Below are 288358 nucleotides of genomic sequence, written 5' to 3'. Positions count from 1 at the left end.
AAATAAACCAGAAGAGGCACCCTGGGAAAAGACCCACTCCAGAGACACAAGTCATTATAGACGGTAACCTTTGATGTCCTTGGACCTTAGTTCTTCCACGTGAAAAAAGAAGTTTTTTAAAGGCATTTTGATCTCAGAGAAGAAAATCTGCAAACTAAATAGAAATCCCAGACCCAATTCTTCCCCTGCAATATCAAAAGAGGTCAGCCCCTGAGCAGAGAGCAGAGGTCAGAGGACCCAACGCCCTAAGGCCCCTTTCTGGGCTCTAAACCCCAGCCCCAAGGAAACAACTGAGCAGGGATTTCAGAAATTTGTAGCACCAGATTCACAGCACCTGCAATGATTTCTGAGAAGTTTTTCTGTCCTCCAGAATACACGATTTACAGTTTTGAGTGCTAATTTTTTTAAATCACACTGAAGGCTGCAAGAAGAAGAAATTAAAGGGGGTACTTATAAAAGCAGTTCAACTAATTTATAGAAAAGAAAAAGACATCAACAGTGAATTTGTCACCATAAAGGAGCCCTAAACAAAGGCTCTAGTGTTCTAATCATTCTCCTAGGAATAATAGGCCTTCTTCCGCCTAGGCCCCTTCCTCCAAATAAAGGCACGTGCAAACAGGGTTTAAAAAGATATTTTTAACAAAAGAGAAGTAATCAGGAGTCATGCCGCAACACCAATCAGGGAAATCAGTAAGGTGTTAAGGCTGCTCTCTGACAGCTATTTCTTTCTCAGATTTTGAACCCTACCTGGGGTTCCAAACTATTTTAAAAGCATCTATCTCATTTAGGACACTAGTAGACATTTAGAGACTTTCGTGTCAGTACCAGTATCCGTTGGCTCTGCTATAATCTCATTAGGTTTCACCTGTGTCTTCATACAAAATGGAGAACAAAAGTATTATTCATGGGTCAGCTGCCCATGAGAATGCCTATAGTGTGCATTGTGCCTTTTTTAAAAAAGGATTTCAGAGATATCAGGGCAAAGCATCTTCATCTAATCTAGTTTATATGGGTGCTTATAAGAAACTAAAGAAATAGCATAATACCACCTCCAGCCCCTGATCTGAGAATCTGGAATTAAAGACTTCTAGTCAGAGTTGCTACATTTTTCACAAGGTACTGCACCAGTTTATCCTTGCCCCTTTTATTCAACAAGCATTTTTGGAGCCCCTTCTCTGTGCAGGAATGAAAGGATGACTAGAACTTTGTCCCTATGCCCCGGAGGGCAACCAGACTAGAGAGATGAATAGCCTTGTAGAGAGATTGCCACAGGGAGGCAGGGAGGTTATCAATGTGATGTGCATGAAGATCTCCTGGAGTCAAGAGAAGAAAATTCCTATTTATCTAAAAAGGAACAAAACCCAGAGCAGAATCTAAATGTTAAAAACAAAAAGCCTGGGTCACAGACACAGCTCCAGGGGCCGAGTTTATGCTTTGCAAAGGTTTGCGGTGGATCCCTGGCACTATGTGGCCCCAGAAACAGAGCCAGGAATAGCTCCTGGGTGGTGTCAGGAATGGCTCCTCAGAAAACAAAAATAAGTCTGAAACTGAAAGACCTTAGTTTTCGTCTCATCAGCAGTGCCTGAGGCCCAATTTCCAAGTACCAGTGCCTGGATATTCCAGATTCTCTCCTATGTGAGGACCTGTTATGGGCAAAATCTGTGTGTCCCCTAAAATTCAAATGTTAACATCATAAGCTTCAATGTGACAGCATGATGAGGTGGGGCTTCGGGAACCCTGTCATCTGAATATACAAAAAGATGAAGGAATGAAAAATGATAGTTATCTGCAAACGAGAAAATCACCTCCATATTTATACTATAGCAGCCTAAACTGATGAAAATACCAAACGTTTTTGAAATCTCTCAGGTAAAAGCTATGGTGCAATATCAGTGGTAAGCTTCTGCCAAAGAGAAAATATAATAGGAATGACACTTGTCTTACACGTAGTTGACCCAAGTTAGATCCCTGGCACCACAATGATGTACTGAGCAGAGAGCCAGGAGAAAGCTCCAGGCACTGCTAGTGTGGCTCAGTCCCCTCCCTACCCCAAATTGCCATATTACTCTAAGTCAAAACCATCTCTACTAAAGTCCTTAGCCTTTTTTAAACTGCAGTATTATTTATCTTGTTGTGTGCATTTCCCATATTCCCATCAAGCTTATTTGCCTTTATAGTATAGGAACCAGAACTTATAAGTCTTCCATATACCTATTCAACCCACAAGGTAGAAGCATAGCCTCATTACTTAATAAATGCTCATTGAACACATCCACTTGACTGAAGAAGGTAACACAATGATGCTACATTCCTAGCTCAAAGACTGAGTGAGTGCCAATAAAATAATGAAGGAAAACAGGTAGTTTTCATTCAACTGGATCCGAAAGATGTGTATGATTAAATCCAAAGACAATGATTGACTTGATGACCAGCCATCATCTGCTAATGAGTTTTTCCCTGGAAAAGGAGAAAACAAAAAATGTTGCCCAACGTGGCACGCTGCCATTTCTCAGAGGGCAATGGACCTCAATTCCAGTGAAATGGAATTTTTTGGGGGGGAAAAAATGCTCTCAGCTGGCAATCAATAGATCTAGAAGGAAATGAATTCAGGCTTTTGTTGGATTAACTGCTGGCCTTGTAAAACGGAAGTCACTGGGAAGCTGGGCTAAGTCTAGGTCCACTAAATCACTCAGAAGTGTCCACTCCAAAAGTCTCCCTGACAATGGTTGTCTGGGATAGCAGAACAAATTGAGGGTGGCTGGCTGAAGCCTATCTGATGAGATGCTATTTAGTCAGGTGTCCACACCAGCTCACTTCTCCTTTGCCCAAGACAGAGTGGAACTTTCCTGACCGAACTAAATCCTCCAAGGCTCATTAAATCACACTTTAGTACCACATTGTTCGGCCATCGCTGCTCCCAGTGTTGTATGTCAAACCTGTCCCCTCACCGTCTCGGATAATAAAATGTTTTATGGTTTTGCTGGATGATTGCTCTGAGTCCCTTTTATTTTCAAAATGGCACATAATAAATACCCTCGCAGAGGAAAGACTGATTTGATGGAAAACACTGCAATGGATAGAGCCAAAAGCAATCAGGCTCACCCAGCAAAGACAGCCCAGCTGGTGGGGGTTCTGCAGCCATGTCATTTGCAAATGTTTCCTGATCCATTCATGAAAAGCCTAACTAGCAGGAAGTGGCTCCATGCCCCCAAATAAGTGGCCTGAAACAAACTCCAGGGGCAGTGGCCTTCCGGCTGGCCAGTCTCAACAAGGCTGCAAAGGCCAACCCATATGCAAGACACCTTGTGGAAAGATCCAAGGAACACATATGCGTCACACAATAGGAGAGGTGACAGCTCATGGTCACCTCAGGAGGGTCACAGAGCACCTTATCAGTCTCAGAACATGTGTCCCTTGCCTCTGAAAGCTATTCCTGTGAGTTCTACTATGGTGTTTTCTTTATAACAGTGAAAAGGTTTGATTTAAATTATAAACCAGGAACTTATTATCTACAATCAAGAACCTATGGAAGAAAGAATAAGTCTGGTAGTGCTTACCATGTCATCACTTCTCATTTGGCATTAGGGTTTTTAAAAAAATGAGAACTTGCTTTTCATTTCAGCACTTTACTTTTATTTCCTGTAGCTTGCCAGTTTCTTCGAGACGGATGGAGGAATCGAATCCTGGACGGCCTCAAGCAAGGCAAACACCCTACCCACCTAGCAAGCTACTAGTGGTGTATTTGACATGCCAAAAACAGTAACAACAAGTCTCACAATGGAGACCTTGCTGGTGCCTGCTCAAGCAAATCAATGAACAAGAGGACAACAGTGCTACTTTTATTTTTAGTAAAACTCTTGGAGATATTATGGGGGATAGGAGGGGACAAAAAACCTTGAACATTTTATTTGACTCATGCCATGTTATCATCATGTACCTTTTTTTTTTGGTTTTTGGGTCATACCCGGCGATGCACAAGGGTTACTCCTTGCTGTGCACTCAGGAATTACCCCTGGCAGTGCTCAGGGGACCATATGGGATGCTGGGAATAGAACCCGGGTCGGCCGCATGCAAGGCAAACGCCCTCCCCATTGTGCTATCGCTCCAGTCCCCTCATGTACCTTTTAAAGAGGAAAATGTATCTTTAAAGTTAATGACTAGCCAAGAGTTAACGAAGAATTAAAGTGTACTGTTGATGACTGCTTAGTGCAACAATTTGTTAACATTTGTGTTGAAGAAGCCTGAAGGTAGACAGTCCCTTCTGGGACAGTTATTCTGTACTTAGTGTTAGTATCCTCATTGCTTGGTCTCTGAAGATTCTCTTTTTGCTTTGTAACAACTAAAATGTATGTGAGAAAAATGGGTGGATTTTCAAATAAAATGCAGGTTCCACCAAAATGCATGGAGTTCTGGGGTCAGAGAGATAGTACAGAAGGTAAGGAGTTAGCCTTGCACATGTCTGGCCTGGGTTTGAGCCCCATTAACCCACATGGTCTCTAGAGCCCTGCTAGGAATGATTTCTGAGTGCAGAGCCAGGAGGAAGTCCTGAGTATCACCAGTTATGACCCCAGACTAACAAACAAAAAAGAGAATGGACTTCAATTCGAGTTCATATAGTAGTGGCAGGTATTGAACAAAAGGACTCACACATGCACTGTCACTCTCACGATGAGCAACACTGTCCGTTGCTCGATTTGTTCGAGCGGGCACCAGTAATGTCTCTCATTGTGAGACTTATTGTTACTGTTTTTGGCATATCGAATACGCCACGTGTAGCTTGCCAGGCTCTGCCGTGCGGGTGTGATACTCTCAGTAGCTTGCCGGGTTCTCCGAGAGGGACAGAACAATCGAACACAGGTCGGCTGCATGAAAGGCAAACGCCCTACCGCATGTGTCTTGCATGTGTGTATCGCTCCAGCCCCACACATGCAAGACAAAGGAAATTTCACTAAGTTACACCCCAGCCCCCTCAATCTGATATTTTGATATCTCAAGTCAATTATTTAATAATACATAGACTTAGTTTCGAACCAACCTATTCAATCAATATTTGACTGTTGTTTTGAATATGAAACTGTGATGCCTTTTTGTAAAAATTAGCATTTTACTTTGGTATTTAGCTCTGAATTCAGTGTGATATGTTACATTTTGCTTTTGAAGTTTCTGCTAAGTACTTGGCTTTAGTCACTATTTGGGCTCTCACTTGACTAGAGAATTACATCATCTATAACATGAACAATGACAGTAGATTCTACCCACAGCTTGGCCAAAAGTTAAGCACTGTTGCCAATGTTAATGGATATCTCATGATATGTTTATTAAAACTCCATGCCACTGAATGTTTTCTTTTTGATTATTATGATTTACAATCTCACTTCCTGTGTGATTAAAGACATATGGCTTGCACAAATAGCTGTCTGTTCTGCTTCCTAGCATAAAATGCAAACATCAAATACCTTTGAGGACTGAACAAAGACATTTATTTGTGGTCACTAATGGCTATCTTTAATCAATGACACTGTCTTTCTAAGGAAACAAATGAATTGAGTTTGTCTTGGAAATAGAAGATAATTCATTAATGGGGTTTTTGTTCTTCCCGTCCAGGACACAAGCTGGTAAAACTATCAAACAAAAGCATTTCTGTGTCACAAGTCTGTCTCCAATAGGAAAGCTTCTTCAGAGTGGAAGACATTGGTCTCAAGTTAAACCAGCTGAGGCAGCACCATGGGAGACATGGGGATGCCTGAGCTACTGGCTTTGTCTACAGGAGCCCAGAGGTAGTAGCCAGCTCAACTGAAGTCAGTCACAAACCCGGTGCACTACTCAGGCAGAAGACTGTTAAATAGTCATCACTTCAAAGAAGGGATAAAATACATCCCAGGAAGGGCTGGAGCCATAGCACAGTGGGTAGGGCACTTGCCTTGCATGCAGCCAACCCAAGTTCAATTCCCAGCATCCCACATGGTCCCCTGAGCACCGCCGGGAGTAATTACTGAGTGCAAAGCCAGGAGTAACCCCTGTGCACCACCGGGTGTGACCCAAAAAGAAAAAAAATACCTCCTAGGAAGGTTTCAATACTCTTCCATAAAATTAAAAATTACCAGTACACATAAACATCTTTTTCCTAGATTATAGGTTACTCCTTTGCCTTCCTAGGATGGAACAACTTTTTGCCCTGTTACAGGAAGGCAAGAAAAAACTCTGTATATTATCAAGACATTAGAAGCCTTGCAAGACTCACTTTTTCTGGAATCACCTCCGCAATATTGAGAGGGAGAGAAGATGGTCCAAGTTGTGATTCTAAGATGGCGTCCCCAAACTCTTTTATTGCACACCCAAGTTATAGACATTTCTGGAAAGCCTCTCCTGACAAATATTTTTATCAATTTATTCATTAAAATTACTCAAATGTTCATACAACCATAGTTTTATAGCATGTTAATTTTAAGCTTACATACAAAATAGACATTTTACAAGAATGAGATAAAAGAGCCCTTTCACAAAGATGGCACAAAAACAAAGAAGGAAGCCCTGGCCCACCCAAAGCTGAAGCCAACACAAAAGTTCTGAAGGCCAAAAATGCAGGAATGAAAGTATCCACAGCTACAAAAAGATGATCCATGCTTCATGCATCTTCTGAGGGTCCAAGACACTGAATTGAGAAAGGGACCCCAAATATCCTCAGCAGAGCACCCCCTGGAAAAACAAGCTTGATCATCATGCCATTGTCAAATTCCCTCAGGGGTTAGCCATAAAGAAGGTAGAATATGACACAATTGTTGTTCATTGTGGATGTCAAGGCCAAAAAATACCAGATTAAGCCGGTCTGTAGGGAAACTCTATAATTATAATGTGACAAAGGTCAGCTCACTGATCAGACCTAATAAAAGAATGCATATGTTCACTGGCTCCTGACTAGGAGGTCTTGCATGATGCCAATCAAATTGGGATTAGCTCAACTGAGATTAGCTGATTACTTCTAAATACACTAGTTTTCTGGGTTTGGTTTTGTTTTTTAACCATTAAAAAACAATGACATGGGGCTGGAGCAATAGCACAGCGGGTAGGGCGTTTGCCTTGCACGCGGCCAACCGGAGTTCGATTCCCAGCATCCCATATGGTCCCCTGAGCACCACCAGGGGTAATTACTGAGTGTAGAGCCAGGAGTGACCCCTGTGCATCACCAGGTGTGACCCAAAAAACAAAAACAAAAACAGTGACATAACAAAAAAAATACAGGTCTCTTCTTCCTGATGATATAACGATCCTTTCTAGTGAAAACAACTAAAGTTGGCAGGTCCATGCTTCCACAAAGCTATGTAGATGTGACGGTGGACTGAAACGAAAATTCAGTAAATTTTCAGAGGTCAAAAAGCAACTGGTTGACTGGTTAAAGAAACTTTGGTATATCTACACAATGGAATACTATGCTGCTGTTAGAAAAGATGAAGTCATGGAATTTGCATATAAGTGGATCAACATGGGAAGTATCATGCTAAGTGAAATGAGTCAGAAAGAGAGAGACATACATAGAAAGATTGCACTTATCTGTGGAATATAAAATAACAGAATAGGAGACTAACACCCAAGAATAGTAGAGATAAGTACCAGGAGGTTGGCTCCAAGGCTTGGAAGCTAGTCCCACATGCTGAAGGAAGGGGCAACTCGCATAGAGAAGGGAACACCAGGTAAAGTGTGGTTTGAGGACCCGCATGGGATGGGAGATGCACGCTGAAAACAGAATATAGACCAAACACAATGGCGACATAGTGCCTCTGTTGCAAACCACAACACCCAAAAGGAGAGAGAGAACAAAAAGGAATGCCCTGCCACAGAGGTGGGATGGGGTGGGAGGGTGGGAGGGATACTGGGAACATTGGTAGAGGGGACTGGGCACTGGTGGAGGGATATAAATAAAATGCAAACATGAAAGTTCATAAGTTTGTAACTGTAACTCATGGTGATTCACTAATAAAAAAATTTTTTAAATTTAAAATAAAAAGGTATCAAGTTAAAAAAAAATAAAGCAACTGGAAGATGAAGGTGAGGAAAGTAAGCAGAGGGAGGAGGTAGCTTTTACCTTAGGGCATTTGTTTAATCTGGGAAATTGAAGCTCCATATTTCACAGCCCTTGTCAACTGAAGGGCAGAAGAGATAAGGACTTCAGTCTCTCCTCGAGTGGAGTGTATCAGCTGCAGATACAGCTGGTGCCCAAGGGCTATCCTCTCTTCTCCATGTCCAGATAAACTAGGTGTAAGCTCACGCCTCCATTTCCGAGCTAGCAAAAGAATTTGTATGTTTTGGGGTTTTTTTTTGGTTTTATTAATTTTTTATTAGTGAATCACTGTGAGGTACAATTACAGACTTACAAACTTTCATGCTTGCATTTCAGTCATACAGTGGTACCCATCCCTCCACCAGTGCCCATTTTCCACCACCAATGGTCCCAGCATCCCTCCCACCACCCCCACCCTGTCCCCTCCACCTCACCCCATCTCTGAGGCAGGGCATTCCCATTTGCTCTCTCTCTCCTTTTGGGTGCTGTGGTTTGCAGTAGAGGTATTAAGTGGCCGTCATGTTTGCTTTATAGTCTATAATCTACTTTCAGCCCACATCTCCCATCCTGACCTGGGTAAAAAGTAGAGAATATAGTCCCTTCCTTCAGAAATGGTAGCCAGGGGCTGGAGCTATAGCGTAGCAGGTAGGGCGTTTGCCTTGTAAGTGGCCCACCCAGGTTCAATTCCCAGCATCCCATATGGTCCCCTGAGCACCGCCAGGAGTAATTCCTGAGTGCAGAGCCAGGAGTAAGCCCTGGGCGTTGCCAGATGTTACCCCCCCCCAAAAAAAAAGCAAAAAAAAAAAAGAAATGGTAGCCAGCAGCTAACCCTCACACAGCTATTTTAAGTTCACAGTACCAGACGCCACGCTTTAATATCGCCCCTTAGTAGGTCAGTAGCATCAAAGTGCCTGGTTAAAAACAAAAAAGATGGGGAGACTGGCATGCTAGTACAGCAGGTAGGGTGCCTGCCTTGCATGCACCCTACATAGATTTGATCCCTTGCATCCCAGATCATCCCCTGAGCACTTCCAGGAGGAATCCCTGAGCACAGAGCCAAGGGTCACCCCTGAGCACCTCTGGATGTGCCCGCCCCTGCAAAAAATGAAAAGAACAGGACTCTCAGAAAGACTCACTCTCAGCTATGGCTAAAAAGAACTTCATGTAAGTCGCTGGAGCAATAATAGAGGGGTTAAAGCCCGTGACCTGCATGCAGCCATCCAGGTTTGATCCTAGCACTGCATGTATTCTCCCAAGTATGCCAGGACTGATCCCTGAGCACAGAGCCAGGAGTAAGCACTAAACACTACTGGGTGTGGCCCTCCCCAAAAAACGAATCCCAACTGATAAAATTCTAAGAAATAGTTATCTAATGGTAAAAGAAAAAGAATTAAAAATCACAAAACGCTGGATGAAGTGAGAAAGAGTCTACAGAAACAATTATGGACAGAGTGAGTCTTTAAACATAAAATACTAAAAAATAAGCAGCAACAAAATAGAATCAAACACAGTCAAAAATATATAATATGCTTTTAAAAATAGGAGAACTGATCACTTTGGACAAGAACTGAGTGCTTAGAGTAAGTAAAGTGACAAACATGATAAGCTTTCTGTGTCTGTTTTGCAAACCATGATACCCAAGATGAGAGAGAGAGAGAGAGAAAGAGAGAGAAGTGCCTGCATAGAGGTAGGCTGTGTGGAGGGGAGGCTTGGGAGGGAAACTGGGGACATTGGTGGTGGGAAACGTACACTCATTAAGACTTGTGATGGAGCATTGTATGACTGAAACCCAATTATGAATAGCTTTGTGACTGTGTATCTCATGGTGATTCAATTTTTAAAAATCTTAAAAAATAAACTAAAAGGGGCCGGAGCGATAGCACAGCGGGTAGGGCGTTTGCCTTGCATGCGGCCGACCCGGGTTCGATCCCCGGCATCCCATATGGTCCCCCAAGCACCGCCAGGAGTAATTCCTGAGTGCAGAGCCAGGAGTAACCCCTGAGCATCGCTGGGTGTGACCCAAAAAGCAAAAAAAAATAATAATAAAATAAAAAAAATAAAATAAACTAAAAAATAGAACTGAAGTTATGTGTAATGAACAAGAAACTAAACATTTTCAGGGAAAATACTTATAGATCTTTTTGAAATAAAATTCATCATCATCATCATCATTATCATCCCATTGATTGTCGAATTTCTCGAGTGGTCTCAGTAATGTCTCCATTCATCCTAGCCCTGAAATTTTAGAAGCTTCTCTTTACTCGTCCTTCCCAATGATGCCACATTGGAGGCTCTTTCAGGGTCCGGGGAATAAGACCCAGCATTGTTACTAGTTTTGGCATATGAATACACCATGGGGAGTTTGTGAGGCTCTCCTATGTGGGCAGGAAACTCTCAGTAGCTTGCCAGGTTCTCCCAGAGGGAGAACTAGGCTATAAGAGGTCGAGCGAGCTTCTGGGAGCTTGGTTTTAAGTCTCTGGATATTGGGATTACACAGCGCCAGGGGGCAGTCCCTGGGTGTGACCGCCTAGCTACTGGAAAATGGGAATCTGGGCGGAAGAGGCCCAGTTCCTATCCAAGCAGCCTTGGAGGTCTCAGCCCCAGATCCCACACATCTGGGTTCCTCTGCCGGTTCCTTCATGCGTAAGGCTCATCCAGACGTGTGAAGAGAGGCCTTGAGCATGGTTGTGGCTAGGCTCCAGAGGTCTTGGGACATGGGAGCTCTGCTCGGGGTGGGGAGGGAAGCTGAAGCCCACCCCCTCCAAGGGGCCCCGGGGAAGATAGCCAGGCATGAGGGCAAGAGACACTCTGCCAAATAAAAATCATAGAGGCAAGAAAGTATACTGACATTAAGTCACTTTCCTTGTATGCAATCATCCTAATTTAATTTCCATCAGATAGAAAGGGAGGGAGGGAAGGAGAGAGGAAGGAAGGAAGGAAGGAAGGAAGGAAGGAAGGAAGGAAGGAAGGAAGGAAGGAAGGAAGGAAGGAAGGAAGGAAGGAAGGAAGGAAGGAAGGAAGGAAGGAAGGAAGGAAGGAAGGGAGGAAGAGAGGAAGGAAGGAAGGAAGGAAGGAAGGAAGGAAGGAAGGAAGGAAGGAAGGAAGGAAGGAAGGAAGGAAGGAAGGAAGGAAATATCTAAAATCTTTAAATAAATAAATCTAAGAGCAGATTAGATACAGCTAGTAAGAAAATAATAAAAATATCTTTAAAATCATCTGAAGTATATGAAAAGTTAGAAAATGTAGCATTGTAGCACTGTCTTCCCATTGCTCATCAATTTGCTCGAGTGGGCAACAGTAACGTCTCCATTGTGAGACTTGTTACTGTTTTTGGCATATTGAATACACCGCAAGTAGCTTGCCAGGCTCTGCCGTGTGGGCGGGATACTCTCGGTAGCTTGCCAGGCTCTCCGAGAGGGACAAAGGAATTGAACCCGGGTCAGCTGTGTGCGAGGCAAATACCCTACCGGCTGTGCTATCGCTCCAGTCCTTAGAAAAATGTATGAAAATGTATGAAACATTAAAAAATCCCAAATTCAGACAAAAATTTTGGTGTGGTATGTGTGTGTGTTTTTAAACAATCAGTGTTATTTAAAAAAAAAAAAAACAGTGAACCAGAGGGAAAAAAATAGCTAAGAGTTTTCCAAAATTGATCTGGAGGAATAATATAGCAGGTAGAGTGCTTGTCTTGCATGAGGCTAACCCAGGTTCAATCCCTGGCACCACATATGCTCCTACTAGGAGTGATCTCTGGATTCAGAACAAGGAATAAGTCCTAAGCACCTCTAGATGTGATCCAAAATCCAAAAAGAAAAGAAATAAGAAAGGAGAACCTTTCGAAATTGATGAAAATCTACGGTTTTCGAAATGAAAGGAATCCTAAACAGTAAGATAAACTATAATAAGTAAATAAAATGCAGGGACCCAGGAGATAGTTCAAGTGGTAAGAGCATATGCCTACTCTGAGTTCAATCCCCAGTACCATATCGCCTCTGAGTACTGCTAACTATAGCGCTGGGGGTCCCGGAGCACCGCTATGATGTCTCTAGTGGCTCCCAAGTATTGTCAGTCCAAATTCCACACACATGGCATAGCACTGGGCCATTTACTACTGGGCTCTATTCAAATTCACTGATTTTTCTGTACATTCATATACCCACACAATACTTTGGGGAATGGGGGAAGTGAGCCACATAGATGATCTCACCTTGGTCAGGAGATACAAGGCAAAAGTCTTAACTGCTATATTATCGTGCTGATCTGCATAAGACTTTCTTGACATTAATACTAAGCAATTTTTATTATAATAATAATAGTAAGCTATTAGAATTATGCTAAGATATAAGATAATACTGAGCTATCTAGTTTTATAACTTGTCTTGAAACCATGTGTGTAAATCTTCCAACTCTGTTTTTCTTTTCAAAATCACTTTGATCCTTATAAATTTTTTGCACTTGTATTAAAAATATACATTCATCTGGGCAATTTCTTCATCAACCTCTGCTGGGACTTAGATAGAGGCTTCATTAAATCAATAGTTAATTTAGGGCAAACAATACATCTTAACATTATTTAGTCAAAGTCCATGCTAATATTGTACTTGTACTTTGTATAAGCCATTCTATTCATTTAATTTTTATCCTCTCAGTTTAAACTAACTAACTGCTACATCAATAAAAAGAATATAGGTAGAAGCACATAATTTCCAGATTATAGGGGAGAGATTTAAAAAATATATTTAAACTATTCAAAGACAGAGGAGAGAAGAGAAGTAAACAGAGAGGAGGGAGGAAGAAAGGAAGGAAGGAAGGAAGGAAGGAAGGAAGGAAGGAAGGAAGGAAGGAAGGAAGGAAGGAAGGAAGGAAGGAAGGAAGGAAGGAAGGAAGGAGGGAGGGAAGGAGGGAAGGAGGGAAGGAAGGAAGGAAGGAAGGAAGGAAGGAAGGAAGGAAGGAAGGAAGGAAGGAAGGAAGGAAGGAAGGAAGGAAGGAAGGAAGGAGGGAGGGAAGGAGGGAAGGAGGGAAGGAAGGAAGGAAGGAAGGAAGGAAGGAAGGAAGGAAGGAAGGAAGGAAGGAAGGAAGGAAGGAAGGAAGGAAGGAAGGAAAGAGGGAAAGAGGGAGGGACAAGGAAAAACAACCACTTAAGTATAAAAGAGGTGGTGGAAATAAATCCAAATAATAGCCATTATAATAAATATGAATGGAAAACCAAGACAGCTATCTAGAAGATAATGCTTTTGGTTCTCAATATCAAAAACAATCACAAAGAAATTATAGAAGGGTAAGTGGATTTCAGAAATTAACTGAAAATCAAGGGGAAAAAATTATCAGGGAAAATGGAAGTATAATTTGAATCATGCCAGAGAATAAATGGGAAGGTTAAGTGATGATAGCCTGAAACTAGGAGCAGACAGCTAGAGCTCTAAAGCATAGATTGGAGTCAAGATCTTAAAGTTTTCTTGCTGTACTGTTCATTATACTGTAGTATTTGACTCTACAATAGAAATCAGTAAAGATGGTCCATCGCAAAGAGCCTATTGTGCAGGAGGTAAAGTTAAGGAGTGCATATGCCCTACTGGGTGAGCTGTGGAGGAAAGCAAGGGTGAACTGCTCATCCACCTTCATGCTTTAACACCTCCACCATTAGCCTTGCCTATCCCCAAGTCCCAAAGCAAAGAGATAACAACTGGTGAGGGGCTGCCATTTCCAGTGAGGATCTTCCCAATGTGCAAAGCAGCAAATCACAGGATCATCAGTGCCCTGCAGAGCTTGGACACATGTCACAGGCTGGCTCCCTCTTCTCTCCCTAATTTTAAAAGAATTGGCACAATTAAGTTCAACATTCAGCTCTTTCCAACATGGACTCCTGAACCCTGGAATAACACAACTATTTCAAAAGAAATTCAATATCTTAGTCTACAGATATATATATCAAAGCAGAATTATTAGGTATAATTTGAAAGATGATCAATGAGTACATCAAGGGGATACAAGATATTCACCTCTTGAAACAAGAATAAGACTATTTTTAAAAGAGAAACTATTATGCATTAAAATTCAAAAACTGAAATGGGGAATAAGATAATGCAATAAAATTGAATTGATCCAACTGAAGAAAGAATTGTGAACACGTGAATGGGAAATTCATATTGAGGTGCTGAAGAGAAGTCAAGATATAGATAGAAGAACATATGAAAGGAAAGGGGATATGGAGTATAGAAATAGAGGTCCCCTTGGGGCCGGAGCGATAGCACAGCGGGTAGGGCGTTTGCCTTGCATGCGGCCGACCCGGGTTCAATCCCCGGCATCCCATATGGTCCCCCAAGCACCGCCAGGAGTAATTCCTGAGTGCAGAGCCAGGAGTAACCCCTGAGCATCGCTGGGTGTGACCCAAAAAGCAAAAAAAAAAAAAAAGAAATAGAGGTCCCCATAAAAAATACATTAGGAAATAAAGAATGAAGAACCTGGGCCATGGAAAGGCTCATGTGTGAGGCCTGAGTCTGATCCCCATATTCTATGCCCCCACCTCAGCATCTCTGAGTGGTTTTATGCAGAGATGCTGTTTTATGCAGCATCTCTGCATAAAACAGTTCTTTTTAAGAAAAAAAATGTAGGCTTCCATTCAGTCTTACATGGAATATGAAACACTAAAGCAAACAAACTAGCAAAAATGTACAAAGTTTGGGGCTGGAGCAATAGCACAGTGGGTAGGGCGTTTGCCGTTCACATGGCGGCCAACCTGGGTTTGATTCCCAGCATCCCATACAGTCCCCCGAGCATCACCAGGAGTAATTCCGGAGTACATGAGCCAGGAGTAACTCCTGTGCATTGCTGGGTGTGACCCAAAAAGCCAAAAAAAAATTTAAAAAAAAACCAAAAACCTACAAAACTAACTTTTATACTCATAGGGAAAAAATACATGGAAATTACCAGAAATAAAGGAAAGGGGGTGGAGGAATTTCATTCGTTTTGGTTTGGGGACCACATCCCACTGTGCTCTGGACTTACTTACTCCTGGTGGTACTCAGGAGAACACATGTGGTGCTGGGATCAAGCAGAGTTACCTATGAACAGGACACGCACTTTAGCTGCTGCCCTCTCTGGACCGTGGAAGAGATCTTTTTGTTGGTGGGATGGCACTTGAACTTTGGGGGTGGGCATGGTAAGAAACTACACACATGCAAAAGTATAAAGCTAAATAGCCCCGACATTTCATAATACCATATGATGTATGGTCTCACTGGTCTGTGGAATCAAAAACCGTTGTAGTCCGAGCCAGATAATACAGTGAGTAAAGTACTTGTCTTGCGCAGAGCCGACCCAGTTGGATCCCTGGTATCCCATATTGGTTCCCCAAGCCCACCGGGAGGGAACTCTGAGTGCTGAGCCAGGAGTACGCCTTGAGGACATGTGGGTGTGCCCCTTCCCCAAAAAAGTCGAACTTACATAAACAGAGGACAACTGTAGTTACCAGAGAAATGAGTGAGGGAAGTGAGGAAATTTTGTAAATGCATTGCACAAACTTGTAATTTTAAAAGAATAAGTTCCGGAGATCAATGTGTAGAATGATGATTATAGTTAATAATACTGTTTTATATGGGTAAAAATTACTAAGACTGTCTTAACTGCTTTCAACACAAGACAAAGAAAAGTCGGTCTAGTGACATGGTGGAGCTGTCAACACCCCAATGATAATTGTTTTGCAATATGTAGTGCAGCAAATCAACAACATGCACCGTAAGTGGACACAATACATATGCCAATCATATATCAATAAAGCTGGAATAAAAAAAGAGGAAACAAGAAACGGATTGGCACCAGATATTTCCAGTCATTAAAAAATGATACAATAAAAGTTTACTAATATAAATAGCAAAATAATTTTGAAGCTATAATTTAAACTATATAACCAAGACATTTAATTATTGAGAGGTAATAATATTTTCTTGTATATCTAATCTTGGATGCTATGTTATGCAAAAATCCATATATGAGGAAGAAAACACATGAACTGCTGAGGAAAAGATTCAAGGATATGTGATAACCTCAATATAAAAACTAAGAATTTAAATATTTTGGGTGAAATACAAACATTTTTATCTTTAAAAAAAAGAGGAAAGGACTGTGATCAGAATTTTTTTAAAAAAAAATGGAATATGTATACATCATGTCAACTAAAATTCTAGAAAGCCCAAGATGGAATGGAGAGGTTTGACAGGAAGGAGATAAGAAAGCATGCTAAGTAGTTGAAACATAAAGGAGAAGTTAAAAACATTGATGAACTTAGGAGAGCAAGGTAGGGACCATAGAGAGAGTACAGTGGATAAGGACATTGTCTAGCACATAGCTGACCCGGGTTTGATCCCCAACAAACCATCTGTTTCCTGGAGCCTGCCAGGAATGATCCCTGAGCACAGATTTGGAGCACCAATGGCTCTAGGAAGGAAGGAAGGAAGGAAGGAAGGAAGGAAGGAAGGAAGGAAGGAAGGAAGGAAGGAAGGAAGGAAGGAAGGAAGGAAGGAAGGAAGGAAGGAAGGAAGGAAGGAAGGAAGGAAGAGAAAAGGAGGGAGGAAAAGAGAAAGAAAGGGAGGGAGGAAGAGTGAGAGAGGGAGGGAGAAACAAAGAAAGGAAAGAAGAGGGAGGAAGGGAAAGGAGGGAGAGAAAAGAAAAGAAAGCATGGTAAATTAACATATTTTAAATTTTAAAAAGCTACTACATGGAAAAATAGAATACTTCACTAAGAAAAAAGACACAAACTATAACAGAAAAGTGGAAAAAAGCATAGAGATAGTAGGTGCTATAGACAATTACTAGGTAGAAATTGTGATATGATAATTAAAATAAATATTAATATATTGTCAACACTTTGGAAATAGACCAATATATTTGGTTTCAAACCAGTATATTTGGGGGGCTGGAGTGATAGCACAGCGGGTAGGGCGTTTGCCTTGCATGCAGCCGACCCGGGTTCGAATCCCAGCATCCCATATGGTCCCCTGAGCACCGTCGGGAGTAATTCTTGAGTGTGGAGCCAGGAGTAACCCCTGTGCATCGCCGGGTGTGACCCAAAAAGCCAAAAAAAAAAAAACCAATATATATGGTCTCAAAACAGAATAAAACAACATTAAAAGAAACAAAAGGTCAAAATGTTCGAAACTAACACCTAAAAAAAACTCAGAGAAAATATAAATGAGACACAAACTAAAATGAAGTTGAGCAGTAATCATAATATCTAAGAATAAATATTGTAAGGTAGTATTATCAAACAGAAAAATATAGTAAAATAAAAATAGAACAAAAATACAATAATCATAAAAATATCTGCAGTTAATAATACTGTCTCAAATTACCTTAGGCATCAAACGATAGAACTGTAAACAGAAGTAAGCAAATGAACAATTGTTGAGATTTAACTTACCTTTGTTGAAACCAATTAACTTAAGCAGTTAAGACATAAAGTAAAACAATAATAAGTTTGATCTCAGAAAATGTGAGTTGTTAGAAGTATTCATGGAAGAGTTACCAAAAATAGTCTGTGAATTAGTTTATGAAAAAAACTCAAAACCTTCAATATCAAGATATTAAACTGAGCAAAGTAATAAAATTAGAAAGTAATAACAAGATCTTGCCACAACCAGCAGAGAAGCGGCCAGGCATTTTGGTGAGCAACGCGGCCGGAAAATGCTCCGGACCCGAATTGGGGCCAACAACACCGGGGAGCCGGAAGGTGGAGGTGCAGCCTGCACACCTTCTCCAGATGGAGCCCTGGCAACACTGAGCAGCAACTAACAGGGCTCCGGGATTTGGGACTGGGACACATCCGAGCTGCGCGGCTGCTAACGCAGCCACGCGACCTTTTCTAAAACCTGAAAACATACGATCTTTTAATGGAAAACTAATTATCAAATGCTTCCTTAGTAGGGTTATCTTGTTTGGGGGTATAACTCCCACAACAATAGTGAGTTTTGTGTTGAAGTATGCAACGTAATCAAGGTGAAGAGAAAATGAAGTGAAATTCATCAGTTATACAGTTGGGGTGGGGGGCGGGGGGTATACTGGGGATTTTGGTGGTGGAATATGGGCACTCGTAAAGGGATGGTGTTTGAATACGGTATAACTGAGACATAAACCTGAGAAATTTGTAACTTTCCACATGGTGATTAAAAAAAAAAATTCCCTCAAAAAAAAAAAAAAGAAAGTAATTACAAAAGGCATCTTTCAAAAACAAAACATGGGTTTCAAACTAAATAACATTGCTAGCAAATATTCCTTGAGTTAAATTTAAAAAGCAAGGGCTGGAGCGATAGCACAGCGAGTAGGGCCTTTGCCTTGCATGCGGCAGACCCGGGTTCCATGTTCCATTCGCAGTATCACATATGGTCCCCCGAGCAGCGCCAGGAGTAATTCCTGAGTACATGAGCCAGGGGTAACTCCTGAGCATCGCCAGCGTGACCAAAAAAAGAAGAAAAAAAGCACAAAGAAATTTTAAAATGATGGGGGGAGGGGGGCGGGGAGTGGGCAGGGAATAGCTCCGGGCTTAGCAGCACTATCTTGGAGACATAAGACCACAAATTTGATCCCTGCTACCTGTGACATGGGCTAAACATGATCCAGACAACTCTGCTGTCTGTCCCCCAGTGCTGCAGTTCCCCACCCGACCACAACCGACCCCTGCAGCACTACAACAGAGTGAGAGAGAGCATCCGCATTGAAGGCAGCTAACTCCACCACTAGCCCCGCCCCCAGCAGGAGCAGCGCGTGCCCTATGAGCACCAAAACCAAAAGGCTTGATGAGTGTAACATCGGTGATTGCAGTGATGGTGAAGGGAAAGGAAGAGGAAGTGAAAGAGAGTCACAACACTGTTTTAAAACGATATTACATGTCCAACTGTGGACAGATGACGTATTTTTTTAAATACAGCTTTAAAAATGCATAGCATGATGGAGATGCTAGCTAATGCTGTGGTGATCATCTTCTTGGAATATATAGGTGTATCAATAGGTTGTATGCTTAAAATTTTCAATTATATCTCAAGCATATCTTAGTAAAGTAAGGCAAAGAAAAATTTAAAAAATTGAAAGTAAAGATTCAAGGGCATGAGTGATGGTACAGCGGATAGAGCATTTGCCTTGCATGTGGCTGACCTGGATTTGATCCCAAGAGTAATCCCTGATTACAAAGGGAGTAACCTCTGAGCACTGTTTGTGTGACCCGAGAAAACAAAAACCAAACAAATTAAATAAATAAATAAATAACATCTGGAGCCTAGACACAGCTCAATGGCAAAAGTTCCTGCCTTGCAAGTCTGAGTCTGGTAAGGTCAAGAGTTCAGACCCATGCTTAGTACCTATATTCAAACCATAACACCCAAAAGGAGAGAGAGAGTACAAGGGAATGTGCCTGCCACAGAGTCAGGGGGTGGGTAGGGGTGGGGGTGGTGGGAGGGATACTGGGAACATTGGTGGTGGAGAATGGGCACAGCTGGGGGGATGGGTACTCGATCATTGTATGACTGAAACATAATCAGGAGAGTTTGTAAGTCTGTATCTCATGGTAATTCATTAGATAAATAAATAAATAAATAAATAAATAAATAAATAAATAAATAAATAGAGTTCAGGCCCAGAGCCAGAGAGAATCAGCCCGTAGGACATATGCCTTGCATGCAGCAGACTTAGGTTTGATTCCTGGCGCCCTGTATAGACCCCAAGCACACCAGATTGATCCCTGAGCACTGGTTGGGTATGGTCTGAATGTAAAATAAAGAAAAATTCATTCCCCAGAACTTATAGGCCTGAGTGTGATCCCAGGAGCACCTTTGTTTGGAACTCCCAGTGCCACAACCAAGTGTCACGTCACAACGAAGAATGTGAGCCCCACAATTAGGTGTGTAACCCTGGGTGAGCCCTGCAACCAATGGACACAAGCACTACCACGAAGGATGGCAACCCCTACCTCACCACAACCAAGTGAGCAAGCACCCCACTAAATCCGCTCTCCCAACAGTCATCCCAGCAACAAAAGGAAGGGGGGAAAAATCTTAGAAATCCTACAAGACAACAACAACAACAATAATAAACAGTAATTCACTGCGGGGGGTGGGGGGAGCGGGGAGAGAAAGTAACCTAACAGTAGCCAGAGAGAGATTGTACAGGGTTAAGGCACATGACTTGCAAGCAGCTGGTACCCAGAATTGCTCTGGTTGCCTGAGTGATCCCTGGCTCCTCAGGGCCCAAAAAGCACCACACCATCAGGCCCTCCCAAAGAACTCCCAGCACAGCTGTTAGCCACGAATTTCAGGACGGATCCCCGGGCCTTCCGAGCATTGTGTGGGAAATCCATAACAACAACAACAAAGCAACATCTTAGAAGACTTTAATATCTGGAAAGGACTACTCTAGATAAGCATGAGGGAAATATTCAAAGAAAAAGATACAATGAGGAATGGAAAACTGATTAGAGATATTTTAAAAATAATGAACAGCAAATATATATATATATTTGCTATATATATACAGCAATTTGATGGAGTGGATTTGACAATTTGATGGAACTGATAAATGCTTAAAGAATATGAGCTACAGGGTTTGCCTTACATCCTGCATACACCTGACTAGGTTCAATCTTCAGCACTTGGATGGTCCCCGAATCCAAGCCAAGAGTGATCCCTGAGCACAGAACCAGGAGTAAGCCCTGAGCACCTCAGGATATGGCCCAAACCTCCCCACACCCTACAAAAAGAACATGAACAAAAGTACATGGTAAAAGAGAAAATAGGTCATTTGAATGGACAGTAAGTATTTGATATATTGAAATGTTCAAAGATCAAATATTTTTTTCAAGACGAAAGTGATTTTATAAGTGACTTTTATTAAATTGTCAAAGAACCAGTCGCTCAAAAGAATAGAAAAAGAACAAAAGTTACCACCTCATTTTAGGCAACTATTGAAATCTTGGTCCTCAGAGCAAATGAAAAGAGCAGAAGAGAAAAAAATCATATAGCATTTCATTCATGTACTTATTTCACTAAATGCAAAAAAAATTAAGTGAGTCCAGCCCTACATTGTGTTAAAAATAATAACATCACTTTCAAGTAAGATTTATCCCAGGAATGCAAGACTGGTTCAAGATAGTAAAAAAATTAATCTGTCAATGTAATTCAACATATTAATGAATATTAATTCAATATAACAAATCCTTTGATAACATACAACATATATTTATAATTTTTTAAAGTAGACTAGAAATAAAGAAACTTGCTCTACTAAATAAAGTTTATAGACCAAAGCTTATAGTTATTATATCTAATAAACTTTAGATGTATTCTTTTAAGGTAAAAATATAAGAATTCCCAGAATTTCCAATCTTAGAACACAAGTAGAATTTTTTCTGTAAGAAAAAAAATAAGGTATGGTTAATAATCAAATGTATCACTGTATCACTGTCATCCCATTGTTCATTGATTTACTCGAGCAGGAGCCAGTAACGTCTCCATTCGTCCAGCCCTGAGATTTTAGCAGCCTCTCCTTACTCCTCTTTCCCAATGATTGGAAGCTCTTTTCAGGGTCAGAGGAATGAGACTGTTATTGTTACTGTATTTGGCATATCGAATATGCCACAGGGAGCTTGCCAGGCTCTTCCCCACAGGCAGAACACTCTCGGTAGCTTGCCAGGCTCTCCGAGAGGCATATATATACATGTGTATATGTATATATATATGTATATATATATATATACTTCCCTTTATGATAATGTGTCCAGGAATATGTTCACTCATGCGTGAGGCTCGGCCTGAGCATGTGAAAAGAAGCCTGGAGCATGATGGTGGTTGGCATTTGGGTAGTGGAGGTCAGCTGCCGGGGCTGGGTCCTTTGGGGCAGGGAGGGGTCTCACCCATTGCCCTCTGGGGTACCCCTGGTGCAGTGTCCGGTGGCATGGTTATGGGGGCCTCATTTTATGTTCCCTTCCAGGAGAAGCAGCCGTGAGTTCTAGAGGGTAGCCGATGAAGAAATTATCTGGCACCAGCTGGAGGTGGCTTATGGGTGTGACCCCAGGGTCACCAGAGGTTGGGGAAGGCAGGCAGAGGATCTCTGCTGCCAGGTCCCATTGAGCCCAGAGTCCAAGATCACAAAGCTCTGCATTACCTGGTTTCTGTGGGACTTTGCTCATGCATGAATCTCAGCCCAAGCATGTGGAAAGCAGCCTGGAGCATGGCGGCAGTTGGGTAGTGGAGTCAGCTGCCGGGGCTGGGTCCCTTGGAGCGGGGAGAGTTCTCACCCACCCCCCCCTGGGGCATCCCTGGCAAGGAGTCTGGTAGCGTGGTTATGGGCACCAGATAATCTCCTCATCTGCCACCTTCCAGAATTCACAGCTGCTTCTCCCAGAAGGGAGCATAAAATGAGGCCCCCATAATAATCAAATGTAAAAAGATAAACGCTTGGTGAGATAAAAGGACTGGAGCAATAGCACAGCAGGTAAGGCATTTGGCTTGCATGCAGCCGACCCAGGTTCGATTCTTTCATCCCTCTCATTGAGCCCAGCAAGCTACTGAGAGTATCCCGCCTACACGGTAGAACCTGGCAAGCTACCTGTGGCTTATTCAATATACCAAATACAGTAACAACAAGTCTCACAATGGAGACATTACTGGTGCTCACTTGAGCAAATCAATGAACAATGGGATGACAGTGCTACAGTGCTAAAAAGATAAAATCTATGTTATTTATAGACAATATTGTCATCAATCTAGAAAGCCTAACAGAATCAATAAATAAACTAAGCTGTGCATTCATTGGGGGAGGTAAGGTACTAATTAAAAAATTGTAGTTAGGTTGCAAGATGCAAATTGAATCATTGAAAAGCAAAAGCCAAAAAGTACACTTACATACACATATTATGAGACCCCCCTGAATTTAGTAAAGTAAATAAAGAAGAGGCCAGGATGATAGCACATAGATCAGGGATGTGTGTTTGGTCTGTGTGGTACCCAAGTTTTGTTTGCAGCATCGGGCTAGGGTGTTCCTTGAAGAGTACCAAGCAGTATGTCCAGCCTAGTTGGGCTGGTATCATTGGGACTGCCTCTAGGGCATCGCCTCTTCAAAGCAACCAAACAAAATAAAGACAAACAAAAGCTATGTGGTAAAATACTTAGAGTCATCATAAAAGAAATAGATTACCTGAATACATGTAAATCTGTTCTGTTTTCTGAATAAGAAACTATAATAAATATACCAACTTCACTTTGAATTCATCTATACATTTAATGCAATCTCAAATCTATTTGGATTTTCTGACACAACAAAATCTAACACCTGTATGAAGAAATAAATATTTGTGTATGGTAAAGTTGACTTTGAAGATCAGGTGAAGCTTTAGCTAATTGCTTTAAAATGCTATTTTTAAGAGCAGTTTTAGATTCACAGCAAAATGAAAGGGAAGAGAAAATTTCCCATATATCCCATAACCCAGCACATACATTGGCTGTTCCCTGCTCCGTCCCCCCATACACAGAATGCCCTTCCATCTGGTACATTCACTACAACTGGTAGACCTACATTAAAAGATCATAATAATCCAAAATACAGAGTTTACATAAAGGTCCACTTTTGGTATTCTGTGACTTTGGATAAGCATATAATGCAAATTATCTGTAATGTTATCACATGAGTACATATTATATTTCACTGCTATATAAATCTTCTGTGTTACTCTCTTTACTTTCTGCTTCTCATTTTGCCAGAAAACTGCTGATTTTTCACTTTGTTTCCAGAATGAAATTATACCATATACAATCCTTTATAAATGACTTATTTCACTCAGTAATATATATTTGCATGTTTGTTTCTTCCACCTAGTCTCATAAATTGATGAGACATTCTTTTCTATATTGAATACTGTTTCATTCTCCAGATGTATCACAGTTGCTTATGTACTCACCTACTAAATGATGCCTTGGTTATCTTCAAGTTTTGATCATTTCTAATAAACTTACCACAAACATATGTGTATGTATTGTATAGATAAATGTTTTGAGTAAATAATGAGCATTATGACTGTTGGATTACATGTTAGTGTATATTTAGTTTTATAAAGTAGGATGAAGTTAGCTTCCTAAGTCAGTTTTCCACTTTCGTGCCAACATTTGTTGCTGTCAGAGTCCTGGATTTGGGCAATTCTAATAGGTCGTAGCAGTATTTCATTGAGGTGTCTCATTCACAGAGCTCTTAGTTTCATTTTTGTTTGCTTTTTTAATTGGATCCCCCAAGTGGTTCTGGAGAGGATGAGGTGGGGTTGGGGCAGAGACCTTTCCCAGCAATTTTTCACCAACTGGGTCACAATTCAATGCTAGAGCCTAAGGACTCAGTCCCTGTGGTGGTAAAAATGATCTGGGCCACCCTAATGGTGCTCCCAGGCCTCCAGGGCTATATCCAGGGATGCTCAATGGAATCTGAGGTGTAGGGGACAGGCACTTATAAGTGTCCAAACCCTGTACTATCTTCTCAGCCCCCCAATTAATTTTTATAACACTATATTTTTTTGCAAATATTTTTTAAAGCTGTGTTTATTTTTTCATTCTTTTAGCATCAGATTTTGTAGAGCTTGTTTCTAATTATAATGAAGTCTAGCTTTACAATTATTTCTTTCACGTATCATTCCTTTGGTGTTTTGCATAACAATCATAATCAGATCCAGGTTCATCTAGGTTTTTTCATACATTATCTTTTAGAACTTTCACAGCTCAACATTGCACATTAGATCTATAGCCCATTTTGACTTTTTTTTAAAGGTATAGGATTTAAGTCTACATTTTTTTTTGGTATATGGCTAGTCAGCTATTCAAGTGTCATTTATTGAAAAGACTATCTGTACTCCTCTGATTTGCCTTTATTCTTTCTCTCAAAAATCAGTTGAATATATTTATGTGGATGTATTTTCTGGGCCCTCCATTCTGTTCCATTGTTCAGTCTTCTCTTTCACTAATACAGCACTGTCTTGATTACTACAGCTCTAGGGTAAGTCTTAACTCAGATGGTATCACTCCTCTGATCTTATTATTCTTCAGTAAGTGTTGGCTCCTCTGAGTCTTTTGCATTGGACCATTTTTAAAGCCAGAGCAGTGGGAGAAAGAAAAAGAAATGGCAGAAGGTAAAAAGGAAAAGGAACAAAAGACGAAATAATAAAAGAAAAAGACCTATTACAGCCTATGTTTGAAACTTGACAAGCCAATTCTAAATTGCATACAGAAAATAAAAGTACTGAGAATATGGAAGACATTCCAAAAGAACCGAATAGAAGGAACTTGGTGTACCTTATCTCCAGAAATATTATAAAACCATGTTTTTCCAAAACTCAAATCATTTTATTTAGGAAAAATGTTAAAATGAAAAGTGCATTCATGTAAAGATCCACATTCTCATTTCTGAATACAGGCATGATAACGATCTATGAGATTTGGAGGATTATTCTCAGTTTTTTCCAGGGGGGAAAGCATGAACTCCTATAAAGATTCATGGCGCATTGGATCCTGTTCTTTGCTGATTTAGACATGGAGAATCATACTTTATGTAATAATATCTGCATCTGTATTATCTACATAATTCAAAAAAGTTATACTTTATCTTGTACAAGATAAGAGTCTCTTGCCCACACGCCTGGTTGTGTTCCCCAAGGCCCCTTGGAGGGGATGGTATCCAGCTTCCCTCCCTGCCCCGAGCGAAGCACCCAGCGGCCGAAGACCACCGGAACCTAGCTACAGCCATGCTCAAGGCCCCTCTCCACACGTTCGGACAGGTCTCACGCATGAAGGTACCTGCAGAGGAACCCAGGTGTGTGTAATCCCATCAATGGCCAACATCAGAGACTTAAAAGCAAGCTCCCAGAGCGGTATCTTATAACCTACTTGTCCTGGGAGAAACTAGCAAGCTACTGAGAGTTTCCTGCCCACATGGGACAGCCTAGCAAGCTTCCCATGGTGTATTCATATGCGAAAGCCAGTAACAAGCTGGATGCCATTCCCCTGACCCTGAAAGAGCCTCCAATGCAGCATCGTTGGGAAGGCCAAGTGGAAAGAGGCTTCTAAAATCTCAGGGATAGGACAAATGGAGAGGTTACTGAGCCCGCTCAAGAAATCGACGATCAACGAGATTTGATTCATGATCATGTACAAATATATATGAGCCATATTCCTGTAGCATGTAAATTATATCTATATTTACAATTGAATCATAGGTATATATTTATCAAAGATAATAGATCATAGTAGATTATTCGCATTATAAAGTCAAGGTAGCTTTATATCTTTGTCTACTTTACAAAAAGATCCTCTCAGAAAATTTCCTGGATATTCATATGTCTCTTACTATTTCCAATACCCTTTGTTGTTTGTTTCAGGAAAACCCACTACATTATATGAGATAGTGAGGAAAATTGAAATCTGCCTCATTAGAACCTAATGGGATTTTCAATTTCCTCACCTTCTATTAGCAAAGTTTGACTTTGTTGAAGGATTGCACTATAAAACTTCCAAATCTCTCCCTAAGGTGAACCTGTTTGTTCTATTTTATATATTTTAAGTGTATTAGCCAGTAATTTAGTTAAAGGGAAGATTGTACTTGAAAAGCATGAATGTGTGCCCCATCATAATTTGCAACCAAAACCAAAGTTTATTTGCTGTCACTTCAATATTTAAAAAGACTCTTCAGGGCCAATTCAATGAATAGGGTGGTTTCCTTGCATGAGACCCACCAGACTTCGACATCTGGCACCCCATATGGATCCCCTAAACACCACCAGGAGTTACCCCTGAGCACAGAGAATAAGCCCTGAACACAATGCCAGTGTGGCTCCCTGGCACCCCCCAAAAAAGTCCTCTTAATTTAAGAGCCTAGTACTTGACATCAACTATTACCACCATTAATACAAGGTTTTTTTGCCATGTTCCAATTCAATAGCAAATCTCACTAGCAATGCCTTACATAACATGGTTCTGAACATTACAAATGAAGACAAAAGGAAGACACAGGGTAAAGTGAATTGCATATGCAGTATGATTTTAAACTCTGTTTATATATTAACGTTCAATACTTTCTCTGTGCCTTAAAACTTCCCATACTATAACATTGGTAAGAAAATATCTTGGTTACCTTAGAGGATAATAGGAAAACATGCATTGTGATGAAAAGCAAAATTTAATGTTGCCTACAATAACACTATATTTTGAAGATGCAATTAAAAAACATGCATCCATTAAAAAATCCTTTTATAATAATATAAAGCTATTTTAATTAAGATTGCTGGGCCTAGATCTTTAGTACAGGGGATAAACCATTTGCTTTGCATGTGGCTGACCTGAGTTTGAGCCTTGGCACTCATATTGTCGTCAGAGCTGCCAGAAGAGATCCCTAAATGTAAAGCCAGGGGAGAGCCCTGAGCACCTTCAGGAAAATGGAGTAGGCCCCAAATATGACAAAGCAAAAATTCAGACTATGCCATCTATAGTTTATATAACTTGAGTACCCTTCTAAAGAAAATAATATAAAACTATAAATACTAAATCAGGGTTGCATATAATGAGGAGCATAGAAATTAGGATGTACTAAAGCTCCCATTTGTTAGCATCTTGGTGGATCTATGTCCAACCATCGTAAGGCCACTGGAAAAATCAAATATACCAATGGAATAGACTGATCACTCTTATATGTGGACATCTGACTTCAGATTGAGATAAACTTGGTGATAAGTGGATAAAAGATGGACTTTTTAAATCTTAGAACCACAATGAGTATTGTTTTAGGGCCTCCTTTTCTCTGCTCTAAAATCAATTCCAGGTAAATTAAAAACTGAAATGTGGGAGGAAAATCCATAAAATGTATAGAGAAAAATATTGAACTATATCTTTATGATAGCAGAATGAATAAGATTTCTTAGAATAAAATGCACAAACCATAGAGAAAAGGGGTTTTAACACACCCTCAATTTAAAATACAAAGTCCTAGTGTGTATCAAGAGAGTAAAAGGAAGATAAAAATCCATAATATCAACTGGAAAATAATCTCCAAGTGTACTTAATAGGCAAAGGATAAATATTCCAAATATATAATATTTCATCATTTTCAATGTATATTTCTCTTATAATTTAGCATTCTTTGAGTCAGTGGAACCTCATCATGAATAATGCGTCACTGTTAAATCAGTGATTTTCCCTTAATTGTAAACAAACGCCTATTATAAGCACTAATCTTTTAGATTTGATAAAATATATTCTAAAGATCTAGAAATCGTGAGACCAGAGAAATAGTACAGAGGTGAAAGCACTTACCTTGCAGACTGCCAACACAGGTTTAATCCCCAGCACCCACTATAAGCTCTGCCAGGAGTGATCTCTGAACACAGAGCCAGGAGTAAGCCTTGAGCACAGCCAGGTTTCACCCTAAAACAAAACAAAACAACAAAAAAAGCAAGCCCTTCAGATCAACACACAATAAAAAGACGGACAAAACTTAATTTAAAATGGTCGAAATATGGGGCCAGAGAGAGTGCAGCCGGTAGGGCATTTGCCTTGCACAGGGCCACAGGGACTTCATCCCTGGCACACAAATAGTCTCCCAAGCACCACCTGATTTCTGAGTGCAGAGCTAGGAGTAACCCCTGAGTACTGCCGGGTGTGGCCCCAAAAAAGAACAAAACAAATGGGCAGAAGATTTGAACAGTCACTTAACAGAAAAAAGTATTGAACAGCCTACATATATTTCCAGGGGAGGCAGGGGAACATTCAACTTCATTAGGGCCAAGGCAGATGCAAATTAAAATATGCAAATATCATTTCACACATAACAGTAGGGCAAAAATGAAAGGTTTGACGGTATCAATTGCTAGAGAGGATGTAAAACAACTAAAACTCAAACTTTGCCTCCAGGACTGTAAATGTGTAAATTACTTTGGGAACATTTTGGCATCTAGTTTGAGATGCACATAACCTAAGACTCCGCAGTCCCAACCCTAGATTCATACTCAAGAACGACTATGGCATTTGTTCCTGGGGGATTTGTGCAAAGCATGTTCAAAAAGTAATGCTTGAATAGGGAAATCTAGAAACAACCCATAGAATGGATAAATAAATGGGGTATAGTCTCACATGAGATATTATGCATTAGTGAAAATGAAAAAACTACAACTATTCTCAGTAACAAGGAATGATCTTGTGACCTGCATACTGAGCACAAAAGAGCTGTAGTATAAAATTCATATATATTGATTCCATTTATAAACAAAAATATGCGAAACAAATAATACATTATTCAAAATGTAAATCCATTTTGAAGTCATAAGAAAGCAAGATAATAATGAACACAAAATTTAGAATGGTGATTGCATCCAATGGTAGAGGGAGGGGATCAGGAAGCCAGCCCTCCAAATTTTAGAAGAAATTAAAATATTCTATTTTTAAAGCAGGGCTCTGTGTAAACCTGTTTTTTCATTGTTATTCTCTTTACCCTACACATATTCTCAAATGTTTTCTTAGCATTTGCTCAATATTTGATTTCTTACATTAAAAAAAGGTTTTTATATCTAACCAGTATTTTTACAAGCACATTATATAACCCTGTGAAAATCAATCACAAGTACATTTTACTCTCCAATTTTTTTGACAATTCCTGAATCGCCGGGAAAAGACTTAAAGCTAGTGAAACCTTTCGAGCAAGGTAGACATGTCTGTGTATATATTGCCAATGTTTTGCTAAAAATAGTACCTGTAGACACACTGTTTGTACATTAAATGGGATAAGCATTAGTTATCCAGAATACTCACAATGACAAATAATTGCAATGTCACACAATATTTTAGTTCTCATATTTTCTTCTTATACCCACTGGAAAGTAATTATACTTCAGAGAACACTCCCACCTCCAAACTTGGAATGAGATTCCTAACTTTCTTGATAATTTACTAATCTAGCTTTCTTAATTCTATCCTTCCTTTACAGTCATCCTTTATCCTGTTCAAAGAAATCAGTATTTGACTTTTTTTTTGGGGGGGGCCGAACATGTTCCACACCTGGTAGTGTTTATTCCTGGCTCTGTGCTCAGGTATCATACCTGTATTGGGGTACTATATGCAAGCTGGGGATGGAACCAGATGCAAGTCACTCAAAGCAAGCACCTTAACTCTTATATGATCCCTCTAATCCTTGGCCACTATTTTTGGAAAGAAATGTACAAAAATTCAAAGCCAGGGGCTGGAGCAATAGCACAGCAGGTAGGCGTTTGCCTTACACGTGGCCAACCCGGGTTCGATTCCCAGCATCCCATATGGTCCCCTGAGCACCGCCAAGAGTAATTCCTGAGTGCAGAGCCAGAAGTAACCCTTGTGCAATACCGGGCGTGACCCAAAAAAAGAACAAAAAATTCAAAGCCAAATTTATCAAAGAAAATTAAATCATGGAAGCATTATTTAATGAGGACCTCCTATTAGCTAGACTCCACTGCATTTCTAGATTACCATCTCAGATTTACTTAGGGATGAAATAGAGGGCAAAACAGGGTCCACAGTCAGCAGTTTACAGATGGGGTTAGGAAGGATGGGGAAGAGAGTGATTTCCTAAAGATTCATTCAGATCCACGTTTAATTACAATAGAAGGAAACATTGCAGGGTTGAACTGATAGCACAGCGGGTAGGATGTTTGCCTTACACGCGACCGACCCGGATTCAATTCCCAGCATCCCATATAGTCCCCCGAGCACTGCCAGGAGTAATTCCTGAGTGCATGAGCCAGGAGTAGTCCCTGTGCAATGCAGGGTGTGATCCAAAACACAAATTTTTTAAAAAAGGCACATATGCTGCATGAGCCCATGTGCTACTTGTGCCCACGTGGCCGAGCATATGCGGTGCCTAAGCACATGTGTCACCCGCATCTCCCCTCTTGAGATGTATACTTTCATGCTTTCATGTCCAGTGCTAGGATGTGTCTAGAGCTCTCTCCACCCTTGGAGAAGCCCACATTCTCTCTTGAATGCGTTATTCTTACTCTTCTCTCTCCCACTCACCCCTTCCTCCTTCCCTCAGAAACCTCTAAATAAAATCTATTTACTTAAAAAAAAAAAAAAAAACAGGGCTGGAGAGATAGCACAGCGGGTAGGGCGTTTGCCTTGCAAGCGGCAGACCCGGGATCAAATCCCAGCATCCCATATGGTCCCCTGAGCACGGCCAGGGGTAATTCCTGAGTGCATGAGCCAGGAGTAACCCCTGTGCATCGCCAGGTGTGACCCAAAAAAAGCAAAAAATTAAAAAAATTAAAAATAAAAAAAAACCTTGCATGATGTTATTTATCTAGGTAAAACAGAAAGGATCGAGTCAGCAGCGCCTGAGAAAAATTATCAAGGAAAAGTGGGTAAAATTCAGGATTGTATGTGAAGAAATGACAGCAAAGGAAAATCTATGAACTTACAGTGCAAGGGCACAGTATGAGAAATTTCATGCCATTTATAGTTAACAATGAAACCAAGAAAAGAAATAAGATAACAATAATAAGTAAATAAACTAGTTAATAATAATAAGCAAACAATAGTTTAGTTGGTGAGTGGACAGTACATTCAATAATGGATAAATAGCAGTTGTTTCTTCTCTAGACTTTAGTCATCTTGCTAATTTTATGTCCTTAATTCTTAAGAATAGTTGTGTTATCCACAGTCTGAACTTAACTCAGATTATGCCTGGAAACACATAAATACTTACAAAGTGAACTCAAGAGTGAAGTGTAAAGAGAATGAAAACAGAAATGAGTTGGGTTTTTTAAAAAAAGGTATGATCCCACTTAACATTCAAAAGTAATTTCCTCAAGAACTTAAAGTCTAAATTCATCTGTTCATATTCCCTGAAAATAGTCAATCACTCTTCCATTAAATATTTAAGAAATTCCCAGTATATGCCAGACAAAGTAATAGGGACAAGACATACACACATGAAAAGATGGCGCTCCCACTCAAGGAATTTGGAAGGCAACTATGCTCACCACTATACCACCAGCGCCGCTGACTCAAGGAAGTTAGAGCTTCATGATTAATCAGTCACGTAAAGAAGAATTGTGTGGAAAATTGAGAGGAAGAAGTACCTATGGCCTTACTAGGGTTTGTCATAATCATAATCTTAAAGATTATAAAGAGTATAAAGAGAATATAAGAGTAAATAACATACCTTCCTCCTCCTCCAAAAAAAAAAAAAGCCAATTGGAATAAAAGTAAAACCAGCAATTGCTAAATAAGGAAAATGTAATTGTGCTACTCAACTTGACCCTGAAGAGGGCAATATTCAAATACTTCCTGATAATGTGAGCATTGATGTAACTTAAAAATAACTGAAGAAAGGAGGGAAGAAAAATGAGTAGAGCATGAAAGTAAAATGATCATAGAAGAAAGATAATAATGTCTAAAGCTGATAATAATAAGAATTATATTGGGGCCAGAGAGGTAGTACAGATAGACTGTGTGCCTTGCATATAGCCAACCCAGCTTCAATTCATGGCATCCCATTTGGTTCCCTGAGCCTAAACATGAGTGATCCCTGAGCACAGAGCCAGAAGTAAGCCCTGAGCACTGCCAGGTACTGCCCCCCAAAGAAAAAATTATGCAGAAAGAGCTAAAAGTATTCACTGTAGCCTGCCTCAATAATATGGGGCTGAGACATGGTTGCAATAGCATTTGTGACCCCCACTATCCTTTTGCAGTCTGTTCTTTTCCAACATGCCTATGTGTAATTTAATCATACGAAATGAATGCTATTTTTTCGAACATATAACTCATTTATTGAGACATGATGCAAATAAAATCTTACAGGTACACAAAGACAAGACATAATTCAGTTAAAAACAAGGACAATCTAACTAGAAAGCTTTAATGTCAACTAAAGCTTGAGCTGAGGTTTTAAGGAAGACATACTGCTGTACTGAAAGTAATTAGTATTCCTCCCCTTCTTCCTCCCTCTCTCCCTCAATGGAATCCACACCAACTTTCTCATAATCCTTCTCCAAGGCAGCCATGTCCTCACGGGCCTCAGAGAACTCTCCCTCCTCCATGCCCTCACCCACGTACCAGTGAACAAAGGCACACTTGGCATACATCAGATCAAACTTGTGGTCCAGGCGGGCCCAGGCCTCAGCAATGGCTGTGGTGTTGCTCAGCATGTACACAGCCGGCTAGACTTTGCCCAGGTCCCCACCAGGAACCACAGTGGGAAGCTGGTAATTAATACCAACTTTGAAGCCAGTGGACACCAATCCACAAACTGGATGCTGCGCTTGGTCTTGATGGTGGCAATTGCAGCATTGACATCTTTGGGAACCATGTCACCATGGTACAACAGGCAGCAAGCCATGTATTTACCATGGCAAGGGTTGCACTTCACCATGTGGTTGGCTGGCTCAAAACATGCACTGGTGATCTCTGCAACAGAAAACTGTTCATGGTAGGCTGAGATGACAAGGGTGTATGTGGACAGAGGGAAGTGATTCAGGGTTAGGGCACAAGGTTGGTCTGGAATTCAGTCAGATTGACATTCAGGGCCCCATCAAACTTCAAACCGAAGGAAAGCAGTCATGGAGGGCACAATCTGGCTAATAAGGCAGTTCAGGTTTAGTATAGTCTGGGTGCTCAATATCAAGGTTTCTACAACAAATGTCATAGATGGCCTCATTGTCCACCATGAAGGCACAATCAGAGTGCTCTAGGGTGGTGTGGGTGGTGAGGATGAAGTTATAGGGCTCCACCATAGCGGTGGGCACCTGGGGGTCTGGGTAAATAGAGAATTCCAGCTTGGACTTCTTGCCATAGTCGACAGAGAGTCATTCCATCAGCAGGGAGGTGAACCCAGAACCAGTTCCCCCACCAAAACTGTGGAACACCAAGAATCCCTAAAGCCCAATGCACTGGTCAGCCAGTTTCCGAATTCGGTCCAAGACAAGGTCAATGATATCCTTGACAATGGTGTAGTGACCACGGGCTAAGTTATTGGCAGCATCTTCCTTGCTTGTGATGAGCTGCTCAGGGTGAAGAGCTGGCAGTAGGTGCCCCTGCGAACCTCATCAATGACTGTGGGCTCCAAGTCTACAAACACTGCCTTGGGCAGATGCTTGCCAGCACCTGTTTCACTGAAGAAGGTGTTGAAAAAGTTGTCTCCTCCCCCAGTGGTCTTGTCACTGGACATCTGGCCAGAGGGCTGGATGCTGTGTTCCAGACAGTAGAGCTCCCAGCAGGCATTGCCAATCTGGACACCAGCCTGGCCAATGTGGATGTAGGGAAATGCACTCACGCATGGTGGGTAGGTCTGTGAGCAGATGCGAGAACTGCAGCACACAAGCAAGTTACCGTCCTCAACAAGCTAAAGGTCCAGGTAAGTAATGCGATGAGCATGAATGCTATTTTTTTTAATAAAACTTACAAATCAAGGTCTATACATAGAAAACATATGACATATAAAGCAATAAACAGCAAAATGTGATCCTTCCTTTATGAGGTAGATACAATGGGGACCACAAGTAAGGAAAAAGGGTCCAAAAATGCTGCTGCAGATTCTCTTCTAGGGCCCAATCCAAGTGGCTCCCTAACTAGAGAAACACGAGCCGTCTTTTTATTTCTGCTGAAAGCAATCTTATCCCATCCTCCAGTTTCTTTCCAGCCTGGTGGAACTTGTACATGCCCAAGGATCTTGGCATGGCCACTCTGCTGCATTGCCATAGTTCTGTGCCCATTCTGCACATTTTCTAAACTCTAAAGGACATCTCCCAAATGTGAAATACACGAGCAGACTTGGCGGAGCAGCTAGCCTATGCAATTTACATAATTTTGTTGTCCCTCTTCTCATGAGAAGAAAGCTTTGTGTATTCCAGATGTGCCACCCATGTTTTGCATATGATAAGGCCACCATAAAAAAGGAAGATATTTTTTAGTCAAAGCCATCTACTACAAGCCTACCGCAAGCATCATCCTCAATGGGGAAAAACTAAGAGCCTTCGCTCTAAGATCAGGGACGAGACAAGGATGCCCACTCTCTCCACTTCTGTTCAATATAGTACTGGAAGTACTTGCAAAAGCAGTTAGGCAAGAAAAAGATACTAAAGGCATTCAGGTAGGAAAGGAAGAAATCAAGCTTTCACTATTTGCAGATGATATGATACTATACTTAGAGAACCCTAAAACCTCTACCAAGAAACTCCTAGAAACAATAGACTTGTATAGTAAAGTTGCAGGCTATAAAACCAATACCCAAAACTCCATGACTTTCCTATATGCAAATAAGGAGAGAGAAGAAAGTGACATGAAAAAAGCAATCCCATTCACAGTCGTGCCTTAGAAAATCAAGTACCTCGGAATCAGCTAACTAAGGAGGAAAAGGACTTGTACAAAGAAAACTACAAAACGCTAGTTCAAGAAATAATAGAGGACATGAGGAAATGGAAAGATATCCCCTGCTCATGGATTGGGAGAAATAACATCATCAAAACGGCAATACTCCCCAAAGCACTGTACAAATTCAATGTGATCCCTATAAGGATGCCCATGACATTCTTCAAAGAAATGGAGCAAACACTTCTGAAATTCATATGGAACAATAAGCTCCCACGAATATCTAAAGCAACTCTTGGGAAAAAGAATATGGAAGGAATCACCCTCCCCAATCTCAATCTCTACTACAAAGTGGTAATAATTAAAACAGCATGGTACTGGAACAAAGGCAGAGCCACAAACCACTGGAACAGGGTTGAATATCCTGACACACACCCTCACATATGTGATCATCAAATCCTTGATAAGGGAGCAAGAAATGTGAATTGGAGCAAGGAAAGCCTTTTTAACAAATGGTGTTGCAAAACTGGACAGCTACATGCAAAAAAATGGGCACAGATATCTACCTAACACCATGTACAAAAGTCAGGTCAAAGTGGATTAAAGATCTCGACATCAGACCAGAATCCATAAGGTACATGGAAGACAAGGTTGGCAAAACCCTCCACGACATTGAAGGTAAAGGTATTTTTCAAAGATGACATGCCACTGACCAAGCAAGTGAAGACAGAAATAAACAAATGGGCCTATCTTAAACTAAGAATCTTCTGCACCTCAAAAGAAACAGTGACCAAAATACAAAGACAGTCTACAGAATGAGAAAGGATATTCACCCCATACACATCTGATAAGGGGTTGATATCAAGGATATATAAGACACTGGTCAAACTTTACAAGAAGAAAATATCCAGCCCCATCAGAAAATGGGGGGGATGGAAATGAACAGGAATTTTCTCAAAGAATAAATCCAAATGGCTAAAAGACACATGAGAAAATGCTCTACGCTCTACATCACTAATCATCAGGGAGATGCAGATTAAAACAACAATGAGATTTCATCTTAGACCACAGGGACTGGCCCACATCCAAAAGAACAAAAGCAATCAGTGTTGGCGCGGATTGGGGAGAAAGAGACTCTCCTTCACTGCTGGTTGGAATGCTGACTGGTTCAGCCCTTTTGGAAAACAATATGGACGATTCTCACAAAATTAGAAATTGAGCTCCCATTTGACCCAGCAATGACCCACTCCTGGGAATATATCACAGAGAGGCAAAAAGGTGTAGTAGAAATGACATCTGCATTTGTATGTTCATTGCAGCACTGTTTACAATAGCCAAAATCTGGAAAAAAATGGGAGTGCTCAAAAACAGATGACTGGTTAAAGAAACTTTGGTACATCTACACAATAGAATACTATGCAGCTGTTAGAAAAGATGAAGTCATGAAATTTGCATACAAGTGGATCAACATGGAAAGTATCATGTTAAGTGAAATGAGTCAGAAAGAGAGAGACATAGAAAGATCGCACTCATCTTGGAATATAAAGTAACAGAGTGGGAGACTAACACTCAAGAATAGTAGAAATAAGTACCAGAAGGCTGACTCCATGGCTTGGAGGCTGGCCTCACATTCTGAGGAGAGGGCAACTCAGAGAAGAGATCACCAAGTATAATGCTGTCGGAGGCCATGCAGGGGAAGGGTGATGCGGGCTGAATATGGGCTAGAGACTGAACACAGTGGCCTCTCAACACCTTTATTGCGAACCACAACACCTAATTAGAGAGAGAGAACAAAAGGGAATACCCTGCCACAGTGGCGGGGCGGGGTGTGGGGAGATGGGATTGGGGAGGGTAGGAGGGATTCTAGGTTTACTGGTGGTGGAGAATGGGCACTGGTGAAGGGATGGGTTCTCGAACTTTGTATGAGGGAAACAAGAGCACAAAGATGAGCAAATCTGTAACTGTACCCTCACGGTGATTCACTAATTAAAAATAAATAAAAGAAAAAAAAACAACCATGAGATATCACCTCACACCACAGAGACTGGCACACATCCAAAAGAACAAAAGCAACTGCTGTTGGAGAGGATGTGGGGAGAAAGGGACCCTTTTACACTGCTGGTGGGAATGCGGACTGTTTCAGCCCTTTTGGAAAACAATATGGACGATTGTCAAAAAATTAGAAATTGAGCTCCCATTTGACCCAGAAATACCACTGCTGGGAATATATCCCAGAGAAGCAAAAAAGTATAGTTGAAATGACATCTGCACTTATATGTTCATTGCAGCACTATTTACAATAAACAGAATCTGGAAAAAACCCGAGTGCCCTAGAACAGATGACTGGTTGAAGAAACTTTGGTACATCTATACAATGGAATACTATGCAGCTGTTAGAAAAAAGTGAAGTCATGGAATTTGCATATAAGTGGATCAACATGGAAAGTATCATGCTAAGTAAAATGAGTCAGAAAGAGAGAGACAAACATAGAAAGATTGCACTCATCTGTGGAATATAAAACAACAGAGTAGGAGACTAACTCCCAAGAATAGTAGAAATAAGTAACAGGAGGTTGACTCCATGGCTTGGAAGCTGGCCTCACATTCTGGAGAAAAGGTAGCTCAGATAGAGAAGGGAACACCAAGTAAAATGTGGTTGGAGGCCATGCGGGGGAAGGGTGATGCATGCTAAAAGTAGACTAGAGACTGAACACAATGGCCACTCAACACCCCTATTGCAAACCACAATACCCAATTGGAGAGAGAGAACAAAAGGGAATACCCTGCCACAGAGGCAGGATGGAGTGGTTGGAGATGGGATTGGGGGGTGGGAGGGATGCTGGGTTTATTGGTGGTGGAGAATGGGCACTGGTGAAGGGATGGATTCTCGAACATTGTATGAGGGAAACATGAGCACAAAAATGTATAAATCTGTAACTGTACCCTCACGGTGATTCACTAATTAAAAAATTAATAAATTTAAAAAAAAAGAAAGAGAGACATAGAAAAATTGCACTCATCTGTGGAATATAAAGTAACAGAGTGGGAGACTAACACTCAAGAGTAGCAGAGATAAGGACCAGGAGGTCTGCCCCACAGCTTGGAAACTGGCCTCACATGCTGGGGGAAGAGGCAGCTGAGCTAAAGAAGGGAACACCAAGTAGAGGATGTTGGGAGGACCCATTTGGGTTGAAAGATGCGAACTGAAAGTAGACTATAGACCGAACTTGAAAGCCACTCAATACCTCTATTGCTAACTGCAACACCCAAAAGGAGAGAGAACAAAAGGGAATGCCCTGCCGCAGAGGTTGGGTGGGGTAGTGGGGGATGGGATGGGGATGGTGAGAGGGATACTGGGATCATTGGTGGAGGAGTATAGGCACCGGTGGAGGGATGGGTAAAGAATCACTGTATGAGTGAAATGCAAACACGAAAGTTCTTAAGTTTGTAACTACCTCACAGTGATTCACTAATAAAAAAAAGTTTTTTTTAAAGCAAGATTTTGGGGGAGGAAGGGAAGTCATTGTACATGTCCAGTTGTTGTAGAAAGTTTACTTGGGAGAGATTTTTTTTCCTAAGGATATTTTCTTCTCCATATAAAAGAAGGCATTAAATTGGCTAATTCTCAAAATGCTAAAGGCCATTGCTGTCTCCTCCAGAGAGCTATGCAGTCCCTCCCTTGCCTTGGGGAAATGCATACATTTGGATTGAATCTCTCTCCTGGTTATATATGTGAAATAATCATTTACCTCTGGGTGATTCTGAGTCCCTGTCACCCAACTCGCCTTCCCTCATCTGTTCTGTTTCCTGCAGGCCCAGGGGCATTTATGAAAAGCTATTGATCATATTGAGTGAAATGCTGAAAAGATTACTAAGAGTCAAGGGAACTTTACTATGGAGGGACAAGAAAGCCAGCTACACTTTCAAATCAAGGATTTATCTTCAGGGAAAGGCGCTGGATCCTAACCAGGGCCATCTCACTGTGTCTTAGGAAAGGAAAGCAATAACTTGCTCACTTCTAACCAAACAACTCCATGAGAGGCCTAGCAACTTTGAAAGCATTGTACCTCTTGCTCACTGTTAAAGGTTGAGCCAATTCCTTTTTAAGTTTAACCCTGCCCGACCTATTGTCCAAATGACCTTTAACTCCTGCAGTAAGGAAGAGAGAAAGTGTAAGGATTCGGGACTCTGGGAATAGAGTAGAGGTGGTCAGTCAATCCACATGGAACAAAACTTTCTTTAAAGATGGTGGACTGTTGGGCTGGAGCAATAGTACAGCAGGGAGGGTGTTTGTTTTGCATGTAGCCGACCTAGGTTCAATCCTTGGAATCCTATATGGTACCCAGAGCAATGCCAGGAATAATTCCTGGGTGCAGAGCCAAGAGTAAGCCCTGAGCATCACTTGGTGTGACACAAAAAGCCAAAAAAAAAAAGAAAGAAAAAGAAAAGAAAGATGGCGGACCATTTTGGGCAACACAAGAGAAGCAGCTTGACCTCTGATTTTCTTACAATGGATTGTTTGTATCTGAAGAGAGCTACCACCCATATAAAGTTGCTGAAAATATTGCAAGCTTCACAGGGAAGAGATTTAAAATCTGTACACAAAAGGAAGAGAGGCAACAAGAGGGTTCCATTAGGCTTCCATCCAAACCACTGCCTTTGCCTTGAACTGGTAAGCGTTGCAGAGCCTTTTGGCCATTCTCAGGAAGGCCTTACAGTGTTTACACTTACTCAAGGAGTTAAAACATAGCCATCAGGAGTTCCTGGACATTCCTGTCTCCACCAAAACTATGCTTCAGCTGATATTAAGGATGTGTAGGGGATCCTCACCTTCCCCACAGCTCACCAAAATGAAGTATCTTTTCATTCTATGGTTATTCAAGGAACACTCCTGCCCAGGGCTTCCCTCCCTTTACCCAGAGCACTGTCTACTCTCCTCCCTGAGAGTCCTGCACACTCGACCAGGGCCATGCTCCTTCCAGCGACTCTGGCCAGCTGCCCACACGCCAGAGAAAATCACCTTGGATTTGCTCCAGAGCATCCCGAATGTCCACACAAGTGCTGTATCACTTGCCCATCTCTCCTGAAAGCCCACACTTTCCAGAAGGGCAGTAATCACACCTCTCAGTCAGGGCCTGGCCCTTCGTCACACATAATAAATATCAGTGGAAATGAATTCATGTGTTCTTAATGCAACTACTCTGCTTGGGACTATAAAAATATGCATATCTCCCTCTCCCTCTTCTTCCTCTTCTTCTCTATCTTCTTGGTCTTCTCCCCTTCCCCTCCCTCTCCCTTTCCCTCTCTCTCTTCCTCTCTCTTTCAGTCTCCCTTAGTTCAGGGCCAAGCAGTTGAGATGAGCCTAAGCTTCTACATCCAAGAACTATGTAAAGTATACAATGTGTATATATTTACTTCATTCTCATTCTGAACTAACAGGTTCATATGACTGCTGGCTGCATTTCTCAAAGGAGAAAAAGAGAGAGAGAGAGAGAGAGAGAGAGAGAGAGAGAGAGAGCACTTCGCCTAAGCTACTCTAGCTAGTAGGTGACAAAGACAAGAGAAAAATCCAGGCAGCTGATACCTAAGTTCAAGTCCAACCAAATCCGTGCTGCTGCTCCAATCAATCCCTGGTTGAAAACCATGCAGAGAGATCTCCACTCTGAGTCCAAAAAGGAGTCAAGAGGGAGCAAACTGTCCCAGCTAAGGGATATCAGACCTTAGCAGCACCCTTCCTCCTCAACCCCCAGAGATTTTGCTTGCAACCAATTTTGGAGCCAAGTTCAAAGTTTCAGAACCAACGGAAACAAACTTAATGTCCACATTTAAATGGGTAGCTGATGCTCTAACTCTAACATAGTTCAGCGTTTGGCTATAAATTGCTTTGTGATTGAAGCTGGTAAAAATCTTTACCTCCTGGATGAGAGAAAATAAGCCTGCTGAATATTATATATGACACAGCCTGACATAAAATATTTTTTTAAAGAAAGGTCTCTTTTCCTGACCCCTATATTTATGGCCTTAAAAATTGAAAAGGCTTAAGATGAAGGGTTATTTTTTTAGTGTTTGGCTTTTCTTGTCTTTCAATGCTTTGAAAATAAAGAGGCAATTCATGGCCATAATGGGTAATTCCATACTGTGCCTGCTAGGAAATAAGGAAGAAGGAGCCCTTCAAAGTTGGTGTTCATCACTTCCTGTGGGGCCAGAGCCCGGGACCTGTGACCTGTAACAACTAATGGGAAATGCCAAACCTTTCTTGTACTCATTCAGCAGACTTGCCCAATATTTGAAAAAGACAATGAAAACATTCCTGGCATCTGGTCTCCTTAACCCCATCCTTATAGTTCATTCTGTTTTTGAAGAGGTCAGGATGTGTTTTTATAACAAATATCATTTTCATACTTCTTAGGAGAAGGAAAAACCAAGGAAACTGAAGGAATGAGTTTCTATAACATGGACATTTGTAGCTGCTGAATTCCGTTCTGTACAGTCACTGTATTGGAGATGCACAAAAGGGGTCTCTGGAAACAGTCACCTTTAAATATTTTTATAAAATATAAATAATATAATTTCTATTTTAAGATTAGTTCGAGGGGCTGGAGCAATAGAAAAGCAGGTAGGGGGTTTGCCTTGCATGTGGCCGACCTGGGTTCGATTCCCAGCATCCCATATGGTCCCCTGAGCACCGCTAGGAGTAATTCCTGAGTGCAAAGTCAGAAGTAATCACTGTGCATCCCCAGGTGTGACCCAAAAAGCAAATATATATATATATATATATATATATATATTAGTTTTAATGTCAGCTTATTTTGGGAGGACATGGAATATACCCAGTAATTCTTGGGGGTTGCTGCTAGCTCAGTACTCAGAGGCAAGTCAATTCTTAGAGTGCTCAGGGAATCGTGCAGTGATAGGGATTGAAGCTGGGGCTTCTACATGTAAAGCATGTGCTCTAGCCTGTTGAATCACCTCCCCAGCTCCAACACCAACTTTTCCTTCCTTGTTAATTTAAACTTCAGAAAGGACAACAAGGCAATAGGGGTACTCCAGTGCCCCTCCAAAGAGAAGGGTGGTCTAAGGACAGTAGAGATAAGGGCCAGGAGGGTCATGCCATGGTTTTGAAGTCGACCCCATGTGCTGGGGGGAAGGCAGTTGGGATGGAGAAGGACCCACTAAGTAAATGATGGTTGGAGGTGTCGCCCAGGATGGGGATGTGTGCTGAAAATAGGCCAAGGACCAAACATGATGGCCTCTTAGTATTTGTATTGCAAACCCCCAATGCCCAAAATTAGAGAGGAAGTAAGAAAAACTGTACCTGCCACAGAGGCAGGGAGTGGGGTGGGGTGGGGTGACGGGTGAGACACTGGGAACAATGGTGGTGGAAAATGTGCACTGGTGGAGGGATGGGTGCTCGAGCATTTGTGTAACTGAAATGTAATTATTCAAGTTTATAACTGTATCTCCTGGAGATCCGATAAAACTTCTTTTTAAAAAAATTCCGGACTCCCTTTTGGCGCGGCTGCTGCTCGAGCATGATAGAAGAGCCCAAAAGAGCGCCCTTGGACTCCAGCAGCCCACTGAAATACTTCCAGAATGTGAACTGAGACCTTACGCTGGGCTTTGACAGTGGGAGCCAGGTATTCCTCTATTTTTTTAACCTCTCTCTCTCAACCCCTTCCTCCTGAGCACAGCACAGCTTCCACTGCTTTTTGAGCACAAAATGGAGACGCCGAGCCAGCTCTCTCTAGGTTTTTCCATCTTATGAGCACCATAAAAGGGTAAAAGTTCGCAGTGATGTAATTTCTGGCTGTACTTTCCCTGGACTTTATACAGAAACCCAAAACCGACCCAATGTCATCTAATCATCAGCAATATGAAATGGTTCCTTTTTAACAGGTCGGACTTTGGGGGGAAATCCTAACAAGAATAGTAAGTCTTTTGTTAAAATATTGAAGGCAATCAAAGTGGTAGCCATCTCTCTAGACTGAACTAAGCTATATCCCCACGCAGGCTGAGGAGAAGAAATATCCTTCTTTCTCGGGAAGAAACGCTGCATGGCATTAACCATAGTATGATGTCCATTAAGCAGAACGGACCAGGTGGCGTGGAAATGGGATATAAGGGAAAGATTTATTATGTACATGGAACAGCGGGACACTGGTGGAATCTCGAGCTGGGGCCGATAGCAGCGCACTACTTTTGGTTCCAGAAACTGCTTGCAGACATTCTACTAGACTATCAACTAAGCCATAGCCCCACGCCGGCTGATGATGGGAAATAACCATCTTTTTCGGTTTTTTTCCCTTTGTCAGGCAGCGTGATGATTACTAAACAGGCATGAACTCGGTGGCATGAGACGAGGGGGGGGAAAAAAAGAAAAGTTAGGTAACAAACAGCGGGACTTAATATCTCTACATTCTCAGCAATGGAGAACTATCAAATGCTTCCTTGGCAGTAGGACTGTCTTTTTCTTTTTGGGGGGAAACCCCAGCAACAATAGTGAGTTATGTGTTGAAACATGGAATGTAATCAAGATAAAGCATAAAGGAAGTGAAACTTATCACTTACAAGGGCGGGGACGGGGGGGGGGAGTGGGCAGGAGGTATACTGGGGGGGTTGGTGATGGAATATGAGCACTGGTGAAGGGAAGGATATTTGAGTATTGTATAACTGACATAATCCTGAGAACTATGTAACCTCCCACATGGTGATTCAATAATAAAAAAAAAATATTCCGGACTTTCAGGAGTGACATCTCAAACTCTACAACACTGATAAACCAGGAGTGTCACATCAGATTGGACAAGATGTGATGTAGAAGGCAACCAATCTCAATTAACAAAATATAAACGCAGAAGGCTTAACCCGTAACAACATTTTAATAATCTCTTATGCAAGGGTTTAATGGCTCCATGGTGAGATAAAACAATCTTCATTAACTTTCTTCTAAGGAAACATTTTTGATTATTCCTTTAGCAAATTATTTATAACAAGCAATATGAAATAAATTATTGAGGACCTGCTATGGGAGCAAGCTTAAGGGGTGGTTGGAAGAATTTGAAATAATGGTTATTGGAAGGTGCAATGGTCATGGAATTGGTATTGGAATATTGAATTCTGTAAGAAATCATCATGAACAACTTTATAAAGCACATGTTTAAATATGTGGAAATTTTGGGGCTGGAGCAATAGCACAGCGGGTAGGGCGTTTGCCTTGCATGCGGCCGACCCGGGTTCGAATCCCAGCATCCCATATGGTCCCCCGAGCACTGCCAGGAGTAACTCCTGAGTGCATGAGCCAGGAGTGACCCCTGTGCATCGCCGGGTGTGACGGGTGTGACCCAAAAACCAAAAAAATGTGGAAATTAAAAAATAATAATAACTGCACTGTAGCACTGTTGTCCCATTGTTCATCGATTTGCTCAAGCGGGCACCAGTAATGTCTCCATTGTGAGACTTGTTACTGTTTTTGGCATATCGAATATGCCACAGGTAGCTTGCCAGGCTCTGCCATGTGGGCGGGATACTCTCGGCAGCTTGCCAAGATTTCTGAGAGGGACAGAGGAATTGAACCTGGGTCAGCCACATGCAAGGCAAATGCCTACCCGTTCCAGTCCATAAATAACTGAAAAAGAAAAAAAAAGAGAAAGGTAAGGTGGTATTCTTGCACAACATTTACTTGGTAGAATGACAATCATGTTTTCACATGGAGAAAGTCAGGATGTAAAGAGATCCAGACACATGGAGACTATCATGCTAAGTGAAATGAGTCAGAAAGAGAGGTACCAACATAGAAAGACTACACTCATTTGTGTAATATAAATAACATAATAAGAGACTAACACCAAAGGACAATAGAGACAAGGGCTAGGAGGATCACTCTAAAGTTTGGAAGCCTGCCTCATGTGCTGGAGAGAAGGTTGTTGTGATGGAGAAGGGACCATTAAGTCAATGATGGTTAGAGGTATTGCTCGGGATGGGAGATGTGTACTGAAAGTAGACTAAGGACCAAACATGATGACCTTTCAGTATCTCTATTGCAAACCATTATGCCCAAAAGGAGAGAGAGAGCAAGAATGAAAGTGCCTGCCACAGAGGCAGAGGGTAGAATGGAGTGGGGGTGGCGGGAAGGATACTGGGGACATTGGCGGTGGAAAATGTGGTGGAGGGATGGGTATTTGATCATTGTAAGACTGAAATGCAATCATGAAAGCTTTTTAAATGTATTTCATGGTGATTCCATTTAGAAAGAAAAAAAGAGATCCAGACAGAGAGAATACTGGGATCTCCATCCAAACCTTCTCCTCTCTTTTTTCAGGAAAAGTTTCTGGATTTCTACAACTACTGTTCCTGTTCTCCCAAAATCCTTGTCAAGAAAATCTCTGCTGTTTTAAATCCTTTTAAACAGTCATACAAAGACAATCAGAAGGCATGATTATTTTTAAAGGATCTTCTATTTGGGGTTGGAGTGATAGTACATCAAGTAGGGCATTTGCCTTGCAATGCAGCAGACTGCAGTTCTATCCTCAGCATCCCAAATGGTCCCCCAAGCACTGGGGGATTCCTGAGAGCAGAGCAGGGAGCAACCCCCAAACACTGACAGGTGTAGACCAAAAAAAACAAAACAACAACAATAAACACAGACACAAAAACACTCACAAGCACAAAAGAAACTGCTAAGCATCTTTTCATTGCCCACTGAGCTAACCCCCTCTTTCCTGGCCACCAATATTTTTCCCTAAAAGTTACTCTCCCCTTAGTACCATGACAATCATCACTTATCATGAGAAGCATTTGCAGAGTGCTGTGCTAGAGGGCATGATTTTTCTGAATATACTGCTTCATCCACTTATCAATGCCTGGACTCTGTTATCTCTGTTGAAGCTGAACCTCCAAAGAGTTAGGAATTTGCTTAAGATCATAAAACGTGGCCAGAAAGATAGTACAGGGATGTAAGCCAGTGGTCTTGCACTCAGCAACCCTAGTTTGATTACAGACACCACCAGGATCATGAACCAATCTCGAGCACTGTTCAAGTGCCCCAAGAAACTAAGAAAAAGAGACCATACACTTTACAAAGAGGGGGGTCAGGACTAAAACCTTGGACCACAGCCTTTGGCATCCTGAAAAAAAATTCCCAGGGCCTCAGTGGTAACCAAGTCTGAGTCTGAGGGGGATAGAAGGACAAGGAGGTTGCCCCTTCAGAATATGGAGAGGGGCAAAATAGAATCTCTCTCTTCTTCATCATGGAAGACAAGGAAACTGAAGAAACACAAATTTTTCAAGCTGCAAAGTTCCTTATCAGTACGACATTGTACAAAAGAACCATCTGAAGATTATCTTGTTAAAATGCTCATTATGATTCAGAGAGTGGGGGGGGGTACCCAGACCATGTATTTCACCAGTGCCTGGGTGATACAGATGTGTCTGACCCACAGACCATATATAGAAAGACCATGAGGCATCATCCCACCCTTCTTGCCAATGGATGATTCCTCTGCACTGTCCCCAAAGAGTAAAGAAACTTTGTAGGTCAGAGGAAGATGACCCATAAATTCTTAGATATTGATGTTGGATCTATGCTTCTGAAACTGAATATATCCCCATACCAGTTGCAGTTTAGCAAGTTCAAAATTCTCTACGATGAGTTTTCTGTGAATGAGAGGTACCTATCTGCATCCCAGTTTATATTCAGGCAGAATCAAAACAGGACTAGAAATAGCCCCCAAAATGCATTTGGTAATGGAAAAACACACTGATCCTTAACTTGTGTTGTGACACATGAAGCTTTAATTATTTACCAGTTCTTAATGCCTGATTCATAATTAATACGAGAATGCACTTCTCTCCCGAGCTGCTCTTTGATTGCTGCCATGGTTGCAGATTAGCATATCAAGATCAGATTCATCTTTTCTTAGGAAACCCATGAATATGTATCCAGCTCGTTGAAGGAGAAGTTTAGAATGCAATTTGCCAAAGCATTAAGGAACTAATAGGAAAGGAAATTGATAATGGTCACCTTCTTAATTTGAATTAATTTCATTAAATTTAAATTAAAAATTAATATAGCCAGAAAGTTTAAATGGGTCTTTCCCACATAGACAAAAGAGCAAAATTGTCTGCGCGCTTTAAAATGTCCCTTGTGAAATGATTAGAAGTAATTCCAGCTTTGTCCATAATAGCATAATTTGTTAAAAAACATACAGACTGGCCCTTAAGTGTTACCCTGCGGAAATTGAGAGCAGTGAGGGAGTGCTCCTGAGAACTCCTCCTCCCTGGGTGGGAACTGGTGGTCTTGGTGACCCAGACAATCCAAATACTGCCCTTGTCCCTGAATCCTGGCCTCCAGGCAAAATGCTTTCATCAGCAGAATAAACTGAAGAGTGAAGCAGATATCTTATAGCATCTCTGCAGCATTCTTACTCCAAACACCTCGCCTGAAAATTGTGGAGTCTTTTCTATACAACCAGCAGAGTCTTCAGGAAAAAAAAAAAGTTAATTGAAGTTTCCCATCTATTGTATGAAGGATAATATGCACCCTGAAGGTTTAGATGCCAGGCCTGGGATGGCAGGAGCCTTGAGTTGAGCCTTCTGTCCTGGCTGCGTTTACAAGTTGGGTTCCATCCTAAGAACACAGTCTCTCTTCCTCTCCATCAGGAAGTGCTGGGCGGCTCACAGTGTTACCAGCATCACCATGGCCACTGTGCCACAGCCACCCTGCAGCTCGCAGGCTCTTTTCCAGATCTTGGGAAGGAGACGGCATAATGCAGACACTCAACCATCCCCGCCCGAGCTGCTGGTCCTTGGACAGCCCAGTCAGAGCATTGCACTGGGTCAAGGAATGTCAACCTGGGTGTCATGTATGAGCCGTCATCCAATACACCATACACCATGGCATATATTGGGTGCAGCTCTATGGCCCTTCTCTACTTATATAGGGGCCAAAGTTCATGATTTAAATCTAAATTTGGTATTCAATCAATGCAAAGGGTTTCTTTCATGAACAGTTCACTATCATCTACCCAATGATTATTTCCCATTTTATGGGCTGGAGCGATAGCACAGTGGTTGGGTTTTCGCCTTTCATGCAGTTGACCCATGTTCAATTCCTCCGCCCCTCTTGGAGAGCCCGGCAAGCTACCGAGAGTATGTAACCCGCACGGCAGAGCCTGGCAAGCTACCTGTGCATTTTGGATATGCCAACAACAGTAACAATAAGTCTCTCAATGAGAGACGTTACTGGTGCCCGCTCGAACAAATCGATGAGCAATGGGATGACAGTGACAGTCACAGATATTCAGTTCAGGTTCTCATCTATTTGTTTAGGTGTCTCTGAGGGATGTGAAGACTAACTTCCGGAAAGCCTCCTCCTCAGAAACATTCACATACTTCCCAGTTCCACCCAACAGATAGGGTCATTTGCTGGGCAAAGCTCTACCTCGGATGACCTCACCCTGCCTCAGATTCTGTCCTTCCCACTTGACAGTCCTATGTCTGTACTGAATCTCTGAATCTCTCTGGAAGTCACCATGTACAGACGCAAGGAGGTGTAGGGGCAAGGGCTAATGCTTTTGTACTAGGATTACCCTGTAGAAGAGTCCAGACCCAGAAATTTATTGGGATCTTCACAGTTTAGACACATACAAAGACTTCCCCTGTACCTGTTTTCTATATCAGAGGGAAAAGGGGGTTGGCTCATTTCCTTAATGTGTCAAAAATGAAAAGAAATCCTTCTCATGGCTTATCACAGCCCAGCACTGTACAGAACGCAAGAGTTTGTTTGTTTTGGGGGGTGCAGAGCAGGTAACAGGAAAAAAAACCAAGGCATGGTCTATATTCGCATGTAATTCTGGGACAGATTGTAGGTACAGTAGGAGACCAGGGGAGGGAGAGAATGCATCAGTAGAAAAATCTTCATGAAGCAGATGGCATTTAATGAGTCTTGAAGCAAAAGCAAAATTGAGGTAAGTGGGTGCTGATGGGAGAGGGAAGGGTGTTCCAAGTGAGATGAACAGCATGCAGAGGTGGAAATGTGTCCAATGAGGATAAAGAACTATTTTGATTTTAGTCTTTTTTTTCTCCCAATTTCAATTTTTCTATAGTCTGGTGGTTGGAGGGGGTCATGGGGAGTTTCTTCTACTTCCTTAAATTCCAAATAAAAATAGTCAAAGCAGGCACTGCAGAAAACCAGAGAGTCACGATGGCGGGCACAGTAGAAAAAGAGAAAAAAAAATTCCCCAGAGGCAGCTTTGGCTGGTCATGCCTGGCCCACAGCAGCAGCTGGCACTCCTGGGGGGAAGCGTCTGGGTTCTGCTGTGGACACAGGCAAGGAACAGCCACTGGTGTGCAAAGAGTCTCAGCTGCTCCATACTTCGTATTTCGGAGTCCAACACAGCAGGTGGCAAAGTGCCAGAACATCTGCTGCCGGGCCAGGAGGAAACTGATGGGCAGGAATTTTTATTTTCTTCCCCGGTAGGAGATGAATGCTGGCTCGAGTTGACGCCAGAGCCTCCGTCTTACTGGGGGTCTTGCATTTACACTAATAGAGCAGGGGTCATCCAAGCCGCTAAGGATTCTGAGCCTCTGGCTGCGCATTGGAGAAGAATTTTTAAAAAAATAAGCAAGACTCTTCCCTCCAGTAAAAATGAGCACCCCAAAACACATTCTCTCTCACACAAACCATTTCTCCTGGTGGAACATTATCAGCCTTTGGACCTTGGCTGAAACGGAGTAGTTCACTGTCAATTCGCAAAATACAATTATCCGCTGTCTGGTTTTCTGATAGCAATTCTTTTTGTAGGTGAAAAATGCAACCATTGAGTCCACTACTGAGAAAACCTTGACACCAGAAAACAGAGGAGCCAGCGGCCGACAGCTCCATCAGACTCCAGCCCGATTCTCCCAGCACATGTGGAATGAGTTAAGGAATTTGCACTTTGGGATGAACACTGCAGATTAAACACTTAAATAATCATCATTGCCAGTGCTGAAAAGAAGTGGATGTCCTGTCTCTAGCTTTTAGGCATGATTTTCTAAAACATTTTCAAGTTGCACCCAAGAATAGTAGAAATAAGTACCAGGAGGTTGTCACCATGGCTTGGAGGCTGTTCTCTCATCCTGGGCAACTCAGAGAAGGGAACAGCAAGTAAAATGTGGTTGTTGGTCATATGGGGGAAAGATGATGCGGGCCAAATATAGACTAGAGACTGAACGCAATGGCCACTCAACACCTTTATTGCAAACCACAACACCTAATCAGAGAGAGAGAACAAAAGGGAATACCCTGCCATAGTGGCAGTGTGGGGTGGGGGGAGACGGGACTGGGAAGGGGGGGTGGGATGTTGGGTTTACTGGTGGTGGAGAATGGGCACTGGTGAAGGGATGGGTTATCAAACTTTGTAAGGGAGAAACATGAGCACAAAAATGTATAAATCTGTAACTGTACCCTCACGTTGACTCACTAATTAAAAATAAACTATAAAAAAAAAATAAATAAAAATTGTTATTATAAAAAAAAAAAAAAAAAAAAAAAAAAAAAAAAAAAAAACATTTTCAAGTTGCCAGGCGGAGGCAAGCAAGGAAGCCGGAGGCTGGAATCCTGTAACGATTTGCTGCCCTTTTCTCATCCAAATAATAGCGGAATCTATTCATTTTCTCGGCTTCCTTAGTTTATGGGTATGTAATTCCCACCAACAAGGCTGGGAATATTGGACCCCATTCTGTTGTGAGCAGAATGAAAGAAATACTCTCCCCAGGAGCCAAGTGCTCACTTGTGTGAAGTAAATTACCTCTTCTGCAGTGCACATGGTTGGGATCCTACCATTTGGGCCCTAGAAAACACCCCCCTGAGAGCAATCTGCTCAACCACATGTGATAAATTCCATCTATTTTTACACTCTCCTCTCTGGCGTGTCTGGGTGTGAGCCCAGGTGAAAAGAACTAGCCAAAGCTAGTCGATCAAGTTAGCATTTCCTTCTGTTCCATCAACTTTTTTCTTTTTTTGAGGGGGTGATGGTTTAGGTTTGGGTGTCACAACCAGAGATGTTGGGGATGGGATATGAGAAACTCTTCACTGGGAAGCAAACTAGGCTGGCCAAATGCAAGACAAAGGTCTTACCCCCTGCACTCTCTGTCCAGCTCAGCTTGACTTTTCAAGGAATTTCCTTTCCTGACGCTCACATACACATATCGCCTTGCTCCCCAGAGTCTACTCCTTTCTCTCCCAGCCTCCTCTCACAGTCTTGCTCCCACTGCTTCCTGAAGCCCCTTTGCTCTCCTTTCTCACTCCTCCTCCACCAATCTCCCTCTTTCCTCCCATTTGCCTGAAAATGAATCAGGATAAACAGAGAGTCCTGGGCTAAACTGGTGGTTTTTTGTTTGGTTGGTTGGTTGATTGGTTTTTTATTTCTTTTTGGGTCACACCTGGCGAAGCACAGGGGTTACTCCTGGCTTTGCACTCAGGAATTACTCCTGGCAGTGCTCAGGGGACCATATGAGATGCTGGGAAACAAACCTGGGTTGGCTGAGTGCAAGGCCCTACCCACTGTGCTACCGCTCCAGCCCCTGTTTATTGTTGGGTTTTTTGTTTGTTTGTTTGTTTGTTTGTTTTTTGGTAGTTGTTGTTGGGGCTTTTTTTCTTCAGTACAAATACAGAAAGAAAAACTCATCAGGAAGAGAAATAGGATCTCTCCTGAATGCCAGGTTCAACAGTCCCAAAGAATTCATGAAATCTTGGCATACATATGGCGTGTAATGAGCGCATCTCTGCATTATCAATCTGACATCAACTCCCAGATCTAATGATTTTGGCTCTTTGCCTTTCTCAAAGGAGACAGAATGTTTGCTGTCATTATTGGCTTTACTGTCTAACAGGAGAAAGGAAGGCTCTAATTATGACTAGACAAATCATAAGCAGAGCTCATTTCATTGCAGTCCTGAGAAAGCAATGCTTTGGCGTGAACTAATGGGGTAAGGGGGGAAGAAAAGAAAAATGACTTCCATTTGCTAAGTGTCCTCAGCTGCTCATCCAGTCCAGTCACCCTGAGTTATAGGTTTCCTGGCTGCATTTTATCTCAAACTTACCATGTCCACTCTCCCTTTGGGTTACTTTAAGGACGTTCTTATTCCATAGAAAGGGCCACATCTAACATTGCAGGCTAATGGAGAAATCTGCAAATACTCTAAGAAAAGTTTATAGCTTAGAAAAATCAGAAAAATATTATAGTTGTTAAGATAGGCCAAGCCCATATTTCTTGGCTTCATCAATTTTATTTTTCATGTATCAGATTAGTTCAAATGTGTCTTGTATTAGTCACCACATGGACAAGTCAGCTGCCTTTCCAAAGCGTGAGGAGCCCATGGTTCAAGATTCAGGTTGGGCAAAAGAAACAGGGGGTCAGGTGAGGCTGTAACCCAGAGAACTTGCCATGAAATGGCCTTGACAAGTCACTGAAAAAGTTCCTTTCAGAGAAGAGATGCCTCACATTCAAAAGAACAAAAGCAACCAGTGCTGGTGTGGAAGTGGGGAAAAAGGGACACTCCTTCACTGTGGGTGGGAATGCTGACTGGTCCAGCCTTTCTGGAAAACAATATGGACAGTCCTTCAAAAACTAGAAATTGAGCTCCCATATGACCCCACAATACCACTTCTGGAAATATATCCCGAGGATGCAAAAAAGCACAGTAGAAATAACATCTGTACCTATATATTCATTGCAGCACTGTTCAAAATAGCCAAAATCTGGAAACAACCTGAGTGCCCTACTAAAACAGATGACTGGTAAAAGAAACTTTGGCACATCTACACAATGGAATACTATGCAGCTGTTAGGAGAGATGAAGTCATGAAATTTACTTATAAATGGATAAACATGCTAAGTGAAATGAGTCATTAAGAGTGGGACAGACATAGAGGGACTGCACTCATTTGTGGAGTATAAAGTAACATCGCATGAGGCTGACACCCAAGGACAGTAGATATAAGGGCCAGAGGGATTGCCCCATAGCTGGAGGACTGCTTCATGAGGGGAGGGGAGAAGGCAGATGGATTAGAGAAGGGATCACCAAGAAAGTGATGGTTGGAGGAACCAGTTGGGATGGGAGATGTGTGCCGAAAGTAGATAATGGTCCAAACATGATGACCTCTCAGTGTCTGTGTTGCAAGCTATAATGCCCAAAAGTAGAGAGAGAGTATAGGGAATATTGTCTGCCATAGAGGCAGGGGGAGGGTGGGAAAGGGGGGGTATACCTGGGATATAGGTGGTGGGGAATGTGCACTGGTGGAGGGATGGGTGTTTGATCATTGTGAGATTGTAACCCAAATATGAAAGCTTGTAACTATCTCACGGTGATTCAACAAAATTTTAAAAATTTAAAAAAACAAAAAACAAAAAGAGATGCCTGTTCCCACCTCTTAGTTTCCATGATATCAGACCTGTGCTTGAGATAAGAGGAATTTGAGGATGCAACTCTCTTACCTGGACAGTCATTCTCCTTTGTTTAACGTGCTGACTGGTGGCAAGGGGCCCCATGCCAGGACCTCAAAGCAGCCAGAAGTCCACTTCCCAGTATCCCCTAACTTCAAATGTAAGAATGACCACTCAGAGGATCCACTTAACACCACCTGAATCTGTTTACCTCCTCTGCAGTGGAGACCTAGAAACCTGGAGTGACTGGAGGAAAGAGATACAGTAAAGAAAACGAGCATACAGGAAGGAAGGAAGGAAGGAAGGAAGGAAGGAAGGAAGGAAGGAAGGAAGGAAGGAAGGAAGGAAGGAAGGAAGGAAGGAAGGAAGGAAGGAAGGAAGGAAGGAAGGAAGGAAGGAAGGAAGGAAGGAAGGAAGGAAGGAAGGAAGGAAGGAAGGAAGGAAGGAAGGAAGGAAGGAAGGAAGGAAGGAAGGAAGGAAGGAAGGAAGGAAGGAAGGAAGGAAGGAAGGAAGGAAGGAAGAAGGACTAAAGTAGACATTCAGTCAACCTCATTTGAGTCCTAAAGATTCTTTATTCAATACATGCAAAAATGCAAATACATGAGTCTCTGAAGGTCTAAGAGTGCCTAGTACTCTGGTGATCTGCACCTATAATAATAAAAATCTGGAGCTAGGGTCCAGTACTTGACTTGGTTCTACCCCCTTCATGGACACATATAGTCCCCCGAGCCCGAGCCATAAGTGATTCCTAAACACAAAGCCAAGGGTAAGCCCTGAGCACTGTCAGGTGTGACCCAATCTGCTCCTCCAAATCTGAATCACGCCTGCGTATTCTCTTCAGAGGCACTTTGATATCCTTTATTAAAAATCTAAATGACCAGTGTTGATCTGTACTGCCACTGGTTTGAATTGGTGGGGAGAAGAAGGAAAAGAAAATTGCCCAAGATCCCTGGTGATCTCCCACCCGCTCCCAGTTCCTTTAGCCTGGCCCCAGTCCAGCTAAAAAAAGCCTCTGCACTAACAATGGAATTCATCCATCTGTACTCTCGTTGCCTGCTGCCATGGATCATTAGCCAGGACTGTTTATTTACATAACTTCTATTTTCCTAGGGACCCATACGCTTAGTTATTCCAAGAAGCAGACACTGTAAACCCCTGTGTAAATGTAAACAGAAAATGCATGCCTCTTTTATGTAATGAAGCAGACAGGAATTTTTTTAATAAACTTTCAGGTGACTAGAGTCAATTATAATCAATGTTGGACTTGGTGCTTTAAAACTATCTCTATGAAAAATAAGAAAACCTGATTCATCTGAAACTCCAAGGACCAAAAAACTTCACCAGCTTAACCCACTTTAGTGTAGCTAATATTTTTGCTCCAGGAACAGTGGGGCATCAGCCGGCTGAGGGAAAGCAGTTGCTTCCAATCAAGCATGATTTTGAATAACCAATATTGATTTAATGAGGTTTTACTCTATATCAGCATTTCAGCCAGCACTATTATAGCCGCACAACCTCCCAAGGTCAAGACCAGAGGTTTACCCCTTACCTGAGGTGGAAAAATAATGAAATCCATTTTCCCCTGGGGAAAAAAATACCTATAAATCACATTTTCCACACCTCACGTGGCTGCCTTAAATGGCCCCACTATACAACATGTCTGTCACTCTTTCAGCTGCCTCAAGGAGACTCCAACGGGCTCTGGGGAGAGAGGCAGCAGGAGGAAAATGACAACTTGGGCATCAGACTGACAGTTTTTGTATGAGCTGCGCTGCGGTGAGGCTGGGAGTTGGGGAAAAGATTCTTTCAATATCTCAGGATTGCTTCCCCCTCTCTCCTGCCCAAGTAATACGAGCACGAACTATGGGAATCCATCAACCTAAAAATGGGAGTGGCCCTACAATACCAAAGTTATTGACTAGATGACATCTCCACACTGTTCTTTATTTTCATAAATCAGAACTGTCGGCTGCAACCCCACACGGTGAATCTGTGTTGCCCTTTATTGCAATTAATGCAAGTATATAACATCATAAGATCAATTGGTGGCCTTACCACATCAAGTATAAATCTCCAGTAGATCTCGAAGTGACTCTATTAGAGTCAATTTCCCACATTTGCCTTTATGGAACTATGAGACAAGTAAGGGGCTCTGTACATGAGTGTGTCCTAAAACAAGAGGAGGAGATTTGAGATTGTTGCCAAGTGCTCTCCATAATGAATTCAGAAGCTGCCTTGATAACAAAGGAAATAGAAACCTTGGACCCGTGGAAGAGTAGATGGAATGGTCAATGCTTTGTGGCACTGTAGGCTGGCCCCAGCTTGTTGATCTAACGCAATTTTGGAAAGCTTGTTTCTTGACAATTGTGCAACATACTAATGGCCACGAGAGGGAGCTGCAGGGACGATATGGGAGCTGCCCTCTATTGGTGGTGCTGAGATGGGAAGGGAGCTGTCCAGGCACCAGGACAAAGAGCAACAAGTCTGAAAAGACCCAACTCACAAAGGCTAGACAGAGTTGTGATATCTGCACATCATCTTGGGTGACGGTAGAGGAAAATCGGTAACCTCCTATCAGGGAACAACTTGGATTTACAGCCCAGAAAGTAGGGGTTGTCAGCCTCAACACCTGCCCTAAGATCATCAAAGAAGAGATCTCTCCGGGCTGGAGCAATAGCACAGCAGGTAGGGCATTTGCCTTGCACACGGCCAACCCCGGTTTGATTCCCAGCATCCCATATGGTCCCCTGAGCACCGCCAGGGGTAATTCCTGAGTTCAGAGCCAGGAGTGAGCCCTGTGCATTGCCAGGTGTGACCCAAAGAGCAAAAAAAAAAAAAAAAGAAGAAGAAGAAGAAGAAGAAGAGATCTCTCTACTCTGGTCTCAAGAAAATTATTTCTAGGCTGGCTCAGCAGTAGAGCACTTGTTTTGCATGTGTGAGGACCCAGGTTCATTTAATTTCTGGAACTAAAAGAAAAGAAAAGGAAGGAAAATAAGAAAAGAAAAGTAAAGATATAATGTATTTATTTGTCTAGGTAGACTGATGCAGATATTATCAACACGTATAACTGTGTATGCACTTTCACAAATTCTTCTACATTATCTCCTTCTATACCATGGCCTTTATAAATGGGTATAATTACAGAGGATAGACATCAGGGGCACATAAATCCTAAAATATCACCAAGTAGTTTCTGTGCCATGACCCCAATGTTTTCTTGTTCTTCTTTTTACCAAAAAAAATCTCCGTTCCCATTCATCCTACCCCTATCTGTCACCCTTGTATTAATTAAGCACCTACTATGTGTACATAGTACAGCTTAGCTTCTTAAACTATAAGTTGTGACCCAGAGACCAGGTAACTGAATATAGGGGTGCACACTAAAAAATGCAACAGTAAAACATTTTAGATGCACGGTGACCAAAAATCAAACCAAAATCAAACATGTAATGTGTTTCTGACAGCATTTTCCATGTTGCATTTCTCAAGGAAAAAGGGATCAGAATGGAAAATTTTAAGCTGCCTTGTGCTATAAAGTTAGGGTCACAATTGTGAGAGAATCAAGCCACCATTCCTGATCTTCAGAAAGTTGCCATATTGCTAATCTTCATTTTGTACTTTTTTATACTCTATGGAGGGAAGGGAAGAGATGAGAAATATAATCTGGAAAATTATCTAGGGGTCACATAGTGAAAATCATTCAGTCCCATGTCAATGATCAGAGTTCATGTGATTGGCAATGAAAAGCAACAAAGGATTTTAAGCAGGAGAATTAGAATCCTCTTTGAATTTTCAAAAGACATGGAGACGCAAAAAATATTTAAATTTTTAGTAATGCAAATAAAATACTCTACTGTATTTGAATCTCTTACACTGCCAATTCTATTTTTAAGACAATAATTCTGGCAAGGATTCTTTAAAATAAAGAATATCATCCTTGCTCTCATTCACTGTTAATGGGAATGTCAACTGATTCTGCCTCTACAGAAAACAGTATGGAGAGCTCTCAAAAATATAAAAATAGAACTCTCCTATAACCCATTGCTCCACTTCTTGGTATCAATTCCAACAATCAAAAAACATTTGTTTGATGGGGCTGGAGCGATAGCACAGCGGGTAGGGCATTTGCCTTGCACTCGGCCAACCTGGGTTTGATTCCCAGCGTCCCATATGATCACCTGAGCACCGCCAGGAGTTAATTCCTGAGTGCAAAGCCAGGAGTAACCCCTGTGCATTGCCGGGTGTGACCCAAAAAGAAAAAAAAATGTGCACACCTATGTTCACTGTAGAAGTATTTACCATAGCCAAGATCTGTAAACAATTCAATATCCAGTGACAAATCAGTAGGAAAATAAAACATTGTGCTATAAGAAAAGATGAAATCTTACTGTTTGCTACAGCTTGGATGGAGCTAGAGGGTATCATGTTAAGTGAAAAAAAAAGTCAGAGGGAAAAGAAAAAATATCAGATGATCTCACTCAAATGCAATACAGGAGAAATAAAATAGAGGAATGGACAGTATCCAATGAAGACAAATCCTTAGATTTGGGGGCCCAAAGTGATAGCTCGAGGGGTTCAGTACATGCTCTGCATGCAGAAGGCCTTGGTGTGATTCCTGACACAATATGACCCCTTGCCTGGGTGACCACTGAGTACTGATTCAGTGAATAGCCTCAGCACCCAGATGTGCCTACCCCACCCCCCAGAAAAACTAATCCAAGAAGAAAGGGGAGAATGAAGTAATGAACTAGAAGTGACATAAAGACCATTTATGGAGGAACTTTGGCACTTGATGGTGGTGGAGGTACAGTAACTTGGTACCTCAAAAACAAGCACTAACACTATTGTGACCATGTTCCATCAAGAACCCTAAAAATGTTACCAAAGGAAAAGAAAAAGAATGCAATCTTTATTGACAGGGGTCAATAAACTTGATTTTCCTTTGGAATTTATCAAATGCACTATGCATCCTTTTTGACCCCAAAATGCTACTGATTTCAGTTAGAAATGAAAGAAGCCTAATATGAGAAAGAGATATCTTCTCTATCTAGAGAGAGAAGAAAGTAGTGAGGTAAACAGAAGAAAACCGAGAAGGGGCTATTCCATAGACAGAAGCCATAAAATCTGATAACCAATTATATTGGGGAAGATAAGTGAGGGGAAATGTGACTCCCTGGGTTCCAGCAAGGAAACTAGATGTATGTAGATGCTTTTAAATTACAACAATTAGAACTGAAAGAGGATAAATTACAAGAGAGCAATTAAAAGTTAACTGTTGAACATTTGGGAGCACAGAGTGTGCAGGGGGAAATATCTGCGGGACACCCAGATGAAAAGCCTAATTGGATATGAAGATTGTTGGAAAGGGAATTTAGAAAGCATCTGTGATATTTAAGAAGAGTATTGAATAGCAAAACTGAAGATCAGGCTGCAAAGGCATGAACAACAGAAGGTAACTTCCTCTTAACAAGAAGTTGCAATAGAGTTGGGGTACTCAGTTAAGAAAATAGAATCAAATGAATAATTTATACATGCCCAAAAGTTGTTCAGTGAAACCAGCTTAGGAAGGAAGAAAGTTAAGTGAGAGCACCAAGTAGAAGGGGAATGAAAGAAATAGAAACTGTTTTAAAGATAGATGGGTAGGGTTGCAAGATGAACAAATAAACCTATAGGATACTCAGTTGAATCTGAATTTTAGATACGGTGGATACGGTGAACAAACTTTAGATTTAAGTCTGTCCTATGCAGCATTTGGCACATACTTGTTGTTTTTTTAATTTATTTATTTTTTATTGAGTCAGGAGCAATAGCACAGCGGTTGGGCTTTCGCCTTTCACGCGGCCGACCTGAGTTCGATTCCTCCGCCCCTCTCGGAGAGCCCAGCAAGCTACTGAGAGTATCGTGCCCGCGCAGCAGAGCCTGGCACGCTACCCGTGCGTATTGGATATTCCAGAAACAGTAACAAAAAGTCTCTCAATGAGGGACATTACTGGTGCCTGCTTGAACAAATCGATGAGCAACGGGATAACAGTAATACGATGTGAAAAGTTACAACGCTTTCAGGCTTAAGTCTCAGTCCTACAATGATCAAACACCCATCCCTTCACTAGTGCACATGTTCCACCAGCAAGAACCCCAGTATACCTCCCATCCCACCCCCACTCCTGCCTGTGTGGCTGATGATTTTCACTTTACTCACTTTTTACTTTGATTACATTCAATATTTCAACAGAAAACTCACTATTATTATTTGGAATTTTCCCCCAACAATCAGACCTGCCAAAAAGGCATCATTTGATCATTTGTTTTCCATTGCTGAGAATGAAAAGCATATGAGGTCGCGGTTTTGGATTTCTGGTATTTTAGTAATTAAGTCCAGAGAAGTTTCTGCCAGAAGTTGCATCATTGCAAGCTCGTACCTCTGTTTAGTGGGCCTTTTAAGATAGCAGTCATCACGCCACTGGCAAAAGGAAAGGCCACGAGAGAAAAACCTTTCCCCTCCAAGGGCAGCATGGGCCATAGCTTAGTTCACAGTCTAGAGGCATTTCTGCAAGAAGCCGCTGGGTGCCGAAAGTTGTTAGTGGGCCTCCAGGGTCATGGGCACTCAGGAACGGAGGAACCATTCATGTGCCCACATACTTGTTCTTAAAAATATATTGGCTAGTTAGTCTGCTATAACTGGATTTTCTGTATTTTATCAGGCAGTGTTCGAAGGACAAGTTGTCAAGAAAGGACATGAGGAATTTTGTCTGTTTCATTTTTGCTCTCTGCACCCTCTGGTTGCTGTGTGGAGAAAGAATTTATGGGGAGACTAGGATTACAGTTCAGCAACAGAATGAAGAACACAGAGACAGACGTAGAGACAGAGAGAAAGAGAGAGAAGAGAAGGAAGCAGGGAATTGCAGACTGAATAATTAACAATTTAGGGAAGCAGGTAGCAAAAGGGGAGGGGAAGGAGAAACTGGGAAGGAAAAGTAGCGTTCTGAGATAAGGAAAATGAAAGAAGAAACAGGTTTGACAAAAAAAAAAAAAAAGGCGAGTCTGGCTTCCCTCCCCACAGCCTCTGAAGCCTGTAAGTATGGGGGAAAGGAAGGACCATGGGAGCAGTCACCATCAGCCAAGAATCTCAACATGGTGCATTTCCCACTTGCATCTGAACTCTATTACAGTGCTCTAGAGGGAGGATGTCATTATTCCTGTGAAGCAGGATAACATTGAGAATTATTAACTGATTTTCTGTATCTCCTTTGGTAGTTTGCTTTTATTGCCTCTTCACTACTCCCAATTCAAACCTCTAGACTAGTCAATACTCATAGCATTAGGGAGCAGACAATACAGGAGAGAAAGGAAAACGGAAGAAATTTTAGAGGAGTCCATTCTAAACATTCAATCTTCTTACAAGACTAAAAAGACCTCAGGCAGATGGTAAATGTTGGGTGGGAATGAAGTACACAGACAGAGCTTTCCTTGGTGACTAGAGGAGTTCCTCTTTGGTGAAAGAGAGGAAAGACAAGGTGGAATTCACCGGGGCCCAGAGAGAAAGGATTTGTACCTACTGATCAGCAGAGTCACAGGAAGACCTCTGGGGAGAAAGACAGTGGAAGCAAGGCTACCTTAGGAGCAAAAACAGAGATCTCAGGTCTCTGTGCTGCCCGGAAGCAACAAGATTATTGCACGCACGGCATGAAGGCAGGAGAACCACAGATTTTTGCATGCACGATGTAAAGGCAGGAGAACCACATCCTGGGCTGGAGCGATGGCACAGCAGGTAAGGCATTTGCCTTGCATGCGGCCGACCTGGGTTCAATTCCCAGCATCCCATATGGTTCCCTGAGTACCACCAGGAGTAATTCCTGAGTTCAGAGCCAGGAGTAACCTCTGAGCATCGCCAGGGGTGACCCAAAAGCAAAAAAAAAAAAAAAAAAAAAGAACCACAGCCTCGAGAGGGCTACATGGAGACGAGCAAGGGGCACCTCGAGACTGGGTACATCATCCTGGGGTGCGCGGATATCCAAGATGCAGCAGGAGCAAAGGATACTGTTAAGACTTTGGTGGGTTGATGATAACCAGGACAAACAGTCTGTCCGCCAAATCTCTGACACTACAAGAAATAAAGAAAAGCATGGCCGGTGCTTGATTTGACTGTGGGGTGACTTACTGCTATCTCAACAGAATGAGATCCTTAGAAGAAAGTAATCACTGGAAAATTTAGAAAGGTATTTTTTGGTCTGACTGATGGATGAACTGAGATTTCTATTTTAGCACTTCCATATTACATGTGCAAACCCTGGGGCTGGGACATTACTAAGTCTTGCCGGAACAAGAAGATAGGAACAGATTCAAGCCTAAGTCTTTATTTTTCTGGGCCCATTTGCTTGCCGCACCACCATGCTTTATTAAGGGAAAGCAGAGTTCCACCTCAGCCACCACCATGGGGAAGTGAGCAGGGTGCCCAGAATTGACTTCCTCCACAAAGCAAGCGCATGAAAAGGAGGGCGCTGCCCTGGCAAGCCCCAAAGACACACTTGAAGATCCCCAAAAGCTAAGGAGCCCTCCAAATTAGAAACTTTCTTGAAGCAGTCAGTTACTTAGAAGTGGTGGCTGTCAGAATCACTAGACCAAAGAATGCAGTAAAAACAACAATTTGCATTCTTAAAGCCCAAATACCGCCACCGGAGTCAAACTGAGATTTTTATGCTGCCATTAAAGCAAAGTATCAGCAATTCCTCAGGGAAGGGGGAAAGCAAGAGTTCAAAGGACACATTAGCAAGTTTCTCAATTAAATGCCAAGCAGTAATACAACTTTGTTTTAACACCCTCTTACTTAGTCATTTAATTTTTCTTGAAAAAGGAAAAGCAACCCTCAGGGGTGTGGAACCTAACGCCTGTCTAAGCAGACGAAGCTAATGCTTTCTCGGAGAGGCTACTGAGCAATATATCTGATTATGTCTATTTCTGAACAGGAAAATTGATCAATTAAGGGAAAAGGAGGTTTTCAGAGCCAAGCACTGAAAGAAGGGGGGGGGGCAGAAAGCTGCAGGCGAGGCTCCTGCTGGGAGCTAATGAAAGTTCCACATAAGAAGTTAGATTCCAAATTGGAAGCCACGAGAGCCGCGTTCACTTCAGTCAAACCAGAGTGAAAGAACATGTTGGAGAAAGATGGAACGAGGGCAGTTTTTTAAAAAGTAATTTATGGAACTGATGAATGAGCTCCTTGTGAGCCCTGAACTCAGCTGCTCATGCAAAGAAATTCTTTCTAAAAATGTCAGTCCTCAGAGGGCAAGAGATAATGGGTGTTTTATCTGCTCTTTGCGGGGCCCGCAGCAAACAGCATAGACTTAGATGCTTCAAAAGGCATTAGGCCTTGTACACAATAGGTATATGTTATAGAGACTTGCCAACTGGACTACTGTTGAGGAGATAGGGGAAGTCGTACACACTGGCATAGTATATAACACAAGCTTGTACTTTTAATGGTGGTTTGTACTTGAATCAAATCATAAGAACCCAGATTAAAAGACTTGAATATAAAGTCAGAGCTCCTAAGTTCTTTCAATCGCGGCTGTTCATCAGCCCTTATTACATAGCACCCAAGGGTATTTGTGAATGAATGGAATGCTTTTAGACACCTCCATTCCTGAGAGTTGTAACAAACTCTAAAGATCAGTGAACCTAAAACCTTGTTCATAATAAACTGTGGGATGAGGATTGGAGGACACACTGCTTAACAGAAAACAAAGTCGAGAAAAATAATTTAGATGAAAAGTGATAGAGAACCAACTCTATTTTTGCTAGAGGTGTTTGGGAACAAGACAAACTCGGCTCTCTGAGTGGGAGAGTACCCCTCTCTGGCAGGGGCTGAGCAGAGAAGAAGCAGAAAGTGGCCAGTAACTTTGGGGCTGTGTTGGGTGTGTCTTTGGTAGGATAGCCACATGGGCATTAGCCAACTTTGTTCTCCCAGTTGCCCATTTTTCCTTCTAGTAATGAACCAAGAAGATTTGAGAATCATCGAAAACTGCTGCACCCCAGTCTCAAAAGGTCCAACAACACACAATGATCTCTACTTCCTCGTCAGTAGTTTCTACTCATGGGAACACTTAGCTCTCCATGTCTGATTTTGTCCTGTATCAGGAGCAAGAACCCTGAGCTACATGTAGAAAGTTCTCTACCCTCCTCAAAGCATGCAGAGCTGATTCCTACTGTGAAATGGTCCTGGTTTGGCTGGCTGTATTTGTTTGGTCGGTTTTTAAATGACTGACATGCCTTCACATTAGTTTCAAGTGTACAGCATGCTGATTTTACACTGTATATATTGTGGAATGATCAATGCACTAACTTGAGTTAACAGTCATCGCACATACAGTTACAAAATTTTTTATCGTGTGAAACAAGAGCTTTAAAAATTTACTCAGCATCTTTTAGATACACAATCCACTATTAATACAATCACCGTGGACTCCATTACCTCTCCTGAGTTATTCCATAACTAGAAGTTTATTTTGTTGACCTTCAATGCTTATACTTATTATCAAGTAAAGTTAATATATACTAAGCCCCAGCAAGTGAAAAACGTTGTCCAGATCCCCAATTTAGCGGGGGAACTCACACACTAAGGCCTCTGTTCCTACAAAATAGTCAAGATTTAGGCCTTAGAGTGCAGATGTCAATCTGCAGCAAGAGACCCACAAACGCCTTTCACTTCTCCAATGAAAACTTGAAAATTAGCACCCAATCACAACGCGGGACTTAGCCTTTGCAAAGAACACAAGCTCATGCCAAGGCATTTCACCCCTTTATATGAATTTGTGGCAAGAGCACAGTACCCCAGTAACTAAGTTCCATTAGTTTAAGGACTAATTTGAATGAATCAGCCACCCTCAAAGGCCTCCCGCTGACCGCCCTCTTAGGATCACCCCCTCCACCCCACCTCTCTCTCCCACCTACTTCAATCCACAATTTGTGCTACCATATGGCAAAGGCTGGGGTCAGACAGATAAAAAACGTTTCATTACACTGAAGAATGGTTAACAAACACGTGAATGTAAATTCTAACACATTGTAAAACTGTGGCAAAGCAGGCTGAAAAGAGACTTTAGTGATGGCAGGAAATCTGTTTCTCAGCTCCACCCCGGCCCTTCCAGTTCATTACAGGTATTGTGGAGAGAAAATGAGGTTTTGTGTCCTTGCTTGGCAATCTGCACCCCGCTCCTCTGCCAGGTTTCTAATGACTTTTCAATGGTGATTTAAGAGGTCTCATGCCTGCGAGTTGTAAAGGATTTTAGCTCAGCTCTGCTCTCCTCTTGCAGCGTCCTGTCCCTCCCCTGCCCCCAGACATGCACACACAGTCCCCTATCAGCGGGACCCTGTGAGCAACTTTTGTCCCAGCCTCGCTTCATAGCCCACTCTGCATGTCACAAAGCTCTCTGAGGCCACTGGATCAATCCAGCAACATCCTCCCCCCCCCCCCCCAGAGCACCACTGTTTATACTAGTATTGGAGCAATATCAATTTGTAAGCATCGTTGGTGGCATGGCCCACCTCTGTGCCCCAACCTGACCCCCCCACCTAAAATGAAACTCCCCATAGCCCCAGGCAGGAATATGAATTAAAATTCGACATTTTCTTCACAGGTCAGCAGTTCTCTCTCTCTATCTCTCTCTCTCCTTCTCTCTCTCTCTGTCTCTCTCTCTTTCTCTCTCTCTGTCCCTCTCTCTCTCTCTCTCTCTCTCTCTCTCTCTCTCTCTCTCTCTCTCTCTCTCACACACACACACACACACACACACACACACACTGCAGATGTCCCTGTTGAGATGCCTACATGCCTCCGCTCTCTTCTTTTGGGGCTCAAAGTATTAAAGCATATCACTGAGGTAGGCCTGGGAAGATGTAGGCTTGGGCAGCTGGGCTCATGTCTAAAGATTGAGGAGCACCTGATCTGCTCCCTCTGAAGGGCAGAAAACTCTTCACCAACACCTAACATCACCCCACGCTTCTTTATGGGGGAAAGACACGCCTGGTGGTGCTCAGGGCTTACTCATGGCTCTGTGTTCAGGGATCCCTGGTGGGCTCAGGAGACCATATGGGACACCAGGGATCAAACCCAGGTCAGCTCCATGCAAGGCAGGTGCCCTAACCACTGTGCTTTGATCCCATGATCCCACTCTTACCTTCTACCCTTAACCACGGGACCAGGACCATGGCATCTGCAGTTTACATGGGACATCCATGCAAATTAGTTGGGAAGCATCCCTCCTCAAATCCCACCTGGACCACCTCATTCCATTCCTGGTCACAAGCTTGCTGAAGAGCAAAGCTGGTACTGAGCCCCTACTTCTCCCCTTAGTTTGAACCCTTTATTTAATGGCCCACTCTGGGTCTCCATGACCCCACAGGTATCCTAAGCAGCACCTGTCCTGCTTCTCTGCCACTTCAGCTCTTCTCCATACACCTTTTCCTTCATGTCAGACATGTCAGACCAGCCTGGTCCCCACCCCAGTCCAACTGTGACTGAAACGGGCCCAAAATACAAACAGCTAGGAGGTTTACTCCACAGCTTGGAAGCCGGACTCGCATGCTGGGGGGAAAGGCAGCTCAGATAGAGAAGGGACCACCAAGAGTTAGGAGGGTCCGCTCGGGATGAGAGATGTGGGCTGAAAGTAAACTATAGACTGAACATGGTGGCCACTTAATACCTCTACTGCAAACCACAACACCCAAAAGGAGAGAGAGAGAGAGAGAGAGAGAGAGAGAGAGAGAGAGAGAGAGAGAGCAAAAGGGAATGCCCTGCCACAGAGGCGGGATGGGGTGGAGGGAGGACAGGGTCAGGGGGGTGACCATTGGTGGTAGAGAATGGGCACTGGTGGAGGGATGAGCATTTGACCATTGTATGACTGAAATGCAAGCACAAAAGTTTGTAAGTCTGTAACTACCTCACGGTGATTCACTAATAAAAAAATTTAAAAAATAAATACAAACAGCTGCTCCACCATCTGAATATGGGAGGGAGGAGTGGAGACCAAGGTGCTCTGTGACACTTTTCACTCCGTGGGTCCCTCCAGCTCACTTGGACTCACCCAGCTTTAATAGGGCTGCTGAAAAGGAACTCAATTCCAGAAAATGTCTGCAAAGGGGAAGTTGACACTTGGTTTTGCCACTCCCAAACAGGAATGATACATATGACCACTTTCCCCTTTATTCTCTTTCCCTTCTGGAACTGAGACTTTTGTACCTACTATTTTTCCTTCCTGCACACATGTCCTGACACACACCAATGACAGCTCCCCGTGTCCTCAAGACTACACCACCAGAGCTGACATAGTAGAGGACGGTGAGATTATTAGTATTTACAACTTGTCTAATGCTTATAGCAGACTAGTTACTCATCTCTACTTTGGTGAGCTTACCACTAACTCGAGTTAAGATGCTTCTTACCCCAGTTAGCTTCCTCTAACAGAAACCGAAGAGGTGAGCAAGTGATTTTCAAGGTCATATTTTACTCTAAAATCATATTCAATGAACCAGAAGTTCTCTTAATTAGCCTGTGAATAATATACATCCCTGTAAATAGGGTATATGAGAAGGCATATATTTAATATCAGAACTCAACTGGGCACCACCCTTCCACTGGGACTAGAACATACACTAGCTGTGATAAGGAACGGGTTCTGTGGTGTCCAGCTCCAGATTCCTGAGGCCCCGTGCTCTGCTTTCCCTTGCTCAGGAAGCCCTGTCTTCCGGGCAAAGCATGGTTGTTACTAAAATATCATTTGCTTTCTTTTCATTTCCTATAAGCAAAAGAAATGAGTGGAATAATAGAAATTGATTGGGGTTGATTTATTTTGCTGGGAATCTTCAAATTCTCTTATAGGAAAGTTTAAGAAAGTGTGTGGGGGGGGGGGAGGAGGAAGAAGGGGAGGAGGGGAAAGAAGCAAAAAAAAAAAAAAAAACCCTAAGAATGTCTAATCAAAAGCTCCAAGCTGAGTATTCTGTCCTGAAGCCTGTATGATGAGTTCTTTGAAGACTGACATCAGAGATGCACATTTATTTACTGGAGGAGCTGCCAGAGTTCCCAGCAGACCCTGGACCCTCCCACACAATCATCTTTAAAATGGACAAGGAAACAAAATAATACTTCTAGGTGCCTAAAGTTGCCAGTGACAAGATGCACAATTGTAGGGGCCAGAGAGATAGTACAGCTGGAAAGGAGCTTACCCAGCATGCACAAGGTAAGGATCCCATGTTTGATCCCTGGCATCCCAGATGGTCCCCAACCACTAGCAGAAATTACTCCTGAGTGCACAGCCAAGAGAAACTCCTAGCATTGCTGGCTGTGACCCCAAAACAAAACCAAACCAAAACAAAAAACCCACAATTTTAGACCTGTAGGGTAAGAGAGGGGAGTAAGTAAGAAAGCAGAGAACACAGCACCGAAGCTGCACTCAGGGTGTGGATTATATATTAGAAAGCTTATACAATGGCTCTTTCCCATTGCATTAATAATATTTGAATGGGAATGAAAACTTCTCAGTTGTCTGCTAAGCTGCCTGGACCTCCCTGCACCTCCCTGCACCCCTCCTGGCATCTCTAGACCCACCTCCTCACCACCACGGATGATGAATGGTGGAGGAATGGGAACTGTGACAGTCTCTTTCTTTGCTTTCTTAGGCCCTTTTCCTCCTTTATTCCCCACAAGGGAAAAAGAAATAGGATGGGAAGGAGGGACTGTCTTTTCAGCTACAAGCCTCAGAAAGAAAGCTGTCTCCGCAGGGAATGGGCGTCAGTGAAGTGTCAGTCCAGAGCACTTTGGGAATGTTTGCCTGGTCTGGGGGTGGAGCTGGTGGGCCACTGATCCTGCTACTTCATTCCCACCGTGCCTTGGCCAAGTCCCGAGGCCTTACCCACTCTCTTCAGCTATCAACTCCTTCCCGGGTTCCACTCCAATAGTGAAGGAGAAGGAATCAGGGTTGAGGGAGGAAGGGACAAGGGACGTTAGACCCGGTGGTGCGACCTGAGTTCCTATGGGCAGATTCTCGGACAGTCCTGCAGAAGGGCCCAGTTGGCCCATCACTGCTCTTTAAGGAGATGTCATTATTATTGCTACGAGTAATTAAAATACGAGCCAGCTATAAAAAGAACATTTCATTTAAAGTTTTGATAGAGATGCATTAAGGATCCCTATACATGAACGAATTCATAATGGCCAAATGACATATTTATGCCATGTACTTAGTTATGCTTTAGCTAACTCCATGATTCTAATTTATTTGCTGGTAAAACACCTTCCCCGCTGATGTGCTCTGCTGAGTATGCTTCTGTCAAATACCTATTCAATAAACAAACAACAATGTCACATATAAATAAAAAAAAAAAGTCCGTTGTGGTGAATAACAATGGATTCCACCTTCCTGGAGACAAAGCCTGAGCTGCCGCTGTTTGCCCAGCCCAGCTGCTTTGGCAGCTAGAGAACATTCTCCTTTCTCCGCTCCATTCTCTGATGGAACCATAAGTTTGTGTCTCTCAGCATAGCGTCTGTCCTCTCTCCCAGATGCGCCTGCATCCGGGAACACTGCATCCTCAGCAGCCTTCCCCAGGCCCACACGCACTTCCTCTCAGGACCAGGAGCCTGGAGGCAAGCGAGCTTGCGAGGCGAGGCAGTGTTCTAATTTCCTCCCTCAGTTGTTATGATGATATATATTATTATATATCACTGTCACTGTCACTGTCATCCCGTTGCTCATCAATTTGTTCGAGCGGGGTACCAGTAACATCTCTCATTGAGAGGCTTATTGTTACTGTTTTTGGCATATCCAATACACCACAGGTAGCTTGCCAGGCTCTGCCGTGCGGGTGTGATACTCTCGGTAGCTTGCCGGGCGAGAGGGGCAGAGGAATCAAACACGGCTCAGCCATGTGAAAGGCAAACGCCCTACTGCTGTGCTATCGCTCCAGCCCTATTATTATATGTAAAAATTATTATAACTTGATGTATCAGAATGTAATATGTCTTGAGAACATATTTATTCTATGCTTTGAGATCACAATCACAATCACGAAATCCCGTTGATCATTGAATTTCTCGAGCAGTCTCAGTAACCTCTTCATTTGTCCTAGCCCTGAGATTTTAGAAGCCTCTCTCTACTCAGCCTTCCCAACGATGCTGCATTGGAGGCTCTTTCAGGGTCAGGGGAATGAGATCCAGCTTGTTACTGGCTTTGGCATATGGATACACCATGGGAAGCTTGCGAGGCTCTCCCATGTGGGCAGGGAGAGCTTGCTAGTTTCTTCCAGAGGGAGAAGTAGGTTATACGACTGCTTTGTGGCCGAGAGCTTCTGAAAGCTTGCTTTTAAGTCTCTGTATGTTGGCCATTGATGGGATTACACACACCTGGGTTTCTCTGCAGGTACCTTCATGCATGAGGCTTGTCCGAACATGTGGAGAGGGGCCTCCAGCATGGCAGTGGCTAGGTTCCGGTGGTCTTTGGCTGCTGGGAACTCGGCACGGGGCAGGGAGGGAAGCTGGAGCCCATCCCTTCCGAGGGGCCCCAGGGAAGACAGCCACGCATGCAGGCAAGAGACTCTCTGCTTTGAGATAAGGCTGCAAATACCAGTGAGTTCTTTGCATTGCTGAGAAATTGGCCGTTGAGAAGTTAAGCAGCACGCCGAAGCAGAACAACAGCAAAGGCAGGAATTGGTACCCAGGTCTGACTCTTTCCAAACTATGCACTTCCCAATTCATCTTGTATTTTCTAATCCATGGAGCTTAATGGTGAAGCAGCAGCAGCATTTATGAAGGCCTCCCTGCATTTCTCAAAAACCCTGAGTGCTTTGTACAGAATTACTCATGGAGTGAAATTATTATGACCATCCCTTTACCCACCAATCTTACAGATGAGAAATAAGATAAAAGCCTAAAGAATTTTCCTTTCCCAGAGCCACACAGTGTGTTAATGGTGATGCCACAATTTGAAACCATGTACCAGAGTCCATGTGTAGGTCTCTCTGAAGAATTGAAGTCAGTGGGCCCCGGTAGGTAGCCTATGTGAGGCAGAGAGAAGAAAGATGGATACTTTCTCCTGACCCACCTCTGCCACCACAGGACTGGGCAGGGAAGTATAGGACTGATACAGTCTGCAGTGAATCTTTGCACAGCATGGAACTCAAGTCCCGGTGGCTGTCAAGCCTGATGTCCACTTGTCCTTCTCAGCATGGGGTTTAACCCCACCACCCAATGGAGCAATAGCACAGCAGGTAGGGCGTTTGCCTTGCACGCAGCCAACCCGGGTTCAAGAGAACATAGCAAGCTACTGAGAGTATCCTGCCCACACGGCAGAGCCTAGCAAGCTACCCATGGTGTATTCGAGATGCCAAAAACAGTAACAAGTTTCACAATGGAGACGTTACTGGTGCCCACTTGAGCAAATCGATGACAGTGCTACCCGATTTCTCAAGGATCTGGGAACTCAGGCTGAGGGAGGAACTGCTGTCTGCAGGAAAGGAAAGCCAGTCCGAGGCCTCACCCAGGCCTTTCACTCAGAAAAGAATTTCAGGAGAAGACCAGCAGTGACATAGAAACAGTTTTTATCTGGAGGCTTTGAGGAAGGGGGAGGTGGGGGCATGAAAGAGAGTAAAGTTCTCAAGAGAGAACGCAGACTTCTCCAAAGGCAAAGCGAGCCCCAGTACGCACCTCAAGAGGGCAGAGGCGAGTCACACATGTGCGTGGGCACTGAATGTGCTTAGTCACGTGGACACAAGCAGCACATGGGCTCGGGCAGTGTTTGCACACTCTTCCTTTGTTCACGTTGGCTTTCATAGGGTTTTTCCCAAGCTGCCCCCTGTGAGTCTGTGGGTGGTTATCAAGGGGGTAGAGTTGGGATTGGTTGATGGTCTCCTTTGGAATTCCTTCCATTGGCCTTTGGCCTTTGTTCCTGCCCTTTGGAGCAGGGGAGGGATTGGGGGGTGTTGGTACTGGCATCAGGTCAGGGTCTTATCAGGTCTTAGATCCTGTGCTCACAGGTTGGGTCTTGATAGTCTTAGGGCAAGTTGTTTTTATTCCTTCCTAAGGAATTCCATTGCTGTGGGGGCCCTTCCCTGTCTACCTGCCAATATCAGAATCCAGTAAATTCCTCCAAAAACTGAGAACTGGGGCTCAGAAGGGTAGGGAGGGTGCAAAGAAAAGTGCCCACAGATTTGTGGGAAAGTATGTTCTGGAGATGGTAAGGGACTGTTCTTGGAACTCCTTCCACTGAGCAGTCCTCTTCCACACAACCTTGTGTTTCCTAACTTTCATTTTTCCTGCTATCCAGACTTGGAAGTTCAATCACGAAGAGCACAGTTTTCCACAGGACCTCCCTTCCACTAGACACCAGCTGCAAGTTCAGGTGTCTCCCAGAGAATCCTCACTTCTGACCAGCTGACTACAAATCCAGGGCCGCCTACTAGGTCTCAGGTCTCAGCCATTTGCTGAGAAAGACTCACAGACCCCAGAGAGGCATCACGCTTATGATGATATCATTGAGGCAAAAGTTACAGCACAGAACCAAAGGGGCAGAATCCCTGTGAAATCTGTGAAAGGGGCCAGACCTGGAGCTTCCACCATCTTCCAGGATTGTAACTGCCTGGTGCAGACTGGCCATGGTCAAAGGACCATCCAGGGTCCTTTGACCGGGGCAACTGGCTCACATTCAGGATCCAGCGCTTTTCTGAGGGTTTCGTTTCATATACATTGATTAATTGGGTCATTTGCCACATGACTGAGTTCAATCACCAGCCCTGCTGCTCTTTCCAGAGTTGGTGCTGACAGCACTGACTCAATACCTCCCTCCACCTCCTAATCACACAGCTCATTTTTCAACACACTCGGGCCAAAGTCTGAGTCAGTTCATACCCAAAACCATTGTGTATGGTCCAAGGGTCACACCATGAGAAATAAAGACTTTTTTTTTTCACTTTTTGGGTCACATCCAGTGATGCACAAGGGTTACTCCTAGCTCGTGCACTCAGGAATTACTCCTGGCGGTGCTCAGGGGACCATATGGGATGCTGGGAATCGAACCCAGGTCGGCTGTGTGCCAGGCAATGCCCTACCCATTATGCTATCACTCCAGTCCGCAAAGGCATTTCTAATGCTGGAAAAATCCCAGCAGTTTAAAGACCCTCTTTCAGGAAGCTGAGGCTGGCCAAATTCTTTATCACACACCTAGGATGCAGACCGTGAAGCAATAGACACCTCTGTGCAAATCATATGATGGCATGCTGGAAGCAAAGCCAACACAAGAAGCCGGTATTGATTCAGCTTAATGACTCCTAAAGGGTCAATCCAATTTTTTAGGCTACCTTAACTAAATTAGAGGAATGATACAGCAATTCCATCAGTTTTCCAGATATTAGCTCTCAGACAACTGATTCGAAAGGGCTTTGATTAAGTTATTAACAGTGTATACGCCTTTGCCGCGGAACGAGCCCCTGAGAGATTCTCGCTTTTAATCTCTGCCAGCAAAATCTCTCCAACTTCACTGGGGAGGAAATCGGAGAGTGCAGGGGTTGTGAGGAATATGTGAGGTCAAGTAGTCCAACACACACATTTTACAGTCAGGGAAACTGACGACAGACAAATGGCTTCGGGAGGCTGAGAGTGCGTTGCAATGACTCTCCACTGAAGGTCAGCGCCTGAGTTCCTCTGCAGTTCCCATCCCTTACAGAGGTGATATTCCTCAGTGATGAACATATTAAGAAGACACAAGGCATCTGACGCATAGAGCCTTGGCTTCCTCAACTTCAAGGTAAGGGGAAGGAGTCAAGACGCCCAAGCTCAAATATACTTGTGTTAAGGGAGACATTAACACAACTGATTTAAGAGGGCAGCTTTGAAATAACGAGGGTGGTGAGCCTAGGGAAAAACAGAGGGCACCCCCGATTCAAGGGCTTCTTGTTTTACATTTGAGGAAATAAATCAAAATCCTGTGGCATGGGGTTTACCATTGCTGGCGCGCTGGGCTCCTGGCTCTGTATAGCTATGATGCTTTCCTTAGCACACTGGTGTCAGATTGATTTCCCCTACAACAGTTATGCTCCCACAGTCAAGGGAAGGAGATGATTTGCCAAAGGAGTAAGCAGGGAAAGTGTTTGACGGAAGGTTCAATAAACAGCTCTAAGAATCTCGGAGAAGAGCTGAAGACTTGGTCTCTACACTTGACTTTCACCCTGATCATCACTTCAGATCATCCTGAGCTGAAGAGCCAAGTAACTGTCACAAGGAACTTAGCGTTTACCCTGCCAAAGGCAGCAGGGGAACTGTGCAGTGCGCAACCTGTACAGCAGTGCCCAGCAGCCCTTGGGTGGCCCCTGAAAAAAAAAAAAAAGAAAAAAAAGAGGGAGGTTCTGGAGACTTCCAGATCCAGCAGAAATGTTCTGATTTTCTGAGGCCTAATGCAACCATTAGCCCAGTTTCTCTGCTTCCTGAATCTCCAAGTTTTTTTTTTTTCTTTCTGTTTAATCAGTCTGCCCTACAAGCATTTTGACATATGGGCTATTTATCAAGAAAAGACTTTAGAATTCTCTCTCTCCCTCTGTCACTCCCCCGCCTCTCTCTCTCTCTCTCTCTCTCTCTCTCTCTCTCTCTCTCTCTCTCTCTCTCTCTCTCTCTCTCTCTCTCTCTCTCTCCTCAATGAGCTTAGCCTTGACAATAAAACAGTTTGTTCCTCCAGAGAATTTCTCTTGCCTCCTCCAGTGAGGCCTGGTCCCCTCCGTTGTGAATGACAAAGCATACAAGGGCAGGGCCTGCCCCTTCTGGAACCCCCCTCAGGCCTGATCTACATAAGTTCCTGTCTCTCAGCACAGCTTCTGTCCCCTCTCCAAGACCTGCCCGCATCTGGGGGAGCACTGCGTCTCCGGCAGCCTCTCCCGGGCCCACAAGCACTGATCCTTCCTCTCAGGAGCAGGAGCCTGGAGGCGAGCGAGTTTGCGAGGCGCGGCAGTGCTCTACTTTCCTCCCTCAGAGAGGGAGCCGGCCTTCTCCCTCCGCAGCTGCCAGCGTTCCTAATGTTATTGTGCGCAGGAGGCCCCCAAGACAGCTCCAGCAGGAGCGAATTAATAATTGCTGGCAACGGAGCTCAGGCAGCAAGCCGCTCCTCCCCCCCTGGGGGACCGTTTGCCCTTCTTCAGAGAGTCCTCCACAACTGTTTCTGCAAACTTATTTCTGTGTGAACAAAGATTGGAAGTACTGAAGTACTACCTATTGATTTTTAAGTGTCCCTTCATTTCCAGCAATGATCAAGGCTGGGCGTCAGGCCCCCAGCCAACCCTGGTGACTAGAGAAACGAACAGGGGACTTCACCCGGAGCAGAGTGGAGCTCTGCCTTCTTGTTCGTCTGTGCATTCTAGCCCAACAGTCCATGAGCTGTGCCCCTTCCCAGGCCCGGGCCCTGCCACTGTCGGTGGTATCCCCCCATTTTCCTGATCCTGGATCCTTGCAGCAGCCCCCTCACAGACAAGCTGACCTGAGGACCAATGAGCAAAGGGCTCCACCTCAGCCATCTCAGCAGTTCCTCCTCCACTTCCCCTACTCGGGCGCTACCATCCACCTCAGCCCGTTCCTCTGAGCCTCACTCAGGGCTCCTGCCAAATCCTTGCTTCTTCTAGTGCCTTAAGAGAAAAGACGGTGGTAGCCACCCATCAAGACACTCCTAAATAATTCAAAACAAAGTTGCATTTTGGTAAGCAGCCCAAATATATGCTGAAATTCTAACTTCCTTTGGTTTTCTCTCTTTCTTGGCGGGGACGGAGGGAGAGGAACGACACAGGGGATGGGGCAACTGGTGATGCTCAGAGGCTAATCCCCGCTCTCTGCTTGCTCCTGGCACTGTGTGGGGGACCAGGCAGTGCCAGGATCACACTAAGGCTTCCCGTATGCAAAGCATGTAGCCCACTGAACTATCTCTCTGGCCCTCAATTCAACCTTTTCAAAAAGAGTCTCTGCAGGCTGGAAGGGGGCGGGGGGCGGGGGAGTGTAGGAAGGATAGGAGGAATACGGGGGATATTGGTGGTGGGAAATGTACACTGGTGGAGGGATGGGTGCTGGGACATTGTATGACTTTGAAACCTGATCCTGAAAGCTTTGTAACTGTATCTCACAGTGATTCAATAAATAAATAATATATATTTTTTAAATCTCTGGGCAGGGCTGGCATGATAGCACAGTGGGTAGGGCATTTGCCTTGCACGCAGTCGACACGGGTTCAATTCCCAGCATCCCATATGGTCCCCCTGAGCACCTCGAGGAGTAATTCCTGAGAGCAAAGCCAGAAGTAACCCCTGTGCAGTAACAGGTGTAACCCAAAAACCAGCCAAAAAAATCTGTGGGCACATTCCTCATTTTGGGGGTTGCCCACACCTCAACCTGAAATGTGTAAGCCCTTCCTTTTACTTTATGGAATAACTCATCTCAACTCGTTCCCCTCTAGAGAAGCCCATGGTTTTGCTTGAATGCATGTCTCTGTTTTTCACCTCGAATTTTCCTAAATAAAACTATTTTAATTGGGGAGAGAGAGAGAGAAAGAGAGAGAGAGAGTGAGAGAGTTTCTGATCACATGGTCTTGAGGCAGCTCAAGGGGGCTGCACCTCTTTCCATCTCTGAGTCTGCCCACTGGTGCAGCCTGTAATCTCACTGGGAGGGGGGCTGGAGGACCCTGCTTGCTGGCCCTAGCACAGTGACTTGCACCACATATAGATGCTTGACACACTGGTCCATCAGAATCTTGAGAGGAAAATGTCTAAAGATGAAAAATAGATAGCCAGACAGAGTTAGGCGCTGGAGCCAAAAGACTGGGGTCAGAGTTCCTGCAGAGGGGATGACAGCCAAACGTGAACCAGCTGACAGAGGCTCGCAGACGAAGCCAGAGATGCACGGGCAAGAGAGCGTGAAAGCTGGAAGCTGACAGCTTGCAGGTTCCAGAGATTTCAGCCACAGTGCCAGCTATCGAACGCTATGAGATTCCCTAAATGCTGATGATTAATGCCCCTTTCCCTAATCTTGCTTCCCAGTGGGTGGCCTGTGGAACAGCAGCATCAGAAACACCTGGAAGTTTCTAGAAATGTGGAAGCTCTTACCCCCCAGATCTTTCACGTGAGTGCATTTTCAGGAGAGCCCTGATGATTCCTGTGCATATAGGACCGCTTAGTGGGAGTTTCTCTCCCTATTGAGACATGTCATAGGGGGCCTCAGGATGTGGCTCAGCGCTAACGTGCGTGCATACCTTGCCTCCGTGGGACCTGGGTTCCATGGCACCACAAACAACAAGAACAAAACATCCTGCTTGGCACCACCATCCCCTCTAGACCAGGAGTTCCATCCGAATCCCTGCAACCCAACCCCTCTGCTGCCAGCTCTCAGCGCTGGCAACTCCCTGGGCACGCAGCTCATTGCCTGGCCCCTAACACCTGACAAATCCAGCCAGAAGTAAATGAATCACTCGAGCAACAGCACCCAACCAGCTCCTCTCATGGGAAGACCGTGCATCCTTCCTCAAAGAGCCTGCCCCACAGCTGTCTTGCCAGCCTGGCCTCCGCTGCTGCCTGCTCCCAGTGGCCCCCACCTGAGACACACAGAAGAGACATGCCTTTCTCCATGGCCTGCCCTTGCTTGGATGAGCTGCCCTCTGCAACTCCTTGCTGTGGCCAAGTGTTCCTATGAGATGCAAGACAGGAGGCATTAGTAGGCAAAATCTTCAGTGCCTGACTGATACCCAAAAGGTTTGACACTAGTGGTTCTTGGTTTCAACTCCTCTGCCTGCTTAGAAGTTTTGAGATTGAGTGTGTAATGCCCTGAACTGAAATGAAACTCCCCTGACAACAGGCAAGGACAGAGCAACACCATGCCAGAAACTTCTGGACACATAGTTCCTGCAGGCCAAGTTCCCAACATGCTACGGCAGGCCAGCCTGCTTAGCATCTGGGTCTTTCTGCTTTCTCAGTGGGTCAGCAGCCCAAGGAAGGAAGATCCATAGTTTTGATGCTCTGCCTGGTCTATGGATGCGTATACCCAATGTGGGTAGCACTGTCACTGTCATCCGTTGTTCATCAATTTGCTCGAGTGGGCATCAGTAACGTCTCCATTATAAAACTTGTTATTACTGTTTTTGGCATATCAAATATGCCATGGGCAGAATACTCTCGGTAGCTTGCCAGGTTCTCCAAGAGAGATGGAGGAATCTAATCCAGGTTGGCCACGTGCAAAGCAAATGCCCTACACGGGTAGGTGTTATTATCCCTGAAGTCACATCATCATAATCACTTGCATCTCTTATTGCTTTGGAAACCTACCCTTATTTTCCTGTGACTTACCTCCTTGAAGTCTCTAAGTCACTCAGAGATGGTCCATAGGGCACCAACATTCCCCAAATGAGAAACCAGGGTTCAGAGAGGTAAGTGAAGCCAAATGAGCACGTTAGTGAAGGTTTTCTGATGCTGGTCTAATGACTCTAGTGCTCCAGTCACCAAATTTCCAAAAAGAGTTGTCTATTCTTTTTTTTTCAGGGCGCGGGGGTCATACCCAGTGATGCACAGGGGTTATTCCTGGCTTTGCACTCAGGAATTACTCCTGGCAGTCCTCAGGGGACCGTATGAGATGCTGGGAATCAAACCCGGGTTGGCCCCGTGCAAGGTAAACACTCTACCCGCTGTACTATAGTCCAGCCCCGAGAGTTATCTATTCTTGTCCTTGTTCTGAATCCCTGCCTCTACTCTCTTCTTAGTACACACATATCAGCTTTCCTCACCTTGTTGCCAAAAATAATTCTCAAAGTTATCTATGACCTCTGTTGTAAATTGGAGTGTTCTTCCAAAATATTTCCCTAATTCCCAGTACCTGTGAGGGAGACCTAATTTGGAAAAAGGTCTTTATCTGTGCAGTTGTGTTAAGATGAAGCCATATTAAATTAGGCTGGACACTATTTTTTATGACTAATGCCATTCTAAGAAGAGAGATCTTGGGGTTGGAGCAATAGCACAGCAGGTAGGGCGTTTGCCTTGCACGTGGCTGACCTGGGTCCGATCCCCAGCATTCCATGCGGTCCCCCAGCACCACCAGGAGTAATTCCTGAGTGAAGAGCCAGGAGTAATCCCTGAGCAACGCCAGGTGTGACCCAAAAAGCAAAAGATAGAGAGAGAGAAAGAGAAAGAGAGAGAGAGAGAAGGAGAGAGAGAGCACACTCTCAATAAAGGGGATATAAACGTAGACACCATACAGGGAAGAGAGTCATGTTAAGACAGAAACAGATTGGAATAAGGCATTTATAAGCCAAGGAAAACCAAGGCTTACTAGCAGTTACCAAAAACAGTGAAGGAGCCAAGCTTTCAGAGAAAGCATGGACTGCTGATAATGTGAAATAATAAATATCAATTGTGAAACATACCTCATTCATGGTATTCCATCACAGCAGACATAGGTAATGAATACCACTTTCATGTTCCTGAAGCCCAGGGACAATTTCGATTCCTCATATTGCTTGACATCTCAGCTTGTCTTCCTGCTCCTTCCAAATAGATAGATTCTCTCTTGGACACTGCGGTCTCACATTCTCCTGGTTTTCATTCCTGGGTCACTTTTCTCTTATTAATCCACAATCGTTGAATGGAGATCTCCCTTCCTTTATCAGGCCATCAGAGGTTGGAGTGATTAGGACTGGATTGCTCCCATGTCCTCTGTGTTTCTTATTTTCTACTCCCACCCAGCCATCTCAACCAGGTTACCATTCTATTCACCACCTAACAATTCATCACTGACTCTCAGAATCCACTTCAGTCCTCTCCTCTGAGCACTGCAAGTTCATACCCACTTACCTATTTTTAATACCCTGACGAGCTCATTATACATAGTGTGACCAGTGGTGGAATCTATCATTTCCCAAATCCACCTAATATATTTGTCAGACACCCGTGGAGTAATTCTATTTTGTTGGTTTTGTTTGGGGGCCACTAGTAATCCTCACAGGTTATTTCTGGCTCTGCATTCAGGAATCACTCCTGGTGATGCTCAGGGGACCCTATGGAATGCCAGGGATTGAACCTAGGTCAGCCATGTGCAATGAAGTGCCTTACCCCCTATACTATCTCTCCCACTCCTGGGAGTCATTATTGATATCTTCTTATTCACCATGGTCCAATCTCTTAAAGGTCTTGATATTTTTCAAATATTTACACCAATTCCCACTTTCTTTCATTACATGGTCTCCACACAAGTGCCAGCTCTTGACATCTCTCAACTGGATCCTATAACAACAACAAAACACAACCAGAAAAAGCACCTCCTTTTGCTTTACTCCACACCCTTTTGCCACTCACTAGTCATCCTCCACCTGGAAGACAGAGCAACCTCAAAAAGTCTTATCACATCTCTGCCCTGTTTTAAATTCCTAACATTTTCTCCCAGATCTCAAGATAACAAAATCCCAAAGGAGCACTATGACACAGATGAGCACTACTGCTAACCAATTTGCAGAAGTTACTTAATTCTCTGTTTCAATTTTCTCTACTATAAAACAAATTTTACAAAGATATAATGTACACTTCTTTTTTTCTCTTCTTCAACATACACTCTCAAATTTATCAGAAACACTAAATGAATTCAGGCATATTAAGTGTTTAATATAGTGCCTGAAGCATAGTAAACTTCAAGTAAAAATTAATATGCAATCATTGTCCATATTTCTAACCTTTCACTGTCTCCTGGATCTCCACACTCAGTCACATTGGCCTTCTTACCTATCCCTATCCCTGGTTTATATTCATCTGCCACAGGGCCTTAGCACATACTCAGCACAAACCTATCATATCTTCCACTTCTTTGCCAACTTACATACCACTCAACTTATAGTTTTCAGCAGGAGTCACCTCCTTAGAGAATTCTTAAGTGATCTTGCAGGCTAGGATTCAAGACCCCATCACAATATACTTTCTGTGTTGAATTTACTACTATTGCAGTTGTACTTGTATTTGAGTTATTGTTTTACCAATATAAGCTACTTTGCTATGTTCAAGCTCTATAAGTGTATGGCTCATAAATAATTTTCTTGCATTTTTCCCCATGCCCACACAGTGATCCTCATCAACCCTTGAAGAATGTTTGCTGTACCTATAAATGAACACTCAGTGCATCAGCTTTCCCCGGCAAACCTTCCATTCTCTAAGTCTTTCTCAGGTCCATGGTGCTAAATATTGCCACAGGGATGAGCAGAGCGAACCACTCTAGTGGTATCTAGGTGCAGGACCCTGCCCTGTTCCAGGCAACAGGGAATATGTTCTCTATTCTTATCTCCTTTAGACTATGAGTTTATATGAGTTTGGTTTATATGAGAATGGGTACATTCTAGGGGCATTAAACTCATATATCATGACCTTTACCACAATGCATACAGATGCTCCGAGCAATAAAGCCATTCAAAATACAAAGCCATCCCATTCCAGAAATATGCTCCCGGTTGAGGCTTCTCCGGGGATCTTTCAGGACAGGAGAGACACCCATCTGTCTGGAGAGGGGAGAGGGGGTGGCCTGCTGTCTGCAGAGCTCTCTCTTAGCGCATGGCATATGTGGTGGGACTTGCTTTAGGATCCTGCCAGTAGCAGACCTGAAGTGACACCTTATCCAACCAAACTGACAGCAAGCGTCACATTTGTTCAGGCTATCAGAAAATGCAACATCAGGTTGATTTTCAAGGCGTCTCCAGTTCCAAACAAGCAAGGCTGTTTTTCCACACACCCCACTCTGCAGTCAAATAAAATCAAACATTTCACAAAGAGCTTTCTAATAAGAACCAAACCAAGATGAAAAAGGAAAAGAGATTTCCCCCTCCTTGATCAATTAGCCAAGTCTAATGAGTTTAATTTTAATATAAATTAGTTTAAGTTTCTCCTCGTGTCCAGAAAACCAGCTGAAAGTAGCACAGAAGGGGGGAGATGAGCTTTGGCAGCAGCCAGAGTAACAAAAACTTAATGATCTTAGTTTACTCTCAGTAAGAGTCATCAGTCTGATGTGGCTGCAAACGAGGTTTAAATATCATTAATTGAAAGATAGGCCTGAGTAAGACAGATCTAAGATCATAACAAATCTCTGTTATGGCCACCCCACACTGGAATGCTGCTTAGGGTACCAGCACAAAATGTCATTTCACAAAATATTATCAAGCCCAACAGCATCATCAAGTAGACTAAGAGGGAAAGTTTCTAGAAAGATACATGGGCCAGATCACAGACAAAGGGTCAAGGAAACATAGCTACTGACCCAGGAAGCCATTCCTAGCAGGGACAAGCTAACAGTATTATTAGACTTTTGTCCAATGAGGAAAGGATTTGACCCCATATGATTCTCTGAGAAATCAAGGGGAAGCTATAGAGTAAATATAGGCTGAATATGAAGAATGCTAACATTGGTGTTGTTTTATCTGCATTTAAATTTTCATAGTTAATATACATACAAAGTCAATGGGGCTGGAGTGATAGCACAGCAAGTAGGGCATCTGCCTTGCACGCAGCTGACTCAGGTTCGATTCCCAGCATCCCATATGGTCCCCTGCGCACTGCCAGGAGTCATTCCTGAGTGCAGAGCCAGGACTAACCCCTGTGCATTGCCAGGTGTGACCCAAAAAGAAAAATATATATATACATACAAAGTCAAAAAAGTTAAAGAGATAGAAAGGACAGAGAGATAGTATAGTGGGTAGGGCACTTGTCTTGCACATGGCCAACGTAGTTGGATCCTAAGCATCATTTATGGTCTCTTTAGCCCTGCCAGGAGTGATTTCTGAGCACAGAGCCAAAAGTCCTAAGCCACCAAGTATGGGCCAAAAAAAGAAGGAAGGAAGGAAGGAAGGAAGGAAGGAAGGAAGGAAGGAAGGAAGGAAGGAAGGAAGGAAGGAAGGAAGGAAGGAAGGAAGGAAGGAAGGAAGGAAGGAAGGGAGGGAGGGAGGGAGGGAGGGAGGGAAGGAAGAAAGGAACGAACGAAGGGAGGGAGGGACGAAGGAATGAAGGAACGAAGGAAGGAGACTGACTATAAAGATCTCCATATAACTTCCCCACATACCCATAATTTATATTCACTCACATCAGGTACCTCACTTAAGTTTTGTGTATATACTTTTAAACCATTTTGAAATGCATTTTGCATGTGAGCAAGTGCGCGCGCGCACACACACACACACACACACACACACACACACACACACACACACACACACACCAAGGATTACTTTGGGTTTTTTCCTCATCAATGAAAGCAATTGCTCAGTTTCCCATTATGAGAAGCTGACGAAGCATTAGAGCTATCCAGGGAGCCAATGGATCACCTGAACAATGAGACCCATTCCACTAGAGAGGCTCAGAAACCAGGTGATTGCTAATCAGGATTCTTAGGGAACACAAGCGCTGACTGCATCTTTAGTTCTCTCTGATTTGGGCTTGAAGAAGAATCACAGACAATGAAAATTCAAATTTTCATCTCTGAATCCTGAATAAGAAATAGTAGTTCTTGAGGAGCATGAATCTGCATTTTCCACAGCATCCAGATGAAAATGTACCCCTAATATGAAGGGGCAATGGACCACACACTAGAAAACACCGGAAACAATGAGGCCACTTGAACTTAGGACCTTTAAGAAAAGGCTGGATCAAATTGGAAAGACTTTCTCCAAAGCATCCATGTGCAGTTAAGAGAAAATTGCACATTGCCCAGAGCTAACTGGCTAACTATCTTTACTTGTCTTTTTCATTTCCTCAGGTTTTGGCACTATGTCCCTGGCTCATCCTGGACAGCTGGTGGATTCTTCCAGAGGGTGCAATATGGTGTAAACACCTCGCTCAGAAAGCAGAGTACAGACATACCAAATCTCATCTGCAGCCACCCTGTATGCCCATTCTCACAGACATAAGCCAGTTTGCAGATCCCGCCTCTCTCTGCTTCAAGAACAGCAGAGGAGGGGCTGGAGCGACAGCACAGGGGATAGGGCATTTGCCTTGCACTCAACCAACCCAGGTTCAATTCCCAGCATCCCATATGGTCCCAGCATCCCATAGGGTCCCCTGGGCACCGCCAGGAGTGATTCCTGAGTGTGAAGCCAGGAGTAACCCTTGAGCATCACTGGGTGTGACCCAAAAAGCAAAAAAAAAAAATGGGCAGAACATATGGGACCTAGTGGAGTACAAAACCTTCTACAGACCTCCATCCCTTCCTGTCTTTGGGCCCCACAAATTCTAAAAGCAGAGACTTGAAATGCATGGTGGGGGCAGGGGACTAAAACTAAAAATTATTAGGAATAGGAATCTGAGCAATATTCCATATGCCTTGCACATGGCCAACCCAGGTTCAATCTTGGGCACCCTACATGTTCCCCTGAGCCTTGTCAGAAGTGATCTCTAAGAACAGAACCAGAAGCAGTCCCTGAGCACTTCCAGGTGTGACCCAAAACCAAAGAAAAACAATGTACTGGGGATGAATACTGTCATTCAGCAGTCAGGGATTTTAACACCCTATCATTTGAAGCATAGAACCACACACACAAATGTGCCTCCAATATCCAGAGTGCCCGAACCCTACCTCTCCACCCTATGCTCCACCAACTGTGCTTGAGGGGACCCAAACCCTTTGATTTTGTGTCCTAGTGACCATGTAGATGTCTGTTCCAAGTAACCACCCTCCACCCCCACCCCCGGCAAAAAAGACCCACTAGGGGATATTATTTTTTTAAAGGTACATGCACCAGCAGAAATGCAGGCAAAATACATGACCAGCAGCAAGCTTCCAGGCCATCTCTGTGCTAATCCCCAGCTAATCCAGCCCCCCAGAAGTGAGAAATCCCCTCCTGCCTAGACAGCTATTTCCTAGCAGGGTTTCAGCGACTAATGAGGAATTGCCCTCTGAGCGACACAAAGGCTGTTTGTTTCCTGGCTCTCTCTCCAGAGGGCTTCTGCACAAAGAGGCTTTCTCTCACCTCAAGGTGCTCTTGGCTGGTTTGACAAGAGTGCTATGCACAGCAGGACCATGTCCTCAAATGGTCGAGGCCATTTGCTTTGTCAACTGACAAATGTCATTTATCATTTGCGACAGAGATTGGATATTGGGGCCTCTGGCTGGTGAAAGCTGTTGAATATTTTTTTTTCAGGATGGCTTAGCAGAAACTTGGCAAACTGAAATGTTTTCTTGAGCTATGAATTTAAAGGTGCAGTCTTCCTCTACAGAAAAAGATCAGCCTTTACAGGATGACGGAGTCCTAACAGTCAGTTCAAAAACATGTAAGCACTTAACTCAGGTCGGTTTTTGCTTCTACCAGTGTCTTTTTTATCACCTTACTTAGTGCTCTGTAGACTGTAAACTTGTAGGGAATGAAGCTCTCCCTGGCCCTATCCCAGCAAATGACTGGGTGCAGGATTCATTTTACATCTGAACAAATGTGGCCAATAGCTGATTACTGACTGACCATTACCAGACTATCTTAATTGTTTCCTCATCAATCTTACTTCTTCTGTTACCACCATGCAAATTACACTCTCCAACCCTCTTCTTTGAGTTGTTCTAAAGGGCACAGTCTCAGATTTCTCTCAAAATGGCTAATCTCTCACTTGATATTTCCTTGGATTTAAATGCTGAAACAACTTAGAAGGGTGCACAGACAGCACTGTAGCACTGTCGTCCTTTGTTCATCAATTTGCTCAAGTGGGCACCAGTAACGCTTCCATTGTGAGACTTGTTACTGTTTTTGGCATATAGAATATGCCACAGGTAGCCTGCCAGGCTGTGCTGTGCGGGCAGGATACTCTCAGTAGTGTGCCAGGCTCTCCGAGAGGGATGGAGGAATCAAACCCGGGTCGGTGGCGTGCAAGGCAAATGCCCTACATGCTGTGCTATTGCTCCAGCTTAGGATGTCTTTTTAAATGTTGCACAGAATATCTTTTTCAACTCACTTGTATCTGTTTGTTTGCTTCCTTGTTTGGGGTCAATTCCTGGCAATACTCAGGGGCTGCTTCCAAGCACTGCTCTTTTTTTCTTTTTTTAATTGAATCACTCTGAGATACATAGTTGCAAAGCTATTTATGTTTAGGATTCAGTCATACAATGTTCCAACACACATCCCTCCACCAGTGTACATTTTCCACCATAAATGTCCCTAGTTTCCCTCCCACCACCCTAAGCCCTATCCTGTCGCTTTGCCTCCTTGGAGCTCTCCCTCTCATCCTCCCCCTCCCTCACCCCTTCTTCCCACCTCCCTATCTCCCTCCACTTTGGGGCGTTATGGTTTGCAGTACAGGTACAGAGAGGTTATCATATTTGTTCCTTTACCTACTTTCAGTATGCAGTTCATATTCAGAGTTATCATTTCCAACTATTATTGTCACAGTGGTCCCTTCTCTATTCCAACTGCACACTTCCCCAGCCTTTGAGGCAGTTCAGGCAGTGCAGTCTGAGGATCAAACCTAGGTCTACTTCAGGCAAAGGTCCTGCTCATGGAATTCACTTCCTAGTCCTAGTTTACTGGCACTTTGAGTAAAGATCTAATCTGCTGTCACTTAATCCCCAGTTGAAAACTGTACCAGTGGAGGCTTACTGGAGGTGCTCAACAAGGAATGAAAGAACAAAGGGATGAATAAATGAATGCTTTGTTTTTATAAGGGAACTCTTGAATCAAACTGCACTTTGAAGTCTAGTAAGCATTTTGCTCTACTTAAAGTCTTCCCATGTAGATTTTCTATCACCTAAAGCCACAGCCTTGTAAGAGAGCATTTTCTCACTTTAGAGGTGAGGAAATACCCAGGAAGCTGTGTCTTCCCCCAGATCACATGGGTAACAACCAGCAGAGCCAGAACTCACACGCCAGAGTTCCAATTCCAAATGCAATCATCTTGCAAAAACAATCTCAGTGATCCATGTTAATCTTGAAAGAGTCCAATTTTGATGTTTTCTCTCATTATTAAATTCATGAGAGTCAAAAAATAATAAAACTTCAACTGCTTTGCAGATTGTTTCATTATTAATAATGCTCTGAGTGACTCATTTAGAATTTATTATTTTGAAGTCCAAATAACAACTGCATATAATTCATTATTGAGGAGTGAGTTCTGCTCTTGTCTAATTAGTATTTTAAGATTTGTTTACAACTTTTACAGTATCAGATTTTTAATACTGACACTCCCTTGGGGCTTCCTGAGTCTTTGCATGTTATGGTTACTCTACAGTGCCCTTGAGAATTTTTAAGCTCTCTATACTTTTACTGATTTACATAATCTTTTATGTGTTTCTGGGATAGGAACACAGTATAATAAGCCGTAACATTTATTGAGAACCTGTTGTGTGTTGGGCATTTACAGAGCCACTTCACACATACTATCTTAATTTTCACAAAAATGGGTCTGCTTTGAAGAAGAAATCGCCAAGACTCCAAGATGCTAAGCAGCATTTCTCCAAGATGGTAAGCAACAATTCAGCAAGTGCAGAACCCAAACTCAAACCCAGGGCAGGTTGGGACCCAAAGCCCTAATTAGTAGCCACTTTATTGTAATGACTCTAACGGGAAACCGGGGACTTGGATTCCTCATGAGCCTCTGCCATGAACTTCATGACGTTAGAGAGGGCTCACAGAGGGATGGTGTTGGAGCTTGAAGATAAGTAGGCACTCGTAACAGAGGAAAATATTCTACACAGCTCTGGGAGCATCTTCAAAGGCATGGAAAGGCATAAAAGCTCAATGCACTTAGGTTGACAAAACCACCAAGGTTCAACAAAGGTACACTCTTAGATCACAAGAGATCCATGACATTTTTAGGGGACCCTCCTAAAATGATTTGTGTGTGTGTATGTGTGTGTGTGTGTGTGTGTGCGCACGCACACTCGGAAGGCAGGAGGGAGCAAGAATGGCAAGTCCTCAGGAGTAACTAAATGTAACAATGCCCCAGAGTAGTCTAATCACAACAAACTTCAAATGTCCCAGCAATAGAATGTGATTGGTAACTTGAGATCAGAAGATGAGGCTACATCAGAAGATGAGGTCTGAGTTCTTGCCTACTTGTGGTAACACCCTCCTCTACTGGGGTGGGAGGGGGTGTTGAGGGGAGCACTTTCTCTTTCCTGATATATTTCTGTTGAGCTGACAATCACAGAAATTCTTCCCCTATCAGTGTCCAAGTGCTCCAAGGAGACAAGCTACAGCTTCTTTCCAAAAGATCTGAATCTTTAACAAATGTGGGAATTTAAAGACAATATCACCCAACTGCTGAAGTACTCAGAATAACCCTGGTGTTTGCCCTGCTGCTTCAGCTACCGGTCTTAGAAACCCCTCTAAGCCTTTCAGTAAGGCATTATGCCTAAGTGAGTTAAAAATCTGTGGCCTACTTTCAAATAATACTTAGTGAAAGATACTCTACATAGCCATATAAAGATTAAAGGAGTGTAAAAGTCAACAAGATAGATAAAGGTCTACAATACAGCAATCATACCGCTGCAAGGCAGATTGCATAGTCACCATCTTAATCACGGTGAAATGGAGGCAAAGACCATTAACCCATAGAATAGTTTGCACAGCTGGTATTCACCAACGTCCCCTGGGTCCCTTTGGTCCATGCATTAGATAACTCTTTGTACTCCTTGGGCTCTCCTGTCTCCCAGACCTTCGTCTTCTTAGACCTCCTCAACCACTGCTCTAGCCAACCAATTCTTTGAAGCTCGTTTGGTCTCTACCCCAAGCCAATCAGACACACACTGGGCAGAGATCTCCAAGACCACCCCAAATTTGATGATTAGCTTGGGGGAACTCACAGGATGCTGGCAGATAGTTGTACTCATGATTATGATTTAGCACGACAAAAGGACAAACAGTCTAATAAGCAAGGGGAAATGGCACTTGGCAAGTCCCAGGGAGACCAAGCATAAGCTTCCAAGAGTCGCCTTCCAGTATAATACCACAAAACTCACTTACCAGTACTGGGTTGTGATAATACATCTGGCACGTTATCACTGGGGCAGCTCATTAAAGACTCAGTAATGAGGAGTTTTATTGGAGTTTGACCACAATGGTGTCCTCTGCTAGCACATACCAAAACTCAACACTCCTAGAATAGGGAAAACAGGTGTTAAGCATTAACTTCACATGTGCCTTATATATATATATATGTATATGAGCTTAAGGAATGGTGGAAAATGATCTGAGTCTAAGTTCCCAGGAGTTAGCCAAGGGCAATTCTGACAAACATGCCTTTACGAGGACAGCAGCCTCAGGTCCATCATATTCACTCTGTTCTACATCACAACTGGGGAAAAAAATGCATGTCATAAGGTCTGAGTGAATTTCAAGAAGGTCAAATTAAACAATCCATGACTATAAGATAGTATAGTCAAAGATCCTATGGGTCTTTGACGGATGAGAGCATGGATGGGAGGATAAATCCCCTGCCTTTCCTCCTTGCAAGAACTGTTCTGAGTCTGGCTAATTTGTCCAAATATATGCTGCATTATACGAGCTGCACCTACCTAACACCTGCTTATAATATTTTGGCTTCTTGTTCTTGCTATATGTGCACACACACCATAATTAAGAAGGGGCCAGTAGAGTAACACATTACTCTGAGTCAATTCCTACCTTTCCCCACCTCATCTCTTTTCCTTCATTTTCATCTCCCTGGATTCCACTTCCCAAGTAATCATCACTTAAGATTTGTCTCAAGTTCTGATTTTCTGGTAGCTCTGTCTGAGACACTATACTCTGTGAGGAACACCCTGGTATAATGTACCTTTAGTCTCCTCTTACTATGGCGTGAACCACTGAAATAAGAGATAAAGAAAAGATCTGCAAGCTCTCCTTCAGGAAAGGTAAGGTCATTCTCTAAAGAATTAGTCATTCAAATTTACATAACAAATTACCAAACACCAATTCACAATTCTATGCCACTGATCACAGTAGCCTCGGGGAAACAACAGTGAGTCGGACAGATTTGTTCCCTGCCCTTGAAATTTTTGTAGATTTGTGAAAGAGAGAGTTACCTAAAGCATTCCCCCAAATGTGGTAAATGCTCTGAGAAAGGCCAGGGCACTACCAGAGCATGTGCTAGGAAACCTAAAGGGCTCGAGTGATGAATAAGGCTCTTGGAGCCAATGGTGCTTAAATTTGGAGGTGGGAAATGAGTAGGAGTTAGCCAAGAAAGGGGCCGGAGAGTAGGAAAGGCTCATGGGAAATATGTAAGCTGGAGCCAGGAATTTCAGAGTCTTCTCCATATGTAAGTAATGGGAGTCAAGGGAGCGATAGAAAAGGAGCACAGGAAAGTGGATCTGGCACTGATAAGGCACTTAGCCATCTCACCCTCCTCTGAACTCCCAAAGAAATCCCTGGAAACTGTCAGAAAAAACATCTCATGGTCCGTCATATTTATCTGGCACCTCAATTGTAAGTTGCATAGGGCTGTCATCTGTATAGGGCTCAGCCCTGTCACCATGTTGAGGTGACCTTGAGGACAGAAACAGCAAGTGAAGAACTTGTCCAGCCCCAGGAGGAAGGCAAGGTCCCACATTTGATGGCCTAATAGCCTGCTGGTTGGGAAAGGTCCAGCAAGGAATAATGTCATGAGGGTTTATCGTTTTTATTGTGTCTAACAAAAAAAATAATAATGGGAAAGTAGAGAGTTGACGATTTGCCCATATCCTAAAGCTTATCACACTGTATTGTAATTGCCCAGTAAGTGTTCTGTCCTCCCTACTAAATTTTAAAGGCAACATGAAACCAGGGCCTGTGTTTATCTTGTGGACTCTCATATCCCCCCAGGGTTTAGCACAGTGCCTGGTGTAGAGGACAGGATTCACACATGTTTTCCGAATGAAGGAATTAATAAAACGAAGAACACTCTAGTTCCGGCAAGTGAGTTTAAGCTAGGAAGCATGTCTTCAGACACTGCCAGGCGTTCTAACCATCAGCACTCAGGCTCACTTCTCTGCCACGGGCCATCCGCAGGCTGGTAATCCTCTTGCTGGAGCCGGGGTCCTGAGTCTGCCCCTGGCCACCGCTTCGAGTGTCAGAAGAGCGTTGAGAAAGTACTTCGGTTCAAGCATAACATCCAGCTCAGCCCGAAAACTCCGCTAGCACTATTGATTTGTGAGGGGTTTTGAAATGGAATGAGTGGCTGATTTTCTCCAAATGGCACATTTCATTCATGATGCATGATTGTAATCGTGGCAGCCTAAAGCCAGCCGTCTTAGGCTCCGCAAAAAGAAAAAAAAAAAAAAAGGAATGGTGGGGGTGCGAAAAAAGGGGAAGAAAGAAATGGCTATTTTCTGGAGTGAATACACTGAAAGGGCAAGAAATCCATATTCATTTTCTTGCCTCTCGGCTGGACTCTATATATCGCAGGCAGGTGGAACAAAAATCTTTAAATATCATGCTGATCCAGGCAACGCTCGGCAATATTTAAAGAGCTCTGCGCGCCTCCGCAGGCGGGAGCCACGTCACCGGGCTGGACAGCCCCCGAGGCAGCTCAGGAGAGCCCTCCCCGCCCGGGTTCCGGTGAACCGATGCGTGACCTTTACAAACCCCCGTCCTTTAGAGGAATGTTGAATTTTTCAGCAGCTAGAGAGGACTTGAGGGAAGCGTATGGGAAATGACTCTGGGCTATTGAAGCCTCCGAGGGTCAAAATGAACTCGGGAAGGACTTTTAATTATGCCCGCACCCTGTCCTGGGAGGCACAGAAGGAAGACAATGGGTTGATGCCTTTAATAATGATTCTCCTTGCCCTCACTCCCGATAAATTACTTGAAGCTGGTCTTCAGAGTCTCATTCCGGGGGTGCTTCCTCCCCCAACCCCATCTCCTCCGGCACCGACTTCCCCTTTCCTTGGCAGATGGTTGGAAATCTCAGGACTCCCAGTGCCTTGACCTCCTGCAGATGTTGGACTGTGGCTGAAGAGTGACTGAGGCAGGCTGGGACCCGAGAAGAAAAAGCCTTAATGTGGCATATCAGGGCAAACCAGAGGGTGCCCCCCTGACTGCTTTTTTTTTTTGTCTTAATGATTGTCACTGACTGGCTCGGGTTCACCCCCACATAAAGAATGGTGTGGGCAATGGGAGAGGGCCTCAAAGGGAGGCCGATGCAAGGGGAGGCCAAGTCTCATTGGGAGCCAGGTCAAATGGGCGATGAATGGGGCCATTATGGGGAGGGGCAAACTGCCATCGTTAGGGTGCTGTAACGAATGAGACATTGATATATTGTCCTCCCCGAGAGCCTCCGACAGGCCATTATGACTCCCCTAATGAGAATGTCATGCATTGCTCTTTATGTAGCTATTAAGGTCTTGTCTACATCTGCTGAAGTTTCCTGGGGAGGAGTGTGAGGGGACACCCAAAGGGGAGAGAGTCAACATTTCCCCCCTCTCCTGCAATCCTCCAGGACTCACTGGAAAAGGCTCGTGCTCAGGCAAAAGCAGAAACCAAGCCACACAGAGGCTGGAAAGTGGCCTTGGTTTGGAGAGAAGGGGGCAGCAGAAGCCATCGCAAAGGCCACCCTTGGTCAAAGGGCCTGTTGGGAAGGGCTGCTTGTCCCATCACTTCTTTCTCACTCCACTGGGGGAGCAATGTGCTCTGCAATTTGCTGATAATCCCTGGATATGGGGTGCATGGCTGGTAACTCAGCCCACTTCATGCAAGGCTCAACTCAGGCATGGACTCTCCATGTTCTAGTCCAAAGGCTGGAGAAAGAGAAAGTGGAGAGTACCGTCACCTCGATCCACTGCTGTAAGACTGTTGGGACCTTAGGCAGGGGTTGGGTACGTGTCCAAGGAGGAGAGGAAATGACAGCACAGGCATTGGCCGGCCCTGCAGGAAAAGCCTCCTCCCGCCCACTGCACCCTATTTCATGAGATGCCATCACCAAGGGCCCTGCCTGAGATGCTCTCTGTGACAAAGCCATTTGGTGCTGCAGAGTTGAGCCCCGAGAAGTGTGACATTTACAGTCGACTTCCCAGGAACAGATCTCAGTGTTTACCACCGACTCCGCCGGAAAGAAAAAGCACTTGTTCTGATGATTTCTCCCATAACAACTACCACCCCAAACCCACATTTGAATGTACACAGAGTGGATCAGATGGGCACAAAAATGTCTCCAAAGGACGGCTTGCAATGAATAAATATATCAGAGATCTGGAAATAGCTCCAAAAGAGATAGGCGAAGAAAGAGCCCTCTGCTCTAATGAGCCCATCCGCAAAGGGTGAATTCATTCTGATACACAATGCTTCAGTGTCTGGTTTGTTTTAGAAAAACAGGAGTCCCGGTCCCCTTTTTCAGGCCAAATGCAACACAATGGAGCAAAGCCACATGAATCTATTATGTCTTATAGGGCTTTTAGCAGGAGTATGACTGTTTAACCAGGCAGTGACACGAGAAGAATTACTATTAGACACTCCAGCTGAAAGTAGAGATTTTATTGATTCCCCACACTGGCCTGCCTTTTTATCTTTGATTGAGTGGCTTTCATGAATCCAAAAAGGTAACACTCTTGCATTGAAAGCAGCAGCAGGCAGTCCAACCCAGACTGAAACCATCTGTCAGTCTAAAAGAGGGATGGAGGTACTTCCCCAAGTGCCATATATCTGGGTCCTCTCCCCACCGGTTCATCCATCGAGCACAGGCCCCTGGCCCTCCACGGCACAATCCCTCCATGCAGCCCCGTCTTGACAGAGGGTTTACTGACGAGATAAGCAAAATACACCTTCATATAATTAGACACTAATTGCACCCTGAGACAGAGTAATTATGTCCCCTTTTTTAGGAAAGCTGTTAGTTCTGCACATTCCTACTCTCCAGGTTTTTGTGATCATTATTTTTTATTGTTTCTGAGGTCTCATTTGGAAAACGATTGGATTTGTCTCTGTGTTTACTAAATATCAGACATGATGTACAAACATCTTTCAATTAGGTGTTCTTTGAGGAGACTGCTCTCCCCCTCTCAATTTTAAACAGGACTCATTTGCATTCATGGGCAAATTAGAATGCAGAAAAGCGTATAAGCAATGTGCAGGTTTACACTTCAGTGAATATTCATAAAGTGCCGATTCTCCTTGCAACCATTTCCCCACAAATGGCCCTCCCACTATGCACCCTGTGCTTGTCATTCAGGGGCCTTTTCATTTGTTTTAAAGTGCCAGGTTTAGAGACAACACAAATGCATTTGAGCAGGGCCTGTGAATGCCAGAGTTGAGAGGAAATGGCATTTGTGTTTTGTGTCACCGCAGAGCCTACTGGAAGCCTCTGGAATCGAAGGCGCTGCCTCCTGTGAAGGTGCTGGGGAAATAGACCAAATTGACAAAGCAGGCTGAGGCCGAAGAAGAGGCAGGCTCCTGTCTGCCAGCCTCTTGTCAGAGCAGGCCCCTGGATTGGGCTGTAGGGTGCTTGTATCTAGTTTCTCATGTCTTGTCTTCTCTAAGTTTAGGCCTCCATGGGTAGCAGCATCTGGAAAATTTAGACTTTATAAATAAAACCCACTTTGCCTACCCTGCGCTCGGAGAAAATATAAGGTACTATAATCCACCTCAAAATCAAATAAGTCCTTCGGTGAAATGCAAGAAATCAGTCAAAAGGTGAGAATAGGCAAAAGGAAAGAGAGAGGCTTGCTGGGAATCACCTGATCTCCGGGGTGGCCGGATGTCTTCCAGAAGGATCTGTGCTTTCAGTGTTGGGGAGGCATCAGTCAGGCCCCAGAGCATGGCGGCAGGGTTGGCGTATAGGAAGAGGAGAAAGAAAGGAGGGTGCCACGTGCAGAGGAGGGTCTGAAGCCTGGGAGCACTGTACACCAGGCCACTGAGCTGACCCCGCCAGCAGCTTTCTCCCAGGAGGCACTTAGTCCACAAAGCTTCCACAAATATCACCCTGGCTTTGGCGCTTAGAGCTTAGCCCCGTCCAGAAGGAATGAAGAAGCATGAAGGGAGGGGCTGGAGAGGTAGCACAAGTGAAAAGCACATGGGGTTGACACTGATTCAATCCCCAGCACTGCCTATGGGGCCCTGAGCCCTACCAGGAGTGGTCAGGGAGTGCAGAGTCAGGAGTGAGCCCTGAGCACAGCTGGGTACGGACCAGCTCTCCCTCCCTACCCCCACAAAAGAAAATGCATACAGGGGCTTCGAGTGTAGCTCAGTGGTAAGCACTTGAATTGCCTGTGTGAGTGTCTGGGTTCAACCCCCAGCACCCGCTCCTCCACCCCACCCCCACACACACCCGAGAAGGAAAAATTCTAAGGGAAAGATCAGAGTGGGAAGAAGCAGGCACTGGAGAAGAAGAGCAATGGAGTGGTGAGAAATCAGAGAGTGTCTGCCCGCCAAACTCTTGACATTCGTGGCTTCTGGAATGTTAAATGAGCGGACCGTGCACAGCGTTCATGACCTGAAGTCAGTGACCCACTTTCCTCAATGGAAGAAATACAAATTGCTCATTCTCATTCACCTACATTCTCATTCACCTACACTGATCAGTCAGCAGAGCTGCATCTTAGAAACATATGTGGCTCCTCACTGATCACCCCAGAGGCCCCCAAACCAAATTCTCCCAGGGAAAACCACCTGAGCCACTGGCTGTGAGCAGAAGACAAAGGTCATCCTCTCTCTAAAGTGGTGGATCCAAGCATCTTCCATCTCCCCCACCCTCAAATCCACTCCCTGTATCGGACCATAGCCTTCCTTTCCACATAACCAACAGGCCATTCTACTCTCTCCCATTGCAAAAACTCTCCCGCACACCCTTTCTCCATGCCCTCACAGGATGGAAGTGTCCTTTCTTACAAAACCTACCTCTCTTCCCCCTCCTTAAGCCTTTCATGTGCATGTATGTTCGGTTCTTCAATGTCCCCAGCCTATCAGCAACTCGCCCTCAGCTACAATCAAGCTCACCTTGCTCTCTTTCGGGTCCTAGGCTTGGCATCCTTTCCCTTCTCTTCAAGCACAGAGAGACACATCAACATTTTAGGTTTCACCATTCAATCTTCTTTCTTCCTTATAACCTGACTGCCTTCTTCATCTCTCAAGGCTCATAAGTGATCTTCCTAACATCATAGCAAAGACTTTTCCTCACTCTTCCTCCTCCTGAACCCTACACAGAATTTGGTCTCTCAATCACCCTCTTCTTCAAACCTGCATTTGAGCTAAGTCATCTTCCTAGAGTCAAGGCATCTGGCGATCCCTCCTGATTGCTTTTCACTGCTTTCTCTCCTTCACTTCCTAAACTGGAGATCTCCCCCCACCCCCCCACACACACCAAACAGTGATGATGCCCTCCATCACTGTTAATGGCCAGACTGACTCCTTGTTTATCTGTTTTGCAGAAGACAATCTTCTCTGCATCTCTGACCTATAACTAGAGCCCTGGGTCATTATCTTGTTGCTTGCTCCCTTGTGATGTTTAGACAAACATATGGAAAATGATATCCGTGTTTTCTTTCAACACATATGTATGAAGACCAAATGCCAGGCAATGTAATAAACACTGAAAATATAGATTTATCAGATACAGTTCTTTCACTCAGACCTTCATAATCTAGTGGAAGTTACAGACATATAATCATGCCATTGTCAAACAGCATGGAAATGCAGTGATTTAGACATCAGGAAAAGAGAAGTACTTTAGCAGGAAACCCAATCTAGATTGGGCAAAAGCCATGTGTGTGTGTTGGGGGGGGGGGTGTGGAGGTGGGGAGAGACGTCTAGAGTTTGTTTGGAACAAGAGAATGGCTAAGTCAAATACTAAAGAATACAAAGGAGGGGCTGGAGCAATAGCACAGCGGGTAGGGCGTTTGCCTTGCATGCGGCTGACCCAGGTTTGATTGCCAGCATCCCATATGGTCCCCTGAGCACTGCCAGGGGTAATTTCTGAGTGCAGAGCTAGGAGTAACCCCTGTGCATCGCTCAGTGTGACCCCTCAAAAAAGCAAAATATATATATATATATACAGTATATATAAAAAGTATATATATATACTGAAGCAATAGCACAGCAGGTAGAGCATTTGCCTTGCACGCGGCCATCCGGGGTTCAATTCTAATTCTTCCATCCCTCTTGGAGAGCCCAGCAAGCTACCAACAGTATTTCACCTGCATAGTAGAGCCTGGCAAGGTAGCCATGGCGTATTCTACATGCCAAAAACAGTAACAACAAGTCTCACAATGGAGAATTACTGGTGCCCACTTGAGCAAATTGATGGGGAATGGGATGACAGTGATATGTGTGTGTGTGTGGGGGGGAGGCATCATATATTTTAAGTTGGCAGTAACACAAAAACAAATTGTGACACTCAAGACTCTAGCACCACTATTCTCCAAGATAGCTGGTGGTCAAATTTTCCAAGCCACATTGATTTCTTAACCACCACAGTCTAGTCTATACTCCATGTTGATTCCAGTCATCCTTAATTTCTCACTGCCATTTTCTTAGCTCAAACTGCCACCGTGTTCCTACCCATCTTTCACTCCACAGCATCTGAACCCTATTCTGCAGCTTCAGTAGCCTCCCTAAGGAGCTACTCCCAATTCCTCTTCCCCTTTAACTGCTGAACAGAAATCTTTAGTGCATCCTTTCACTCCTTGTCAATCAAGACCCTCTACAATCTGGCCCTAAGCAATCATTTGCGTTTTTCTCTGTCTCTGACATGCACTCTCTCATCAGATTGTATGCTCTATTTGCTCTCTCCAACACATTCTCCACATGCTCCCCTCAGGGGCTCTGCATATCAACCAGCATGCTCAGATTCCCTCTTCTCCCCATAATCAGCCTAAAGTAAGTCTTTCTGCATTGCATCACATTTATACATGTCTTGACATCATGGTAAAACCAAGTCCAGTGTTGACTGGTGATATGACTAAATTCAAGCTTTTATAGAAGAGCACAAGATAGAGAAAGGAGGACAAGAACTGAGGTCAGTGAGTACCGATTCTTCCAGCACGAAGCAACTGAAAACCCCATGAAGTGAGAAAATTCCTCCATTTATTGTTGTTCTTATTTTTTGACTTTTGGGGGGTCACACACAGCAATGCTCAAGAGGTAGTCCTGTCTCTGCACTCAGGAATGACTCCTGGCAGTGTTCAAGAGACTATATGGTATGCCGTGGATAGAACCTAGGTCGGCTGCATGCAAGGCTAACACCCTACCTGCTGTGCTAAAAGCCCCTAATTTACCCATATTAAAGATGAGCAAACCAAAACAAACAAAACTTGACTAACATCGTAGCAGGGACATCATAGAGGCAACATGTGAACCCAGATTGTTAATTCTGTACCACTGTTCCTCTCACCAAGCAGGATTACAGGTAAGGCCTTTTCCATTTTTACTGTTTGCCTTTCTACATTGCTTAAAATTGAAAAAAAAAGAGAGTGTGTATAAAAAAGTGGGAGGGATGAAGAGAGGAATGAAGGGAGGGAGGAAGAAAGGAAGGGAGTAAGGGAGGAAGGAAGGAAGGGAGAAAGGAAGGAGGGAAGGAAAGAAGGAAGAAAGGAAGGAAGGAAGGAAGGAAGGAAGGAAGGAAGGAAGGAAGGAAGGAAGGAAGGAAGGAAGGAAGGAAGGAAGGAAGGAAGGAAGGAAGGAAGGGAGGGAGGGAGGGAGGGAGGGAGGGAGGGAGGATAGAAAAAGCCAGAAGAAGGAAGGGAGAGAAAATGAAAAAGTGACTAAAAGTAGAAGAGAAGGTGAGATAAGAAAATAGGGAAGACAAAACAGAACTGGTGATGAAGGGAGAGAGAATAAAATGAAGGGGGGGAACATATTTATTTCCTACTGCTGCTGTAGCAAATTGATGCAAAACTAGTGGCTTAAACAACATGAGCCCAATTTACAATTCTAGGGATCAAAGTCCAAGAGGGCTGCATTTGTCCTGGTGGCTAAAAGGGGAAAAACCAATTTCCTCGCCTTTTCCAAAGTGTATAAAGGCTGCCTATATTCCTTGGTCTGTGGTGTCATCCTCCATCATCAAAGTCATCAGCAAAGTATCTTCAAAGGTCCATCTAATCCCCCGGCCTGTCACTTGCAGGGACCCTGATGATACATGTACGGTTCACCTGGATAATCCAAGAGCCTCTCTACATCTCAAGACCTTTAACCTAATAACATCTACCAACTCTCTTTTGACACATAAAACAATTTACTCCTAGATTGGCGGAGGGTTGGGGAGGGTGGGGATTAGTTTGTCTAACACAGGGAAAGGAGAATGGTGAGGAGAGAGAAAGAAAGCTCGGGACTCCTCTGCCATGGTGTGTGCCCTGATTTTTCCATTGCGTACTGTCCTGACCATGAGTCCCAGCCAGCCTTTGCTTCGACTCCCTGACTGTTCTCAGAGAAGGTGGCAGCTAAGCTCCTCGAGGCAGGAACTATCCCTTTCTCATCTTGGTTTCATCTGCAGTCTCTCGCCGCACCTCCGCAGAGCCCAGGCTCAGTAATATTTGTGGGTCTGGATTGAATCATTGAAAGCACAGCTTCCCTGCCTGGGCCTGCCCTGTGGCCTCAGCTGACAGCCTTGAGATTAACTGCCTAATGAATAAAGTTGCTGAGCCTGGCCCAGCTGTGCCTTTCAGAGTGTGTTTGGGTTTGCTTTGCCAAGTGCAGATTATTGCCCCTGTCACTCGCTTTTCAAGAACCAGAGCTGCAAAACCGAGGCGGGCAGGACCACCTGATCGGAGTTGCAGCTCCAGAGGCAGCCACTGAGACGCAGCTTCAGCTTACCTACCTTTGAGTGACATGAAACATAATGCTGGCCTCCAAGAGGCCTGAAGTAAAGCTGTCGCCACCCACCTGGAAGGTTCCAGATGGCCTCTCCCATCCACCCCCATTCCCACCATCCCTGCACAGATGAAGCAGCTGGTATTTTCATCAGGTTGTGCTCAGAGGTTGTATGGGGTCATTCTGTCGATGAATCCAGATGAAGTATAATTTCAAAAACATGAGATGAAGTGTGTCCATGAACCCTCAGACACTCAAGCCTCACCCCAGCACAGAGGTCACAGATGTCTGGGTGCAGGTATCCTGGAATCCAACTCATCAGGAGTCCCAGAAAGGCCTCCAAGGCTAGACTCAAGGCAGCCAGCCAATGGGGCTGCCATCTTTGGGTGGGACTACCATGAACGAGAGATACAATGAATGATAAATAAGTAAAAAAGGTAGCACACAAGAGATCAATAGGTGCTGAAGAAAAACAGCAGAGAAGGTGTAAAGGAAGTGAAGCTATGATTTTAGCTGGGTACAATCAGATAAGGTACAAGTATATTAGTCCTAACTTAAGGGGATGCTTTCAGAAACAATGTGAATCAATTCCACTTTCCAATCTCTGAGTCCCACTGCTCCCAAGATTTTGACTTCCTGTCCAGTTCCATACCTGCTCGATTATATTCCTGCTGCCTGGGAGTTTCCTCCTCTAGATTTTACTAACGGAAGACACAGTCTGTCTGTACTATTTGTATATGAATCCTCCCACCTGGTCTGAGGATGATTCTTCACCCAAGAGAAGTCAGGTTACAGCTGGAAGCATCGCCTCTCGCTGCCTTTTCACATCACCCCCTGTAAATCCCAAGCAAAGTGAATCTCAGTGTATGAGATGTCACAATGCTGAAAAGCTGGCAGGCAAACTAATGTCCTGTCAAGGGAGCAGAGTGCTTGAGTAAAGAAGGTACCCATGCAAGAAACTATGGCATCACACTGGAATGGGGTTTCTCAACCTCAGTACTACTGTCAATTTGAATCAGATCATCCCTTGAGGGTAGGGGGCCCCCCTGTATATGTCGGGATGTTTAGCAGAATCCCGATGCCCAATAATACCATTGTCTAGCTATGACCAAAAACATCTCTAGACATAGCCAAATGTCTACTGTGGGGGGGAGGAGAGGGATCACACCCCATAGAGAACTGATACATCATAAATATGCCCGGATGTAGGAAAATAAATCATAATTAGAGCAGTCTCAGAAAATTTTTTCCATGAAGATTCTCTTATTATCTCATAAAGATATGCAACCAAGGGGTAGAGATATAAATATATCTCTAAAGATATACAACAGGGTTTAAGGCACTTGCCTTGTATCAGCTGAGCCGAGTTCAATCCCTGGCACCATTTGGTACCTTGAGCATTGCCAGGAGTGACCTTCCAACTTTATATACTTCTAGGTGTGGCACAACTGGTCCTTCTCCCTCAATAAAAAATTTATACACCCTCAAACTCTATACATTGGGTGTGGCCCAAACGTTTCTTCCTTCCAATAAAAAAAGTTAAACAACTAATTTTTTGCTATGCATTTAAGTATTTGACTAAAAAAGAAAAAAAATCAAGAGTGTTCAAGAAAATCTGGAGTATATTATTCCCATAACTGAAGAAAACAAAGAAAAATATCACACATATAGACAAACACAAAAAAAATCTGTACCTTCCCTATGCTTATTTTGATATAAAAACATTAAAAATATTTAAATAGTTTGATTTATGGGATGGCAGGAATGTGGGTAACTTTTTTGTCTTCAATATTTTGGTGTTATGAAATCATAGAGGAAAGTAATTACATTTTTAAAATTTCTCTCTGCAATATGTCTCCGATGGCAGCAGTGATGGAGAGCTGTGCGCGTGGTGGGCATTGATGGGATTTTGTTCCTGGTGGTAGAATTCTGCGCAGGAACGTCTACTCTTGCAACTCCGGGAACTCTCCTGCCTCCCCAAGGACAACTTGCCGGGCAATGGAGGAGCAGAGCTTCAACCAGAGAACAAAGCCCATGACAGGAATGCCAGAAAGAGAAAATTCCAGGCCTCCTGGTGTGACGCAAAAGGTGACTCTTTTGAAGAGAGCTTATTGGAACATTCCAATTCTATTCAGGAAACTGTACCTTCCCTCTCCAGGCTTTTTCCATCCAAATGTGATGCTTGTTCCCTCTTCATAACAGACCCATGGATTTGCCAGTTACCACTTTTCTTTAGGCAGCATAGCTGACTCTGAAACAGAACAGAATAATCATTAGTAAAAATTGAATTTTTACTAATGATTGAGGGTAGCTTCAAGGAAAAGCACGAAGTCTACTGAAACCCTCCGGCATCTCTCTTCCAAAACACCACAGACCCCTTTTCAGTTAGCAGAGCATTGTGACGTCTGCTTTCTTCCTGACTCTCCCTACCCACAGACCATTTCCACCACCCACCAGATATAATCTGAGACACCTAAGCCACTCTTTAATCAAAGCAACTCTTTAGACACCAGCAACTCTAGACAAAAGAGGTGGGGTGGGGTTTGAGTTCTGTCCATTCTCATGGTCTGGATCCTGAGAATTTCAAATGAATTCCAAAATGAAAATTAGCAGGAATGATCTCACCCTGCAGACAAAAAAAGAAAAAGTTCTTCTCAGAGTGGGACCACCTTAACCTGTAGGCCTCAACAAAGTAGCCACATAATTCAACCTTGGAGTTCAAATACAAGACGTTAACACAGCAATAGAGTGAGGTTGCTGTGCAGCCACCTAGAGAGCAGACTGCATTACTCCTGTGCATATGGCCCATGAATTTCTACCATGCTCACTGGTACCTGGCAGACACTCATAACTCTCATCCAATAGAGCACCTGGCAGAAGTACTTCCTGTGGATTAAAAGACAAGACCAAGCTGGGCAATGCAAGTCAGGAGTTCCATATACCTGTTATTGAATCAGAGGATGAGTTCAATTACCCCATTTCAAGTTATTTTACTCTGGGAAAAAACAATTAACATGTTTTCAGGCCAGTTTCCTGACCTATCAGTTGCTGGCTAGGGTGGTGACGGTAATGAATGTGCTGGTGATGCTAACGGTGGTGACAGAGAGTAGATTGGGTGGTGATGGGAACAGTGGCAATCCAGATGGTAGTAATAATGATAGGATGTCTATGTTGTATATTTTGTAAGAAACAAGTGAAACAAACCACACAATGCCACCCTAGCTTATAGTAAGCACTCATATGCCATGATCATTACACAATCAGTTTCAGAACTGATCCTTACTACTGGCTTTCCACGTGATCTCATTTTCGTCACCAGCCTTCTCAGCTAGCTCCCCAGATAACTAACGTTAAGGAAGTCGAGAGAGAGCGCAGTGTGAGTAGGGCACTTGCCTTGCATGCAGCCAATCAGATTCAATCCTGAGCACCCCAGGAGAAAGCCCTGAGCACTGTTGGGTGTGGCCTCCAAAATACAAACAAATAGACACAAAGAAGTGAAGTTACTATCTTTAGTACTTTGAACAAACTTGAAGAAAATTTTATTGAGATTGTGCTTGGAGTCCTACGATGAGCTCAAAAATTACCCTGCTTAAAGTCACTCAGGAATCCTATAAATCAGTAGTCAGGACTGGCAATTGCTCTGGCGAGACACTCACAGATACACACAGATCTAATTAGATTTCATCCATAGAAATCCATAGAGCCAGAGTGGAGCCTAGGCAGAGAAGAAATAAAGAAAGGAAAACACACAATATGCTGCTTTATGCTCCAGTTGAAAGGAGCCATAGGATACAACCGAGTAAAAACATGCTTCTCAGTACAGGCTCAGTATGTTTCACTGTCACAGTGATCCAGGCTCATGGCCACCCAGAGTGTTCACAACCTCACACCCCACCTATTATCCTGTGACCTGGGGCCCTTTGAGACCTCCTTCTTTCTGAGAGTTACAAGTTCCAGAACAGGCACCAAATCCATGTGATTAGAAAGATGAAAAATCACAATGGAGGGGTCAGGGAAACAGCTCAAAGGGATGAATCTTTTGCCTTGAATATGTAAGTGCACAGATTCAATCCCCAGTACTGTGTGATCCTCCTCAGCCCAATCGCCCCTCGTGTGTCCCTGGTGACCCCCAAGCACCATCAGGCCCGAACACTGAGGCCACCATGCCAGGTCAAGAATCGCCAGGAGTGGCCCCTACTTGCCCCAAGCATCACTAGAGAGGCCCCTAGTTGCCGATGATCACCAGCATTTCTGCCTTAGGTCACTCAAACTCCCAAGCACTGCCAGGTGTTGCCCTAGAGTACTCCAAGCACTGCGCAGGGTGGCTGGGTAACCAGAGCCCCTGCAGCTCACCAAACTCCAACCTTAGCCCTGAACCATGGGCCTGGTAGGTTGAGAATCACTGGTGAGGTTCCTGGGCATTCTGGACACTTCTTGGGAGACCCCCGCCCCCAAATCATAGTCAGGTCTCAGACTCACATTTGAGACTTGTGTTTCCACCTCACAATTGAATGCTCTCTTGGATCTTTCCAAAATTCTTCATTTCAACATCGATAAAAACGGAACATATATAATCTTCCTCCGAGAAAAAAACAACTGCTTTCCTCCAGGTTCTTCGTTTCCAAAAATGCCCCATCACCATTGTTCCCATATCCATCACCAGAAATCAAGAAAACAACCTCTTCCTTACCTCTCCCTCTCAACTGACCTGACTTTCATTTTTCTAAAGTTAGAAAAGAAACCTCAAATGCATCTGATCTTCACTTCCCCACAACCACCAACTTAGCTCATATTTCCCCTGGCCTCTAACCCATCTCTTCTCAACTACTCCAGTTCCTTCCCAATTCCTGATGTGTGGCACACAGTCATACACACAGAAACATACATGTGTGTGCACACCCATATTAATGCAGAAACTCAAATTTTTGGAAATCTTTTGTCATTCCTCCAAGCTGTTAGAAAAAAAAAAACACTAAACATTTACCACAGCTTACAAATTCTTCCTGCTCCTGTTTCTACATACTTATGCAGCTTTCCATCATTTCATTCTCTAACCACTCCCCCACCCCCAGGTCCAGATACATTGGCATCTTCCAGCAGTTCCTTGACAGAAATAAACTGTATATAACCTTCACCCCAGGGTCTTTGCACATGCTGTTTATTCTGTTAGGAACACACTGATTTCACTGTTACCTATGGTGTCTCTATGAGCCCAGCTCAAATTTCTGTTTCCCAGAAAACCCTTCCCTGAACCCTTCCCACTCCTTCCTCTCTCCATCCTTTCATCTAGGTCAAGTCCCTTGCTATATTCTCCCCTAGAACTATATTCTTGGCCCTCAGAGAGTTTGCTCAGTTCGAAATTTGTATTTATTGATGTGATGACCATCTCCCTCTCCAGACTCTAAGTTCCGTGAGATTAAAAAATAAAAAAACTGCCTAGTATTGCATTCCTTGAACTTAATGTTCCTGCCAGAGAAGAGGTAAATAAATACAAGAATGAAAGAGAGGCCGGGAGAAAAATACAGCAATTAGGGCATATGTGCCTGGCATGTTCCCAGCCCAGTTTCTATCTCTGGCACCACATGGCTTTCAGGGCAGATGTAGCTCTGAAGCCCACTAAGCACTGCCAGGGTGACCCCGGGTAATCCCAGACACCACAGGACCCAAGCAGCTCCATAGCCTCAGTCCAACACACTGAACTGCCAGCCCTGTTGGCTGAGTATTGCCAGGAGTGGTCCCAACAGAAATGGATGAATGAAAAAACCCTGAGAAGCAAGTCTAACCACCATCGCCTTAGATATAGAAAGCTCAGGTAAGCGTGAAGAAGCGAGACATCTTGCCAGTTATTACCAGCTAAGAAGCAGCAAAACCAAGACCTGAATCCTGTTCTTCTAATGTCAAATCAAACCAAATATCTCTGTCTCTACATAGGCTATTACTTTTTTCTGAGTGACTAGTGGTGTGTGACTAATCATCTAGAAGTAAAACACTGAAAGATCACTTTTTCTCTGAATAAAACTTCTAGACTTGGACACTGAATTTGTATCCATGCACTCAACATAAAAGAACGTCCTTCTAAGAGGCTACATTAAAGACTCAAAAGGATTCTTTCACTCAACTGTAATGTTTCCTTTCCCGACGTAAAAATAGCATCTCTTCTTGCCTGGTCAAGATCTGTCTCTCTTGGGGCCAGAGTGAGAGTAGAGCAGGTAGGGCATTTGTCTTCCATATGGCTGACCGGAGTTTGATCCCCAGCATTCCGCTTGGTCTCCCATCCAACCCCCAGCACTTCCAGGAATAATACCTGAGCATTGCTGGGTGTGGCCCAAATGAATAAAATGATTTTTTTTAAATGATCTGTTTATCTTAAGTCCCTTGCTTCATTTCCCTCAAAACTTGTTTGAGCAACATTCCTCTATTGACTTTGGTGAGTTTTTATTTTTTGTTTGGGTTTTTTTGGTTTTTTTTTTTTTTTTTTGCTTTTTGCTTTTTGGGTCACACGCCAGTCATACTCAGCGGTGACTCCTGGCTCTGCACTCAGGAATCACTCCTGGTGGTGCTCAGGGGACCATATGGAATGCTGGGAATCGAACCTGGGTTGGTCACGTGCAAGGCAAACGCCCTACCCACCGTGCTGTCACTCCAGCCCCTCCTCTATTGACTTTGAAAAGATCTTTGTGCTTCTATTAGGCACAAGAGGCAGGAATACTATGAGAAATTGGTGTTAGCATAATACATCTAATAAGGGCTAATAGCCAAATATATTGAGAACACAAAACTCATCAACAAAAAGCAAAAAGACAAGCAAAACAAAATAAAAAAAAATAGAGAAGTCCTAAATAGACACTTTTCAAGAAACAATATCTGTGGACCACAGACACATGAAAAAATTCAGAACAGGACAATGCAAATCAAAATCACAATGAGATTGTTGGACACGTATTAGAATTGTCTTCCCTGAGCATCACCAGGAGTAATTTCTGAACTCTAAGTTAGAAGTAACCCTTGAACATTATATGGTGTGACTCCAAAACTGAAAAAACTAAAATAGGGCTAGAGAGATAGTACAGGGGTTAAGGTGCCTTCCTTGTATGTGCATAACCCGAGTTCAATCCCCTGTACCACATATAGTCCCATTAATGGCACCAGGAGTGACCCTGAGCAGAGAGTGAGGAGTTAAGTCCTGAGCACTGCAGGGTATGGTCCCGAAATGTAAGATAAATAAAATGGAAATTCTGTACAATCCTGTCTTAGGTATTTATCCATTGCATATATATATACATATATATATAAACTAATTTTAGGCTATATTTGCACCCCTGCATTCATTACTTACAACAGACCTCAAATGGAATCACAGTACATGTTCATCAGCAGATGACTAGATAAAAAATACTGTGGCATAAATATTCAATGGAATAGTATACTACTCTGCCATTTGAGAAGTTGAAAAATCATTTCTTGAGTTTTCAAGAAGGGGTGTGGATATTGATATGAATCACTGAATTATTAAGAATTTAATTACTTCTATTGCTTCTGGGTGAGTTGGAAACTTTTTAAAACTATCACAGATTAGAGCATTTTATATTAACGGAAAATGAAGAAATTTGAAATTTATACATTTGTCAAATCCCACTTTATTATTTCTCCCACCTTGCTTCCCACTTAAAGAAAGCAGGAGGAGATCTGGAAAACAAGAAGGAACATGATTGTTAACACCCACTCATCTTCCCTCAAGGGCTTAGTCCTTCCAGGAATCTAAGACGAGGCAACAAGCTGTCTATAAAGTAAGTACTCAGGCTTTGGGCTCCATCTGCCCCCATTAAAAGGTGGTGGCAAGGCCAGAGAGATAGTGAGGCAGGTAGGGTGCTTGCCTTGCATGCGGCTGGTCCAGGTTCAATCCCCAGTGCCACCTGTGGTCCCCCAGCCCCATCAGGACAAATTCCTGAGCAGAGAGCCTGGAGTAAGCGCTGATCATAGCCTGGTGTGGCCCCAAAACCAAAAATATGCAGTGATAAGTTTCAAGTTATATGACTTTGGAGGACTATATGGATCCCATCTGGAATCTCTGAAAGAGAACTCCCTCCTTCGTGAAGTCGGGTCTCGCCATCTGCTCACACAGTCACCAAGTTACTCTGAACACAACGCACCCTGGCACTTCCTGATGTAAACTCTGACTAGAAGCCCCACACTCTCAACTGAATTTCACAACAAAGCTCATTCATTTTTCACAATGTTACTTGCAAGGGAAAAAAATTCATTCAAGGAGGAAGGAAGATCAGTTTGTGAAAACTGTTACCAAAAAATGTGCCCCCAAATTGCTAGGTTCTTTACAAGAGAATTTGCAGAGAAAATACATGAATATCTAATGTTTCATTTTTTTTCTTTAATAAATTATCCATTCTTTAGGATGGCCCTATTATTAGTAGTAAAAGCTTAATACTGTTTTCTTAGAAAAAGTGGGTAAAGATGTTTTTTGCATCATGTTTTATTCCCTTTCCCCTCCCATGATAGGATAACATATTTTTTTAAAAATGAATGTATCATAAAATGGAGTCCTATTCAACAACTCAAATGAATGAATTTGATGAACAAAGATAGAGCTCAAAAAAGCAGCAGGGGGGGTAAAAACACAAAAACGAAACACAACAGGACATGCTGTAGTATAACACTTCCATGTGTAAAATGCACTGTAAGTAATCTCAAAGAATAAATTCCAAATGAACCACCTGTGCCCTGAGAAAGGAGTCCAGCAAGAGGTGTTGGCTAGAAGAGCTTTCAATATGCTATTGTGTTTGATTTTTTAAAAAGGATTAAAAATGATATGTGGTAAAATGCTAGCCATTTAGGGTAACAATTATGGTTGGTATGCATATGGTAACTATTATGTTGAATGGTAGCAATAAAGGAGATGGCTATGCCTATAAAATTTTTGTTCTTTATTTATTTGTTTGTTTGTTTACTTTTCTTTTAGGATCACACCTGATGATGCACAGGGGTCACTCCTGGATCTGCACTCAGGAATTACCCCTGGCAGTGCTCAGGAGACCATATGGGATGCTGAGAATCGAACCAGGGTTGGCCACATGCAAGGCAAATGCCCTACCTGCTATACTATTGATCCAGCCCCCCTTTATGTATTTTTAATCATCAAAATTAAAAACAAAGCCTGAGCTCTTTGACCTGGCATAGAAACTCTGATTTGCGTCTTGCCATGAATTCTCTTCAGCCCTTTTCCCATGCACACCAATGCATGCTCTAGTCACACCAGAATGTGCCTTCTTCCCCACAGGGTGGCATGGCCAGCTCCCAGACCTGGCATGTGAGCTTCCCTTGCCTGTCCTTCCCCTTGAGAGGCCTGGATCTGCCAACAATGTTTGTGTTCCTCTTTAAGTGCCCATTTCAACTGCCACCAACCCTACCCAGCATTCCTCATCCTACTCAGAGTAGGCCCTGCCTTTCTTTTTCTTAGCTCATTTTCTTTCTTTAACTTGTTCCTTGTTTTTTGTTTGTTTGTTTATTTCTGTCTTTCTCCTTCCTTCCCCAACTTCATTCTCCTTCCCTTGCCTGTTGTTTCAATAACTGAGGAGGTGGGGAGTGTCACATGAGCTGGGTTGTGGTGCTGTGCTGGCATGCTCAGCTGCAGTGCTCACTGAGCAGGGTTCTGCTCTCCAGGGATGGTGCTTGCACACATACTCAGTGGTGGGTGGCACTAACCAAGGCACTTGCCGGGGCACATTTTTGTTGTGATTCTACCAAAGAACACTGTAATGCTCATACATGTGCTCACTGGGGGCTGTACTCCTAGTCGTGGTGCTTACACACACATGACTGTGCACCAGAGCTTGCATGGCAGAGCCCCAAGATAGCAGAACCCCTAGAAACATGCTTGGCACATGTGGCGGCACTGGGGATTGACCTCGTGGTCCTTGCAAGACAGACACTGTTAGCCACCATGCCACGCTCTAGGTTTCAACATAGAACTGTTCTTTCTATGCCCAGCACCTAGTTCAGCATACAGCACACACCTATTCCCTGTTAAATTATTTGGTGGATGAAGATAGGAAATGACAGTTCACCTGGTTTCCTATAAACAAAACCCATCTGCATAGATGCACATTAGATGCCAATTAAAAGGGGAAAAAAAAACTATTTGTAGGCATAGTTTTCCTGAGCAGCCAAGACCATGCTCAGGGCCACTTTCCACACATTCGGAGGAGCCTCACGCATGGGGGAGCTGTTCCACCCAGATCCCCCATTTTCTAGTAGCTTGGCAGTCACACCCAGAGACTGCCCCCCCCCCCCCGCACTGTGTAATCCCATCAACAGCCAACATCCAGAGACTATAAAACCAAGCTCCGGAAGCGCACAGCCAAGATGTGGCTGCGCAATGTCTAGTAGCCTGGTTCTCTCTTTTGAGGATCCTGACAAGCTACCGAGAGTCTATTGTCCACTCAGGAGAGCCTGGCAAGCTCCCCGTGGAGTATTTATATCCCCAATACAGTAAGATATATAAATACCTCTCGGAGAGCCCAGCAAACTACCGAGAGCATCCTGCCCACACAGCAAAGACTAGCAAGCTACCTGTGGCGTATTCGATATGCCAAAAACAGTAACAGTAGATCTCATTCCCCTGACTGTGAAAGAGCCTCCAATCATTGGGAAAGACGAGTAAGGAGAGGCTGCTAAAATCTCAGGGCTGAACGTAACAGAGATGTTATTGGTGCCCGCTTGAGAAAATCAACAAACAACAGGATGACAGTGATACAGTGATTTGCAGGAAAGAAATTCTCCTCTCCCTTAGCTTTTTTATTTTTCTATTGCTGTTTGGGGGCCATACCCACTGGGTTCAGAGGCTACTCCTGATTGTGCTCAGGAGTCAGTCTTGGCGGTGCTCAAGTAACCAAGAGGCTTGAGGGAGAAAACCCAGGTTCCTTCATATAAAGCATGCATTTAGTCCTGTGAGCTGCCTCTCTGGCCCCTCTTCCTTAGTTTTTCTTGCAGCAGATAAAAACACAAAGAGAAAGTTGACACAGTCATCTTTAAACCTATGAAAGAATTTTCAATAAAAAATTGAGAATAACCGCTTCATTTCTGCCAAGCACTGAGATAATGAGCTTAATTTATAGCTGGAAAGATAGCAATTAAATATTGAAAATAACTTTAATAGAGCAAGATGCAATTGTGGAGGGGGAAAAAAACATAGTTTTGAAGTTAGACAGGAGGTAGATCTGGAAATAGCCTAATTCTTTTGCTCGATGGCTCTAGTCTTTTGACACCAGGCACATGATTTTAACTCTTGGTACCCCAGAGTCTTCATTTGAAATGGACACAGATGGAATGTCTAGCTCTGTGTCACCATGAGCATTGAAAATCTTGATATACACCAACCCTTGGCACATCAGAGCTACTTCCCCTCAATCATCATAGAACTAAAACAGAAAATCTCTTTCTTTGGCAAGTTTCAAGGTTTGATCACACAACACTTCTAGTAGAAGTCTAAGCTTGAAGCAGGAAGATGGATCCCAAGAATTTCTAGGTCCTTCTATCCTTCCTGCTTAGTTCAGCCTCCAAGGGCTACTCAGAAAAAAGGGTCTTAAACTCCCCCTTTCACAGTTAAGCTGCCCAGAATAATGAGGTTACAATCTCAGCCACAAGAATTTTTTTTTTTTTTGGTGGTCAGGTATTTTGCAGTGGTGTTTTTCTTTTATCTCTTTTAAAAGAGATGTCACCCCTCGTCCTGATAACAGCCTAGGCTAAACTGTTTAGCATTTTCATTTTAAAAGGTGATACTTAAATTGTCTTTTTAAACCTTCATTGCAAAAGGTGATAGTTAAACTGTCTTCCGTTAGCCCTAACATCAACACCTTCCCAGCTTCTGCTCTGATAATAGGTTCTGGGATTGTGCTCGAATTGCATTTCTTCTTCTCCTCCTCTCCCAGCTGGGGACAGAAATGAGGACTTGCACAATACTCTTTAAGGCTCGTTTCTGTTGCAATCCGCTCATGCTCAACCCCTGGAAGAAATCCTGACCTGATTCTAGCAGCCTCCATCTGTAACCATTCTCTTTGTTTTCATCTATTCAAACTGTACTACCCAAATTTCATCTACCAAAATTGGACTACATATATAATTCAACTCTAAAATATATATTATATAATAAGTAAATTATTTATATACGTATAATATTATATATATATATATATATATATATTTCTTTGACAACAGGATTAGAGTTCACTCCTAGTTTGAAATACAGATAATCCTGGATCAATCAGTCCTACAGAGCTGGGCTGTATAGTTAAATTAAAAATTCCTCAGTATCACCCACCCACTCGGTTCTATTTGCCTCCTGCCCACTGCTCTTCCCACTCCTCTCTGCTATCACCAGCCCATCTCCAGTGGGAGGACAAAGAATTTTCTTTTCTAGAATCGCAACAATAATGTGTACCATAATTAACGCAGCACACACACACACACACACACACACACACACACCCCACCACCACTGCCCCACCCCCAGAACGTTGCACCGTTTACACTTGGCTTCTCCAGGAGCAGCCACAGAGAAGGTGGTTATTTCCTTCATAGAATGTGACAGGGTTCAATACATAATGAACAAAATGTCATAATAGCTCGATAAAGGCACTTTGTAAAACACATGGAACAAGTAATTAAAAAAAAAAAAAAACCTCTAAATGAAGATTCAATTCCAAAGGGAAGAATGCCTTTGGGTTTTTTGACAAAGCAAAATATTCCAAAATTCAATTGTTTAATAGGGCTTTCCCCGGCAGCACTAGCATATATTAATTCTCATTTCTAGGCAGCATGTTTATTTTAGTTTCAACCTACTTTCAATGGTAGGTAATTAGGGAAACTAAAAGTGCATATCTTATTGCTTAATTTAGAGTCTACCACTGTGTTTCTAGGCCTTTCTTGGGATGTGTTTTAATGATACATAACGATGAAAGACTTTAATTCAACTTTAACTACTTGAGAAAGGCAGTGAATAAGAGTCAGGTTATATATTCTGACGTTTAAAAGAAACTTCGTCCTATTATTTTAAACACCAGCTTTTTCCACATGCAAGTTAAGCTCTTGTAGAATAAACAGTGCTCTCAGCATTCTGGACATCATCTCTCCAGTCATTTCTCTAAAGTCTGGATGCGTATCACATGCTCTCATCATTATCATCAGCAATTGAAACAGTGTTTATGAAGTACCTTTCTAGACAAGGAGGTAGGAATCCATCTCAGGAACAAGGACAACTGTAAGAATCACAGACTCTCAATGGGCTGGAGCAAAAGCAGAGTGGGTAGGGTGTTTGCCTTGTACGTGGCTGACCTGGGTTCTATTCCTTCATCCCGCTCAGAGAGCCCAGCAAGCTACCGAGAGTATCTTGCCCGCACGGTGGAACCTGGCAAGCTACCCATGCCATATTTAATATGCCAAAAACAGTAACAACAAGTCTCACAGTGGAGACGTTACTGGTGCCTGCTCGAGCAAATCGCTGAACAACAGGATGACACTAACAGTGACAGACTCTCAATATTGGCAGAGATCTTAGAATAAGACTATGCAACAGAGACAAAGCAAGTCACACAGAATTTTACACTTCATAGTAGCCCATTTTTAGCCAAACTGTAGCACTGTCATAGCACGATTGTCCCGTTGTTCAGCAAATTGCTCAAGCAGGCACCAGTAATATCTCCATTTTAGCCAAACACAAAATTAATTTTTAAGTGTACACTATCTAACCCAATATTTATAAGATACTATTTGAATATATAGTATCAAATTTTATGAAATATTTAGTATTCTTTTTCTTATTATGTTTTTAAAATCTAAGGAGTATTTCACACTTAAGACAATCTCATTGTCTCTTACTAAACTTTCAATGATTAAGTGAAATGTAACCCTACCAAAACAATGAGATCTATTTAAGAAAAATGTCACATTGCTTCAAATTTTTTAACTTAAAATGTTCCTTCCAGTTTTACTGAGAAATAACTGGAAAATAAGATTCATATATTAAGTGTACATTTATTTGATATTTATTATGAAGTGATTACAACAATCTAGGTGACACATCCATCACAATTACCCTTTTTGTATGTGAAAGACAATCTATTCTCAGCAAATTTTAAGTATACAATATAGTATTACTAACTAACTGCATTTCCATAGTATGTACCAGTGCCTCAGAACTTTCTCATGTTACAACTGAAAATTTTTACCTTTGGATACATCTCCTCATTTTTCCCACCTCCTAGCCCTGAGTAACCACTGTCGACTCAAAATTCAAGTTTAAAAAATAAATTTCAGATGTAACTGATTCTATATAGTATTTGTTTGGCTTATTTCTCTTAGTACAATGCCTTTCAGGTTCTCTTAGATTATTGCAGATTATAGCATTTTCTCTCTCTCTCTAACTCTCTCTCTCCCTCTCTCTCTCTCTCCTCTCTCTCGAGATCTCCCTCCCCCCTCCTCCCTTTGGGGCATTATGGTTTGCAGTACAGATACTGAGGTGGTAGCATATTCGCAGGAATTACTCCTGGTGGTGCTCAGGGGACTGTATGGAATGCCAGGGATTGAACCCTGGCATTAGGGTTCAATATAGGTTCATTATAGGCTGCATACAAGGCAAACAAATGTCCTACCTGCTGTACTATCACTCTAGCCCCTCCTTCTCTCTTGTGATTGAATAATTCACACACATTTATATACGTTTGCTTTAAACATTCACCATTGATAGTTTGTTCCATCACTTGGCTATCCCAATGAAGTGGGAATGCAGTGTAAGGCACTGCAGATGTGAGACATCTCGTCAATACACTGATTCCATTTCCTTCTGATATATACCTTTATTAAAAATTCAGATCCTCACTTGCACTAGCCACATTTCTTGTATTCAAGAGACATAAGTTATATCCCGAGGATGCAAAAAAGCACAGTAGAAATGACATCTGTACCTATATATTCATTGCAGCACTGTTCACAATAGCCAAAATCTGGAAACAACCCGAGTGCCCTAAAACAGATGACTGGTTAAAGAAACTTTGGTACATCTACACAATGGAATACTATGCAGCTGTTAGGAGAGATGAAGTCATGAAATTTGCTTGTAAATGGATGAACATGGAGAGTATCATGCTAAGTGAAATGAGTCAGAAAGAGAGGGACAGACATAGAGAGACTGCACTCATTTGTGGAGTATAAAATAACATCACATGAGGCTGACACCCAAGGACAGTAGATACAAGGGCTAGGGGGATTGCCCCATAGCTGGAAGCCTGCTTCATGAGTGAAGGGGAGAAGGCAGATGGAATAGAGAAGGGAGCACTAAGAAAACGATGGCTGGAGGAACCAGTTGGGATGGGAGATGCATGCTGAAAGTAGATAATGGACCAAGCATAATGACCTCTCAGTGTCTGTGTTTCAAGCTATAATGCCCAAAAGTAGAGAGAGAGTATGGGGAATATTGTCTGCCATAGAGGCAGGGGGAGGGTGGGAAAGGGGGGTATACTGGGGATATTGGTGGTGGGGAATGTGCACTGGTGGAGGGATGGGTGTTTGATCATTGTGAGATTGTAACCCGAATATGAAAGCTTGTAACTATCTCACGGTGATTCAATAAAATTTAAAAAAAAAAGAGTCACAAGGGACTTGGCCACTCTATTAGACCATGAATCCCTAGAGGTTTTAAAAATCTAGAGCCACAAAAGACAGGAATCTTGTCAGAGCATCACCAGGCTCCAGTCAACCAGCAATGAAGCCTTGAAAAGTGACCCAGTCATTTATCAGCTCAGATTCTTACAAATTCCCCTGCACGGTGGCAAACTAATGGCAATTTTCAAATCCTTTCTACAAGCCTATTCCCTTCTTGCAGGGGTTATAAAGAAGCCCAGTAGAAACCTGCTTCTCGCTGTGAGGGTCACCTTAGGTCACCTCTCCAGTCCTCACCAGCCTGGGCAGTGGTGACCATAACCATTTAAGAGGAGTCAGCTTTTTGGAATAACCCTTTCTCACCAGGTTCCCTTGATCAAGACAGAAAAAAGAGAGGACAAAAGGAGCAGTTCATGGCTTTTCCCTAAGACAAAATGGCTCTGCTCTTTCTCCAATCCCACCGGAAAACACAGCTACAAGGCCGAGAGGCTAAATGCTGCAGAAATAGGCAACAACTGGGCCTGTTGGGATCTGATGCGGGGAGACATAGCACTACGCAGAACAGAGTGAAAAAGCTAAACTTTGGTACACATATTAATATTATTTTTTTGCATAAAATGTTGTATAATAAACACTGTATCAAGGGTGCCTGGCTCCCTCAGAATCAGTTTTGTAACCCCCACATGTTCACACCTGCCCCCTATAACTCAACTTTAAAGAACTCGGCCTGTGTCGGAGCTTCTCCTCGGTACTCACACACACAAGCCAGGATAGAGTAGTCCGTGGCATGTAAACTGAGCTATTGACGTGGCCTGTTTCACAAAACTGAGGTCTTCTAAGACACCCTTTCCCGCACCTTGCTTCACTTTCTCGGAAAAGCCAAATGGAAAAGCCAAACCTTTGAACCTCACACGGAGTCTAGGCCTGACTCGGTGAGCCAAGGAAACACCAAAGGCGAGATAGCTGGCAGGCATGCTCCCTACCAAATGTGTACATGCACGCACAGGCAGTCCCACTTTGGTCCCCAGCACTACAAGGAAGCCTGACTACAAGCATGAACCTGGGGGTGAAAACGAGTCGCCCTAGCTGGATCCTCTGTCTTAAAGAGCTTTCTGCAAAGTCTCACTTCCAGAGTGTTGCATGGTGCACATGAGTCCATGAATACATGTATACACACACACACACACACACACACACACACACACACACACACAGGAGCCAACAAGAAGTTGAACTGCAAGCCAATAATTGGAAAGCTGACAGATTTGCAGGTGTGAATGGAGTGCTTTGCACCAGGTGTACCAAGTTGAAAGAAACAATTATGCAGCAGATCCTGGGAGGAGTGCTTATTTATCTTGGAAAGCTTTCAATTGTTACCAGTTGGTTTTTGTGGGTTTTTTTCTCACTTCCCTCTGTCATTCCTGCCCCCAACCCAAGCCTCAAGCTGCAGCAAGGCCCCCTGATGGACCCAGAGCCAGGCCCTTTAGCACCTCTCATCTTCAGGGGAGGAGAGAGGAAGAACTAGGCAACCCAAACCCGTTCCTGGGGCAGCACCGCCCAAAGTCAAGTGTTGCCTTCATCCATTTTTAATTGCTGTAGATTGTAATGACATTCTTTGGAAAATAAATGCTTAACCACTTTCCCCTGGATTTTTCAGGCCCGAGGTGGACGGTGATGTAAAGCTTACAGTTAACAGCTTAGTTTATTCTGCTGTCATTTCTTTTATTTCCTTTCTGCTTGTTATTTATGCTCGAAATTTTTTGCACCCTGGTGCTTGGCCTGCTCTCCTCAGGAGAATAATTAAGAAAAAGAATTTAGATGTTCAGGCATTTTTTTACCATTCGGCTGGAAGCAGTGAAAGTGTTTAGGGGGAGAGAAGGGAATGTAAGAGGAAGGAACAAAAATTACTGCAGTCACCACCCAGACCCCAAAATAAAACCTTCTACTGCTTTAAAGAGCATAAAGGCATGATCCCGGCAAGGAGGGTGCCATGTCCCGCTATTCTAGCTCCCAGTGGATTCTGCTGGGAGGAAAGCTAAATGGCAGGACTCCGGGGTGTGAACCAATTACCACAGAGCTCATCTGCGACCCAACAGTCCTAATTGAAAAGGACATGGGACATGCTCAGGGTTCTCCAGAGCGTATGCACCCTACAGCTGACTCGGCCTTGTTAGGGGCATGTAAAACAAATGGAATCAGAACAGAAGCTAAAGCAAAACAGAATGCTCGTCCCGTCTTTTACATAAAGAAGTTAGTGTTTAATTAGTCAGGGGACATGGATTGCCGCCTTCAAAATAAAATAGAGGGGGGGAAATAATAAACTTTCTCCATGAGTAATTCCTCCTACCCTTGAAGACAAAGATAATGAAACTGACAAAAACACCTTGGAGGCCAGCTTCAAGAACCAAATCAATTTATTTAATAATTTAGGAATCACTTCCAGCCATCTCTCCTATTAGAATCAGAGGGACCACTGTATTCTTTATTTCCTCCGTTCCTTTCCCCTCTCTTAGTTCTGCCTGGCTGACGTTCATAAATAAGTAATGTGGGGCCAAGGAGGGGGAGCCACTAAATGGGATACTTGCCTTTGCCTTCCTGCGCCTTTCTGTAGGATTCTCTTTTCTCCCTGAAAATAGAGTGAAGAATAATCTTTATTCCCTTCGAGGCGGGAGAAGCCATGGTTTGATGCCTAAGTGTGGTCACACCAGCCCTGAGCCCAGAGCTTTGTTCCGGTACAAAGAAGAATCACAAAATAAATAATATATTGCAACCAGCCCAGAGAAGGTGGGGCTCATTCCAGAGACAGAGCAGGGTGCTCCCGGGCGACTTTCCATCTAGTAAGTGGCAGAAAACCGCCGTGACTAGTAGGGGAATTCCGAAGGCATCAAAGTAAACTGTGATCATTTGTAGTTTATTGCTCAAAAGTGAGGGCTGCTGAGTCCAGCTGCAGTTATATTTCCTCGTGATGCTTTGAAGAAAATGGGAAAGAGATTGCTATTATATAGCAGGTCTCAGAAAGCAAACTTGCTGACGGAGCGGGACTGTGACTTCGCTCGGTGATAGCTGAGTGCTCCTCAACTTTGGCCAAGGGTGCCAATCCACCCCTACCCCCCACCCCCAGACACCCACAAATTCACACACTGCCCAGAGCAGCCCTTGCCCTGGAGAGTCACATAGAGATAGCACGGGGATCAAAACAGCCATTTACCTCCCTGGATCCATCGACCCACCAACCTCTCTCAGCCTTCAAGGCAGAACACAAGTCCACTGGCACGACCATCAACCACTCCCCACCTTCTGCCTGAGCCCCTGCTAAGGTGGGCACTCAGGGTCTCCCACTCTGCACTCACCACTTCTGCTACGACATAGGGTCTTCTCCAGTCCTTTGCACCATTACTCACAATTAGAAAACCCTCCCCTGCAGACTTTGGGGTCACACCCAGCTATGCTTAGGATTTAGTCTTGGCTCTGTGTTTAGGAATCACTCCTAGGAGTGTCCAAGGGGACCGGATGAGGTGCCCAGCAGCCAAACTGGATAGGCTACATGTTAAATCAAGCACCTCACCCGCCGTATTCTCACTCCAGCGCCCCCTACAGACTTTCCTGCCCCACTCTCTAGCGAGCCAAGTTCACTTGGGCCCTCTAAGACTTGATTTCCAAACCCCAACAATCAAATTACAACAGGTGCTGGTGAAGGCCATAGTCTGGGCGGGTGGGAGAGAAGGTGGGCATACTGGTGGAGGGAAGCTGACACGGGTGCTGGGATTCATGTTGAAACTCAGTGTGCCTAAAACTCAAGTAAGAATAACTTTGTAAACCACAGTGTCTTCATTTAAAAAAAATTAGTAAAAAATAATTTAAATAGAGAAAAAAAATAAAAGACTTGGTTTAGGCATGAACCACCACCCCTCACTCCACTCCCTCCCAGGAATGGGCCACTCTGCCAGCCTCCAGCATACTCAAAGAACAGGAATTGCGAGTAGCATTTCTTTCTCTTTTATTTATTTAGTTATTTATTTGGTTGCCTTGCACGCGGCCCACCCAGGTTCAATTCTTCCATCCCTCTTGGAGAGCCCAGCAAGCTACCATGAGTATATTGCCCGCATGGCAGTGCCTGGCAAGCTACCCATGGTGTATTCGATATGCCAAAGACAGTAACAACAAGTCTCACAATGGAGACATTACTGGTGCCCACTAGAGCAAATCGGTGAACAACAGGATGACAGTGACAGTGCTTTATTTGGTTTTGGGCCATACCTAGTGATGCTTAGGAATCACTCCTGTCTGTGCTCAGGAGACCATATAGGATGCTGGGGATAGAACCTGGGTCAGTCACCTGCAAGGCAAACACCCTCCCTGCTGTATTATCGCCCCAGCCTCTAGACCAGAATTTCTGCCCCGCATCACCCATGAATATAATTGGCAGCATGCTTTGTTTCCCATATCTAGCACATGCCCTCGCAAGGTGCTTAACAAAAGTGTATTATAGACACATGGGAGAAGCTGACCTGGTGCAGTGTCAAAAGATCCAGGTCTCCCCTAGTCTGAGAAATCCTGTGCATGTCCTGAGGCTTCAGCCAGAGAATGGGAAGGGAAGAGTACTCTGGAATGCTCGGTCTCCCCTGGTAACCAGCATCCCTCTCTCCAGCCAATAGTCACCGGGAAGGTAATTTATCCCTGCCAGGAAAAACTTGGGCACCAAGCCACATAGCAACTTCTCCTCTTCTACAAATTAATGATGATTCCGGTGTTAATTCCATAAATAATTTATGGAGTCAAATATAAGGTATCCAGGCTCACCACCACCCCCAGCCTTACCATGCAGCTTTACTCACGGGAGCGATTTCAACACAAACCTGGAAGCTTCTTCGGCTGCAGGAAGTTCTGATGTGGCCAAAGGCATGTTAAATTTAGCCAAGTGCCCTTTATGACATAAATATTCATTGAGCATCCTGTCTGTGCTAGGTGCGGTGCTGGGAAAAACTGAATCAAGGGCACCGTCTCTCCCCTCTAACGGCAAAGAGGAGAGCAAGACAGGAAGCAGCACAGACCAAGAAGCACTAAACAGGCAGCAACATGTAGAGGCAGTGTGGACTCTTGTGCTCAAGTCTGTGTTCTAGAGGCAGGCAGACCTGCAGCCAAAGCCCAGATTTTATCCGTGTTACCTGGAGCCAGCTGATCTCTCTCTAAGTGTTATCATCCGTTAAGTGGATGCCTCCCAGTTTCCAGAGGAAGAATCAATCAATGATTGGGAGTAACATGATAATACTATGATCTGTAACATCCTCCAAAGAGTCAGAAAGGATCTTTTTACAAAAAAAAAAAAACCGAGTTTCAAAGAATACATAGGGAAGAGGGTTGATGTCATAGTGCAGTAGAGAGGGCTCTCACCTTGCACACGGTTGACATGGGTCTGATTTCAGCACCCGGCTGCTTCCCTGAGCCCCACCAGGAGTGACCCCTGAGTGCAGAGTCAGAAGTAAGCTCTGAACACTGCCGAGTGTGGCCCAAAAGAACAAAAACACACTGGAGGAAGGGGCAGTCAGATAAAGAAGGGAACAACAGATAAAGTGTGGTTCGAGGACCAGCTGGGGATGGGAGATGCACGCTGAAAGTAGACTATAGATCAAACACCATGATCACTCAGTGCCTCTATTGCAAACCACAGCACCCAAAAGGAGAGAGAGAGAGAGAGAGAGAGAGAGAGAGAGAGAGAGAGCAAAAAGGAATTCCCTGCCACAGAGGTGGGGTGGAGTGGAGGGGTATGGGGTGGGGGGGTGGGAGAGATACTGGGATCATCAATGGTGGAGAATGGGCACTGGTGGAGGGATGGGTACTCGAGCATTGTATGACTGAAACACAAGCACGAAAAGTTGTAAGTCTGTAAAATAAATTGAAAAAAGAAAAAAAGAAAAACATACTGTAGAGGAAGAGATAAATGATGTAGAGAAAGCCCAGCTAGATAAATTGTTGGGCCCATTTTGACATGAAAAGGCAGGTCCTTTCTCTAAAACAACATTAAGACTATCAAATGGTGACAAAGCGGAGACAAGAGTGCGTGGACACAGGGAGGCTGAGAGTGACACTGCATCAGCTGCAGGCAGGGACTGGAAGAAGGCCTGTGCTTACACCCATTCTCGGGGCTGACACTTGGACTGTAGGATAGAGGCTTGAGCTCCCAGAGTCAGAGCTCCAAACCTCAATGCCAACAGCAGATCCCTCAAAGGAAGTCACAGCCTCAGAAGCAGCCTTGCCTGTGGGCAGATGCTCTGATCGCATCAGGTTATTCGTACAAGTGGAAATGGCGTCACTCACCCCTGCTCCTCAGACGCCATCCACATCCAAAAGCCACCTCCTCGGACCCTTTCTCCGACTTGAGATTCCTAGAGGAAATCAGGGGAGATTCCAGAGTCGGAGATGTCCGGGGGTGTCCAGGGTGTCAGCAGCCTGGGCTCTCACTCATAACCCTTCACCTTACATCTCCAGACAACTGCTCCTCTGCTGAGAATCTCTAGGCACAGACTCACTAGGTTCCAGGGCCCCTTCTGGATAGCAGAGTCTGTGTTTCTGTACAATCACAGCAGGAGGAAGAAAATAAAAGTCTGTAGAGCCAAAGTAAAGTAATACTAATTTTAAAACAAGCTATATACCTGCTGACTTTTTAATATACCATTTCTGGTCTGGAAAAAAAACTGTATTATGCAAAGTAAAATGCTCTTGCAAACTCCCAACACGTCCCCGTGTGCATTTCATTTAGCAGGTGTGGTGTATTTCATGCCATTAAGGTTCGCTGTAATAGGGGCTCTGAAGCCCAATCCTGATAACGTTCTATTTAGACCACTCTGCATGGAAGCACATATTTCCTGTACATCACTGGCTGGTTTTATTGCTTAGAACATTTGCATAAAGTCAAACAATTATCCCCAGGGGGCAGATCATTTGCTCCTGCTTGTCCTCACGGGAAGTTGCCATCATTCAAACCCCCTACTTAGATTTATCTCCCTGACTCACAACATGTCATAACGCACTGAACAAGAAGCTTCAGGAGCTTGGACAACACCCCACTCCACCCTACCCCAAGACCACCAGGACCATGAACCTCCTCTTTTGGAAGCTCATCCGGGACATGTGGCATAGAGAACATCAGTTCTCAAACTGAAAAGACCCAGATCCCTTGTTTGGCAGGATGGGTGGGCCCAAGACTCCCAGTTTCTGAGTTGGTAGGTTCATGGTAAGGCCCGAGAGTTCCCGACCTGACCTGAAGGCACTTGCAGAACCCCTCGATGAAGAGCAAACAGGAGCTGCTCCAAGTTTACTGAGAAGTGGAAGGATTTCTAAATCTGAGCAAGGGAAAGCAGAAATCCACCTTTCTATCAAGAATGAAGCACAAGGCAGTAAGACAGGCTCTGCGGTTGGCCTTCCAGGAAGAGGAGGGGTTGTGTCTCTTGGCCATGTGTTTTCCTGAGGGCCAATCATTCCTGGACATTAATGAGAGGGATTCACGGAAGAGAGAACCAATCATCTGTTGCTCACATGAAGTCTCCACGCTGCTCTGGAAAAAGGGCCTCGCTCCCAATCTCTGGCAGAAACACTTTTCCCAAGGATTTTCCCACCGCTCCTTAAATCCTTGAGTCAGCAGCATGGGGATCTCTTGGAAGCTCATTAGAAATGCAAAGGGCTAGGCCTCACTCCAAATCTCCTCAACCAGAATCTATATTCTGAAAAGACTCGCAGCAAGGTATAAGCACACTAAAGATAAAGAGGCTCTTCCCTAAGGAATGGGAGTAGAGGGAGAAATGCCTTTGCTCCAAGGAAATATGTTCCCGGAGAACTCTCCTTCTCCTTTGCATGTGACCTGGGCTGCAGGAAGGGGTTACAAAAAAAAGACACACACATAGAGTACACCCTTTGCCTCTCGGGCCATACCTCCTGCAGCCTCACAAACTCAGGTTCTCAGAAGCACTGGGAGGGTAGCACATGTTTCAGGCATCGGAGGTATGACAATAAGGGTAACATCTCTCACCTAACAAGCAGAGGATGCAGTTCCTCCTGGAGCCTTTGACTTCAAAACTTTGCAAACACTTTATTCGCCAAAACAAACCAGTGGGAGTTGACTGGGCCCTCTCTACATAACTGTCCATTCATGATGGCTGCCCTAAAGTCATCATAGACAACGTGGCTAGAATGAGTCGATCCAATCACTTCTTCCCAGGCACTGCCACTGCATAAGCCTCATCTTACACTTGCTATGACCAAGGCCAAGGCAAGCCAAATTGCTTTCCCTTCAAGGGGGTAGCCAGCAGAGAGCAGAGCTGGTGTTGGGAGGTGGGGAGAGGCTGTGTGGACACATTCCTGCACAAAGGGGCCTCCTGTGGTGAGGCCAGTCCTGGAGCCAGGTGGAAGCAGATTCTCCTAGAAGAAAGCAGAGCTTCCCAAATGGGCAAATGTATCCTTTCTCCTCTGAGCTCTTAAAAGCATTATTGGGCAGGAGAGACAGTGCAGGGCTTAAGACACTTGTCTGCCTTGTACACGGTAGATCCTGGTTCCATTCCCAGTACCACATATGGTTCTATGAGCGCTGCCAGGGGCTTCTCCTGAGCACCATCAGGTATGGCTTCCCAAACCCTCCAAATAAGACAAAGAATCCCTCTTAATAATAGCACTGGAACAGTAGGTGTTCACTTGGATGGTCCTCAGCAAACTGGAGACTAGGTTTTATCACTGGGCTCGCTGATAGGACTAAGGATTCAGAATAATCACCCCAATATAAACAAGGAGCCCTATAGGGGTTTGAAAGTAATGAAAGGAAAAGGGAACGAAAAATGTTATATGAATGTTATATGAAACACCATGGGCATGCTGCTGGACAACACGCCAGGCTATTTCATTCCGGCACCCCGGGGGGGGGGGCGGGTGAGGCTCCTTCTGGCCCCAAGGGACCCAGCTCTGGCAGCTGAAAACCTCCAGAACTCAACCACCGCTCATGGCCACTCTCCACATGCTCAGGCCTAGTCTCACCCATGAGTGAACCTATTCCTGTGGCCCGGCCGTGCGACATCCCGTACCTCACACCACTCATACTCCAAGAGTAGCACACCACATTCAATAGGATTTAATGTAGAAGGCAACCAATGTTAGAGGGAAACATATTTTTACAGATTATTATAAGCACACAAGGCTCAACCTTTAACAACATGTTAGTGATCTCTTATAGAAGGGCTTAATGGCCTCTGGGTGAAATACAACAATCTTCACACACTCTCCCCTACAGAAAGGCTTTTGGAGCATTTCCAGCAGTTTGTTCATAACCAACAATACAAAATAAATTATTTCAGTTCTTCTTTGAGGCAGGGGTTGGGGTTCGGGATGGAACTATCCAAAATATGGTGGTGTAATAGTGGTGGGATTGGTGTTTGATTGAATATTAAGTGTAATCAAATATTGTGAACTACTTTCACTGTCACTGTCATTCCATTGTGAACTACTTTATAAAAATAAAATAAAATGTTTAAAAAAAATTTTTTAAATAAAAGTGTCTTTATTTATTTATTTATTTATTTATTTTGTCTTCTTGTGTCACACCCAGTGTTGCTCAGGAGTTATTCCTGGATCTGTGCTCGGGAATCACTCCTGACAGTGCTTCGGGAACCATATGGGATGTTGGATGAAACCCAAGTCAGCCACATGCAAGGCAAATGCTCTCCCTGCTGTACTATCACTCTGACCTGGTGAATGAAACCTGTCTTGTATACAACCAGGTCTCTGCTGGGGGGCAGGAGGTGGACAAGGAGAATCTCCATTCCTATCTCCTTTTCTCTTATCAACCACAAGCTGCATTAAATGAACTGCTCCCCACTTGGCTAGCGTACCCTGACATCGTGAATCTTTGGCTAGGACAAGGGAGAGGGAGGGCAGAAGACGAAATATAATGAGAGTGTCACCTTTCCTTTCTTCACAAATGGAGATTTCTTCTAGAGCCTTGGAGGCTCATACACAGGAGATGTGACATAAGATTGCAATCCCCCTCTGAACATGTCCACAGCAAGGCTCCACTAAAGAAACTATGACTGAACTCATACAAATAAGTACCTTAAGCCTTTCCACAAAGCTCTCACAAATCCAACTCACTTTTTGCCTTCACAACAACAGGGGAGGCAGGTTAGACTAACCCCCTTTTACAGACAAGGCTCAGACAAGAGCTGTGAATGCAATCTCCGATTGGTAATCAAACCTGATGAAAAACAGGATTGATCGGGCTGGGTTTGGTAACTAGAGATAACTGCCATCTCCCTCCTCGAGAACTCCGCAATGACCCCTGAGTGGTTCCTCTTGACTAAATGAACTGAGCCAGGAAACTTCTGGGTTTTGTCTGAATCCCCTTTCTGGGCCTTGAAGCCCCGCGAGGGAGCAGGGCCTGGGCTGTGCCTGGTCCTGGCTCATCGTTTTTCCTCGGGCAGCTGCCAGCAGATGTCCTTCCCACAGCAGCCCCAGCCATCCAGATGGCATGAGAGTCTAATTGCCATTGTTAGCACTGACGGTGCATTCCAAAAGAGAAGAGGAAATCAGCCAGGAGAGGAAATATCTCCTCTCCAAGGAGCCACCTACAGCCTGGGTGTGATACAGACGAGCATCCTTCGCTGTCGCCTCTGTCATCTGGGTCTGAGGGAAAAGACTACAAGACCCTTCTCCCATTGGAAGCCAGATGGAAGAAAGTCATTTTAAAAGGTGCCCTTGTGAATGCCCTGCCACAGAGGTGGGGTGGGGTGAAGGGGACAGGGTGGGGGTGGTGGGAGGGATTCTGGGACCATTGGTGGTGGAAAATGGGCACTGGTGGAGGGATGGGTACCACTGTATGACTGAAATGCAAGCATGAAAGTTTGTAAATCTGTAATTGTACCTCACAGTGATTCACTAATAAAAAGAATAAAAATGAATTAAAAAATAAAAATAAATAAATAAAAATAAAAGGTGCCCTTGTCACCTAGTAAGTGGCCCAACCCTGACAAAGGGCGTTGGCACCCAAAACTGAAGCAGCTGACAAGACCAAGTACTGGGAAATATGGGCACATAGGCGTCTCCTCCACTCTCCAGAGAAGCCTGGAAATTAAAATAGAATTTCTCAACCATGTCGTCTCTGGGCTGCCAGGATATTCCAAAGGGGAAACGATTGAAAATCACATAAATGGGGGCCACAGCACGTGGCTATGTCACCATTTGTAGCACAGGGGACAACAAGAAGTAAAGAAGATTGGAAGGGAGGCCAGGGTCAGACAAAGACTGAGAAACATCACATAGAACAACCACTGAGGAAATCTGTTATCTGGTAAAGCTGATGACGCTGTTTCCTGTGATGCTGCCCCTGGTCTGCCCGGATGGAAATGCATGCCTCAGGTGGTATCTCTAGGACACGTAGACTAGGACATTGAGAGTGTTGCCATTCCTAACGGCCACAGATCTGGAACAACGCCCACATGACCATCAACAGTAGGATGGATAAAATGGCTGTGGTAAAGGCAGTTACTACCACTGCTACTGTTACTCTACAGCACAGAAAATGAGGAGGCATAATATTGAGTAAAAAATGTTTTAAATGAAACAAAAGAGTACCCCAAATTAGCAAGACTCCAAATTAGCAAGATTATGTTCAAATCATCAACATAGTACAGCCGGCAAGGCATTTACCCCACACAAGCCTTATTGGTGTTCAATCCTCGGCACCTCTTAGGCCCAGTAGGATTCCTGATTACAGAGCCAGGAGTTAGCACTGAACACAGGCGGGTGTGGCCCCTCCAAGCAATAATCATCAATATATCAAAAAAATCCCCAACCTTACCCCAAACTTTAGGGATACCTTTGGGTGTGATAAGCATTAATATAAGCAAATAAATGATTGCCAGTAGAATGGATAATTCTGAGAGAAAGATGGAATCATGCTGGGAGGAGTGGGACAAGGGGGGCTCTATAACAGGATACAGACAGTTTTATTATTCAACAGAGGGAGATAGGTTGGCTCCCTATTCAAAATATGCATATAATGAATGCATATTTTGTGCATTTTTTTCTATAAATATGTTATGCCTGGGGCAGGAGAGATAATACAGCAGGTAAGGCACTTGCCTCGAACGTGGTTGACCCAGCTTCAATCCCGGACACCCCAGATGGTCTTCCAAGTCCACCAGGAGTTATTCCTGAGTGCAGAGCCAGGAGTAAGCCCCGGGCACTGGGAGTAAGTAGTCCCCAAACAAAACTAAAAAGCTATGCATCAGAAACATACAGAGGATTAACAGTCAGGGGTGTGTGTGTGTGTGTGTGTGTGTGTGAGAGAGAGAGAGAGAGAGAGAGAGACAGACAGACAGACAGACAGACAGACAGACAGACAGACACAGACACAGAAATTTCCCCACTAGATCTAAGGTCAGCTGCATCCTCCTGGAAGCCAAGTGCAGCATCAGATGGGTGTAGGGTGAGAACTAAGCTGGTCCCTGGGAAGAAAACAAAACAAATGCCGCTGTAGCCAGGGAAGTTGTCCTCACGTCCCTTCTGGAATTTCTGAAAGTTTTATTCATGAGTTGTTAACCATTTTGTTTAGCAAATCGGTTTATCTCAATGACCTCTGTGGAGGTGGCAGATGGCGCTATAGAAACCCTCCTCAAAGCTGCCGGGTTCTGTTTGCTCACCTCCCGCCCAAGCCGCGCGGCTGTTCCCAGGGCTCAAAGGAAGCGGGAGGAGGCGACGCGGGGCGGGGCCTGCGCTCTGCAGCGGTGGGGTCTGTGGGGATGTGGATCTAAACAGCACGTTCACACAAACAGCAGCCCCAGAACAGAGTCTTTTATCTTGGCTGTGACTACTGCCAGGACACATAAAATATCGAAGCCTGGGAAACCTGAGCTGCTAAATATAATGGCTGGGGCAGAAGCCAGGGGCGTGGGGGGAGAGTGAGAGCAGGGAGGGCAGCGTGGATTTGTGTGAAAATCCACAAGGGATTGTAGGAGAGCCAGGACAAGAGCCATCTTAGCCCGAGGTGGTCAATGGCCCCATCTGGTCCTTTCAGGAGGCCACCTACTAAAACAGGTCCTGCCCATTGCTCTGAAAAGGAAAATAAATCTAGAGCAGACCTGTCCAAGGACTTAAGTCTCTCTGGGATGAGGTGCAAGTGGGAGAGTGATACTAGAATACAGCTCTGCTCTTTGAACACGTTACAAAACGGTGTAAAAGGACTATTCAATAATCAGGTTAAAATGTGCTCTTCCTCAGGCTAGAGACAGTACAGGGGTTAAAGCATTTGCCTTGCATGCCGCTGACCAGGTTCAATCTCAGGCACCACAGATGGTCCCCTGAGCACAGCCAGGAGTGATTACTTAGCACCACGACAAAAAACAAATAGCCAAATTGTGATTTTCCTCTGTGTCTAATGCTAGTGACAACCAAATGTAATAAAAGAAGAAGCTTGGGTCTATGCTTTTAAATGGCACTTTGCATCTGTTTCCCTTATTAAATGAGCAGATGTTTAGATTTCCATATTCTATTCAAGGCCTCCCCACAGTTGAGGAGCTAGGGAGATTGTATCAGAGACTTGCGAAGCCTTTTCAGATGTGTTTACTTGAAAATGTTGTCCCAAAGTTCAGTCCTTCAAAAACTAGAAATTGAGCTTCCATATGACCCCGCAATACCACTTTTGGGAATATATCCCAAGGATGCTAAAAAGCACAGTAGAAATGACATCTGTACCTATACATTCATTGCAGCACTGTTCACAATAGCCAAAATCTGGAAACAACCTGAGTGCCCTAAAACAGATGACTGGTTAAAGAAACTTTGGTACATCTACACAATGGAATTCTATGCAGCTGTTAGGAGAGATGAAGTCATGAAATTTGCTTATAAATGGATAGACATGGAGAGTATCATACTAAGTGAAATGAGTCAGAAAAACAGGGACAGACACAGAAGGACTGCACTCATTTGTGGAGTATAGAATAACATCACATGAGGCTGACACCCAAGGACAGTAGATACAAGGGCCAGAGGGATTGCCCCATAGCTGAAAGACTGCTTCATGAGCAGAGAGGAGAAGGCAGATGGAATAGAGAAGGGATCACTAAGAAAAGTATGGCTGGAGGAATCAGTTGGGATGGGAGATGCATGCCGAAAGTACATAATGAACCAAACATGATGACCTCTCAGTGTCTGTGTTGCAAGTCATAATGCCCAAAAATAGAGAGAGAGTATGGGGAATGTTGTCTGCCATAGAGGCAGGGGAAAGGTGGGAAAGGGGGGTATACTGGGGATATTGGTGGTGGGGAATGTGCACTGGTGGAGGGATGGGTGTTTGATCATTGTGAGATTGTAACCAAACATGAAAGCTTGTAACTATCTCACAGTGATTCAATAAAATTTTTAAAATTAAAAGAAAAAAAATGTTGTCCCAAAGTATAATGATACTCCCCAAATCAAGGCCCTTCAACTCAAAACTGACAGCACAGCTAAAAGCCACTCACCATTTGTTTAGTTGTGACTTGCCAGCTCTGGAGCTGGACGCTAGCTAACGACAGTGGCTACTGTCAGGGGTGAAGGAAAGTGTGATAAAGGCAGCAGAATTTGTGTGCTTTATATGGGAACCACAGGGCACTGTGGGGCACAGAATAGGGTTTCTCTCCCAATTCAGGGAGTTTCTTGCCCGGTGCGAGTGGCTTACCAGCTAAGGTGTAGAGGATGACTAGAAGAACCAAGCCAGGCAAATGCGAAAGATGAGCAGAGTTTCGGGCGGAGGGAGCACCATGCACGAAGGCTGGGCTGGGGGGAGGTTGGTGCACTCAAGGTGCGGAGCCTGAGAACTGAGTAGGGGGGACATGAGACCCTGGAAGCAAATCCTTAGGGGATCTCAAAGGATGCAATCTAAGCTCATGGAGATTCCCCAACAGGCTATGAGCAGATTTCTGCATGAGAAAGATTACCTGAGCTGCCTGGGAGAGCCAAGAGAAAAGAAAGACAAGTCCAACATCAGGAAGACCAGTTGGCAAACTTGCCTGAGGGGGACGGAGCAATAGTACATACAGCAAGTAGGGCTTTTGCTTTGCACGCGGCTGACGAGGGTTCAATCCCCGCCATCCCATATGGTCCCCCAAGCACCACCAGTAATAATTCCTGAGCACAGAGCTAAGAGTAATCCCTGAGCATTGCTGGGTGTGATCCACACCCCCGAAAAAAAAGAAAAAAAAAGAAAAGAAAATTTGCCTGAGTCTCCTGAGATGTGATGGTGGTGAGCCATAATGGGAATCGAAGGTGGAATGGAAATAACTGGGTGAGCTGAGGAGAGAAAGAGTGATTCTGGGGCACAGGGAGGACACTCTTCCTCTCCAGTGAGTGGAAAATCCTGCGCAGATGCAGAAATGTTGTTCCCTGAATTGTGCAGGTGAAAGTCAATGGTGTTGTCTAAGAGCTCAGCAGACAATATAGCACCGTTCAAAAGAGTATTGATCAGACACTCAGAGGTAAGAGGATATAGTGAGCTGTTGCCCACATCATTATAGTTACCTGAACGTGACGGCAAGAATGACATCTTTGGAGACTAAGAGATAATACAGAGGTTAAGGCACTTACCTTGCACGCAACTGTAGCCACGGACAATGGTTTGGATCCCAGTGTGCGGTCCCCCAAGCACCACCAGGTGTGCCCCTGCCCAACGGAAAAAAAAAAAAAAAGAAAAGAATGACATCTTTGAAATATGGGTAGCACTCCTCACTCCTCTCACTGGCAAGAAGATAACCAAATGAGTTTCAACAGCTTCACCAGGTCAGGACAAGGGCACACACTAATAACAGGAAGATTAAGAACATGCCCTGGATCGCACAAAATACACCATGCATGGAGCATGAAACTTTCTCCATCAGCGCATTGCTGAGGAGCAACGAATGCTGTTGCCTAGTAGCACAGCATCAAAAGATGGACCGTGGAACAAGGAAACTAGGAAAACAGATCAAGACAAGTGGCGTGACCTTTGGGAGGCTGAAAAGCAGAATTCAGGCCAGACTACGTTTCGCCCCCACACTGCACTGGCTGACTCATTCTAGACCCGGTGTTGGGTCTTCTTGGATTCACTTTCTGCCTCTTTCATTTTTTTCTTGCCAACAGCAGGTCAAAACAGAATCATCCTCAAATGCTCCAGCATCAAAGTCAATCAATCTGCAACTCAGCCCCATGGGGCTGGAACTGTCTGGAGGATGGATGTAATAATAGCAATGTAAAGGAAAAATATTTTGAGATTTGTTTAACCAAGGATCTCCTTGCCTGAAGTTCCCTAATTCACTCCTCCCAAAACTTACTCCCAGCTAACACACACACACACACACACACACACACACACACACACATACACACACACACCACTGGGGTCTCCCCACACTTAGTGCAGAAGGAAGGGGGTAGGGGAAAGTACAAAGGGAAAAAAAGGCATTTGTTGGTTTGGAAGGTTTATGCTTTGAAACTTAGAGCTGAATTTAAGGCAAGGACTTTTGCATTCCAAAAACTTAGAACACCATGGTCCTCAGGATCTCTGCCCCAAAATATATGTCAACAAAAGAGAAGTAAATAGGAGCTGGAAAGATAGGATGGGCTAGGACACTTGCCTGGCATGCAGTCAGCCCAGGTTCAATCCCCAGCACCACATATGGTCTCCTGAGCACAGAGCCAGCAGTTAGTCCTGAATGCTGCCAGGTATCCCCTCTCCCCACAAAAGATAAACAAACAAGGGGTGCATTCTCTGCACCCCACAACACACACAAAAAAAGGATCAGACTCCAAAGGCTGTTTTTGACGTCATAGACTTTAGGCGGGGAGCAGAGGAGGGATGGGTAAGGAAACGGGAGTCCAGCTGCGGAAGGCAGTGACCTGGGGTGGCATTGTGGGGATTGTAGGAAGTCAGACCTGACCATCCCAGCATGATCGGGGTAGGGCCACAGGCCCAGGCACAGAGCAGAAATAAACAAGGCTGGTCTGCAGAGACCTAGCAAGGAGAGGGGAGGGTAGAGCTGCCAGGAAGCCAGAGGGCTCCGAGAGTGTGAGATCACAGGGCCAGGGAGCAGATCTCGCCCAGGTTGTGAGAGGGCTGAGGCTCTGATGAGAGGTAGATACCATCTCCCCTAGTGGGGATGCCAATGGAGACAGAAGTGAAGTCCATGGACAAAACAAAATCCTTTTACTTTTTTTGTACACCTGACTATATGGCATCATTATTCATGTGACAGCTATCTTCTTGGTAAATCCTCTACCATGTGCCAGCCAGTGAGGGCAGCACATTATACCAGGTGCTTTTTTTTTTTGCTTTTTTGGGTCACACCTGATGATGCACAGGGGTCATTCCTGGCTATGCACTCAGAAATTACCCCTGTCAGGGCTCAGGGTACCATATGGGATGCTGGAAATTGAACCCAGGTCAGCCGCGTGTAAGGCAAACGCCCTACCCGCTATGCTATCACTCCAGCCCCATATACCAGGCACTTTCTATAAAGTGCCCTACTAGGAACTCTCCTTCACTATTGTTTCAGCTGCTATGAAAAACAAAATGGAGAGTTTTCATTAAATCAGAATAGAGCTCCCATATGACCCAGCGAGTCCACTTCTGGGCATTTGAGTGAAATAAGTCAGGAGGGAAGGGAAAATACTGAATGTTTAACTCATATATAGATGAGAATATAGAGAAACAAAAGGAAAGAATAGATGATATGGAGCAATGACAAACTCTTGGCCTTAGATTATAAAACTGATTAAATCACAGAGGGGGAAGGGGCAGAGGGAAGGCAGATTCAAGCAGGGGGAACAGAGCAACAGGGGTGGAGGGTCATGGGCTTGGTGGTGGTGGGATGTGGTAACTTTGGACTTCAATGTCATGAACTTTAATGCTGTCATAAATGTAAGCTAACCTACAAAAAAAAAATCTCTACTATGGCCACAGAGGCGGAGTGGGGTAGGTGGGATGGGATAGGGGGTGGGAGGGATACTGGGTTCATAAGTGGTGGAGAATGGACACTGGTGGAGGGATGGGCTGTCAAACATTGGATGAGGGTAAAACAAGCACGAAAATGTGTGAATCTGTAACTGTACCCTCACTGTGACTTACTAATTTAAAAAATCAATAAATTATATTTAAAAAAATCTCTACTTATTTCTGCCCCACTCTGAGGGGGGCGTATTACTCTCACATTCATAAATAAGAGAACCAAAGCAGAGCTTTAAGTACCTTGGCAAAAACTTCATGACTCTAAAGAGGCAGATGGAGAATTTTTCCCCAGGACTTTGTACTGGGGCACAGCCAAATGGTTCTGCATGAATAATGAGCCTTGACACAAGGAGTGAGTAGGAGATGGAGGTGCTGAAATCTAATACCACACAGAGCATAAAGACAAAACTGTCTCCAACCCTCCATTCCCAACTATGCTTCTGTTGACCAGGCTCCTCTGAAACTGGCTGAGAGGTTTCCGACTCCCCCTACCCCTCTACAGAACCACCCCCAGGCCCCCAGCCAGGTCAGGGAGGGCTCAGCCCTGCAAGCTTCCTGTTGTCCACCAGCCACCCTGGCTCAGGCACCAGGAAGGACAAACCTAACAGGAGTTGTGTTTGTGTTTGAAGAGATATCACAAATCCCTGCTCGATACACATTTAGGAATGATTTATCATTGGCTCGATGAGCCGATGGTTTCCTGCACTCTTTGATTTTATTTAGGCCTCTCATCCTGCCTGGTGGAACTGATGATGGCAACGCAACAGAGCCTGGAAGGAGGGAGGGAAGAGCTATTTCAAACTTGTGAATAAATAATCCTTTAAGTAACAGATTTGAGCTCAAAGGAGTTTTGCCCTAAACAGAGTCATTTATAGACAGCCCTTGGCCTCTGCGCGGCACATCCTCTCTTTACAGAGCGCAGACCTCCAGTTAGGAGGTAGTTTTCTTCACACTGGGATATTTGAGGGCCCTCTGAAGGTTGCCATCCAGGCTGCGTGGATGCAATGCTTAATTGTCACTCTATCTAACAGCAAATCCCTTATCCTCCGAATTAAATCCTCCCTTCTAAATCCGAAAACCAATATCTTAAATCCCTTTTATTTTTCCCATCCCCTACCCCTCCAAATCCATATTATGTTGATTCTTCCTTCTCAGCAATCCCCAAAGAGCCCCAGCCCTGCTCCCTAGTTAAACCCTGCATTCAAGTGTAAATCTCTTCCAGTAATAATCGATCTCGTTCCCCAGGCTTCCCTCCCTGGTTTGTTGCTACTGCACTATCTTTCCTTCAACTTTTTTCTGTAGGGTCCAGCTCACCTTCATTCGGTACTGCATAAACCTAGATAAGCAATTTGGAGAGAGACAGAGAGTTCTCCTTAAGCTTCTGCAAGATAAAACCCAATATGATGATTCACCTTTAGAACTCTACTCCCTCCTGCCCTGGACTATGGATTCATTATTGTTCAGAGAAATCAATGATTCTCCATGATACGTGAGAGTCCAATAATACCAGAAGCATTTATTGAATTCTTGCTCTGTACTACACTCTGTGTGTGGTGCCAAAATTGACAAGATTTTCCATAGCCCCTCCTGCTCATTTATACACAAGCACACACCCAGAAAGCACAAAAAAAGGCTGGGCCTCCAGTTTACAGATGGCCCCGTACATGCCCACCGAATATATCAACTGAACTGCTACCTTCAGACAATCCTCAACTAGCCCTATAAAAAGAACCACCTCTTAATTGGAATACTATTCCTTGTGACCAGGGAATGCATTATGGAAGCCAGTGTATATTTACAAATCATGCTGTTAGGAAATATAATAGTGAACATAATAAAACACAAGCTCACATTAAATGTATGGACAATATGGATGTTCATAATAGCCTATAAATACCATTAACTCCAGCTCTCAGTTTAGAGAGAGAACCTCTCATGCCCTCTTTACTTCCATTTGGCACTGATTCATGATGACTTGCAATTATTGGATAACTTACCCATTTCCTGCACTCGGCAGTGAGTTCCTTGAAGAAGCAGCTGCTTAATTCACTGTTGAATCTCTAGTATCTGGCACAATCCTGTTTATATGGCAAATATATGCACTCAATGAACATTACTTAAATGAATGAATGAAGGAAGGAACAACGATGTGTCATAAGAGCAATTGAGGTATAGGAGGACCTTCACGGGAAAGGGAAGACTTGAACTTCCAAAGGTTTGCAGATATAAACATTTGTGGAAGTTTGTGAAAGCTCCAGAGTACCAGGCTTGATCAGAAGCAGAAAACCAGACTATACAGGCAGGTGAAGCGGGGTTGTGAAGGGTCACATAAGCCAATAAGGTCAAATACAATCTTGTTCTGTTTGGGTTTGGTTTTGATTGGGGGAGCCATACTCAGTGGTGTTCAGGGCTTACTCCTGGCTCTGTGCTCAAGGTTCACTCCTATGTAGGCTTGGGGGTCCATTTGAGGTGCCAGAATTGAACCCAGATGAGCTGCATGTAGGGCAAGTGCCCTACATGTTGTGCTATCACTCTAGATGATATAATCTTATTTAATAACCTTGGCACTCTCTCTTTATGTAATCCTCCAATGTCCCCTTTAAACATCCCTTTCCTGTCTGGCAAACATATCACCATAGGACAATATTTCATTAAGGAAAGGGAATGGGATGGAAATAAAAGATCCTAACACCTACTCAACAGAAGAACAAATCAACTCAAAATGGGCAAAGGACCTGAATAGCCATGTCTCCAAAGATATATAAATGGGCAATAAGCACATGAAAAGATGCTCAGGATCACTAATAGTTAGGGAAATGCAAATCAAAACCATAATAACACTTCACACATTAAGACAACTATCATTAAAAAAAAATCACAAGAACAATAACAAATCTTGGCCAAGACGTGGAGAAATTGGAACATTGTGCATTGTCAATGGGCTATAAGATGGTACAGCTGCTGTAGAAAACAGTATAGGAAGGCCATAAAATTTTAAACAGAAAATTAGCATGTAATCCAACAATTATATCTCTGGCATAGACCCAAAATTATCCAAAGCAAGGGCATAGGCCAGGGAGATGGCCCAAAGGCCTGTAGTAAAGGCTTTGCATTTGGGAAGCCCGGATTCAATCTCCAACACCTACATGGTGCCCTGAGCACCACCAAGACCAAATCCAAAGCACCAAGCTGATTGTAGACCCTGAGCATCACAGGGTATATCCCCAAACACACACAGAGAGAGAGAGAGAGAGAGGCAGAGAAACACACACATAATGGACATGAATAGATATTTGTACATCCATATTCTTAGCAGCATTATCACAACAGCCAAAAAAGAAATAGCCCAAATGCTCATTAGCAAATGAATGGAGAATTGTTTTCATTCATTAGCTGAGAGATACTACAAAGACTAAAGAGATACTACATGATTTGGGATGTTAGTGGCCAACCCTAGTTTAATCCCTGGCACTGCATCTGATTGCCTGAGCACTGTCAGTAATGACCCCGGGCACAGTCAGGAGTAGTCCCTGAGCACTACCAGGTATGGCCCTAAATAAATAGGGCCTCTCCTAAAATAAATAGATTAAAATTTAAAAAAAAAACACATGGTATTCCAAGGACAGTAGAATTAAGAGCTAGGGTTCTGGTCCACAGTTGGAAGCTTGCTCTGTGTGTGTGTGTGTGTGTGTGTGTGTGTGTGTGTGCGCGTGCGCGCGCGCGCGCGCGCTCGCATGCGTGCACACGCATGTTGGGGAGGAGGAAGGGCAGTTAGGACAGAGAGAAGACCACTATGACAATGATAGTTAGAAATGACCACCTTGAACAAGAACTGAGTGTTGAAAGTGGCAAACGGATATACCTGCATTGCAAGCCATAATATCCAAAAAAGAGAGAAAGAGAAAAGTGCCTGCCACAAAAGCAGATTGAGCTCGGGCAAGGGGCAGGGATGGGGGAGGGAAAAATGGGACGCTGGTGGTGGGAAACGTGCACTGGTGAAGGGATGGGTGTTGGAACATTTTGTGACTGAGACCCAAATATAAACAACTTTATAACTGTTTATCTCATGTGATTCAATCTAAAAGAAAAAACTGGGGAGAAAAACCCCACAGTCTATACATAGACTGGAATATTGTTTTTTAGACATTTTGGAAGGGAGCACACCTGATGGTGCTCAGGGTTTATTCCTGACTCTGCTCAGGGATAAACCCTCCTGGCAGGGTGTGGGACCATATGGGGTCCTGGGGGTGAAATTGGGTCAGTCATCTGCAAGACATTGCCCAACTTGCCGTATACTCAGGCTTGTGCCCTAGACTGGAATATCATTTATTCAGCCTTAAAAAACAAAATCCATTCTAATATATGCTACAACATGAGTTAACCTTGAAGCCATTAAGCCAGGTACAAAAGAACAAATGTTTTATGATTCCACCTTTAGGAAATGACCACAATGATCAAATTTGTTAAGATGGTAACTAGGAGAAAGATATGAGGAGCTATTGTTGAATAGGTAGAATTACCACATAATGGCATTGCAAAATTCTGGAGTTAGATACTGGTGATGGTCCACAACAAAGAGAATGCACTTATCACCACTGAAGTCTGCACCCAAGTGGTTAAAATGCTAAATCTTGTATTCTGTATATGTTGCCACCGTAAAAATTAATTAAAATTGAAAACTTCCTCAGGCCCTGGTTTTCTTGGACACCACAAATTTGAAGACCTGGGGGATATGCCATGGCTTCCAAATCCTTTCCCTTCTCTCCCTGTGACTGCACTGGCTCATGCTGGCTAGGGTCTTCTCTCGTCCTCTAAGTGCCTTCACGTCTTTCAAATTCCTATAAATCTGAATTTTCCACAACACTTCTCATGCATCTCCCAGCCCTGAAAAACTCATCCAGATTCATCTGACCCTGGGAAGGAAATACAGCTTCTCTCATGGTTAGACTGCCCCCAATTCCCGCCGAAGTTTTTACCTAAATTGTTGCTTCCACCTAAGATGCTAAGTCTTTAAAAACATCTCCCATCAAACCATGAATAAGAAGTACCATTTGCTTAGGGTAGGGGGACAGGGGACTACCGTGAATATTCTGAGGGGAGCCATCCATTAATTTGTGAGAGAAATAAGTCTCAGGCCCCTCTGAGTTTCCTGAGAGAAGCAGAGAGAGTGTGTGTGTCTGTGTGTGTGTGTCTGTGTGTGTATGTGAGAGAGAGAGAGAGAGAGAGAAAGAGAGAGAGAAAGAGAACTCAAGAATCTTAACACAGTGTTTCCAGTTCTTTATGGTAAGTATGAACCAGTCCTAGGTAATCATTTCAAGCACTAACTGATGTTCACCAGGATTTCCAGTGACCATACTTGTTGCCACAAAGGCAGATAAGATTCTGGTTTTGTTTCCTCAGGGAAACAAACAGAAAAAGACATAAAAACGAAATAAGAGCAATAGTTTGAAAGAAAAAGGGCTTTAAGTCTCAAAAGTCTGGGACTTGGGGCGTAAACAAAAGATCTGAAATAAAATGCAATCAGTCAGACTGCTTCTCCTATTCCTGGGAGACAGATCAACTTTGTCCCAATAGGATGAAAAGGAAAAAGAAGGCTCTGAGAGACCTGGAGATGGCTAAGGCACCTGCCATGTAAGTGCAAGGCCGGCACATCAATTCCTGGTGCCCTCCATATGCACCAAGCAGGATTTTGACAGCTCTGCTTTTTGTGTCAGACAGCAGCTGTCTGAGGTTCCCAAGGTCACAAGCCATTTCCAGCTGCATCTAAACCATAAAAGTGTGAGACCCCAGTGATTATCAAGAACATGTGTGCAACTCCTTGTCATTGCAAAAGCATCAGTAGGGAGGCAGGGGGAGGGAAGGAGGGAGAGGGAAAAATGGGAGGGATAGAGGGAGGGAGAGCTGGAGAGAGGGAGGGAAGGAGGAAGGAAGGAAGGAAGGAAGGAAGGAAGGAAGGAAGGAAGGAAGGAAGGAAGGAAGGAAGGAAGGAAGGAAGGAAGGAAGGAAGGAAGGAAGGGAGGGAGGGAGGGAGGGAGGGAGGGAGGGAGGGAGGGAGGGAGGGAGGGAGGGAGGGAGGGAGGGAGGGAGGGAGGGAGGGAGGGAGGGAGGGAGGGAGGAAGGAAGGAAGGGAGGGAGGAAGGAAGGAAGGTTGGTTCAGAAACCCATGAGCCCCTGAGAAGGACCCACTCCCTGTCTCTGCACAAACCAACCTACCCCAGGTGTCCAGGAGAGCCCTACCATGTGGTAGCAGAGCCTGGAGATCTGCTGAGACTTCTGAGTCCCCACCACTGCAGAGGGCTGGAGCAGGGAAGAGCAATATCATGTTGAGTATGAAAGCAGAATATCTAGATGGGTTTTGTGGGCTTCCCGTGGCCAGGAAGCGACCAGGAGCAACATGTCCAAGTAAGAAGCAAAGAGAGGAACAAACTGGCAAGTTGGCGGATGAAAGAGAGTTCCCAGCACTCATCCAGCTGGACAGTGGCTGTCAAATGACAAATGCCATTAGAATGAGGACATCCTAGTCATTCAGTAGGCAGATGACAACCCAAAGCTGATGCCACTCTGTCTTGCTCATGTGATAGAACACAAAGCCCCTCCATCCATCTGACAAAACCTAATCTTTATTCCATGGGGATAGAAACCCCGAATTGGCTTAGATCAAATCTCCACTCTTGGTGTAAATAAGTACAAATTATAGATTTTGGAGATGTAAGTGATGGAGGAAATATAGTTGGACACAACCCTTTTAAAGGTGACAGTGTTGACTATGATTTATCCCTGCTGCATATTAGCGTCTTTGCTGCCTTTAGAGATTGAAGGGAGTTACATTTTACTCAGGGGTTAAGTTCTAAACTTGGCCCATGAAGTGAAAACTAAGTGCATTCATAAGCACCCTTGAAAAATCTCTTGATTTACTCATAAAAATAGAGCACTATGCCATTTTTCAATACATTCAGAGCAACCAGCTTTCCCTCCAGCTTTGAAACAGATTGCCAGTTTGTGTTTTCCAATCAAGCACCAAATATAGTAATTGGCTTTTGTTTAGAAGTGTGTTATGCCAAAGAAAAAGAAAGAACAAGTATCTTATTTTCAAATGTTAAAATTGCATATACATTGTGATTTGATCACAGCAAGGAACTAAGACCTCGTAAGGGAAACGGCATTAAGTGACCCAATTCACTTCAGGCCAGAGTCTCTTGAGGGGAGTGGAGTAGACAAACTGTCATTTGCTGCCTCTCTAAGAGCCTAACCCTGAATTCACTTGAGTTCTCTCCTCAGGTGTTGTGTGGGGTTTAAATATAGACTTTAAGGGATGGAGCGATGCACAGCAGGTAGGGCATTTGCCTTGCACGCGACCGACCTGGGTTGAAATTCCAGCATCCCATATGGTCCCCTGAGCATTCAGGTGTAATTTCTGAGTGCAGAGCCAGGAGTAACCCCCGTGCATCGCCGGGTGTGACCCAAAAAAAAAAAACCCTAAATGTAGACTTTAAATCTAGATCACCTTGTGGTGAACCTATATGCAAAGAACATTCCAGAAACTGGTGTCAACTTTACACCAACCTTGAAGCAAAGTCATAGATTTCTTCATGTTCAGAACAAAGACCCTCTTGCTCAGCAGCATTAGTCAGACTTGCTTAGTCGTAGGAGGCGATTCGGGTGAGTCAAAGATGGTTCTCCATCACCCACTGCACAGCTCCAGGGCAAATCCCCACCACAGCCCTTCTCAGCAACGCTCCCACTTCCAGCTGCTGGTCCCCTTCCTCCCATCCAGTCTTCTTTCTCTCCACTCCTTCCTTTTCCATGAATCTCAATGTCTTCACCTTTTGTACACAAGCTTTGTTGGTGAAAACTTACATCCTCCCAGTCATCAATCTATTCTGGAAAGTCCCTGCCCTGCCGCCTTACATACACACACCAGAATCCACTCTCTCCAAGGGTAGGAAATGATGTGTTACATAAGGCAAAGGAGGGTGGGGAAAGTAAGGTGCCTTCCCTCCCGACCCCACTGACTGCTTATATGGAGGCTTTTTTAATTCACAAATAAAATTTAAGAAATTTAACACAGAAAAAGAATTGTATTCATGTAGAAGACTGCAAATTGTTTTCCCTTGTTAATACATTTATTATGTTGACAAATTTAGCTGGATTAAATTCACCACCTTAATGGTTACCACTGATTTATCAAGTAAATATGCTCGGTATTTTGTAAGCCATCCTAGTTCCTTCTTAGTAGTGACCCTGAAAATGCTCTCCAGTTCACAGATATGGAACTCGGGATCAGAGAGATGAAACTGATGATGTCCAGAGTCATATGGCCCAGCCTAGCACCCACACGCGTGTCCCACAACTACATTGCGCGGTGAGTGTATGTGACTTTCTTACCTGAACCTCATCCTCTTACTAGATTTGTCTAGGTGACCGTATTTTCAGAAAAGCCCCCTGAAGTGGCAGTCAGCTGAGAATGCAACTTCTTCCAGTTGGGCAAATGCCGGTCCTGGAATAGACTAACCTGAAGTTCAGGGACGCCATTTTTGAGTCTAGCCATAGAGACTTCCAGACTGCAGCACTGTAGCAGCCAGTAGCACTGCACTGTAGCACTGTCGTCCCGTTGTTCATCGATTTGCTGGAGCGGGCACCAGTAATGTCTCCATTGTGAGACTTGTTACTAATTTTGCCATATCGAATATGCCATGGGGAGCTTGCCAGGCTCTGCCGTGCGGGCGGGATACTCTTGGTAGCTTGCCGGGCTCTCCGAGAGGGACAGAGGAATCAAACCTGGGTCGACCACGTACAAGGCAAACACCCTACCCATTGTGCTATCACTCCAGTCCCTCCAGACTGCAGAGGAGAAGAAAATAATCCTGAAACCACTTACCAAGGATGGGTTGCCAGGGAAGGAGTGTGAAGTCAGGAAAAGACTGCACTGCTGGTAAGATCGCAATATAAGTTATTTTCCAATGTGGAAAAAAAGAAGAAAAGAGAATACACTTCATCATCAAGGATCCTGGAGCCAGGAAAAGTGACGGAATAAAGGTGACCGCCACTGAGAACCTCACAGGGCGTGGTAGCCACCTGAGAAAGTGCACGCCGGTGAGATAGAAACGGAGGTTGCCCAAAAGGGCTCACAGAAAGGGACAGATAACTGATCTTTTCCTACTTGCCCTGCCTGAGACCCACAACTCACTCCTGGGAGCACAGCAGCCATGTGGGCCCCACACAGACAAGAGCCACCCCAAGAGGACACAATGGCAACAAGGAAACATGGCTGAGCCTCGGTTTGGCAGCAGGCCTCCTGCCCCGGCTTTTTATTATAATCTTATTTACCAAAGCCACCGAGGAATGCTGTCTGTGCCATGGGTGCAGTGAGAGGCATCCCTAACTGATCTAATTACGCCCGTGCATACTTTTTAGTTAGCCAGCAGACTCATTCCTGCCATAAAGCACGCCTCAACAGCACTCACTAGGCCAGGTCTGGTCACCGCTGCTCCATTCGAACATAAATCAGGGTCTTCCCTTCTCCAATCTGCATCTTCTCCCCCCCACATCCCTGGCATCACATGGTCCCTCAGAACTGCCAGGAGCAACCCCGGAGCAGGGACCCTAGATTAGCCCCTTAGCTCTGCCAAGTGTGACCTCAATTTTTTTTTAACCAAAAGGACACATGCACATCAAGGGGTGCAGAGTGACACTCATTTAGCAAATGTCATACCTGGATGGTTCAAAAGTATACGGATTGCAAAAAATTATAAAATTATAATTGGTTAGAAGGGCTATACCAAATTATATTAAAAATTCAGAGTCTGTGGTTGAAAGGATTAAAATCATCACTTGTTGGTGGGGAAAGGCCTTTTCATTTTTCCATACGTTTTGTTTTTAACAGCCTGCTCCTCCTGGGTAAATGGTGTCTCTCCGGGGTCCGCCGAAGGACTTCTCATACACAGCAGGCTCTGAATAGCAGAGTGGAGACCGAAGAGAGAAATTCTGCTGTGTCACTTTCAAACCACTAAATGGCTCCCTAATGATTCTGGATGGGGAGCTCTGAAAATCTGAAAACCAAAGGAGACGCCAAGTCTGCCGAAAAGGAACCTGCAGGCTGGCAGGCCGGCTGCCGCAGTGTGCCTGGCGTGGAGAGCGGGGGACGAGGTCGGCCCTGCCAGCAGTGGGGTCTGCGCAGTCAGAGGGCCGCTGAGGGCACTGCAGCGCCCTGGGCCTTTCTGTGCCCTGCCGCCACTCAAAGGCCAAGCCCAGACCGTCCTGGTACTTGCTGTGCCGCAACCAGGCTCATACATATCAAAAATTTAGACATTAACCCCTATTTACAACATTTGTTCACAGCATACGGCCGAGAACCTTTTTAGTAAATCACTTGAGATAAGCTGTCTGGCCCCAAATAAAAGATGTTTGCCAATTTCTTGGTAAGGCAAAAGAAGAGCTCTTTATCAAAAGCATATTAGCATATTTTGCCTCATTAATAACTTCACTGCAGCATTAATTTGCCTAATTATCACATTTGGAATTCAACAGGGTATCTAATTAATTCAAAACTCGAAAAACAAATTCAGAATTATAAAGCACACCGACATACTTCTGCTTTAGCGGTCCCACTTTCCTTTGCAGGAGTGTGTGTGTGTGTGTGTGTGTGTGTGTGTGTGTGCGCGCGCGCGTGTGTGTGTGTGTGTGTGTGTGCACTCAGAGAAATCATATTATTTATTCTGTCCCATAATAAAAATTCATTCTTTTAATAAAAATGTTTTCTTCTAATGAGGTGACTCTCCTAGGCCTGGCAGTTTTGTCTTCTAAGTTCCCTCCAGCTTGCCTGCTCTCATTTCTTTTGTTTTCTGCTTCTGCATAGGCCTCTCTTAAGATTCTTAGGGACATATACTTCAAGAACAACAGGGAGCAAGACTTCTTCACCTAAAGAACTGTGTTAGCCCCTTTCTTTACCAATCAATGCCTCCAGAACTAAATCAACGAACAATATTTGTCCACATTTTTCTCCTCTATGGAAAGTCCTCCTAACCAATTTTTAGAGGAGTCCAAAGTAAACATTAGTCAACGCTATAAAAAATATATATAAAAATCAGAGCATATCAGCCAAACATTCCTGAAAGGTTTGAGTTGTTTTTTTTTTTAATGAAACTGCAGAAAATTTTAGTTCAGGGCTCCTAACAACAGCTTTAGACTCAACAATAATATTCTCTCTATTCACCCATGTGCCTGCCACAAGAGTGTGTGATTGTAACAATAGACCATATGCTGCCATTGTAGTGGAAAGCTACAGAAAGACTTAGATCTACATGGCATTATGGGAGGGGAGCGGATGGAATAGTTGTTTAAGCGAATGCTCTCTTTGTTATTCTGGCTTCAAGGCTATTTTTAAAAGCCTGATTAAAGGTGTTGCTAGGAATAATCAACTTAGGTCAATGTACTAGAAAACTTCAGATTTTAAAGGTGCTGCTAACCACCCAATGGGAAAAACAGGTCTGACCATCTAATTGTCAATCATGGATCTTGGAATCTTTAGGTAAAGCTACCTTACAGAACAGATGTGTGTAGGATAGAAACACCTGTGAGAGGTCAGTCACTGCAAAGAACAGTTTACTTCTCTCAGCAAATAATTTCTGACATAAACATATGTTTTAATGTTGCCTAAACTAGAAGTCTTGTGTTTTTGATGCTTCTGTAGCATACTTATGACCAAAAATAGATGAGGTCCATTAGCATACCCATGAACATCAATGATGACCAAGGCAAATATAGTTGTTCCCTGTGAGATGATTATTTCCTTCTGGCATATCTATTCTTTTTTTTTTTTTTTGCTTTTTTTTGGGTCACACCTGGCAATGCACAGGGGTTACTCCTGGCTCTGCACTCAGGAATTACTCCTGGCGGTGCTCAGGGGACCATATGGGATGCTGGGGATCGATCTCGGGTCGGCAGCGTGCAAGGCAAACGCCCTACCCGCTGTGCTATCGCTCCAGCCCCTTTCTGGCATATCTAATGTCAAAACATCCTGGAACCTTCTGAGATCACTTCCAATTTGCTTCAGATGAACAGCCTTCGAGTTACTGAACAAACTGACATCCAGAAAGATGCTTGGGTGGAAGAAGACTTTACAAAGGTCTTAATATCTTAGAACCAGGAGTAGATAACAAATTCCCCAGGACTCAGTGATAATGACCTCGGAGAAACTTAGGTCCATAAGCCTTAACCGAAGAATGAATCCGTTCCATGAAACAACATCACCCATCCACCTCTTTTGTCCTGGATCCACAAGCACAAGACTGATCATTCAGGGTTTCCCGCTGCAGCACCAACGGCTGCCCTTTAGCAGAGTCAGGCTGAACCATCAACCTGAGCCCGATGACAGACAGTCTGGCTAAATCACCAATAAAAGGGAGGAAAATGCTATTGAAGGCTCTCTCGTGCTCTTCTGAAAATAGGCCTGACTCCACGTCGTAAAGCTGCCACACCATCAGGAGAGATTTACTGGGGATGCAGGAGACATGGAGGCCCAGAATAACAGGGGTCCCGGGTTAAATAGCAGAAGCGAGGACCCGTGGGCAATGCCTCACCGCTCCCCACCTCTATAATCTTTACTTCTGGGAGCCTGGGAGGCATGGAATGACTTTTCAAACCTAAAAAAAAAAATATATTAAAGGGGGAAAAAAAACCCAAAAGCATTTTTTAATCCTTCATGCTCAATAAAGACTGTGCAGACATAAAATCCCTCATTTAAATGGCTGCGGTTTTAATATAAAATGTATTATACAGGAAAAAGGTTTTATTACCATTAAATGCCTGCTGCAATCCAACAACGATGGAAACTGACCTTGATTCTGAGCCTTTTGCCTTCCCCCCCCCCCCTTTATTATCCTTACTGTTACTTACTGAGTATACTTTCATTATTTCTCTTACTTTTTGGAGAAATAATAATTTTTCCCCAGAAGATTAGAAAATGTACATTGTTTTCTCAAGACAATACAACAGACTGTTTTTGCAAAGAAATGTTAATACAAAAATAGGGACTCTGGAGACCAAAGAAACCCAATCTAGGAAAATAATAATGGAGAACAACTTTCCCCTGGTCTTGCAGACTGGATTTGAGGGGAACAGAAAGAAAATTCACAGAGCAAGAAGGAAAGCAAAAGGAAGATGAAAGATAAAAAACTAGCCCTTCTGGAAGTTATCAATAGGAAATTCTTGGGGGGGAGGGGGAGAAACTAAAACAACAACAACAAAAAAAAAACAGTCAATGGGTACAATACTAACACATCAACTATGGGATCACTGCAGTGATGTATACCCTTATCAGGTCTCAGGAGATAGTACATTCAAATTGGGCAATATAATTGCCTTAATAAAAAACTGATTTACCAAAGCCTGGATAGTGTGTTGCAGGCACAAGAAGTATGGAAGTGCCAGAAACTAACAACAGGAGGGAACTGTTACACAGTATTATTACCCTTCTAACCCAGGAGAGACCCAGGGAAGGAGCAGTAATTAAAACCCAGAGGGAAGATGTGTGGAGGGGGATGCCTGGTAGGACCTCTGGCCTTTAATAGAAAATTTAAGCGAGTAAAGGGCATCCCAATCTCATTTCTCACCCACTTCCCTCCAGTGCCTGGTTTGTAACTGACCTGGGTCATACCCAACTCTAAACCAAAGAAGGATACCCACTGAAGTTGCCAAGAGGGAAAATTAGGGGGGGAAATAACAATATACTAAAAAGGCACTCCCCCCCATGTTCATTGCAGAGCTAAGTACAATATCCAGGATATAGAAACAGCCCAAACGTCCTGTGACAGATGAATGAATTTAAAAGTTGTGATATACATCCAAAAGAACAAAAGCAACCGGTGTTGGCATGGATGTGGGGAGAAAGGCACTCTCCTTCACTGCTGGTGGGAATGCAGACTGGTTCAGCACTTTTGGAAAACAATATGGATGATTCTCAAAAAATTAGAAATTGAGCTTCCATTTGACCCAGCAATACCACACCTGGGAATATATCCCGGAGAGGCAAAAAGGTATAGTGCTGAAGCGATAGCACAGCGGTAGGGTGTTTGCCTTTCATGCAGCTGACCCGTGTTCGATTCCTCCACCCCTCTCGGAGAGCCCGGCAAGCTACCGAGAGTATCGCGCCCGCACGGCAGAGCCTGGCAAGCTACCCGTGGTGTATTGGGTATGCCAAAAACAGTAACAATAAGTTTCTCAATGAGAGACGTTACTAGTGCCCGCTCGAACAAATTGATGAGCAAAGGGATGACAGTGACAGTGACATCTGCATTTGTATGTTCATTGCAGCACTGTTTACAATAGCCAAAATCTGGAAAAAACCGGAGTGCCCAAAAACAGATGAATGGTTAAAGAAACTTTGGCACATCTACACAATGGAATACTATGCAGCTGTTAGAAAAAATGAAGTCATGAAATTTGCATATAAGTGGATCAACATGGAAAGTATCATGTTAAGTGAAATGAGTAAGAAAGAGACAGACATAGAAAGATTGCACTCATCTGTGGAATATAAAGTAACAGAATGGGAGACTAACACACAGAGTAGTATAAATAAGGACCAGGAGGTCTGTCCCACAACTTGGAAACTGGCCTCACATGCTGGGGGAAAAGGCAGCTGAGATAGAGAAGGGAACACCAAGTAGATGATGTAGAGAGGACCCATTTGGGTTGAAAGATGTATGCCAAAAGTAGACAGACTATAGACAGAACATGATGGCCACTCAATACCTGTATTGCAAACTACAACACCCAAAAGGAGAGAAAACAAAAGGGAATGCTCTCCTGCAGAGGCAGGGTGGGGTGGTGAGGGATGGGGTGGGGGTGGTGGGAGGGATACTAGGAATATTGGTGGAGGAGAATGGGCACTGGTGGAGGGAGGGTAAAACAATCACTGTATTACTGAAATGCGAACACGAGAGTTCATAAGTTAGTAAGTATACCTCATGATGATTCACTAATTAAAAAAATTGTTTTAAAGTTGTGGTATAGATATGCAATGAAATATTACTCAGCTATTAAAAAGACAAAAACCATATAGTTCACTGCTTTGTGAGTGGAACTCGAGGATAACGTATTCTTTTTTCTTTTTTTTTTTTTTTTTGGTGAGGGTCACACCTGGCGATGCACAGGGATCACTTCTGGCTCTGCACTCGAGAATTACCCCTGGCGGTGCTCATGGGACCATATGCTGGGAATCGAACCCGGGTTGGCCGAGTGCAAGGCAAACACCCTACCTGCTGTGCTATCACTCCAGCCCCTAGAGGATAACATATTAAGTAAAATAAGTCAGAGGAAAAATAACATACTGGATGATCTCACTCATCCTTAGTGTACAGAGGAAAAAGGGGTAGAGAATTTCAAATAATGATAAATAATTGTCCTTGATTATAAAATTCAGATTACCCAGTAAAAGGGACTGGGTAGGGGAGTTAATAGGTGGACTAGAAGTAACATAAGGACAGTGAAGGGTCTTGAGCATTTTGGTGGGGTGGTACTAAAAGTGCAGTAACGTTGTACATCAAAACCATAGAAGTTCACATTATTGTAACCATGTTTCCTAAACTATGATAGTAATAAATAGATTAATCTGTTGGTTCCCAGAGCAGAAAGAAGACTGGAAAGTAAATATGGAAGTGAGACTATCATGGCCAAGGAGCGTAAACAAATTCACATGAAGAAAGTTCAAACTTAACCAAATTTGAATCTCATAGAAAAGTAAATTCCCACAAACCTCCAGTATCACACAGATTTAGATCAAATAAAACCCAGCTTCATCATTAACTGAGTGATGCTGAAACCCTTAGGCATCAGGCCGAAATCTCATCCCCTCTCCAATGGGCATGATGACTCACATCACCATTATGAATCATACCTAAGATAGATCCACTATCCATTAAATATTGATAGCATTTAATACTACCAATAATTACTCGTTCCTTCACCTCCCAGTCATATTCCTTTTCTTTCTATAGAACTTGTAATTTCAACTCATGTTACCAAAGAGGATAAAATTTGAGTCACACGTCTTTGTGGTCATATCCATAGCTTCACAGCACACATGGGCAGAACCCAAGACACTGTGTCCCCCTCTTTATGTTGCTAATTTTGTTCAGCAACCTGTGACCCAAGAATGAGGTCGGAGTGGCTAAACCCAAAGCTTTGAACTTTTTCATTCTAATGCTCTCTGGCGCTCTCCACAGGCTGAGATCTAGTTATGGTAGAGTCACTGCATGCTGGCACTTCCTCTGCTCAGGATTAGGCAGGGCAGAGCAGATCCATCCTTATGAATCCCATTTCCCTTTAATTTCAAGTTTTCCTTGAATTAGAACCAAGAGGGCATTGTAATGAGGCCCAGGTTATGCACAAGCCCATGCTAAGAACCTACCATGAGGCTTTTCCTAAAAGAACAATGCTCGTCTGCTTCCTTTTGTCTGCTGAGAAGCTCTACATCTCATTTGTCTGGACCATCCTCCTGTACAAAGATGGCTAGCACTCTGGTTTTCATGAGACATGAGGAAAGAAACTTTACAGCTCTTCTGCACTAAAATGTAATAACTTTCTCCACACGGCTGCACAAAGGATTTCTCTGGGAACAAGGGACCGAGTTTCACAGTTGCATAAATATAAACTAAAGTAGAAATCCATCTTCGAGTCTGCAGGCACAGTCAACATTCCCATTTTTCAAGAGTCTCAAGGTCATTCTTCACTACGTGTGCTTTCAGCCTGGCTTTAAAGTTAAGCTAGTTTAATAATTCATGACATCATAGCCATTAAAATATGAGTATTTTCCACCAAAGGAAACAGGCTTTCTCCCCCACTCCCCCCTTTCACGGTGGCAGAGACCCAGACAAGGCCTTGCATTGCAAAGCAGTAACACTGTAATAGCGACTGATGAAGTTTCAGAGACAGGCTTGAAACAACCAGTCTTACCCTGAAAAGCCAGCGCCATATGCCAGAGGAGACAGGTTAAGCCTCTTAAATGTCCCTGACAACAATGAGCTTTCATTGGTGAAAAGTAAACATCTGCCTCATGAGGAAATAATCCACAAAACAATAAAGATGGTTATTTGTTTGATTTATGGCAACTGCACTGGGGCTAGGGAGTTTCACGCTGTCCATGATAGGTCAAAATACAAGTGATTGCTTAAATATTTTTGAAAATGTTTTGAACACTATCCCTTAAAGACATCAAAGGGGCGCCCCTGCATGCTCTCCGTAGTTACAGCAGGGGCTAATGATCTCGAAGATTAGGAAAGGAAAGGTCAAAATACAGTCCAGGGCTTGGCCCCTAGTAGCTCTGAATCTTGAGTAAATTATGTAACTCTTCTTGCCCGGACTTTCCACATCTGTAAATGAGGGTCAAAATGAAATCTATTCCACTAAGCCAAAGGGTTATTATGCGACGTGGATGATTTATGACTTTAGAAGTACTTTGTAAACTGTACAGCAAAACAAATGTTAAGGTGGTGGTTGGTATTAAACAGACAAAAGGGACATTTGGCTCTACACTTTTAAAAGTCAATAGACAGAAGATTTATTACCTACGTGGGAAAAGAGGTTTCCTCTTACTTATGGTCTTCCCTGGAAATTAATGTTGGAAGACCCCAGCTTCGCTTAATAAAGCTGAGTGTGCAGGTAACAGGGACTGTCACTTGGGGAAGTAAGAATAGTAGTGGCTGTCACTATGCCTGGGAAGAAGGAAAAGTAATCCTCAACAACACCCTCCGTGGTTTGCAAAAAAATTCATTGGAATAAGTAGTAACACTTAGTTTTATTTTCAAATGAGCAAACTGAGATTCAAAGAGACTCTGAATTATGCACAGGTAGCAAGAAAAAGGGAAAAAAATCAAAACTCAAGGACAAAAAAAAATAGTAATGGCTGTGCATTCCTTCCTTCTGGCCACTAACATTTAGCATGACACTTAAACGACTCTCTCTATTATAGGTTTGCTTTTTCGTCCCTTCAAGTTTCCCCAGGAAAGACCTGTGTCTTGATAGCCCTTGAGCCTGCAACTTATCCTTAACACCCAACTTGGCACACAGCAGGCACTTAAAAGGATTTGTTGAATGGATGAGAAAAAGGAATTGAAAATAAGTGGAAAAGAAAAATGAGTGTTTTCTTTCTTTTCTTTTCTTTTTTTCCCTTAACTTGTAGAAAGTGTCTCTACCTCTCTTGTATTGCTTAGGCTGTGGGAAGCGGCCTCTCTCTTGGGCTCAATTATGGAGTCCACAGTTAGTTGGAAGGAGGCAGGTAAATGCAAGCATGATTCAGGGAGGCTCCAGGCAGACACAGCTGGCCGGGGAGGAGATTCGGGAAGAGGCAGCACAGTAAAATGTCTCCAGAAATCATTCCAGAAACCACTCAGGGAGATGTGTGCCCAAGTCTGACCCAACCTGCATTTTTTTTGCATAAAAGCCTGTTTTAGACATTTACAGACTGCCACTGGCTTATTCCTTATCCCCTTCTAATTCAAAGTTGGGCACTCATCCTAACCTCACCGACATTCGCCTCACTGCAAAACTCTGGTCGTTGGTTTGTCTGCTTGCTTAGATGTCAAATATAAACAAAGGTAGAAAAGCTCACAGAGTGCACCTTCATGTACTCATTACCTACTTCAACAATTATTGTCTGTCTGTCTCACCTAAACACCCCCCATCCCTACATTGGATTTTCTTGAATCAAATCCCAGACATTATATCATTTCAACCATAAATATTTCAGTGTGTATCTCTAAAGATAAAGACTCTTTTTTAAAACATTCTGGCACCAAGATTAACCTTCTCCCTTATTCTTCATATCCAATTAATCAATACCTCATGAAAATTTTTTCTTCCACTATGATATATATACATATAAACAATATATAAAAATAATATAAAATATATATAAATATATATTTATATTTATAGTCTCTTGCCCGCACGCCTGACTATCTTCCCTGGAGCCCCTCAGAGGGCATGGGCTCCAGCTTCCCTCCCCAACCCCAGCAGAGCTCCCGGCAGCTGAAGACCAGCAGAACCTAGCCACAGCCATGCTCAAAGCCCCTCTCCACACGTTCAGACAAGCCTCACACATGAAGGTACCGGCAGAGGAACCCAGGTGTGTGTAATTACATCAATGGCCAACCTCCAGAGACTTATAAGCAATCTCCCAAAAGTGCACGGCCTCTTTGAGGCCGCATGATATCTTATAACCTACTTTTCCTTTTGGGAGAAACTTACAAGCTACTGAGAGCTTCCTGCCCACATGGAACAGCCTCGCAAGCTTCCCATGGTGTATCTATATGCCAAAGCCAGTAAGCAGCTAAATCTCATTCCCCTGACCCTGAAAGAGCCTCCAATGTGACATCGTTGGGAAGGCCAAGAAGAGGGGCTTCTAAAATCTCAGGGATAGGACAAATGGAGAGGTTACTGAGACCACTCGAGCAACTCGATGATCAATGGGATTTTGTGATCATGATCGTGATATAAAATAGATGTTTATGTAACATGTATTAAAATGTGTTTATTTCTATAAACATGCAAACCCTCACCCTGATTTCTCACCCCAATTTCAGTTCTCAGCTTGGAGGACTGGTTTTGTCCTTCTCTGAGCCTCACCCTTCCCTACAGGCATCTTGTGTTGGTCAGCTGCTGTAATTGTCCATCACTGCCCTCTCATTCTCTTAATCAAGATACCAATGTGGAGAATTCTGTTTTCTTTAACCTAGTCAAGGCTAGTCCTCTGCCAAAGTAGGATAAAACTATACAAACCAATGAAGAAAATGTGGGGTTTTTTTTCAAATCACAAAAAAAAATCACAAAACTAATTTATTCAGAGGAGGGAAATTCACAAGTTGAGGCTACAACTCCATTCCTGGGTTCCCCAGCTGGGTTGCAACAGGCCAACTAGAACAAAGAAATCCTGGAAAGTGAAGGAGACAGCCATAAGAATTTGGGACATGGGCCAGAGAGTGGGCTGAGTGCATTCTTTGCATGCAGGAGTCTGGGTTTCATACTTGGCACCTCAGAGTTGCCTAAGCATGAACAGGAGGAACTCCCAGTCACAGAGCTAGGAATAGCCCCCACACCTGAGTAGCCCCAAAACAAAACACAGAATGTGAAATGACTAAAATGGATAGATTTAAAAGGTGGGGTACAAAGTTGACAAACTCAGAAATCCCTGAGGGATTATCTGCAAGTATTTAGTCAAGGGCTAAATATATGCATGGAAGAAGTGCCTGTGTGCAGGATTCAGCTAGTCTGAGGTTGGGTACAGAAATATTTAAGGTTCAGCAAGATTGAAAGACATTGTCAGTGTTGAAAAACCTAAATAACAGTTGCTCACTCCTTAGGCATCTACAGAAACACCAGCAACTCCAGCTTCTTGGGAATAAGAATTATGCCATGGGGTAAGGGTTGCAGAAGATGGGCTACTCAAGTCTAAAACCAAGCCTTGACAAGATTGCAGAACCAGAAGAAACAGAGGTTCAAGACTAAGTCCAACAAGTTAAAAGGGCTTTGAGGACTAGAGAGATAGTACAGTGAATAGGGTGTTTGCCTTGCATACATCTGACCCAGGTTCAATCCCTGGTATTCCATATGGTCCTCCAAGAACTCCCAGGAGTAATTCCTGGATGCAGATCCAGGAGTCACTTCTAAGCATTGCCAGGTGTGGCCCCCAAAGTAAAAGAAATAAAAAACAAAAAGGCTTTGAAAATTTATTAGGATTTTCACTCCCGAAGAACACACAAAACCAAAGCCTAAAGTTCAAAGTGACCTACCCAAAATTTCACTGCCTGCTATGACCAAAGTCAACAGAGAAATATCACAAAATCGGGGCCGGAGCGATAGCACAGCGGGTAGGGTGTTTGCCTTACAAGCAGCCGACCTGGGTTCAATCCCCGGCATCCCATATGGTCCCCCAATCACTGCCAGGAGTAATTCCTGAGTGCAAAGCCAGGAGTAACCTCTGAGCATCGCTGGGTGTGACCCAAAAAGCAAAAAAAAAAAAAAAAAGAAATATCACAAAATCTAGCCTCACCGATTCACCCAGGCCATCCAGTATATAATCAGTATTAGTAAATAGATTGGGAAGACGTAATAAGTTATCAAGAAAAAGTAAATCATAAAAACTAACCTTATCACACAAAAGCATAAATATATACAAAGAATTAAAGGACTGTATGTCCATATCATTCAAGGAAAATATGATTTTAATGAATGAAAAGATACAAAATATTTGCAGGAAAAACATGGGAATCTTACACACACACACATACACAAAAACACACATACACACACATACACACACACACACACACACACACACACGACCCCAGCACATTGATCAGGAAACCATACAGGCTGGGGAATCAAACCCCGCCTTCTGCATGCAAAGCATGTGCACTAGCCCTTTGAGCTATCTCCTCAGCCCTGGAAATAATTTTAAAACTGCAACTCAAGAACTGAAAAGTACAATATCAAAATGAAAAACTTACTGCACCGGCTTTTGGCAAATTGAGAGTGGCAGAAGCAGCAGAAAATTTCCGTGAACTTGAAGATAACAGAAATTACCCAATCTGAGGAGAAAGAGAACAAAGAAGTTGAATAAAATTGAACAGGGCCTCAACAATCTAAGGACAATACTAAATAGTCTAGCATGTGCCTGATGGGAGTGCTCTGTGGAGAAAGAGTTGACAATGGGGCCAGAAAATCCTTTTGAGAAAAACCAGAAGCTGAAGCCAAGCAGAGTGAGAGGCTTGAGGTCCCTGGTATTCAGCCAGAGGATTAGAGCAACAAGCCAGCTAGGAAAGAGTTAAGCCTTCATCCCTCTGTAATGATACAAGGAAGAGCCTAAGCTGAAAAAAGTTTGCACTGTCCTTTGTTTTATTTTTTCTCCTAGAAATGGTGCCGTTGCCAGGAGTCAGGTGGATCCAAACAGAACAAAAATTGCCTCACTGTAAACAGAGCCTCTAATGAAAACTTCGAGTGGGGGAGGGATAGCAGAGGGGGAATAGTTAGGTGTGGGGAAATGCTGGGCACTGAGGAAGAGTGAGGGAGATGTTTTCTAGTTTTCTCCACCACTCTCCCTAGGCTCCCCAGTAAGAACTCTAGTAACAGAGGGGTGCTGGAGTGATAGCACAGCGGGACGGGCAGTTGCCTTGCACGAGACCGACCCGGGTTTGACTCCCAACATCCCATATGGTCCCCCAGCACCACCAGGAGTAATTCCTGAGTGCATGAGCCAGGAGTAACTTCTGTGCATGCCTGGTGTGACCCCCAAAAAAAGAGGGAAAAAAAAGAACTCTAGGAACAGAGGACCGTGAAGAAGACCTCTGCAACAGACCTCACCTGAAGAAGCCCAGGGCTGAAGTGAGGGATGCACGTATACAGACCTTTGCCGGCCAGACAGGGTCCCAATTCCTTGCTTGCAATTTTCTCTTGCTAATTTTGAACTGCTCTTGCAGGCATCTTGGTGGGAAGGAAAGCTTTCCCCCAGGACGGTTGCAAGGTAAGCCTTCATAATTGCCTGTGTTCCTGCCTGAAACGTAGAGGCACAAAAAACCAAACAAAGGTTTTGCTTTTGCTTTGGTTTTGCGCACCTTCCCCGCTGGACTATCTCTCCAGCCCCCATACACTGAGGCTTTTTTGTTTGTTTGAAGTTTTGTTTTATTTTTATTTTTGTTTTTGGATGGGGGTGGGGTGCAAATTTGGGCCATATCCAGTGGTGCTCAGGACCTATTATACCTGGCCCTGTGCTCAGAAGTAACTCCTGGAGTTGCTCTGGGGACCTTGCAGTGATGGGAATCTAAGGGACCTGGGACACATAAGACATAAGACATATGCTGTCTCTCCACTCTCCTGGTGTGACTCCTGGCTCATGCACTCAGGAATTACTCCTGGTGGTGCTGGGGGACCATATGGGATGTTGGGAGTCAAACCCGGGTTGGTCGCGTGCAAGTGCTCCACTCTCATACAAGTTTTTAACCAGAAGTCAGACTCCTCAGAATAATAGCTGAAAATTTCACACATTTGATGATATTTTCCAGCTTATAAATCCAAGATGCTCAGTCAACCATAAGCACAAAATGTACAAATAAAACAAGCTATTTCAGAATCAAACTGTTGAAAAATCAATGGTAGGGAGAAATTCTGAAAACTCAGAAAAGGTCTCCCAAAAGAACCAAAAGTGAAACCATTTATTATCAAATAACAGGAAAAGGGAAGAAAAAGGAAGTGAAGGAAAAAGAAGGCTGGAGGCCAACAGTGAGTAACATCTTCTACAATGTGATTTAAGAATGAATCATAGCATCAAAATACTGAAAAGAAGAAAAGTAAAACTTTTCCTAAACTTGTTCCGATTTTTGTTTCCAAAATATATATATAGATCCTTAAAAAAACAGAGTGAAGAGGGCTAGAGCGATAGCACAGCGGGTAGGTCATTTGCCTTGCACGTGGCCAACCCGGGTTCAAATCCCAGCATCCTGTATGGTCCCCCAAGCACTGCCAGGAGGTATTCCTGACTGCGGAGCCAGGAGTAAGCCCTGTGCATGGCCGGGTATGACCCAAAAACCAAGAGAGAGAGAGAGAGAGAGAGAGAGAGAGAGAGAGTGAAGAGACACGACACAAGGGTGGCTCAGGCAAAGGCATCTGCCTTGCAAGTGTGAGGCCATGAGTTGGACCCCCAGGGCTGCCCACACACACCAAGCACAGTCCTAGCAACTATACAGCAATATGCTTCATCTCCAGCCTAACACAGGCGGGGATGTTTAAGCATTACAACGTGTGTGACCCCCCTGTGAGCACATGTGTGAGCACCACAGCAACTTCCAGGGAGCACTTCAGCTGGAATGTGTCTGAGAACTACCAGTAAGAGTGTGTCAATCCCCACTTCCACACACCATAATCATCATGGCCAAATGTAGGACGCAACTCTCAGTCATTGTAGCAATAAAAAGATTGGGTTAAGAGGAGGGGCGCCCCCCAACACCCCTTCCCCACCCAACAAAGAGAATGAAGAAAGGCATCTTCACATACAAAAGCACTGAAAGAACTTGTTGGCATGGATTTGCCCCAAAAGAAAGATGTTCTTTGGGCTTAGAAAATGATCCCACTTTACCGGAATGCCCCAAAACAGATGAATGGTTAAAGAAACTTTGGTACATCTACACAATGGAATACTATGCAGCTGTTAGAAAAGATGAAGTCATGAAATCTGCATATAAATGGATCGACATAGAAAGTGTCATGTTGAGTGAAATGAGTCAGAAAGAGACAGACATAGAAAGATTGCACTCATCTGTGCAATATAAAGTGGCAGAATGGGAGACTAACACCCAAGAGTAGTAGAGACAAGAACCAGGAGGTCTGCCCCACAGCTTGGAAACTGGCCTCATATGCTGGGGGGAAAGGCAGCTGAGATAGAGAAGGGAACACTTGGTAAAGAATGTTAAGAGGATCCACTCCGGTTGAAAGCTGTGAGACGAAAGTAGACTATAGACCAAACATGATAGCCACTCAATACCTCTATTGCAAACTACAACATCCAACAAGAGAGAGAACAAAAGGAAATGCCCTGCAGCAGCGCAGGGCACTTATTATAATGCGTTCAAATTATGAGTATGGTGCACTATCTTTTTTTTTTTATAATTTATTTATTTTTAATTAGAGAATCACCGTGAGGGTACAGTTACAGATTTATACACTTTTGTGCTTATACTTCCCTCATACAAAGTTCGGGAACCCATCCCTTCACCAGTGCCCATTCTCCACCACCCGTAAACCCGGCGTCCCTCCCACCCTCCCCACTCCCACCTCCCACCCACCCCACCCTGCCACTGTGGCAGGGCATTCCCTTCTGTTCTCTCTCTCTAATTAGCTGTTGTGGTTTGCAATAAAGGTGCTGAGTGGCCGCTGTGCTCAGTCTCTAGCCCTCATTCAGCCCGCAACTCCCTTCCCCCACATGGCCTTCAACTACAATGTAGTTGGTGATCGCTTCTCTGAGTTGCCCTTTCCCCGGAACGTGAGGCCAGCCGCGAAGCCATGGGGTCAACCTCCTGGTACTTATTTCTACGGTTCTTGGGTATTAGTCTCCCACTCTGATATTCTATATACCATAGATGAGTGCAGTCTTTCTATGTCTGTCTCTCTCTCTTTCTGACTCATTTCACTCAGCATGAAACTTTTCATGCCCATCCACTTAACTACAAAATTCTTGACTTCCTTTTTTCTAACAGCTGCATAGTATTCCATTGTATAGATGTACCAAAGTTTCCTCAACCAGTCATCCGTTTTGGGGCATTCGGGTTTTTTCCAGATTCTGGCTATTGTAAACAGTGCTGCGATGAACATACATGTGCAGATGTTGTTTCGATTGTACTTTTTTGATTCTCTGGGATATATTCCCAGCAGTGGTATTGCTGGGTCAAATGGGAGCTCAACCTCTAGTTTTCTGAGAATCGTCCATACTGTTTTCCAAAAGGAGGTGCACTATCTTTTAACATCATATATTAGTGTCCCAACTATTGTATACTAGTGCCCCCCAATTAATTAATTGATTGATTGATCGATTAAAGGCACTAAGGAGAACTGTAGTGACTTCAGCCTGACAGAGAGAGGCCACTGTGGTGTTGGTCAACGGGCTCAAAGTTTCCATTATGAGGGACATCTACGGGGCCTGGAATAAAAAATATTGTGCTACATCCTTCCCTAGCATCACAAACTATATATGTGTGTGTATGTGTGTTGCATTACACACTCAAAATTTTGCTAAGAGATGGATAGATCTTATGTTATGTTCTCCTACCACAAAAGACCACTGACAAAACAAAGGTGGCGGGGAAGTTCAGGGGTTATGATTGCTTAGGGTATCACAGTGATGGTTTCATGGTTATATGATTACATGGTTATATATTGATATATGAGTATAGATTGTAGTAATAGTTTCCTGGGTGTACACTTTTCTCCAAATACATTAAGTAGTATCGCTTAAATATCTTAATGCATGTCAGCCACACCCCACTAAAGAGGTTATAAAAAAAAGAAGATCAGAAAAACAACAATAAGTAGCAGTACGGGGCAAAGAGATTGATCCCCAGCACCATGCATGGACCCCTGAACACTGCCCAGGAGCACAGAGGGAGGAATAAGCTCTGAACACCACAGCAAGGTCCAAAAACAAAAACAAACAAACACAAAAACACCAGAACAAAGAAGTAGCAGTAGGTGTAAAAGGCCACGAAAAGAAATCAATGAATATGTGGAAAAGACTGTGCCATCGACCTGTCCATCAAACCTGCCCCCAACCTGACCCTCCTGTGCCCACTCCTTTCTCACGTACACATTCACCACTTCCAACAGTTTCTCTCCCTGTTATTTTTCCAGGTCTCCTAAATCATTTCTCTGGGCTCCCTAGAAACTTCCACTCTATTGGCCTGAGGTGCCAGACATTATTTCTCAGAGCCTGTCAGGCCCCAGCTGATAAAGGGATTTCTTTCAGAGACTCCATCCTATCTCACAGTATCCATCTGCTGCCGTGCAATGGAGACAGAGGTTTGAATCCTACCATTTTATTTATTTTATTCATCTATTTATTTTTTGGTTTGTGGGCCCTACCCACTGGTGCTCAGGGTTTACTCCTGGCCCTGCACTAGAGGATGACTCCTGGCAGTGCTTAGGGGACCATATGGGAAGCGAGGGGTTGAACCCAGGGCTGCCATGTACAGGCCCTACCCGCTGTACTATCGCTCCAGCTTCATATCCTGCCATTCCACTTTGTCTTTTCCACTAGTTTGTAACCTGGGGCCAGTGATTTCTAATCATGGTGGGCTGCTGCCTTGATAATGTTTGTGGTTTTGAGAGACTAGAATGCGACAAACATTTTTATAGCCAGCCCACTTCGTTTCTGCTGGCTCTTGAATTCTCCAGATGCCAGGACAGCAGTTAAAATAATTTTTGACGGCCTGAACCTGTTACCATTTCAGGCCTCCAGCCCAGACCTTTGCAAATCAGTCAGCAGAGCAGGCAGTTGATTATTCTCCCATTTCTAAAGCTTTCTTCTGCTAACACAGCCTGGCTGGATTTTCTTTCACGAGAGAACATGAGAGCAGGGCTGAGACCTCTGACAAAGGCTTTTCTTGCTTTTCTTCATCATCCCCGGGTGTCCGGGGAATTGATTGGTCAACTCTGCCCATGTCTGCTCCCCAGCTGCCTCCACTTTCTGCCCTGCCTGCGAGGAAGCCTCATTCCAGTGCCAAGAAAGGGACCGATGGGGAGAGGGCGGGCAGGTTCGTCCTTTTCAATCTCTGCCGCTTATTCTTTTTTGGACTGTGTGTACATAGCCACGCCTAACTCATTTTTAGCTTTTGGTCAATAATGCCCTCAAATATTTATGTAGTGTCATCTATAAACGGGCATTAGACAAGCAGCAAATAAGAATTCACCATCAAACGGAAAAGGAGGGGAGGCAGACATTCAACAATAAATGGTTTCAATGAAAGATTTCATTACCGTTATGGAGAAGCAATGACCCGCCCAGCCCTACCTAGAAGGTCAGGGTAGGTCTCTGTGAAGAAGTGACTTCAAGTTAAGTAGAAATAAAGCCACAGAGCAGGACTGTGGCTTGAGTGATAACGCATTTGTGTGAGGGGCCCCTTCCCCTGCATGCATGTCAGGACTCACAGGTACCACCACCTCCATTGTCACTGTCACTGTCATCCCATTGCTCATCGATTTGCTCAAGCGGGCACCAGTAACATCTCCATTGTGAGACTTGTTGTTACTGTTTTTGGCATATCCAATTTGCCACAGGTAGCTTGCCAGGCTCTGCCGTGCGGACAAGATACTCTCAGTAGCTTGCTGGGCTCTCCGAGAGGGATGGAGGAATTGAACCCGGGTCATCGGCATGCAAGGCGCTACCTACTCCCTACCCACTGCGCTATCACTCCAGCCTCCACAATGAAAATAAAGGGGAAAAAATTCAGGAGCAAATTGCTTATGGGCAGAAATAGAGGCAATCAGAGGGGCAGGCAAAGAGATGGAGAGGGTGTGGTCCATGGAGGACTCAGCATTGGTAAGATCAGGATCCCAGCTTGACCACAGAGGAAGCCCGGGAAGAGGTCACCAATGAATGTGGAAAGACAGGAGGCAGCCAGCTTCCAGCGCCCAGCAGACCAGAGGAAGGATTTGGAGCTCTATCTGAGGAGTAATGAAATTTGAAAGATTCCCAGTCATCCATATCATCAACTTCAAAGTCAGCTCAGTAGCTGGAGAAAACAAATCCACAGATATTGAGACATTGCACAACTCTTAATACCATTGACAGTTGGTCGGGAACTCTAAATCCTTCAGCAACGGCAGCTCCCAGACTCCACTAGGCTGCCAGGGAAGGTTCCTGTCACAGCATGTAACTGAAATAGCAGGGGGATGAGCACCCTGTTCTACAGCTTAGTCTATTCCACCTTGACCTGGGATGAGGTGACACCTTCAAGCCAGCATCCCCCTCAGTAAATGACAACCTATACCATATCACAGGATGATTGCAGGTGCCGACACAGTAATGGATACCAGAGATTTGCTAAGAAGGCAGATGCAGGGGCCTTCTACACACACACACAACTCTGAAGGGACAATTTGTAATTTAGTTCAAATGCAATAATTATTTCATTGTGCATGCATGCAACAGATTTAAATCGTGCACTTAAAATACATGCAATTTTTTTAAGTTCATTTCATTGGAGATGACTGGAGCACATGAGTCTTTGTGCTAGATTCCCTGATTCGATTCACAGCACCCATACACCACAGGAAGAGACCCCTGAGCACTGATCTGGGAGTATCCCAGAAGCACTGCTGGCTGTGGCCAACCACCACCTTCCTGGCAAAGTTAATGTGATTTTTTTCCAAAGGACGTGTCAGTTCTTTATCTGCCCAGTGCCAGCCTGTACCTGTACTGGTGTTCACAGCATGCCCTGGGCAAGGCTAGCTGCACAGGTGAGCACAGCTGCACATGAAGTCCCAGTGAGCACCAGGCTGTAGCTAACAGTGCATGGTGCAGAGGCCTCCCCAGTAGCACAGGACCACCTCACCTCAGGCTGCCTGGCAGCAGACCACCTTGCGAAGGTCTGACTAAAGCAAGGTTTCTAAGTGTCGGTTCTACTGAGACCTGCAGTATTCATGTCAGATGCCTTCATGCACCGTCTCAGAACCACTCTCCATCCTCCTCCACCAGGCCCTGTCGCCCAGATATGGAACACTGGAGTCCTGTATCCAGGGGCTCCCTTGTCCTCAGGGTTCAAGGCTGAATCAATCCAGGCAAGAGCTAGCAGAAATGAGAGCAGGGGTGGGTATTTATTGTATCTTCTGAATCAGCCACCAGGGACTGACTATCCCCGCCTCCCCTCCACCCCATGCACACACACAACAAAGGTCTCTAAGTGGACTGTCCTTACAACCATCATCACTAGGGCCAGAAACATCTTCTCCTGCTGTTTCATGTCAAGGCATTCCTTGTGCACCAACCCTTGGATGCTGCAGTATCTCTTCTGGGTCTCCCCCTTCTCTAACCTCTTTCCAAACAGAACCTTTACTAAACTCCCAGATTACCTAACTTAAGGGTGACCAGCCTGGGCTCTGACCTACAGCCTACAGCCCCAGACTTAGAATAGACTGGAGAGATGACAGCGTTCTCCTCCAACCTTGAGTCAATGACTACTTTTTCTGTCTTTGGTGGCAAAAATAGATTCCAGCTCCCTGGAACTGACCTATGTAAGTCTTCAATTTGAAAAATCTGGAAAGTGCAGAGCAAACAATGATTCTTTGTGCCTCCCCTTCTCCTAATTTTTTTTCTCTTTTGCAGTGCCTGGGATAGAGCCCAGTTTTCCAGCTCTCACTTTCCTGCTGAGGCACACTTCCAACTCCAGCCTCCCTCTTTTAGAAAGCCCCTCTGCTCCCCACTAAACTCCAGCCACACTAGACTCCCTGCCATGAGGCACAACCTACCACCCGCTTCACAATGCTTGCTCCCTCTATCTGTAATATTCTTTCCCCAATGACAGACATAGAAGGACTGCACTCATCTGTGGAGTATAGAATAACATCACACGAGGCTGACACCCAAGGACAGTAGATACAAGGGCCAGGGGGATTGCCCCATAGCTGGAAGAGCAGAGGGGAGAAGGCAGATGGAATAGAGAAGGGACCACTAAGAAAATGATGGCTGGAGGAATCAGTCAGAATGGGAGATGTGTGCCGAAAGTAGATAATGGACCAAACATGATGACCTCTCAGTGTCTGTCTTGCAAGCCATAATGCTGAAAAGGAGAGAGTATGGGGAATATTGTCTGCCATAGAGGCAGAGGGAGGGTAGGAAAGGAGGGTGTATACCGGGGATATTGGTGTGGGGAATGTGCACTGGTGGAGGGATGGGCGTTTGATCATTGTGAGATTGTAACCCAAACATGAAAGCTTGTAACTATCTCACAGTGATTCAATAAAATTTTAAGAAAAAAGACTCTCCGCCGAGATGCGACCCGGTGGCCACATATTTGTGCAGCCGCTCTGCTGCTGATCAACCACAATCCAGGGGCCAGCTAGACTACTTTTGGTACCAGCAGCTTGCAGCAATGTCTCTAGACTGTGAACTAAGCCATAACCCCATGCTGCCCTAGGAAGGGAAATGATGCAATTTCTAACATAAATCTCCCTCGACTTAGTTACTATAATACTAAAATCCAGAACTCTCAAACCTTTTTATCTCTTCAATCTCAGCAGTGGAAAACTAATTACCAAATGCTTCCTTGTCAGCAGGGCTGTTTGGGGGAGGGAAACTCCAACAACAATAGTGAGTTTTGTGTTGAAATATGGAATGTAATCAAGGTAAGAGAAAGTGAAGTGAAATTTATCAGCTACGCAGGGAGTGGGAGGAAGGTATGTTTGGGTTTTTTGGTGGTGGAATATGTGCACTGGTGAAGGGATGGGTGTTTGAGCATTGTATAACTGAGACATAAAAGCCTGAAAGCTTTGTAACTTTCCACATGGTGATTCAATAAAATAATTTTTTTTTCTTTTTGGGTCACAGCCGGTGATGCACAGGGGTTACTCCTGGTTCTACACTCAGGAATTACTCCTGGCGCTGCTCAGGGGACCATATGGGATGCTGGGATTCAAACCCGGGTCGGCCACGTGCAAGGCAAACGCCCTACCCGCTGTGCTATCACTCCAGCCCCTCAATAAAATAAATTTTTAAAAAATTAAGGAAAAAAGAAAAGAAAAGAAATTGCAAGAAAAATAAAAAAGGAAAAATATTCTTTCCCCAGAAATGTGTATTTCCCCCAGAAATCCATGAGGCTCACCCCCTCATCAGTTTTCGACTTTCCCATCAACTCTCACCTTTCCAACTAGGAATTCCTATACTTCTTATTTAAAATTGTCTCCACCCCAGTATTCCCCTTCCATCCTTCTACTCTTTAGACGTCTCTCTACCACTTGCCATTTCTAATATTCTTTCCAGGTATCTCTCATCACACACACACACACACACACACACACACACACAACACACACCCTCATATGAGGACTCCATGAAAAATCCCACAGAGATGGGGATTCTTGCCCTCTATTTTGCTCACGCTTATCTCCCCAAGTTCCAGCACAGAGCCTCACACTGTGTTTGTTGCACCAATGAAGTATTGACCCCAGAAAGAGAGATGTTGAAAGGATTTCTTACCAGTGATCATTTTGGTCCCCAAACTTCTGGTTTCCTCTCTAAATGTTGCCACTTCCTGCCAACGCCCTCTTGCAGTACAGTCTCCGTGCATCATGTATGAATTTCTTCACGAAGAAGTGCCTAAGCTCCACGAGGTGGCAAGGTTGGTCACATCCAGCTGGGCTGCATTCATAAGCTGCTCTCCCCGTCCCCATTTCAGAAACTGAATGATGTACAGGAGCAATAAAGCTGGCCTTCCTCTGGGAAGATGACCCCATTGATCCTGCAGTAAGAGCTGTACTTTGAGCAGACATATTCATTCGCTCTCTTTTCATTTCGAAAGCTCCTACTACATTCTCAGCTTTGTACCGGAAGCTGAGAGCAAAGATGAATAAAACATGGTCCTTTCCCTCCAGGTGCCCTGACATAGCGGTGCTGGACTTCTACCGGGTGGAAAGATGAAAGATTCTTTTCCACAGAACAGACTCAGCCTACTAGACTTGGCCACCACTAGGCAGTGCAACATTTGCTAAACACACAGAGAAGGTTTCCACACCCAGGAGAGAGGTACCTTGACCCTGAATCTCCTGCCTCCAAGAAATCAGAGGCATGGTCTTTTGTAACAGGAGGCTCCTAGAATGTCCAAAGACACAGTGAATTACTGTCACGTAGAGCAACAACACATAGACAGGGATAGAACCCAAGTCATTCTGCAGGCCTAACCCCTGCTGACTTCCTGGCCAAGATATATTTGTTGAGTGAATAAAGAAACAAATGAGAAAAATAAAGTAGCAGAAGGTAATAATCGACCACAAGGTTGCAAGTTTGTCTCTGATCTGATCCATCCTTCCTTAAACAATCTGCGTATCAGGGGTGCTCTGGGCATCCATGAGAACTGGTGAGGTGGAGGTCACAGTCAAAAGAGGGGTTCAGCATGGGGGAAATGAGCTCATTGGTAAAGATTAGAAAAAGAACAAGTCAGTAAATTTAGTTCAGGATTAGTATTTGAACCCTCAGGTGTCAGCTGAACATTGATTATTCATTACATAATGCAATTGCACTCAGCAAAAAGCACAGCAAGAGGCCTGGATGGTTTTAAATAGCAGCGTTGACTGTTTGTACTCTTCAGACTTGTAAGTTTGGTGAGAAATTAAATGTAGTTTCTCAGGAATAGTGCCCAGACACAGCTCTTTAAGACAGCTATCAAATTGGCCCAGATACAGCATTCGTTTCACAGGCTTTCCATTAAGTCAGTAACTCTCTCCAAGAGGGTGCACTTCAAGAATCGGAATCAAAACTGCTGGCTCCAGGAGAGCCAAGGGTGAAAGGCAGCTCCCAGATATCTGATGTTTTTGCTGGCACATACTCTTGTTTCACTGTGTCTCAAGGAGCATCAGGAATCTAGTTTCCAAAGCAACTTAGCACAAAATTGCCAACTTGACCTGCAGAGCAGATATGTACAGCTTCTGCCACCACTTACACTGGTCCAAAACTCACAGGGCTCAGCATACGCCCCAGACCTCAATACCACTCTCTAAAATATAGAACCCCTATCGTCATTGCAGCACTATTCACAATAGCCAAAATCTGGACACAATCCAGTGGCCAAGTACAGGTGACTGGATAAAGAAACTACAGTGCATACATGCAAGAGAATACTACTCAACCAGAAGAGAAGATGAAGTCATGCAATTTGCTGCTAGATGGATGGATCTGGAAAGTATCGTGCTGAGTAAAGTTACTTAGGAGAGGGACAGACACAGAATAATCTCTCTCGTATATAGGATATAAAATTCTTTGCAGGGGAATAGCAAATGCCCAAAGGCAAACGAAAGGAAGATCAGGATAACTGGTGTCAATAGGAAGTTTGCTATTGGGATAGGGGTGGACAAGTTAGGAAAGAGTATGCTAGGGCAACGGAACGGGGGGAAGGACCTGCCAAGAGGCAGGCTGAGGGTAGGAGGGGAAATGGAGACACTGGTGGAGGGAAGTGGACACTAGTGAAGGGATTGGTGCTGGAACACTGTACGCCTGAAACTTAATATTAATAACTTTGTAATTCATGGTGATTGAACAACAATTTGTATATGTGTAAAATTTTTAAAAATAAAATAAGACATAGAACCTGTTCAAATTCTGTTCAAATTTTTTTAATTGTAATTATCAGAGTCTTCACATAATTTATCTCTGAATGCACCTATCAACCAACTCCTCTGGCCATTTTCAGCCCTTTCTGGATTTCCAGAAAGGTGGTTCGTCCCTTTGAATAGTCTGGTCTGAGAAAAGCAGGTACAGACCTTTCATAATTTGCTTATTTTTTGGTTTGGAGTTTTTTGTGGGGTTTTTTGCTTTTGTTTTTTATCAGAGTGAAGGTAACATAAGTTATGATTGTGTTAAAGATATAGCATCGAAGGGCTGGAGTGATAGCACAACAGGTGCGGCGTGTGCCTTGCACGCGGCCAACTGGGTTCGATTCCCAGCATCCCATATGGTTCCCTGAGCACCGCCAGGAGTAATTCATGAGTGTGCATCGCCCGGTGTGACCCAAAAAGAAAAAAAAAGAAATAGCATTGATATACTAAGTTATTGAACCCTACACCACCATCACCATATGCCCAAGACCTTCTACCACTGTCCTAGTCTTCATTCCCGACCTCCCAGTGCTTGGTAATGAATTTTGTTATCCAAGACCAAAGGTTTGTCATTGTCTGATCTGTCTATTCCCATGTTCTATCTCTCTGCATGCAACAGATGAGTGAGATTGTCTGATATTTGTCCTTTACTCTCCTACGAAACATTGATGTCTTTTGGTTCCATCCATAGGGAACACCTGATGGTGCTCAGGACTCACTCCTGACTCTGCACTCAGGATTCATTCCTGGTGCTGCTCAGGGACCATATATGGTGCCAGAGATGGAACCTGGATCAGTCACCAGGTCAGCTATGTCCAAGGTGAAATACACTACCCACTTTACTATTAGTCCAGTCCAGGTCCACATATTTTTTATACTCCTATAAAATGCTCAGGCCAGGGGCTGGAGTGATAGCACAGCGGGTAGGACGTTTGCCTTGCATTCAGCTGACCCGGGGTTAGATTCCCAGCATCCCATATGGTCCTCTGAGCACCACCAGGAGTAATTCCTGAGTGCAGAGCCAGGAGTAACCCCTGTGCACTGCCAAGTGTGACCCAAAAAGCAAAATAAATAAATAAATTTAAAAATAAATAAAATGCTCAGGACAGAGCTCAGGGACCACCAAGTGATACTGGGATGGGGGTAAGGGATCAGTCAGTGCAGTACTAGAGTATTAGGGATTCAACTCAGGGCCACACCTGTCAGAACTGAGCTCTAGCACTTGAGCCATATCCGCAGGTCCCCAGGGTCCATAATTTTGAGGAGAGGAAGTTTAGATGCTTTTATTTTTCCCCTTTCGAAAGACTACCAACTGTCAAAAGCAACAGTTACATAAACACACGAAAGTGCTAATACTCCTGCTTTGAACCTGAAAGTGGGTTTTCACACTTTCTATGTGAAATTCCAGTCTGTCTAACCATCTGTCTAACCCAGGCCACCCTGTGGCTCAGCTGTGGAGACAGGAAGAGGGTCTTACCCTCCACTTCCAGGGAGAGAACAGACTGACCTACTGCTCTCAGCTCCTCTGCTCCGCCAGCACGTCTTTGAGGTGGTCTCGAAGGCCCGGCCCACATCACCATCGTGGCTGCTGTCACTGTCATCCCGCCATCACCACCATCCTGCCTCCACAATAGAATTTTCCATCTTGTGCAGAACTAAAGAATAAAATCACAAAGCCAAAGCTATCTTGGATAGCAACTCTGAATAGCAACGAGAGGAATGCCGGCTCCAGCCCCTCATTGCGCTTTCAGGTGGAATCCTATTACCTTTAAAAGTTTCCTTTGAAATTCTAATTAGCCCGGAAACCTTTGAAAGCAACTAGTTCGCAGCCGCCGGAATTCTCCAGCTATACCTACAGCTTCCCAGTCTTTGCCCTACCCGCCTCTGTAAGCATCTGGTCAGTTTCTCCCAGCCCCCAACTCCACACCCAGATGTTTTGAAACTCACGGGTGTGCAAACCCCAACTGTTGGGCATAGGAGGCTGGGGGCCTATGCTGTTTGGAAAACAACGATGCAGTTGAAGGGAGAGGACAGAAGGTGCCAGAGGGTCTAAACTGGGCCTTTTGTGCTGCTGGCCACTGATGACAGAGACAGAGGTGAGAAAAGAGCCCCAGGAGTCTGGGGGAGAAGACAGGATTTAACCAAAAGGCCCCATAAACCAGGACAACAGCTGTTGAGGCCAGTGTGACAAAGCAAGTTACTGAGCTTGTATAGGGGTAGGGGAGGGGGAGAGAATAGGTAGGGGGGGTTGGGAATCAGCGCCCTACTACCTCTGTGCTCTCAGTCCAGCCCATAAGGAGGGTTTTGGGGTAGCCATGAAGTCAGAAAAGGAAGCTCCCTGAGAAAGCTTTGGCCTGAGATCCTGAAGATGAAACTTGAAAGGAGGGAAGCCAGTAAGGCCCTCTGGGTGCAACATTTCTGACCTCTGAGCCAGCCAAACTGCAGAGACTCACAGCGCCCAGTGCTGATCAGGCTGCCTCCTGTCTAAACAGGGCTCATCTGTCATGTCCCATTCTCTGAGGGTTTGTTGGGGACAAGACACGGAGCCAGCCTTTGAGGAACATTATTAGATCCACTCTTTGCAGCATCCCTGGGCAGCAAAGCGAGGAGAGGACTGCAGGAGCCTGTGGGCAGGAGGTGGCCCAGCCCTGGGCTAGGAAGCATTTGTGGCGGCAGGAGTAAGAGCCCCAGCCTGGACCCCAGGTGAAGATGTCTCCCGGGAACAGCAGAGAAGCACATCAAAAGGATCTGAGTCCTGGTATTCACAGAGACACCCTGTGAGCTGGGGACAAGGCACACAGAGATGGAACAACAGGACCCAGACATAGTGGCCAAGTGAAGGCCACACTCAGCTGTGTGTGGTTCTGAAGCTGCTCCTCACACCTTCGAGGCCCCAGCTGGGCCATCTAGCTGAGCACTGTGGGGCTCTGACTCCAGCATCTTGACCCACGTAGCAGTTCTGCTTTAGAGATTGAGATTTTCTTCTTTAAGGGCTGAAGGGAATGTTGAGACAGTTTGCGTATAATATAGTGGTATAGACCACTATACCCTGTGGTGCTTGGGGGCTGCTCCCAACTCTGCACCTGGGCTTGTTCCAGCTGAATGGAACCAGGGATGGTGGGTGACCTCATGCCAGGCAAGGGCTTTCATCCATGTACTATCTCTCCATCCAAGATTTCCTTTTTTTGGCCTAATCAAAATTTCTTTTGTTTAGACATAAGTAGCCTATTCCTCCAATTTGTGCAGGCCTCATTAAATATTACACACACACACACACACACACACACACACACACCCCTCTTATTTGGGTGGGGTCATACCAGGCAGTGTTGTGGAGTCCCTCCCAGTGTTCAGGGGTTGCTCCTGGTATATCACAGGAGGCGGACAGTGTGGTGCCCAGAGGACTCTGTGGTACCAGGGAACAACCTGGGTCACCCACATGAAAAGCATGTGTGCTGGCCTTTGGGGCTGGAGCGATAGCACAGCGGGTAGGGCGTTTGCCTGGCATGCGGCCGACCCAGGTTCAATTCCTCTGCCCCTCTCTCTGAGAGCCTGGCAAGCTACCGAGAGTATCCCGCCTGCACAGCAGAGCATAGAAAGCTCCCCGTGGCATATTTGATATGCCAAAAACAGTAACAAGTCTCACAACGGAGACGTTATTGGCGCCCACTCTAGCAACTCAATTAACAATTGGACAACAGTGCTACAGTGCAGTGCTACTGGCCTTTGAGCTTTCTCCTGCCCCCAACTGCACATCTAAATGCAAGAAGGCATAGTGTGGGCACTTCGCTCTCTGCTCCAGGAATAACAGCGCTTCGCCTCCAGTGAAGTGGCCTGTCAGAGCAGGGGGTATGTTACAAAGAGCAGAAGCCCTGATTGAATCCCCAGCATTACAAGGGTCCTTGGTGTGACTAGTGGCAATGAGCCAGAAGAAGCCTCTAAGCGCTTCTGGGCCCAAAATCAAAATATAATTTTATTTATTTAAGAAAATTGTAATGTATTTCAAAGGGGGTGAGAGGGGAAGGCTGGAATCTAGACTCAGACACTTAGAGCATGAGAGGCCTAAATAAGCCTCCCAGCTAACAATGGAGACAAACACGGTTTTCTATTGCCCATCCACAGACTGGTGCTGGCCCTCAGGTGTACAGAGATTGAAAGTCACCAAGCTGTAACATCATTCCCAGCAGCTCTGGGAAAGGAAACTTGTTTGGAGTCAGAGCGAAAGTGTAGTGGTTTTCCACCACTGTTTCATGTCCAGTTATCCTGTCATTCTTTCCATTTTCCTGAGACTCTCGAATCCTGAGACCCAGGCTTTTGAGCTTCTCCAAGAAAGGCATCAGTGTGCCTCTCGAACACCAGAATCAGAAGAGTGACTAATGGGTGCCATGGGTCTCCCAATACTACTTTCTGACTGACAGCCCAAAAGAAAAAGAAAAAAGAAGAGGTGCTAAAACACAGTGCCCTTGCATTTACACCTTGGAAATCTCATTAGCATGTGTCAGAGCTCTGGGTTCCAGGGTGTTAAGCTGGCAGAGAGCCTGCTGTGTGGAATGCTGCATCCTGCTAACCCAGGACCTGTTGCCTGTTCCTTAGGGTGGATATACTCTTAGTGTATGCCCCACCTTATAGGTCACACGAAGATCAACCCCAGAGATTGATTTGTGACTTCAATTTAGTGAGATGTGGGTAAAACACTCCCAGAAAACACGTTGTATTCCCAGCTGAATTCCCAGCTCATTCAAGTCTGATCCCACATTCCTCTGTAGTCTCCTACTCTGGTGAGCTGGGCTTACCCATACTTGAATGGTGCATTAGTCAGGATTATGCCTATTTACAACTGACAGTAGCTTAAGCAAGACAGAATTTTATTTCTCTCACATAAGTGAAATTCAGGCTCTGTGAGAATGTGGGACTCAGCTCTTTCTAGCTCATATCTCTGCCATCCTCAGTTCTCCTGACTTCTCCCTCATGGTCCAAGAAGGCTGCTCTCATTCCAGCCATTATATATTCATTCTAGACCAGGAATGGGAAGTGACTACCCACAAGTCAAAGCCAACTCTCCACCCCATACTGATCAGTGGGCCTTACTGGAACACAATTATAGCCTTTTATTTATGTACAAGTAAGCAGATACTTTTGAAAACCACACAATTGAGTAGTTGTCACAGAGCTGAGAGTGCTGTAACTGGTCCTCTACAAAAGAAGTTTGCTAACTCTAAGTCTTGGACAAATAAAGACACAGCAATCCAGACCTTTCCCAAACATTCACACAGGATGTCTCTGTGTATATCACATTGCTGGAATTTAGTTTCACTGTGATAGTTAGCAACAGATAGGACTGAGAAATGTGTTCTTGATGGCCATGTGTCCATTTAAAGCATCAGGGGTTGTATTATTAAGGATTAAAGGGAGTAGGGAGGTGAGGGGTCATTGATATCCTGCATCAACATCCCAGAGTCCTTTTCGTTGTCTGAGCAGACTGGATTACTAGCCTTCTTGGCACTGTCCCCAGGTCCCCTAGACAGATGAGAGGGCCTGGAAGAGTTCTACAAGGTCCACACTAGCCGAGCAAGCCCACAGAGCTTCCTAATCTCTTGCTTCTGCTGATCTCTGCTCTGCTTTACGGAGAGACCTCGAGATCCACACTGCCACAGCAGCCATGTGGGAGACGTAAGCAGAAATTTTGAAAGAAGATGAGCTGAGAGATAGAGACAGAGATAGAAAAACCTAGAGAAAACTTTCAGACAGGTACAAAGCTTTGCTGACAAATGCAAGTATGAAAGAACTTTACTTTTTCTTCTTCATAAATTCCAGTTCTAAAATACTATTCTAGTGAACTGATTAAAATTCACCCCATCTGGAATTAGGCAATAGTCCAGTGGTTAAGGCACATTACTCGGGGGATCATATGTGGTACCAGGGATCAAACCCAGGTTGACAGCATACGGAACAAGCATCTTACCTGCCGCACTATCTCTGTAATCATAGTCTGGCTGATTTTAAGAAATGTGTGGGATTGTTAAGTAAAAATAAGGAACACATTTATGATATGATCTGGAGTGCAGTAAAATGCCTTCATAAGAAAATTAATGTTATATGCTATATGTTTTGTAAAATAAATAATCAAACCATCCAAGGATTTAGAACTGAAAAACAAAAACAAATTTTAAAAAGACACACTCTGAGCATGTGCCCAGACCAAGTTTGGTTCCCTGAGCGTCTCCTGGTGCAACCCAGGAAGTTCCTAGCACTGGAAGGGTGGCCCAGATACCCCCAACACTGAGCAGCATTGCACCCTCTGACCCTTGCTTGAACCATTGACCCTGCCTGCTGACCGAAAATCATTGGTGGAACCCCAGGCTTCCTGAGCCTTGGGAGGTTTCCCTGAACTCAAATCATCATCATCATCATCATCATCATCATCATCATCATCATCACTATCATCATCATCATCAACATCATCATCAACATCATCATCATCAGGGCCCAGGGATGTGGTTAATGTGGTAGCACATGAGCCTTGCACACGTGAGGTCCTAGGTTTGATTATTGGCACCAAACACCCACTCCCAGCAGTGCCAGATGTGGTCCTCTTGGGCCCAGGCCCACCAGACCTGAATAACTGGGGCAATATCCTGGGCCCAAGGCACTGCCAAGAGCTGGCCCCAACAGCAAGATAAAATTTCACTGTCATCAGGATTAGTGCTCCCTGGATGGAGCAAAGACTCAACAAATATACACCTTGAGACCTGAACCCTCCCCAGGCATAGCACATTGCTTCCCCTTAATAGAGGGAATATCCAACCACACTTCAGAAGTAAGCATGCACACGCGCACACACACACACACACACACACACACACACATACACACACACACTTGTTCATCTTCCTCCCTTTCTGGAACTTCAGCAGCTTCATTTAATTTAACTTATTTTTTTCCCCAATATCTGGGATTGAACCCAGGTCTCTAGGATGAAAGAAGTATGCTTTACAATTGAGCCATACACATACCAGGCCCGGCACCTTATTTTTCGCCAGTTTAAGACAAAAACAAAAACAAGCTCATAATCAAGGGAACACCAAGGACTGAACTACCTGTTGGGAAGTAGAAAGAGAGTAAACTTTAATGCTTGAGAGATAGGGAGACAGATAGATAGAGAGGAACAGGTTTTATTAAACTGTGTTAAACAACTGCCAAGTTCTAACATTCATGTTTCCCTCTATTCTAAAGTCTATTTGACCGTCTCTGTGGATTCCTTTAGATCTGGACTCCAGAGGGGACTTGCTCCTCTTGCAGGTGGGCAGTAGGGTAAAGGGAAGCAGGTGGAAGGGACTGGGAGTGAGGATATCTTGAGTGCCCCCTGGAGGCATGTTCACAAATAGCACAAAGTTGCTCTGATAGCAACCCCAGATCAATTAATGCCTATCCTAAGACAAGGATTTATGGAATATTCTTGTGGTTTGCAGCAATGCTGGTGGCTAAGTAGTAAATACCTAGAACCCACTGTGAATGGAGTTGGATCTCCATTTGCCGAGGACTCCTCACACAGGGACAAGCAGAGCTGATAGGAATCTACACATACCAAGAAGGCTGTGCCAGTTGTTCAAATACTGTCATACTGTACTGGTTGATAAAAATCTGCTGTGAAATCCCAATCATTACTGTATCCCTTCCCTGATACAGCAAGTGGAAAAAATAGAATAATGGCAGAATCTGTTTCTGAGCTAAGATTATTCATTGTCCATTCTGACAGGGCTGTGTCCATCCCTACATGTAGCTAAGTATTTTGAAGTCACTCCAGATGACAATGTTTCAAAGAGGGAAAACCATGAAAGGTTTTAACGAGAGGACTCTCTGTTGGAGTCTCAGCAGCTGGCCTGACACCCTGGCCAAATCCCTTGCCCTTAGAAGCAGGAGCAGGCTCTCTTCACAGGGGTCTAAGGCCCTGCGCCAGCACTCCACCCTTACAGCACCCTGATGCTCTGGTTGAGGAGATAAAGGGATGAAACCTGAAAGTCACTACTTGTCTGAGCTAACATACCCGGCCTTGAGAAGCGGGAAACATAAATCATTAGCTAACATCTGTAAAGGGCCCAGCAAAGAGTGTGATAACCAAGTGTTCACAATATCTAAGCCGCCCTGAAATTGTGTATAAATATCTTGTGTGGGAGCTAATAAAATGAGAGCTGCTTGACCTCCAGCTCTCTTCCCTCTGTGTGGTTCTTTCTCGGTGGTGGCGGTGGGGTGGCTGCGGTGCGCAGAGGCACTGGGCAAAGGCTTCTCCCCTTTCTCACTCCCTGTACTATAGGGAGTAAGTCCGGTGGCTTGGGGGATCATACTCCAGTTTGCCAGGGTCGACTGGCCAGGATCCTGAAAACTCTCTGCTGTGGTCACCAGGTATTGTTGTACAGGCTGTTCACTGCATAGGTTTTCCTACCCTAGGAAAGTCAGTAGGAACACTTGAGCCTGGGTACTGCCTGCTAAGCTGTGCACGCTGGTACGGGCTTGTACCCACCCACAGTCATCCTGGAACAGGAGTCAGCACAGTGGACTGTAGCTCATGTTTTCCATGTATATGGTCCAAGTTCAGGAGTCCCTCGGGGAACTTCATGGTTCCCAGAGCACTTCCCAGAGCAATCCCCAAGCACTGAGCTGGGATTAGCCACTGAGTGTTTCTGGGTGGGATCCCCAAACCAAAAACAGAAAAGGGGGCCAATTTCTAACTGTACACCTGGCTGTTATACATTCGAGCAGCCAACCCACTCCAGAAACTGTACCTATCACTCAAGGCCTGGTGGAAGAGAGCCCATAAAAAAGAGGACTGTCACATCCAAAAGAACAAAAGTGACCAGTGTTGGCGCAGATGTGGGGAGAAAGGGACTCTCCTTCACTGCTGGTGGGAATGACAACTGGTTCAGCCCTTTTGGAAAACAGTATGGACGCTTCTCAAAAAATTAGAAATTGAGCTCCCATTTGACCCAGCAATACCACTTCTGGGAATATATCCGGAGATGCAAAAAAGTATAGTAAAAGTGACATCTGCACCTATGTGTTCATTGCAGCACTGTTCACAATAGCCAGAAAAAACCCGAGTGCTCGAGAAAGATGACTGGTAAAGAAACTTTGGTACATCTACACAATGAAATACTATGCAGCTGTTAGAAAAGATGAAGTCATGAAATTTGCAAATAGGTGGATCAACATGGAAAGTATCATGTTAAGTGAAATGAGTCAGAAAGAGAGGGACAGACACAGAAAGATTGCACTCATTTGTGGAACATAAAGTAACAGAATGGGAAACTAACACCCAAGAATAGTAGAGATAAGTACCAAGAGGAGTACTCCACAGCTTGGAAGCTGACCTCACATGCTAGGTGAAGAAGCAGCTCTGATAGAGAAGGGATCACCAAGCACAGGGTGCTAGGCGGGTCCACTAGGGATGCGAGATATGGGCTGAAAATAGACTATAGACCGAACATGATGACTACTTAATACCTCTGTAGCAAACCACAACACCCAAAAAGAGAGAGCGAGCAAATGGAAATGCCCTGCCGCAGAGGCAAGGTGGGGTGAAGGGGAGAGGGTGGGGGTGGTGAGAGGGATACTGGGACCATTGGTGGTGGAAAATGGGCACTGGTGGAGGGATGGGTACTCGATCATTGTATGATTGAAATGTAAGCATGAAAACCTGTAAGTCTATAACTTTGTCTCACTGTGATTCACTAATAAAATTTAAAAAGGGGCGGGGCACAGGCTGGGAAACTGGAAATAAAAGTAAGAGACACTTTGATTGGGGCTGGAGCCATAGCACAGAGGGTAGGGTATTTGCCTTGCACGCAGCCAACCCAAGTTCGATTCCCAGCATCCCATATGGTCCCCTGAGCATCGCTAGGGTTAATTCCTGAGTGCAGAGCCAGGAGTAACCCCTGTGCATCGCCGGGTGTAACCCCCCCCCAATAAAAAAAGAGACACTTTGATGTATGACACGGTCCTCTTAAAATATGTTTTGAGAGACTGGAGCAATAGTACAGTGGGTAGGGCATTTGCCTTGCACATCGCCAACCAGGTTCAATCCCCAGCACCCCATACGGTCCTCTGAGCCTGCCAGGAGTGATCCCTGAGCACAAAGCCAGGAGTAAGCCCTGAGTACCTTAAGGTATGGTCCCCCCAAAACTGCACTTTTAAGATAAAAATAAAAGCCAAACTGTTCAGGATTTAAAGGGAATAAAGGAGAAGGAAAATGAAACTCGATTCTTCTCATGGGTGCTGAGAGACAGTGGGTGCCACTACTGACAGAACAACGGGGCAAAGAGCCAGGCAATAGGACGAACAGATCTTTCACAGCTGTCTTCGTCCTTTCCTGCCTACTATCAGGAAACTAGAGATCGGTCTCCAACCAAGTATCCAGCTAAGTTCTGTGGAGTGATAGGGGCTGGAGATGAAAAATCCAGAGTCCTGCACTTATGAGAACCTTGCAGGACCTGTCAATGAAGACTACAAAGGTTGTGCTTGAGAGGGACACAGTGATGAAATCGGTATGTTCGTCCATCTAACAGAAGGCATGTGGGTTCTGCACCATTACAATCAGCTTTAATTTTTTCCTTGCCATTACCCAGTGAGGAGCCCGTGCAGACATTATTTAATTCTCTGAGCCTCAGTTTCTTTGAAGAGTGTCCTAATAACACCTAGTTGACAGAGTTATTGAGAGAATTAAGTATGAGAACTGCCTAGCACAATGTACAGCGGCTCAACACCCGTAACCATGATCAGAAATATCACTGCTATTACGATCGACAGAGGGCTGAATTCTCTGTCTTGGGAGCTACCTAAAAAGACACACAGAGCCAGCCAGCATATGTCAAAAAGATGTGTAACAAAAGTGACAAACTTCTTAAGAAGTGTGCTAGAATCACGCCCCTTGAAGACATTATATATATGTAATTATTATATATATACAATAATATATGATGTGTTATATGCACAGCAGGTAGGGCATTTGCCTTGCACATGGCCAACCTGGGTTCAATTCCTCCTTCCCTCTCGGAGAACCCAGCAAGCTACCAAGAATATCCCACCTGCAAGGCAAAGCCTGGCAAGCTACCTGTAGTGTATCTGATATGCCAAAAACAGTAACAAGTCTCACAATGGAGACTGGTGCCTGCTTGAGCAAATCGAGGAAGAGCAGGATAACAGTGCTACAGTGTTACATATATATATATATATATATATATATATACACATATATATATTTGGTAAGTGCCATGCACTGAGCACTTGTTCGTGGAGAACTAGATTTTCTCCTCTGAGCTGAGTAGTTTGGCCTCAAGAGCTGAGCCCAGGAAGGTGTGATGCTGGAAAGACTCTGATAAAAGGGGGGTTTGGTGAAGGGCAGACCTGAGGCAGTCTTGGCCAGCTTGGAGTTCGGCAGGGGCTGATGAGATCAACCAGTCTTAGGGGACTGTGGTTTGAACAGGGCTCAGAGCAGAGGTGACATTTCCAAGCATGGAATACAGAGTTGGTAGAACAGGCAGGACCTGGTTCCAGCCTGGAAATGGGACTTTACCTCTGGGGCATCTCAGTGGCCTCTTGGCACTGTCCAAGGTATGGCATCCTCCTGCCTCAGCCTTGGACACTCTGGATTTTGCCATGTGAAGCTAAACCTTAAAGAGTGGGCCAAGCCTGCCCACCTCTCCCGACTCACACTAAATTAACCAGGAACATCCTACAGAGGTGGAGGGGGACAAGTCCATGCTGAGACCCCTCCCTTCCTGCGCATGCCTAGTCTCTAGATCTTCCTTCCCCTGCTGATCAGAGCCTTCCCTTGTTCCCCACTCCCACTTCCCATCTCTTGAGCCAAAAACACTGAAAACTATCTGGTAAGCATCAGATCTAGTCTCTTGCTTTTCTTCAGCTGCCCCAAGTTGCTTCCTTATCATCTCCCTCCCACCACACTCCTTCATACACAAAATGAATTTTGTGTATGAATGAGTGTTCAATATCCCTTGAGTTTCAAGACCCCCTCCACACCCTGGCTAAATGGATATGACGCTTTCCAGGTCATCAAGGATTTCTACTTCCCACATGTTACTGAACCCACATCTCCACTCCCAGCTATTCGAGTTAAGAATCCACTTCATGCAAAAATTTTGGAACCAGTGCTTATACCATGAAACCAGCATGGTTTCATCAATCTTCTTCAACTCTAGTTCTATGTTAAATGAGTATGCTAGGGGTCAGAGAGAGCTCAAAAGGCTGGGCCTATTCTTTGCATGCAGGAAGCCTGGATTTGCTCCCAGCACCTCGTGGATCCCTGAGCACCACTGGAGGTGTCCCAGAAGCACTGGACTGAAATATACTGTTTTATATATCAATTATGGCTTACCTACTTTTTTAAAAAGTGAATATTATTACATTCACCTCTAGCATTAGAAGGTTTAGTCCTGGGTCTTTTTTATATTAGTGGTTAAAAATAGAGCTTTGGGAGTGCCCAAGGGTAATTATTTCTGCTCTATGTTTACTCCCAAGTCTTGTATGTGGCCTAAAAAGTAACTCCTCCTTCTTCCCGGGAGCTCTGTAACTTGTCTCCCCACTTCTCAGGTGAGATCCTAGAATCAAAGCTCCTCCTCTGAGCAGTTAGCACTGAGTTTATCACTCTTGATCACTAACTTCAGGGAAGGTCAGAATAAATTAGAAGTGTCCTCATGTGACACTTGGGGACACTTGGGGACAAGTGTCACATGAGGTCATGATGTGTGCTGAAGATGTTAATGAAGGTGCGCAATGGTGACTGTCTTCTCCAAGCCATAGAAGACACAGCCAGCTTATTCCCACATGCAGCAGACCTCACCCCTCCTGCCTCAACCCTTAATACACACTGTTCTGATCCCTTCTCTATTGAATACCCTTGAAACTCAGAAAAATGTATTAATTCTCCAATTTTCCCAAAGTATCCATACTTATATTTATATTTTCAATATTTGGAGTTTGGGGTAGTAGTGAAAGTGGGGGGGCATGACTGGTGGTGCTTGGTGGTTATTCCTAACACTGTGCTCAAGGGTCATTCCTGGTATTGTTCAGGGGGACATGTGATGTCAGGAATTGAACCAGGGCTGGTAGAAAGTAAGCCTTAACCCTGTACTAAATCTCCAGCTCACTTTCAATATGTTTCAAGGCCCTGAGAATTTCCTGCCGAAAGGCAGATGATTAGCCCAACTATAAAGGACTCGGCAGAGTACCATGGAACACTTGGAAAGTTGCTTAGTGAAATGTTTTTGATCCTGGTAGTCAGTTGATGGTGGTAAAAATAAAAACCATCAGGACTGTGATTAATGTAGATACTTTATGAAAGTTTTCCCCACACTCAGTGAGAGGACTTGTAATCCCATTACCAACGCTCCATCTTTCTCTCTTGGGGGATTTCCTCACTAATTAGTCTGAAGCTGTAATTTAGCCTATACTTTAAGAAATGTGTCACATGAGGACACTTCTAATTTATTCTGACCTTCCCTGAAGTTAGAGGTTCATATGCCTTTGACCAGAATTTCTCCCAACTGCTATTTTTCTGCTGCAAAAAGGGGGAAAAGTGATGGTTTGAGTGAGAGGTGAGAAGAGCAGGCAAGCCCAGGTGCTTGGCCTGTGTACAAGCTCTGCTCTGTTCCTGCCCGCCTGTTTTCTAATGGTGAGGCAGAGTGAACTGTGCACTACATTATCAGTATGTTGAAATGGACAGCAAAATGTAAGCAAACAGGGGCTGGAGCAATAGCACAGCGGGTAGGGGGTTTGCCTTGCACGAGGTCGACCCAGGTTCTATTCCCAGCATCCCATATGGTTCCCTGAGCACTGCCAGGGGTAATTCCTGAGTGCAGAGCCAGGAGTGACCCCTGTGCATCGCCAGGTGTAACCCAAAAAGCAAAATAAATAAATAAATAGTCTAAAAAAATGTAAGCAAACAATAAAATCTATTGCATCTGCATGAAAACTTTTCAAGCTAATGCACAGTTTTCTGTGTTCCCTCTTCTGCTATAGTCAGAAGAAAGATCTAACTTCTGGCTACACTCATCAATCTGGATTCCCAAGTGAGAATAGCACACAACACATGTACCAGCCCAATTCAGAAAAAATAAAACAAAACAAAACCTAGGTAAGAAATACCCTGCTTTATTTGGTATTGTTCGCTATGAATAAACCATTGAAAATGCTCAAAAAAAGTTTTCTTTGAGGAAAGTGTGTGAAGATTGTTGTATTTCACCTAGGGGCCATTAAGTCCTTCTGTAAGAGATTACTAACACGTTGTTAAAGGTAGAGCTTTATGTGCTTTTATATTTATAGATGATAGATAGATAGATGATAGATAGATAGATAGATAGATAGATAGATAGATAGATAGATAGATAGATAGATAGATAGATAGATATCTGTAAAAATATATTTTCCTCTAAGATTGGTTGCCTTCTACTTTAAACCCCATCAAATGTACGGTACTACTCTTAGAATATTAGTGGTGAGAGATATGAGATGTCGCATGGCTGTGAATGCAGCACGGTCCAGGAAATAAGTTATTTCGATTCTGCTTTAGTTCAGGAGTTGGGATTCAAAATGGAAACATCCGAAATATGGTGGTAGAAAGGTAATGGTGGTGGGATTGGCATTTGAATATTAAATGTAATCAAATATTATGAACTACTTTATAAAAATAAAATAAAATTGATTTTTAAAAAAGAAATACCTGCTTTCAGTCACTACAATTTGGGGACTATTTGTTACCGAAGCATAACCTGACCTAGCCTGACTGACACAGCCATCCTCAGTTCAGGAACTCCTACTTCGGACAGTGACGGCTGATTTTTCTCTTGTCTCCTGAATTCCATCCCAATGACTTTCTCCTCTGTGGGCCTCTGTGAGCAGCAACAATTCTGGTCATTGCTCCTAGAGTTCCCCCCACCCCCAAATCTTCCACTTAGACATTCCACTCCTGGAAAAGGCTACTCCATTCCTCTTTTTCCAAAAGTCTGCCAAAGGCCTCCACTGGGGTTTGATGGAAAGGTATGTAATCCATCACACATTCTATATTGTTTCCTCCTCCCAGATCCCAGCCCGAGGGATGCAGGGCCCTGCGCAGGAGGCCCCTGGCAACTGAGGGAGCAGGAGTCACCCAGTCGCCATGTTCTGACAGTTTGTCACATTATTATTCCCAGTGGGGGCTCTGATCCTTCACCTAACCCTCTTCTCAGCCCTCTGAGACCATGGCCTCTATACAAGGCTCCCCAGGCAAAGCAAAGCAAGATTGATGCCCTACAAATGGCCAGCTGAGCCGGGAGGGCTCTCAGTTCAATGCCTGGGATAGCCCATTCTTCCCTATCTCGGGTTCCCACACTGGACATCAACGCGGGAACTTGGAGCCAGGGCAGCAAGAATTCAACCTTTATTCATCCCCCAACACAAACGATCTGCCACACTCCCATAATCTCTCTGGCCCCTCTGTCCTCACCTACTCAAAAATCTCACTGAAGGCACCGCACGGCTTCGTGGTCTCACATATGAGTCTTTTGACAGAGGAGCTAAAACCAAGAGCGGATTCTAAGTGAATGTTTGTCCCATTGGTGGCAGGGGAGGGGGCAGTAGGGGGATGGTGTGGCACAGCGTTCATTTAAATAATGGCCACAGGGTCAGGGAGATATTACATGAGTTAAGGCATTTGCCTCGCATGTGACAGATTCTGGTTAAATTCCTGGAATCCTCGTGGTCCTCCAGCTCACCAGAGGGGCACCCAAGCACAGATACTGAAATACTGGAAAACTGCCAGGGAGGCCCCCGCGTGCTTTGTCTATTCCAGCAGCCACCAAATCTCTGCACAGTGACAGGCTTCCCGTTTTGTCCCTCTTAAAGTAATGTAAGTAGGGTTTGAGGACTGGATAACGCTGTTAATAGACCATAAATTGGCATTAATTCAGATCATTATCTGCATTCACAGCCACTCACATGTGCAGGTAAATGCCTCCTAAGGGCTTAGGCCTAAGAGGGGACTCTGGGACAGGCAGGGGCTATCCAATAATACACATAAGAGTGATTTCATCTAAATTCCCTGAGAGGTTCATAGACCAAAGCACCTCTGAAGGACAAAAAAGACAACTGTAAAATTAACTGAAAATAAATGCCTCAAAAAGTATTCAGAAAGAATCCAGGGTGAAGGGAATTGGGAGGCCGATAACTAATCCATCAACTCTTTTATTTTTTTATCCCCCATCTTGGTTTTTTTTTTTCTCTCTCTCCCAAGGCCACAGCCTGTCACCATGCAGTTTATCAGCCGTCACTCCATCTCGATTCTGGGTGACATGAGATCAATGGCCTAAAACTGCTCTCAGATCTCTGAAGAAATTTATAACACCAGGCTCCGCGGCACCCTGGCTGGGCCCGAGCTCAGAGCTCAGAGGATGAGGATGCCCTACAGACTTCATTTCCATTTCAAAAGTGGATCATGACCCTCGGAGCAGGCAAGTTCAAGCCATCCAATGCAAAGGACAGCCCAGTCAGAAGTCTTCTGCCGGTACAACAGTGACATTGAGGGAAAGGAGAAAAAAAACAGTCCGTGATTAAAACTCCTCTCTGCTTTGAAAAGGCTCCAGCTCCCTGCTTTCATTTCTTTGGAATCGTGAGATTTATTAATAACAAAGCACAAAATTTGCAGCAACATGTTTCAGACTTTGAAAGCAATTCATCCATCTCATGCATCTCGCTTGAGAACTTCCGCACAAGGCCTGAACAGAGGTGTGGAGTGTCTGCTCCCCACCGAGGGCACCTTCCACTACCTACAGACTCTTCTCTCTAACAGGAACCCTCCACTTAGTCCTAAGTCTGCCTCAAAGCACCATAGACCACAAACAAGGCCTTGGGAGCCCCCAGCACAGTTTATATCTCTCACCTTCCAATCAAAAGACTCCAGGAAAATTCTCAGTTTTGGAGGGGGGCCCACACCTGACAGTGCTCAGGGGCTACTTCTGGCTCTATGCTGGGAGTGGTCCCAGCAACGCTCAAGAGACCATTTGGTGCTACAGGGTCAAACCTGGGTCTCTTCTATGCAAAACAATGATTCAGTCCTTTGAGCAAGCTCTCTGTCCCTCCAAGGAAACTCTATTATTTTTTCTTTTTTTGTTTTTTTCTGTCACACCTGGCGATGCTCAGGTGTTACTCCTAACTCTACTCTCAGGAATTACTCCTGGCGGTGCTCAGGGGACCATATGGGATGCTGGGAATCGAACCCGGGTTGGCCGCATGCAAGGCAAATGCCCTACCCGCTGTGCTATCTCTCCAGCCCCTCCAAGGAAATTCTTTTTTTTTTTAATTTTTTTTTTTGGATTTTGGGTCACACCCGGCGATGCACAGGGGTTACTCCTGGCTCTTCACTCAGGAATTACCCCTGGCGGTGCTCAGGGGACCATATGGGATGCTGGGATTAGAACCCGGGTTGGCCGCACGCAAGGCAAATGCCCTACCCGCTGTGCTATCTTTCCAGCCCCTCCAAGGAAATTCTTTAGTCATACCACCACCATCAGCACCCCCCACTATCACCATCATTGTATCCCCTCCACACAAATTCCGCTATTTCCACCACTACATGCATACACTAAATCTTATGAAGTGAGGGGGGAATTCTGGTTCTCTGTGAACACCCCCAGACCATGTCCAGCTTCAGAAACCCTGTATGCCCAACACCATTGATCTAGAACAGACCCTCAACAGAAGATAAACTGAGACCACTGGGCTTGCTCCTCATGGCCCCAAGAGAAACCTCAGCCTTCAGGACACAATGGAAACCTTGCCTCCCTCTGTTATCCACCTGTACTCCATTTGAAACCAGACATCCAACATAGAGTTATAGGAGCTACTGTGTTCTCCTAAGAATAGGCGGTGGCTGGGCCATCATCAACCAGCGTCCACCACCGCCCATTCCAGCACCCTCTCTTTAAGGCAAGACAAGACAGATGAATGTATGGGCTTGATGTGCACTTCTCTGCCCTCAATATCTCGAGACAAAACACTAACGTGCTAGGCACCATTCCCTCGATAGTGTCTCGGGAGACTTGCCCATCACCTCCCACCAGGTCCTAGTTGGCCCAGCCTTTCTCATCTTTCCTCCCCTGTACTTTCTCACCTCCTCTCACCCTGGTTCACCTAGTGAAGTCAAGGGTGGTATTATCCAATATCTTCCTATTGCCTTAAAGTGACCTGGAGACCTGGTTGAAAATGTGAGTGTCTGGGGATATTCTGCAGACTGCAGCCTGGAGACACAGATTCCAGAAGCCCTTGAATTGGGTTCTGGGCAGTCCGAACGGGATGGGCATATATCCTACATGGAGAAAGAACGGGATGGTTCTCACTGCTCTGCTATACAAATGTAGGTTAGAAGTCCATCAAGTTCTGGTTGCTGGCCCATTACACAAATTAGGCTGAAGTCGGCTGAAGTCTGATAGGTACAATAAAGCTAATCAGGTGAGAAGTTATTGAGCAATGTTTGGTGGAGTTTTAGTCCTGGCTGGTCAGTGGCCAGGAGCACTCTGGGTTTAGCTTCTTTCTGGAGGTAGCTCTGGGCAAGACTGGGCTGCCTAGGGCCTGATTCTCAACTGTCCTCACATGTGTTTTCATTACCCAGACTCCAAAGACTCCAAAATATTTATTTCTTACTAACTCCTAAGTCCCTACTACTTTTCCTCATTGACAGATTTCACCCCACCCCTAGATGTCAATACTTCATTGGTGGGTTGGAGGGGTCTTACAGCTGAGTAGGCCACTGAGCTTGTCCCTGATGGTCCAAGGAGAAATCTCAGGCTTCGGGACAAAATGAAAACCTTGCCTCCCTCTATTATCCACCAGCACTCTATTTGAAACCGGACATCCAATATAGGGTTACAGGAGCTACTATGTTCTCCCAAGAGCAGGTGGTACTTTGCATGTGTGAGGCCCTGGGTTAGAGCCCTGATACAGAGTGGAGAGAAGAGAGAGAGAGAGAGAGAGAGAGAGAGAGAGAGAAGAGGAAAGGAGGGGAGGAGAGGAGAGGGGAGGGGAGGGGAGGGGAGGGCAGGTAAAGAGACTGGGGGTGGGGGGTGGGGGGGAAGTAAAGAGACTGGGGGTGGGGGGGAGGCCCAAGGTGCCCACAATCTTTTTGAGGGGCAGGAAGAAAAGAAGGAAGAAGGGTGGGGGCATGAAAAGAGAAGAAGAAAAGAGAGGCTGGAACAATAGCAGAGCAGTTAGGGCATTTGCTTTGCACACAAATGACCCGGGTTCGATCCCCAGCATTCCATATGTTCCCCAATCACTGCCAAGAGTAACTCCTGAATGCAAAGCCAGGAGTAACCCTTGTGCATCACCAGGTCTGACCCCCCCCAAGAGGGGAGAGAGAGAGAGAGAGAGAGAGAGAGAGAGAGAGAGAGAGAGAGAGAGAGAGAGAGAGAGAGAGAGAGATATCCCTGGGACGCTTTCCTGGGCACACTCCGCCCCAGTGCAGCCAGGTCTGATCAGACAGGCGTGTGCCACATACACTGCTCATACAGGCGTGCAGACATACCCACATGACTCTTCTTGACACAGAGCCCCTCACAGCTCGTCATCCCACACGGCTGCCTCCTGCCTCTGTTCTCTCTCCTGTCTCAGGGCCAGCAGATGGGTCTTTGTTCTTAGGCTCTAAAAAAAGAATAATAATTAACTATATTTTAGAACCGTGCAGATTTATAGAAACAGTGGAGAAGACAGAGCACCCATAAACTCCACACCCAGTTCCCCCTGTTGTTAACGCTGAACATTACTATAGCTTATTTGTTACACCAAATGAACAATATTGATTCAATATTGCTAAATAATAACGCTAAACAATCTTTAGGGTTATGGTTAGAGTTAGGTAAGGTTCTTTTAAGGAAGGACCTTAAAAGTCCTTCGTTCCTATTTCCTTCACTTTTCCTTAGCAGTGTTTCTTCCAAGAAATCTCACAACATTTAATCATGTCTCCTTAAGCTTTCCTTAGTGTGATTTCTCAGACTTTCTTTATTTCTAATGACCTTGACAGTTCTGAGGAGTACTGGTCAAGTATTTCCAAAATGTCCTTCAATTTGAGTTTACTCTCTTTCTCTAACAATTAGATGACAGAGTCCTGTGTTCTGGAAATTAAGTCTTCTTGCTTCCACCTCTGATCAAGGGTCTGTGAGACTGTTGCCGCATGGACTGTTGTTCTTGACCTTGAACACCTGATTGAGGTGGGGTTGGTCAGAATTCTCCATCCAAACTTACTCTTCCCCTCCTGCCCCCCTGGACAGGAAGTTTTGCTGCACCATCCACGTGAAAGGCGTAGAGAGTTGGGCTTGCCCTGCCAAAGGGAAGAACATCCCCATTGGTTGTTTGCTATTCTTCTGCCTGGGATATTTGCTTCTCCTCTCCCATGTATTGATGTGCGCACTCGTTTATTTCTATTAGCATGCATCATTTGGTTTTTTAATCTCTGTTCCCACAGCACCTACCACAGTCTGGCACTTAGCAAATTCTCACTAGTGTTTGCTGAGAGAACGAGGAGGAGGGTGATGAAAGAACAGTCAGCCAACCTGTGCTGCCTTCAAATTTGTATGCTGAACCCCTAACCGCAAATACACTGAGGAGGCCATGACTCGGGAGAGGACTGTTAGAGAGATCATTAAGGTTGGTTGAGACCACAAAAGTGGATCCTAGTCAACTGAGACCAGTGTCCCCTTAAGAATAGAAAAAGACACCAGGTATGAGTATACATAAAGTACCACGTGAGGACACCACAAGAAGGCGGCTGTCCGCAAGCCAAGGAGAGACATGACCAACAGAATTCAATTCTGCCAGCTTCTCAGTTCAAATTTCTAGCCTTCAGAATAGCGAGAAAATTAATTTCTATTATTTTCTTTCCATGCATTTTAAAAAAGATTGTATTGTAACTTAGGTATCATGGCTGCAATAATCTTAACATTTATGGTTCTGATGTACAGTTACTGTTTAAACTATGCAGTCTGTGTTGTTGTATGATGGCAGCTCTGCTCAACTAGTAGAGAGGAAAAGCCCAGGGTCAATGACATATCGGCTTTGGAGAGTCACAGGGTGGCACAGAGCTGGGGAGAGAGGAGGAGCACGTTCACCTGGCACTGCCAGTCATCCTACGAGAGGACATCCTCTGGGTGCTTTTTTTTTCTTTTTGGGTCTCACTGGTGATGCTCAGGGTTTACTCCTGGCTCTGCACTCAGAGGACTATATGTGATGCTGGGAATCAAACCTGGGTTAGCCGCTCGCATGCAAGGCAAATATCCTACCCACTGTGTCATCGCTCCAGCCCCTAGAGGGCATGATCTGGAAGGCTTTTGCTGTACCATGAATTGTTGGTTGTTATCCATTAAAGATTTGGATCCTTGGGTGGTTTAGGTCATGGACATGTTTTTATATATAGAAGGTAAAAAGTCTAATGACAAATCCACATGTCATCATTTACTCTCAACCAGTGAATCAGCTACTAAGAGATTTATAGATGACCAGAGATCATGCAAGACACTTGAACCCTTGCATGACCACTTTCTTCTCCCATTGGGATTTTCACACCCACCATTCTAATAGAATCAGTGAAGGGGGTGGGGAGAGGAAGTCAGAAGAACAGCTATAACAAAGAACCTGACATGAAATGGAATGGCTGGTGTTGTTGTGGTTTTATTTTTCCTGAATAAATCTCTCACCAATAAAATAAGAAGTTTAGAATGTGTGATCTCTGATGTTTCATCCCTGTGCTAGAATTAGAAATGATCTTGAACAATGCCTTTCAGGGTTTCATAAACACCTGATATAAATTACCTAACACAGTCTTCAAAACAGCGGTATAAGGTACTATTATTATCCCGATTCTCCATAGAAAGGAGATAAAATAGAACGAGATCAAGTAGCTTGCCCTGGGGGTTGTCAGTTCAGCTTCCAGAGCCTGCAGTCAGCAGTCAGATTCAATTGGGATTCTTGGCCCACTGCGTCTGTGGTGTCAGGGATTACCAGGATGACCCCAGCATGCCAAAGGGCTTCTAGGGCCATAGCTAGAGATACCCTAGAGGGTGGGCAAGCAGCCTCCACGGCTCTAATTCATGATGCTAAAGGGACTCTGTGGTACTGGAGATCAGATCAGGGTCTGCCTCATGCAAAGCATGAGCCTTAACCTAGTACTACTGCTCTACTCCAATAATCTGGGCCTCCCGGAGCATTCTGGCACACAAAACACACTAGAGGATCAGTGGCCCAACACCTGGAAGTGGTCCAGAATCTAAGAGCATCTGGCACTGGGATCCCTCCAAGAGCTATGCTTAAACAAGTTTGTCTTAACTCCTAAACGGTATCATTGCCTGACTGCTGAGTTAGAATTACAGTAATGGAAGATGTTGCTTTCTGATTTGATATTAAAGGTTAAAAGTCACCATCCCTGGGCGAGGCTCACTGGCAAAGCATTTTTCCCTTATGTGTGTGGGACTCTGGGTTCCATCCTGGCAAAGCAAGAGTCAGTCAGTCAATAAAGGAGGGACAGATATAAACATTTGGAGTGAAGTAATGGGTTTGCTTACAGTTCTAAAGAGCAAACCCCATTAAAATCCAGCCACTCAGGAATTCTAAGAAATCTCTGTAAAGTTTACAAGTGTGAATCGGATGTTCCTTAAGAGCTGCTTCTGTTCTCTGGTCTGTCAAACACTTGCTACAAACCTTCCTGGAAGGTTTGTCAGATGGAGTGAGCCTGTGGCAGGAAAAAAGACTGCGCTCCAGACTTTCCCCCCAAATTGAAAGGGAAAGAAAGAAAGAAAGAAAGAAAGAAAGAAAGAAAGAAAGAAAGAAAGAAAGAAAGAAAGAAAGAAAGAAAGAAAGAAAGAAAGAAAGAAAGAAAGAAAGAAAGAAAGAAAGAAAGAAAGAAAGAAAGAAAGAAAGAAAGAAAGAAAGAAAGAAAGAAAGAAAAGAAGAAAGAAAGACTCCCCATCATCCTTAGAATTTCACCTTCCAGAGAACCAGAGAAGTCGAGTCCTTTTTTTCCTGATATAATCCTAATTAAAACTAAATTACATGCTGTAGAGAAGTTGAAACGGAAAAGATAATCCTATTACATATGAGAGTATATCCTGATTCCCTCCCCATCCCCGCTAAACTGTGGTAGATAACAGATCAGGCTGAGCACCCCATTGTAGCCTCTTTGAAAACTTTCCTAGAGCCCTAATCCGTCACGTGACGCCGGTGTCAATCTCGGGGTCTGCACGCGAGTTTCACAAAGCGGGCATTAGGTTCGGTGACGGGAACGCAGCTTTGCGGAGCACGCAACATTTGCATGCGGAGAAAACGCGGCCCTTTGTGGGCTGTGTTTGTTCTCAGGATTGCAAGACAGTTGCCCGCGAAGTTGCTAAAACCTTGGAAAAAAGGGGGGCTTCTTTGATTCAGCGCAGGCCTTTGGTATGATAACAAGCCCGCTGGAGCCGCTTTTGTGGAATCGGATCAGCGTCCAGGCAGGGAGAGCCCCCTTATTCCCCCACCCCGCCCCCCAGAAACCTCCGGCCCCACCTTCCGGGACATTTTGCAGCCCCGGGAGGTCGCTAAAGGCGTTGATGCGCTATTGCTGAGCCCATTTCCATAATCGGCACTGCTGAGCCGGGTCGCGGCCGGGGCAGAGTCGCCTCGCGTGCCTTCACACCTCTCCCTGCCGCCCGCAGCCGCCGCCGCCGGGCTCGCAGCTGCCACCGCCGGCGCCGCGTCCCCGACTCCGCGCTCTGCGCGTCCCGGCGCCGCCGCTGCCCTTGCTACTCGGAGAGGCCGTGGCGACGGCAGCGGACAAAGTGTCTTGAGACCTGCTTCTAAACGCCTCACCTCCCCTCCCTCCACGCCCACCCCTCCAGCCTCCGGGTCTTTGCTCGCTCTCCCACTCTTCCTGCCCGCGACTGCCCTCCAAGCACACCTTGGTTCTCTGCTTGCTGGAGAAGGACTGTCAAGTGATCACGCTTGGAGCTACAGGGTCGGTCCAGACTCTCCGGGCAAGCAAAGCAATCCCGAATTCAAACAGCTAGAGCTGGGCACCCTCAGTTCAGCCCAGAACTGTCAGGCTTGGGAGGGGGGGTGGGCAGAGGAAGGGGCGCAGGAGGTGGAGGGGGCTCGGGGTGCGGGGGGTTCCCAGTCCCTCGAGACCAGGCTCTGGGCAAGTGTCTACTCACAGGGAGCAGCTAGAGACATCCTTCTCTGAGACTCCAGGTCCCTTGCCCTCTCCCTCTATCCATCTCCTGGGGCTCTGCACTCCGAAGCAGCAACAGCGCGGTACCCGCCTGGCCCCGCTGGGTTTCCGCGACTGGCAGCCGGGTCGCAGAGTCCGCCTGCCGAGTTCTGAATACAACCGCAAACCCGGTGACCCTCGGAGGAGGGGTGAGGTGGGGGCGGGGGCGGGGTGGCCCTGGGTGTATCAGAGATCACCTGCGGACCCCATACCCGGGTGGGAGGATTTCCTAAAGAAGAAACGGGTGTGTGTTTTTTGTTTTTTTTTTTAAATATATATTTTGCTTAAATACTGAGAAATGTCTTAGGCACGAGCAAAAAGAGAGCGAGATAGCAAATTGCATTTGGGAAGGGGCAAAAAGCGGAAGTGAAAACAAGGAACTGGGCTCCTGTAGGGGGCGCTTCCCTTTGCATTTCCAGGGCTACCTAGAGGTGGAGGTGGAGAAAGAAACCCCTAAGGCAGGACTGCTCTCCTAGAGCGGCTAATTATAGCCACCGCCTGCCTCCCCCACCTCCTCAAGCTTTTAGTTACCGATGGCTAGGGTTGCTTGCTTAGCTCTCCCGCGATTCAGAGCTTTTTTATTCACGCCCCCTGCCAGAGCCCACCCCTGCTTGGTCTCCCAGCTCTGGAGAGATTCCTGCATCTCTTCCCCAAAGACCCCAGAACACATTGCTGTGGATTTGAGGGGAAACAAAGATAGGGTACTTGACAACAGAATTAAAATTCGGATTTAGAAGAATGTTTACTAAAAACAGTCTGCTTATAAAATCCTTGGTTTAAAAAAATAAAAGTCTTCCTGTGCATGACTTTTGTTTTTAACCTCTCCTCCAAGTTATGCAAACTGTGTATTTGCATAATCTGCTCAGTAAGAGCTGTCCATAAGAATTCTTCGTGTGGCTGTTTGCAGTTCCATCTTCCTGGTCTTCGGGGATGCTGGAGGCAAGCTACCTATGTGAGCAGTGCAATGCCTGGCCAGATAGCCCAGCCCACATTTTGGCAGTGCCAGAGCTCCACACTTTTCTAGGCAGATGGTTCAGTTGCCCCAGGTTTGTGCCAGGTTTCAGCTTCATGCTGTGATTTTGTTCTCCTGGAAAGGGATGAGTGTTGCTTCCCAGAGCGGCCCTATTAGAACAGAAAGCAAATCCTCTAAATAGGCGGAACTAGGCATCAGGAGGGAAAGTTCGCTAAATGCACTTTAATATGAGCCGGGTATTGTGTGGAATTCAGCGCCTATCACCGTTTAGCTGGAGAGTTATGGCAGTGATTGGGGATGAATAGAGGAACATAATGGATACATGTGGCGTTTGCTCATTATATTCAAGTTAGCCTAACTCCACCGTGGAAACTGTTCAACTTTCTCTCCCCTTAGCTTGTCACGGTGAAATAATATAGACATTGGGGCCTCCAATGGGATCGCCTGCCATGCCATTCTATTTCTACTGCTAACGAGGGCTTCATAAGCCTTTGATACAGTCTGATCTTTGAAACCTTTCCAAATCTCCTCAAGCTTATGCTAAATCCTATTTGGAACTTTTTTTTTCCTTGCCTGCTAGCGCCCAGGACTTAAGAAAACCATTTGGACAGTGACATGCATACTAACACATCGTGGGACTCTCATCTGAAAGGGAAGTGGCAGCTCTGATCACCAGGGCTCACACGAGCAAAACACAATTGAGTACACAAATTTGAATAAAATCAATTTCCCCTCATCTTTTAGGCTCTCTGATCGAGAGGCTCTTCCAGGCCCGGGGGAAGTTGGAAGTGGGGTGGTGAGGGAGGCGGGAAGAGCCTCAACCGGCAGAGCAAGTCACAGAGACTCTGGTGGCTGCTGGGCAGCGAGCTTGGAAGCCTTTGGGGAGCAAATTGCAGAGAGCTGGGAAGCGGAGATGGGGAGGGGGGTGGTCCCAAGCCACACGGGGCGAGACCCTGTGTGTTTACTCAGTTCAAGCAGTCTGCCCAGCGTGGAAGGGAGAGCTATTAACCAGATCATCATCTCCTTTTCCTCCCATTGAGCGGTGTCGATTCCTCAACATGCAGGGCGCAGCCAGGAAAGGGGGTGGGGGGAAGAAAAAAGGAGTTAAAGAAACAAAGAAAAGATTCCTTAATTTTCCCTTCTTGTTTCCCCACTAAGCCTTTCCACATTAAAGGGATTGTCGGAGGATGGCGTAGGAGCGGCGCGAGGGCGAAGCTGCCATTGGCTGCGGGGCTGGGATGATTTGCATATCGGCTGCTATGAAAGCGGAGGCGGCGCTCGGCGGCGCAGCTCCGGAGAGAAGGGAGGGCGAGGTGCGGAGTGAAGGCGGGTCCGCGCGTCCTCCGAGCCCGCGGGAGCGCCGAGCTGCAGCCGGCAGACTTCTCCCGCACAGGGCTCGCCAAGAGCGGGCTCCGAGGGACCTAGGACTCACATCGTACCTGCAAACTAGGGAGCAACCTTTCTCTTCGGCCTCTGGAATAGCACTTGGGGCTGTCGACATGAGGGCAGCGAGGCGCAGAGGCAGCCCCTGCCTTTTCCCCTTGCAGCTCTTCAGCCTCTGCTGGGTGCTCTCGGTGGCTCAAAGCAAGACGGTTCGTTACAGCACCTTCGAGGAGGATGCCCCCGGCACGGTCATCGGGACCCTAGCTGAGGACCTGCATATGAAAGTGTCCGGAGACACAAGCTTCCGCCTGATGAAGCAGTTCAACAGCTCGCTGATCCGGGTACGCGAGGGTGACGGACAGCTGACCGTCGGGGACGCGGGCCTGGACCGCGAGCAGCTGTGTGGCCAGGCCCCGCAGTGCGTGCTGGCCTTCGATGTGGTCAGCTTCTCGCAGGAGCAGTTCCGGCTGGTGCACGTGGAGGTGGAGGTGAGAGACGTCAACGACCACGCGCCGCGCTTCCCCCGCTCGCAGATCCCGGTGGAGGTGTCCGAGGGCGCGGCCGTGGGCACACGCATCCCCCTGGAGGTGCCGGTGGACGAGGACGTGGGTGCCAACGGGCTGCAGAGCGTGCGTCTGGCCGAGCCGCACAGCCCCTTCCGCGTGGAGCTGCAGACGCGCGCGGACGGCGCCCAGTGCGCCGACCTGGTGCTGCTGCAGGAACTGGACCGCGAGAACCAGGCCACCTACAGCCTGGAGCTGGTGGCCCAGGACGGCGGGCGCCCCCCGCGCTCCGCCACGGCCGCGCTCAGCGTGCGGGTGCTGGACGCCAACGATCACAGCCCGGCCTTCCCGCAGGGCGCCGTGGCCGAAGTGGAGCTGGCGGAGGATGCACCCGTGGGCTCGCTGCTGCTTGACCTGGACGCGGCCGACCCCGACGAGGGTCCCAACGGCGACGTGGTGTTCTCCTTCGGGGCCCGCACCCCGCCCGAGGCTCGCCGCCTCTTCCGCCTCGACCCGCGCTCGGGCCGCCTCACCCTGGCCGGCCCGGTCGATTACGAGCGCCAGGACACCTACGAGCTGGACGTACGGGCCCAGGACCGCGGCCCGGGGCCCCGCGCCGCCACCTGCAAGGTGATCGTGCGCATCCGCGACGTCAACGACAACGCACCTGACATCGCCATCACCCCACTGGCCGCCCCGGGCGCGCCCGGAGCCTCGCCCTTCGCCGCCGCGGCCGCGGCCGCCGCGGCTCTCGGGGGGGCGGACGCCGCGTCGTCGGCCGGGCCCGGGACGTCCGAGGCCGGCGCCGTGTCGCTGGTGCCGGAGGGGGCGGCGCGGGAGAGCCTCGTGGCGCTGGTCAGCACCTCGGACAGGGACTCAGGCGCCAACGGGCAGGTGCGCTGCGCCCTCTACGGGCACGAGCACTTCCGCCTGCAGCCGGCCTACGCGGGCAGCTACCTGGTGGTGACCGCGGCCGCCCTGGACCGCGAGCGCATCGCCGAGTACAACCTGACGCTGGTGGCCGAGGACCGCGGCTCCCCGCCGCTGCGCACGGTCAGGCCCTACACGGTGCGCGTGGGCGACGAGAACGACAACGCGCCCGTCTTCACTCGGCCGCTCTACGAGGTGTCGGTGCGTGAGAACAACCCGCCTGGCGCCTACTTGGCCACCGTGGCCGCCCGCGACCCCGACCTGGGCCGCAATGGCCAGGTCACCTATCGGCTGCTGGAGGCCGAGGTGGGCCGCGCGGGAGGTGCCGTGTCCACCTACGTCTCGGTGGACCCAGCAACCGGGGCCATCTATGCGCTGCGCAGTTTCGACTATGAGACGCTGCGCCAGCTCGACGTGCGCATCCAAGCGAGCGACGGCGGCTCCCCGCAGCTCTCCAGCAGCGCCCTGGTACAGGTGCGCGTGCTGGACCAGAACGATCACGCGCCGGTCCTGGTGCACCCCGCACCGGCCAACGGCTCCCTAGAAGTGGCCGTCCCGGGGCGCACGGCGAAGGACACGGCGGTGGCGCGCGTGCAGGCCCGCGACGCGGACGAGGGCGCCAACGGGGAGCTGGCTTTTGAACTCCTGCAGCAGGAGCCGCGGGAAGTCTTCGCCATCGGCCGCCGCACGGGGGAGATCGTGCTCACCGGCGACCTCTCGCAGGAGCCGCCGGGCCGCGTGTTCCAGGCGCTGCTGGTCATCTCCGACGGCGGCCGCCCCCCGCTGTCCACCACGGCCACCGTCAGCTTCGTGGTGACCGCGGGCGGGGGGCGGGGGCCGGTGGCGCCCGCCGGCGCGGGGAGCACGGAGCGCTCCCGCCCGCCCGGCTCGCGGCTCGCGGCGTCCGGGCCGGCCCTCCAATGGGACACCCCGCTGATCGTCATCATCGTGCTGGCGGGGAGCTGCACGCTGCTTCTGGCCGCCATCATCGCCATCGCCACCACCTGCAACCGCCGCAAGAAGGAGGTGCGCAAAGGGGGGCCCCGCCGGGAAGAACGGCCCGGGGCGGCGGGCGGCGGAGCCTCGGCTCCGGGCTCCCCAGAGGAAACCGCCCGGGGAGCCGGGCCCCGGCCCAACATGTTCGACGTGCTCACCTTCCCTGGCAGCGGCAAAGCGCCCTTTGGCAGCCCCGCGGCCGACGCGCCCCCGCCCACGGTCGCCGCGGCCGAAGTGCCGGGCTCGGAGGGCGGCAGCGCCACTGGGGAAAGCTCCTGTCACTTCGAGGGGCAGCAGCGGCTCCGCGGCGCGCACGCCGAGGTGAGGCCCTTCCTTCGGCCGGGCGCCCCCCTCCGTGCTCCGCGGACAGGCTGGGGGAAGGGACTTGGAGGGGACTGGGTGGGCTTGGCGCGGGTGATGCTTAACCTGTGGCTCTCTTTTGTTTCCTCCCTCTTCCCCCCGCCCCCCGCCCCAACCTTCTCACCCGCTTCCTGCAGCCCTACGGCGCCTCCCCGGGATTCGGAAAGGAACCGGCGCCCCCTGTGGCGGTCTGGAAAGGACACTCTTTCAACACCATCTCGGGCCGCGAAGCCGAGAAGTTCAGCGGCAAGGACAGCGGCAAAGGGGACAGTGATTTCAACGACAGTGATTCTGACATCAGTGGGGACGCTCTGAAAAAGGATCTCATCAACCACATGCAGAGTGGTGAGGACCCTTCTGCTCCCTGGCACAACTTCCCTCCCCGCAGCCTTCTCCTTTCCCCAGCGCCTCTGTCTTCCCCACCTTTTTCTTTGAGTAGAGGGGGGGGTTTGGGGGCGGGGGAGAGGGGCCCATCTAAGCCTGCCTGGCTTTTGTGATTTTTCTAAGGCCTAGACCTAAGCGCTTCCATCACTTGAATAATAAAGCACTTTCCCAGCACTTGAATAATAAAGGCTGGTGTGTGGCTGCCTGTCTGAAGAGGGAGATTCACTGGCTTTTTTCTTTTTCTTCCACCTAAAGAAGCCGGCTCAGTTTTATGTTAAGGTGGCTTTCCAGGAAGCAAAATTCCTTTCAACCCTTGCATCGTGTCTTCATCTTAAGTTTTCCTTTGCAGCCCGCCCGACCTTCTGAAGACGGAGGTGTAGGTGTGTGTCATCCCAGCCATAATAATCCTGGTCTGTGCCTTTCTGTTTTATGTTAGGACTGTGGGCGTGCACCGCGGAGTGTAAGATCCTGGGTCACTCTGACCGCTGCTGGAGCCCATCCTGCGGAGGACCCAACGCTCACCCACCCCCACACCCGCCCGCCCAGATGTCCACCTTCTGTAAGAGCACCTCCCTGCCTCGGGATCCCCTGCGCAGGGACAATTTCTACCAGGCGCAGCTGCCCAAGACAGTCGGGCTGCAGAGCGTCTACGAGAAAGTGCTGCACAGAGACTATGACAGGACAGTCACCCTGCTCTCCCCTCCCCGTCCAGGAAGGCTCCCAGACTTGCAGGAGATTGGGGTGCCCCTCTATCCGTCCCCCCCTGGCAGGTACCTATCCCCAAAGAAGGAAGCCGATGAAAATGTGTAATCCCGAGTTGCATGTCTTCACACATATACAGGTCACTCCGAGAAACCCCTAAGTTATTGACCAGTTTCAGTGTTGTATATATAAATATGCAAGATGTGCCTTAAAAATGAAGTTGTTGGAAGCTATTTCCAATCACATTGGTACTGTTTGGTATTTGCAAACAAAAAAATGTAGTTAATGTAATTTTTATGAAATGTGTGCAGTACTTAATTTTTCTTATCATGCTATTGACTTTAATTTCTCTTGCAGCTTGCCATTTTCTTAGTGTTTTTAACCTGTACATTGTGTAATGTAATGTTTGTATATAATGAAATTTTGTTATATTTTTATATAATAAAAGCTAAAGTGGAAGTTATTGCCAAAGGAACTGTCTGTAAGACAAAAAAAATGTTGGAATTACTAAATGGAAATTTATCTTTCACCTGAAACATACCTAGTGTTTGAGAAGTTTTGCCTTGCCAAGTATAACTTGTATATCTTGAGTCTGTGGTAGATTTCAAGTTCAATGTTATTTAATTACATTTGGTTTTCTGTGAACCGTGTCACTTATAAGCACAGTAATAAAGGATTTGTCATGTGTTTGAAGAATCTGCTAATTGCTTTTCATGAAGTTGCCTATAGTCAGACATTCACAAATAATTTGAGTACCAGAGTTAAACCTCCTTTCAAGTGCTAATTATGTAAGCATTATTAATGTTCATGGCATTACAAAATCTGGGGGATTTAAATATTAAAAGTCTCATCCAAGTATTAAAAGTATTTGTTGATCTTGTAAAACACGTACATCACCATCTACATCAGACATGCTATAAAATTCCTACTCTCGTTAATACATTTTTATGAATCATCTCTCAGAAAGTGGAAGAAATTAAATTTGGATTGTTCGCTCACTAGTTAAACAAATGTAGGGTTTAACTAATTTCTATAAATTCTGTAGGAACTGGATTCAAGGTTAAGAAGGCATGGTACCTGGGCTGGAGAGATAGCACAGCGGGTAGGGCACTTGCTTTGCACATGGCGAACCTAGGTTTTGATTCCCAGCACCCCACATGGTCCTCCAAGCCATAGTCCAGGAATAATTCCTGAGCACAGAGCTAGGAGCAACTCCTAAGCATTGCCGGTGTAACCCAGAAAAAAAAAAAGACAATACAAGATAGTCTTAGCATATTCTGGATGCTTATATCAAAAAGAGAAGCTCTCAGGTGCTTGGATCAGTGGTAGAGCAATTGCCTTGCATGTGAGTCCATAAATTCAATCTGCCTAGCACTATAGAAAAAAAAAGTTCCTCTTCACATATTAGGGATTTTAGTATCAAGAATATTGATATTCGGGGCCGGAGCGATAGCAAAGCGGGTAGGGCGTTTGCCTTGCACGCGGCCGACCTAGGTTCGATCCCCGGCATCCCATATGGTCCCCCAAGCACTGCCAGGAGTAATTCCTGAGTGCAATGCCAGGAGTAACCCCTGAGCATCACTGGGTGTGACCCAAAAAGCAAAAAAGAAAAGAATATTGATATTCTTCACATACTAGGTATTCAAATATCAAGAATATTGATATTCATCAAGAATATTGATGTAATCCAATGCATGATTGAAAATTATGTGATACTTAAAATTTGTTTTAAAATATTCTAGACTGAGAGAGAATGCAGCAAGTAACGCACTTGCCTTGCAAACACGACCCTGGTTCAATCCCCAGCACCATATAGGGTCCCTCAAGCCCTACCAGAAATGATCCCTGACAGCAGAGCCAGGAGAAAGACATGAGCACCATTGAGTGTGGTCCAGAAACAAACAAAAAACCTAGAAAAAATATATAGAAGGCTCCATGTAACAACACTAATAAAATCTTGATCATTTGGGGGCTGGAACAATGGTACAGCAAGTAGGGCATTTGCCTTGCACACAGCAGACCACGGCAGACAGGGGTTCTATTCCTGGCATCCCATATGGTCCCCCCAGACCCACCAGGAGTGATTCCTAAGTGCAGAGCCAGGAGTAACCCCTGAGCATCCCTGAGTGTGACCCAAAAAGAAAAAAGAAAGTCTTGATTATTGTCAGGGAGACTTGTGAGACTTGTTATTACTGTTTTTGGCATATCAAAAACAAGTCTCACAATGGAGACTTTACAAGTCTCACAATGGAGATGTTACTGGTGCCCACTCGAGCAAATCAATGAACAATGGGATGACAGTGACAGTGACAGTGACATTGTCAGTGCTGCCATGGGTACAGGTGTGTATCTGGGATGGTGGTGGTGGAATATTCTATGTGTCTGAAAACATAATGGAGGTTTTGTAAAAAGGCATTTTAAAGACCTATGCCTGTGTCTTATATTCTATGCATTCATTTCATTTGAAATTAAGATGATGATAATAAGAGCCAACATTTACTGAACAACGTTTTACATTAGTGGAATTTCATATAAAGCACACTGCATAAATTATCTCCACTTAACCCTCAACCCCCAGAAAATGAGACAATCATTATCTCCATTTTACAGATGAGGGAAGAAGGGCACACCAAACTTTGGTAAATGCTCAGAGTCATACAGACAACAAGTGATGAAAATGAGATTCAAACCCAGATTATTCAAGACTCAAAAAAATGAAAATGGAGCAACAAAAGCAGCTTTTTCTTTCAACTCGAAGGAAACAAAGAGTTAGATGGAAAAGTCCCAGTGCGTTGCCTTTACTGCCTGATTATTGTTTAGCCCTTTATATTTGTGAAGTGCCTGTGTGCCTTTATTACTAATTATAGAGTGTGAGGCACTGTAATGAATAGAGGAGCCCTCAAAGCTGCCTGTTGAAGTCATAATTGAAATCAGTGGTGGCTCCAAGCAGAACAGCAGGGTGGGCGCACGTAAGTGCTCCGCCACCCACAGCCTGTGCAAAGTTCAGTGGTTTCTGGAGGCTCCTGAGCCCAGCGTGTGCCTGACAAGCTCAGGCTGCCGAGACCTCCGGCTCCAAAAGAAATTTCTGTATATGGCCATGGACCAGATAGCTCCAGGACCATGATGACCAGACCACAAGGAAGGGACCCCCAAATGGACAACCCCATTCCAATATCCACAGCTTCATTATTCCTAAGCAAATCGCATCAAGTGCAGAACAGAAAAATGAAGAAGTCTACACTGTAGTCGGAAAGCCTCCAGACTAGACATGTTAGCCTGCTTTTGTCCTTCAGTAGAAAAATAATGTCAGTGCCATTTTACTGTGTACTGTGCAAGTCATTTCATTACTCAAAAAAAAAAATACTATTTTCAAAGCTTCTGTGACTTCACTGTCACTTTTTTTTCCCTTAGAGAAAAGACCATTAAAAAGACCTTATGTTTTCCCTGGAATTAAAAAAAAAATCAAACATAGAGTTCAGTCCTTAAAATTGTTTGTTTAAACGAAAACAACAAAAAAAGTTGGTGGGAGGGGGCCCTTAGGAGGAAAACCTTCCAAAGGGTAGCTGCAGGAACTGTCAAATAGAAACTGTATAAAAGGTTTTCTACTTTTCTTAAGAAAAATAAATTGCTTAAAAAACAGGCAAACAAACAACAAAATGAACTCCCAGACTCATGCAAACTCTAGACGTTCCCAGAAGAGACAAGGGATAGGGAAGCAGGGGCATGACCAGGGGTCCTTTGGGTGGCTGGGGGAGACTGGAACTTTGAGAGGTCTGGTAAGTCCTGAGCACCTGTAGAGGTGCTTGCTAGAGCCCAGGTGTTCTATAAAACTGGGAACCAATGATCAATCAATGAAGGTAAAAAGAATAAAATCTAATGCTTTCTTAAATAAAAAGAGACAATACATGTGTAGAACCCTTCTCCAATGTCTAATATGAATACCCACTATAGTTATGGCCTCCTTCCTCTTGCCTTATCTCCCTTTGGACCCAGTCTCCATGACTACAGTGCAGTCCCACTGGCTAACGGAAACAGACTCCCTGGTGAAATTTTCTCTGACTCTTGTTTGTTCTCTGCACTTCCTCCATTTTCACTCTTCAGACCTCAGGTATGGCATGTCTTTACTGGAAGCATGGCTGAAGTGAACATCACAGCAAACAGCCTTAAGGACATTGATAGTGCCATAGATAGCTTCTTAAGGTGAAGGTTACCTCTAAAGATGCCAATTGACAGTGGACACGACTGGGACGTGGGAAGGTCCTTGGGAATGTGTGAGTTCATCTTGATTTAAAAAACAACTATATTTTAAACAACTACATTTTACCTATTTTACAATTTTTATGTCTGGCCCTATTGGCTTGGATGTCCTCCATTTCCTATAATAAAATATCCATCAACAAAACCACTCAGAAAATAAAAATATAAGTGGTTTCAGCACCTATTGAAAAATGCCTGCTGAAATAGAGCACAAACAGGACGTACATCTCCAAAGACAAAGACATATACACAAGGAAAGAAAAGATAATGTATGCATATATGTAGCAGAGTAAAGTCCATGCCCTAATTAGCTAAATGTTGGGCCTATCTCAGTTGGCAAATATAAACTTTTATCATCTGAAAATTCCATTCTAGAAAACAAGCATATTCACTTTAGTACTGAGCTCAATAACAACAGGATAATTGGAAGGCTGGAAGTTTTGAAAGCAAACTGAAGCGAAGTAATACAATACTCTATGGGGCACTGTGCTTTGCAACAACTCAGATGGGCTTTGAAAATACTGTCTGGATTTCAACAGCTTTGCAATAACTCAAAAGAGTATTTATTATTCCCTTTCTTCCAAGAAAAATATCTGCGATGAAATTCAGCAAAGGTTCAAAGTCAACTAATAAGTGAACCGCAGGTAGAAAGAGACACCAGACTATTTTAAAAAACCATCACTTAAACCACCAAATTAAATGTACTCCTTTTGCAGAAAGAAAAAAGATCTCCTCTTGTTATCATCATACAGAATTTTCTTCCACAAAACTAGTATAAAGAACTTCAGCGTGTCAACATGAAGCCTGCAACATTTAATGCACTGTCACTGTCACTGTCATCCCGTTGCTCATCGATTTGCTCGAGCGGGTACCAGGAACGTCTCCATTGTAAGACTTGTTGTTACTGCACACATAGGCAAATTCCATTTTTCAACTCAACATGACACTTGGCTTTATTATGTCACCCCAAATTCAATATGTCAGGATTAAAATCCTCTGTTCTCCTTCTTCCATTATCCTTCAAAACTACCCTGAGGGGTTGGGGGCAGGGGCACTGGTGAGAGCCTTCTCACACCAAGGGACCCAGTTCTGGCAACTGAAAACCTCCAGAACCCAATGGCCACCACGCTCAAGGCTGCTCCCCACATACTCAGGCAGAACCTCACATACGAATGAATGTATTCCTGGACCATGCGGCCGCTTTTGCAGCCATGTGGAAGACATTAGAGAACATGAGACATTCCCTACCATTTCTCCATAAGTACCACAACACATTTGATGGAGTTCAAATAGTAGGCAGCAAATCATAGAGGGAAATATATATATGCATGTATATATATTTTCATATATATATATTCTTATATATACACAAAAGCTCGCATCACTCAATCTTTAATAACATGTTAGTGATATCCTAACTAAGACTCACTAAGACATTCTTTAGGAATGCCAAAATAGAACAATCTTCACACTATTTCCTCTATGGATACTTTTTTGTAGCATTTTCAGCGGTTTTTCATAAGAGGCAATACAAAACATATTATTTAGGTTGTGCTTTGAGACCCAGAGGAACCCAGGTGTGCGGGGCCTGGGGCTGAGATCTCCAAGCCTGCTCTGATGGGGACTGAGCCTCCTCCACCCAGACCCCCCATTAGTAGCTTGGCAGCCACACACACAAACTGCCCCCCACACCGTGTAATCCCATCAATAGCCAAGATCCAGAGACTATAAAACAAAGCTCCTGGAAGCGCTCGGACACATTTGCAGCCAATCGACCTCTTATAGCCTAGTTCTCCCTCTCAGAGAAACTGGCAAGGTACAGAAAGCATCCTGGCAGAGCCTGGCAAGCTCTCTGTGGTATATTCAATATGCCAAATACAGTAACAATATGGATCTCATTTCCCTTACCCAGGAAGAGCCTCCAATGTGGTACCACTGGGAAGAACGAGTAAGGAGAAGCTGCTAAAATGTCAGGACTACAAAAGGGGAGAGAACAAAAGGGAATGCCCTACCACAGAAGCAGGGTGGGGTGGTGGGGAATGGGGTGGGGGTGGTGAGAAGAATACTGGAATCATTGGTGGAGGAGAATGGGCACTAGTGGAGGGATGGGTAAATGATCACTGTATGAGTGAAATGCTAACACAAAAGTCCATAAGTCTGTAACTGTACATCACAGTGATTCTCTAATAGAAAAATTTTAAAAAAAAGAATTTTACTAATGACTTAGTAAATTTTATAAATTTTGTGTTTATAGTTTGAATAATTTATTTATGTTATAATTTATTAATAAATTAATAAATGTTGTATTTACCCTTTGCTTGACTAAATAAATAAATAAATAAAATGCCAGGGCTAGGACGAATGGAGACGTTACTGGCACCCGCTTGAGCAAATCGATGGTCAACGGAATGACAGTGATACAGTGATACAGTGCTTTGGGACAGGGATTGGGGCTTGGGATGGAAACATCCCAAATTTGGTGGTGGGAAGGTGTAATGGTGGTGGGATTGGTGTTTGAATATTAAATGTAGTCAAATATTGTGAATTGTCTTATAAAATTGAAAAACTTTTTAAAAACACTACCCTCTGGGTGTTGGTAGGTTTCGAGTTGGGTTGGGCTACACCAAGCTGTACTCAGTGCTTGCTCCTACAGGTGCTGTGCTAGCACATGCAGTGCAGGGGATGGAACCAGTGTAGGCCACATGCAAGGCAAGTACCTTACCCCTTGTACTATTTCTCCCAAACCTGATAGTTTCCTGTTTTGTTTGTTTTTTTAAGAGTATGGCTTTTTCTCTTTTATTTATATTGCTTTTTTAATATAATACTTTTAAAATATAAAATACAGTAGCTAAGTGAGAAGTAAGAAGGGGGCCACCTCCCTATATGCCATCTGCACAGCAGAGCCTGGCAAGCTACCTGTGGCGTATTCGATATGTCAAAAACAGTAACAACAGTAACAAGTGACTTTTTAATTAATTTTTAATTAATGGACTGGAGCAATAACACAGCAGGTAGGACATATGCCTTGCACGTGGCCAACATGGGTTCAATTCTTCCCATCCCTCTCGGGGAGCCCAGCAAGCTACCGAGAGTATCCACCTGCACGGCAGAGCCTGGCAGGCTACCTACCAGTGGCATATTTGATATGCCAAAAACAATAACAACAAGTCTCACAATGGAGACGTTACTGGTGCCCACTCAAGCAAATTGATGAACAATGGGACGACGGTGCTACGGTGCTTTTAACTGAGGTAACATTGGTTTATAAGACCGCAAATGTTTATATTCTTTAGGGGTGCAACATTACCATGCTGCCCTGAAAATGGTTTCCAAATCAATAAACAAGACCACATTTTTTGACCACACCCAAAATACAAAAGTCATTTTAAAATCCCAAATATCCATTAGAAAGTCTTTGATTTATTACTTGCATTTATCCAGATCTTCTGATTCTCCTTTCTAATATTTAATTGTCCCTTCATCCCATTGCAGTAGGACATGCTCTGCCTGTGTCCTGAGTTCACCTCCACTTCAGGGAACACTTGTGTTTTCAATTACAGTCTCCAGTCTCAAACAGCTGTCTCTCCTATAGACACATGCAGAGATCTGGGAGCAGCCCCCCAGAGCCCCCAACTCATGGCTCCAGAATTTCTCCAGCCAGTGCACCTTGAACTGGAATGTCTGGGGTTTGAACACTTGCAGGGCAGCCCTTCAACAATCAGGGGCAGGTGTCAGAAAATAAACATCTCACTTTCCTATCCATTGGCAGAATAATTTTGAACTGTGTTCTACACTGTTCCCTGAGACTTCTAAGGTAAAGCTGAGCCCCAGTTTCCACAGTGACAACCCACTAGGTAGCACTTTCCTTCTTCCCTGTCCCACTTCCTCACTCAGTCACTTGTTCTTCCTGACATCAACTCCTTTCCAAGCAAACTACCGGCCATCTCCCCCAAAACACAAGTCCTTGTTTCAGTGCCTGCTTTATTTGTGGGGGAGGTGGCTAACCAAATCAGGATGACCACATAAGGCCAAGAATAAAGAAAAGGATATCAAGACCAAAGAGATAATACTGGGTATGACACATGCATTAAACATCTCAGTTTGATCCCTGCACCATAAATGATCCCCCAAGAACAGAGCCAGGAGTGATCCCTAAACACAGAGCAAGGAGTGATCCCTGAACACTGTCGAGTGTTATTGGTCCCAATTGTTATTTGGTCCCCAAATAAAGATTTGTATATTTGTATAACATAAGGACACACACACACACATACATACACATATATGTACATATATATATAAAGTGATTACTGTGCTTTTGATACTGCATCAAGCATTTTGCAATTGCAACTTCCAATGTAAAAACTCATTGAACCCTCATACATAGTGGGAAAGTAAAATTCAGTGAGGAAGGTAACTTGACGAGGTTGTCCAGCTAATTTTAGGAGGAGGCTGGTTAAAATGAAGATCTGCATGATACAGAATAAGGTATACTACCTTACTCAAGCTCACATTGCTTTTCTTGCATCCCAGCACAAGAAAATATCTTCTTTCCTTGAATTCCTCACCTGTCCCCCTCCACTACATGCTCCACACTGCTCCCACAAGGCTTTTTCTAAACATCTGCTCTGCTCAATATTCTGGCTATGCTCCTGTGGTAACCCATTGCCTTTAGAATAAAGTTCAGAACACACACACACACACACACACACACACACACACGCATACACACAGAGCATGGCTCAGGATCTTCATGTGTTTCTCCATCCTGGGCTCTGTCTGGCATGACATCCTATGTTTATTTCCCATCCTTTCCACCCCATTGTCTCTCTTCTTTGGCCTTCCTTATCCTTCCAGACTGAAGACTTAGTTCACTAGAGAAGACTTCTGTTCTGTCTCTTCTTCAGCTCCTTCAAGCCAGCATCCAGAGAGGGCAGGTTGCCCCTCCTTTGTACCCCCTTTCTAGGTGCCTACCAGACTGGATAGTTGTTGCTACAATTATAAAATTATAATCTGCACCACTGGCAAAATCAAGGCCCATCCACGTCTATCTCTCTATCTCTAGCACCTGATAAACTGGCAGGAAACTAGTAAGAATTCAATCAGAGTTTGCTGAATGGAATGATTCACTGAGCCAAGCACAAAAGGTCATGATTACACACCGAAGTCAGAGACTCTGTATCTAGAAGTCAACAGATCTTGCCACAGGAGGTCTGTACTAAATGTGCTCCCTAATCAGGCATAACTAATAGATCAGCCTCTTACTCAGCCCAACTAGTGGAATGCCACCAACCATGTTCAGAGAAAGCTGAAAGAGTGCCTGCCCTGACCTTATTTATAAGTCACCTTGTCTACTGAAGATTAAGTCCATTTGTCTTTCACTCTCCTTGTGGCAGCCTCTCTTTAGACTCAACTCAAACAATTCCCAGAAGTTTGTGGGCATCACATAGCCATAGATTTGATGTGATTTGATCCACATTGATAGCTGAATTTACATAGTCCAAATAATTCTGATAATTGTCAAATTTCTAGGCCAAAGCAGTCAAAGCTAAAGTTGATGAAAGCACCGAATATTTCTATGCAGAATATTGGATGTTGATCTCATAGATAGCACTTTATGTTGATCAATATTTCTTCCTATTTATTCTAGGAAAGCAGCTAATGAGAGGTGGAAATTTGCTCCTGAACGAACATAACAGACCTCACAGAAAGGACTGGACTATTGGTGGTGGGTTGTGTAAACACAAAAAAAGGCAGGCACAGGGCAGCAATACGCTATCTCTCTCCACCGCCTGCGTTTGTTAGTCTCGAGCCACTTCCCCCACCCCAGGGTAGTTGATGGCGATGATGAGGCAGGCAAAGAAAGGAATGGGAGCCAGGCTGGTTGGTCTCAATTGTCGCTTATTCCAATCTCCTCTCTATACATTCCCCTCTCTCTCTCCCTCCTCCCCAGCCCCCTCTCATAGTCTAGATAAATCCCCCAGCCAGAGGGGTTGGGGCTTACACATCAGTATATTCATACAATCAGTGGATGTAAGGTCCTTCCCTTAGGGGAAGCTACTTCTAGGACAGATTCTTATCCAGCAAGAGGACTGGCTAAAAGCAAATGTGAGTGTGTTTCTCCTTTCCTTAGTCCAACAAGCATACATTCATAATATTAGTCATTTTGTATGGGCACAGTAAGAGATACATTAAACTTATAGAATTGCTCTCCTGGGGCCATCTCGATCTCAGACTAAAGTGCTCAGGCCAGATTAGTCTTTGCTATCCCTAGCAGGGTCCTAGTCTCATCACTGCTTTTGGATCATGACAGCATTTGTCCATGATCAAGCTCTTATAGTTAAGAATCGTGGTGCTGGGGCTGGAGAGATAGCACAGCGGGTAGGGTGTTTGCCTTGCACGCGGCTGACCCGGGTTTAAATCCCAGCATCCCATATGGTCCCCTGAGCATGGCTAGGGGTAATTCCTGAGTGCAGAGCCAGGAGTAACCCCTGTGCATCGCCAGGTGTGACCCAAAAAGCAAAAAAAAAAAAAAAAAAAAAAAAGAATCGTGGTGCTTTGACCGGGCCCATATCGATGCCAGGGTAACTCACAGCTTGCCCTGGGTCCCTTCAATCCCTCGTTGGAACCCTGCTTTTGGGGTGCTAGAACTAAGGGCAACTGAGGCTTAAGTCAAGAAAGCAGATGTCCGGGAATGAATAATATTCAAAGCCAATTAAATCCCAAGTTATAAAAACATATTAACAACTGTCTTTCTTTGTCCATACAAAAAGGACATTGCTTTAAAGTAAACTATTCAAAAAACATAAGTAGAGGAGAAAGACAGTATTTCACTCATACATACAAAATCATAGATTTCTGAGGAATCTGACCTTACAAGTTAGCAGAGTCTGATTAGGGGGAAAAGGTGATAGACCGGCTGGGGAAGAAAGCATGGAGAGGAGTTTATAAGCAGTGGAATGGGAAGTGCCTCGGGAGCACTGTGATAAACCTAAGCTTTGTGTGGCAAGGGGAACAGGACATGCCAATGTTGTCTTAAAATGTTTAAAGATTATTACCAGATAAATCTAAACTCTTTGTGGCAAGGGAGAAAGGACAAACCAATGTTGAACCTAGAATGTTCATAACTATATTCCAACAGTGGGTGCGTGGGTAGGTGTGGAATCTCATTTTATCTAGTGACTTACAGCTATCACTGAGCCTTCTCTGATTTATTCTACTTTAAAGCCAAATGTCATGAATCACTGGCCTCCCTGGAGGTATGGAGACAAATTCATGGAGATGCTAAAGTGCCACTGAAATAAGGACTGGGTTAGCCATCTCCTTCTCCAAAGAAATTCAGAGTCACCAGACTCCTCTTGGCCATCTTCCCTCTGTCATCATCATCATCATCATCCCATTGATCATCGAATTTCTTGAGCGGTCTCAGTAACGTCTCCATTCATCCTAGCCCTGAGATTTTAGAAGCCTCTCTCTACTCGTCCTTCCCAACAATGCCTCATTGGAGGATCTTTCAGAGTCAGGGAAATGAGATCCAGCTTGTTACTGGTTTTGGCATATGAATACACCATGGGGACTTTGCGAGGATCTCCCATGTGGGCAGGAAACTCTCGGTAGTTTTCCAGGTTCTCCCAGAGGGAGAAGTAGGCTATAAGATATCATGCGGCTGTGAAACATCTGATATGTATATCGTCAGATATCCCTACCTCTCTCTAGAGAAGTTAGTAAACATCATATTCTGCATAAACACCTCTGTATTTTCAGATTTACATGGAACTCAGGTTTTCTCATTTTTACATATTTTAATTATAGTTTAGGCGCTAGGTTACAATGATGCTTAAGTTTATAGTATTGATGTACAGAGTCACTGCATGCCATCGCCAGTGAAGTGCCCATGACCTTCCAACACTATCCTTATGCTTTTTATGTGTTTACTTGTTTTTGTTCTGGGGCTATATTCTGCAGTGCTAAGGGCTTATTCTTGGCTCTACACTCAGAGATCATGGCTGGTGGACTCCAGGGACTATATGGGGTGCCAGGGATGTCCTTACATTTCTTTATAAAGCTCAATGTGTGTGTGTGTGTGTATGTGAAAGAGAGAGAGGTGAGAGGGAGGGAGAGAGGGAGAAACATCAGGGATTCAAGTGGGGCCCTCATACACGCAAAGCACTCACTCTACCGCTGAGCTATCCACGTAGATACCTCCCTGTTCTTCTCTTATTTTTAAGAGATTTGTCTTAAGACCCTGTGGAGCACAGCCTGAGGTGAGGATTTATGTAAGAATCTGTTGGAGAAGTACTCTCAAGAAGGGGAAGAGGAAGCCAGCAGGAGGCCGGGGGAAAGAGCTCAAGAAGATGGGGTGGGAGGGTTGGTGCTGATGCTTTCTTTTCAGCCTGGTCCCAGCTGAGCGCTGGAACATAAATTGGTCCTCACTAGTTAGCCTTTTGCTCCCAAATCACTTGTGGTTCTGGGTGTACTGCCTTCTCGCCTTCTCTCCGTGCCAAGGAGCTCCTGCTAGGCAGGGGGAAAGCTTTCAAGAAGGAGGTTATCAGGAGCCTCTAGCAGCCAGAATCCCAGTCCTGCTCCTTGGGGCCCATCCATACGCATCATAAGCCACTCTGGTCCCGAGTCTCAAATCAGCACCACTAAAGAGCTTGGTAAGCCAGAGACTGCTTGGTCCCAACTGAGACATTTTTTATGTCATAATTTATTTTTTGTGTGTGGGCAAGGGCAGGGCGTTGCAGTATTAGACTTTGCCTTTCTAACAAGTTCCCTGGTGATACTAGTGCTCAAAGCCTTTGGGAATCATTACATTAGAGAGACTCAGCAATGTGAAAAAAAGATACTCTTTCCTTTAGAAATTTTTTTTGGGAAAGAGCCACACTAGCGGTTCTCAGGACTTACTTCTGGCTCTATGTTCAGGAATCGCTCTTGGCAGGGCTCTGGTCACTGTATGAGGTGCTGGGGATAGAATGGGTCAGCCACATGGTAAGACAAGTGTCCTACACTCCATACTATTGCTTTGACCCCAAGACGTTCTTTCTAATTCATCTGGCTTTACACACTTATATTTCAGGTATAGAATATAATCAACACAGCAAGATAGCAATGAAGGTTCAAAAGCAACATAATGGGAGAACTAATCCACTCACTTGAGTTGGGGATTGGGGGTGGAGAGGAAGGAGCACTGAGGCCCTTAGAGGGAGGGAAGTGGGTACACTGGTGATGACTATTAGAATTATATGCATGAGAAACTATTATTAACAATATTCCAAACCACAGCATCTCAATCAATAAAAATTTTAAATATAAAAAAATTATAAGAATATACTAGAAATTTGCATTATTTGCTTGGCATAAACACGATGTGTCAATATAGAGAAGAGAGGAGGTTAAAAAAAAATAAAAAAAAAGGGTGAGTGTGAAGGTTAGGGTTTTATGAAGGCAGGGTCCTGTCTCATGCACCAAGTCACCATCAGTGTCTCATCTGTGTCCCAATCATCCACCCCCAGTGCCACTACTATAGCACAGGAGAGACTGAGGGGAGGAGAAGGGATCCTGGAGAAACTAGTTGAGACACTTCAGTACTGTTCTCAAAGGACTCCCTCTGACTGCAGCTCACGGCTCTGAGCAGTATAGAAACCAGCAGTATAGGACAGATCCAAAGAATATTAGGACTGGGTGATAGTACTGCAGTTAGGGCTCATTCCTAGCATGGGCCTGACCACCACTCTATAAGGCCAGAGTAGTATTGCATCCCCTGGTCTTTGTATTGAACTGCCGACCTGATTGGTTGAGTCATGCTGCAAGGACTCCCCAGGGTCCCTGAGTACCACTTGGGAAGCCCCTCCCCCCCATAAGTATACTAATTCAAAGGAGGGATTTGGAGATGAAGGGTTCACTGCAAATAATTTTTCATGGGGATGGGGATAGGATTAAACAATATTAACAATGGCAGATAATCAGAACTGATGGATTACTTCAAAAGGTCAGAATTCTGCCACTTGATATTTCCAAGCAAAGGCCAGATAATCAACTGTCGGAGTGAAGATATGGAAGGTTCTGGACTGGGGTTGGATCTGGCAGCCTTTAAGCACCCTCTTCCCTTCCCCAGCCTATTACTCTTTTACACGAAGGTCTGGTATATCCCTTCTTCTCTCTCTAGAAGCTTTTAGGTTGCTGGACTGCTCTATTGGATTATCCAAGAATATAGAAATTTCAGCACTCTTGCTTTTATTTCCTCTAACTTCCAGTTTTCTGAGAAGATACAGAACAATTCTTATTTTGCTGGTTGGAAGCTCAGCTGATCTGTGAATCTTGGTCTGTTATTTCGCTTTTTTATGGTACAAAGCCTAACTCTTGTACCTATGAAATTGCCTTGGTAAGGGCGTTTTACAGCCATTTCAGTTATTTCTAAAATATATAGCTCACAGGGACAGTTCCCTGAGACAATGAGTGATCTCCAGGAAAGAGGGAATCTGAGAGTGAAAGATTATCAGAAGCAGGTGTGTGCTTGCCACCTCCCCCACCTCCCCAGTGCTTATTCAGTGAGCATATTTATTCCACACAAATCTCCAGACTTAAGTTCATTAAATCACTTAACAATTAAGCCGCTGAGGTTGTGTAATGGCTGAGCCCTTGTACCCGTGCTTCTCAGGCCTTCAATACAAAGACACAGTGATTCATTTTTCCTCTGATTCAGCTTCACTCTTCAGAGAAGCCCATTGCTCCTGCCACGTGCTGAGTGATAGAATGGAAGCTTCTAGGCTAAGGGCATTAGATTCAGATGAAGTTTTAAAAAAAAAATCGTCAGGCCATCTGATTCACTGTGGCTGTGGAGGTGTGGAGCAGGGTGTGGGGTGGGGGAGCGGGAAGAAAGACTGGGCTGTGTGTGCTGTCTGTTCCATCTGCACACACAGACAACTGCCTGTTTGCTTGGCAGAGCTGCACCACTTCCAGAACTCTCACAAGCAAGGGAGAAAAATAGGCCCTGGCAGCACACAGACAACAGTTTACAAGGAGAATCAAGATCCCCATGCAAGGCAACCAAAGTCAGAAAATTATCATTTGTAGAACTCTTTTTTTTTCTTTTTGGGTCACACCTGGCGATGCACAGGGGACATGCCTGGCTCTGTACTCAGGAATTACCCCTGGCGGTTCTCAGGAGACCATATGGGATGCTGGGAATCGAATCCGGGTTGGTCGCATGCAAGGCAAATGCCCTATCCACTGTGCTATCACTCCAGTCCCTCATTTGTAGAACTCTTTTTTTTCGGGGGGGGGTCACACCCAGTGATGCTCAGGGGTTACTCTTGGCTCATGCACTCAGGAATTACCCCTGGAGGTGCTCAGGGAATCATATGGGATGCTGGGAATCGAACCTGGGTCGGCTGTGTGGAAGGCAAACACCCTACCCACTGTGCTATCACTCCAGCCCCTCATTTGTAGAACTCTTGCAAAACAGTTCTTCCTGCATATGATTGACTTTCTCTCTCTCTCTCTCTCTCTCTCTCTCTCTCTCTCTCTCTATCTATCTATCTATCTATCTATCTATCTATCTATCTATCTATCTCTTTCCTGCTACTTCTACCAATACTGAGGACAGGCAGGGACCACCCTGCAATCCATCGTGTTGCAGTAACCACCAAGACCATGCTTGGCAATGCTTTGATGACTTGCAGTGCTGAGGATCAAACCCAGGGCCTTTCACATGCAAAGCATGAGCTCTCCTGCTTATGCCACAGCCCCAGCCTGGCTGGTGTTCTTTCTTTGCTGACTGGGACAAGAGGGCAAGTTTGGGGAGCAGAGAGGGTGCTAGGAAGCAGAGAGAGTGATTTTCCTCCGCTGTCCTTTCTTCACCGCTGTTCCTCAAAATAAATGCGAAATGAATATTTAAAGGTGATAGGCTTAGGGGACTTAAATCTTGTTGGTAATGTTCTGTTTCCTTTATTTAAATAGATAGACAATGAATATGACAAAACATTAACATTTGTCAATTCTGGCTGGTGAGGCACACAAGTGTTTGTTGTTTTTTAATTTTTTTCCCTTAACTACAATAAAAAGAGTACAGCTTTGAAGGATCACTCCATTTATTAGTTTGTCCAGGGCATTCATAGGCCCTTATTCCACAATATTTTCATTGTGCCACCTTCCCCAACACTCACCACTTCTTTTATTAAAAAATTTTGTTTAGGTCCCATGATTTACACTGCTATTAATAATAGAGTTTCAGGGGCTGGAAAGATAGTAGAGAGATTAAGGTGCTTGGTTTGCATACTATCAACTCTCTTTTGATTCTCTGGCACCACATATGGTTCCCCAGGAACTGAGCACAGAGCCAGAAATAGCCCCCGAATACTGTTGGGTGTGGTTCACTTCCCCAAATAATAATAGTAATAGTAATAATAATAATCATAATCATAGAGTTTAGAACCACTGAACCTCCCACCAGTGTGATTGTCATTCTACCAATGACCCAACTTTTCCTCCTACTCCCCATACTGCCTTCTTATCAAACTTCTTTTTCTGGTTTAATTGCTACAGTTTGGGACATATATTTATAGCAACATTGGTGCTTACAGTTTCGATGTTTACAATTACCTCACCTCTACATCACCAAAGTGTCCAGGTCCCCTGGTCAGTGCCTCTATGTTGCCACCAGTTTGGCTCCTCTGCTTCCTCACCCCATTCCCACACCCATCCTTGTCATTCTTATTTCTGTAATCTAAGGCAGAGGGTTTGCCATCATTTGATAGTGTTTATTCCCTTCCTTGGTACTCTATATACCATAGATAAGTGAGATAAACCAGTAATTATCCTTCTCTTCTGACTTACTCCACTTACCATGATAACTTCCAGTTCCATCCAAGTTGCAGCAAATTGCCTGATTTCATCATTCTTCGTGGCTGCATGGTATTCAGTGTAATTGCCTACCACAGCTTCTTTATCAACTCATCTGTCACTGGGCATTTGTTACACCCACTTGTCCCCAGTTGAGCACATCTTTGGACAGGATTCAGCTCCACATGTGTGTGCTGCTATAGTCACAGATATAAAACTCTAACCATATGGATTCCTCATCAAGGAAAAGCATGTGTGTGTCTGGAATTTATGGATAATGCTTCTGGCACCCAACTCTATTCCAGGGCCCCCCTTCCACCAATGACATGACTCACAGACAGCTGGTGTGAGGGGATGTAGAGATAGAAATTAACCCCTTAGAGGGCAGGATTTTATGCTCAATGAGCTTGGAACAAGGGGGCAAGGATCTGTGGTGACTCTAAGAAAGTCCTGTCAACATCAGATGAGCCAGACCTCCTGACCCCTCTTTGTGAAGGTTGGCTTTTTTATGTCCATATTCAGTCTTATAAACCTCTATAAGTAAATACTATCTCTTTTTACAAGAGATCATAGGCTCAGCCCTCTAGTATTTCCAGCAAGAGACATTGAGAGAAGAGACAAAACAGGAGAATTCAGATTGTGGCCTTCTGGTAGACCAGAAAGGAAACTGACAATCTATTGAGTCTTAACATCAAGGATTCTGGAGAGGCTTGAACTAAATCTTACAAGATAAAGAATTAAAAATGATAATTCTCAAAGCATAGTTGTTGAACTCCTGGGATTCTCTATAATTTTTCAGAAGGTTCACAAGATAAAAACTATTTTCACAATAAGACCGAGATGTTATTCCCACTTTCACTGCATTGACATTTGCTCTGAAGATGCAAAAAAAAAAATGGTGGGTATAACTAATTATTGCCTTAGCATGAATCAAAGCAGGGTCTATAAACTGGAAATCGCTGTATTTCTTGCACACAAAGAAAATTGTTCTCAGCAATGGCCTTAGTAAAGGTATAATTATTATTTTTTAACTAAATCTCAGTCATCGAGTGTGTCTATTTAATAGCTTATTTGAGGCCCATATCCCACTGCCACCATCATGTGAGCTGACCTACCAGCCTTGTTCCAGAGACTCATGAATAAATCTCAGAAGATTTATTTAAGCAGAAAATTTATTTATTTAGCAGCAAAAATTTCTCAGACACCTGTTCCTGGCTGAGGCCTCTGGGACAATCTCAGGAAGCGGGAGAACCAACTCCCACCCTAACAAAGCCCTGGCAGCTGCTCCCACAACTCAGAGCGGCCGCCATGCCTCCAGCTAAACTGCGCAGCTAATATTCTGGATTTTCTAGAGTCAGACATCTCCAAACTCTACAACACTGACATCCCAGTAGTAGCAAACTAGACTGGATGGGATATAACATAGAAGCCAATCAATCTGGACTAACAAAAACTTTAACACAGAAGGCTTAACTGGCAACAACAACTTAGTAAACTCTCAGACAAGGACTTAACCCTGTGGTGAGGTACAACAATTTTCACAAATTTTCTTCTATGGAAATATTTTTTTATCATTCTGTTAGCCATTTAGTGGTAACAAGCAATATAAAATAAATTATTTGGGGCTTACTGTGGGTCAAGGCTTGAGGAACGTACAGACAACGGTGGAGGAAAGGTGACAGTGGTGGTGGGATTGGTGTTGGAATACCTGTAGCAAATCATCATGAATGACTTTGTGGACCATGGTGTTTAAATAAAGAAGAAAAAAATAGTCTATGTGACAAAATGGGAATTATACATAGAACACCTGTGCTGTAAGCCATAGCATGATGGTCATACCAAGAAATAGCAGTAGTGTAACTGAGTTGCAAGCTAGCTAGCTTCTTTCTCACAAATACCATATTATCTTAAAATATGATGACTTCAGGGGCCAGAGAGGTACTACAGAGGTTAAGGCACTTGCCTTGCACATGGTCAACCTTAATTTGATCCCCAGCACCACACACGGTCCAAAAATCATCCATACCTTTCACCTTAAAAACCCAAAAGATGATGATTTAAGCCAAACTATGTTTATTCAAGCTTGAAAGAAATCTTTAAAAAAAAATTAAGGGGTCTTTGAAAGGAAAATTAGAATTCTGGAAAATATGTGAACATCATAGCTAATATTTGAAGTCTTTTGAAAATAAAATTGTTGATGATATTAACTTAATGAATCAATATTTTCTAAGTGATATTAAAATATACATTACATGATATTAAAAAGTCATTTCATGGTAAATGGTGCACCCAAGGTGCAAGATAAACTAGTGATTTCAATAAAACAGAGGATGAGAAACTTGTTGATGCAATTTCAGATTTCACATTACAACTACATCTAGCTTTTAGGAAACTATCACTTGTTAAATTTTGGTATGTAACACAAGTCCACAGCAAACATTATACTAGATGGCAAAAATAAAATCCAACTACAAGCCTTCCCTCTAAGATCAAGCACAAGACAAGGTTTCCCACTCTTTTTTATTTAATTGAATCTCCATAAGATATAGTTACAAACTTTCACGATTAATTTTCAGCCATACAATGATAAATTCATCCACCAGTGCACACTTTACACCACCAATGTTCCTGCCACCCCCACCCTATCCCATCCCCTGTCTCTGCAGGAGGCACCTTCCTTCTTACTCTCTCTCCACTTTGGAGCATTATGGTTTGCAATACAGATACTATGAGGCTGTCATGTTTGGTCCTTAGTCTACTTCAAGCACACATCTCCCATCCTGAGAGATCCCTCAAAGGTTGCCCACTCTTACCACTTCTATTCACTACACTACTGGAAGTACTTGTCATAGCAATTATGTAAGAAAAAGACATCCAGAGCATCCAGATAGGAAAGGAAGAAGTCAAGCTCTCACTATTTGCACATGACATGACTCTTTATTTAGAAAATCCTAGAGACTCTACCAAGAAAGCTCCTGGAAACAATAGATTTATATAGTAGAGTGGCAAACTACAAATAAATACATAAAAGTCCATGACTTTCCTATATACAAATAATTAAATCGAAGAAAGATATGTTTTTTAAAAATCCTGTTCACAAATGTGCCTCAGAAAATTAAGTACCTTGGAATCAGTTTAATTAAAGAGGTGAAATACCTATGCAAAGAGAATTGCCAATGTCCTCAAGAAATAATAGGACACAGGAAATGAAGACACATCTCCTGCTCATGTATTGGGAGGAGTAACATTATCAAAATGGCATTATTCCCCAGAGCATTATACAGATTCAGTGCAGTCCCCAGAAAGATAACCATGTCATTTTTAAAGAAATAGATCATGCGCTCCTGAAATTTGTATAGAACAATAAACAAACCCCTATCCTTCCACCAGAACAACTAGAGCTGTCCTTGGAAAAAAAGATGGGAGGCATTACTTCCCCCACCTTTATGCTGTACTACAAAGCTGTAGTAATTAAAACAGTATGGCAATGGAATAAAGACAGACCCTCAGATCAATGGAATAGAATTGAGTATCTTGAGACAGACAGTCATGTATATGATTAATCAATCTTCAATAACGGAACAAGGGCTGGAGCAATAGCACAGCGGGTAGGGTGTTTGCCTTGCACAAGGCCGACCCGGGTAAGTCTTTTCAATATGTAGTGTTGGGGAAACAGGTCAGCTACATGCAAGAAACTTCCTTAGGAAGAAATATAAATGACCAAAGGGCACATGAAAAGTGCTTTATATCACTAATCAGCAGGAAATTGCAAACAATGAGATATCATCCCACACTAAAGAGACTGGTACACATCAAAAAGAACAACTAGTGCTAGTGTGGATGTGGATGTGAAGACAAAGGAATCCTCATTCATTGTTGGTGGGAATGCTGATTGGTCTAATCTTTTTGGAAAATAATATGGACATTCCTCAAAAATCTATAAATTGAGCCTCTTTAAGATCTAGCAATGGCACTCCTAGGATTATACCCTAGTGGCCCCAAAACACAATGCAGAAAAGCTACCTGCACTCTATGTTCATTGCAGCACCATTCACAATAGTCAGAATCTGGAAACAACCCAAAGTGCCCCAAAGCAGGTATGTGGATAAAGAAAGTATGGTACATCTACATAGTGGAACACTTATGCAGCTGTTAGAATAAATGAAGTCATAAAATTTGCTTGTACATGGATGGACATGAAGCGTATCATGCTGAGTAAAATCAATCAAAGGGAGTAAGACAAACAGAATTATTGCACTCATTGGCAGTAAAAAAATCATTTTTGTTTCAATTTCATAAACATATATATATTTATTTTTAAAAGTATATGAATACCCAAAGACAGTAGAAACAAGAGCCAGGAGGACGAGTCCATGGTAAGAAGCTTGCCACAAGGGAAGAGGGAAAATGCAGTTAGGGTAGAGAAGGGACCACTGTGACGATGATTATTGGAAACGATTTCTCTGAACAAAAACTGGGTGCTGAAAGGAGGTAGAGTGATATGCATGATAACCTTTCAGTAACAGTATTTCAAATCACAGAGCCTAAATGGAAAATGTGTGTGTGTGTGTGTGTGTGTGAGAGAGAGAGAGAGAGAGAGAGAGAGAGAGAGAGAGAGAGTGAAAAGTACCTGCCATAGAGGCACGTGTCAGGGGTGGGGCAGGGCAGGTGTGGGGCAGGTATGAGAGAAACTGGGCACATTGGTGGTGAGAAATGTGCACTGGTGAAGGGACAGGTGTTGGAATGTAGTATGACTGAAAAGCAGTCATGAACAACTTTGCAACTATATCTCACGGTGATTCAATTAAAATATTGTTTTAACTTTTGGTGTGGTAACAAAGAACTTAATATATGATAAATCTAGTAACATATTCTTACCTTTTCTAACTACATATCTGTGAAATGCTATATTTTCTTCAGCTACTTTAACCAAAATAACATATTGCAACAGTTTGAATACAAGAGTAATTGTGAGAATCCAATTAGCTTCTGTTAAATAAAATAGAAAAAGTATAAAAATGAAAAGTAATTCGCCTTTCTCATTAGATTTGTTTTGAAATTATAGTTATTTTTATAATTTTATTATTTTGTTACTATATATTCTGTACTTACAACTGCTAGTTTAAATTAATGTTTTTTTTTCCAGTTCTGGTTTTTTATACAGGAATATATGGGGGCTTTTCTAATTAAACAGATTCTCTTTGGCGTTCTCAGTAATTTTTGCATGGAAAGAGGTTCTGAGACTAAACATGTTGAGAACTTTAAATCATATTTTGTGAATATAGAGCTAATATGTACTTTGTATATATTAGTACCTGCCTTGGGCCAGTGAGATAGTATAGTGAGTAAGGCACTTGCCTTGCATGTTGCTGACCCAGGTTCAATACAGCACCACATATGAACTTCTAAGCACTTCCAGAAGTGAACCCTGAGCACAGAACCAGGAGTAAACACTAAGCACTGCTGGATAGAGCCATAACCCCCCAATAAAAAGTGTCTGTCTTGGGCCGGGGGGTGGACAGAATGATAGTAAAGTGGATAGAACATTTGCTTTGCATGCCGTAGACCTGGGTTCAATCCCCAGCACCCCAAATCACCCCACCCCCAAGCCTGCCAAGAGTGATCCCTGAGTGCAGAGCTAGGAATAAGCTCTGAGCACCACTGGGTGTGGCCCAAAAATCAAAAACAAAATTGTGTCTTATATAAAGTACCATTTTAATAATATTAATAGCCTGTTCATATCACTCATCAGCTGGTGCTGTTGCAGTGTTCAGTTCATTCAATAAGGTTAAGTAACCTAACCATGAAGAAGCAGTTAGTAAATGTAAGAGCCAAGATTCAAACCCATTTGAATTTGATTTGACTCTAGATTCTGGGCTCCTGATCTCTATATTATACAGTTAGCAATTTTGGTGTTAATTCTGGCAATTGTGCTAAGTTAGATACTGTAGTTTCAAGTTGCTCACTGTAATTATTTTCCTCTTATTATAGGCAAGCCTTTTATAATGTATTTTTTAATATTCCAAATTAGTCTCAAATGTGCTATGACATAGTAAAGGACCAGAATAAAGAGATGGTATTCATGGAGGAAGCAGTACAACCTCCCATTTCTGTGGTAAAACCAGCATATTCTCAAGGAACGCTGGAATTTGCTGAAAAGTCCGGCTGTCCTCATCAGCGATGTGCGCTTTCTCGCCAATCTCAGCAAGTGCATTTGTTAAGTAAAATGGTACTGGCTGGAGACAATACACCAGGTAGGGCACTTGCCTTGCACACAGAAGGCTTTGGTTCAATCCTCAGCACTGCATATGGTCTCCAAGCCCTGCCAGGAGTGAACTCTGAGCACAGAGCCAGGAGTAAGCCCAGTATATAGACAGGTGTGACAATAAAACAAAACAGGAAGTAGCATGAAATGTTTCCTATATGTGGACTCCATCTTCAAAGAAATGGCAGTCTGATAGAAGGGGAGAAAGTGAACGTATGAAATAACAGCCAGAACTTATGAAAGTATCTAATTAAGTGATAAATTAATGTAAAACCAGATTAAATTTTTTTAAATTTCTGTTTGAAGATTCAGAAAATACTCTGGGGTCTACATTGCCTCTGGGTCACAATTAAGAACAGTAATTATTATTGTAGGCCTGATAGCACAGAATTCTGAGTTAAATTCTTTTACATCTCAATTTGACAAGCTTTTTCATCCCATCAGTGATCCTGCTATTGATTCTCAGATCTTCCTTACACCAACAATAAGGTGCATTTCCAGGCCCCACCAGAATGAACTTCACTGTTGCCATCAGCTACCAACCGTCAAACAAGGGACACTGTTCCTGGGCACCATTGCCATATTGTTGAGGATGCTTATTAGAACACACAGCTCTTTCTATGGGAGATTCGATTTCCTGAACTAATCTTAAACTTTTCTTTCATGCACATCATGATTTTGTGTGTGACCAGGTCACCTTTCTGCACTGACATACAGATATAGAGACGTTTAGAGTCAGACTTGTGACTAGCCTATTAGTCAGAACATCAAAACAGTTGATGTTTTGGTAAGTTAATGTTTCTGCTTTTACCTCGTCCAGCTTCTTTTTAAGTTATTTCTTTTTATCCCCTTTAATTTTCAATTGTAATTTTACTGCCTTATTTTTTGTTGTATATTTTATTTGCCCTGTACTGAGTGTCCTTGGAGGCTTAACTCCTCCAAGAATAAGGTGGATTATTAATAGCTATTCTGCTCTGCTACCAACTAGCAATACGGCCTTGAGGGAATTCTATAAAATGCTCACCTCCAGGGTGCCTGCTGACTCTGACAGCTTATGATACTTAGCAGTGGATAATAGAGAAATATAACAGAGAGTATTAGGGCATGAGTTGCCAACAAAACTGTGCCTTAAAGATGCATCTGTTGGTGTCTTCTGGAATGTTGCCAATTGATAGAGATACAGAAATAGCTGCAGGAAAAAAAAGTAGGAGGTAGAAATTACCCCCAAAGAGTAGAAAGCTTTCCAGGATGCTTAGATTGGGGGGCAAATAGCTAAGAGCTAGTGTCAGGATTTGAACAGCTTAGCCAGTGAGCTCAGTTCCTGGAAAGTGACAACCTTCCTGGACTAGATTGGAGGCTGATTAAAGGGCAGAGTTCCTGCAGCTCCTCGGATACCTGAGGAGAGAAGACTCTGGGGTAAAGGGGATACCCTGTGGGATGAGTGAAAAAGAAGCTGGGGAGATGGGGGACATGGAGAGGCAGGTGCCAGGGCTCTATTCATGCGAATCCATAATCATAATAACGTCACACGTGAGTTAACTTGTCTTTCGGGCTCAGCCAAGTTTATGCGCCAGATGGTACTTGCCTCTCACATCTGATTTACTGTAGGGCAGACCAGCTGTGCCTCAGCCCAGGGCAGGCCCACATCTGGCAGCCAGTTGGTAAAATTCTCTCCATATGACACCCATGCCCTCGTAACATATTCCCCAGAGCAATTCTCTTTCAATCTGTCAGGGTATTTTTTAGATGTTTTTCCCTTCTTAGTTTATTTCTGGGACTATTGTTAAATATCTGTCGGCAATAGATCTGCTTAAGCACCTTTATGTCAGAGGAAAGGCTCTTGCTGTGATATATAAATAATGCTACTACCAGATTCTGTAGTAAAAATGCTCATGGATAAGTAAACAGGCAGACACAGTTGGCTGCAAACCCCAGAACTATTTTTCCCTTTTTTTCCCCTGTGTTTGCAGGGCTCCGGTTTCATTTTGAGAGGCAAGAAGCCTCTGTGACTTTGAAGTCCCTGTTCCAAAGGATGAGAACTGATTACTTCAGGGGGACCTGATCCTTTTCTTGTAACTGGTGTGTGGACATGAGTGTGAACCAGGATTGACCAATAATGCATAAGTGAAAGTTGGCTCCAGGCTGCTATAAATAAGTGGACTCTCTAAAAAAAGTTAGTGGAATTTATCATAATCCAAAGGAAAGAAAAATATACATGCATACAAATACCTATACGTGAACAGTTCTCTTCATAGTAGACAAACCCTGAAGCACACACCTAACATTAAGCAAACAGTATAGTCAAATAGTGGAGGAGTAATCATCAATCAAAAGGAATGAACTGTGATAGATCAAAAGGATCAATAGCACTGATCTCAACTTTGATAGACCAGGTCCACACTGTGTGGTCCATTTTTATGACAATCTAGAAAAGATAATTTAAAAAAAATTAATTAAATCACCATGAGATACACAGTTACAAAGTTATTTGTGATTGAATTTCAATCAAAAAATTTTCCAGCACCTGTCCTTTCACCAGTGTATATTTCTCACTACCAGTGTACCCAGTTCCCTCCCATTCTCCCCTGACACCATTCCCCTCCCCTGTCTCCCCTCTATGGCAGGTTCATTCTCTCTCTCTCTCAAATGAGAATTTTAATCTCAAGCAATGCAAGCAAATCAGTGGTTGCTGTATGCATGGGCTTGGCCAGAGGGCACACAAAGGAACTATAGTGAATAATGAGAGTATTCTGTGTCTTAACTGTGGGGATGACTATCAGATGTAGACAAGACAACCCACATAACCATATGCTTAAAATAAATATGTTTTATAGTATGGAATTGAATTATGTCTCAATAAGCTTGAAATTTGACTTTGCAATGAAGAGATCTGTGCCTTCTTCATGAAGATTGTTAGAGATAAATGCCTTGAGTTAAGATAACCATATTTTTTTTGCAATTACAAGATGATAGATGTCAGTTCTCACATTGTGTGCTGAGACACCCTGAAGTACCACAGTGAACTCACAATACATTAGGGGATAAACTTTCAAGAGAAACTTTTAAAAACTGTTATATTCTATGGAATAGAGAAGGGATCACTAAGAAAATGATGGCTGGAGGAATCAGTTGGGATGTGAGATGTGTGCCGAAAGTAGATAATGGACCAAACATGATGACCACTCAGTGTCTGTGTTGCAAGCCATAATGCCCAAAAGTACAGAGAGAGTATGGGGAATATTGTCTGCTATATTCCAGGCAGAAGGAGGGTGGGAAAGGGGGGGTATACTGGGGATATTAGTGGTGGAGCATGTGCACTGGTGGAGAGATGGGTGTTCGATCATTGTGTGATTGTAACCCAAACATAAAAGCTTGTAACTATCTCATGGTGATTCAATAATTTTTTTGAAAAACTGTTATATTCAACAGCTATCAAGTGTTATGCAAACTATTAGATCAGGAGTTGACTACAGTTTCAGTACTTGATGGCACTACATTTCTTTTGATGACATATCTCTTTTCTTGTTTTGTTTTGTTTTGTTTAAAGGCCACAACAGGTGTTGCTAAGAACTCTGTATTCAGGAATCACTCCTGGTGGGGCTCAGGGTACCACGTGAGATGCTAGGTTGGCAACTAGGTTGGTTGAACCCTGGTTGGCCATGTTCAAGGCAAACACTGCCTGCTGTACTGTTACTCTGGCCCCTAATATTACATCTATATTAAGTTAGGTTTTCAGTAATTTATGTGTTGGTTTAAAAAAATGTAAAAACAGAAATTGAGGATACAGGTAGGATTTGGTAGTCAGATCGTGTCTATTAGCACCATACATCCCATTTGTAAGTTCTTGCAATTATTAACCAATGAAATAAGACTGACTATACTTCTTTCTATGTGTGTGGGCTGCAATTTTCAAGTACCCACTAAATTGTTCAAGCATGAATATTTATTAAACTGTTGGAGATATAGGATGGGGATTAAGTTCTTGCCTTGCATTCTGCTGATCCCAGGTCAATTCCTGGCACTGCATATGGTTCCCTGAGCACCACCATTGGTCACTCCTGAGCACAGAACTGGAAATATCCCCTGAGCATGCAGGGGTGTAGTCCAACTCCCATCACTCAAATTATTTGGATTAGCTACGAATTAACAGAAATGTCAGGCATTTCTTTGAGCCTAGTGGTACTTCAAAACTTTTCAAAACACTAAGGGCACTGTGATTGGAGAAAGTTTGCAAAGTGCTAAATGAAAACAGTTTTCTAAGAAATGGCAGAACAGAGATAAAGAAAGAACTGGACCCTTATTGGCATCACTAACTTGGTGCCCATACCAACTCGGGAATACTTACCTCCAGAATTGTGAATTGTGAAATATACATTGATGTCTTAATTGACTGGGCCACTATTGTAAGAAGAAAGAAAACCAAACAATAAGTAAAAAGACTAATCTACAAATACCACATGCTGACTCTGTTCCTTGGAAGTGTGGCATGTGTTCTTTAAGTTCCTCTTCTATGCAAATAGTTTCAGTTCCTATGTATATTTATAATGAAAATGTAGCAGTTTTGTAACTTGATGTTTTTATTTTTGTCTTAGAAATTTGGGAGGCTGCAGATCTCTGTAATTCTTTTGTGCATTGCATGAATATACCAGTCTGTCACTGATGTATATTCAAAGGATTAGCAGTGGGTTTCTTGTTTGTTTTTGGTCCACACCCCAGCAGTGCTCAGGGTATACTACTGACTCTGTGCTCAGGGATCACTCCCAGCAGTCTGTGTGTGTATGTGTGTATGTGTGTGTGTGTGTGTGTGTGTGTGTGTGTGTGATGGTGGTGGTGGTGGTGGTGGTGGTGGTGAGGGGGAGGGGTGATTTGGGATGCTGGGGATGCAAACTGGGTTGACCACATGCAAGGCAAACGCCCTACCCACTGTACTATTGCTACAGCCCATATATATAATTAAGATGAAGATTATATTGCACATATCCTCACAAATCACCCTCATGAAGTGCCAGCATTTTTGCAGCCTACACTCCTGGGAATGATGATTCAAAGGATATGCAAACATCACATTTGGAAAATACTAGTAATCTGCACCAATTTATTCTCCCCTCAACTGTGAGTTTCAGTTTCCCCAACCACTTATTAGAGTAAGCATAAGGATTGCCTCCCAAAATGTGCAAATAAAACCAAGCCCTTTTCCAGAGATAAGTTTCCTAAACTTATATAAGTTTATATAAGTTTATATAAGTTGAAACCAGTCTAAGCTAAGGAAAATCTGCTTTAGGAAACTTCTGGAAAGTTCTCTCTCCTAGAAGGGTCACAAGAAAAATATTTCTTGTGAAGCTTCTTAGAATTTGACATGGTATTTGGAATGACTCAGACCATTTGGTTATTATAAGTGGACCAACTTTAAGATAAAGCTTGGTAGAACAAAAGAAAGATAAAACTTGCCTCCCCAGAGGTACTATGAACCACTGCAGATACCACACCTAGAGCAGACTACACCTATGTTAGATCATAAATCCACAAACTCTGTAAAAAAATTTAGGTGGACATTGCACTACTTTAGCTAAAAGCTTCAGGAATCATTAATGAATGGCTTCCCTTTAAAAAAATGTTAATCTTATAGAATGATTGCATTCATTTGTGGTATATAAAAATAATATATGGTAGAAGACTAATATCCATGGCCAGGGAAAACAGGGGCTAGGAGGTAAAGGGATATTCTTTTTTTTTTTTTTTTTTGCTTTTTTGGGTCACACCCAGCATTGCTCAGTGGTTACTCCTGGCTCTGCACTCAGGAATTTCTCCTGGCAGTGCTTGGGGAACCATATGGGATGCTTGGAATCGAACCCGGGTAGACCGAGTGCAAGGCAAATGCCCTATCCGCTGTGCTATCGCTCCAGCCCCAAAGGGATATTCTTGATAACCTTTCAGTATCAATATTGCAAACCACAATGCCCAAAAGGAGAGAGAGAGACAGACAGAGACAGAGAACGAGAGACAGTGAGAGACAGAAACAGAGAGAGAGAGAAGCGCCTGCCATAGAGGGAGGCAAGCAGGGGGTAGGGGGGTGATGGGAGGGAACCTGGGGACACTGGTGCTGGGAAATGTACACTGGTGGAGGGATGGGTGTTGGAGTATTGTATGACTGAAATCTAAACATGAACAGCTTTGTAAGGATCTATCTCCCAGTGATTCAATAAAAAAGTAAAAAAAAAAGATTAATCTTTAATCCTTTTCAATCTTAGGGGAAGGTTATTAATATTAGTATTTAAGTTGCATTTCCTTTTTTTTTTTCTTTTTGTGTCACACCCGACAATGCACAGGGGTTAATCCTGGCTCATGCACTCAGGAATTACTCCTGGCAGTACTCAGGGGACCATATGGGATGCTGGGAATCTAACCCAGGTCGGCCGTGTGCAAGGCAAACACCCTACCCGCTATGTTATTGCTCCAGCCCCTGCATTTCCTTTTTTATTAATAACATTTATCTTTGCGTAAGCACATAGACATTTGGTATTTTCCCACGATGAATTGTCTATTAATGTACTGTGAGTTCAAACTGGGTGCATGCATTTGGTGGTCAAAAGCTGCTTCCCCATCCTGGCTGGCTTACAGACGAGGGAAGGAATGGATTGATAATCAGTGATTGTAATGGATTGATAATCAGGTTGATTGATATTCAGTGGCTCTTTATTCAAGTTTCTCCAGGTTAGTTATAGAGAAATCATCAAAAGTTAGGGGTAGAAATTACACATAGGTGTGGTTGAACATTATCATAAACTACAGCGAACAAACGTAAAGCCCTTCCTTCAGGATAAGCTCTTCAAGGAGATACTAAAGAACAAAATCTCATCCTGCTAAGAGATCTGCCCAAGGGCAAAATTCCATGTCAATTTCCCCATGGAATTGGATTTATGTGTTCTCTTTATTTTTAATGCCAATATTTTAATATATAGCTAATTTTTAAAATTTTTTATTAAAAAATTTTTATTAGTGAATGACTGTGGGGTACAGTTACAGATTTACAAACTTTTGTGCTTGCGTTTCAGTCACATGATTTATGTGTTCTTAAAGTACTAAGTTCATTAATCTTTCTGCATTTTATGTCTTACAGACATTTCCTACCACAGTGGAGTTTTTTGTTTGGTTTGATTTTAGTATAGATCAAATCCATTAACATTTTATCTTTTTGTTTTGTTTTTAGTTTGGGGGCAAGCCCAAGGGCACTCAGGGGTAACTCCTGCTTCAGCCCTCAGGAATCACTCCTGAGAAACAGGCTCAGGGAACTATATGTGAGGCAGGGGATAGAATCTCGGTTGACTGTGTGCAAGGCAAACTCCTCACCCCTGTATTATTGCTCTGGCCTCTGATGTTTTCTTTTCTCATTTTGATCTGTGTTTTATGTAAGAAGACTTTCTCCATTTCAATATGATTTGAAAAATTATCTTAGATTTTTAAGGTTAGAGAGGTCGCTCAGCGGGCTGAGTGTAAACTTCGTGGTGAAAGGTCCCTGTTTGATCCCTCGTATCTCATAGTCCCCTAAGAAAATTTAGAGTGCAGAGCCAGGGTAGCCCCTGAGCACCACTGGATAAGAATCCCAAACTGAACAACAACAAAAAATTCCTATCTTTTATTCCAATACTTTAATTTTATATTTTATGACTCTTTAACGCATCACCAACCTACATTTGTAATCTAACTTTACCTTATTTTTAAAAACAAAAATTTATTGGAAAACAGATAAGAAAAACACTCTCCTGCCATGGAGGAATTTATCACTGTCACTATCACTATCATCCCGTTGATCATCGATTTGCTTGAGCAGACCCAGTAACGTCTCCGTTTGTCCTAGCCCTGAGATTTTAGCAGCCTCTCTTTACTTGTCCTTCCCAACAGTGCTGCATTAGAGGCTCTTTCAGGGTCAGGAGAATGAGACCCATCATTGTTACTGTATTTGGCACATGAATACGCCACAGGCAGCTTGCCAGGCTCTCCTGTGCAGGCAGGGAACTCTCAGTAGCTTGCCAGATTCTCCTAGAGGGAAAACTAGGCTATAAGATGTCTTGAACATGGCTGTGCCTGTTCCGGAGGTCTTCCGCTGCCAGGGCTCTGCTTGGGGTGGGGAGGCAGACTCAACCCACCCACTCTGAGGGGCCCCAAAAAAGACAGCCAGTTGTGGGGGCAAGAGACTGTGTCGTTCTCTTCCGGGAGCTTGGTTTTATAGTCTCTGGATGTTGGCTGTTGATGGGATTACACGGGCGGGCGCCAGGGACAGTTTGTGGGTGTGACCGCCTAGCTACTGGAAAATGGAGGATCTGGGCGGAAAAGGCCGAGTCCCAGTCTGAGCAGGCTTGGAGATCTCAGCCCTGGGTCTCTCACACACCTGGATTCCTTTGCCGGTTCCTTCATACGTGAGGCTCGTCCAAGCCTGGAGGAACTTAACAGTACTAAATTCTAACTTTACATTTTTAATGAACAAAACATTTTTCCAACAACTTTTCAAACATAATTTTCCCCATTCAATATATGCCATTTTTATCATAAACTAAAGTTGCCTTATCAGTTCCTGGAACATTGTGTAAATCTTTACTAATCCATGCTTTAATTTGCACCAACACCACACTATCTTAATTATTAAACTTTGTGATGATATGGTGTTATCTTGTAGAGCAAGCCTTTCCCCTATGACTTCTCAAAGTGCTTTTTTCCTTCCTCACTAACAAATTTCAAAATAAGCTCACCAAAATGGATTTTTACTTAAATCATACAACATTTATAGGCTGGTTTGGGGAAAATTTTCATTCCTGTGATTTTGAATTATTCTATCTAGAAAGTATGTCTCTCCTTTCATTTCTGGCTTTTTTTTTTGTCTTCTAATGTTCTCAGTCTCTATGCAGTTTTTATTTTCCATGATCAGTCTTGCCCATTTCCTCAGGTCTATCATATAAACATTCTTGTATTTTCTGATTTGTTGCTATTGTGAATATGATTTGAGACATAAAACATGTATAGTATATATCCCTTCATAACTTTATAAAGAGTTTTCTGCTTTATCATCTAGCATCTATAAAGCTGGTTAGGAGTCCAATGCCAATCTAATTCCACTTATTTGCAGATGCATTTTACAGAATCCTAACCCAAACACACTTTGGAAAAGCAGGGCATTAGTTCCAGAGGTGGAACTAACCTAAAGCTTGGTTGAATTCAGTTTTCCATATTCCATATCAAATCACCAGATTTCTCTTCTTGTATTTTGTGATTTATTTATTTTGGTTCATTCTCTATTGCTGTGACAAGCTTCCTTCATGAAAGAGAGAGAAAAGGTTGAGAGAGAGAGAGAACTACTGCTATACACAGCTACTACTCACATTCCTGTAGCTACATAATCCCTAGAAGAAGGGATTATGCAGTTTGCTCATTACCACATGCAAAAGTCCTGGAGATAACACTGAGTGAGTCTGTGTTCCCTTCCATTCTGCGCTAGCTAAAGAATAGGAATTTTCTGATTAGTCTGCTCTGTGGCAAGTCTTTTTTTCTACAATCCTGTCAATTGGTTTTCTGGGAAGCGTTACCCTGAAGTGGTTCTTTGTGATGGGGTACCCCAACAGAAAAATTGAGCTCAGGTAGGTGGGATAGATGACCCAGTCCCAATGGTCAAGGTAAAAAGACTCCAATCCCACAATGAAGGACTCCACTGATTGCTCTCCCCAGATCTTTCTTTCTTCTCTCCCTTCCAAAGGAAGAGCAGTCAAGAATTGCTTTGAGGTTATTTCACAGACAGATGCTCCAATTATCTGAGAAGCAGCTTTCCCAAAGAGGGCAGATTTGCCTGCGTGCTTTTTTAGACAAACTTCATGTTTGGCAAGAGGCTAAGGCCGAGTCGCAACTAAGTTCTGCTCTCTTGGTTGCATACCTAACAAGTGTCCAGGGCCCCCTATCTGCTCACTGTGTTTTCTGAAGCTAATATCAGTGTTTCTCTCTTTCTACACTTACTTTATAGTTGTTTTGTTCTGGTTGCATTTTTTTTTTATTACTGTAGTGTTATTGGTTCTTCCCTAATCCCATTCATTGGAGGAAGTCCTCTGCATTTATAGTATTCTTTCTTTCATTGTCATGAAGGAATTATTGAGAAAGAAAACTACATTCCTATGTTCTCATGAAAGATATGTTCCAAATATTCTTTTATATTTTGAACTCTATAAGAAGCACTAAAAAGGAGACAGTTTTCTAGAATTTTGTTCATATACAAGGGAACCATGAGAAAATTTCTTATGTTGCTTTTAAGATCAAGTATCTGGTACTATTTCATAGTTCTATATACATTTAATCACTTAATGTAAACTAATTATCATTAGAAAAATATCTGTGAGCCAGGTATGAAAGTTGATATGGAAGAAATTAAGAAACTAATGATACAAAGCAATTATCCAGCTTGCCCCAAGTATACAACTAGTAAGTCACAAAGACAAGTTTTCAAACCAGATGTCTCCACACACAAGACCCAATAATACTAAATGTTATATAAAATATCTCCAGGCAAAGGGCCAGCTTATTTATGGAGTGAAATTCTGTCATCTTGACAGTTGATTGAATCAAGCCAATACATATCTGTTGCACTATAATTTAATTTTTAGTAACAGAGCTTAATAGAGTCTACCCAAAAAAAGGTTTTTCAATTCTCAATTATCTCTTGTGTGTAGGAAGAGTTGGAACAAGCAGAGTGTTGGAAATTAAAAGCAAATTCTGTTTTCTCCTCAGGGACTTTGATTGCATGCCGTCCTCGTCCCTCCGTACCACCAGTTTCATGATTAGTTCCTTCAAATTCCACTAAGAAGTCACCTAAGTCTCTTACCCAGAGCAGTCCTGTTGCAACTGCCTTGAAGCAGACCACCTCCTCCTAAGCTGTTTTCTAACTCCAATATTCCTTCCTCTCTTAACACAAGTTGTAATTATTTTGTTGACTTGTTGTGGTTGTTTGGGGTTTTTTGTCTGTTTCTCCCACTAAATTGTAGGCTCCAGAAGAGAAATATATATTTCTCACATCAGCATCTATTTGGTAAACTACTATTTAAACCATAGTTGTTATTAAGAAATAAAATGAAATCATTTTCTTAAGCCAACAGTCAATGAAACAATTGTGGTTGGGAAAAAAGAAGGAAGCTGTGAAAGCAAAGAACCTGGAAAGTCTGTATAACCTTACCACAATCAACAATCAAATATTGTCGTAGCAATACCCAGTTTCTCTACCTTCTCTTTCTTTTTCCCCCATGAGGGTAGGGATGTGTTTGGACCTCACCACGTGATGCTCAGGATTTAATCCTGGCTCTGCACTAAGGAGTAATTCCTCGTGGTGCTCTGGGGACCAAATGAAATGCCAGAGTTATACTGGAATCTTGCATGTGGAAGGCAAGTACCCTATCCACTGTACTATCTCTCTGGCCCCTCTACCTTCTCTTTCCAAGAATCAGATCCCCCAGTCTCTGCCTAAGACCCCAGCAAAAGATGAATATAAAAGTTGCTATCTGATCAGACCAGGCTGGTCGGACCAATCTGGGCAAATGACCTCCATGGTTTTCCTTCCCTGGGGAATTTGGCACTGGGATCCAAAACTCTCCCAGACTGGGGAAGAAGTAGATATGCTTTGTGGGTGTAAGTTAAGAAAAAGAGTCAAGGAAAGAAGAATAAGAAAAGTATATGAAGTTGATAAAAAAGGAAGCAAAGATGGTGAGGGCCCATGGGAGAACTTGCACATCTCCTGGTGACTCTTCCTTCCTGGGTGACATATTTTCCTTTTGGCCTAAGTCACTTGTAACAAATTGTGACCAAATGGCTCCTAATTAAGACAAATGTAAAGCAATTGTTATTCCTCACCTCCTCTGCTTAGCGTGTGTGCTGAGGGTGGGCGGGTATTGAGGTAGGGGCTGTTTAACCTCATCAAAGGCCTTCCCATTAATCATCTGGAGATGTTAGAATTCTTTCTTAGCATCCGGTTCTGTCTTGTGCTCTAGCAACCTAAGCAAACGGGTGTGATTTTGAAGAAGCCCCTAAGGCCTTGCCCAATTCTTTTCTTTCTTAAAACTTCACCAGTTAGGATTAAATTTTGGCCTTACACCTGTTCGTCTGAAAAATGGTAGCACCACAACAACACAGCAGGCTGGCCCTGTTTCCATTTGAGTCTGTGCTGTACATAGAATCATACAGGACTGGGCCTGACACACTCCTGCTGGCAGGAATAAATCAAGTGGAAAAACATGGGCAGAGGGGCCAGCCAGGGCACTGCACTCGGGCGTCTTCAACTTTGCCATTCTGAGTGAGGTTAGTTCCAGTCATAGGTGAGCTGTAAGATGACAGTTGCAAAGAATTGAAAAATCCTGAACGATGACAGACTCTACGTCCGTCTTTGCACTTTCCATTTACTTTTACAAGCATTCATGCCACCTGGCCAGATTCATTTAAATCAAGAGAAGCAGAAAGCTTTACATGTTCTAGGGAATTGAAGGGCACAGAGAGGAAAAAAGAAACAGCAAATTGCCAGGCAGAAAGACAGAGTTGTCTAAATCTCTCCCTTCTGCTTCCTCTCTCCCCCTACCCTTGCTCCATTTCATACATTTTATTGCCATCCTGACACACTCTAAATTATGATTTGAAATTCATTCAAGCAGACTAACTTGTGGTTGCATTTGTAAAATTTGAAAAAACAAATTTAATTTCTTTCTTCAGAAAAAAAGCTGCAGTGTTATAAATATAACTAAGGGACTGTTCATGGGCACCCAGCGACTGGAACAAGCAGATGCATGGTTTTAATATCCATTTTTATATGCCTGGAGGTTAGCCTCCCAACAGGACCCAACAGGATTCTGTGCCATCTCTTCAAAGTGCTTCACTAATGAGCTGCCTTCGTCTGTGCAAATAGCCCAGTGAGAGGGGAAGTAGTCTCTGTTCCATTTACAAATGGGAAGATTGAGGTGTGAGGAAGGGAGATGAATTTTCCCAGCTGCACAAGGAAACCCTAGCAAGGCTTGAAAACTCAGAGCTCCCTACACTGGGTCCTCCAAACCATGTCCCCATTTGAAATGAAACTCCCTGAAGCCATTAATCCCTTGGGTCTAAAACAAGGTGGGCTAGGAGGAAATAATTCCACAAATGCACATAGACCTTAAATATATCTTATGTAACATTTATGCATATGCACAACTATAAAAAGTCTTTTTGTCCCCAAGTGGTTCTTCAACAAAGAATTTAGCCATTTCAGGAAGCGCATTCTTCCTAATAAAAATTAGTGGAATGCTATTCCACATGGATGTAGAACCCACGGAACATATCTACATGCTATTCTTGGCCTAGCGCAGGATGCAAATTTAATTGGAACTGTTTTGATGCACATCTAGAATTTTCCAATGAATAGCCTTTTGCCTAATTGGCCCCTTGAGTTAGTAAATGGTTGCTATTTTGATGACTGAGTTTTCCTATCTGTAACAACTTTTTACTTCATTTCATTTAAGATACATCTATTGGGCAAGGAACAGTGATGGATATTAGGCAAGGCAGGGAAAGAGAAAGGAGTTGAGGGGAAAGATAAATAACATGCCGTCTGTTGCCGACAGGAACATAAAGCCCATTTATATAAATAACTAACTCAATTATAAGGCAAATGGAATTAGATACTTGAAAGAGGGGAAAGAAATTAGAAGGCGGAGGAAGAAACACTGAGTCTTCTAGCTGAATGGTAAGGGCCAGGGGGAGGCAAACTCTAAGCTTTTAAAGGACATAGCAAGTCTTGAAGAAGAAATAAAACATCAATAAGATAAAATGAAGGCTGGAGAGATACAACAAAAGTTAAGGCACTCGCCTTGTGTACTGGCAATCCTGGCTCAATCTCCAGAATCTCCTAAGCACTACCAGGAGTGATCTTGAAGCACAGAGCCAGAAATAAGCACTGAACATCAGGAGTGGAACACAGGCCCTCCATCCCCCAGTCCCCAAAGAAGAGAACATGAAAAAGGAGATTCTAGATGGATGGACCAGCAGAAAGATGTAGATAGATAGAAGCAGAAACAAAGTGGCTAAGTTAGAGGCATGGGATCGTGTCAGGTTAGTCAAGAACTTGAATTTAATTCTGCAACCTGGTTTTTAAGTAGAGTAAACACTGTGCCAGCCTGAAATAACCAGATTACTTCTGAGAATTTTTTTTTACTCAGAAACAACATTTCTGGGGGCCTCTCGGATCCATCAGCTTATTGGTGACTCAACTTTCCTTGTTTGACAAAAAAGGAAACAAAAGCTTACAGAAGACTAGAGCTCAGCCATCGTTTTACCAATCTGTAGTAGAACCACCCAACAAATAATTTAGGCTGGGATATTCTTCCACTTGAAAAACTGTAACAATGATGATGATGTTGACGACAAAGTTAATAGTTGTGGTGATGGTGGTGTTGCATAGGATAAAGAAGATGGAAGTTCTCTGTGGGTTTTGGATAAGCTGGTCTTCAGAGGGTTTTGTTTTTGTAGCTCTTATTCTTAACATTTTTCTGTTTCTTTATGTAAAGTCACGAAACAGATTATCCATGTAACCACTATAATCAATTATCTATGGGCGATAACTTCCCTGAAACTTAATTAGCAAAGTTGTTTCCCAGACTAACAATATCTTACAGCATCATCTAAAAGTCACCTCAGAAAGACAGACAATTCATTAAAAATTGCTAATGTCTGCGGGGTTTAAAGATGCAAAGTGTTCATTCGGAGAATGAGAAATCCACACACTGGCTCTCACTGGCCGGGTTTGTCACGCTCTGTATACGTGGAATGACTCACGTTGCTAAAACCAAAGTTTAATTAACATGCTTATTCTGTGGTGGTACTTCCATTCTAACAAATTAAATGTTTAAACAGCCAGCGCAAACATTTAGATCTGAGTCAAAATTGTTTGCATTCTGCCAGTTTAGGCATTTAATTTATTATAATCCTTTCCATAATACATGCCTTGAAAGTCATATTTTTTGCACTGAGAAATATCTTTAGTATTTCCACAGATGATATTGAATCTGAGATGATCGGAATGTGATGGGAGAACTAATTTAGACTATAGACAGGGGCAATAAATGAGATAATAAATGAACCTTCACCTGTCCTGACTTCTTGCAATTGACCAAGTGATAACACTGACGACTGCCGACCTGAGGCCTGACTTCTGCAAGATCAATCTCAGTTGCTGCAGAGATGCTAAAAGAAAAAGCAAGGACTTGGGGAACTTTCAAGCAGTCCTTAAGAGCCTGTTTCTTGGTCCTGGGCTCCTTCTCCGCCACTGTTTGCTCAGAAAATAGAAATTTGCTAGCTTTCAACAACTTCCCCATTCCTGGGGCTAAAGAAAGTGAAATGCACTAGAACGAGAAATGACAACAAAAGACTCCGCCGAGGCCGCGCTGACAGTGCTGATAAAGATCTCCTGGCTCACAGCCTAAGATGCTCAGACAGCCCCAGGCTCCGGACCAATGACCTCGTGGGCTTCGGGTGACCACAAGGGGGCAGCGAAGGCCTTTTTCGGCCTTCCTATCAGTTCCACCTCTTACCCTCTCCACATCCCCCAAAACCCTGCCTGCTTCCTCCCCATTTCCCAGGAAAGCTGAAACACCACTCTAAAGAGCAGGTTCAGGAGGACTGGTCAATGGTTGGAAACTTGCCACAGAAGTGTGCGTGGGGCGAAGGGCAGTTAATATAGAGAAGGGGGAGGGGCTGGAGCGATAGCAGAGCGGGTAGGGAGTTTGCCTTGCATGGCCAACCCGGGTTCAATTCCCAGCATCTCATATGGTCCCCTGAGCACCGCCAGGAGTGTAATTCCTGAATTCATGAGCCAGGAGTAACCCCTGTGCATTGCTAGGTGTGACCCAAAAACAAACAACAACAACAAAAATAAGAAAGAAAGAAAGAAAGAAAGAAAGAAAGAAAGAAAGAAAGAAAGAAAGAAAGAAAGAAAGAAAGAAAGAAAGAAAGAAAGAAAGAAAGAAAGAAAGAAAGAAAGAAAGAAAGAAAGAAAGAAAGAAAGAAAGTAGAAACATCATTGTGTAAATTTGAGTAGAAAGGGAGCAGAATAGAGAAGGAACCAAACATGACAATAATAACATTTTGAGATAGGAACTGATTGTTAAAAGTAGGTAAAGAGAGATACCTAATAACCTTTCATTGTATTGCAAAAGGCCCAAAAGTAAAGAGAGAAGAGAGAGTGAGATCAGGGGAGAGAGATTAGGAGAGAGAGAGAGATCAGGAGAAAGAGAGAGAGAGAGAGAGAGAGAGAGAGAGAGAGAGAGAGAGAGAGAGGAAGAGAGAGATGCCTGCCATACTGGTGGGGACAGGAGAGAAACTGGGACCACTGGTAGTGGGAAAAGTACACTGAAGGGATGGGTGTTGAAACATTATATGCCTGAAATCCAGTCATGAACAACTTTGTAAATGTATATATCACTGTGATTTAATTTAAAAAATTTAATAGACTAAAAAATTAAAGAGCAGGCTCTTCTCTCCTGGGGGATAGGGACACACCCTAGAATGTGGTGCTGTTCAAGGCTTACTCCCCCTCTGTGGTCAGGAATCACTCCTGGTGGTGCTTGGGGAACCATATGTGGTTCAATGAGATTCAAACGGGGACAGCCACCAGACATAAAAGTGCCCTGTACATCTACACAATGGAATACTATACAGCTATTAAGAGAGATGAAGTCATGAAATTTGCTATAAGTAGATAGACATGGAGAATATCATGCTATGTGAAGTGAGTCAGAAAGAGAGGGACAGATATAGAAGGACTACACTCATCTGTGGAGTATAAAATAACCTAACACAAGACCAACACCCAAGGACAGTAGACAGACGGGTCAGGAAGATTGCTCCATAGTTGGAAACCTGTCTCATGAGCGGGCGGGGAGAGAACAGCTAGAATAGAGAAGGGACCACTAAGAAAATGATGGTTGGAGAAATTGGTCAGGATAGGAGATGTGTGTTGAAAGTAGATAAACGACCAAACATGATAACCTCTCAGCATCTGGATTGCAAGCCATAATACCCAAAAGGAGAGAAAAGATATGGGGAATATTGTCTGCCATGGAGGCAGTGGGAGGGTGGAAAAGGGGGGGTATATTGGGGATACTGGTAGTGGGTAATGTGCACTGGTGGACGGATGGTGTTTGATCATTGTGTGATTGTAACTCGGACATGAAAGCTTGTAACGATATCTCATGGTGAATCAATGTTTTTTTTAAAGTGCCCTGTAGTATCTCCCCAGCACCTCTTCTATAATTTTTAATCTAAAACAAAAAAACCACCTCTGTTGTAACATGTAAACTAGTTGGAAGTTCCTTCAGTAGCTCATGCTTGATGAAAATGGAGTATTTTGTTGAGACCAAGAGAAAAAAAGTAAGAGTTCTACATGCTGATCACACCATACTAAACCTCAGCTTTCTCATCTATAGAGCAAGGGCTCAGCCCCTCTTATCCTTGAGGTTCTTTCCTCATCCTGCCAGACAACAAAATGGATCAAACTCAGAGTTAAGGGTGGCTGGACAATAGATGTGATGGGGGATATAGCAATCACTTTGCTGCTGCATTAATCAAGGCCATCCGAAATATTTATTCACTCTTTAGAAACCACTTGCCTTTCAGATCTTCCACAAAACATTCCAGGTTGTTAATGCTTAAAGATGGACTCATCCAAACTCTAGCTTGCTCAAATTCTATAATACAGCTATATTAAACCCCAAAATTGACTGGTGGAAGATGGGAGGACATAGCTAAATTCAGGCAAACTTGCTATTTCTAAAAGCAATCAACTTTGATCAATCTGACTTTGTTGGTTCAAACTGCTTGAGTTACTTGGACACAAGAGGGATTTTTTTCTCCTACTGTCACTTGCTCCAGGAAATATTCATTCCGAGGCGCTCTGCAGGATAGGAATGGAAGCCGGTCTGCTCCTTCCATGCTTACTGTTTAAATGCAGGGTTCAATGAGAAATAAAAAGCAAATATCCTTTCCTATGGAACACTTAGGCTTCAGTGTATCCCACTGTTTCTTAAAATTTGTCTAAGGGTTGTAAGTAAATGAAGCATTCATTTTTAAACTACTTTTTAAAAAAGTAATCATAGTAATAATTAGCATTCATTAAATACTTGCTCTGTATTTGGCAATGTATTAAGTACGTTATATCTATTAACTCATGATTTCTCATTACAGTCCTACCAAGAGTTTCTTCCCATTTACTCCCATTTTATGGAAGCAGAAACTGAGGCTTTAGGGGCACTGAGGTCACTTGCCCAAGACCATGCAGCTGGATTGGGTGCCTGTGTATCTGAGGGTAAAGCCCTAGCTCTCCAAGACTGTTTTTCCAGCTCTAATTCTGCTTTCTGTTTTAACATAATCCTCAAGAATGAGCCCTTTTTCTTCTACTGGGACTAGGAGAATTAAATTCATTTAATATTTATAAAATGAGAGCAACTCATTAAACTTTGCAGTAAGAAGTCCTGAATTCTCCTGGTGAAAAAGACACCAGGGGTCACTTAAGGGAGATCACAGCTTTCCTGTCACTTGCACAAGATAGCTGCTTGGTCCCCTGCTCTGCCTCCAATTTGCCTCTAAAGAATAGTCCACACTCTTGAAGTAATGGAATCTGCCCTATTTTAGCTCATTCGGACTATAACTGAAATTAAAATACCATAAGCTCTGTGTCTTATAGACAACAAAATTCGCTTCTTGAAGTTCTGGAGGCAAGAAAATCTAAGATCATGGTGTTCTGGCAGAGGGAGGGGTCTGCAGTAGGGAGTTCTCTGGGGTGGGGTATCCTCTTTGAGAGCACTATTACCCATGAGGGTATTCTGAAACAACTCCCCAAAGGTCCTACTTCCAATGCCATTCTATAGCTTAAGGATTTGAGCATATGAACTGGAGAGAGATGGGGAGGGAAGAGAGACATGGAACCATGGCATCTCCAAACACCAGGGACCCACGTCAGTGCCTTCCCTGTTGTCTTCACACTCCCTGAACACTAAACAGCTAACTCCCACATTACTTCTGAGTGAACTTGAGCAGCACCATCAAGAGAATATACTTGAGAGCCAGAGCAATGGTACAGCGCATAAGGCAGACCTGGGTTCAATCCCTCGAGTGCAGTCAACCTGGGTTCGATCCCCACCATTCCATCCCATAGAGACAGACTCCCAAGCCCACCAGCAGTGACCCCTGAGTGCAGAGCCAGGAGCAACCCCTGAAAACCACCAATAAATAAATAAAACGAACTAGGGATTCCCCCGTCCTATTTCTGCTTCCAGATGGAGACAGTACAACTAAAAGCCAATAAACTTACAAATTAAAAATGTAATATTTTGTAATATGCAATATATATAATAATTGCTCGCTTTTTGAATACTCATGAGAGTGCAAAGAGCTTTATCTACATTAATTCAGTTTTCAGTGAAGTAGACAGAGGGAGGGAAACTGACTTTTAAAAGTCATACAGGATATGACGTACCCATGCCAAAGGACCTGGAACCAGGCTGTTTCATTCTGGGCAACCTGGAGGGTGGGGTGTGAGGCCCCTCCCCACCCCAAAAGAGCCACCCCAGCAGCTGGAAACTTCCAGAACTCAACCACTGCCAGACTCACGGCCACTCTCCACATGTTCAGATGAGTCTCACTCATGAGTCAATCTATTCTTGGGCCACTCGACAGCTCATACTTTACACCATCAATATGCCAACGGTAGCACATCACATTTGATGGGGTTTAAGGTAGAAGACAACCAATCTTAGGGGGAAATATATTTGTACAGATATATATACATATATACATATATGTATATATATATAAGCACACAAGGTTCAACCTTTAACAACACGTTACTAATCTCTTATAGAAGGGCTTAATGCTCCTGGATGAAATACAACAATCTTCTAGACTGTGAACTAAGCTACAACCCCATGCCACCCTGGGAGGGGAAAGGTTTTTCTCTCTCGGCCTTTCCTTTCCGCAGTGGTGGTGGCGGTGGCCATGGAGCGACCGCCATCTTATTGAGCCAGTAACCGGAGGTACGAGCTTGCAGCAACACAACTTCTGGCAGAAATTTCTCTGGACTTAATTACTAAAATACCAGAAATCCAAAACCGCGTGGCCACTGTTGCTGTTGCGTGACCTCATATACTCTTCATTTCTCAGCAATGGAAAACAAATTATCAAATGATGCCTTTTCAGCAGGTTTGATTGTTGGGGGGAAATTCCAAATAGTAATAGTGAGTTTTCTGTTGAAATATTGAATGTAATCAAAGTATAGAGAGAGTGAAGGGAAGATCATTAGCCACACAGTGGTTAATGTGGGATGGGAGATATACTGGGGTTCTTGGTGGTGGAACATGTGCACTGGTGAAGAAATGGGGGTTTGATCTTTGTATGACTGAGACTTAAACCTGAAAGCTTTGTAACTTTTTTCATGGTAATTCAATTAAAGAAAGGAAGAAAGAAAGAAAGAAAGAAAGAAAGAAAGAAAGAAAGAAAGAAAGAAAGAAAGAAAGAAAGAAAGAAAGAAAGAAAGAAGGAAGGAAGGAAAGAAAGAAAGAAAGAAAGAAAGAAAGAAAGAAAGAAAGAAAGAAAGAAAGAAAGAAAGAAAGAAAGAAAGAAAGAAAGAAAGAGAGAGAGAGAGAAAGAAGAGAAAAAAAGAAACACAGCAATCTTTACACACTTTCCTCTAAGAAATGTTTTTGTCTTATTTTTAGTGGATTATTCATCACAAGTAATACAAAATAAATTATTTCAATTCTGCTTTGCGGGCAGAGTTTGGGGTTCAGGGTGGAAATATGGTAGTGGGAAGGTGTAATGGTGGTGAGATTGGTGATTGAATATTAAATGTAATCAAATATTGTGAACACTGTCACTGTCACTGTCATCCCGTTGCTCATCAATTTGCTCGAGCAGGTACCAGTAACATCTCCACGTGAGACTTGTTGTTACTGTTTTTGGCATATCGAATATGCCACGGGTAGCTTGCCAGGCTCTGCCATCCGGGTGAGATACTCTTGGTAGCTTGCCAGGCTCTCCAAGAGGGTGGAGGAAACAAACCCGGGTTGGCCACTTGCAAGGCGAACAACCTACCCACTGTGCTATTGCTCCAGCCCATTGTGAAAAACTTTATAAAAGTAAAATAAAAATTATTTTTTAAAAAGTCATACAAAAACAGTGTTTTTTGGGGGAAGAGCAGGGCTTGGAGGGGTCATATTCAGCAGTGTTCAGAGGACTAATCAGTGCTGGGACTGAACCCAGGACTTCTGCATGCAAAGCATAAGCTCCAGGCCTCTGAGCTATCTCCCTGGCTCCAAGGCAATTTTTCCTTAGGCAACTTCCCTCACCTATCTTTCTCTGTTTTTCTCATTTTAGAAATTTCCTAAGGATCACTTTTTCAATCCTGAAATGAGATTTGGGTGTTCACATAGAAGACTTGAGTTGAAAAAGGAAGTAGGAAAGTGTCAGACTGGGAAACCAGGGGACCAGCCAGTAGCCAGAGCTTTCTCATTCATTCTATACCAGCCAAGATCTCTCTCTTCTATTCTCCACATTATGTATTCCACATTAGACCTCTGTTTTATCTTCAGCATGTTAGTATTACACATTTATATTTTGCCAGTTATCTCTTCTATTAACCCGGGCACTCTGGAAAATGACTTGTCATTAATAACACGAACTGGCTTTTTCAGTTTAGACAGAAAGGAAGATATGGAATTGAAGGAACAGTGTTATCTAATGCATTTTCAAAGAGATTTGTTTGGAGAGAGAGCGCTTGTTAGAAATACTGGAGCAGAGAGCAGCAAATCTTTGACAAAAAAAAAAACCACATATGTATATATATATAAGAAATATTGCTTAGAGGATTTTTAGGATTAAAGTCTATCAGCATGCATTGATTCAATTTTTCAGACAAAATTTGAGTACCAACCATATTAGAATCTTACAAGCACTTTTATAAATGTCAACACCCAAATCACAAATGCCATCCCCATTGGATGTGGAGTTGAGGGTATTTTTGTGTGGAGTGGTATAATTAGTGTATTTTTCCACTAGGTTGATCACTCTATAGAGGAAAAATTGTATATTGTTAGAATTGGCAGGGCCCGATAGATACCACCTACGCCTCACTGTAAAAGAGGAAGTTGAATCAAGCTGCAGGAGTACTTCCAAGGTCAGCCACAACTCAGCAGACTCTCAGCAACCCTTGACAGCTCATTCCTCCCCTTCTCATTATGCCACTGCCACCATCCACAAAGGGACAGAAGTAGGGGAGAAAGGAGCATCATGAACAATGCCATTGGTCGAATCGTCTCTGGGCTTAGGAAATGTAGATTCCACAACACTCATCGGAGGCTCAGAAGAGTGAAATAGATTTGATACTGGGAAACTCAGAAGGCCTGAGGGGAGACTCTGCTGAGAGCTGAGCTGATAACGGGACACCCCAGTGCACAGATCTAGACTGAAACCACTGGGGGGCCAAGATCTGTATGCAACGTGCATCCTATCCCTGAGTCTTTGATAGGCAATGCTGTGGTAAATAGATGGAATATGGGGTCCCAGAGAGTCTTGAATGTGAACTCCATTGCTGCCTCCCTGCCTGTGATCATGAGCAACTAACTAACTGCATCTTTCCAAGCCTCAAGAGCACCACCGGCAGATTAAGACATCTATGCGTATTATATGCCACTGTCAATGTCTACCCTTTAATACTTGTGACTCTCATTTGTGCATTTTTTGTAACACAGACAACCTCTGTTCACCCAACCATGATTTGCCTTTTTTCAAGGATGCAAGCAACAAATTATGACTTAGGGAAGCAGGGTTTGGATTCCTACATCCAGAGGTGCCACAAATTATGCAGTATAGGCTAAACCCCCAGCCCCACCTTTCTGTGCCACCAATCAACTGCTCTGCCTCTGTTTGAGTTCATTCAGACCATACAAGTCAGAAGAAAATACTGCTGCCTTTGTAAGGGAGGCCCACAACTGGCAGAGCGAAGGCATGAAATAATTGGTACCAGAGACTGGAGGAATATGCCTCCTTTCAGAAGAGACCTGACAGCAGACTAGAAGAAGCCTGCCATGGCCCAGGATTGAGAGGCAGGCAACACACTGCTGGCTGCCCTTCTGGAGGGAAGGAAGTCCTCCAAGACTTGGCCCAAACGCCAGGTTACCACTGAGGTGGAAGAGAAAACCCAGGGTCTTTGAAGTTACTGTGTAATAGACCATGCTGAAAGGGAGATATAGCAGCACCTGGCTAAAGGCAGATGAGGAGGAGAAATAGGAAGCCCGGGGGGAAAAACCCAGAAACTGCCCAGACTAAATATCTCCAAATTTGTTCTGCATACTTATGCACAATTTTTTTTTTCCTTTTTGGTTCACACCCGGCGATGCACAGGGGTTACTCCTGGCTCATGCACTCAGGAATTACTCCCAGGGATGCTCAGGGGACCATATGGGATGCTGGGAATTGAACTCAGGTTAGCCGCGTGCAAGGCAAACCCCCTACTCATTGTGCTGTCTCTCCAGCCCCACTTATGCACATTTTTTTTTGTTTTTGGGTCACATCCAGCAATGCACAGGGGTTACTCCTGGCTTTGCACTCAGGAATTACTCCTGGGGGGGGGACCATATGGGATGCTAGGATTCAAACCCGGGTCACCCGCGTGCAAGGCAAATGCCCTACCCGCTGTGCTATTGCTCCAGCTCCCCCACTTATGCATATTTTAAATAGTGCCTTTGAACAAACATTGATGTGAATCAGGCAGCCTCCCACTTAACAGGTAGAATGGAGATCTGAGATGTACAAAATGAAGGTCACTCTAGGCAGGGGAGCAGGAACAAAAATTTTTTAAAAAATAATAATTTTTTGTTTTAATTTTGGTTGTGACTAGGTTACATATTTAGGAACAGTACAGCCCCATCAAATCACCTAACTAGTGCCATCAAGGGATACCTCAGTGACTCGTTTAAGAGTCCCTGTGTATAGGGCCATAGCAATAGTACAGCTGGTAGGCACTTGCACACGGCCAACCTGGGTCCTATTCCAAGCCTCCCGCATGGTCCCCTAAGCACCCTAAGTCCTCAGCACAAAGCCAGGACTAACACCTGAGCATCACCAGGTATGACCCAAGTGCTCCCAAACCACTTAAAATAAATAATTCCATCTGCGGAGTTAAAACTGTAATTAAGTCTTAGTTGGGTGACATGGGGCTTAGTAGAAGTGATTCCATTTTGGAGCTGATGTCTCACTGTGACAGCTGCCAGGGAAGGAACATGTCTCCAATGGCAGAAGGGCTGCAGGGCTGTCCACGCCTGCTAACCGCCTTGGGCCTAGATTTTGCCTTCCTGGGCCTTTAATGCCCCCCCTCCCATCCTGAAGCCTCAGTTTCCTTCCCCAGGTCTTATCTTTTTCTCGCACATAAAATGAAGCCCTCAATTCCACAGTTTTCTTTATTGTTTGTTCAGCTGTAACACCAAGAGTTTTCTAATTCTAAGTGAAAAGAAACACAGGAACTGTAAATAAACTAAATCTTAAAATATTTAGTGCCTCCCTTTTGTGAATCTTTTATTGATTAGTCAGACATTCACATAGCCTCAGGGAGAATTAAGAATGCTTTTGTAGGAATGAAAAATGAAGAAACATCTTTCCCCACGCCCCTCCCTCTTGCCCCATGCCACCCCCCCCACACACACACACAAAAAAAAAAGGCTTTCGAGCTCAAAAGACATCAGCACAGACCCATGGCTGGGCAATCTCAGGAAGCGCCACCCCACATCCACTCATCAGAAAAGCCTGTTCTACCGAAAGGCAGAGCCGGAATCTGAACATTTGTCCACGCCGTTTGCTACAATCCTGCTCTAAAAAGCCATTTTCTTCACGGGTGCCGGATAGAGAATTCTCCATGTGCCTTGCTCTCCCAGTTCATTCTCCACACAGCAGCTGCAGGGGGCACAAGAGATGCCAGTTTATGTGACCAACCCCTCTGGTGCAAATCTTCCAACCCATCCCTAACTTGTGCAAAGTTCAGTCCAGGGCGGCCATGGCCAGATGCCCCTGTGCCCACTCTGACCTGTCCTCCTGGCTATACCCTGCATCTGCTGGGCTCCCCAAGACCTGCCCTCTGTGTGTGCCCCTTCAGAGACCCTCACGGCTGCTTGCCCCAGCACCTTCAATCTCCATTCATGCTCATATTCGACCCACAGCCAATGTTCCTTTAGCATTCCTGATTGGCCTCATCCTACTCTACTTTCTCACTGATTGCTTGCTCACATTCTTCATAAAAATGTTTTATCCTTACCACTCTCTTCCCCTCTCCACTGGACAGGAAGTTCCACGAGGACAAAGGTTGTTTTATCCACTGCTGTATCTCAAGTGACTAGGAGGTGCCAGTTATTTATTTCTTGAATGAAAGAATAAATTCCATCTCCCTGGGAACCTATCTCTACACGGTCCAAGATGAGTGACCCAGAGTCATTGTTAAGAGCCTTCGAATTGTCAGGTAGCAGCTGCCAGTGGACTGTCTCGCAGAATGAAACCCACCTTGACCCCTGGATTTACCTGAGCCTAAGTCAAATGTCCTCTTTAGCCACCCAGGAGGCTGGGATGGGAAGGAAGGGAGTCATTGCTTTGTGGTAGTCCCCGTTTTGTTCTGTTTCATGCAGCAATGTTTTACTGAGTATGGCAAACAATAGTATTCAGGGCTGTGGCAAATTTTAAAAACAAATTTACTCTTGAATACATAAATAACCAATAAGAAAAATAAAGAAAACCCCAGAGAAAATTGGGCAAATGATAAACAGATCCTTCACAAAAGATGATATCCAAATGGGCCATAAACATAGCAGATGGGTCTGTTCGTTCAGAAGGAAAATGCTACTTAAAAATACAATGTGATTCTACTATACATTCCCTGAGTGACAAAATAAAAAGAAAATTCTCAGGTGCCTGTGAAGGAAGCAGAGCACCTGGAACTCACACACTGCTGGTGGACTGTAATTGAGGTCTCAGCAGGGCAAGTAGCTGGAAGGAAAGATGAAATAGGTTCTGGGCTATAGTGTATATTATTTCTGACTTGCATGTTGGTTACACAGACGTGTTAAATCTGTGAAAATCCACTGGGGTAATACTCATACCACATGCACATTTTATTCTTTTGTATGCGGGGTGTTGGGGGGGCGGGAATCAAACCCAGGTCTTCATACATGCAAGACAAGTGCACTACCACTGAACTTCATCCCTGGCCCCAAATGTGAATTTTTTATGCTGATATGCTGTACTTCAATACTGTTTGTTGTGTTCTTTTTTTTTTCCTTGATGAGCTATGCATGGCACCTCCCTTCAAAGATGCACCTTCTGGGGATGGAGCGATAGCACATTGGGTAGGGCGTTTGCCTTGCATGCAGCCAACCCAGGTTCAATTCCCATATAGTCCGCCCCCCAGCACCACCAGGAGTAATTCCTAAGTGCATGAGCCAGGAGTAACCCCTGTGCATCGCTGGGTGTGACCCCCCCCCCAAAAAAAAAGATGCACCTTCTAATGATGGTGACAGACACATGAGTCACTTCCCAAGATGTAGTGAAACAAAGAAGGTGCAAAGCATATGAAAAGGGTGTGCTGTGAAGGCCAATGGGGGGCAGGGGGGAGTGGCAAATTCACAGAAGATTCAGGGTTATCCTGGGTGGGGGAGGGAGGGAGCAGAAGCCATGACTGAAGAACAATCCACAGAGCTGAGTAGGCAAAGGTGAGGAAACCAATCAAAGCATGACTCATTTCAGGGCTGAAGAACTAAGAAGTTGGAGTGTGGGAAAGGGCAGGGGAAGGAGGAGCAATGCAAAAACCACTTATAGGGCCCTCTCCCCTTCCAATTTTATTCCTGATACTCAGCACCTTCTTCTGTCTTACACTGCCTTTCTTCTAATTCACATCTACAGAACTACAATATTAAGTACTGAGGGAAAAGCCTTACAGGACCAAAGACATTTAGAAAACACAGCATGCTGGATTTCTCATGGAGATTCACATTATACTTTTTTTAATTTTTAATTTTTGTATTTAATTAGTGTAGTTTAGATCTTAATATACTTAATATATTAAATCTACCCAGGCTTTTATTCAGATGCTACCCAACCATGACCCCTGGTGAGTTTGTTAGTCAGTATAACAATAAACTCCAAATTGCAGTGGCTTCCTCAGTAAAAGTTTACTTCTTATTCACTTAATGGAGTTATTAGTGATCAGTGGCTGTCTTTCCACATGGCGATACAGGGTCCATATTTCTTCAATTTTTTGGCTTTTACTTTGCTTAGAAATGAACATCCTTAGGATCCAAGTCAACAGAAGGGAAAGACAAAGAAATCTTTTCTGTCAATGGTTGATGGCCTCAACCATAGGTAGGAATCAGACATGTGGTTTAAGTTAGACCCAAAGGGCTTGAGAAATTGATCTCTGTATCCTGTCGCAGGATAGTTTTTCTATGTTATTAAAAGGACAGCACAAGGGGCTGGACCAATAGCACAACAGGTAGGGCGTTTACTTTGCACGAGGTTGATGCAGGTTTGATTCCCAGCATCCCATATGGTCCCCCAAGCACTGCGAGGAGTAATTCCTGAGTGCATGAGCTAGGAGTAACCCCTGTGCATTGCTGGGTGTGACCAAAAAAAAAGCAAAATAAATAAATAAATAAAGGGACAGCACAAATTTTGGTATGCTTTCTCTAGCAGATTCAATTACTAAATATACTCTCTAAACCATTGCTTTTGAGGACCATGTCTTCAATTATGCCAGTCTTCTTCCATGAAGAGCTTCCTTCTCTCCTACAAATCTGCCAAGTTACTACCCAGTTCTGGATTCCAGTTGTTTGCCATGAACCCTTATCTTGATCCCATTTCTCTTCCTTGTCTGCATATAAGACTTTGGATATTGGCCTGATTGTGTCTGATTCTAACCAGAAGGGGATCCCATATGACAAGGTCTATACCATAACCACTTCCTGTTCTGAGTGCCCAGAGCTGTATTTGGAAGGGCTCAGAAAACCAGGAAGGACTGGAGAGAGGGTGTAGAGAGGAAACTATGGACTATGAAGAAATATAGTGGAAGAAAGCAGCCCTTTCAATCTGTCACGCTATTAGCAAGAGCAAGGGGGCTTTTAATAGGAGTTTTGCACCTTGTAGGAGCCCAGGAGCTAAACATATGCCACTATAGGCAATTTGTACTCTCATCCTTTTCTGTAAATTTTTTATAAATGGCCTTTAACAGCAGGCAAATTGGTGTGTCTTTACTCTCTCCATCTTGAGATTGATCCTAATGTAAACAATTATTGAAGTCCAACATCTGAAAGATGCCAGGGTTATTGTCATAGGCTCAGTGTAATCAGGTGGAATCTGATGGCATATAATTTAAGAGAAGATAGCTAAAATAGATTTTTTAAAAATCTGAACAAGATTTATTGCTGTAAAAAGAAGCTTTCAATAATGCAGTTTTGCAATCTCTTAATTGAGATTCTGGTGATTAACTATTATGCCCAAAGAGGTAAGTCAAACTTTCTTCTCTCACACCAGAGATGGCCCTGACCCAACAGCTGGCACAGGAAAGGATCACCTGCTCAGGAGTCCACTGCTCCCATCCAACCCATCCCCCAGCTTTCAAACCCAATAACTCTTGTGCTGAACTAAAAGTAAAACAATGGAAGTTCAGGGCTGGAGTGATAATAAAGTGGGTAGGGCGTTTGCCTTGCACGCGGCCGACCCAGGTTCAATCCCCAGCATCCCATATGTCCCCCAAGCATCACTAGGAGTAATTCCTGATGGCAAAGCCGGGAATAACCCCTGAGCATCGTTGGTTTTGAACCGAAAAGCAAAAAATAAAAACAAAAAAACAATGGAATTTCAATTCTTAGTTGCTTTAAAAGTGTCCATACTGTTTCCGTATGACCCAGAAATTACCACTTGGCCTCTACACTAAGGGCCCAAAAACTCAATTCTGAAAAGAACTTGTATTCCTACATTCATGTAGCACTAGTCACAATAGCCCAAACTAGGAAACAACCCACATGCCCAACAAAAAATGACTGGATACAGGATCTATGGAACATATACACAATGGAATACCACTGGGTTATAAGAATAAGTGAAATCAGGCAATTTGCCATGGTGAGGATGAATCTGAAAATTATCGTAATGAATGACGTGAGTCAGAAGGAGAAGGGCACAGAATAATCTTCTTTATATATGGGATATAAAGAAACACGGTAAAGGAGTGACAAAGTTCTAAAGGCAAAGGGACCTCAAACTCATTTACAGAATTTATAGAACTGCACAAACTATAGCAGGGGCGGGGAGACTGAGTCACGTAGGTGGTGGGAAATCAAAACTGGTTGAGAGTGTAGTATTGGAACATTATGCATGAAATCCTATCGGTAGCAATATTATAAATCCAGGTGTCTAAAATAAATTTTTTTATTTCTCACAAAACATTGTGATTTACAAAGTTGGTCATCATACAGTTGTTTCAGGCATACAATGTTCCAACACCAATCTCATCACCAGTGTGACCTTCTCTCCACCAAAGTTCCTAGTTTCCTTCCCATGCCACCAAGCCTGATCCCTAAGCAAGCACAAACAAGTTTACTTCATATTGCATGTTACAACAAAATGACAAATGGATTTATCAGAAAATAGATCAATTAAAGTCAATTTGTGATTATTTTTATATCTCACAATGGTGTTACTAAAGTCAGTATCTTGAGAATTTACTGAGCTGGTTAGTGCTACTGGGTTTTCTGGGTTACTGTTTTCACTCATTGAACTTGGTGAGCTTCTATGCAACTTTACCATAAAAATATTAGAATTTTTAAATAAATAAAAATAAAACAATGAACAAATCCTGGAGTCAAAGAAGTAGAGAGTGGGACTGCTGGGGAATTCTTCTCCAATCAACTGGGAGAATGAATCAAGTCCTTGATCTTGGCCTTGATTTGTAAGACGCAGAATAAACAAGTCACTTAATCTCTTTCTGTCTTACTTTCCTCTTCTTCAAAAAGGAGTTAATTGCATTAATACCCTCTAATCAGACCAGGTATTTACATTACCCAGGATAGACCAGGGAAGTGGACGGCAATCGGGGGCTCTTGCTCCTCTGCAAGCGCTGAGTCCTCCAAATGGTGGAGCTGTCCCTGACACTCACCTGACGTGGCCCTTCTGGCATCTTAGATACTGTCCACCCACACAAAAATGACCCATTCAGAAAAGCTTCCATCTATCAGCTGCAGCTCGAGCTGATTAATGGCCTCCGGGCCTTGAGAGTGGGTATGTGTGTGACCAGGGTGTCATGTGGGAAATTGATTATAGCCATGTCCTTAATGCCTAATGCCTCATTTCACATCTTGACCCAATTTTGAACAGGACCAGACCCCTAAAAGTCGATTTGGTCTGATGCTTGATGCATTGTTTTCAGCGGCTTTTCTTCCCAAGACACGCTGGCTTCATTGATAAGTGTTGCTAGCTCTTTATCTACATCATTTTAGAATAGGTTGCCAAGGCAACAGGATTCAGAAATGATTCTCATTACTGTACATTCCCTGACAAATGAGTGTCTGCATTTATGTGGTCTCAACCAGTATTAGCTCTCCCCTTTCTGCGCCAGAACGCCAACACTTAGGGTTTTGCAGCATACAATTCAACATGTAATTATATATTGTCTTCTAATAATTATATATTGTCTTATTGAACAATACAGCTGTGGGCATTCATGTCAGTCCACATTAATATCGCCCACGCTAACACTCTCACTCACTGGTGGGCCACAAATACACACTTTCAGATGCAATGGAAAAAAACATAAAGAGATGCCATGAAAATAAAAAGTGACTATATTTATGGACCAAACCTACACTCTGATTCCTAATTACTGCCTCAGTTTCCATCACACCAACCCACTAATTCCCATTCCTGGATGGACAGGATTTTTTTTGTTCTGTTTTACCCACTGGTTTCCTTAGAAAGAAATAATCAGTATAGTCAGGGTTTGACAAAGACCTAGTGAGTCAATTCAAACTGGGACAGATTCCTACATATTTTCTAAAAGTATGGATGGGGAATGAAACCACAATGTCAAAACAGTCTCCAACTCCAGCCAGGATTCCTCATTCAATCATATGCCTGCTCTAAAATCAGAACTATGAAATTCATGCTAGCTTTTTAGAGACACACCACCTTACTCTCCCTTTCCTCTAGGACCTGAAGGAAATCCATAGTGACACAAAAGCCAAAATAGGACATTTTTAAAAGTAATTCAAGTTCTCTCTGTGAATTATAATATGTAAGCCCCCCCTCACCAAAGAAAAATTTACAAGGCTTTGAAGGAGATAACTGGACTATACAAGTCTGGGGTTGTGAGCACTGAGTTGCATTTTAAAAGAATTGGTGACTCCAGGTCATTTTAATCAAGTTGCATGTCAGATTGCAAATTTTCTAAATTAGCTGTAGCTGGAGGAGAGCAAGATGTTGTTCTTCTTTCCTGAAGAATAAAAACAGATTGTTGTGACATGCTCTCAGTCATAATGACAGATTGAAGCCGCTGTTTGTGGTACAAAGCAACTTTCCCCCTCCCCATCCCCCCCCCCACCAAATTGTAACACTTGATTGATTTCTGTTGAGATCTGGCATCTCCCAGATTTGTCAGGGATGTTGATGAAGTCACAAAAATCTTGAAAGCCAAAACTGCAAACGCAAAGACTCATTTTTGAATGCATTTGATTTTCAATGGGAAAGGCAGTCTCTGGACTTCCTTTGTGGACAAGTCTGAGGGATGCTTACTTCAGATGCTGTTCAAATGCTGTTCCCCAGAAAATAAAGGAGGGACAGTTGTCACTCCCCGGACCCAAATGCACATCTGCTCCTGAACCAGAAATATTCCTAGCAAACAGAAAATAATTTCAGATCTCCTTGATAAGGCTGACTCTGCATGTGAATCCTAAGGATCACTACCCACTCAGGGTCTATGTATCCCCCACCTGCCCAGTCATTTCAAAGGTAGACCCTACATCACAATTAGTCTGAATAGCTGTGGCACAGAAGATTTCTTTTCACAAACCAGACAGAAAAGGCTTTAGAGCTGTCATTCATCTCTCAGTCAAGCAGTAAACAACATGGCTTAAGACTATGCTTCCAGAATCCAATAAAACAGAAAGTTTAATTAATATTTGCATAATGTAGGGGAGGGAACAGGGAAGCCATGGAATGAATAATTATGGGATGCATTGGAGCAATTTTTTAAAACGCTTAGAAACCCAGAATAAAAGAGCTCTTCCCCATATTATCAATATTTCTATTTATCTTAACTTATGATTCTTAAACCCATTCTTGACCCTGTCCAGCCCTTTGACACACATCTCTATGGAGTCAAAACATGTAAAAAGTAAAACTGTTCCTTATGAAGTAAAAAACAAATACCACAGGCAATTCAAGGGCTTCTTTTTCATCTTTTTGTATATATTCACAATGAATGACCAATCTGATTCCTTGATTATTTGGCCAAATTGCTGATAAATCTTTATTGACATTGTGCTGGGAATAAGACATTGTGTTAGGTGTTCTAGAGAATTCCAGGGAACATCTAAAAAGGTCATTGCCCTCAAGAGCTCCCAGTCTTTTGAGGAGGTCATGGCATCCACTATCAGACAACTGTATATGATTAAGTCCTTTAATGAAAGTTGCAGAACTGAGTTATGTAAGCTTTTGAGTATTTGTAAATGACCAAGGACTTTAAAGAGCCCAGGGATGTGGAGATGGAAGCGTGAAGGGCAATAGCATCGTGTTTCTGTGGGTGAAAACTGGAAGACTAGATGGGGAAAATATGTAGAATTTAGACTGTTGAAAACTTTCTTCTCTAAGTATTGGTGAATACATGAAAGTCACACAAAAGTGGGGCTTAAGAAAATTTATTTCATGGACTGTAGAGATAGTAAGTGTATGGGGCACTTCCCTTGCACACAGCCAACCCAGGTTCCGTCTCCAGCACCATCTGTGTTCCCCTGAGTTCCACCAAGAGTAATCCCTGAGCACAGAGACAGAAGTGAACCCTAGGTATTGCTTGGTGTATCCAAAAAAACAATACATACATAAATAAATAAATAATGAAGAACAGTAATTTTGTTGGACTAGAGGGAAGGCACAGAAGTTAAGGCACTTTCTTTGCACATACTGGCGTCAGTTTAATCTCTGGCACTGTATATAGACTCCTGAACACTGTCAGGAGTGATCCCTAAGCACAGAATGAGAAATAAGCCTGAGCATTACAGGGTATGGTCCCCAAACCAAACATAAATAAAAAGGCTGGATTGAGCAGATTGTAGCACTGTAGCACTGTCATCCCATTGTTCATCGATTTGCTCGAGCAGGCACCAGTAATGTGAGACTTGTTTGACTGAGCAGACTAACCTAGAAATAAAGAGACTAGTTCAAAACTAGATGTTTTTTTCCCAGGTAAAGCCCCCAGGGCCAAGATGAAAGGAAAGGACATGAGGATAGAAAATGAAATATGGGATGGAAACTCAAGATTAACTGGAGGGAAGAGAAATATGTCCAAAAGAGTGGATGTGTTTTGAGAATATATGCTTAGTTACATTTATCAAACATTATTCTAAGAATATTACATGTATTTTTCATCACACTACTCATATGCAACATCCATGTGAGATCATTATTATCTTAATCTGGTTTATTATCATCTTCATGTACAGACAGAACAACTGGTACAAAGAGAGAATCAATCACCTGCCCTCTGTCACAATATTAGTACAAGCAATGGGAGACAAAAAGGAAGGGAAATAATCAAAGATGAACTATTGGCACTACATTAGCTTGGAAAGCTTCTTTTATCACAAAATAAAATACAAATAGAAAAAAATTTAAAACCAAATACAAATAGAATTAAGAGAGGAAATATTTGCATTTTATACACATAATAAGAGGTTAATATTTAAGAACTCACACAACACACATACACACAAACAACCCAATTGAAAAATGTGCATAATATTTGAATAGATGCTTCCCTGAAGATGACATACAAATGTAATAAGCATATGAAAAAGAGTGCTCATCATCATTAAGAAAATGCAAATGAAGATAACAATGAGGTATAAACTCACAAGAGCTTACATCAAAAGCAATGATAGCAAAAAGTGTTGGAAGAATTATGGAGAAAATGAAGTCACTTGAGTTATTGATTAGGGTAGAAATTGATGTAATCATTTGGGGATATTCCATGGCACTTCCTTAAAAAGCTAAAGATGAATATGGGGTAGAAAAAAAGAAATCAAGAAGTAGGGGAGGAGAAGAGACAGATAGGAAGCAAGAGGGGTCAAGGTGATCCAGGTACCTCAGTGGTACAAAGGAGTGATAAAGTTAAAAATCTAAACCACAGAGTCAGCACCACTGAAAACAAGAGATCCAAACTTCAATAACCAAACTTAAAAAGATGTCTGTCAAGATAGAGGCTGTGGGTAGGGAGTTTGGGGAGAGAACCTGAGAACATTGGTAGAGGGAAGTTGACAGCAGTGGTGGGATCGGTGCTAGAATTCTATATGTCTAAAACTCAACTGTGAATAACTCTGCATATCATGGTGTTTTAATAACATTAAAAATTTTTTAAAGAAGCTAAAGATGGAACTACATATAGGTCAGCAATTTTGAGGTGACTACACAAAGAATACGAAAACATTAACACAAAAATTATATCCACTCCAATGTTTATTGCTACATTATTTGCAATGGTTAAAACATTGGAAGCAACCAAAATGCCCATTGATAGATAATTGGAGAAATATATAATCCATTTATACAATGAAATAACATTGTGCTATTTTTTAAAAAGATGAAATTTTGCCATTCACAACAAAATGGAAGGAGCTCAAGGGAACTATGTGATGCAAAATAAGTCAAAAGGAAAATGACAAGTATTAAATGATTTCATCTATGTACACAATAAGAGGACATAAAATTTATAGACAAAGCAAAAAGTCATTGGTACTCAAACTAAAGTTATGGATTTTTAAAAAAAATTACCAATAAAGGGGCTGGAGTGATAGCACAGCGGGTAGGGCGTTTGCCTTGCACGCGGCCGACCCGGGTTCAAATCCCAGCATCCCATATGGTCCCCTGAGCACCGCCAGGGGTAATTCCTGAGTGAAGAGCCAGGAGTAACCCCTGTGCATCGCCGGGTGTGACCCCCCACACAAAAAAAAAAAGCAAAAAAAAAAGTTACCGATAAAGAATGGACTTGAGAAAGAGATAAGATGTGGGACAATTTAATTTGGCTATGTAATTACTTCAATGTATGGGAGGGGGTTCGCTTCAATATGTATGAGAGTTGATGAAGAGAAAAAATTTTAAGAAGTAGGGACAGAGTGGGGGTGTGAAAGGAAGGGATTGGGGACATTGGGGTGAGAAACGCACACTGGTGAAGGGATGAGTGTTAGAACATTTTATGACTGAAACCATTTCATGGACAACTTTATAATTGTTTATCTCACGGTGATTTAATTTTTTAAAAATTTTTAAAGAATTGGGGCTGGACGACTGGTTCAGCCCTTCTGGAAAACAATATGGACGATTCTCAAAAAACTAGAGGTTGAGCTCCCATTTGACCCAGCAATACCACTGCTGGGAATATATCCCAGAGATGCAAAAAAGTATAATCGAAACAACATCTGCACATGTATGTTCATTGCAGCACTGTTTACAATAGCCAGAATCTGGAAAAAACCCAAATGCCCTAGAACGGATGACTGGTTGAGGAAACTTTGGTACATCTATACAATGGAATACTATGCAGCTGTTAGAAAAAAGGAGGTCACAAATTTTCATTTAAGTGGATCGGCATGAAAAGTTTCATGCTAAGTGAAATGAGTCAGAAAGAGAGAGACAGACATAGAAAGATTGCACTCATCTATGGCATATAGAATAACAGAGTGGGAGACTAACACCCAAGAATCATAGAAATAAGTACCAGGAGGTTGACTCCATGGCTTGGAGACTGACCTCACATTCTGGGGAAAGGGCAACTCAGAGAAGGGATCACCAACTATAATGTAGTTGAAGGCCATGCTGGGGAAGGGAGTTTCGGGCTGAATGAGGGCTAGAGACTGAGCACAGTGGCCACTCAACACCTTTATTGCAAACCTCAACAGCTAATTAGAGAGAGAGAACAGAAGGGCATGCCCTGCCACAGTGGCAGGGTGGGGTTGGGGGAGATGGGATTGGGGAGGGTGGGAGGGATGCTGGGTTTACTGGTGGTGGAGAATGGGCACTGGTGAAGGGATGGGGTCCCGAACTTTGTATGAGGGAAGCATAAGCACAAAAGTGTATAAATCTGTAACTGTACCCTCACGGTGATTCACTAATTAAAAATAAATAAATTTTTAAAAAAAGAGAGAAAAAAGAAGTCTAATTCTATAAAAAATATTTCTACTATTTCTACTTATCAAATACTGACTCATCTATATGTACATAAAAACATGGAAGTACATATGATAACTTCATCTGTAATTATAAATGAATTAATAAAATCACAATATTAATGATGGCTATACATTTACTGTGGAAAATTTAACATTTTAATATTTTCTATATTCTTTAAAGAAAATTTGTATAATTTTTATATTTCAGTACTTGATTTCTAAAAGGAAATAAAAATATCTTTATTTAAAAAAAAAAAAGAATTGGGGCTGGAGCAATAGCACAGAGGGTAGGGCATTTGCCTTGCATGTGGCTGACCCGGGTTTGATTCTCAGCATCCCATGAGGTCCCCTGAGCACCGCCAGAAGTGATTCCTGAGTGCAGAGCCAGGAGTAACCTCTATGCATCATCGGTGTGACCCAAAAAGCAAAAAAAAAAAAAAAAAATTAGAGGACATAAGGGAACAAGTCACCATCCAACTGCAAGGAAATAGGAATCAAGTTCAGAGTAAAAGGGTTGAGGAATGGAGGACAAAAGTTAAATTTTTTTTTGAAATTTAAAAAAAATTATTTAATCACCGTGAGATACAGTTAGAAAACTTTCATTATTGGATTTCAATCAGACACCCATCTCTCCACCAGTGTACATTTTCCACCACCAATGTACCCACTATCCCTCCCCATCATCAACTCCCCACCCCGACCACCCCCACCTTCCACCCCCATTCCTCCGCCTGCCTCTATTACAGGTGTTTTTTTTTTACTCTCTTGACTTTTGGACATTATGATTCACAATACAGATATTGGGAGGCCATCATGCTTGGTCCCTTACCCACTTTCAGCACACATCTCCCATCCATAGCAATCCCTTCAACCATTATTGTCATAGTGGTCCGTTCTCAATCCCAACTGCCTTCTCCCACAGCACTTGAGGCAGGTTTCTAATCATGGACCAATCCTCCTGGCCCTTGTTTCTACTCTCCTTGGATGTTACTCTCATACTGTGTTATTTTATACCCCACAAATGAGTGCAGTCATTCTATGTCTGTTCCTCTTTTTCTGACTCATTTCACTTAGCATGATCCTCTCCATGTCTGTCCATTTATAAGCAAACTTCAAGACTTCATTTTTTCTAACAGCTGCGTAGTATTCTATTGTATAGATGTACAAAAGTTTCTTTAACCCTTTTTTCTCAGGCACTCCGGTTGTTTCCAGATTCTGGCTATTGTGAACAGTGCTGCAATGAACATACAAGTGCAAATGTCAATTCTGCTGTGTTTTTTTTTTTTGCACCCCCAGGGATATATTCCCAAGCATGGTATTTCTGGATCATATGGAAGCTCAGTTTCTAGTTTTTTGAGGAATGTTCATATTGTTTTCCAAAAAGATTGGATCAGTCAGCATTCCTATCAACAATGAATGAGGGTCCCTTTCTACCTGAATCCACACCAACATTGGTTGTTCTTGTTCTTTTTGAAGTGTGCCATCTTCTGTAGTGTAAGATGATATCTCATTGTTTTGATTTGCATCTCCATGATGAATTGTGATGTAGAGCATTATTTTATGTTCATTTTGGCCATTTACATTTCTTTTTTTGAGGAAGTTTCTGTTCATTTCTTCTCCCCTTATTCAATGGGGTTGAAGGCTTTTTTTCTTGTAAAGTTCTACCAATGCCTTATAAATCTCGGATACTCTTATAAATACTCTTATCTGATAAGTATTGGGTAAATAATTTTTCCCATTCCATGAGCTGTCTCTGTATCTTGGTCACCATTTCTTTTGAGGTGCAGAAGTTTCTGTGTTTAATGTAGTCCCATTTGTTTATCTTTGCTTCCACTTGCTTGGTCAGTGGTATTTCATCTTTAAAGATGCCTTTAGAAAAAAAATAATAAAGATGACCTTAGCTTTAATGTCATGGAGAGTTCTGTCTACATTTTCAAGAGGTTAAATTTTAAGAGAAAAATAGGTGATATATATATATATATATATGTGCGGTGATACAGACTACATAAGTGCAGATATAAATAAAATACATTAAAAAGAGAAGAGGCAGAGGGAACTTTGGAAAATAAACAGCCTGGCTTCAGCACCTGCCCTCTCAACCATTCTGTTATACTACTTCCACATGATAATAGTGTTTTGGATAAAGATACAGAAGATAATTCAGCTTTCCACATAAACACCCTTTATGTGAGGTGTTAGAAGTCTATCCAAGTAGAAAGATTCTTGAACTTTGATATATATGTCTATAATTGGAAAAATAAATCAAAATTAAATGAGAGCTTGGAGAATTTCCCTCCCTCAGAGCTTAGGACACGAATTTTCACAAGGGCTTAAAAGCAAGTGAGTTTCCTGAGGAAAAATAGAAAATATGAGAATAATATATTGAGTCCTGAAAATTGTAGAAGTCTCGGGTGAAAATAGAAAGAGACAACAAGGGAATGAGAGACAAAATAGAAATGTGGAGAGACAGGTTTGAGCATTGTGAAGGTTCATAGAGAAAGGAAGAGAGTTATTAAAATATCTTCCAGTTATAGACCTGGGCTATATTGACCACTGGAGGGACACCTCTGTCCCTCAAGGGGTGCCATTTAAATAGAATCATAACCAGTGTCAGGGACAGGAGGGATTAGGAACAGATGTGCATGATAGTTTAAGAAACTCATTCCTGAGGAGTCAGATAGCACAAGGAGTAGACACTTGACTTGCCTGAATCCAACCCAGTTAGATCCCAAGCATGGCATATGCTACACAAGTATTGACAGGAGTGGTCCCTGAGCACAGAGTCAGGAGTATACCCTGATGCCCTGAGTACACAGGAAGGAAGGAAGGAAGGAAGGAAGGAAGGAAGGAAGGAAGGAAGGAAGGAAGGAAGGAAGGAAGGAAGGAAGGAAGGAAGGAAGGAAGGGAGGGAGGGAGGGAGGGAGGGAGGGAGGGAGGGAGGGAGGGAGGGAGGGAGGAAGGAAGGAAGGAAGGAAGGAAGGAAGGAAGGAAGGAAGGAAGGAAGGAAGGAAGGAAGGAAGGAAGGAAGGAAGGGAGGGAGGGAGGAAGGGAAGAAGGGAGGGAGGAAGGAAGGAAGGAAGGAAGGAAGGAAGGAAGGAAGGAAGGAAGGAAGGAAGGAAGGAAGGAAGGAAGGAAGGAAGGAAGGAAGGAAGGAAGGGAGGAAGGGAGGGAGGGAGGGAGGGAGGGAGGGAGGGAGGGAGGGAGGGAGGAAGGAAGGAAGGAAGGAAGGAAGGAAGGAAGGAAGGAAGGAAGGAAGGGAGGGAGGGAGGAAGGGAAGAAGGGAGGGAGGAAGGAAGGAAGGAAGGAAGGAAGGAAGGAAGGAAGGAAGGAAGGAAGGAAGGAAGGAAGGAAGGAAGGAAGGAAGGGAGGGAGGGAGGGAGGGAGGGAGGGAGGGAGGGAGGGAGGGAGGAAGGAAGGAAGGAAGGAAGGAAGGAAGGAAGGAAGGAAGGAAGGAAGGAAGGAAGGAAGGAAGGAAGGAAGGAAGGAAGGGAGGGAGGAAGGGAGGGAGGGAGGGAAGAAGGGAGGAAAGGAGGAAGGGAGGAAGGGAGGGAGGGGGGAGGAGAGATGAGGGGAGGGGAGAAGTGAAAAGAAGTAGACCTTAAGCTCAGTGCATTGAGTTCCTAGATGGAACCAGTGGAGAGAGATGGAGAGAAATGGAGAAAATTCTGCCTAGAGGGGAAAACGCACGATGTGAGCTGAAAGGATGGTGTCAGAATCAGGCTGAAGAGATTGGCCTTCCCTGCTCCATCCCCGTGGAGGAGAGGAACAGACTAGAGGCAGAGTACAATGAAAGGGGTATAATCAGAAGTCACTCCAATGAGTCTCCGTCCTCTCCGGGAAAGCAAAGCCCAGCCATCTGTCGACTGGTGATGGAAGTAGGGAGCACCTGAAAGGAAAAGCGCATTCACGCACCTTGGGGGGAACAGAAAGGAAGGCGCCAGAGGAAAGCTTCAGCATTGCAGGCAGATGGTGAGAATTGGATCAAGAATCAAAGTAAACTGGGTGAGAGAGTAAGAGCATTTAGTAAAACAAACAAACAAAATCCGGAAAACTCAGCAGTGGGAAATATTCCCAGGCACTCTCCCTCCCTTCTCCCACTGCTCTGAAATGAGGCCACAGCCCAATCAGGCTTCCTAATGTCCAATAAGACCAGCGGTGCGCAGAACACTCCTCGGGGCTCCGGTCTTAGGCTCGCGCCTTAATGAGTCACCTGCTCAATATTTTCCACTTCAGGCCTTTGGCTTTCTGGGAACCTCAGTCCACTCAGCTGCAAAATTGACTTTAGGGATCATGTCAATCGCCAGCTGCTTCAGAGCAGAGCAGGAGAGCCCAGCTTCTGCAGGTAAACTGAACGGCCTGAAAGGAAACGAGCGGTGATTTCCCAGGGAGCTTCTCCCCCAATGTCATTATAATGTCAGCTTTTGACAGTAAAACTATTTCAGCGGCAGGCTCTAGAGTATATAGCAGAAGTTCCTGAGCCTCATTAAAATGATGGGGTGCGTGCAGTGTTTCACGTCTCACACACATGAAAACCCCACAACAGGAGAACTCAGGCAAACAAAGTACTGTGATGCCTCCACCAGCCTGTGCATTTGACCTATGGTGTTCCCATGACCCATCAGGAATGTCAGATGGGACATAATCCATATTAAACTCAGCGTTAACCAGTCCACAAGGAGCATTCTCTGATTTGGCTTCAACCAGCTTCTGTGTGTCTGGGAAGTGCTACCTTTTGTTTCTCCCACATTCTTTCCAGGCTCTGACAGACTATAGAGGACTGGAGAGAGAACACATAGGCTAAAGCAGTTGCCAGGCATGTGGCTTTGGCTATGACCCTGGTTCAAATCCAGGCACCCCACACATGGTCCCCCAACACTGCCAGGCATGGCCCCTGAGCAGATCAGACGTGGTCTTAAGCACGCACGCACACACACACACACACACACACACACACACACACACACACATCCCAGAATTAGATCATAGTGCCTGTTCCTTGAGTCGGTACCTTTCACCTTCTGCAGCTTCTACTACAAGTCTTGCATCTGTGATCTGGTGTCATCTTCTTGACTATCCCATGAGACTGGGACTCTCGTTCTCATTTTTAGAGATTGATGTAAAGAAAATTGAGTTGTGACCAGTCAGTGAAGAATCGAATTCAAGTCTGTGCAGTTCCCAAGTGCATGCTCTTAGCCACAGTGTGCTAGAATAACCCAGGGGTGGCGGGAGGGTAAATCTCCCCCATGCACATGACTGCTCTCGCCCAGGTGCCCAGTACTCGAAGAATCAGAGAAGGTGGAGCCAACTTGGAGTCTGAGCAGGAACAGTTGCTTGCTCTGCCTTTACATGTTGGAATAATTTCCTCAGCATTATGGGATACTGGGAGGACTCCTTGCCAGCTCCACCTGGGTCTGGTGCCTCCATTTCCCTGCCTCACATATCCCCTCTACATTTCTACGAACAGCATGCCAGGGAGGCTACCCCAGGGCTTGGCTCCTGCTCTGCCTGTCAGCAGCAAAGAGAATCTGGAGGACAGTGAAGGAAAATAATAAGCAGTGACACTTTAAGCATCGTTCCATTGAATTAGCCTTCAGAGTAACCAGGACTATTATTAGCCCCATTTAATTAGAGGATCAAAGATTTTTTTTCTCTTTTCTAATTTTTATTTGATGTTATTTTTTTTTTAAGTAAGAACTCTGTTTGGTGGGGGATGTGGGAGGTATGCAATACTGGAAATCAAACTCCAGTCTCACACATGCTATACCACTTGAGTTTTTTCCCCAACCCTAAGTTTTTTTTTAAATATTTCAAAATTTTAGGTAACATAAATTTCAAAGGCTATATTGTTACTGGTACAATTTCATGCCTATCTGAATGTACATTGCACCCTGCTGACCACTCAATTTATTATCCCTCAGTCTCAAGACCCCCTTGAACCCTGAGAGCCTTTCCCAGCTCTCCTTCTGGTAATATCTGCTCTACACTCTGGGTCCAAGGGGGTTGTGTTAGTTTTTGTTTGGTATTGTCTGTTCTCTTGATTTGTTTCTTTATTTGTCTGTTTTTGCTTTGGGGCCATAGTCTGAGGTGTTCACTCCTGGGCCTGTGCCCAAGAGACCATATGTTATGCCAAGAACAAACCCGGGTTGACCTCATGTAAGGCAAATGCCCTACCCTGCGTGCTGTTTTCCAGCATCTGCTTTTTTCTTTATATCCTAGGTATGAGTGAGATTGTTAAGTATTTGTTCATCTCCTTCAACTGACTTTGATTAGCAGGACCCTCTCCAGTTCTATCCATGTTGTCAAAAATGGAGGCAAGATCTTGGGGGCTGAAGTGATAGCACAGCGGGTAGGGCGTTTGCCTTGCATGCAGCCAACCTGGGTTCAAATCCCAGCATCCCATATGGTCCCCTGAGCACCTCCAGGGGTAATTCCTGAGTGCAGAGCCAGGAGTAACCCCTGTACATTGCCAGATATGGCCCAAGAAGAAAATAAAAAAGAAAGCAAGATCTTATCTTTTCTTACATCTGAGTAGTCTGTGTTGCAACTATAGACCATATCTTGTTTATTTATTTGTTTGTTTGCGGGGGTTGGGGGGAAACACCTGACAATGCTCGAGGTTTACTCCTGGTTCTGCACTCAGGGATCACTCCTGGTGGGCTCAGAGGATCATATCTGTGCCGAGGATCAAACCTAGGTTGGCTGCATGCAAGGCAAACACCCCACCCACTGTACTATCTCTCTGGCCCCAGACCACACCTTCTTTATCCATTCACCTGCTTTGGTACTGGATTGCCTCCATATCCTGGCTCTTATAAATATTGCTTCAATAATTATTGGTGTGTGTATATATATAGCTTCTTGAATTTATGCTTGTGTATTCTTTGTTCTATCTCCCATTTTAATGAGGAAGAAAAATGAAGGTTCAAAGAGGTGGGCCACCCAAGATGCCTCAACCAGTTAGTGCTAGAGGCAGGTCTGGATTCCTTAACTCTCTTGCTTCAAAGCCTAAGCCCTCTTTCTCCCACCCTAATCCTGCCCCCTGCATCTGACGCCCACTCAACCAGAATAAGCCAACCCTGATTTTGACCTTAACCCTGCAGAAAGCTGGACTGCCCTGAGCTTTGCTGATTCTGTATATGCATTGATGCGTCAACAAAAAGTGTATTTTCTGCACTGTAGCACTGTCATCCCATTGTTCATCAATTTGCAAAAAGCAAAAAAAAAAAAAATAGAAAAGAAAGAATAAAGAATCGGCCTGTGGGAGCCACACTCCAACACCTAGGGAAGTGGCCCTTTGCAAGGGGGCCTGGGACAGAGGGGGCAGAAGCCAGCTCTGCTAACACAACAGGCCTCTTAGAGCATCTCTGAAGTGTGGACAACCTGTCAGCACCTGTAGACCAGGGCTAGGGGGCACAGCGAATGGGGGTCTGTCAGCCCGGGGTCAATCCAGGCAAGGCCAGTTCACTGTTCTCCCTGGGGGACTGAGAGGAGTCCCCAGAGAAGTGGAGGAAGCTGATGTGAAGGAATCCTCCTTGGCAGGTCTGGAGAATGTCAAAGACACTAAGAGGATTTGGGCTGCTCTCCCGTCATCTGTGGAAAAATCAGACACAGAAAGGGAACCTCAGAGTCAGCTGTGGAAAGTAGGCTTGCACGGCTCACACATTACTCCCCAAGCCATGTCTCTGAGGCATGAACAAGACTGGGATATTGCCAGACATTCACGCCCTGAAGTTCTCTGGGTTGAGGCTTCTTTATCTTCTGGTCTGCTCCATCATGCAAAGACATGCCCTCCCACAGACTGTTCATCTCCTGGGGATATTGTGAGGAAGGTGTGATTTGTCCCTGGGGTGGGAACGGAAAGGTGAAAGGGGGCCCTGACATTATTCAACAAAAGAGCTAGGCCTTCACTTGCCTGGTGGGATTTAAAATCTTATAAGAAGGATTCCTATGTCGATCAGGTATAAGATAAACCTCCCGATTAGCCTACGGTGCAAGACAGGAAAAGGTGAAATTCTGATAGAAACAGGCCTAACTTTTAATATTCACTTTGTGGTGAAAATAGGAAGAGAGAGAGGAAGAAAGGATTCTTTTCTCTTCCGGAGCAGGTGGCACTTGTATACATGTTTGTGTACACGTATACATCTGTTTGTTCCATCTGAAGCAAAAGCAGACCTGAACCCTTCACTGGTCTGGAGAAGATCATTGTGTTTGATGTTGATCCAGCCTAGACACCAACCTCTAAATAGCAAGCCCTGATGAGGGTTTAGAATAAGACGTGAGGCACCAAGATTTGGGACACCAAGACTCTTTTTAAACCTCATTCACAAACATGCACGCTCACACATGCAAACACACACACACACACACACACACTAACATAATAGCCATGCATTTACACATGCTCTCTGTCTCTCTCTCTGTCTCTCTCTCTGTCTCTCTCTCTCTGTCTCTCTCTCTCTCTCTCTCTCTCTCTCTCTCACACACACACACACACACACACACACACAAGCACTCATGCATGCACATACACACCCCATTTGTGCCAAAAATCTCAGCTCCAGCCTGGTCACTGCAGAAAGACCCCAAACTATCAACCACATTCGCAGCCTTTTTTCCAGGGGAGCCCAGCAATCGTCTCAAATTTATTCTCCAAGTGAACATTCTTCATTCCCTTCACTACATTTTATAGGTCCAACTCCCCTGACCTTTTCAGAATCTTGCTATACAATTTGCCTTGAGTTCAAGTAATTTGCAATTACCAGATGCCAACTGCTGGCTGATACAGGCAAAATGTAAAACAGCCACAGCATACAACTTCAAAAGGGGGTTTAAAATCGGGGCAGTTACTAACAGTAAGGTACCAATGGTCTGGAATAAAATAACCTAAGTTTAATTATCTATTAAATGTGTCCACATAGCTTGAGACAAGAGCTCCTGCTCCTGAGCTTGGGAAGCCAGTCCTGGAGTCTGGAAGTTCAGTTCCAGAAGGATGCGTATGCACAGCCCCGGTTTCCCCTTAGAGCTTGGTGAGCTAGTGGCTAAATGTGCCTGGCCATCATCTCTTTTCTCCTCTCCCCACCTCCTCCTCCTCTGATTCCTCTTCCATCTCCCTTCCTTCTCTCCACCACCCTTTCTCGATATTTTTTAACCCATTTATACTGTTTGGGGCACTGTTTTTACATTCTAGGAGGGGTGACAGCCAGGCTCCCGAAGGGCAAGCCAGGGTGTTCTGCACTCAGTGACCAGTCAGTGAGGAAGAATCTGGGGATCTTGAGCAGAGAAGAGGGGGTGCCAGGAAGTCCCACTGGTGAGGCAGGACAGGACATCGCAGCCCCCAAGTGAGACAGGTGCCAAGCCCATCGGCCAGCCCCTGACCAGCTCACCATCCCTGGAGTGAGGAGAAAGCTCTTGGTGTCTGAGAGCGAACACCAAGGGCAATTATGAGTGGACAGTGATATGGAGAGTGGGTCTCAGACAGGACCTCTATGTCCGGAAGCAGCATGGATGAGCCCACCACCAGAACTGTGTTCTCTGGCATCCTCCTAAATGCAAACCTGGCATCCTTCTAAAATGCAAAGTCTCCTGGGAAGCTCCGAAATGACCAGAAGGTCCTGCCTGAGGAGGCAAGTGTCTACCAAGGGTCCCGATCAAGACCCAAGGAAGGCAAAAGTGAGAAAAGAGGGTCCCTGAGAGAACAGGAAGATGAACAGACTGTCCATCTTCTTGTTCTCCAAGAAGACCAAACAGAGTCTGAAGGGAGTAGGGGAGGAATTTTTCTTTTGTAATTTCAAGAGGAGAGGATGGCATAGAATTCAGATTGCCATGATCTGCAGACTTTCTGGAGTGCCCATTGAGAGCCAGGCTCTGGTGCCAGGGGGCTTGAGCTGGGGCAGAAGCACTGGGATCCACTCACTCATTCCTCCCGAGTGAGCCTTTCTTCACTTGAGTGATTGGAATCTCATGGTGACCCTGGCCAACAGTGTCCTGGTCAGGAGTGGCAGGCTCCCTCCAGCTACCCACTCCCCAAGACCATGAGAAGAGCGCCCAACAGAGAGGGCCAGACAGCCACCGGATGATGCAACAAACAACCCCTGTTGAAAGGCTCACCGAAAGCCCAGTGTCTGCATGTTAGCAAAATAAACCGACAGGTGAAGTGAACATTACAGTAGCAACCTGCCGAGCCTCTTAATCTGTCACTTAAATCCAGGGCTTTTAGCTATAATTGAACATCCTACTGTGATTATTATGAAAAGGGGAGGAAGAGGAGGAGGTATCAAAGTTGTGGTTTAGGTGGGCAAAGAAAAATAAGTTTCCCTTCAAAATTGATCAATAATGGTGCCTTTGTGCTAGTAGATGGAATGGTGGTGTAGTTGCTGCAGAGAAAGCAACACATCCAGGACACTTAGAAGGCGGCAAGCCACTGCCCAGGCAACCATTACTCTGTGTGCGTCTGGAAGACTGCTGTGAGCCCCCAAGATGCAAAAAAGTACCACTGCAATTTTTCAAACTTGAAAATAAAATACCTATTAGTTGCCTATACTCTATTATCCTAACAGTTCAGTTTGTCTAAAAAAAAAACCCAAGAAGAAATGGAAGAAAAGGTGGGAAGGAGACAGGAAAATGGATGAAGAGAAGGAGAGCAGAGTATCCCACATAATAGAGAATTTGGGACACACAAATGAAAACAACAGTGAAATTGTTTTATATCCACACAACCATTGGAACAACCAAAACAATACTGAAAACACCAGATGCAGCGAGAATGTGGCGCAACAGGAACTTGTGTTCCTCCTGGTGAGGATGCAGACTGAGAAAGGCACTCAGGAAGAGAGTTTGGTGGTTTCTTCCAAAACGCACTAGGCACACAGAAATCATACTCCCCAGTATTTACCCAAAGGACCTGAAGACTTAAGTCCACACAAAAACCTGTACACAGATGTTTCTGGAAATTTTATTTGTAAATGCCAAAACTTGAAAGCCACTAAGAAGTCTTTTAGTCAGTGGGGCTGGAGCGATAGCACAGCGGGTAGGGCGTTTGCCTTGCACGTGGCCCACCCGGGTTCGATTCCCAGCATCCCATGTGGTCTCCCAGCACTGCCAGGATTTATTCTTGAGTGCATGAGTCAGGAGTAACCCCTGAGCATTGCCGGGTGTGACCCAAAAAGAAAAAAAAGTCTTTCAAGTCAGTGAATGGGTGGATAAACCATGGTCCAACCAAACAATAGGATTTGACTCTGCACTGGAAAAGAAAAGGCTATGTAAGCAGAAAAGACAAGGAAGAGTCTATTTTTTTAAAATGTAGGAATATTGCTATGTATTCACCCATTGATTAAGCTGATTGAATTGGGCATGAACTTCACATTACTTTATTTTTAAATTTTTGTCATTGGATATCCGTGAGATAGGCCATTACAAAGCTGTTCATAATTGTGTTTTGTCATACAATAATCCAGCACCTATCCCTCCACCAGTGTACATTTCCCACCACCAATGTCTACCATTTCTCCACCACCATTCCCCAAACCCCCAGCCCCCCTCTATGGGAGCCACTTTCCTTCTTGCTCTCTCTCTCTCTCTCCATTTCCTTTTATGCATTATGGTTTGCAATACAGGTGCTAAGAGGTCATGGTATTTGTTTAAGGCATTTGGTATTTTTTTATCGGGGACAGTAAGACTGGAATAGCTTTTCAACTGGGTGGAAGATTTGGGATGTAGATGCGAGTGCCAAGGCTTCTGGAAGTACAGGGAGGTGGAGGGAGGTAGTGCATCCCAACCCTAAGAAAACCTGGAGATTTCAGTCACAAAGCCCGCATATCAAAATTTACAGCTAATTATATCTTGGTGAGGTCAGTCCTGAGGCTGTGGAGTCAGGCAGGGGATATGGAGCATTGGATTATGGAAACAAGTGGCTGCTGGGGGCTCTGCTTGGGCGGGCACAGGCCAACCCACCCCCCTCCGATTTACCCCAGTCTGTTCAGCCATGCGCAGGTCCAAGCTTAACTGTGGCTTTTGATCTCTTTCAAGATTTATTTATGGGTCTCTGATACAAGGCCGGTAGTAGAGCTTATAGGGTGGCGCTGGAGTGGGTTCATGGGCGTGGATCCCACATACCTAAATTTTGGCTGTTTAATTTCTGGGTAAACTTGGTCCCAAATTGTTGGGGCCTGGCCAAAGGCACAGCGGCAATTTTGGGGTGTCGGGAAGCCTGAAGGCACCATCAGGCTGCTGATGCACTCACCCCACAAGTACAGCTTGACCTGTTGGCGGCACCATACCCCCAAGGAGGAGTCTTAAGAGCATTTTTAATAATGGAAGAGGCCGATCTATAAAACCAACATACTTTATGGCATTCTGAAAAGGTCAAAATTATGCAAACAGTGAAACAGTTAATGATAGGGGTATAATGACTTGGTGGAATGCAGATTAATTTTACACAGTGAAAACACTCTATGTGGATGGACTGCACGTGATACATTTGTCCAAACCCGAGGATGTAAAGAAAATAAACTATGTACTTTAGGTGACTAGAATGTGTAAATTGATATAGATTGATGAATGCAGGCTGGTCAACTGATACAAGTTTATCAATCCAACAAAGGTTGATGGGAGATTTGATAATGGGGAGGTTATCGGTATGTGGGGGCAGAGAAATGCTAGAGAATCTGCACCTTCCCCTGAATATTTGGGGACAAGTTGTTGAGCCACATCTAGTGGTGCTCAGGGCTTAGTCCTGGCTCTGCACTCAGGGATCATTCTTGATGGTGCTCAGAGAACAATATGTAGTACTCGCCCCAGAGTCAGCACCTGAAAGGCAAGTGTTTTAAACCAGGAAATATCTCTTTGGCCATAGTTTTTGTTTGTTTGCTTGCTTGCTTCTTTTGTAGCTTGGGAGCCACACTCTGCAGTGCTCAGGGGTGATCTCTAGCTCTGTGCTTAGAAATGACCCCTGGAGGTACTGGGGGGGAACCACATGTAGTGCCAAGGATTGAACAGGGGCAGGCTCCATAAAGGCAAGCTCGTGCTGTCTCTCTAGCCCACCTCCTTCTCTCATCTTTGAGCCTAAAACTGAAAAAAAAAAAGGGGGGGGGAGGCGGAAAGAAGAAAATCCTTTCTCAAAAAAAAGAATGGAAGAAGGAAAAAGGGAAGAGAGACTACAAAAAGAAAAGAAAAACTCTAAAGAATGTAGCACGAAAAAATATTTCAAACTCTTAGAAGATCATAGTGAGTGTATGGGGTTGTTTTTGTGAAAATCAAGCCCTTTCAGGTTAATTGCACTAGACTTCAGTAGTACTGGGGTTCAAGAGGGAGCCATGGCATCTTGCCTTTGGGAATGAGAATGGAGCTTCAGAGCATCCTGTCCCTCTGGGAAGGCTGCGTGGTGTAAATGCAGGAGGTGGCTGCAGCGCTGTATTACTATTATTATTGGACTGAATCGTCTTTGAGAGATTGTTCTCCTGACTAAGAGGGAAATTAGACTGAGAAAGTGAATTGTTTCTCCAAATTTCTTCTTTAGATAAATTGGGCTCCTGGGGATTTGAAGAGGCATATTGAGGGGGTCCGGCGGGCACCTCTGCCGGCAGACTCCGTGCATTCTAATCTGCACAGAAAACCAGCTTGAGCACTGGCTGTTTGACCTTGTGAGAAGTTGAGTGGAACTAAATTTGCTGTAGCTCTACTCAGAAATGATGAAAAAGAATATCATGCTCTCCCCAGAGAAGCTTTTCCTAGGAGCAGGTCACTTTCCTGCCTGTCCATAGTCCCTGCCTGTCACATGAGAACAGACTCTAAATCTCCACAGCTTTAAGAATCCGGTAAAATCCAAGAATCCGGTAAAATCCAAGGCAGGAGGGGTAGAAGCCTCCTTCAATTCTCTTTTGTTGCTGTTGTTGTTGTTGTTTTCTTGAAATTTGGGGGGCCACACCCAGGTACTGAGGGGCTATTTCCACCTCAGTGCTCATGGTTGCTCCCAGCAGTGCTCTCGGCCCCAAGCAGTGCCGGGGGTTGAACCAAGGGTCTTCATATACTCCAACCTTCTGAGCTATCTCTTCAGCCTGTCAACACTCTTTGAATAATTTTTTACCTTTGAGCCCTGAAACACTCCTCCACTTTTTATGCGAGAAATACATCTTGGTTCAGGGTTTATATGCAACCCGAATCTTAATTCTTACCTATTCTAACACCTCGCTGGCCCCTGTATTGTCAGGGGATGAGGCTTTCTGAAGCAGTGAATATGCCATGTAACTTCGGCTTACCCCATAAAGCACCGAATCATAAACAAGGAGACTGGTTGTATTGCATATTTTCCTACTGAAATAAACAGAGTGCATTACACACTTGAAATTTTATGACTCAGGCCATCATTGTGAACGAGAATTATATTGTCTGGTAGTAATTCACATGTGGAAGGTAATAAAAGGTTAAAAGTAGCGGTGCTTTTTGCCTGTCTGGCTGATGCTTCTAATATCTCGCAATGTCTGAGGAATTATGTGTTATTAAATACTTTTCTCTGTGTGTGTGCTCTGGGTTTATCAGGGTTCATAAAGGAAATGTTAAGACGACATGGGTCAAGGTAAGAAGGTGCAAAGATTAGATTAAAATCTGTATCAGAAATTAGTTTCCAGCATGCTTCTGACCACAGAGACCTGAATAAGTGCAATCTTATATAATGATGGCAGGAGCCATGATATGGAGGAATAGTTAAGAATCTATGAAGTAAGCGACAGAACTGACTTTCAGTCACTTAAGACAGAAAGCAGATGTTTGGAAAAGTTCTAAGTAGGTTCCAGTACTAAAGTCACCTGAACAACCAAGTCTGGAAAGAACTGCCTGAGGGTTCTCCTGCAAGCTCAAGGATCTTAACATCTCGTGTCTCCACTCAAATCATTTCCAAATGTCCGTGTTTCCATTCAAGAGTCAGTTCCTTAGGGAAGATGGTCAAATTGGTCCATTTGCACCATGGACCTTGGGCTAAAGGGGTAGAACTTGTGTTTGGCAGCCCCACAGAAACCAAAGAGAATAAACAAGTGACATTTGCCCCAAAGAATGGAATCCTGGGCAGACAGAAGCAATAGAGACCCAGGAGACAGCCTCCTAAATCCAAATATGCAGCCACTTTTCCTAACATCTAGTTACTCCCGATTTCCACAAAAAATGACTTTCTTGTCTAAGAATTTGCCTGTTCACAGAGGCCAAATATAATCTCTTGGACAATAACCGTCCCTAATCCCTAATGTCCATAAGTGGGGACTTTGCAGATTGAACTGGGTTTATGGACTGCAAAAAATATAGAGATAAGTCTGCATTATCCAGGTGGCTCAAACATCATCATCATCATCATCATCATCATCATCATCATCCCATTGATCGTCGATTTTCTGAGTGGTCTCAGTAACGTCTTCATTCATCCTAGCCCTGAGATTTTAGCAACCTCTCTTTACTCGTCCTTCCTAATGGTGCCACATTGGAGGCTCTTTCAGGGTCAGGGGAATGAGACCCATCATTGTTACTGGTTTTGGCACATGAATATGCCACGGGGAGCTTGCCAGGCTCTCCCATGAGGGCAGGAAACTCTCGGTAGTTTGCCAGGTTCTCGAAGAGGGAGAACTAGGCTATAAGATGTCCTGGTCATCCCCATCCCTCACAGCCATCCCTGTCCCTTCCTTCCTCTCCCCTTCCCATCTTAGTCAAAAAGAATAAACAGAAGAGAAAGTTGGGAAAATTAAAGCATGGGAGGTACTTGAGTCCCGTTGCTGGATGTGGGTCACATCGTAAATACAGGTAGTGGTTCAAGCCACTTTTAAGAATGATCTTGAGCTGCTTTAACTCTGATTTTACATTTTAAAGTTAAAATATGGGCGTTATGTCAGCAAACTTAAGGGTATTATGTCATCAAGCTAAAACTTTTTTTCCCCTGTGCTTTTAATGTATCTCTTTACATGCACTGAGAAAGGATTCAGGCTTTAGCTGAGGGAAGGAGAAACCTTGGGATGACATTTTCCTTATGGTGGTGATGGTTCAATTACAGATTTAAAAGTTTAAAGGAAACTTCAGTGGATCAGGTGTATACCGTAGCTTTCATAACTACATTTTAATAAATTACCATTGTAACTTGATAAGATATGGTTTGTTTTATGTAAACATCATTGCAAAGCAAGGTGTAGCTCAGCTAGATTTATTACTGTGCATGAGAGTAAGTACCTATCTCAATCCTTTTCTTTTCCAATATAAAGTTTGCTGAATGTACAAGAAGAGTTTATCACTTAGGATATAGAATTTTTTAGGGGTTGGGGGGAGGGGCTCTGCCAGAAAATTTTTACCTTTAAACAAAGAGTCTTGATTTGGTCCAAAAGATAAAACGAAGCTATTCTTGAACTAATACGGAATGATTAAATGGCTATTGTTTAAAGAAATGATAGAAATATATTGCTGACATGATATGATTAATCTTATTTTCTCCAAACTAACTGATGAGGATATGGATAATATCTTCATGTTTCTGAAAAAGTAATCTGTATGTGGGGTTGGGGGCAGGGATAATAAATATTATTTCTAAAAAAAAAAAGAATGATCTTGAGCAAAGATTGGTCTCTGACAACAGACAGCCAGGACACAGGGATATGCATCCCAAACTGCCAGGAGCTAAATTAAGCCAACAACTTTAATGAACCTAAAAGCAGGTTCCTACCCAGTTTTCTATAAAAGGTCAGAGAAATACTATCCATAAGGCACTTGCCTTGCATGTGGCCAATCCAGGTTTGATCTGCACTGCATATGGTTTCCCAAGCACCACCAGGAGTGATCTCTGAGCACAGAGCCAGGAGTAAGCCCTGAGTATCATTGGGTGTGACCCCAAACCCTCCCACACCCTCCACTCACCCCAGCAAAATAAAACAAATATAAAAGACCATAGTCTTGCTAAGACTTTGTTCTGTTATTATTAAGTTTTAAGCAATGAGTCCAGTTGAGCTAGACTAAAACGGGACTTATTATCTACAGAACTATGTGATAATAACTATATCACTGTCAGTTAGCAGAGAAGTAATAATTTTTCATTGCAGCAATTGAAAACTAACACAGAGGGCCAAGGAGACGGCTCCAAAGTACAGGGGCAGACAAAAGTACAGAGGTTGGGCATGATCCCTGGCACAATGTGATCCTCAAGCATCATGGATGCAACTCTGAAGATCCCTGAGCACTAATGCATGTGTTCCTGGATACCCCCAAGCATCATGAGGATAGCCTGGGCAATCCCTAGCATCCAATAGGGTCTCAGCAGCACCACATCCTTGGGCCCTTACATTGAACTGCTGACCTGTTTGGCCAAGAATTGCCTTCTGAGCTCTGCTTGAGGGGCATCTCCAAAAAAGGCTAAAGCATGCAGGAGCCCTGCAGGTGACTCTCACCTCCAAGAATGGCTCCCAAACACACTCCAAGCATAGCCATTAAGGAAAGGAAGGAAGGAAGGAAGGAAGGAAGGAAGGAAGGAAGGAAGGAAGGAAGGAAGGAAGGAAGGAAGGAAGGAAGGAAGGAAGGAAGGAAGGAAGGAAGGAAGGAAGGCATGCAAGCCAAGACTGCTAGAGAGGCCCTGAAGATGTCCCACATACCACAGTTTTAATAGCAACATCTTGAAATTTTCTTGCTATAAGGGGGGAAATTAACTGTCCCAGCTTATCAACTGACTGTAATTATTCCTCTGTATCTTCAGTAACAGCAACTACACAAAGAAAACTATCTATTGAGCACCCCTCTTGCTATAGAGACTTTAGAGCCAGTGTTACAGTATTTCATCTTCAAAATTAAAAAAAAACACCCTACTTTATAGGTTAAGAAGCTAGAATTCCACATCATTATATCCTCTATGGAACTTAAACACCGATTCAGTAAGATCAGAAAGGTTGCTCCCAAAAGCATAGCTGGAGCTGGGATTAGTGCCAGACCCATGCTCTTCCTGCCACACTGCCGTGACAGCGCCTGGAACAACACAGACTTACACTACCAGACCCATTCCCAGACTTAAGAGGCTCCCTGATCCGGGCCGACAGGGCAGTCGGGCGAGCACTGGACCAGTCTCCTGGCCTGTCTCCATCACACCAGCAGCTCTAGCCATAGATCAGGAAGGTGTATCCAGGTCTCAATTCACCTTCACCTTTAGTGTTCACTGTCTTGGCCCTTCTCCCCCTCACCCCATTGTTTACCAGTCACTCGGGAACATGTGAGACATTCCTCTCCTCTTCCCTGTAGTGCTTTTTCCTTTTCAGATCTCCCTGCAGTAAATTTCTGACAGGTACACCTCTGGCCCCAACAAAGAACAAAATTTCAGGCAAACCAGGTTACAGCTTTTCCTCATTTGTTCCCAATTGAGTCCTGCATGCAATAAAGCCAAAAGCATTAGTCACACACACACACACACACACACACACACACACACACACACACACAAGGCACATGCACGCCCAATTTAAGTCTGTTTTCTGGCTGCAAAGTTTCTTGTTTTCATGGCCAGCCCTGCAACTTGAAACTACTGTTGACTAAATGGGCTGTCGAGAAAGGGCAGGGAAACAGATCCTGGCAGAAGGTGGAAGACTCCTGCTGTTCTTAGCTGAAGCCTTTCCAGAATAAAAGCTTCTCAATTTGTTGTCTGCCTTTGGTCAATTTACTGTGTTTTGAAATGGTTGTTCTTGACACTTTCTTCCCGTTTATGCTGCTTTTGTGAGGAGAATTCACTAGTCTCCAGGGCATCTGACACTAAACGTCCTCCCTCCTGCTGAAGCCCCCGGGGAAAACTGATCCACAGGGGCTCTCACTGTCTGACATCCTTTTTCACTGATGCCAACCAGCCCCAAAACTTCCCCAAACGGCCAGATATCCATGCCTTCTCCCCAAAGTGCTTCTGTCTTTTCAATTTGCACCTTTTACATAAGATAGGCAAAGCAGAGTTAGAATTTTGCAACATGAATCTACCTTCCCCTGTCATTTGCATATTATCATTAGAAAATACATAAGTCCAGCTAGTTTGTCACTACATGCTCCCAAATACTTTAGCTCTCAAATTATTGGGATCAAAATTCCCAAGCAAGTATTAATTTACCACTGCATTATAAAAATAAGAAAGATCTATGTGTGTGTGCGTGTGTGTATGTGTGTGTGTATGTGTGTGTGTATGTGTGTGTGTGTATGTGTGTGTTTCTACTCAAGTTTCATTCCTTGCAACTGAGAACTTAGATTGAACCATTCTTTAAAAGGGACAGAAAGTGTTAACCTGCTAAGTCTCTTTATATTACTCCCACATTATTATCCTTCTTTCAAAACGCTCAGAAAATAACAGCAACCCTCACCCCCATAGCAGTGGATGTGAAAGAAGTGAGGTGGTAACGTTATCGCAAGATAACGTGCAAATTTAAGTGTCATCTTCATTGTTTGGAATCTAAGTAGATAATGTAAATACAATTGCTTTCTGAATGCAAGTATGGTTTCACTGTAAGTGCTGGATTTTTACAATAGCTAGTGTCATTGTGCATTTTCTCTAACATTGAATATAGAGTTTATAGCTACTATATCAGTCTAGTATAAAACAGTGTGAGATGGATGAAATGTATTGATGTTAAAAGTGCTTCCCACTCTTGGGGCTGGAGCAATAGTACAGTGGGTAGGGCGTTTGCCTTGCAGGCGGCCAACCCAAGTTCAATTCCAGCATCCTATATGGTCCCTCGAGCACCGCCAGGAGTAATTCCTGAATGCATGAGCCAGGAGTAAACCCTGTGCATCACCAGGTGTGACCCAAAAAAGAAAAAAAAAATGCTTCCCACTCTTAAAAATATAAGGAACCATGGCTCAGGAGACAGAATGTCTACCAAAGAGCACCTCTTCCTTTTATGGCTAGGTGAATGAACAGTATCAGAGACTATGTCCCTCATCCCTGGCTTTTGCTCTTGCCATTGGCCACTCAATGGTTGGGCGTGGTGCCCGAGGAATTTGACAATTCAGTTTCTTTGAGGTCAGGCACTGATTTGCTGGCACATCTGAAGTCTTTCACTTCATTTTGTGGAGCCTCTACTCCCACTCAAAGATGATATCACTCAAGGTTGTCATAGACCCTTGCCACCTCGACTGTTCTTTAACTCAGCAAAATGTGATTCTAGGCATCCAGCACAGACCTTCCTCTTCCTAAGCATCAGAACGGTCAGAAGCTTTTACATATCATTGAATTTCCCAGTGAAAATGCCAACAGCCTCTTTACTTGGCTTTTGGTCATAAATAAGATGCACTTTAGGGTACATACAAGTGGCTAAAGCCTTGAAATCCAGGTGAAGGAACATATAAATCTTCACCTGTCCTAATATCAGCCACCATTTTCCCGGCTCTCACTATACATGAAGCACTTTGATAAGCACTTTTGTGTAGTAAATCATTTGCTCCTCACAACGAACCTATGATATATGCTGTTGTCTGTTTCCCTTTACAAGTAAGGAAATCCAAATCCTTCTGGGCTCTGACTCTGTGTCATCTTTGCATCCATGAGATCATCTTCCCCTTGCAAAGAAATCAAGTCTGTATTTGTTCTTAGAGTATAATTCGCAAACAAATAAACCATCACCATGTGAGTCTCCATCAAGACACGCGGCAGGATTCAGAAAAGCAAATGAAAGTTTCATTTCACAATTACCATTTAATATTTTCTTCTTCGAGATCAACCTCTAAAGTCTGTGTAATTATTTTATCTTGCTAAGAGCAAAAAAAGTTTGGCAATAAAAAAAATCTCTCTTTGTTCCTCTTAAAGGTAGAACACAACAGAAAGGCTTCTGGAAGAGGCCCTCAGAGGAAAGAACTCGTGACTGTTCAACTGAGTCAGAGTTCCATCGTAATCCTTTTGGTAACTATCTCACCAGTTCTTAGTTCAAAGCAAACCTCAGCTCATCCTCTACACACTAAATTACAACAAAGAAAAGCAAACAATATCCAAGTTGGTGACACTGTCACATAAAATCATCCTTCACATTGAATATATATGACTTACTGAGCAGGGCAAACCCTTTTGGAGAGCAGCATGACAATAGAAAACCACCATTCTCCGCTATCCCACTCCTGAATACATATCTTTAGAAAACATATCCACAGAAGCAAAGAGTTACTCATGAAATAGTCCACTGCAGCATTATCCACAGAGCAAAATACTAGACTCAACATAAAAATCCACAAAAAAAGAAATGTCTCTCCTTTTTATTACTGTTGTGATAACTGGACGTTGCATACTTTAGTCGTGGTGCCTGGGCTGTGGTATGCTTGGATCACAAAGGGCAGGGCCCCCTGGATTACATTCAGCATGAGGAGTGGTGCCAGGGATCAAACTCTTGGCCTTAAAGCCACAAGACAGGTGTTCTCCCACAGAAATATCACCAAAACAAAAATTGTGTGTATTCATTTAAATTAGCATAGAACTCTTTCTGGCTCTCCTGTACATCTAGAGCTTGGAAAAATGACAATATGGCCTCCAGGATTCGGAATGTGTGTTTGCGACTGCCTTTGGAAACAGAAAGGAGGGAGGTCGGAAAACCTAACATTCTTGGTCTGACACCATAGTAGACATGAGAGCTTTATGAATTTTTGCAGAAACCTGGTGGAAACTCTTACCTGAGTGCAGTGGGCAGCCAGGACCCTCGGTAGCATTCTCTTGCAGTTTTGTGACCTCTGCTTAGGGCAGGAGTCCCTGATTCTCTGAAAGCTAGGAAGGAAGCTGAATGTGAAGGTGATTTACCCCCCAAACTCCACCCCTGCCACTGGTTTTCATTCTCCAGTTTTAATTTCGTTAACATCTAATCCCCTGTGTTAGATCCACCTCCAATTAAAATCCCAAGGGTAATACATATTTTCCCTGGTCCCTAATATATTGTAGAGAGCTCCCAGTCTAGAGTAGAAATATGCCATACATGTGGTCCACGTTTGTAATTTAAATTTTTCCAGCAGGCATATTAAGCAGTAAAAGTAAACAGGTAAACAGATTTTTATAACACGTTCATTTGTGTTAAGGTGTCCAAAACATTGTTCCCATAATAATTGTGTGATTTTTGCACTAACTCTGTGAGAAACCATGCGCATTCAGAGTAGCCACATTCTAAGCACTTGATAGCTACAAGTGATCGATGGCTCTCATACAATATAGTATAGATCTGTACAGTCAATTCTGGCACAAGATAACAGGAAATTATTGTGGAATGCTAGAGAGACAGTACAGTGGGTAGGGCACTTGGCTTGTACATGGCCCACCCGGGTTTGATCCCTGGCCAGGAGTGATCCCTGAGCACAGGCCCAAGCCTGCTCAGGAGTGATCCCTGAGCCAGCCAAGTTTAGGCCCAAACCAAGAACCAACAACAGATTATTTTGTTGCTATTGAAAGGGACTTGGACTTGGTGAGGGACATTGTTCCAGCTATGATTGGCACGTCGTTTCACCTGGTGCACTAATTATTTGTCAAGGGAGATGTGTTTCTCTCCTGGGCTCTGTGAAAGGCATCCTTTTATTTGTTTTGAGGAGGGGAGTCCTCCCAGGTGGAACACAGGATCCCCAGGGGCCGCTCCCCACTACTCTCAGTCAACTGAGTCAGACAGTTCCATGCTCAGGCCCGAAGATGTGGTGCTGCCCAGGCAGGCTTGGCAGTGCTGCTGGCCCCCAGGGCCACTCCTGAAGGTGCCGGGTAGGGAGATCGGCAGAAAATATGAAACCAGAAATTGAATCGGGGTTGGATACATGCGAGATATGTGTCCTAACTCCTGCCCCATCTCCCCAGTCCCATCAGCATCCACTTAGATAAAGAAAGTGAAAATTGAGCCTTGCCCCGAAATTACATGAGAAATCCCTTCAGACCGGGGCAGAGCTTGGAAGGGTCCGCCTCGTGCTGGGACGAACTTAGCTGCAGAAGGAGGGGCCTGTTCCAGAACAGTGCAGCTTCTGCTGAGACAGCAGGTCACTAGTGTGGGCTCTTCCATCAGACCCTCTAGGGATGGCTAGTCTGATGGAAGAGTCAGCAAGACTTGTTTGAAGAGGTGCTGAGCTGGTCAAGTCAGCTCAGAAGAACCTTATTTATATGCCAACAGCGTGAGCAAGGAAAACCCAGCGCTGGAGGTAGTATTTTGCCAACAAGACTGGGGCAAGAGACAGATAGAAGGGTAGGTTCTGGGAAGAGAATCAGTAAGCATAGTCAGCTCAAGCCAGGATACAGCTTACACAATAAGATTGACAGCAGCCCCTCTCCCAATAACCAGCAATATCAGGGCCAGTGGCAGCAGGCACGCAGGAAAAGGAGAGGCCTGCATAAGGCTAGAAGGGACTCTGTGGCCACAGAATCTCTTTCTGTTGCTGCCTCCCATGTCATTTCAGCCTGGAGGAGCCAGTCACGACTGCCAGCTTCATACTAATGAATAGCTCATTGGTGAGGTTTGGGGGACAGAGGTCTAGTCTACCAAGCTGCACTCAGGAGCACAAGGGAATCACCTGGTGCTACTCAAACTGGCCAACTCTGCAATGAAGGGCTCAGGGGCCACCAGGGCTACCCGTAGAGGTGAGGGAGGGAACCAGACAGTGCCAGGGATTAAACTCTAACTCAGACTGATGGAAGGTATGTACTCCAGTCCTTTCAGTGAGCAGCCAGGCCCCATTTGTGAGCTCTTACCACATGCCAGGTACTGTACCAAGAACTGGGCATAATCAATTGCAATGTTACCCTACCCAAATTTTTGTGAGGAAAATACCATGTAAGCTCTTTTGTCTAGGTAAGAAACCCGAGAACTCAGAAACTTCTCAGAACTCAGTAAATGTTGGAGCTCTACTCACGCTAAAAATATCTTTAATAATGGGACTAGTGGGATAGTACAGGGGTTCAGACATTTGTTTGGCAAGAAACTGACCCGGATTCCATCTCCAGCACCAAATACAGTCCCCCATATCCCACCAGGAGTAATCCCTGAACCCCTGATGGAGATGAAGTAAGCCCTGAGCATTGCTGGTTGTGGTCTAGGGGAAAGAAAGAAAAAAAAGGAGGGAGGGAGCAGGGAGAGAGGGAGCAGGGAGAGAGGGAGCAGGGAGGCAGGAAGGAAGGAAGAAAGGAAGGAAGGAAGGAAGGAAGGAAGGAAGGAAGGAAGGAAGGAAGGAAGGAAGGAAGGAAGGAAGGAAGGAAGGAAGGAAGGAAGGAAGGAAGGAAGGAAGGAAGGAAGGAAGGAAGGAAGGAAGGAAGGAAGGAAGGAAGGAAGGAACTGGAATCCATAAGGGCTGGGCTAGAGTGTTTCTGTATTAGTTGATGGCTTTCCTTCAGCTGTAAAGGCAGGAGATAAACAGGCAAACCCAGTTTTGTTTTGTCAAATTCACAAGCCCAGTGTTGAGTTGGACCTGAGTGGGGGAGAGTGGGACACAGGGGACAGACACTGTCAATAGGGCCACTGAGGTGGCCCCCACCACCTACACCCAATCCAGGAGGGGGCCACCTGGGTACACAGTCCCTGCCCTGGGCTCTGGCCTGCAGAGGCTGCCCTTGCTCAGGAGAAAAAGGAATCATTCTTAGGTAGAAGGCACTGTTGCCATGGCAACCTGAGAATCTTGGCCCAATCCTAGGGCGGTCGCTTGAGTGTTCGTTCAGGGAGGCTTGGTTTTCAGAAAATGAAATAAGAATGCACATCTCTCTAGGCCACGGCGGCCTCCCACAAAGGGCCAGTGTCTCTGCCCACCCGAAATGCAAACAGGAACCCCAAGCCCCTGAGGGCGGGAAACGCTGGTGAAGAAGGTGAAGCGCCCATTCATGGCTGAGAGGACGCGGTCTGGGGCTTCTCCCCGGCGTCGCCAGGGTAAATAGAACCTGCCTTTGCATCAGGACCCCTCAATCCGGCTGTGGGCCTCCTGCAGCCCCGGCCCGCAGACCACACAATGCTGGCCTGTTCCCTCCTTCCCACCCTCCTGGACAGACCCCAGCAAAGCCCCAGCTCCACGGGGGCTGCCCTTGTCCTCCCTCTGTGGGCAGCTCAGCAAATCCCTCAAAGCCAGCAGCGGGAACAGAGGCCGGTTGTAAGGCCGCTCTGACCGACTCATTTATTCCCTCGGAATTCAGGTCCAGCTTTGCATGCAGGAGGCTCAGGTTGGACCTCTGGCACCATGTGGTCCCCAGAGCATCACCAGGAGCGGCCCCAGAGTGCTTCCAAGTTCCCCCTCTCACCCCCCCAAAAAGTCTTGAGGCCAAGCTTGGGAGGTCCTGATGCCCTCAGCCTTTCGAAAGGCTGCCTCACTCCAGGGGAGCTTGTTCAGTGCCCCATCCCACTGACACACACCCAGGGCTGGCACACCAATACCACCACCAGCAATTCCAGGAAATAGCATCCCCCCATTCAGAAACTGCAAATCAGGCGTCTTTTCTATCTTTTATCCCTGCTCTGAGATGGTAACAGACAAAAGCACTCAGAGCCTAAAGTACTGAAGACTGCAAAACTCAGAAGGGTTTTTTTTTCCTTTTTTTAAAAAAAATGTTTATTTTATTGAATCACCGTGAAAAAAGTTACAAAGCTTTCAGGTTTAAGTCTCAGTCATACAATGATCAAACACCCATCCCTTCACCAGTGCACATGTTCTACCACCAAGAACCCCAATATACCCCCCTCCCACACCCATCCCCTCACCTGAGTGGCTAATGATCTTCACTTTATTCTCTCTATACTTTGAATACAATCAATATTTCAACAGAGAACTTACTATTATTATTTGGAATTTCCCCCCAACAATCAAACCTGCTAAAGAGGCATCATTTGATAATTTGTTTGCCCTTGCTGAGAATGAAGATTATATGAGGTTTTGGATTTCTGATATTTTAGCTCAGTTCACAGTCTAGATGCATTTCTATAAGAAGCCGCTGGGTGCCAAAATGGGTTAGTAGACCTCCCGGATCATAGTCTTTAAGGAGCAGAGGGGCCATTTCATGCGTGGCTGCTCCAGATTTCATCTGGGAGGAAAGCAAAGCGTTTTTTTTCTTTTATTTTTTTTGAAATTTAGTTACTTATTTATTCTTATAAAGTCGTTCAGAATTTATCACATTCAATATTCCAACACCAATCCCAACACCAGTGCACCTTTCTACCACCATTATTTCCAACTTTCCTAACCACCCCTCAAAACTGCCCCTATAGCAGGCCCTGAATAATTTCTTTTATGTTGCTTGTTATAGTTCACGAAAAGAGATCAAAAAATATTTCCTTGGCAGAAGGTATGTGAATATTGTTGCAACTCACCATGGAGCCATTAAGCCCTTTTAGAAGAGATTACTAACATGTTGTTACTGGTTAAGACTGGTGAGTTTCTATTTTTTTAGTTGAGATTGGTTGCCTTCTACTTTACATCCCACCCAACGTGGCGTGCTGCACCTGATTTATCAGTGATGTAGAATTTGAGATGTTGCACAGCCATGTGCTCTAGGAATTTAAAAATTCTGAATGGGATAATACAGCTGAAGTTATTTTTTTTCTTTTTGGGTCACACCTGGCAATGCTCAGGGGTTACTCCTGGCTTTGCACTCAGGAATTACCCCTGGCAGTGCTCAGGGGACCATATGGGTTGCTGGGAATCAAACCTGGGTCGGCCGAGTGCAAGGCAAACACCCTACCCACCGTGCTATCACTCCAGCCCCTGAAGTTAAATTTTTAACGGGATGGTGACTTTGGGTGCCCCAGAACAGAGTATGTGGTGGGGTTTGGAAGCATCTCTGCAAACTTGTTGATCTCTTTCAAGATTTATTTATTAGTCTCTGGATCCTGGTCTGTTAATGAGTTTATTTGGCGCCAAGGCCATTCATGGGCGCGACTGCCAGGCTTCTGGGAGAACAGGGAGATGGATAGAGATAGCCTATCCCTGATGCCATGAGAGCCTGGAGATTTCAGTCACAAAACCAATGTAATTGAGTTTTTCAACAAATCAATTTCTGGATAAGGCTCATACCGAGCAGTGGAGTCCCACCACGAGCATGGCAGAGATTGTGGAGTGTGGAGATCTTTAGCTGCCAGGGCTCAGTTTGAATGGCTGATGGGCTCATCTACTCCCCTCCAGGGTGCCCCAGATATCTCAGTCTGGCACAAGGTTCACAGGCCCAGATGGAGATTTTTTTTTTTAAGAGTGGAGACTGGGCTTGGGATTGCAACAGACTGGAGAGTATACTTTGAATGTAGGAGTTCCGGATCAGTCCCCAGAACCACATGATTGCTTTTGAGTACCACAGGGAGCAATCCTTGAGCACTGAACCAAGGGCAGCCTCCAAGAATCACCAGGTACCTTTCCCTTTCCCCACCCAATAAAGAATGAAAATTGGTCCAGGGATAACTCACTAGCAAAAAGTGCCAGCTTTATAAGTGTGAGACTATGAGTCTAATGTCCAGTGGCACCCACATGAGACAAGCATGATCCCTGTGACACTGCTGTCTGGGACTCCAGTGTCATAGCAGAGTATGTTCTCTCAGCATCACAATCAGGTGTGTGCAAACATTGCAACTGCAGACGTCTGAGCACTACAGCCTGTGGTGCGATTGTAGCAATTAAAAAGGGCTTCAAGGGGGCTGCAGCGATAGCACAGCAGGTAGGGCATTTGCCTTGCACTCGGCCAACCCAAGTTCGATTCCTAGCATCCCATATGGTCCCCTGAACACTCCCAGGAGTAATTCCTGAGTGCCTAAGCCAGGAATAACCCCTGCGCATCACCGTGTGTGGCCCAAAAAGAAAGAGGGGGGTTTCAACCCCCCAAATACTCCAACCAGCTTCTATGAGTACCACAAACGAATGTCTATGTAAGCCTGGCACATCCGAGCAGCAATAACAAACAAAGAGAAAGGGAGAAGGGAGGGAAAGGAATGGAACCAACTAGTTTGAACCAGTTGACCAGAGGCTTCATCCTCTTCTCTTTGTACATTTGCATTTTCGCTCCTGCAGAAGTGATTGAATGAATAAACAGAATGCTAAATAGGCAAAAGAAAATATTTCTTGCATTTTCAGATCCCAGGGGGAAAACTATTTTCATTTGTCTGCATTCAAGCATTGGTGCATCTTTATCTTTCAGAAAGCAGTTACTATTTGGACTCGTCTGAAGTTTAATGAAGCACAAGGAAAGAATAGATAGAGTAGGCATTATCTCCTCGTTCCATAAAGAAAACACACAAGGCTAAGGAAGGCTGAGACCAGAGTACAGTCTCACTAAGTCTTTAGTTCTAGTGCTTTATGCAACTTTCCAGAGTATCAGATGTACCTGGATGATTGGTGTCCTGGGTTGAACTGAAGCCTGAGTAGATTACGGAGATAGATTTCCTTTCATAACTAGTTAACAATGATTGTCTCTAGGAAAGAGATGGGGTGGCCTGAAGCCAGGATGAGAGGGAGACATTCCTTCCCTTTTGAGTCTTTGAAGTGCCAACCAGATACAGCAGCCAACTATTCTGAAAATAACCATTACATTTCATTTTTAAAAGTCGGTGTAAAGGTAATTTAACATTCAAATGTAATTTTAAATGTTCGTTTATGAATGCATTTGATCTTACCCTCCAAACTAATGGAGTTGAAACATAAACTGGGTTCACTTTCATCCTCAGACTGGCAAGAGACTGGCCTGGATGGGCCCATAGCCAAGGTCAAAGGGAATAGATAAAAATAGAAGATGCTGGGTGCAGAGTTACCCCATTATACAAAAATGTTCAATTCATTAAAAATAAAATAGCAAGCTTGCAGTTGCAATTACCTGTTTTAGTGAAGGCAATTCATGGAATGGGTAATCTAAAAGGTAAGTAAAGATTAAAAGTAGGGCTGAATGGGACAGAGCAATAGTACAGCAGGTAAGGTGCTTGCCTTGCATATGGATGACCTGAGTTTGATCCCCGGTACCCCACATGGTCCGCCAAGCCCCACACAGAAACAGGAGAGAACCCTGAGCTTTTATGGTTCCAAAGTAGGTATGTCCACAAAACAACAACAACAAAAAAATGTGTAGTCAGAGAGATAGCACCAGAGTAAGTTGCTTGCCTTGCATGTGGTCAACCCTATTTTGATCTCCAACACCATATGTCTCTGAACATAACAGAGTACAGTGCTGAAGGTCCCCCCAAGACAACCAGGTTGGCCCACAGCCTTAGATCTTCACATTGACTCACTGACCCACTGACCTGAACTTGCCAGAAGGGGCCCAAACACCACCTGAGCACTGCTTCAGAATCCCTGCCCCACTCAAAATGATTTCATTTATATTCAGCATCGGAATGTGTTTTGCACACTCTGAAATCACACACAATCTGTCTTATTCTGTAACCTTACAGCACCGCAAATGAGCACTGCCACAGGGAGAAACTGACCGTGTTTTCCTGCTATCTGTGAAGTATGCTCCAGCTGCTAGAAACAAAACCAGCCAGAGACTGACTTATGCAGTGAGAAACTTACTGTTGCACAAAACCAAGAGACAACAGCTCAGAGTCTTGGAGCGTTAGATACCCAGGCGCCTCCACCCCATTTGCCCTGCTCTACCCAGAGGTGGCTTGGCGTTGGGATTGCCAATGAATCCTCTTCAGACAGGATAGGGACAAGAAGGGAAAGGTTTTCATAGAATGAGGAAACCTTCCCAGACTTCTGCCACCCTGCAAGACCCCGCCCCCAGACATCACTAGGTGCCTCTCAGTTCATCACATGCTGTGCCACAATCGATATCTAGATGGAACCAAGGTCACTGCAATGGGATTTGATGAATGAAAGGGAAGGGGCTGGATATGAGCAAGTCAAATACAGTATCTACTGTCTACACTCTCATTCCCCCGAAAGTCCCCTTCACAGCTCCTTCCTGAGGGGCTTCCTAGGGAAACAGTGAGATTGGGCTCTGAGCCGCAGTTTACATCGAGATGTCCTCCCTCTCCACGCCGCCCCATCCCACTGCCTTCCTTTAGACTTTACTCCTGCTGGGGAACAGTGGGAAGCTATTTTTGAGTCCTATCCCTGCTACCTGTGTGGCGTATGTGACAGAAGTAAGTGTAAACACAGATTATGCTCACATTCACTAACAGACAGCTTGGATTGAGTAGGCGGGAGCTCAGTAAGCCATGAAAAGTAAAAATCACCGCCACGGCATCCACAATACGAAGCAGCCAGCCCCTGTTCAAGAAGAATGGATCTATTAGGATGGGCACCACATTTATTATCAGAATTTCCAGAAACCTACTCAAGTCCATGCAGTTTTCAAGCCTGATGATCAGGTGAGATGTCTGGGCTACTGGTGTCAGGGAAGCGCCTCGGCCATGCTAAAGGTCTTGCCCAGGGCTCATCCAGCGCCCAGCAGCACAGAGGTGGACACTCGGGGAGTGTTCTCATTAAAGGCATGGGATCCCACAGGAGAAGGGACAGATTCATGCCACTAACTTGCTGAGACAATAACCACCTCAGCTGCACAAAGCCCCAGTCAGACAGAGGTTAAGAACAGAATTGCCTACAAGCAATTTCCAGGAAGCAATGAAGGAAGAAAACCATGTCAGATGGGCCACTGAAAATCAGCCTGGAGATCTGTTCCTTCTCCTTCTCTGGGATAAAAAGAAGGTACAGCATACTGGATACATGTATTCTTGGGTCAAGGGAGAAGGGGGAATAAAGAGGACTGAGGGAAGACAGAAAACAGAGAGGGGTAGGGTACTTGCCTTACATGTGGCCCAGCCAGGTTTAAATTTGAGGCATATGGTCCTCCAAGCACCACCAGGAATGACTACTGAAGAAGGAACCATGTGTAAGCCCTGAGCACTGCCAACTGTGGTCCTAAAAAAAAAAAAAATCACAACAAATAAAAGCTTAAATTGAAATAGGAGCTAGAAAGACAGTACACCATTAAGGTGCTCACACCACACATAGATGAACCTGGTTCAATCCCCAGCATGACCTCTATCTAGGAGTGCCCCTGAGCAGCGCTAGATGGGGTCCAAGCCCTTCCTCTCCCTCCCAAAAAAGAAGAAAAAGGAATATGAAAAAAAGC

The 288358-nt window shown here is 44.1% G+C and overlaps 1 protein-coding gene and 1 pseudogene across 2 annotated transcripts; one reads left to right on the top strand and one right to left on the bottom strand.

Annotated features, from left to right (window-relative positions):
- Window positions 1-33002: 33002 nt before the first annotated feature.
- On the bottom strand, window positions 33003-34358 carry LOC101551467 (tubulin alpha-1B chain-like; annotated as a pseudogene).
- A 159144-nt stretch (window positions 34359-193502) lies between these two features.
- PCDH8 (protocadherin 8) lies at window positions 193503-198198 on the top strand. Of its 2 annotated transcripts, none has more exons than XM_055118434.1 (3): window positions 193503-196086; window positions 196554-196761; window positions 197237-198198. In XM_055118434.1, exons 1-3 carry the CDS (start codon window positions 193504-193506, stop codon window positions 197608-197610), a joined length of 3165 nt encoding a protein of 1054 aa, XP_054974409.1. In that variant the 5' UTR covers window position 193503; the 3' UTR covers window positions 197611-198198. The 2 variants fall into 2 exon arrangements, with proteins under 2 accessions (XP_054974409.1, XP_054974402.1); XM_055118427.1 differs by having other exon boundaries at window positions 193511-196377.
- The last annotated feature ends 90160 nt before the right edge of the window (window positions 198199-288358 follow it).

The sequence above is a fragment of the Sorex araneus genome, chromosome 1 (genome assembly GCF_027595985.1).
Source record: "Sorex araneus isolate mSorAra2 chromosome 1, mSorAra2.pri, whole genome shotgun sequence".
In the NCBI taxonomy this organism is placed as follows: Eukaryota; Metazoa; Chordata; class Mammalia; order Eulipotyphla; family Soricidae; genus Sorex; species Sorex araneus.
This window is presented reverse-complemented; position numbering and strand designations above follow the sequence as displayed.

Coding starts and splice junctions, on each gene's coding strand:
- PCDH8 (XM_055118427.1), top strand. CDS start 193,744: ATGAGGGCAGCGAGGCGCAGAGGCAGCCCCTGCCTTTTCCCCTTGCAG. Junction 196,378..196,553: donor TCCGCGGCGCGCACGCCGAG/GTGAGGCCCTTC, acceptor CGCTTCCTGCAG/CCCTACGGCGCCTCCCCGGG. Junction 196,762..197,236: donor CATCAACCACATGCAGAGTG/GTGAGGACCCTT, acceptor GTTTTATGTTAG/GACTGTGGGCGTGCACCGCG.